Source organism: Sturnira hondurensis, unplaced genomic scaffold, assembly GCF_014824575.4.
Source record: "Sturnira hondurensis isolate 20B ecotype Veracruz unplaced genomic scaffold, ASM1482457v3 Scaffold0018525, whole genome shotgun sequence".
NCBI classification, from domain to species: domain Eukaryota; kingdom Metazoa; phylum Chordata; class Mammalia; order Chiroptera; family Phyllostomidae; genus Sturnira; species Sturnira hondurensis.
This window is the reverse complement of record NW_028091156.1, coordinates 4,498,762-4,785,400: the sequence shown is the minus strand read 5'-3', so window position 1 is coordinate 4,785,400 and position 286,639 is coordinate 4,498,762. Positions and strand designations below refer to the sequence as shown.

Sequence of the window (286,639 nt, the reverse complement as noted above, 5' to 3'; positions counted from 1 at the left end):
ACCTCCACTGGGAAGAGCAGATGGGTTGTGTCGGCAGTCAGATTCCTAGGGAGGGACATTGCAGGGCCACCCAGTCAGGTCCAGTCCTTGTGATTCCACTAGAGCCCCAGATGAATCACTCGATACAAAGAAGAGTCTATTCCGTTCCTTTCAAGTCTGCTACAGGCGATTTCTTGACAGTCTTTTTTCTTGGACCGTTATTCCACGTCCCTAGGCTGCATTTTTTATCTGGTGGTCAAGTTTGGGCATTTGAGTCAGCGAACTCAACTTGCATTTTCCCCCTCCGCACGTTCGTGCACACCCAGTCCACCTCCGGAAAGCCGGCGGTCTTCCTGGGTCCCCACTGTCATCCTGCCTCTTTGGGGAGCACCGCCCTGAGCGCCCACCAGAAGGGCCCTTCGCTGTCTGAGCGTTGTTTCGGCGGCACTGCGTTTGCACTGCAGTGTGTGTGCTGTCTTAGCTCCTAAAACTCAAAAGCCCTGTAATTAATGCACGTTCCTTCAGAATACTTCCGGGCAGTGCCATTCACATATGTCCTGATAGTAGCTAGGCAGAATGTGTTCTCTTTAAACAATAGCTGCGTTTCTTTTCCTTCCAAGTCATCAGTCCCTTAGCAGGGATTATGCATGGAAGCAAAATTAAGACACATGGATTATTTCTGGTTATGAGGGCCCTTAATTCTGCAACATTTGGGGGGGAGGGTCATGTCATAAGAAATGGGACCCCATCCAGTATAAAAATACGGAGTTTTATATATCACAGAGTTTACACAAAGATAAATGTAGTTCTCTGCAGCTCTCTGATTTTTTTTTGTCCCTTTTCCAGGTTTTCTCTAAATAAAATTTTCCTGAGAAGGAGAAAAGGGATATTTTCTCTTAACTCTCTCATGTCATGAACCTTTATAACTCAGGAAATGAAAAACTCCCTCCTTAGCTTTCCAGGGATTCTTCTTTCTATTTCTTAGTTTTCATCCTGCCGTCTTTTTTTGCTTTCTTGGAGTGGCAGACTCGAACTGCCAGTGTGGCGGTTTTAATTGCCCTGGGTTATCTAATCTCCAAGGCAGTATTCTCCCACAGACACTGGCTCTCAGAGAGCTGCCAGATATAACTGGAGCGCTCATAATGAGGACATTTTAGGAGTTGGTGATAAGACAGCCTTTTTTTTCTTTTTGTGCATTTGATCTGCCTATCAGTCTCCTTCTTTACTGATTGGGAAGTGATCTACCGCTCTCTTTCAGACTGAAGCTGGTAACAGACAGGCTGTGTTTCTCAAGAGGACATGACTTAGTATAACCTTGGGTGTTAGTGCTACAGATGAACAGGGTAATCTTCTACAGAGGTTTACTTTGCATAAGACTGAAGCTTGATGTATATATTAGTATGAGTTTTATTTTCCCCCTAATACTTGAAACTCTAGTTTTTGAAAAAGCTAGTACAGCCCATACAATCAAGAAATAGTGGCCTTTTGTAGTGTTGGTCACAGGTTTCAGAAATTTTGTATTTTTTACTGATTAATTTTCTATGGCTGGTGTTTATTGGTTTAAGAAAGACATGTAAGTACTGGTTTATGAGCAGTGCTGTGAAATGTGGAGGTAAATTCTTGCTAGAGGTTATTTGGAATTGTGTTTCCAACCAGCTTCGATTTGCATAGTTTTAATCATATAATATACAACAATATTCTCTTATGCAGCTCTTTTATCTACTTCAAAAATCTAACTTCCTGTGCTCTGTGTTTAGAATTAAGCTGAATGTTGAAAGAAAACTTCAGTGGTTTTAGGAAAGTTGGCTTGACAATATTATGTACTTAACTTCGAATCATAATTTCTGTGATCATTCAAGTGATGGTGTGCCTCTGTGCTTATAGCTGCCTGTCTGTCTGTCTGTTCACTTTCGCTGGTGTATATTTCTTATACAGAATTTTGATTGACATATTTCTTTTGCCCATTCTTTCATGTAGGTTGGACGTATTTTTGGATATTTTCCAAAGGCCTTAATCAAGGTAGCCCACACATACACTAAAAAAGAGCTACAAGTTCCAGCGGATGTAAGTGGTGGATTTTGTTTTTTGGTTCTCTATTATAATGGGCTTACAAATTCATCAGTTATTGATTACATTAAGTCCTCACTTAGTGCTGTCTATAGGTTCTGTGACTTTAAGCAAAATGCCATATAACAAAGCCAGTTCTATCATAGGTTCATTGACATAAGCAAGAGTTAAGTTTCTATGTCACTTCACCCATGTTGTCACGAAATGACATTGAACAAGGTGTTAGTCAAGGACCTGTTTTATTTCTGAAGGTCTTTCAGTGTGTTTTGGTAAAAAAAAAAAAAAGAAGAAGTTAACATTTGTATATCAGATTTTAATTTAGAGTCCGACTACCTTTAAAAAGAGGACAAAAGAAAATGAAAAGAATTTCTTGGAGACTTGATATCACAATCTGATAGTTACCTAATACATTGAAGTAGGTGTTCTTATGCAAGGTTGTATATTCTTCTACGGGGTTACTTTTGCTACTTTCTATGAGAAACAATGAAGAATTCAATATTTTTGCATTTAGCTATTACATTTAGGAGGTAAATACTTTTCTTACCAGCGAAAGGAAAAGGTGTCTCAATTTGAAAACCACTCATTGAATGGTCCTTAGTTTAAGTCCATAGAAATCAGGTTACATTGATCAGACACCCTCACGTATGTACTAGGCCAGCAGTGCAAAGGTGTAAGGCTTGTCTTCTTACTGACTCTTTAGTGAGTGAAGGGGTGAGGTGTATTACAGACCTGGAAAAGGGACAGGGGAGTTTCAGATGAAGTCCTGTCTCATATCCACAAGGTGCCAACTGCACATTCTGTACAGTGTCCATCTAGGGGGCACTGACTTAATTAACACAGCTTTGTGAGGACAAGGATGGGATCCTCGTGCGATTATTGATGTCTGGAGTTTATAGTAACTGGTGCCCACCCTCCTTCAGAGCCTCTGAGCAGCTCGTCGGAGCTGCTGCACAATGTGCTAGCTGCTGGCCCAGGGCAGTTCATAGATGAGATTGGCAGAACGGATGATGTTTTAGAGCTATTGCTAACTTTCTTTTTTTAGATTTTTACTTATTTTGAGAGAGGGGGGGAAAATGTGAGAAACAGAGGCAGAGAAACATTGGTTCGTGGCTTCTCGCTCACCCCCAGCTGGGGACCCGGCCCATAACCCAGGCATGTGCCCTGACTGGGAATCGAACCGGGGGCCTTGCGGTTTGCAGGCCAGCACTCCATACACTGAGTCGCACCAGCCATGGTGCCATTGCTGTTCTTGAACTCTCTTGACAGTCTCAAGGGTCATAAATTCAGCCCTGTTGCCTGTTTGGCCCCGCTCCTAATGAAGAGACTTCTGGGATACGTGTGCAACGGCAGCTCCCTGGTCACGGGGGCCTCGTGGGTTTGGGATGCTGCCTTCTCCCCATGCCTCCCGTGGCATATTTCTCCTACTGCTGCGGAAATGGCTTCGGTGCACGTGCGCTGAGGAAAGGAAACCGTCCACCCCTGCCACCCTGGGCAGGTCTCCCTGGGGTAGTAGGAGGGGCCAGCGAGGACAAGAGAATGACCTTGGTTTTTTCACTTTCTCTTCCCCTTATGGCCCCTTGAATGTCAATAGGGTTTTTACAGGAGGAGAGGAAGAATGTAGATTTACGAATAGTCTTGAAAACAGATTTTATGGACACCAAGAACCCCAGTTTAGAGTAGATTCCTGACTGAAAGTTGTTTTCAAGTCACATTTGGGGTGATAATTAAATTAGTGGAGCCCCCCAACACAGTTCTTTGGTCCTTTACAGTTTTACTTCCTGCGCACCTATATTTCAGTGAGATGCTTCTTAAGCTGATTTATCTTTCCCAACCCAAGAAAATAGGAGCTAAATAATCTGGGTAGACTCAGAGCCCGACAGCAAGGTGATTCTGCCCGTTTCTGGCTGCATAAGCAGGGAAGGGCAGCCTACAGGCGGGATGGCAGGGACACTGGATGGTTCTCCAGCTTCTCCCACACAAATTACTACATGGTGAATTCCCAGAACATCAGGTATAGATGTTGGAAGTTGGGGGACCCAGTCAGTGAACCCCACTTTTCCCCACCTGTGCCCAGAACAAACTGAGAGGCCCAGCGGTCAGGCAGATGAAGACGAACCTGCCACTAAACTAAAGCTTTATTTATTGATAAAGCTTTTTGGCAAACATGGCTCAAGTGTGCAGAAATAATGGGCTCTCAAGCCCTGGCTCCTGTGGCCCAGTGGATTGAGTGCCAGCCTGTAAACCAGGGGGTTGCTGGTTCAGTTCCCAGTTGGGGCACATGCCTAAGTTGTAGACCGGGTCCCCAGTGGGGGGGGTGTGAGATGCAACCACACACTGATGTTTTTCTCATCCCTTTCTCCCTCCCTTCCCCTCTGTCAAAATAAACAAATAAAATCTTTTTTTAAAAAATGGGCTCTTGAAATTTCAGTCTAGAATAAGACAGACTGACATAGCCGGAGGTGGAGCAAGGTAAGGGGGCTTGGGGGGTTGTCCCCAGGGGAACTGCTCTTATAAAACTGACGGTACAGAGGACATGTGCTCTCTCCAGCTGGTCCCGAACAGAAGATGGGGACAGGGACAGGGCAGGGCAGACGCACCAGTGACATGACTCATTTCTCCACTGGGGGGAGGGAAGGAAGGGAATACAGAAGTATGCCTCGGGTCAAGGTCCTCCTCAGGGAAGCAGAAAGCCAGGGACAGGTGTGTTCCAGCCTGCCATCTCCTAGCTACCCAAGGACAGTAACTGCCCAAGGTTGGCACAAAAGCTCCTTTAGAGCCAAACATGGGTTCAAGGTTATCCTTGTCACTAGCGTGGGTAAGACTTTGCTCTTGTGACACTTGGCTAGCAACATACTAGTGTTTCTCTTTCCCTTACAGGAGACAGATTTTGTTTGCTTTGATGGGGGAAAAGATGATTTTGATAACTATAATTTAGAAGAACTTCTAGGATTTTTGGCATCATCCAATTTTGCAACTGGAGATTCTAAGAAAACTATAGAAAAAACATCTCAGCATGTGGAAAAACCTCCTGGAGTATCTGAGGAAGGGGACCCTGCGCCTGACTCGGACCCGGCCACCACGGAGGGGAGACACGGCGCTTTCCCGGGAAACGCTGCAGAGCAGGAGGAGAACTATGAGGCTCAGGAGACCCGCCCCCAGGCAAGCGGTCACACGGATCACTTGCAGGGGGAGGGGCCTTCGCTTGAATCGTTTGAAGAAATGCTTCAAGATAAATTAAAAGTGCAGGACAGTGAGAACAACAAAACCAGCAATAGTTCTCAGATCTCAAACGAACAGGAGAAGATGGATGCTTATACACTTTTGAAAAAAGAAATGACTTTGGACTTGAAAACCAAATTTGGCTCAACCGCTGATGCACTTGTGTCTGATGATGAGACAACCAGACTTGTTACTTCATTAGAAGACGACTTTGATGAGGAATTAGATGCCGAGTATTACGTAATTGGGAAGGAAGAAGAGGAGGAGGATCAGGAAAACTTTGATGAGATACCATTACTCACCTACACAGATGAAGAAGACTTGAAAATGCCAGCAACACCCGAGGCTGGGAAATACTCTACTGATCAAGAGCAGAATTCAAGTGAAGAGGACAAAGTGGAGGCAGCTCAGCCCCTGCACATGAAAAATGATGAAGGAGATCCAGCAGCCTGGGAGGACACTGTCGTCTCCACCGTCGTCTCCACCGTCCCAGAAGGCGAGGAACGAACAGGTGTGGATTTTGAGAGTTACAATTCAGAAGAAGAACAAGAAAGCGATGATGGATTAGTTCCAGACAGCAAATGGGGGAAACCACAATTGCCAACAGATCATGCGGACTCTAAAAAGGCAGCCGATGGTCTTCCGGTTGCAGAAGTTCCTAAAGCCAATAATGAGAGAGACCCAGAAATGGACCCAGAGCCTCACGATACAGGAAGCGGGAGGACGGCTGAGGAATCCGAGAGGAGCCTGGTGCAGGCTAAGAAAGGGTTAGAGGATGCGAAGAAAGAAGACAGGACTCTGCACAGCCCTACTCCGAGCAGTAACCTCAACTTGTTGGTAGCCACTGAAAAGGGTAAAGAAACACTAAAATCAGTCTTCGGTAACAAAGAACAGGATCCTAAAAGAGCAGCTGTTCCTATCCCAAAAGGAATGGTCCGGGAGGAGAAGCCTGGAGAGCCGATTCTGGAAGGTGGCTCAGAGGGCGGGTGGGAGCACAAAGCTGCAGGGAATCAGGTGAAGGACGGAAAGATTCAACAGGAACCCAGGGATGTCGCACCACTCTTGGGAGGTGGTCAGCATAATGCATCTAAGGACGGTATGGAGCAGGAAGTAGGTACTTTAGTAAACGGACCAAAAGCACACACAGTTTCGGGGGAGCATCTAAGTGAGAAACTTAAAGAGGAACAGCTTCTTAAGACTCAAAATCAACCCCGGTTCTCCTCTCCTGATGAAATTGGCTTGTCAACAGGGCTGGAAGACGAGGGTCCCGTTCTGGGAAGAAATCTGTCCTGGCAACAAGAACAAGATGTGGCCGCTGTAGTGAGCACACCGGTGAGCGAGAAGACGAGGCCCTCGGCAGACGAGGTCACAGGAGACGCTGTGGGCAGGGAGTCTGTCCGTCCGAAGCCGGACACTCCAGGAGCAGAAACAGTGGGCCAGCGGGGCAGCGCAGAAGGGCCAGGTCCCCGCACTGAGAAACCGGAGGCAGACGATGCCGACTACGCCCTCGAGGAACTACTGGAGGATGAAAACGCTGCAAGTGCCAAGCAGTCTAGAGGGAAAAGCCCCGAGAGGCAGGACGGGCAGTTGGAGGTTCCTCCGCAAGTCCCCGAAAGAGGGGTTTTAGGTGCCATGAACAATGAGGCAGAAACGGAAGCCAACAAAGAAGAAGCTAGTAATAGTTTGGAAATAGATAGGAAAAATGAGACTGTGGGCCAAGAGGAAGGCACACTAGGCAAGGAACCCGGTGGTCTGGTGGTAGGAAAGGAAGAAAGCCCTGCGGCAGACAGGAAAGCACAGAGCCCATCTGATGGAAGCGACTTCCCTGGTGAGAAAACGCACCAGACTCCAGAGTCAGGCGAAATGTTTGAGAACAGCGCTTTTGCTTCTGCTACAGCAGGCAACCCCGAGGACCGCCTGAAGACCTCGGGGCTCACGGAGACGCCGGGGGTAGGACTCTCACGCGAGGGCCCGGAGGACGGAGAGAAGCTCGCGGACACACAGAGCCCGGGGGCTGCCCCTGCGGAGCGTGACGGCGGCCATGCCTCCCAGGGGGCTGCAGGCCCAGCGGCGGAGTCGGAGAGCAGCGGCCCCTCGGCCCCCTTGCCCATCATAAGCAGCTTCTTCAAGGAGCAGCAGTCGATGCAGCGGTTCCAGAAGTACTTTGATGCCCACGAGCTGGAAGCCATATTCCAAGAAATGTCGTCGGCGCTGAAGTCCGCACAGCAGGAGAGCCCGCCCTACAGCGTGGAGAAGGCCCTGGACAAGGTCTTCCGCGCGTCGGAGTCCCGGATTCTGAGTGCGGCAGAGGAAATGCTGGACGCTCGCGTGACCAAGCTCCGGGCGTCGGGGGTGAAGGAGAACGTATTTGAGGAGGCCGCCGTGCTGGACGATGTGCAAGACCTGATCTATTTTGTCAGGTACAGACACTCCGCAGGGCGGGGCACCGGACCGCCGCCCGCGGCGCAGCCTTCAGAGCGAGGCTGGGACGGACCCGCGGAAGGTAAAGTACCTGCCTGTGGCCTCGGCGGGTGGGGCTGGAGGGACCCGTGGGGGGCTGCTGCTGCCGTGTCTCAGACCTTCTTTGTGAAGCTCTGTCCAGTGTCCAGTGTCCAAAGGCAAGAGGCAGGGTAGTGCTGTGCACGTGTGCACAAAAAGACGTGTCCCTTGCTGTCTTTTTTTAGGCTTGGATAAGGATTTCTTATCCTGTTTTCTCCTTAGAATAGTGGAGAATGGTAGTGTTTTCAGAAGAAAACATCATAAAAAGATAAGGCATAAACAAGAAAAAGATGCACGTGATAGACCTGTGAGCGAAGTGCGCATTTCACGTAAAACGAGGAAAGCGCTTTTGCAAACACGGCTTCTTCACCACACAGTAACTGTGGTGGGACCGAGGCCCGGCAGGTGTCACTCCACGTCGGCGCCCTGCCGTTTTGTGGGTGCCGTGCTCTGCCTGCCTCTTTGGGGCAGTCACCCGGCTCAGTCCCATTGCACGGGGCCCTGGGGTTCTTGCCTTCTGACTGATGGAGCACTGACCAGGATGCAGAGTTCTAACACAGCACCTGGCACTCGGGAGCTGCTCGGCAAGGAGTGGCAGAACTGACCCGGAGCCAGTGCCCTAACGTAAGCTGGTCCCTAGCTGCATGGCCTTTCCCATGTCCCCGTGCTTTCAAACAGGGACATTTCAACTGAGGGTCTGGAGAGGAATGCCAGGAGGCAGACTTAAAGGCACAGGATAAACTTATCTCCCCAGAGTGCCAGTTTTTCCTGAGCATTTGGGGACAGAAACATCTTTGCATGTCATTAAAGCATATGTATCTTGGATTGGGCTGTAAAACTTGAATTTTCAGGTAAATTAGGTGGCTTCACAGAAATTCATCTTTGTGGTGGGTCACACTGGGCTTGTGCCCTCAGCCTCTTAGGGACGGAAATGGGCTCTCGCTCTGACTGAGGTCCTTTGGAGGTCACTGGAGGCCCTTCAGCCGCTGCCCCTGTGTGCGACGCCCTTCTCCGTGCTGGCTCTGAGACAGATGTGCTTGTGCACAGAAGAGTATGTGTCGCTTCTGTGTAGAAGAGATGTTTCATATCTTTGCTCTTGACTGGGATTCTCTTGTGCACATTTATCTGGGTGGGCCAAAGGAAGTTAGGGTATTGAGTTCCCTACTGTGAGTGTATTTAGTTATTTATGAAGTACTTTGGCTTAAGGGCTTCTTTGTCATTTTTATTATGTGCATTAGCCATCTTTGCAGTGAGGGAAAAGCATCTGAAACTCTTGTTTCCCTGCCCGCTTGGGCTCCCTGGCTACCAGCACTCGGAGGGGTGGGAGAGGCGTGCCCTGGAGCTGTGTGTGGCGGTGATGCTCAGTGGGAGGAACTGAATGGGGAGTGTCAGCAAGGTTCGTCCACCAGTGTGTTCTTCCTCCCTGCAGCGGTACAGCCACCCCTGGAAGATAATCCCTCCCAAGAGAACACAGAAGATCTTAAAATGCAGATTCCTGAAGAGCCTAGCCACTTGGATCAGCCCATAACTAGTAACACGGGGGTCTCAGAAGTGTCACAGGAGCCAAATACTGAGAAGGACGGCCACCCAGGTAAAGCTTGGTGATTTTCCTCTGCAGAGCAGAGGCATGTCATAAAGAAGAGCTTCCAGGAGATCTGCTGTTGCAGATAGGAAATAGAGGGGAGAGCAGTACAGGCGTGAGCGAATTTCAACAATCAGAAATCCTGGAACGGAACAAACGGCAGGAGTTAAGACAGTGCTCCGTCGCAGGAGTCGGTCCAGAGGCCGTGACTAGCCCACACGCCTGTGACTGGCGAGCACTGGCTTATGGAGACGATTTTAAACTGAAACGACACTTTCAAAGCCTTACACTCTCAAAATGTAGTTTGCAACCAGACCAGCAGCGTTGCGAGCTCTGAGGGTGGGCACCAGCGAGCTGTGTGTAACAGGCCATCCAGGAAATTCTGAGTGGTTGAAAGTGGGTGTTGGAGAACCGCTGCTCCGAACCTCACAAACTGTGTCATCCCCCCCACCCCCAAGTGAGAGAACGGCAAACGGCACAGGGTGTTGCGGCACGCAGCCGTCCAGCAGAGACTGGCACGGGTGAACAGTGCCTGCCTCTCAGAGCACAGCAAGTGTCTACTGTTTAAATTGAGAAAGTTGTTTAAAAAACAAAGTAAAAAAAATGCAACCCCCATCAGGATCAACAGCTTTCTAGTTTTCACGGAGCTCGCTCATTTTAGCAGATCAGAAGAACAGCTGATTGTGTTGTCTTAATGGTGACAGACATCATTCCTGTTTCTGTGCCTTTAAAGGCCTAGGAGCCTAGGGATCGCTGTACCTGGTGGTGCCTGGGCCAGTGTCCCTAACCCCCTGCAGATATAGGCGAGGCCACAGCCGGGAGAGGGACTCAGCTGGTCTGGGGAGGGAGGGTGTGTTGGAAGCACGCTCCCTGCATCACTGAAGGCCTGACGAGTCGAATGGGAATCCGAAGTTTTTTCTGTGTGTAATTGTCTTCGAGTGAGGGAGATGCAGGCACAGTGACTGCTATTTCCTGGGCACTCCAGAAGTATTTTAGGGGACGAGAAACAGTTTTTGTCCTTAAGCGTGAAACGAAACACCCCCGTTTCCCTCCTCCGTTTTAGGGCTGTTTGTGACGGAGAGCACTGCTGATGATGATGACGACGATGACGACGATGATGACGAGGAGGAGGAAATGGAACCACCTGACGAAGAGCCCGTGGAAAATGCACTTCTCTTCCTGCAGTCACTCGTGTCCTATGTAACCAGGACGGTGAGTTCTCCAGTTCCACGTGTACAGTGTCTTCAGATAGAATGTTTTTAAGTTGACCTTGAATGTGGGGTGAGAAACGTAAAGTGTTCCCGTGGAAGAGAGCCCCCGGCAGGAGCCGCAGGGGCACGACTCGGGCAGTGCTGAGCTCACTGCCGCACCTGAGGCTGGTCTGCCCTGTGCCCGCTCTGGGCTGGCGCTCAGCCGTGCAGCGTGGCCCTCCCCTCACGGCCTGCCCGGTCTGGCCAGGAGATACCATGTGCATTCGCTTGCACAGAGAGTCGTGCAGGTAGAACGGGAAGTGCCTCGGTGATGGAGGAGCTCTGTGTTGAAGAAATTGGTGCACGGCGGTGGGAGGTGGTCTGAGACGTGTTTTGAGCAGAGCTGAAGGACCAGGTGGCGTTTGACGTGTAGTCTGCTGTGGGACGGAAAGTGGGGGAGGGAGACGGGTGGCCAGGGAAGGTTTGCTGGTTCTGTGCAGAGACGGGCAGGGGAGATGGGCAAGCAGAAAGCAGGGTGGGTGTTGTGCTGTGTTAGAGGTGGATGTCCTTTGAAGTTTTTAACAGGAACGGAGTAACGGTCAGATTTGTTTCTTAGAAAGAGTCTCACTAGAATGTTTATTCAGGATTATCTTTCTAAAGGAAGTCCAGATCCAAAAGAGACATTTAATCTGTCTTGAAGTTTATCTGAGGTTTTTTAGGGCTTAGCGCCCCCTTGTGGTGTCTGTTGAAGTTGGGTGTTTTTCAGGGTCAATTACTGAAATGAGCAGGCTTTTGCAAGTGGGAGGCCCAGCTGCCCTTGGAGCTATAAAGTATCCGTCCCTAACAAAAATCTTGTCCTCTAGGTCCTGTTATTTCAAGGTCTCTGTAGAAAAGAGGGCTTTGTTGTTGTTGTTGGTCTGTAAAATGCATGGGCCCTGAGCCAGGACAGTCCGGCTTCAGTCCCCGGACGCCTCGTTTAGAAGCCCGGGCCAATTACTGCACTTTGAACATCAGCTCCCCACCTTTAAATGCACACAGTCCCAACTCCAGCTGTTGTGAGAAGTAACTGGGTCGGCAACATAAGATACCTTGTGCGGTGCCTGGCACTTTGTAGGCATCACCCCACCTCCTCATTTGGATGGTCCGAGGGCAGCATGAAGATGCTGGACACCTGAGGAATTCGGGAGAAAGGCCGCCAGGAAGGGGAAGATGGAGGAAAGCCAAACCGTTGTTCAGGCTTCTCCATGTTTATCGTGGTGGCAGCAACCTGGGGAGGGCGTGTGTGACCTGTGAGTTAGAATAGTGAAATTTTTGGCGATGAAGGGAGTCTCAGAATTCCCATTTATCAGGTTGCATCGTCATCACCTCAGACGTTTAGCAGCCGCATGTGTGGGAGGGATGCTTCATTCACTTTATGTGTAGATGCACACAGAGCCCTGTTGGAGTCCGGGGCTGGGGGACCCAGAGGTGGTAGAGGAGACAGTCCCTGCTCTGGGGATGATGGGAGAAGACACAGACATGAATGGCAAGGGAAGTGGGCATGATGTTACAAAGTAACATTGCTTTGAAAGATACTGTCAAAACATTTTGATGGCCCCATACCTACAGAGTATTGTGCTAGGTATAAAGGATTCTAGGAGTTACAAGGCATACTTCTGATTTTTGAAAGTCTTAAGAAAAGGTCGTAGCAAGTATATATGAAACTTACAGAAATGGAAAATATGTGAAGTCGTTTTTGTGAAGTAGCAAATAAATACAGGTCACTGTTTGATTAGGGCTGGGGAATAATGGGCGCTGAGTTGATTGGGAAAACCACATCGGAAGTCAGATTCAGAGAGGAACAGTTAGTTAAAGTTCATGGTTAGAAGAGACCTGTGAGGGCAACTAGCCCAACTTCTCACTAATTGAGTAGTTTCCTGTCCTACAGACCTGACATTAGTGCCAGTGTCTGGGCATCGGGATCCCTGGTGTGAGCAACCTCACACCTGCCTCACAGCCACCCTTGGCTGGCTCAGTTCTTACACTGTCTCCAAATGTTCCTCCATGTGAGGTCTTCTAATTCCTTTTCTACATAGTAACCCTTTACATACCCGAAGTTATGCTTTAATTTGTTTAAGTGTTCTATCATGGAACATTTCAAACGTACAAAAGCAGGGAAAATAATAAAACGAATCTGGACCCGTCACTTAGCTTAACAGTAACTCCTTAATATCAGCCAGGATTTGGCACATTTGAAATCCCCCTCGCCTCCTTTACAGAACTGTTGTAATTCGAAGTCAGGATCTTGTTGAGGTCCAGATGTTATAATCAGTTGATACATGTCTCAAGACAACTTTAATCAGATGTAAATTACTTAGACTTAAATGGACCCGTGTTAGGAATACAGCTCAGTGAGTTAACAGATGTGTACAGTAGTCCCCTTTATCTGCAGTCTTCAGCTACCTGTGCCCAACTGTGGTCCCAAAATACTCAGTGAAAAATCCCAGAAATAGATTGCAATTTGTTTCGCGTACAGTGATGACATCACACGAATCATCCCTTTGTTCAAGGCGTCCACATACATGTGGCAGATCGTTTCTTTTTCTTTTCAAATACAAGGGGAAGTTTATGTAGAAAATCACAGAGGTGGAAGAAGTGAGCTGTGTCAGAAGTGAGGCTACGTGGGCTCGGAAACAAGCTGGGGAAGCAAAAGGAAGGGCTCTGGGCCTTAGGAGAAGGAAGCCGGGATGCAGGAGCCCGGGAGGAGGGGAGGGAGAAAAGCAGGGCCGTGGGGGAGGGGAGGGCAGATTTGCAGCCGATTTCTTCTGTTGCCCGGCCTTTCAATTTCCTGACGTTGGCTTTTGAAGTGCACATTTTAAATTTCGATGAACACCATTTTATTCATTTCTCCTTTCATGGGTTAGTGCTTTTGGTTTCCTGACTTAGAAATCGTACGTGTCTTATGATGCAAATATTTTCTTTTGTTTTCTTCTGGAATTTTCAGAGTTAATCCATTCGTGTTTGGGTCTGTTTTTCGTTTTGAGTGAACTTTCGTGAACAGTGTCAGTTCCCTTCCATTTAGATCGTTCCTCTGCTGTCTTTTTTCCTTTAGTATCCAATCTGCTGTTAAGCCAGCCACATGAATTTTTCCTTTTGGTGTCTTATTGTGTATCTCTAAAAGTTCCACTTAGTTCTATTTTTTATCTCCCAGTTCTGTCCTCAGTATGGTCATGGTTTTGTTATTTTCCAAAAAATTCTCAAGTATATTTTAAAATGCCTTTAAAGACGTTGTAAGTTAACTGAATCTCTCACCTCTGTTGCATTTTCTTGGCCTGTTTTTATAGATGGGTTTCTCTACAGGGTATGGGACACATCTGCCTGCTCTTTGCGCGTCTAGTGTTTTCAGTTTTTATGCTAAGCACTGCAAACATTATGTGGTTGAGTGCCTAGATTTTAGTGGCTTCCTTTAAAAATGGTTGAAGTTTGCTTTGTAGTCTGTTAAGTTCCTTGAGGATCAGGCTGATCCTTCTGGTCTCATTGTAAAGATTTGCTAGGGAGGTAGGTGTACACAGTAGCCTTCAGGGCGAGTGCAGCCAGCCCTGCTGCTAAGGTGTGACTCTCCTGGAATCTGCCGAATACCTGACCATTCAGCCGCGTTGGAGCACTCTGGCTCACTGGAGTACCTAGGTCTCCCAGCGCCATGTTACTCTGGGAATTGTTCAGCTTCCAGCTTCCTGGTGGGATGTTTTGTTGTTATTTTTATCTGTAGGCTTTTTGGGGGAGGGTGGCATCCTCAGGGAATATTACCTTACTACACAGGTGTTGCTTTCAGTTCAGCCCAAGACTGAAGGAACCCCCCTTGCAGATGTCTGGCACTCCTTTTCTCTGGGGCTGTCCCGTAGCTGCTGCCTTTCTCTGTGCGTTTCAGGGACCTCAGTCTCCCTGAGCTCTGATGTCTCCCTCCTCAGTGACACTGGCGTTGTCTGCCTGGGGTTCCCTCCCTGTACCGAGGTCTGGAAAGCGCCTCCCGGTAGAAAGTAGGGGGTCCTCAGGGGCCCCTTACTTGTGCCCCTTCTCTCAAGGCTCGCAGGTGTGTGCTGCTTGGTCTCTATCTGAAAAGGAGAGTTCTTTCATAAATTTCATCTAGTTTTCTAGTTATTTTCAGTGGAAGGACAAATATCATAACAGTGACTCGGACAGATTTCTGCTTTTGTTTGTTCATTGTTTTTGCTGCAGAATATTCATTGAATAAATGGTTTGTCTGGCTTCTGGAGAGGATCGAGGTCTGGGTGTTGCTAACTACGTCCCCTGGTATACCGGAACATGTTTCTGTGGTTCCTCGTATCTTCTGGAACTGGCAGCCGGGTTCGGGAGCTGCCTGTCTGTGGGGCCCTGGCTCTGGTTAAGGCTATGTTCCGGTTACCAGGAGTGCGCACTGCTTTTGAGTCAGCTGTCATTGCCAGGCCTTCTCAGAGGGCACAGCTAGGGAATGGGTGGGATTTTGTGTGTGTGAATGTTCATTATAATGCCATATGGATACTCGCAATCAAAATTCAGGATGCTAGAGGGATTTTTTTAACCTCATGTATCTTACATTTGTGTCTTCTCTCTCTGATGTTGGGAATCCCAGTTTTCAGTAACATCAGCATGATTACTTACTTTATTTTACAATAATCACACAACAGCACTAAAAGTACCAGCATCGACACGACCACCACACGTGTGTGTGAGAGACCACTGCAGGTCAGGGAAACCGTCTGAGGGACCCGAGGCAACAGTTCCCAACACGGTGCCCACATCAGAACCTTGTGATTTGGGGGGAGCTGGATGGGGGACTCAGCAGGGTCCCACTCAGACTCGATGCCGCTCTTGTCTGACCTAACAAATCTAAAACCGAGGTCCAGAAGAAGCACACTGGTTTTCAGTAATTTACCTGCGTCCCTGAACAAAGCTCAAGAATGTTCACTGAACTGGGTGGGGTTCCCTAGAGAAACAGAGCCAGCAGGACGTACACGGGCACACCTCAGGCCCTGCAGGTTTGGTCCCAGTCCGCTGGGATGAGATGAGCATTGTAATTAAGTGATTCACATGAATTTTTTGGTTTCCCATTGCATTGAAAAGTCGTGTTTACACATTACTGTGGTCTATTAAGTGTACAATGTCATTAGGTGTAAAAAACCAACTAATTTATTGCTAAAAAATGCTAACCATTATCTGAGCCTTCATTGAGTCAAAACTACTTGCTAGAGGAGGGTCTTGCCTCAATATTGATGAGAATGCAATCTGCAAAGTGCCATAAAGCGAGGTATGCCTCTATACAGGAAGAGGTTTGTTGTAAGAAATTTACCTACATATGTATGGAGGCTAGAAGTCCCACAGTCTGCAGCCGGCAAGCTGGAGGCCCAGGAAACCCGGAGTGGTAGTTCAAGCAGAGTCACATACCTGAAAACCAGGGTTAAAGAAAGTTTATTTTCTTGTGATAAAAGAGTCAATTAATCAAGAGAACATAACAGTCCTGAATATTACGTTCCTAATAATAGAGCTACAAAATGTGTGCAGCAAAAGCTGATAGCGCTACATGGAAAAGTAGAAAGGTCTAAACAAAGAGGACCCCAGTATGCGGAGAGATGTAAGGTCTTCGTGAGTCCGGTGACAACCGGTAAACTGCCGTATCCTCACGACGACAGACAGTAATAGGTTAGACAACGCTGGTGTCCCAGTGCGATCACTAGAGTCAGCATAACCCCCGCAGCATTTTTTTTTTGTAAAATGACAGTCTGATTCTACAATTCATATTTAAAAATGCAGAGGACCTAGAACAGCACCAGTGTGACCTGATTTCAAGACTTCTTACAAAGCTGCAGCAATTAGCTTTGGAACAGAACAGATAATCCTGAATAGATATATATGGATAGATCCATACATACATGACAATGAACTTCTGACAAAGGTGGAAAGGCAATTAAATGAAGAAAGGAAAGCCCTTTTCACAAGTGGTACTGGAACCACTGGAGACACGCCCTGTGCAAAAAACTAATCCACACCTCTCATTATAAACATGCGTTAATACAAAATGCTTCATAAGCCTGAGTGTAAACCTAACACAGTAGAACTAGGAAAATATTAGGTAAAGATTCTCAGATTTGAAATCAAAAGCATAATTCATACAGAAAAAAATTAATAATTTGGACTTCATCAAATAAGATTTTCTGCATTTCACAATATACTGTGAATGAAAAGACAAGCCATGGACTGGGAGGGAGTCATTGCAAAGTATATTTCTGATAACAGGCATATCCAGAGTATAGAAAGAACTCTAAAAGCTCATTAAGAAGAAAGCAGATAACCCAGTAAAATAACACTTCACCAAAGAAGTTAAGTGGGCAGCAGATAAGCACATGAAAAGATGCTCAGTATCAATGTTTATTGGGGAAGCATGAGTTCAAACCACCGTGAGTTATGACTACTCGCTTACTAGAATGATTAAAATTAAAAAGACCGATGTACCAGCTGTTAGAGAAGGTGGAGGAGCTGGAAATACCATACACTGTAGGGGGCGATGTAAAATGCTACAGCCCCATGGAAAAAAGTGTGTCAGTGTCTTAAAAAGATAAATACCCCTGTCAAATGATCCAGCCACCCCTCAGCCACGCATTTATCTGTGAGGAAATAAATGACACATTCACAGAAGGACTTGTTCAGGACAGTTCCATTTGTAAAAGCCAAAACTGGAAATAAAAACAAATATCCATCAACAGGTGACTAAATAAATAGTGACATAGCCACACAAATGAAATGCTACTGAGCAATAAAGAGGGACATCTACTGATGTGTGCAGCGACGTGGGTGAATCGCAAGTTACTCTGAGTGGGAGAAGGCAGAGAAAATAGAATGCATGCTGTAGTATTCCATCTGTGCACTACTTCAGGAAATTCAAGCTCGTCTGTTACAGCAAAAGTTCTGCTTGAGGGGCTGCGGCGGGGTGGCTAGGGGCAGTGGGCGGGATTAGCAAGGGGATGTGGAGACGTGCAAGTGAAGGATTTATGTTCATTTCCCGGACTGTGATGATGGCTTCATAGGTGGATTCATATGTCAACACTTCAGCTGTACACTTTAAATAACATGTAGTTTGTTACATGTCAATTTTATCTCAAATCCATAAAGATATGTTTGTCTTCTTACCTTTTAGATGATAGTATTTTATATTTTTCCACCCCTGCTTGAAAAAAGTGCTCTGGAAACCATACCCTAACAGTGTGTAGAATTATCAGGTTCCTTTTCTTCTGGTTTCGTGGTATACTTTATTCTTCAGCTCTTCTGTGGATGGAGGTTTGGGTTATTTCCAGAGTTATTATAAGAAGGGTTAGGGTAACAAGGTTACTGTGCGTGTGTCTTTTCACCATTTGTGCTTGTATCACCTGAGATCTTTGGAAGTGGGATTGTTCCATCAGTAGGTAAACACACCGGTCCCCTGGGGAGATACTGCCCCATTCCCCTTCACAGGGGCTGTCCCATTCACGGGGTGACAACAGTGTGCGGGAGAGTCCGTGTTTCCCTCCGTTCGCTCACCAACAGGCTGTGTTGTCCCGTGGCTGGATTTCCCCAGTGTAAGCGAGAAGTGGTCTCTCAGCTGTGTTCTTATTATGCGCACATTGCCATATGTTCATCAGCTATTCCTGCTTCTCTTCCTGAGAGCTGTCTGTTCATTTTTCAGCCCGTTCTTCTATAGGCTTGCTGGCTGTTTTCTTCTCTACTTATGTATAAAGTTCTTTACATGTTAGGAATATTAACCCTTTCTTTGTATACACGACAAATATTTTTTCTCAGGTTGTCATTGTAGACTTAGCTTTTATTTGGCATTTTTTTTGTGCGTGGGCAGGAGCTGGACAGTTTTGTTTTTCATTTTAAGTAATCATGTTTTATAAATCGTTTCCCTTAGACTTTAAGACATAATTACGTGGAGAAATTCAGCCATATTTTTCCTAGTACTTGTTTTTATTTTTACATTCAGTTTTCTGGTCTGTTTAGGATTCATTCACATAAACAGTGAGAAAAAGGCCATTTTATCATTTTCCATATGTCTATTTAGTTATGCCAGCGCCCCTTACTAAAACGTTTTTCCCAGCTGACTTCTGTATCCCCAATTTCCGATGCCGTTTGGTCCATTCCTGGATTTTCTATTCTGTTCGATGATCTGTCTATTCTTGGGCCACTCTAATAACAGAACCTGCCTTCACCTCCCATCCCATCCCCTCTATTCCCCGGTTTTCCAGGATTTTCCCCCCGCTTGTCCTTGCCTCACTGTTCTGAATTGACTTTATATCCAACCCAAAGACATACCTTTAAAGGGCTGCAGAAATTGGATTTTTCTCCAGGTTAGTGTCCCCAGTTTCTTCATAATTCTCGTCTCTTTCCCTAAGGCCCGTAAACTGTCAGGTGTGGGACCCAGAACGGAACCCAGTGGCATGGGCGTGATAATAACCTGGTTCCTTAGAACCCGGCTTTTTAGGGGGTGTAAGCAACAACGTGAGGCAGTATGAGCCTCGGGGCGGGGGGAGGGGACCCGTGGGCGAGGCGCGGGAGATGCAGGGAAGGCAGGCCTCGCCCAGGAGCCGGCCACTGGCAAGAGAGGCGACAGGTGTCTGGAGTTTCTGCCAGAAATGACAGAAGTTTCTGCAATGACAGAAGGTCCAGCCCCGGCCAGACGTGAGTGGCCGACCCCGGCCCTTCTCCCCCTCGTACCTCCCGGTCTGCCCCGGGATCACTCTACCTCCCAGTTCCTGAGACAGGTGAGCCTGCGTCCTACCCACGGCGCTGCGCTTGGTTTCTTCCGCGCAGGCTCGCTCCCCCGCTCCCCCGCCCCCCTCGACCATTGGTTCCTTCCGCCTGAGCCCCGCCCACTGCGGGCCGGGCCTCCGCCGGCCCTTTTACGTCGGTCCCGGGGCCGGGTCCGATGACGTGTTTCTCGGAAGGTGCAAGGTGGAAAGTGTCTGTCCCAGGGAAGGCGAAGTTCATCCCCAGGATCCTCCCCTCCGGTCGTTTCCCAGGGAGGAGACGGTGACAAGGCAGCGGGGTCCAGTGCTGCTACAGGTTGAAGCGTCGCCTCCGCTCTTCTCCCCACACAATGGACTCAGTACCTGCCACTGTGCCTTCTGTCCCCGCTTCCGCTGAGGATTCGGAGCTTCTGGGACCCCTGTCGGTGCTCTACGCAGCCCTCATAGCCAAGCTCCTGGAGGTGACGGTCCCCATTCCTGGGGAGGGATCCCAGCTCTGGCAGGCTGGTGGACGCGTTCTAAGCAGAGCAGGTGCCCCGACAGATGGGGCTAGGGAGAAATGGAATATGTCGGCCCCGGGCCAGGCAGGACCCTGCGGTGCTGTTTAAGGGGACCAGTGGGCGTGTTTCTGGGAAGGTGTCCTCACTTGTTCGCTTTTTTATTGAGCACTTAACGGTGTAGCAGGCACGGTGTTACTTGCTGGTACGTGATCACTGTTAGAACAGCTATTATCACGGCCCTACAGGTCTTTCTTTTCCAGTGACCCTGGCACTGTTGGGGGAGGGGCCAGTCTGACAGTTACTTGTGTGCTTATAGAGAGGGCAGTGAAAACAGCTGAGAAGAGGCAGGTGTGTATTGCACTGCCTTTGAGGAAGCGTTTAAAAGTAGGGCATTGAGTTTTTTAGATGACACTTAACTTCAGAGAAGTCTACACCAGGTATCGCTGTCTGAACCTCCTCAGCATTTGTCTTTGGTAAAAGTGGAGTAGAGTTAAGGTTTAAAATCTTAGAGGAAAAGTACATTATTTGTGTTACGTATTATCATTTCAGTTAATGATAATGGCAGATAATGGCTTCTATTTGCAGCCATAGAAGTTGACTACTTGTATAGTATTTCAATATTTTTTTGTTTTATGTGGCCTTTTAAGTCATAAAAATCAACTAAAAGTGCAATCCACAGGGATTCTCGACATGTGGTAGGCAACCTGATGTGGTGTGTGGTATTGCCAACTGGAATCTATGCACAACTTAAAGACGTTTAGATTCATAATGTTGAGAAGCATTTCAAAGCAAACAAGAAATGTGAGGCTGCCAGTATTTATTGAAGCAGTGGAAGCTGTTGAAGGTTTTTGAGGAGGTAGTTATTCAACAGATTGATTTAGAATTTCTCTGTAATTCTTTGTGGCTGTTCATTCTATTGTAATTTTTGTTAATGGATTCCCGTTATTTCTAATATTCCTGTTTCAGCTACTTTCCACATTGCCTGGTGATGCGCAGTCTGCACCTGACTTCTACGGGCTGCCATGGAAACCTGTCCTTCTCACTGCCTTCTTGGGAATCGTTTCCTTTGTCATTTTCTTCTGGAGAACCATCCTTGCTGTGAGTAAATTAAATTAACTTACACCCTGACACATAAATATAAGGAGTATTTTATTGTCACTGGCCCTTTTGTTTCTTTTTCAGTTCAGTATTTTTTGTCACCATTTATGACATTTGAAAGAGAGATAAATTATGGGTTACAAAGACATTTAGCAACACTTTTTTTTTTTTTACTATTGCTTAGATTTTATTGTTGTGTAATTAAGTGCTGTCTTTAGGAGATGAATTGGGTGTCAGCTGACTTTGTTGTCTGTGCCTTTTCCTGTAGCTATCCCCTTTCCCTTTCAGGTTCATGGCCACTGTGGTGAGGGGTTTAGGAAAATCATTTAGATTTCTAAATTCAGCCAATAGTCAACCTTGAGTAGGAGTTCTAAGGTGCATTTTTCTGGTGAGAGGAAGAGGCTTATCTTAGTACAAAGATAATGCATTTAATTTTGTCTTTTTGAACTATCATTATTTCTATACCCCATTCTGGCTGTTCGGGATTGTCAGATAATTTTGGGTAAATGAAGCATTAGTATATTTAATGTGAAAATATTGCCCATTTTTATTTTTAAAGTTAGGTGCTTATTTAATAAGATTGGTGCTCATTGAATAGACATATAAATGTATCTTTTGTTGCAAAATGAGCTATTTACCTGATTGTTTTTTATCTATCAAGCTATTTATGTATCACCACCAATTACATTTGAAACCCTTTTTCTGATTCTATGGCTCATTAGTCTGAACCAACTGTTATTAAATTTTCTTGTAGTTATGATTTGACAGTTGAATTAGAGCTACCATATTGCTAATAATAAAAAGCTTTGACATCAAATTTAATTTCATTTCTTTCTTTTAGGTGAAGAGTCACGTGTACCAAGGTAAATATTTAGGCTGATTTTGTTATCTCTGTTTCTACTGTTCCCTCATTAGGGGTGTTCGATAGGAGTTTTAGACCCTGGAAGTAGACATAGTGACGTCTGATGTCTGATTCATTGCCTCCCGAACACCTTACAAGCCCCAGGTTGCTAGCTGGGATGACAGAGTAGATGGCGATGCCACCCCCTGAGACAGATGGGGTCCAGCAGACTGTGGGAGCAGGAAGAAGATGAATGGTTAAATTTGGGGCAGACCGACTGTAAATGTTGATGGGATGGAAATGTATTGCATGTGGTCAGTGTTCTATGCTAATGGTTTCATCAATATAGTGTATTCATTTATGCAAATAGGTAATTTGAGGAATAAGAGATGCAAATCAACAGGCTGGACTCCCTGTCCCGTTCTCTTTGCAAGGGGCCTGTGTCTGAAATGATCAGTTTCTGTAGAGGAAGCTGCTTGGTGAAGAGAAGGCTATCAGGCTAAAATACTTTCCTGTATTTTCTGTCTCTGAAATAGTTTTAATTGGAACCTCATTGCAATAAAGGTTCTAGTTCTAGTTTTCTTAAATCTTCATAATATTTGTACACCCTTATTGCTCTTAATTACAGGTCGCTTTTTAAAGCAGTTATGCTAAAAAGTTCTTTTCCTTCACAGTTTGGGTAAGAGGGCTTTGTTGCTGGCACAGTGGGTAATTCAGTTTTATTTGGTAACCATTAGTCATATTATGTATTTTCCCCTCTTTCAGTCACTGAACAGCAAATTTCTGAGAAGTTAAATAATCTCAAGAAAGAAAATGCAGACCTTGTACAAAAATTATCGAATTATGAACAGAAGGTATAGTTCTTTTAGTCCCCCTTCCATGGGTCCAGCTTTATTTCCTTCTCCTACCTTACAGTTTACTTATTATGCTATTTTTAAATAATATTTTTAAATTCTCTGACTTCCTACAAATCATCCAAATTTGAAACAATCGTCATACATGTAAAATACTACTTTCTTTTCTGATGTGTCACCTAATGGAGATAAGTTTTGATAGCTCTATAGTTCATATTTCTATATTTTGATTGCTTTATTTACATAGATCAAGGAATCAAAGAAATATGCTCAAGAAACCAAGAAACAAAATATGATTCTCTCTGATGAAGCAAATAAATATAAGGTAAAAATCCCTTTTCTTTTTCAGCTTACATTCTAAAAACAAAAGGAAAATCATGAGTAATTGTTACTAATTTTAATATCTTCTTCTATAGGACAAAATCAAGGAACTTGAAGAAGCTAAGGAAAGTCTGAATGATAAAGCTAAGAATCTGCGTCTTATGTTAGAATCTGAGAGAGAGCAGAATGCCAAGAACGAGGACCTGGTAAGAGTTTTGCTGCTAGGTGTTAATGTAATTTGGGTTTAAACCTTTTCTTCCCAAACTATTTTGTAGATTGGGTGAGTTGAACTCTGCCTTTTCTGAGAGTAAGTTAAAGATTCTATCCATTTTTAAGGAATTTTAAATGCTAATACTACAAGTTATTTTTATAATTCTAGGAAGTATTTTTGTCCTCAGCCCTGGGTAGTTTCACATTGCTTGGCTCAACCCCTGAGACATGCAGAGCAACTAAGAAACTAGCCCAGCTGAACAGTTTTAGTACTTTGTATTGCTTGCATGGTTCTCTTTTAAATAAACTTTTTTAAAAGATTTTACTTATTTATCTTTAGAGGTGAAGGGAAGGAGAGAAGAAGAGAAATATCAATGTATGGTTGCCTCTCGTGAGTCCCCTGCTGGGAACTGGCCTACAACCCAGGAATGTGCACTGACTGGGAATCGAACTGCGATCGTGTGGTTCACAGGCCCGCGCTCAATCCACTGAGCTACACCAGCCAGGGCTAAATAAACTTTTAACATTAGAATAGTTCTAGAATTAAATAAAAGTTGCAACAGCGGTAGAGAGGGTTCCCGTGTGTCGCACACCCAGTTAGGCTGCTCGATCCCCTGGCTGAGGCTGCTTCCCCGTCTCGTTGCCTGTTTTCCACCCTGTGCATACTGTATTCTGGACAGAAGCCACTGTGCACCACCCACGGTGAAAAGATGGAGGAATATATGCTATACCTGCTGGGGGGGGCAGTATCTTCCTAATTTATTCAGAAGTCTTCTGCATGTGAGATTTGTCTGTTCTCAAGTGCAGCCATTTTTAGTTCAGGCAAGAGAATTTGTAAGGTGACCTTGGGGATTTTTTTGTCAACCCCTAGGAAAAACCACTGGTTGGAACTGGTGTACTTGAAAGTTTTTCATTTCCTTTGCCTTCACCTTTTTGTCTGGTCATCTGCCGCGTTACCCAATAGCCAGGCAGTTGTGGGTGGCAGGAGACAACGTAGGCCTCCAGTTGTTTTCTTCTTTCCTCATCTCTACATTCTGGATTGCTCTCATAGGCTCAGTCTGGATCTCCTGCTTTTCCCTGCTGTCTACAGGATGGCTCTTTCTTGGACTGCCCCAGTGTTCTACTGAAGTCCTAACTTATTTTGTGTGTTCTTCTTCCACGTGGCAGATACAGGAAAACAAGCGATCTCTGGACAAGTTAAAGGACGTCATTGCGATGAATGCCTCAGAACTTTCCGAGGTAAGGCTGCCTGCAGCTCCTGCAAGAGAGCAGCTCGCTGTCTTCGTTTCACCGAGGAGCAGACATTGTGTGTGTGCTAGAGTATGCAGAGCAGTGAAAACTGCCTGATGTCTAACTGGGGAAGTGCAACTTCTTTCCTGTTTTTCTCTGGAATCAGTTCACTAATGGGAGTGTTTTGGACTAGGTTCAAATCGCCCTTAATGAAGCTAAACTTAGTGAAGAGAAGGTGAAGTTTGAGTGCCATCGGGTTCAAGAAGAAAACACTAAGCTGAAGAAGAAGAAAGACCAGGTAAAGAACAGTGAATGTCCTCAGTTACGTGAACTAGGGAACTAGGTGTCATTACCTCTCGAACATCTTCTTCCAGAATCTGTTTTGAAGGAAGTGCAGTGTGTGCGCAGGAGCCTATTCTTAGAAATGCGGAGTTTAAACCGGGCTCCCAGATGGAGTACATGTGTACATTCTCCATCTGTTCTGGATTTTCTGTTCTTCTGTACAGTTTCTCGCAGCTAGCCGAGGGTTTGTTTAGTCTTTGTCTTGTCGAAGACCGGCCAGTTAATAACTTGAATAGCGTCAGGGGGTGATGGATTTGCCTCGTTGAAGCTGGTGCTGCCACGCTGACCCGGGGAGGGTCACCGGATCTGGGGTCCGAGAGACCGGGATCGTGCCCTTCTAGTCCTACTGAAAGTGGGTGGTTTGAACGGCCACCATTTTCTGAAGAAGACAGTAAAGGGATCAACTCTTTTGACAGCTCTTCCGTTCCCACTGCGGTTCTGAGGGTTGGAGCTACTCTCCGTTGGCCCTCATCCAGGGCCTTAGGCCACTGTGACCGGGCGGAGAGGACCATGGCTCCGCACTAACCTGTCTCATTCACACGGTCCTGATGTCTCCAGTGCAAAAGCCCTAACTTTTGGCAATTCATGTGTCTAAACTTTTCAGTTGCAGCAGGAGATCAAAGACTTGAAAAAAGCATACACTGAGCTCAATGAGCAAATCAGATCATTTGAGAAGTCTCAGAAAGATTTGGAAGGAGCGCTCACTCAAAAAGAGGATAACATCAGTGTAAGTTCATTCTCTTGAATGCGCGTTTAATTCTCCTGAATCCCCGTGCAGCCTGATTGAAACTGAGAGGTTCTTCCTAATATCCTTTTGCTTCCCTTCTAGGCTTTGACTAATTGCATCACACAGTTGAATTGGTTAGACTGTGAATCTGAATCTGAGCATCAAAATAAAACAGGAAATGAGTCAGATGAATTAGCAAATGGGGAAGTGGGAGGTAAGATGGGTTTCAGGGTGGTTTGCCCTCCCCTTGCCTTCCTGTCTTTCATTAAGTACACTGATGCCCCTCTGAGGCTGACGGGATTTCCTCTTAGGCTTTGGCATTGTGGACACTCACCTAGGGGTTTGTCTGTGTGTGCGTGTGCCCTCGTGCTGTGCAGCAGTGTGTTGCTGGGCTGCAGCAGAGCAGTGGGTGTGCAGCGAGCGCTGACTCGGCTTTTCCATCTCATTAGAACTAGCTGTGTGTGCTGGGGCTAAGTACTGAACACTACTCAGAGAAGCTCGCTTCTCACCTTCATGGAGGTGACATTTGAGGTTAATGCTCATCCTCCCTATAGCTTTAAGGCCCCACAGCCGATTTGCAGAGTAGGGAGTGGCCGCAGCCATCAACTAACCAGGTGTCCTGAGCGGAGGCTAACACAGATCCGTGTTTCCTGAGGAGATGTTTCTGGCTGCTGTTTCTCAAGTTGGATGCTGCTTGCGTGCTCGGTGCTTCCCACCCCTCCTGGAAGCAGGCTCAAGGGCAGAAGGGAAGAGTGCGTCTTTCTAAATAAGATTCTTGACCAGGTGGAAGTAGATGAGAGAGCGAAGAAAGAGCATTGCCTTGTATATACCTCCGTGCTCATAGACAGCATGGATAACATTTTTATTGCGCAGACACTTTTATTGTACCTCCACTTTTTGACTCTTAAGTTTGTGATTCTCTTAAAAGTCCAGTAGCCTAATCAGTTCTGTTGGTTAATTTGTTCTTACTTTGAATGTTTAAACATGGTCATTGTGTAGTTTGGGGGAAATAAGCAAATGTGGAGTTAAAAAGCATGGGATGCGAAGTAATGAAAACCTTTTGTTTTTTTAGGAGACCGAAGTGAGAAGATGAAAAGTCAGATTAAGCAGATGATGGACGTGTCTCGGGTACAATCCTTTGTGTACAGCAGGGTGTAGCACCGTAAGTGCTTGTGACCTCTTACTGGGCCTCGCTTTGAAGAACACTTCTCTCTGCTCCACTTCCTAGACACAAACAGAAATATCCGTCCTTGAAGAGGACCTGAAACTTTTACAGTTGAAGCTGAGAGCCTCGATATCCTCAAAATGTAACCTGGAAGGTAGGTTGCGAACCACGGGGATGGAGACTCAGATTGGAAAGAGAAGGGACAGCTTCCCGTTCTCATGTCTCTCGCCCTCCGCACACCAGCCCCCCTAGCCCCCCAGTCCATGTGCACACACGCACACACACAGCTCAGTGTTTTACGCTTCACAGACCAAGTGAAGAAGCTAGAAGATGACCGCGGCTCCCTGCAGTCTGCCAAAGCTGGCCTGGAAGACGAAAACAAGACCCTGAAGCAGAAAGTGGAGATTCTGAATGAGCTCTATCAGCAGAAGGAGATGGCTTTGCAAAAGTAAGTGTTCCTGGGTTAACGCTATTGTCGTGTAACTAAATGTGTGTTCCGTTAAAAAGTAATTTTGTCTCTTTTTGAAAGATTGGTAACACTTTTTCTCTCCACAATTAGTATAGGGCCGCTCTTTTCCCTTTCCAGCCCATTTTCCATAACTTGCATTTTTCTTTCCTTTGTTGCGGATTTTTTTTCCCAATCCACCTTCCAGTGTGCTGAAATCTCCCTTCTGTCATCAAATTTGCTGCTAACGTGCTTCATGGAGTTCTTAATTTTGGTCACTCTGTTTCAGTTTCTCTAGTTTATCTATTCCTCTGCTAAAATTCGTAATTTTGACATTTATCTCCTTAAGTGTATAAGGCACAGTTATTTCACAGTCTGTGTGCTAAGTCCACTGGGTGGACACCTGACGGGCCCGTTTTGCTCGTCTGATTTTGGCTCTGGTCCAGCCTTGCAGAGTGCCCTGTCAGTTTTGACTGAGCAGCGAACGCTGTCTGTGGTGACCTCAGCATCTTCTTAGGTGACCAGCGTGTCACAGCCACTCACGAAGCACTCACTGAAGTATTGAACGGGCAGTGAAGAACACAGAAACCTTTTTCTCTCTGGTGTTATTGAACCCTTTTGACTGTAGCTCTTCTCTCATTTTGCTTCCATAGAAAGTTTCAGGTCAAGTGTCTTTTGAAGCTGAATTAGGTGCAAGGAGGTCCAGCAGCAACAAGAAACAGCATTTTTAAACCATTAAACATCACTGTCATTGTGATCTATGTTCTAGTCGATTGACATCTTGAGCTCGGAGGTGACTGGGTTAAACCCAGTTAGTTTCCAGGAGGTAGCGCCCTGATGATGGGACAGTTGGATTCTTTTTCTGTACGACAGACACTGCCCATCCTGAGATTTGACTCTTTCCTTACCCCAGTACCACTGACCCGGGCAGCAGCAGTTTGGGGACTGAGGCGCAGAAGGGTTCAGTGGTCCGTTGTGGTCAGTTGCACAGATGGAAGACCTTTTTTATTTGTTTTTTTTTTTTTTTTAAGATTTTATTTATTTATCTTTAGAGGGGAAGGGAAGGAGAGAAGGAGAGAAATATCAGTGTATGGTTGCCTCTCGTGAGTCCCCTGCTGGGAACTGGCCTGCAACCCAGACATGTGCCCTGACTGGGAATTGAACCACGATCTTTCGGTTCACAGGCCTGTGCTCAGTCCACTGAGCTACACCAGCCAGGGCCGGAAGACCTTTTTTAAAGGGGACTGTCTTTATCTCGGTCCTTCCCGGTCTCGAATCAGGCAGCAGTCCTCCCCTGACGGAAGTGAGAGGAGGGACGGCAGGTCTTCCCGTGGTGGGAACGAGAGGACCAGTCCAGCTTTCTCCCAATAAGCGGAGCCATGTCGGATAGAGTGGTCCAGGCGTTCCATGTTGGCGTAAAATGGGCTTTCCTCGCCTCCAGCACGAGAAAGTTGCCCGTGGGGCCAGGAGGGTGTATGCGTGTCTGCGTGCGGGAGGGGGCAGGACAGGAGCCTGCGAATGGAGGTGCTCAGACGGCCTGTGCACAGGAGGAGAAGCACTTGCCCTTGACACAGCTCTCTCCTAGGAAGCTGAGTCAGGAGGAGTTCGAGCGGCGTGAAAGGGAGCAGCGGCTCTCGGCTGCGGATGAAAAGGCGCTCTCGGCGGCCGAGGAAATAAAGACCTACAGGTGAGTGCAGCTTCTCGGGTAGGAAACCGTGGTTGGCTCTAAAAATGGAACAAAAACACTTTTATAGTTTGTACAACAAAACAGCACAGAAGCACACACAATGGACAGAGGAGGTGATACATTCAGTTCTCGTGAGAAAAAATACATTCTGAGTTAACAAAGGAAGAAAATGTTTAACAAAGATTTCCCTACACCGAACACTGCAACGCGGTCAGGGAACTTGGTTCACGCCCGCGGCTCTGGGTGGTTTTATGTGCTGGGGGATTGCTTCAGGAAGGCGTCGCTGTCTGGGGTGTCCAAAACCATGGAAGGGGCCATGCCACGTTGATGGACCCAGCGGTCCCACGCAGCTCTGGGAGGTTTCCTGTGGATATAGTTAAAGGAAGGAAAAGCTTTATGCTGGCTGATAGTCATAGCAATGAAAGAAATTACACTGTATCAGTATAGACTCTCCAGCCAGTAAATAATAAATAAGGAAATTATGCAGTTTTGATCTTACTGTGCTCTTGCTATAAGCACGTAAGCCGTGATTCTGTATGATGGGTGGAACCCATGAGGTGCGGTTAAAGGGAACGTGGGGAAGCTGTTTCAAGTTGCACTCAGTGGTGCTTGGTCGGTGAAAGCCTGTGTGGTTCTCAGGTGGAGGATCGAGGAGTTGGAGAACGAGCTGCAGAAAACCGAGCGCTCCTTCAAGGACCAGGTGACTATGGCGGCCGTGGCTGCAGGGCGCTCCGGGCTCTCTGCAGTTCATGATGGCGAGTCCCTACACATGTTCTTCGATGTGTTGTCTTTTCCAGCTTGCTGCTAATGAGAAGAAAGCTCACGATAACTGGGTAAGATTTGTTTTCCTTTCCTTTATTTTGTACGTCACCTGCCACTGCTGAACTGGGTTTTTTTTTTCTTCCTCCGGCAGCTGAAAGCTCGTGCTGCAGAAAGAGCCATGGCTGAAGAGAGGCGGGAAGCAGCCAACTTGAGACACAAGTATGTAACTTGGAAAAAACCTAGTTTTTTTTTCAGAGCGTTTCAGAATTTTATAACGCTGTGCTGTGTGGTATCCGATAAGAATCGATCTTCTGTTTCATATGGAAGTCCATTCTTTCTCTGTATTCAAGATTATTAGAATTAAACCAAAAGGTCGCAATGCTGCAACGAGAACCTGTGATTGTCAAACCGATGCCCGGAAGACCCAGCGCTCAGAACCCGCCCCGGAGAGGTAGGGAGGAGACCTTCCGCAGTGCCGCGCCCCAGAAATAACCCTAAGGACTTTCGGAAGGAAAGAGGCTGCCTGAGAGTGTAACGGTGGGCTGTCCCGTTCAGGTCCCCTGAGCCAGAACGGCTCCTTCGGGCCGTCGCCCGTGAGTGGGGGCGAGTGCTCCCCGCCGCTGAGAGACCCTCCCGCCAGACCGCTGTCCGCCACGCTCAGTCGAAAAGACGTGCCCCGAGGTGAGTTTGGTGAACAGTCACACGTCACCAGTACACTGTTTCGGGTCTTTCCCCTTTTACGGGAGAATGCTAATGCAAGCAGTATTTTAGAGGTTAGGCCTGTCTGACATAAAGAAGATTTCTTAGTTTTTCCCAGGATTTCAGATAGTGTATTCCAAGAGCTGCTTTAGAACATAAATAATCTGTTTATTAGTATTACCACTATAGTGAAGAAAATATGTAAAATGTATTTATATGTAAGTAAATATATTTGTTATTGTTTTTGCTTTTTACAATTTTTTTTACCCTGATGTGTAAGCCTTTGTCTTTGGATGAACTTCCTGGGGAACTCCTTCCTTGAGTATCGTAAAAGTGGCCGTAAGACTTTATCATTGGTCCAGCACACAGCCGTCCGCATCAGAGTATGGGACGCTGTGCGTCTGTTTCCACGCACAGCCCTGTCTGTACGAGTCGGCAAGACCTGGAAGCTGTGGCGCTCGGACTGGAAGCACCAGCCCTGCCGCAGTTCTGGGCCGGCAGCGGGAGGGCTTTACGGCCGTCCTTTCAGTCCCGGAGGCTCTTATCTTACTTAAGCCTGTGCGTAAACTGGGACTTCCCCTCAGAGGCACCGGGGCCTCGTTCCTAATGTTACTTCCCAGGTAGAGCTGAACCCTGACCTCCTGACCTGTCCACAGTTGGTTATTCCTCCTGGAGATCCACGCCAGGGCTCCGTGCATGCTTTCTCGAGGTTCAGTGGACGGGCCTCTGCCTCGTCCCCAGGGTCTGAGGCTTCTGGAAACCTGCCAGTGGTAGGGTGACCTTCTGGTCACACCTGAGTATGACCTGTAGTCATGGCGGCAGTGGGCAGAGGACTTTTCTTATTCTTCCTCGAAGAATAAAGGTCAGAATGTGTCTAAATCAGTTCTCGGCCTCCCACAGATCCAGGGTCTGGGGCAGCTGCCGTGGTGAACAGCAGCCCAAGAAGCTCTTCCCCCGCCAGGGGCATGGAAGGGGGAAAGGTACGTATTTCAGGGGACGTTTCTTGTTTTCTTTGGCACCTCTCTGCCTCTTCCAGCTCCTGTCTGTGTGTCCGGTTATATCTGTGCTGTCATTTATTTTTTAAAAAGCACACTGTTCCCCAAGAGTCGGAAGGCCCCAGCATTACGCCTTTGGCTGAACATCCAGTAGCAGTGAGTACTTAGAGGTTGAGGCCTGAACTTGGCTTTTACTTGGTGTGCTTCTGGAAGGGACATGCAGTGCAGGGCACATCGCTTTGCTCTAAATTGCACGGCAGTGTGGTCTTACTCTGGTCTTGGACTTGGAAGTGGTTCTGGGTCGCTGCAGTCTGACCGGTTGGTTGTTTTTTTCCCTCGTGTCCGTTTTTGGTTAGGTGATTAACCTGTTGAAAGTGTTGTAATTAACTAAAAATGTGCAATGCCGTCACTCTACACTCTACCTTTATGCGGTGTGCTTCGGTACTAAGTGCTCTGAGGCAAAGGAAATTCATTGTGTGTTGTGTGATTCATCATTACTACATGTGGGCTTGGAAGTTTGCTGTTTGAGACTGTCTCCAGTGGTGTACTAGGCAAGCCCTATTTTGAATAAGCTAAATCACAGCCTGGTAGCAGAAGAATGCTTGCTGGAGGTGACATGCCGACTGGTGAAGTCTGTGATGACCCCTCTGCCAGTTCCCAGTGTGAGCCTTAAATTCTGTTCACGAGACAGTTGTCTTGTCACCAGTGCAGCTGTTACGTGTGCTCCGATCCTGCATCACAGTGCGTCCCCAGGTGGAAATCAAAATCCATGGAAGGGTTAGTCATTACCTCCTGGCATCTCCTAATACGCAGTGTCACTTGGTGACCGAAGGTCATTGCTGGTCAGTGCTGTGCCTGCCCAGCTTACCTACAGAACACCGTTTCTGTCCGGAAGCACTTCCAACTGCAGAGCAGGACTCCAGGAATACACTTCTTTCGGCAGACCTTCTCCAAGGGCAGCTTGAGTGAGACCCAGGACCCCTTGAAAGCGGAAGACTTCAAAGAGGACCGATGGCTGTGTTAGAGGGAGGCGAGTGGGAAGACCACGGGCCTGGAGGCGGACCCGATGGTGAATTTCCAGCCTCGCCTCTTACGCGCTGGGTAACCCCAGCAACTTAGCCAGTGCTGTACAGGTTCATGTTTAAAACAAGGTGACCGCACTCGGAGATGTAGCAGTCTGAGAATCAGGCGAAGGCACTCCGAATGGTGGCTGATGACACGTGTAGAGAATGGATTTTCATTCCCTTTGTTCTCCCCATTCTCGGTAGGGAGGTAACGAGCTGTTGTGGTGATGGGAGGGATGCGCCCTAGAAATATGTCCCCGTGTCTGCGGTGTGACTTCATTTTCTAATTACTCGGGACTCCTTCGACTTGCCCAGACCCGCAATAGTACGATCCCAGAAAACCCTCGGCTGCTGTGCTGTCGGTGGGGACACGGGCAGGCAGAGTCCCTCCCCCTGGGTCTGCTCCTCGGGCGGCCGGTGCCTAACATCTGCTTCTTGGGTGTCAGCTTGTGCTGGTGTTGGTGCTTCTGTGTGTCCTACTAGAGCTTTTCAGAACATGAACTGTTTCTGCTCCACAGGTGAACATGGCTGCAGAAGGGCCCCCTCCTTTCCCGGGGGCACCCCTCATGAGCCCCCCGATGGGAGGCCCCGTGCCACCACCCATTCGATACGGACCGCCACCTCAACTCTGCGGGCCTTTCGGGCCTCGGCCCTTTCCTCCACCGTTTGGTATGATTAGTGGCTCGTTGACTTGGAAAGTCCATTGTCTCCTCAGTTTGTTCTTTGCTGCAGTTTTAAGTTGCTATCGCAGGGCTGTGCAATCAAAAGATAAAGCTGGCTGAGTCCGTTTTAACTTTTCCCAAAGGGTCTTAAAGCAAGCACACAGGGTACTGCCTTGTCTCCCCTCCTGAGATGGGAAGGAGCCCATGTGGCCTGTAGCTAGCAGAAAGGGGTGTCACAGGAAGCCAGAATATGGCTTGTGCAGACACTTACTGAACGTCTGTGGCTGCGTGCTGGGCCCTGCCCTGGGCACATCTCACTGTGACCGCCGAGAGCTCGGGGTCCTAGAGGCTGCAGCTGCAGACACTGTACAGCGTAAATGGGTCCTAGTATACGGGACAAATTGAACCCTCATGCCCCACCTTGGGAATGAGTGGGAAAGAAGTTTTAAAGACAAGGTAGAAGGTAAAGGCTACCTAGAGAATGTTGCCGAATTTAATTAGGTGCAGCTAGAATGCCCTCCTAGGATGGCAGGCCCCCTGATTTTGAAATTTTAATTGATACAGTAGTAGACATGGAATTTCCTTTATCAAAATTTTGGTAAAGCCCTTTTTTCATATCTGTCAATACAAACCAAGCTCTTCTGAAATACAGATGGCAAAATTATGTAGAAGAAAAAACATAAGAAACACGTGTTGCTTCCTGGCTGGCTGGCCACAGGCCTGTAACTTAAAGTTGCTGAGCCTCAGTCTGACTGACCCATAGGTAGGGGTGCCACCCCCAGACCTCCAGGGTTGGGAGAAATGAAAGATCAACATGCCTGGACTCACCGAAATGTAGACACGTTCATGTGTATTTACATGACACAATTTTTGTTTCCAGGTCCTGGCATGCGGCCACCTCTGGGCCTAAGAGAGTATGGACCAGGCATTCCACCTGGAAAACGGGACGTGCCTTTCGACCCCCGAGGGTTTGTGCCAGGACACCCTCACTTCAGGCCTGCAGCCTCCCCTGGCCCTCGAGAGTACTTCATCCCCGGCCCCCGACCACCGCCGCCCCCAGCCCACGGCCCCCAGGATCACCCTCCACCTGCCGCGAGAGACTTGCTGCCTTCTGGCTCCAGGGAGGAGCCCCCACCCGCCTCGCAGAGCAGTAGCCAGGACGCCTCCCAGGCCTTGAAACAGAGCCCGTAGCCCACCCTCTGACTTCTGGTCTGAGAGCAGGTGGACTGCACTATTCATGACAGTCTTCAGAATCCAAAAATTGAAATAAAGCTGGTTTTTAGAACTAAGCTGCCCTGGCAGTCTGCATTTTTGAGCCAAACAATTAAAAATACCCCCCCCCCCAAATAAAAATCAATCACCCTGTAAGCTACAGCCCCCCTTCCAACTTTGAAATGTGCAATAAATACCTGTGTTTTAGTTCATGTAGTGTATGTAACTGTTAAATGATTTAGTCTGTCTTGGAAAATACGAACATTTCCTGTGGAAATGCTATAAGAACACGTATTTCCATTTATTACCCTGTTTCTAGTGTGTGCCAGTCGAATGCAGAGCAACTGTGTTTATAGGCCTGATTTTTTAAAGTGTCTGTCTGGTCGCAAGGACTGTTACGCTGAAAATGTTTACTAAGATCACTGAACTTTACCTCCCCCCTTGCTGAAGTTCTTTGTAGTAAAAGTTCATTAAAATTTGGTTATCGATGTTTCCCAAGTGTCTGTTGAGTCATTTGCTTGTTCCTCATGAGACGTGTGCCGTCTGGGAAAGGGGGGGGGGGCGGTGCTGGTTGGGCAGCGGGGTCAGCCTCAGGGGTCAGCCTCAGTTGCCGGGATGCCGGCGGAGGCCCCATGGGCGGGCCCTGCGGTTTAGTAACGGCCGAGTCGTTCACTTCCTGAGCAGGCGCGTTCGCAGGAGCAGCTAGAACTCTCGGTGGTGGGGCTGCCGTTCTCACATCAAGGGTGCACAACAGAGAAATGAAAATGTCTTGTGACCATAAAAGGAACTTTCTTTTATTAAAAAATATAGAGGCTATTACTTCTCCCATACTTTTTTGCCTGTGATTTTCAATGAATATGGCAAAAACGATCAGAAGAGTAGAATACTATGAGAAAGAGTGAGTTAGGATTTTAAGGCTTGTGACATGCCCTACCTAGGTCAGCAACCAAGGACTGAACTCCACTCTTTTTGCTGACTGGTTCTACTCCATCCATATTTGAATGGCGCATATATTTAAAAATCAGTATATGTAAGAATCTGGGATTACACCAAACTTAAAAGTCTTACTGTACTGTTGCTACACCATGTCTTTTAAACACTGTTTCTAAACTAACTTAAGGCACTTTAAATTATAGTAACTTAATAGCACGTTTTAAGGAGTTGAAGATTTAGATTAAATCAAAATTCTAAAAAGCTGACATCCTTGTTTACTGCTGGACTGTACTCTCCCACTGTCTGAGTTCGATGCTGTAACATTACCCTGCCGGGTCCTGCCAGGGCCTGTCTCTCTTGAGGTAGTTGGTCCACTGAGAAGACTAAAAAAAAGCAAAAGACCCACCATGAAACAATCTTCCACTAATATATGTACCATTTTAGAAAGACAAGGACCGTTGGGGAAAAAAACCTCAAAATTCAGAAGTAATGTATCTTTGCAGAACAATTCCATTGATAGGTTCTCCCATTTAGTATCAAGAATAGAAGAAATTTAACAGGAAAACTCCATAGTTAATAGCAAGTTATTTTTAACCATGTAAAATAAGGTTATATCACAAATACAACTTTAAAATATTTCAGTCTGTTTAGGACAAAAAAGATTAATATCTTTATTTTTTAAATAGTATTTAAATATAGATTATGCCAGCTAGGAAGATGATTCAAGTAGAAAAAGTAGAGTCTATCTTGAAATCAATCAAAGCTTGGAGTCTTTCTTTGCCCCTTAAGCCTTTTTGGGTATTTATTCTGTATCCTAAACCACTGAAAAACCGGTAGGTAAGCTGCCGCGACTCGCACCCCTGCTGCGCAGAGCCCAGGCACCCGCTGACGCCCAGAGAGCGGCCCTCTGGGCCGGGAGTCTGCCTGCTGCCCCAGCCGCCGCTTGTTCTCCGTCTGGCTCAGGTGCGAGCCAGAGCCGAGCCAGAGCCGAGCCAGAGCCGAGCCAGAGCCGAACCAGAGCCGAGCCAGAGCCGAGCCAGAGCCCAGCCACTCACTAGCGTCGTCCAGCTCCAGCTGCTGTCACACTGGGGAAAGGCGTGTGTGTTTGTGTGAACCACACTCATGTGAGCAACGGCAGGTGCCCCAGATAAATTATCGCCCTGATACACATCTTATGGTCTACGAGAAAAGGGAAAGAACAGTCTATCAGTTTTGCTACATTTTAATAGCAGGTTTTTTGAGGAATAAAACTTTTCGGGTCCCGTCAGCAACGTCAAACAAAAGGTACTGAGTGCTCCACAGGGTACAGAGTGCTGCTGAGCACCTTGCAGGGTCAACGTGACGTGCAGAAAACGTGGCTCTTGCCCCTTGAGGAGCTCACAGTCTGGGGGGCCGACAACTCAGTCTGAGCGGAGCGAACAGCAGCGACATAAGGCAATCCCTTGTCCCTGCCAGCTATTGTGGCCGAATTGCTTTGCAACGGATCTACTAGAGACAAGAATCCATGGAGAACTCTTTCAGGCTCATGACGTTTTCGACACCCATCTCAGTCAAGAGAACTGACCTAACCGACAACTCAAAGGAAAGACTAGACCTCTTGAAGTGCAAAGGCTAGAACTACTTACTGGTGGTCACTCAGTTGGAAAAGCAAACACTGAACAGTATGACGGCTGCTACACTAGTTTAAAGCCACGCCCAGTACTGACACCGCATTCCCCTCCTGCCAGCACTGGTCACTGCGAGTAGTGACTGGGAAATGCGTGGGCTCTGCGTCTGACCCACCAAGCGCCCACGCCGGGCCTTACTGGTCTGTGTAGCCAAGAGCCGCCTCTCATTCCTCTGAAAGTTTTACTTATGCCCCATTCAGTCAAAAGTAATGTAAATAGTCAAATTATAATCAGTGAATGACCTGCACATTTCCATACGGATGCATGTTGATATATCTAAATAGGAAATAAATGGCCGCCCTACCTACCTACATTAAACAACGGATAAGTGCGTCTCCCAATTTTGCATACTCGTGGCTCACAGAAGAGGTCTGCAGGTTTTCAGGTTCACAATCATTGTCAGAAAAACAGCAGTTATCCCTGCGGGACCCCTTTGCATCCGATGCAAAGCATTTTTAGATTGCATGGTTTCGGAGACAGCGACCCGCCTAGACAAGTGTAATTATTCTGAGGTGGTCCCACACTAACCCTACACCACTACTGGAAAGAGTAACAGTGCGATGAGAACAGTGGGTCATCAGGACTGAAAAGGTGCTCGCTTCCAGAAACACAATCTGGTCACCTGGGAAGCCACAGCTGCACCTGGGACACGCCCATGTGGACACTGGTCTGGCCAAGGCACACTCTAAGCAGGAGGAGGAGACCAGGGTGAAGCTGGGCCACGCCTGAGGAGCAGCCTGGAAAGTTCCTTCTTGGACAGCCTAGCTGGTCCCAACAGTCTCAGAGCAGTTTCACCCACCTCACATCGACCCACGGTCTGACACTGACTCAAAAACCGAAGAGCGCAGAGAAGCAGAGGTGGTCTGATGTGTAAACTCGAGGACATTCTTATTGCTGTAGTAAGTCTGAGGACGCGCGCATCCTGCCCACAACGGTGCTGTTCCAGGAGGCTGGGCAGGGCAGTGGTCAGTTAGGAAAGACACAGTCAACTGCACAATCGACAGGAGAGTGAAAACGTGTTCCCGAACCTACGGTAAGCCTGCACCCGAAGGAGTCTCCACGCGGGGACGTGCGGGAGTGGAGGAGCTCTGCAGTGGGCGTGCCTGGCCCGCTGCCTCGAGGTGGCTCCCTTCCTGCCTGCACAAGGGCGGGCGGACGGGCGGCACGGGGCTGTGATGGCTTCCAGTGCACGGGAAAGTCACAGAGGTCCCCGGCCACTCACGTCAGGGACACTCCTTGTGCAGCGTTTGATGTAGATGAAGATAAAGTGGTTTCTTGGTCAACAGTTGCAATTTCTTTCTTTTAAAGTCAGTGGGTTTCTTGTATCTGCAACCACAACAGAAAAGCCGCTGTTTAAAATCCTTTGATAAGGAATCTGGCCCCACGACCGACTCCCCACCACTGCACACCGAGGAGAAATTCCCATCCCATCGGCGCCAACTCCCTGCGTCATCACTTACAGTTCTATTACGATGGGCCCCGGCTTAATTTCATCCATCTCCATGAAAGCGAAGCACTTGGTGCTGGTGAACCTCTTTTTAGGCTTGTAGTGTTTGAACTCAAAGAAGATAGCTGCCCCTGAGGGGAGAAAACGGGCCAGGGTAGGCACGGGCAGCAGCGCCCTTCCGGTCACCGCGCCTCCTCGGACCCACAGAAGCACAAAGACAAGCAGCAGCTGGCGCCACTGCCAAGGACCCTTGTCAGGCCACCTGACGCGATGGCTGTGCTTGTCCCTCCAACTCCTCTGCACCTCAGTGGGTGACATTCCTACAAAGTACAGCACAACCTCTGGAGCCAGACTGACTGAAGGACAAATGTCCAATGAGAACAGCCTAAGATGATTAGCTGAAGTGCTTGTAAACACGAAGAAAGCGCATCATTCGCATTAACGTCACCTCGAACTACAGTAACTGCACAGAATGGATCCCAAGCTGGAGGAAACGAATGGAGTCGAGTTCCGAATGTAGACCTTAACACCCTGGGAGTCAGGTCACCGAGAGCGCAGCTCAGTGAAGGAAGAACGTGGTAAACGGGCCCACGGACACGCCTGCTAACCCCACATCAGAAACACACCTCAAAGCTATGGAGGTAAATGGGGGAAACATTTTTGTTAAGATTTTTGCGCATGAGGCATACTTTGTACTGAAACTTCTTGAACGTTATTTCTTAAGCATGTGCTACTTTTACATTCCTTTTTACATTCCTCTAACACAGCGACTCGCACACTGCGGGGTGCGTCAGGGGCCCCCGGTGGGGCCCAAGCACGTGCACCTAACCAGGAAGGTTCTGGGCGCTTCTGCGGCTCCCACTCGGAGAACCACTCTTGGCCGGAAGCACCGCAGGGCAAGTCTTACACAACACAGGAGTGGCAGAGCCAGGGTTGAGGAGGGAAATATCAGATACTGCAGAGGACAAGGCAACTGCCCAAAAAGCCCTGTGTCTCTTGCTCAGTCCTCCTCGGGCTGAAGCATTTTAAAAACTGCAACTGAACCCCCCGTGACAAAGGGCCGCAGTCTGGTTTCGGAGAATACTGACACTCCCGGGGGAGAAACAGTTCAGCCTACGAACCATGTGACCTGGAAACGCAACTTCACATTCTCAGAAATTTGCTTCTGTCCTTCCCCATCCTCCTGGCAACTAACTGCAAATTATAGGATCTTTGCCCAGTACTTTCAGCTGGAAAAAAAATGTTTCTTTCAACGACTAGAGACCTGATTCTCAGGGAGCCTGGCTTCCCTCAGCCCTTTAGGGCGAGGAGAGCTTTCATTCTGTTTTGTTGCCGAAGATGACAGAGCGTTTTACAACCAAACAGTATTTTGTTATGTTGACAGTTAGTATCTGACCAGGTAATACAATTCCTACTTCCACATTTAAATACACATTTCATTCACATCAATTGCCACTGTGTGACATTTCCTTTTCCCAGTGCTGCTAGGCCCACCAGGCACACAAACACGAACAAGACGAGCACTCGGACCACAAGCGGCCAATGATTTACGAATACAAACCTTTGGTTAATTTTTCAACATGCTTCTGGAGCTCAATGTCCACATTAAAATGAACATATGTATCTTCTTTCCTTGAAGCCACGGGAGTGTCTTGCACAGGAGTTAAGTCTATGCCGTTCAGGTCTAGAGAGGAAAAAGGTTCTGCTTAGGAGCATTCAAATACAGACTCCAAAACGTCAAGTGAACCACAGGGCACCGGGTTTCCTAGAGAGGCTTGGCGAAAGCCGGGAGCAGACCCGCAGCTAGAGCTGGGCCTGGTGCGGGCAGGCCCCTAGAGACCTGGCGGTTCCCGGGGTGGGGGCGGAGGGAGCTGAGGAGAGAGAAGGCAGGAGCCTCATGGACCGGAGGGGGCACCCTTGCCGTGACTGGGTACAAAAGCTCGGAGGTAACACAACTTGATCAATGTAGTTGAGAGGTGAAGAGAATTTTGTATCTTTCTCAAAAAATAGGCCACTACATTTTTGCGCATGATAAACATTTAGAACGTGAGTAATATTCCACAACGGGGCTCCTACCCCTATTTTCCACTCTCGATCAGGGACGGGGCGTGGCAAGGCCTTCAACTTCGCCATCGTCACAGCCCCCGTGCCAGGTGCAAGCTGGAGGACCAGACACGGGCATGAAAGCCGCCGACGAAGCCTCTCCACTCATGAGTGCCTGTTCACGGGTATCGCCTAAATTCTGGGTCTGTTTGCTCTAACAATCTGATTTACAACCACAGGGAACACTATGGATGGTGCACGGTTTTAATTTCCTGGGGCTGGGAATCTTCTAACTTAATCAAATTCAGTAGGGACTCACTGACTCCTCAGAGTCGAAGTATTACTCAACAGACTCATCTTAAGGAACTTACCATTTAGTACATTTAATTATTTCAGTTCCTAAAGATATTTACACAAAACATATTTCAGTTCAACATGCATGCACAGTTAGCCCCACCAGTAATTTCAGAGTAAATAAATACTTTAACAAGATAGATAACATGACACCCATTTCACAGCACTTTTTTGTGTTGCAGTGTGCATTCCGAGTAAGATGTGCAGCTTTGCAAATGGCCTGTGAACACTGCAGGTGTGAGTCCTTGCCCGCGGCCGTGGGTTTGACAATGGACCACATCGGAACATAAAGTAGCACAGCACTCATGCGGTGCATCCTGGTCTCTCCACTTTAGAGTCTTCCGTGGACAAACCTCTTTTTTTCTTTTATTTGGACCAACAAACCCGAAGGGGTCAGATTTATTTCTGTCATCAGTGACAGTTTCCTCCATTCAATTTTAGTCCAAATCTGTTTCTTTGATTTGCCTCAACCTGCAGGTTAACTGTGCTGTCATTTCTGAGTAACAGCAGGACACCTGCACCCTCGGTCACCCAAGCCCGACTTTTAGAAGACTGCCGAGTGCTCCACCATTCAGTTCTGTATAAAGCACTGAGCAACGGCAACAGAAGTCAGCTGTGCGGTTCCCTCTCAAAACAAGGACAGAGGAAGCTCTTTCCTAGGAATCCACGTCAGCTGCACTGGACAGTAGAAGAAAACAAATCCTAAGAATAATCATGCTTAATAACCGTGGTAGCATAGTTTATGGTAAGAAATACGCCACTTTTTAATGCCCGCAGGACTGTGTTCAGGGAGTGGGTGTTTATGGACAGGCCTCTTTCCCCTGACCCCACCGATACCTCACTCACTACAGCCCTGGTTCTCACCCACCAGGGCAGGGCTCTCCCCGGGTCAGCCTCCCCTGGGCCCAGGAGAGCAGGGGAACATGGCTTTGCCAAGAAAACTGCACAGCCCTGGGAGGTGGGGACATTTTCTAAACCTCTTTCCTGAAGGATGTCCCGGCTGTGAATACATCTGCATGTCTTAGGCAGTACCCTTGATGGAATTTTGAGAATGAAAACACAAAGACAAAGAGAAACTCAACAGCATACATGAGTGTAAGTTATCATAGGAAAGAGTTTTAGTCAATTTCTCGGAAACATCCAGGGAAGAACTGATGACCTCTTCTCGGATTCTGCCTCACTGCAGAATGAATGAAAGTGAGTTGTCACAGACACAGGGGCTCTGCCCGCCCCGCCCCGCCTCCCACCCACCCTCCCACCCTCCCCAGCCCACCAATCCCGATGAAGCAACACCATGAAAGTTACCAGAGAGAAAACAGGTAGGCAGGTTATTTACCCTTTACACTAACTGTGATATAGGGGTCAATGCACTGCCCTGCATCTTTCAGACCGATTTTCTCAATTCTGATGGTGAGTAACGTCATTCCTGGTTCTGATGGCAACCTTGGTAATAAAGTACCTGTCAACAGAGCAACAGCAATAAAAATGAGCTCTATCAGGAATTCCAGAGTAAATACTTTAACAACACACAGAAGCCAGAGCCTTCCTCTTAAATGGCTTAGTAACCAGCCAGTTTTTAAAAACTAAACATAAAGAATACATTCCCCCCTTTAACATGAAACCTGTGCTTGGTTGTTGCTGTACTGAAATGAGGGGGTCTTGGGACCCCCAACACAGTCAGATACGTTCACACTGCACTTCCAAAGTAGCTACTGCCCACAGCACGGCCGACCTGGGCTCTGCGGAGGTTTCGCTCTCCGCCAGCAAGGGCCACCTAAGTTCCGAACACCAGACCTGGGGTTGAGGTGAGTGGTGTGTGGTGTGTGTTTTCAAACCAGCAATACCCACCGGGGACTCTAGCAGGAAAGGAATCGGGAGACCCTGCCCCAGCTCCACCCTCTTCTTCATCTTCTTCAAACTCCAAATTCTCTTCTTCGCCAGGTGCTAAAATTCTTCTACACGCAAAGAGACAGGAAAAGCGGTGAGCCACAAAACTAGGTGCATTCATCAAGCCTCACGGCGCCTCCTTTCCCAGGTGAGACAGACAGAAACAAGGGTGACCAAAGATGGAAAATAAGAGAACAAATATTGGTGCGTATTTATTTTACCTTAAGGGGACAGGCTGAACGTCAAATGGGAATTCTTTATTATATGTAAGAATGTTCTTTAGGACTGGAATAAAGAGAGAGAAAAACACATGAATTCTACCAGCCAAAATTTAAAGTTCTACCACCAATGACTGTTTTTTAGTCAATTTTACTACGCCCATTAATAATTTTTAAAAACTGCCAACCTTGTCATGCATTTGTCCACTGACTTACAGGTCTTGGCAAAATGGAAATATCTATAGCATGCTCCAGGTGCAACAATTTCAGAGTACTGTCAGATCCCTAAGGAGTAGAAGTTCCAGAGTCTCAAAGCCCTCGGGGAAAACAACTCCGAAATAGTTCTACGTACAACGTCCCAGGTGAGACACACGAACCAGACACAAATGCCCCCTTCTTGGGGTGCGTCAGTTCAAAGACTGACATCAAAGTCGACCAATCAGAGGACATGAGCATGTCTTAGTCTATGCCCTGATTAGATTTCCCCTCAACTCCATGAAACGGGTGAAGTTTGGGAAGTCGGATTACAGTTCTCACATATAAAGTTTATTACACACACACGCAGAGCTCGTACGGACACATAAATGTTTATCATCATCTACGATAAAGGTCATTACAGAAACACATGCGTATACACGCACACACGTACACACACATGTAAAGAGAGATGTAGCCTCAGGAGAAGTCTTCAAACAGCAAGGCGCGGCAGCTATGGTTGTGGGCAGGGATGACACGCTGGCGTGCGACATACTATACAGCGCGGTTCTATACTCCCGCCCCCTTCGGAGAGGTCCTGTATGTGTGTTTCACATCTAGCCTTAAGGGATCCCAGTGACTACCTGCACTTATATGAAGGCGAAGTAATGACATTAACTGGCAATCCTGAAGGTCCCCAGGACTTTATATTCATCTTACTCAGCCTGATTTTGGAGCCCTGCAGCTTAAAGCCAGAGTAAGTATGGCATGTTGTCATCCGAGAGGAGGAAATCTCAGTGCACAGGTTGGAGGTTCACGACTTACCAGGAGCCAGCCTTGCTTACCGGACTTCCTGCAGGATGCGCAACCCACTCAGTCCCTCAGTGAGAGAGACGGCTGGGACTCGAGTCCACAGTCTCACTCATTCACAGTCGCTCCCTCCCTCCAGCTCTCCCCCTCACCCTTCCCCTCAACAAATGGGCCTCAAGTGCCTGTCATGCACCACGTTTTAGGTGCTAAAAAGATGGCAGTGGTCAAGACAGAGGGTTGTTGACCTCCCAGACGGACCTGAGACCCCAGTGAGGAAGGCAAAAAGTAAACGAGCCCACGGGCTAACGAGGCAATGTAAGGCTGCACTTCATGTCATGAAGGTCGCAGACAGGAAAGCCGAGTAACTGGAAGGGGAGAACCTGGCTAAGGTGGACAGGGGGGGCCTTTCAAAACTACAGTGTTGGAGGACCTGTGAGCCATGACCTGGAATGAGAGGACCTGTCTGGAAGCAGCTCTGGGGCAAGGGCCCTCCTGTACTGGAGCACAGGAGAGGGCAACGACGAGGGCTCTGGGGCGGGAACTAGTTGGGCTGGTTCGAGGAACCGAATGGCTGCACAGCCGCAGCTAGACCAGCCAGGCGGAAGTGGCAGAGATCTGAAACCTGATACGTTGGCGTTACTAAGGATTAAGGTAAGGAAGTTACATGGTGAGTACTTTCACGATCTTGGTTTCTGTGTATTTCAGACAGGATTATTAGAGATTTAAAAGACCCTGAAGGGAAAATACATTAGCAAAATAAAGCAACCAAGTTCCACACGTTGAAAGGTACAGTCATTTCTTAATTTTCCTTTTCTTGCAGTCTCAAAAGAGAAAGACGCCATCTTGACTAAGTAGGCTGAACTTGAAATATATCAAATACCAACTTGTAGAAAATAATTAATTCTAATGAAATAATTATCATAAGTGCCTAAGTTTAATGAAACAGGAATTACACAGCATATCCTACTGGGATACAATACACACACTGATGGAGTCAGTAGCAAATTAAAACCGTCTAAAAAGATAGTGAGTACAAAGGTGGGAGGAGTCTATATGGAAAGCACTATATAAACTCGAGATGTACCAATGAACCCGAAATGCCGTATTTACTTTCCAGTCTCACTCCTCCCCTTAGAAACAGTAACAAGAGACACAGAAGGGCAGACGCCCTGTCTCCCACTCCACATCAGTAACCTCAGGAGTCCTAAGGGGTCCGACCGGGAGAACGGTGCTACTCGGGGTCCATGTCACCCTCGCACCACACCAGGTGCAGCGGGAGGACAGAGGCTTCGGGAGCACTGGGAACTCTGGTCAGAACCCAGGGCTGGCACTGGGAGGCTGTAAGGTCGTGGGCAAGTGCCAGTTAACAGATGGCAGGTGAGCGGGTTTACTGAGTTCTTGGTAGGTGGCTACGCCAGAAAGTGGCCGCCACGGTCGCCCGGGAAAGAGCCTTTGAGGCAACAGGAGGAACGACTGCACGTGCTTCTAGGAAGAGGTGACACATAACTGAGAACAGTGGTCTGTTCTCAGCACACGTTTCATCCTGCATATCTGTTCCATTTTAAATTTGACTTGGAGACAAATGGGGGGGGAACTAATGGAAAAAGTGACCAAATAAGGAGCCCAAATCCTAATTATGCTTATCATTTAAAAATCGATTATAATTTTCATTAAAAACATTATGTAACCATCAAAGCTACCAATGTACTTTTCTTACAGTCACAACCCGTCACAAAAGGCCACCTATTGTCGTTGAAACTACTGCCGTACAGTGTCCACCACAAGCAAACTCACACAGACAGATGGCACATGAGTGGTTACCTGGGGGGCAGAGGGGGACGGGGGACTGGAGGGCAAAGAGCCAGTGATTGGCACAGGGTTTCTCTTTTTGAAAGCGTAAGAAAGTCACCCATGACTAGATGGTAACAGAAATAAATTAAATAAGCACTTAGGTTAAATAATCTTAATAGCCCTAATAAATGTTTTTTGAAAGGAGTATCACAAAAAAGTATAAAATAAAACTTACTTGGCTCTAGCTTCTTCAGGTCCTCCAGTTTAAATTCTTCTTGAGACTGTGTGGACTAAATTTAAAATACGCACATTACACCTATTTATTATAAAGACTTCACTCTGCCTTATGACCTTCAAGTGGTGAGAACTCAACAGACAAAAAGTAGCCAAAATAAATGGATCTATTTCTTGCTTACAAAGTAGAAAATGAAAAGTCTGAAATGGATTTGTTTGTTGTTGTATATTGGAAACATTCAGAAAAATAGTAACTGAAAATAATTAAAGTTATATCTTTTATTTCTAGTTTATAAAATATGAGCTACATCTTTTAATACAAGCTTAACTCATGAATTCCTATGGTTATAACCCTTCTGAAACAATACCGCTTTTAGCAGGCACGCCTCATGTTTTACCAGAATAGTTCATAATGATTCCTTTTCCTTAATTTTTGCACACCGAACAGTTGGTGGTGTCCTTGTATCAGCAAGAGGGGAAAAAACCTACTTACCTGTAAAGCTGCACTTCGTAATTCCAAGCATGTTGCAATTTTGCCTATTGTTTTCTGTAGGAAAAAGAAAAAGTGAAAAATACCAAATATAACTTTTAGTTCTCAAAATCATCCAGTTAAATTTTATTGATAAAGAATCTACAATTTTTTCAAAAAATTTTTAAAAGATTTTATTTATTTACTTTTAGAGACGGGAAGAGAGAAAGAGATGGTGAGAGAAACATCCATGTGTGGTTGCCTCTCATATGCCCCCACCTGGGGACCTGGTCCACAACCCAGGCATGTGCCCTGACTGGGGACCAAACCAGCGACCATTTGGTGTGTGCTCAATTCACTGAGCCACACCAGCCAGGGCGGATGTATAATTTTTAAAAAATAATTTTTTATCATATTGCAGATTTTAAAGAAGAGAAACAGAAAGCAAACCGCTGGACAAGGGAGAGAAGGTGACTGTGTGGTCCCTCCCGACCTCATGTGCCACGACCAAGTTTAAACAGCTGTAGGATGACTTTCAGAGCAATGAAAAGGACTTCTGACATCTTCCCTCACAAACTCTGCCTTTTTTTTCTCCATAAAGCCTGAAATTCACCAAAAGACTTAAAATATCTGGAAGTTAGCATAACGGTGTGAGTTAATTTTGACAGTCCAATCGTGACTTATTTAATTACGTACATAGGCAATACTGAGCAAAATCACTGCTTGTGATGAGCGGAGGCAAGCGTTTCGTAACGTGAGCTGTAAGGTGGTGTAAGTAACAGGGCACACGCGTGGGCAGTGAGCCCAGGGTCCACCGTGAAAGGCAAGACATGTGCAGACCGCTGCAATAGGAAGAAGAGACACTTGATTCCCTAAGATTCAGCACAGCAAGCCACTGTATGTTCCGAAGAAATGGGACAAGACTGTGTGTCAGGAATCGACCAGGAGGGCTTTGGAAACCAGAAAGTTTGCAAAGCGGCCATGGTCAGCTGTCCCACACTGCACACAGGCTGGAAACAAGGGGGAGGGGGTGTTGGGGGCAGGGACCTTCAAGGACTCGCTGAGGAACCTGTCATTACATACTTCAGCAGTAAATTACACAGGCTTTTGACCACAATGACGGTGGCAATTGCTGTTTAAGAAGACTGCTGTGTGCCCTGGCTGGTGTAGCTCAGTGGATTGAGCATGGGTCTGTGAAGCAAAGGGTCACTGGTTCGATTCCCAGTCAGGGCACATGCCTGGGTTGCAGGCCAGGTTCCCAGTGGGGGACACACGAGAGGCAACCACACATTGATGTTTCTCTCCCACTCTTTCTCCTTCCCTTCCCCTCTCTCTAAAAATAAGTAAATAAAATATATAAAAAGAAGAAGAAGACTGCTGTGACCACAGTCTCTATAGGCTGAAGTAGGAAAGGTGAAAGACCAAAGGTAAGATCAGCCTGGGTCTTTCAACTGTCCAGGTAAATGCTAATGAAGAAGATCTTGAGTGACTGGAGTGGATGTGAAAAGGGGGAGACCCACAGAAGTAGCTGTGAGAGCAGGCAGCTGACTTATGCCCATCAAGACATTCAAGTTTCTACAAGGAATCGATCCAGACCACAAAATGAAGTATCTTGGTATGGTATCTGCAAGGCCTTCACAGTGAAATATTCGGAAAGCAAGTGGCATGTTTTTCTAAATGTACAGACGACTTGGTGAGCTGGATTGGGTGGTTTTCTCTTTCACCAATTTTCTTTGCAAGGCAAACAAGGAGCAAAGAGGAGGAGCGAGCGCCGCCCTGGCCCCAGCACGCAGGCCGGCGGGCGCCACGCGAGGGCCACACGGACCACAGGAGCCGGCAGAGCAGCCCACACCGTGAGCACTGCTGGGCAGAGCGTCACGGCTCTCGGCTGGGGCACAAGGGGCAGTATCTAGCCACCTCCACAGTCTGAACATCCCTTTCAATCCCAATGTAAACGTTTAGAAAACACCCTGTGTTATTCTGAAAATTTACATTTCAAGATGCCTCTAAACATATTAAGTGCAAAAGGATTCAAGGCACTCAGATTTATTTACTTCTCAAATAGCTGTTGCACGGGAATTAGTCTTTTTTACATGAATTCTAATACCCCCCAAGTCACTGTTATTCAAATATACCACTCAACTCCAAAGAAAGAATTCTAAACCTAAGTATAATAATGTGGTAGGAGTAATGGCTAACAACCACGTAGCACTTACTCAGTAGTGACAGGGTCTCCTCGGGGACTTACAAACGTTAATTCATTTGATGCTCACACCAATGCTATCGCTTAAATACAATCATTTTATAAATGTGGAAACTGAAAAGAGGTTCAGTAACTTGCCCTAGACATCAGTTAGTTCTACACAGAAGCAATATATTACAGAGCCATACATGTATTTTAATACCATTTGGCCATACTTTTTTATATTCTTTCAAAAAGAGCTTTTTTTAAAAAAGGACTTTGTCTATATTAAGTGAGACATATAAATAAGTCTTTAAAATATTAGGTAACTTTTCTCTGTTTACTGTAAAATCCATTTGATTTGATGCTTTTAAGATAAAATGTAGTTTAACAACTGTGAGTCCACTAATAACCTATTTTAAAATTAAACATTTCTTCAAGTTAAAGAGAAGAAATAGCTTTTTGTATGCAATCTACTGAACTATGGCAAAATACCAATAGGCATTATTCAAAACTATTTTAAGGGACCACACCCAACATCAGTACTAAAAAAAGAGAGAAAAGCTATCATTTTCAGATGCAGCCACGACTTTTAAAACATGTAGCATTTATGGATGTCAAAATCAAGCGCTTGCTACGGGGGATTGTTTTACCTCCCTAGAAACAAAACGATTGAGAAGCACAAGGTCCCTTGGGCCAGAGTGCAACTTGAGTACTACTAACTCCTGCATATTCAGACTAAGCACTGAAGGTAACGAAGTTTAATTTTAGAAAGATTTAAATTATTAGCCCTTCATTCAAATGAATTGTTCATGCCTAACATGGTACACAAATGGCAAATGTCCTCATTTGAAGAATATTGGCTATTTGACTTTATCATTGCTAGGGAAATTAACAACTCGAAAAGATCAGTTAAACAAAAAGATGGAATAAAAGTTAGACAATTAAAGAGCTAAATTAATTTTGCTAAAATGTGTCCATTTAAATAGGTTTCAAAAAAACACAGAGTTGAAGTAGCATGGTCTCAATCCAGACTTAGATTTTTAGACTTAGGTAGCCAGTCGTCTCCTCTCTAGCTGGGGGTTTCGGGGAGAGGGGGCAGGTAAGGGAGGAGGAGAGAGGAAGCAGTCAAAAGGGGAGACCTATAAAACAGAAAACAAGCATATAGTGTTCCAATTCTCATTACCACCGAATCTGATTCAAAACAGAGACAGCCTCTCTAGGCATCACGCTCCGTTCTGCCCAGAAACTTACATGAGAAAATCTGCTACACCAAAGTAGGGAATTTCATGGAATGGATGCTTTTGGCAGCTATTCTTTGGCTACTAAACCCAGTTGTTATTATGACAAAACTATTGAGAATTGAAAGCTAAGTAAACTAATCATGAGGGAGGTTCAAATAAGAAATCATGGTTTTTTTTTCCACTTCCCACCAGAAAGCTGAGACTATTATGAACAGAAGATCCCTATGTCAAGGACTCTCCCTGTGGGGGTAGCAGCCCCTTTCCCTCCCTCTTCTCCCCCCAGGCACGGTACCTTCACTTCTCTCTCCTGGGCTCCAAGGGCCCTTTCTTTTGCCTCTGAAACTTTCTAAATCAGTTTGAAAAAAAGGGCCCCGTTAGTGTGGCTCAGTGGATTGAGTGCCAGCCCGCAAACCAAAGGGTCACCAGTTGGATTCCCAGTCTTGCACATGCCTGGGTTGCAGGCCAGGTCCCCAGTAGGGGGCACAGGGGAGGCAACCACACATTGATGTTTTCCCTTTCTTTCTCCCTTCCTTCCCCTTTAAAAATAAAAATAAAAAATCTTTAAAAAAAGAATTTTAGAAACATAGTTGATTTTTTTTAAATCTTCTTTTAAAGTCCCACAAACTGGTGAGTGATTCCCATAATTCTCAAATTTCTCACTGCTACAAACACAGTGAAAATAGTAAAAGCGTAACAATATAATAAAAAATAAAAGCCATAAAGAACAATTTTGCTTAGAATAATGTGAGGAACATTCTCCATTTTCCTCTTCTGAGGAAAACATAGTCAGGTTTCTCCTACTTTGGCTTAAGTACCAGGTCTAACATTCAATTCATTTCACAGACCTAAATGAATTGAATTTAGGTCAATTGAATTGAATTGAATTCACAGTTGGTTTCAAAATTTCCCATGACACGGTCCTTCAGAAACTAGAACCAATGAAATACTGGGTAAAGGGAAGGTGGGAGGGGGGCTTCCAAAAGCAAACATATTTGAAAAATAGTCCATTACCCAAACTCTTGAAAAATTCAACATACAAAAAATAAAATAAAAATAATGAACTGTAAAAAAGAGAGAACAAATCGACACACACATTAGCACACTGACAACCCGGACAAGTCCCGGACTCTGTTCACCTAGCATCTACTCAGTTTTTCAGAGCCGCTGGGCTCCAAAGCGCACCTGGGGAATCCCAGTTTTCTCATCACTTTGCAACTTTTTCCTTGTGCCACATTCAGATAAGGCCTCTGTGTCACGATGAGTTTTGGACCTGCTGTGAACGTTTCACCTGTATTTGGAAGGAACCGCGAATGTGTAAACGTACACAACCTGCCTTACGTTAATAGTGTAGCACAGAGTGACCTGCGGGTGCTCCTCCCAGCCTTCTCTGCAGTCCCAACTGGTAGCCAGGAAGGCCCCCTGGGCAGGTGTCGCAAGTAAGAAATGCCTTAGAAATCCGGCCTCCGGGGAAGGAGGAGGCACAGAATGCTTCAAAGGCAGAGTCACTACACCTCCTTTAGGGGGATCTAATCCCTCATCTCCTTGTGTTTTCTTATTTTTAATTCCTCATTGTATACACAAGGAAATGAAGGCCCAGAGAGGAAGAGCTAGTATTTAAGACCAAGTCTTCTGACCCCAGATCTCGGGCTCCTCCCTCTAGGTTGCGGGGCATCCCAGGTCTCATCGAGGAGAAGATCTGTGGGTCTGTGTTAGCTAAAAAAACCACCAAGGGCTCCTAAGGAACAGCCATAAACAAAGAATAAACAAACAGGATCATCAAACACCAGCTTCCACTTTAGAAAGTTTTTAACAATTAAGAAAAAGTTCATTTTTTCCTCTTAGTTCAATCATCATCGCATGACAAAGATCATATGCTGGTCTTTCAAAATTTAAAGTTTTCAGTTAAATCACTTTATATTTGAGGTCATGTTGCTCATAAGTTTATACCTAAGAAACAGACATTGGAGACAAAACTTTAGTAACTGAAGGCAAATAAGTGATTCAAATATGGGGGTCATTAAACGTTTTTTAATTCCCTAACCTTTCATTTTATTTCCATATTCAGAATACATTTCATAGAGGTAATAAAACGTGTAGTCTTTGTTCCTTTCCTTAAGCAAACTAATCATTTCCTCTACGGTAATTATTTTCCTGGGCTCAAATCCTAAACACCCTAAATCTATTGTAGGTATTAGTAATCATGAAGGAAAAGAAAACAATACACTTTTAAGTTGCAGCAATATATTTTCTTTTTCAACACAAAAAAGTACATTAGATTATGTAGATCCTAAATATCTTTAAAATGCAAATACACTAACTGTGTAAGAAATAAGGCTAACCCGAACCTTTGAGTTTATTTTTTTTCTTTCCAAACCCCTATCGAAAACAGTCAAATGAATACAGGCCTAAGGACCAAATCAATTTGTTTAGATTTACTTAAAAAGTCTGCAAAGAAAATCACTCTCACTCCTTGCACAAAACAGAATTAAAGCCAATTAAGTCACTAGAGCTTTCACACTGTATTTTCTTAAGAGATGAGGGAAAAACTGGTACCATATTTTTTCATTATGTACAAGAGTAAACTTTGATTTTACATTAGACACTTTGACCCAGGAAAAAAATGAGAATTGTTTCTTCTCTTGAAAGAAAAGCTTCTTAAAAGTATCCCATTTTTCATCATCTCTAACAGTACAAGGAATAATATGACACATTAAAATTTTAATTCAAGGAGAAAGAGCACCATTGAAACATTCTGCAATCTTATGCATTTATTTTGCTGACAGAGTCTTATGCCAAATTCTTGAACTTATTTTTTTCACTGGTGACTTTTTTTCGGAGGCAGGGGGCAGGGGGCTTGTTTTGTTTTCACAGGAGGTAAAAAACAAGTTAAGCTGAGTTGAAACTATAAACTGAGGTGGGATGCAACTACTAATAACCAAACTCCAGTCTCTGGGCTTCCCCACCCCCAATGAAAATTCAACTCTAAATAGCTAAGTAAAGAAATTCATGAAGTGAGAAACTCATTAAGTGGTAAATCATGCGGAATCTCCATGTGATCACTTAATGTTTGGCAAAGCATAATCAGTATCATTCTTCGTACTTAAGAATAACAGTTTTTGTTATTTTTTGCTTCATGGAATCGAAAGACAGAACCCTTTTCATTTGGAATTTGAGGGATTTGGCAATTCTATCCCGGTACCTTTTGTTCTTCTGTGAATTCAGAGTTGTTGTGTTGCGCTTGGGCCTCTTTCTGTAGATGTCTTGCTAATCTGCAACAAGGAAAGTAAATGTTCTTTAGAATTGAGGGGAGGCAAGCTATCTCGAGTGCAACAAGGTGAAACAATCTCAACCTTTTAAAAATCAGACAATGAAGTACAATACTACACTCTGTTTTCAAAGTATACGTCTTTAGAATCAAACTTTTTATTCAACATCAATGAAATGGATCCTTTTCATACCGTTTCCCTGGAACAAATTTGAGCTCCAGGCAGTAAAGACAGAATCTCAGAGCTGGAAAGAATCTCAAATGGCATCTAATCCAACCTTCTGCAGTCGGCACACATTTCCTCTAGGAGAAGCCGACCAGCGATCATCCGGATTCTGCTTCAACACTTCCAGGGAGCACCCGGCAGAGACACTTACCAACCCGTCACCAACCTGCTGGTAAGATGAGCCCAAAGGACAGCCCTGCCAAAGCGGTACTATGCAATCAAAACCAACTTTGGAAAACGCTTCTCACAGGGAAGAAAACCTCACCCGTAGGACATGAAAGTCATCGTACGCCCACTTATCATCAAAATTAAAAACAGCGGCCAGGCCTTGGTGAATTTTCAAAGACGGAGCAACATTGCTAGTACAACTCAACAGGAGGAATCCAAAGCACTTTCTGAGACAGCAAAAACCAAAGAACTCTTAACTAAATAGTAAGACAAACGATTCCATTTAAAAATGGGCAAAGGACTGGGACAGACGTTTCTCTAAAGGAGATATAAAAATGGCCCATAAGCACAAGAATATCCTACATCAGTCATCAGGGGACACAGATCAGAACCATAATGAGATACCATGCCACGCCCACTAGGAAGGGCATAATTTTTAAAGAGAGAAAGAATAACAGGTGTGAGCAAGGATATGGAAAATTGGAATCCTCACATATTACTGGCAGGAACGTAAAATGTACAGTCATCGTGGAAATCAGTTTGTCAGTTCCTTAAGACATTAAACATAAAGTTACCTTACAACCCAGCAATTTCAAAATCCTAGGTACATTCCCAAAGCAAGTGAAACCATATGTGCACACCAAAACCCTGTACACGAATGTTCAGAGCACCTGCATCACCCATAGCCGCTCCAAAGTGGAAACACCCAAAATGTCCATCCCTTGAGGAATGGGTCAACACAAAGGAGACTACTCATTCAGTGGAATATCACTGGCCACAAAGAATGAAGTAGTGACACAGGATGAACCTGAAAAACATTACGTTAGATCAAAGAAGCCACCCAGAGCACTTATTATATGATTCAATTTACACAAAATGCTCAGAAAAGACAAATCTTTAGAAAGAGAACATAGGTTAGCGACTGCCTGGGCTCGAGTGGGAACCTGAAGTGACTGACTGCAGAGGGTCTTCTCGGGGGGACGGAAATGTGTGAGAGCTGGACTGAGGCGACGGTTACCCAACCTGGCAAATTCACTAAACATGCATTCAGCTGCATATATAAAATGGATGGATTCATGGCACACAAATTACACCTCATTAAAGTTATTTCCCAGCCCCTCATTCTTAAAAACCTAGGCAAAAGAAATTTTCTCTATCCACAAATGACTATACCATTAGAAAACAAAGTGAGACATGACAGTGTCCACTGAGGGAAAACCCACACACTTGGGACACCAGAGGGGCGGGTGAGAGCGTCCACACTGTATTTGTGGAGGTGGAGAACCTACCAAGTGTTCTCTAGAGAAGAAACTCACCTTACAAGGCCACCTACAGATAAAACAGGACGGTTCTCAGGGTGGGTTTTAAATGTACTTGAAACACACAAACAAGCAGCTGACAGCAATCGGTGACAGAAATCAGTGCTTCCCTAAAGCATCTACAGTGTGGGACTAGTCCTTCCCCCCTCAATCTGTTCCGGACCAGTACTTTAATGAAACAGTAAAAACTACCACACAGGTGTCAAACTGCTATACAGTTTCTAAGTCTTCAGCCCCAATTCCCACATCTCTCCGGGCCCACGCCCAGCAGCTGTGTGAGCACGCCAGCAACTGTGTGGACCACACTGAGGAGCACTGACAGAAGGCACAGCACAGCTGACTAGCAGCAGGTATTAGTCTTCGATCTCACCCATTCACTGAGCACCGATGTACTGAGCATCCCTGCGAGATGAACACTTCGGGATCCATTCCTGCAAAACGCAGGGCTGTGAGCAAGACCCCACACCTCTCTACCATGAGTCAGGGGCATGTACCCCCAGGCTGCTGAACGAGGGGAACTGCCAAATGGGGCTGTTTTTATTAACCATGTTTGTTTGGGGCAGAAATTCTGTTTTTGCCATAATTTGTTGAAATCTTCCAACAGCGTTTTGGTATCAACTCTTTAATGTTCCCACAGCACACTACTGAATCCATCGACCCTGCCCTCAAAGAGCTGACATCCAAGTGGGGAGAGAGACGATGCACCAAATGAATTTCAAGGATCTATTGCATTTTAGATGGTGATAAATACCTCGGGGGAAAACTGGGCAGGACCGGTGCGGTAGGCTGTGCAAGACTGAGTACAGGGGGTGGGACCGGAGAGCAGGCTGTGCACTTTTACACAGGGCTGCAGAGTGCCTTGTAGAGTAGATAATATTTGAACAAAGAGGCACCTGAAGGCGGTGACCAAGTGACACAAGCAGATAACAGGGGGAAAAGTTCCAGAAAAAGAGCAAGCAATGTAGTAGCAAGCACCCTTTCCATACTTCTGTAACAGCAATACTCAATTAACTCTAAAATCCTCCAATTAGACAATCAGTGCTTTGATGGAGAAAATCACATGCTAATGGTTTTTAGATCACTAACTCTCACTTGTTGAGTGAATTGTTTAAGCTATAGTATCTTACGCTGTGATAACACTAAACATGCTCATTTCTTCACAAGTCTCCCCTCCCATAAACTGGACCCTATATGGCTCAGGACCACAAAGACACTGCTGGCCACCCCACCGGAGATGCTGTGTATCCTAGACTCCTCTCCTTCCCTCTCCACATCCAGTGACTCTGTCCTGTTAACTTTTTCACATCATTTAGGAGTTTCCAAATGGTCTTTCTGTAGCCTTTCCTCCCAGACAATTCAAATAAAAAAAAGACTCTCTACCTTCATTTTTGAATACATGAATTCTAAGTTCAACCTCATTTTATACATATAGCCTGCATGTTTACAAAATTTAAGCCAATCATTACACATTTCTATTCAGATTTGACACTGGTGCTTTTTAAAATTTGAAAGAATTCTGAATGATGTAGTTCTGATGAACTAAAATTTGAGTACTCTGAATGATGAAGTTCAAAAGTTAGTACTGAGGTCCAACAATGGTGTTGTATGTGCCTATTCCTCAGTTCTAGCTAAACAGCCTGCATGCTCCCTTCTCCTTTGTAACTGCAATTGGACACGGCATTCTTCACTTTCTATGGTGAGGTCTGCTGCTAAATGCCAACAGCTGCTCCGTCCCACCACATCACAAGGGAGAGGCAGCTTTATACTTCAGAGTCTGCGCATTCTGGGTAACACACAGAATGAGCACCCACAGGCGCTCGCTGTCTCACTGGCTATGGTATGGAAAGAAATATGCTCTTTGGTATAGAAGGAAATCTAGTTTGTCCAATTCACGCACACAGTGCACCTGAAATAAAATGTCTGAAGCACTATGTAGTAGGGCAGACAGGATCTGGAATTTTAAAATCAATCTCAGATTTCAGTGGTATAGTTTTGTGACCCTAGGTCATCTGTTTACCATGAGCTTCTGTTTCCTCAAGGTGTAAAACAAGAGTAATATGCTCACAGAGTGGCTGCGGGAGCAAGTGATGGCCGGTGAAAGTGCAAATGGAATGACAGTAATGTCTACACAAGGCAAAATGGCCCGGAGCAGGGCTCTTTCCAGGGCCTTTTGAAACTACAGCCAATTCAAAGTCAGTAACATGGGATACGGGACATCTACACATTTAAATTATCTTCACGGTCAGATAAAAACAAGTAACCATTGTAGAGAAAGGACAAAGAATTCAGACCCTCCAAGTACCAATCTTTGCATTCTTCCCAGAAGACACTAAGGGGGGGGGGGGAGAGAACTCACTCATACACGGTTTCATATTCGTTAAAGCTTCAAACAATAACTTGCTTTAACCCAAGAAGTAATTAACGGCATCGATTTGCAAACAATAGCATTTTAGTAGGCAGTTATTTCCAGGAAAATGTGCAAGAATATGAGCAAGTTTTTATCTGTACGTAAATCTTGTCTTTTAATTTTAAAAAATCCCTTAAGTTTTTTTTTTGGGGGGGGCGGGGGTAACCGGAAAGGGGAAGAAATCGGACACGGGCTGATCCAAGAAACTGGTACTCACACGCACCCAGCGGCTATACATTATACACAGGAAAAGGAGGAGGGACCCAAGGAGGGAGTGGTGGCTCCCGCGCGTGGTCTATTAATTCACATTTTGCTCTCCTCTGTTCACATCCTGCGCGGACTCCACCCAAAGCAGCCGAGCGAGGGGGTGGGTGGGACCCACACTGCCTCGCAAAAAATAGCCCCAGAAACCGAAACAGACCCGAGGTGAATTGGGAAAAAAAACAGGGCTCACCAGAAAGAAGGATGGAGAAGGGGCGCGAGTGGGGACCCCTTCTTTTGGCTGCCGAGGCACCCCCTGCCCGCGATCGCCACCAGTTAGTTCCCTCCTGTCCTCCACACGGGAGGATGGCACCAGGCGCAGAGCCACCCATCCCTGGAACGCGGGCGGAGAACACCCAAGTCTTTCCCCCGAGATTCTAAAAGAGAAATCGCGGGGCGGCAACCTGGGAGAGGCGGAGGAAAGGAGGAAAGGAAACTGACCGCAGAGCTGGGACCCCCTAACACGGTGCAAGGAACTCAGTAGGTAGTCTGATGGGGCTGGCGCCCCGGGAAAGAAGGGCTACCTGTTGAATGGAACCCGCCCCGTGGAGGCGGAGGGGGAGGAGGGCGAGGAAGCCGAGAGCGGGTAGTGTCTCCAGGGCAGCCTCTCCCGGGCCGGGGCGATCGCAGCCCCAGTGCCCGCGGGGCCCCGCCCTGGGAAGCCTTGGCAGCCGAGACATGGATGAGCGATACCGACAGAAACCAGGGGGAGGCGGCCCGCCGGAGCCCGTCCGGCGCGGCCGTTAGACACTCACATCTGATATTCGTCTATCGCTTCCACCAGCTGGCCCCAAGAGTCGAAGTCGGCGCCTCTCCTAAAACTGGCGCCCCAGCGCTGCAGCAGACTCCGGGTCACCTCCGACATGGCCGGCCCCCGCCCCGTCCCCTCCCGCCCCTACCCCAGCGAGGCCCGGCTCTAGGGCGCCATCCTCCCGGGGCCTGGCCCCGACATTAACAGGGCCGGGAGAAACTGCCTCGGCCACCACCGCCACTCGCCGAGGAGCCGCCCAAGCCCATTTGCCGCCACAGCCAAACTTTGAGGCTCCGAGGCGGCCGCCCCGCCGCGGCTCCGCCCCCGAGGCCCCGCCCCACGTTAGGTTGAGGCCGCCCCGCTTCCCCAGTATAGGTGGCGCTACTGCGGCGTCTTTCTCGGCTGGGGAGGCCGGACCACCTCTGCTCTTCCTCTCCGGACACGAGACTGCAGCTCAGGAGGAAAGACTAGGGCGGCGCAGCTAGGAAAGGGCCCAGAAACAGAGCGTTCCGCAGAGGCTGCGACAACGCGGCAGCCTCCGCCCCCCAGCGGCCAGCACGGCCGTCTCGGTAGCTGTTATGGCCGCCAGGTCACGTGACTCCAGCTCCGCGCAGGCCCGGTTCCCCGTCGCTCCAGCCCAGTAGCCGGCTCCCCGCCTCCCTCCCTTTCTCGCCGGCGGACTTGGACACTGCCTTTCTTCCCTTCGGAGGACTGCTGTCGGGACTCCGAGAAATCCGGTGAGTATGACAAGAGGATGGTCGTCTCCCGGTAATATCCCTGCCCTTGTCGCCTCCGTGGATTCCCAAGCCGCTGGGTCATCCCCTTTTATGCGTTTATTTACACAGTCTCCGTAGACTCCCGGATAGTGGTCCCCAAAACTCTCCTTTTAATACCTTGAAAGCAAAGAAAGAGAGAAAATCCATTTTGCCCCCTCGAATCAATAGTATCAACAGATTCGCGGAGTCCCTTTGCCCTCTTCTCCACCTGCATTAGAGAGGCTTCTAGCTAAACAGGGGGGTGTTTGGTGGTCTTCGGCCGGTCCCTCCCAGGTGGATAGTATCGGCTTTCCAGAAAAATGCCTATTGGGAAAGAGGGGTGCGCTAGCGTTGGCGCCTGCGCTGGTAGCTTGGAACGGGATGGGCACGGGAGGAAGAGGCTGGTGGTAAACAGGAAGTGGGTACTCCAAACCCGGGGCGCCGTTCAGGTAGGTTCCTGCCGGGACCCTCGGGCTGCAGCGTGGGGTGGGGGGCCCTGATCAGTAGTCAAGTCGTCCTGTGGGGACGGGTTAATTGGCATTCTCGACCCGGCTGTTGTACCAGGGTCTCTAAAGGTACCCTGGCACCTGCGGGTGGGCGTGGCGCCCTCTATGCCGCCCTCCCCGGTCCTGGAATCCGGTTTGCCGGGTCTTCGGGAAGGACAGGGCAGAGAATACAGTGCAAGGACACAGAACGTCGGGCACTTGCATCCAGGAAGTGGGTGGCCGCCTTGAAAGAGTATTTGAGGAAAATTCGCTGCTACAAAATCAAGTGTATTTATTGTGTGCCATTTTCTGTAGAAGGCTTAATTTACATGCAGGTAGGTGCTGTATTAGGTTATAAAGGTGATTTGCATGGTTGATGTTCAGAAGAGTATATGTGTATTTTTCAAGACTTGTTAAATGAACTTATCCAGTTTCTTATTGAGAACACACTGCGTTTTTCTCCTCATCAAATATCTGGTACTCTCCAAAACCGGCTTTGTCGTGCATGAATAATTAAATAGCAGAAGAGAAGTGCTGAAAGTAGATTCCATACCCTGTGCAGCCCATGTTTTTTTCCTCCATTATGAAATATTGATCGACAGATTTGTGTAATGCCCTCAAGTTAATTAAACTTTATCAGAATTTCTTGTATATTACTTCCTGGAATCTAATTGCCATAGTAAGATAGACCTTGTAAATCTGCACTGTCTACCTTCAAGGACTTTCAGGCAAGTGACACACACCTTTTCCTTTTAACCTAAAAGGTGTGGAACTTTTTTTTTATTGGCATTTTACTTACATAGTTTTTCACATTTTTTGGTTTTAGGAATAGAAGTTATTGATCGAGTATCATTTTTTAAAATTATTTATTTATTTATCTTTAGAGGGGAAGGGAAGGAGAGAGGAAGAGAAAAATCAATGTATGGTTGCCTCTCGTGCGTCCCTTGCTGGGAACTGGCCTGCAACCCGGGCATGTGCCCTGACTGGGAATCGAACCGCGATCCTCTGGTTCGCAGGCCTGAGCCGGATCCACTGAGCTACACCAGCCAGGGCTTCAAGTATCATTTTTTAATCACAAAAAATATTGATTCTTATTAGCTATTGTTGGGACGTGTATTTATTATAGAATCTGTGCTGTAACCAGTCGGCTGATGCCAGCAGTTCCGTGTGGGAAATACACTTAATTTAAAGCCTATTTCTCTGATAACCGCAGCAGTCCTAATAAGGGTACCGTTTGAACCTGTTTGGGAAATTATCTTTCTCTGGCCTATGCCCTTCTCCCTCGCAGCTGTCCAACTAGAGCCTTGTACTTTGCTCCTCAGAAGTGTAGTTTGGGGACCAGGAGCATTGGCATTCCAGCTCCCACCCCAGGCTGTTCAGTTAGAACCTAACTTTTAACAACAACCCCCCACCCAACCTGGTGTTTTTTCTGTACATTAAGGTTTAAACATGACTGCTCCAGTGTTTTTAACTTTATGGTTATTGTGGATGGACGTCCTTTAGTAGGCCTGATCTATACATAGACTACTATAAATAGACAAAACAAGGTTGACTTAAGGCAGCGAAGCATTTTATTTATATGTGTATATGTTCATGTATATTAAAAATGTATATATTTTGTAGTAAATGTTTATCTTAAAAATAATTATTTTTATACTATTGTTTTTTTTTATACGTCTCTTTTTTGTTTATAGGAAACATCTGGAGAAAAATGACACACTGGTTTCACAGGAACCCCCTGAAAGCTACTGCTCCTGTTTCTTTTAACTACTATGAGGTGGTCACTGGTGCCGCTGCTTCAAAAATTTGCAAGTATGTTTTTAGTCAGTCTCAACAGATGTTGATTGAGCCACCCTTGGACACAGGGTATTTATTTAGGTCCCTTGGTTAGTACAGAAGTATGTAATGCACCGTCCCTAACCTTAGACTTCTTACAAACCTCTAAATGACATGAGTTAAATTGTAGAGTACTTAAACATCGGGCAGGTGTCAGGCCAGGGTCCTTAATTTTAGATCAGTGAGTGTTAGGCTAAAGCAATCACGATAAAAGAGTTAAGCTGTTGTATATACGATAATAGTACAAGAGACTCCACAAAGTTCTGTGTGGGTGTTAGTCATTGGCTGGACTATGAGTTCATTGTGTTCTGACCCTGGGACCTGAATAGCCCTCAGGGTGTTCATATAAGAGAAAGGAGTTTAAACAAATCGTGTAGCTTAAATCGGGGGTTGACAAACTATGTGCAGCAGGTTTAGCCCAGCGCTTGTTTTTATAAATACAGCCTTATTGGAACACAGCCACTTCATCCCCGTTTACTTACATACTGCCGTGGCTGCCTTCGCCTTCTTTCCCCTACAGCCGCAGAGTTGAGTAGTTCCAGGAGAGACTCTATGGGCCAAAAGCCTAATGTGCTTTTACTTTCGGACCCTTTGCAGGAAAAGTTGGCTGACTCCTGATTTAGATAGTAAGAAGGGAGACGACCAGTCCTGTCCATCAGGAAAACCTTTGTTCTGCAGCAGTTTGGCTGGAACGAGAGAGAGACAGAGAGAAAGAGAGACAGAGAGAGAGAGATATTTCAAAGGAGTCAGCCGGCCTGACTGACTGACCTGCTCTGGGAGTCGAGAAGGGTTCATTCCGAAGGGGTGTAACACACCTGACTGATCAGGATGCTGGTGGTACCAGCAAAGGAGAGCCCAGATAGTTGCTGCTTTTTTTGTGGGAAACAAGTAATTGGAGCAAAAGGTGGGGCAAGTGGCTTATGCATCCAGACCAGAGGTTGGCAAACTTTTTCTTTAAAAGGCTAAATAGTAAGTGTTTTAGGTCTTGTGGGCCACCCGCAGCAGTCACTGCTGCATACTCTTGCTTGTTCATTTTTACAAAAGATAAGCTGTGGGCCATATGAGGACAAGTGACAAGTTGCCATTCACCAGCTCCTGATCCTCATCTCTTAAAAGCAGTCCCATCTCAACTGTTTTATCTCTAGCATTGGGCAAGTCTCTTAACTTCTTTGGGTCTAATTACTCAGTTATAAAATGAATAGCCTACGTCAGGTATTTCTAAGGTACATTTTCCTCAAATTATATAATGGTAAGGTGACTATAGCTTTATATGAGTTGGGTGGCAGATGATCAAGTACTTACTGGAAATAGCTGGCAGGCTATTTGAGTGTAAAATAGGCTTTAAGAATTCAGTTTTATTTCCTAGTTCAGGAATTACTTCTTCCCAGCTTCTAGTTCCGCAGCTTAACAATGACACATTCAGAAAGGCACCCATCCCATTTCTGGTCAGCTCTATATAACTGTTAGGCTGTATTTTCTTGGAATAAGCCTCCTTAGAGCTAGTCCCAGTGAATACACACTCCATCTGCACCATTCAAGGTCAGTTCTGTGCTGTCTCCTAAATAACGCTACTACATTACAGGCCTCCTGCCTCTGAAAATAGTTGAAACGTAAGTATTCTTTTACTCAACAAATAATGTTGAGTAAGTGCTTTGTCCTAGGCACCTACTGAATTCTGGGTATACATCCCTACTTTCTTGCTGCTTACAGTTTAAATCCAGTCTTTCCGTAGTCCTTGACACATGGTGTCTCAGTCATTGTCAGTGCGACGTGGTTTCTAGAACTCTCGCTAAGCACGTTGCCTTCTGAAATTACATGTAGAACTGGAACAAGACCAAGTTCGGGCTGAGGAAAGTAGATTTAGGATTGGATACAAAGTCATCTGGTAGAATTAGGCCTCAGAAGAGAAGAGTAGAGAGCCAGAGACTGAACATTTTTGGAGGTGGGACTAAGAAGGGGACATAGAAAAAATACATAGAAGGGACCTTTAGAGATATAAGGAGAACGTGGAAAACTTGGAGTTACTGCAATCGACGGGGAAAAGAAATCGGAAGGAAACAGCCGGTCTGCCATGTGCATTGCTACAGAGAAGTGAAAGGAGGGGGCGTTTTAAATGACTAAGGGCAGCACATTGTTACATATTCTTCGTGTGTATGTTGCACTGTAGAATGCAATTTCATTTTTAAAATGTGGTTTCTACTTAATACATACTTTGACATAACGTCAGATTTTGAAATTTCAAGAAGATAAATCATGCACAAGCATTCAATTTCCATTTCTCGAAATTTCACTGGGAACTGGTCAGTTTAGTTTACTCATTCTTAATTCCTTCCTTCCATTGTAAGTACTTAGGCTTAATTTGTTCATTAAAACTTGCTGTATATTTTTATTATATATCCTATCCATGATTTTCCCCTTTAATTGGATTCCATTCATTTCGGTATAACTTTTAAAACAGTTGTTACTAGGAATTTCAGTTACCCCCAGTGTTAGTCCTAATTAAATGTATTATTTACGTTAGAGGAGGGTTTGTGTGTGCGTGTGTGTTATTTTAAAACTTACAGTTGGAAGGTTTAAGCCACATCCACAGCCACTCGCTGTAAGACGGCTTGCTAATAACCTCGACTCTCTGTCTCGCGCAAGTGACTTGAGGTCGTCCAGGGCACGGCTGCTTGAGCTGTTCACGGATTTGGGCTGCAACCCGGAAGTGATGAAGAACGCAGCAGACTCCTACTTTTCACTTTTACAAGGTCAGTTACATATACGAACTTCGGAATTTTTTTGTTTTTTTTTAAATTTTTTATTATATTGATTATGCCATTACAGTTGTCCTATTCCCCCCTTCATCCCCCTCTACCCTGCACACCCCTCCCACATCTTCCCCCCCCCCTTTTGTTCATGTCCATGTGTCACAAGTTCTTTAGATTCTGTATTTCCCATAGTATTCTTGCCCTCCCCCCATCTATTTTCTACCCACTGCCTATGCTACTTATTCTCTGTACCTTCTCCCCCCCTTCTTCTCCCACTCCCCTGTTGCTAACCCTCCATGTGATTTCATTTCTATGGTTCCGCTCCTGATCTAGCTGTCCTCTTAGTTTGCTTTTGTTTTAGGTGTGGTTGTTAATAACTGTGAGTTTGCTGTCCTTTCACTGTTCATATTTTTCATCTTCTTTTGCTTATATAAGTCCCTTTAGCATTTCATATAATAAGGGCTTGGTGATGATGAACTCCTTGAACTTGACCTTATCTGAGAAGCACTTTATCTGTCCTTCCATTCTAAATGAAATGCTGGATAGAGCAATCTTGGTTGTAGATCTTTGAATTTCATGGTTTGGAATACTTCCTTCCAGCCCCTTCTTGCCTGTAAGGTCTCTTTTGAGAAATCCGCTAACAGTCAGATGGGCACTCCTTTGTAGGTGACTGTCCCCTTATCTCTTGCTGCTTCTAGAATTCTCTCCTTCATTTTAATCTTGGCTAATGTAATTCTGATGTGCCTTGGTGTGTTCCTTCTTGGGCCCAACTTCTTTGGGACTCTCTGAGCTTTCCAGACTTCCTGGAAGTCTATTTCCTTTGCCAGACTGGGGAAGTTCTCCTTTATTATTTGTTCAAATAAGTTTTCCACTTGCTCTTCACTTCCCCTTCTGGTACCCCTATAATTCAGATGTTGGAATGTTTAAAGATGTCCTGGAGGTTCCTAAGCTTCTCCTCATTTTTTTTGAGTTCTTGTTTCTTCATATTTTTCTGTTTGGTTATTTTTTTCTTCCTTCTAGTCCACTCCCTTGATTTGAGTCCCAGTTTCCTTTCCATCACTGTCAGTTTCCTGTGCATTTCCCTTCATTTCAATTAGTTTAGCCTTCATTTGTTCCTCTAATTTTTGACTAAAATTGACCAGTTCTATGAGCATCCTGATCACCAGTATTTTGAACTTTGCATCTGATAGATTGGCTATTTCTTGGTCACTTAGAGTTATCAGCTCCCGAGCTTTGAGTTCTTCTTGAGCCATGTTTTGGTCTGTTCGCACCTGTGACGTATGAGGAGAGGAACCCTAGGTGTTCACCAGGGTGGGGCAACTCAGTTGCTGGGTTGTGATGCTGTACGTGGGGGCGGGGTCCAAGAGGAGCAATAGCGTTCCCTCCACTACTTCCCGCCGCTGGGGCCTGCGCGGTCTGTCTCACTGCTTGCTCCTTCGCTGGTTTATCTGCACACGAATGTGTGACCGCGGTCAGCCTGCTGCCTTGCGCCCCCACTGGGTCTGCCTGTTGCTACCCCACACCTGGTATCCGCCCATGGCTGCCTGGTCGCCTGGGTGGGGAAACCTTTCCTGCCCGATCCTGCTCCACTGCTGGCTCTACCCCTCTTACTGGTCCGGTTGAACGGTTCATTGTTGTCAGGCTTCCATACAGTTCAATTTTCTGTGTTTTGGCTGCATTTTTGTTACTGAAACTTTCTTGACTTTAAACTTGGTTGTGAGAGGAGGCACAGTGTTTCCACCTACACCTTCATCTTGGCGGAAGTCTGATACTACTTCTAAAACTGAAATGTTTTGTACCTCGTTATAGGTTTCATAAATTCGTTGGATGAATCTAGCCAAGAAAGTAAGTTACGATATATTCAAAATTTCAAGTGGACCGATACGTTACAAGGACAGGTTCCAAGGTAAGCAGTGCTAACTAACAGTGCTAAATCCAAGCTGTTTTTGTAACTGTTTAGCCAGTGGTTAACTCATACCCCCTGTATTTGGAGAAATAAAATATAGAGCGGAGCAGCGTTCTGTGTTACCAGAAAATTAATTTGACAAATTACACCTAGACGCCTAATATAGTCCATTGAGTAAAAATACAATGTTTCTCCTGGACCGGGCCTGGTTTTCGGATAATGAGTACAAACGTTAGCTGGAATTGAGTTTCCTTGACTTCCAGGAACACACGGAGAGTGGTTTGGGGATTGGGACACCAGAGCTCGCTTTGGTTCTTTGCCTACATTCAGCAGAACAGACTTTGGTTTTTCCCTGGTTTTTCTTCTCCGATGGATAATTCAGACGTCTTTGGTCCATCTCTTTTTCCCTCTTTCTCCCACCTCCACACCAGCTCCCCACTCTTTTCTCACAGTATTTGTTTCCTTCCTAATTTTTTTCACGGGTTTGGCTCTTTTTATTTTTTTATGTTTATTTTTTTAGAAAGAGGGGAAAGGAGGGAGAAAGAGAGGGAGAGAAACATCAGTGTGTCATTGCCTCTCACGTGGCCCCCACTGGGGACCTGGCCTGCAACCCAGACATGTGCCCTGACTGGGAATCGAACTGGCAACTCTTGGATTCACAGCCAGCGCTCAGTCCACTAAGCTGCACCAGCCAGGGCTTGGCTCTTTTTAAAAACGTCCCCTCAGAACTTTGTTGTCACTCACTTGGAAGTAATTAAAAGAGATCCAATTAGAGCAGGAAGGAGATCAAAATGGTGCTAAGTTTTTATTTAACTACTATTTTTGAACACCGGAGGGCTACTCAGGGGCTGTGTGTCTTTATCTCGATTTGCTGTAGAATTCCTGCTCCGTAGCATCGGGGGGGTGGGGGGGGAATGGAGACGGGGGAGACCAGGGCAGACGCCGAGTGTGGGAGTGTGCGCTGCGGGTCCGCGCAGCACGAGGGGCCGTCCCAGGGCTCCTCGTGCTGAGCCCCTGCTGCCCTACTGGGTGTGGCTTACAGACCCACGGCTCTGAGCAGCGGGACAGGAAGAGTTGTGTCTCGGGGCTGACACAGTGCCGGGCACATGGTAGACATTCAGTAGGTGTTGGTTGGCTTCCTTCCTTCCTTGGGAATGTTGTTTGTGGGATTCATACGTTGGGGAGGAAGTTGGGGACTAAGCATCCTTCCCCATTTTAACATTCTGGGATACTAAGGTTTTCCGAGTCCTCATTTTCTGTTTTTCTTTCTGTGACTCCTTTCTACTTTATCCAAAATTAAGGAATATTTTTCTTTAAAAAGCCTCTTTTTTTTTTTAAAGACTCAAACCTCTCTCATTGTTACATGAGAAAACTTTGGCAGGTTCTAAGGTGTTTGCTTGCATGCTTTTCCCCACCGCGCCCCGTGTCCGTTCCTCTGGCAGCGTCTTCAGCTTTCTGAGCCCAGGCAGAGTTCCGTGATGAAGGCCTTAAGTGGTGGTACTGAATATTCAGTACATCCGAGACTTTTAAGTTACTTTATCCTCGGTTGCTGCTTATATGCAATAGAAAATGCACTAAGAGTGTAGAATGAGTATGTCTTTTCTGAAAACTGTCTTTTCAACTATATGGGCTCTGACTGCTGCTTAGATGTGTTACAGTAGAAGTGGAGTGTTTGGAAGCGAAGCGGAGTAAGATAAATGTAGGAGAAAAGGGAGTTGTTCATGAGAGTGTAACTGAGCGAAACTATCTTATTATTCGAAAGTAAAGTTATAAACTGGAGATGCCCACTAGGTCCCCAGAGGTAATTCGCTTGGAAGTCTCAGTGCTGAAAAGAAGCAGCTATTAAACTATGCATTACGTGTTTTTCAGCAGGCTGGAACTTTTAGGGAGTTTGTTCGTAACTGTCATATTTTTTATATTATAACATTAAACGGGGTGTTGTATAAGTTATTTTTCAATAGGATATGTCTTAAAACTTTTGGGTTTATTTTTCACTATAAGAAGTTTCCACAGCTCCATTCCTTTTAAGATGTAGGCAGCGAAGTGGAATCATGATTCTGGTTTCTTCTCTTTGGGTGATTTTCCTTTATCTTACTGTCGCGTGTGCAAAGTAAGGGTATTTTACTTTCTTCAGCATTTGAGATCATGTATAAGGAGTTTTCAGGGCCTTAGCCGAAGTACAGTGATTAGAATTAGTATTATCTTACTTGCTTGATACGCTCTTGCGTCTTTGTGTCAAACTTAGAATGGGAAGGAAACAAGATGCAAAGACCTTGTTCGTATCGTGTGCTGATTGCCTTAGCGTTCAGAACCCTCCTCAGTTCCTTCTCAGCCCGGCCTCCTGCCCTCTGGTCCGCGATTTCCTTTCACAAGCCGTCCGCTGCAGTCCAGGTGGTTGGGTCTCTGCTCTCCGAAAACTCTTTCCACCTTTTTGTGCTTTAACCGCGTCATTTCCTCACCTGGGGTGCCTTCTGCTTCCCTTGGCCGCATCTTTCCAGGCACAGTGGAGCTCTGAAAATACCACTACACCTTCTCTGTTTAGGTTAGCCTGAAACCATCTCTCCCCTGAAGTCTGTTTTCCTAAAATGTGGTATGAGAGCCACCAGCTCCAGAAGCAACTGGTTGCTTCTCAGAAACGCACATCCTGGGCCCCTCCCAGACTTTCTGGCTCTGAGGTTACAGCCCAGAAGCTGTGGCTCTGAAGCTACTCTCTGTGCAGCAACCTTCGGGGACAGCTGCTAGTCTCACGGTTACTGTCATGGCGTACACACGGGACACACGGGGCCATTGTGTGTAGTCGCTCGTTGTCCGTTGTGTCATGTCGTATCTCCCCGTCTATGTGAAACACACGTATGTTTTCTTCGTTTTTTGAGTTAGCGTCTTGTTCTCTGTGATCTTGAGTCAGATGTACAGTGGGTCTCATGTAGAGATGTGTTAATAATTGCCAGAAATTAATGATCATTTTAATCATTCTAGTGCCCAGCAGGATGCTGTTTTCGAATTAGTTTCCATGGGATTTAACGTGGCTCTGTGGTACACTAAATATGCTTCGAGACTGGCTGGAAAAGAAAAGTAAGTTAAAAAGGAACAGTTTACATGCATACACTTATGTTATTCTTCTAGTACACGGAGCTTTGTTATTAAAAACTGTAGGCTTTTGGTAAAAAGTAGCGCTCCAATAAGTGAAAGGTTGCCTCATAATGTTAGTATTTGTATTTTAACTGTCAGAATTATGGAGCCCAGTGTCAAAAGGGGAAGAAAATAATCTTATCATGGGGAAGGTCTTTCTAAATAAAACCCTATACCAAGGAAAGAAAGATATTCAATATTTGGTTATGTAAAAGTACCATAAACAGAATTTTAAAAATGACAGATGAGTCAAAAAAAGTGCAGTGCGTATTACAAATTATTTTTATGATGTATACTCTTACGAATCAACAAAGAAAAGACCAACAAATCAAATGAAAGTAAGCAAAAGACAAACAGGCAGTTCACAGAAGAAGAAATACAAAGGCTTATAAGAGTACAAAAGATGTTTTGAAGGATTAGAGAACTGTGAAATAAAATGAGATACAATTTTTGTAGTAGTTAAAAAAGGTACTAGCAACACGAAATCCCCTACCAACTCCAGTGCATCTGAACATGGGAATAATGCGCAGCCACTTCAGAATGAAGTTCATGGAAAGAGCCTTGACTTGGGGTGGTGAACAGTACGGGACAATGTACAGAGGTGTGCTGTAGAATTGTGCACCTGAAATCGCCATCATTTTATTAGTGTCGCCCCAATAAATTTAACAAAAGTATAAAAATGAAGTTGTATGAGTTGATTTAAAATTATTTCTAAAAAATAAAAAAAATCCCTAAAGTAATGTAAGTAAGTGACTAGAACAAGAGCAGAGTAGTGGATATTGTGTATTTCTGCTTCTCAGGTGTGTGCATGTTTTATGCCTGTTTGTGCACAGAAGGTTATCTGGAAGGGGAAACAGGGAGCCTGTTCAGACCTCTAGACAGGTCTCTTGTTCCATTTGTGGTCTCTTCTCTTTGGATAGTTCTCACGTGCATTTGTTAAATGTCAAGCTAGATTTTCTAAAAGGGGAAAAACGAGTGGTGAGAACCATGAATGACTGACTGGGTGTTATGATAATGGATTCGTTTCTGGATTTGACGCAGAAATGGGATTTACCCGCTAAGTAATGTAACCACTGTCTTTAAGCATAACAGAAGAGGAAGCGAAAGAGGTCCATCGAAGCCTGAAAATTGCAGCTGGGATTTTCAAACATTTAAAGGTAAAAGAATAATAAAATAGAAATCCGATACTTCAGTTCTTAAATAATTTTTGTTTCTTTCATGAGGGGCGGGGACATTATTTCATTACGCAGAAAAGTACTGGTGTGTGTTCCGGTTCCCTGATGTTAACTACCTTGCTGGTGAGTGCAGCCAATTAGAGAATAGTAAATGTCTCCGATTCAGAAAATCGTCAGTGAATTTTACAATTAGATGATTCAAGTTGTAACTCAGTGCTTATTCTGTCTGTTCTGCAAAGGTAGGAGAAAAGCACAAAGGCCACTGCTCCTCCCCATTTCTCGCCGCCGTCCGCAGCCGTGGCCCGGAGCAGTCGCGGGTCTGCAGAACCGAGCTGCTGGGCGTGCTCTCTGTACCTCAGCGAGACCACCAGAGGGGCGGTCGGCACACACCACTCATATTAAACGGCCTGATTCGGGCATTAGGGGAAAGATCCCTGTATTTCCAACCCGAATTACGCCACCTCGTTCCGATTCAACCACCACTTCCTGGGCCCCAGTGTCGGGTGTTCCTGGGATGAAGTGAGATGCCTTCGCAGCAGTGGAAGGCTGTGACCCTGAGTTAGCTGCCGTCCCCGGGGAGAGTGGACAGTGCAGGAGGGAACGTGGCTGAGGTGAAGATGGGACCTGCGAATCTAACCAGTCTGTTACAACCCACATTTCGCTCCTGAATCTCTTGTTTTTACAAAAGCTCACAAAAAGCTTTAAAAGTTTTACTATACAGGAGCTTGTAGTCTCCATCAGCTTAGTGTTCCTTCTTAGCATATTTTTTTTGTTACTATCCTAAATTTCTGATGAATCCCCAAACTGAATGTCTCAGCTTCCATTTTCTTCAATGCTCACAACTCAGTTAAAAGAAATTTGGTTTTTTATTTTCTTTCTCTTTCAGGAAAGTCACATCCCAAAGCTTATCACGCCTGCAGAAAAGGGGAGAGATTTAGAAGCACGACTCATCGAAGCTTATGTCATCCAGTGTCAGGCTGAAGCTCAGGAAGGTAGCCTAGATATTGTAAGGCTGTTTGTTTTGAAGAAAGTCTGTGTTGGCGTTAAAAAAACTTACTTGAAATCAGAATTAGCTGGAATTTTCGGGCTTTGACAAATTCACAGTGAGAACCAACTTTATCTGTAGCGCTTGCCTTCATTTGTAGTTAGTAGGAAAAGGCCTTGAATTTAGTGGCTCTTTTTAAGAGGATTTTGATTTCTTGCTGTTTCTGACCCTCCCCTTGTCCCCTCTGCCTCGCCCAGCTCTTTGCTGTTTCTACTGTTGGTCTGGCCTTGAGATCTTCACCTTTGAATGGTGGGAAATAAACGAAAACTTAGGTGAAAGCAATCAAGAAACTTTGTAGGCTTTTGTTCTGCTTTATTTCAGATTCCAGTGCCCTGAAAGTATTTGTTTCCTCTTCCATCATGCTATTTTATAGTTGTGCTTTTCTGTGATTAGCTGGTAATTGGCTAGTGATTTATAGAAAGAACCAACAAGCTAGTGTTTGCTGTTTATATTTGCATTTTCTGTACCTTAACTTTTCATGTTAAAACTTCTAACAAACTATTAAAACCCCCAATAGATTGTTAGACTGTTATTGATGTTACACTTGAATTTAGAGTCTATGCAAACGAACTTAATTCTGTGTTCTGTGTGTGTGTGTGTGCGTCACAGTAACGATTGCTCGGGCAATTGAACTGAAACACGCTCCTGGGCTAGTAGCCGCCCTGGCCTACGAAACAGCCAATTTCTATCAAAAAGCTGGTAAGTGTGTAATTCTGTCGTTACACCTTTAGTCTTTAGCTTTTCACATTAACCTCTTGGCTAAATAGGGAACAAGCAAATCAGAAAGATGCTCCGGTTTTTCATTAGTTAGAAAACTGGAATAACATCTGCATTACTTTTATGATTTTTGTTTAAAAGAAAAGAGCTGTTCATCATTAATATTGCTGCATAGCTTCTAATGGAAAGGGTGATGCTATACTTTTTAACCAGTTATGTCTAATAATTAGACAGCTATTTTGCTTTTGAAAGTTTTTTGGTTTTTATAACAACCTTACAGTTAATTATTCTTAGTGAGACAAACTGAAATCCTAAGAATTAATATAACTGGTCCATAATTGAACAGCTAGCAGGTGGGAAGCTGGGACTAGACTGCTGTTCTTCTCATTTAGCCTGTTTTTCTCTTCATTCACTTTTTGAGGAAACACACACAAGTTTCTGTTGATGGAATGGTTATTAGTTTAGTTGCTGGTATACGAAGATCAGTAAAACAGACTCACAGTTCAGGGAAGGGGACAGACACATTAGTAGAGCGTGAAATGAGGTGGTGTTACCGCGGTGAAATAAAAACTTAAAGCATCAGGGTGTGTTCGCGAGGGCTTCCTACAGGAAGGTGGCATTTCGGCCCTTTTCTGAAATATAAATAGAAGCTCTCAGTTTGCTAGGAAGTGTCAGCATGCAGGAAGAGAGCATTCTGTAGTCTGTACAGAGATAAAAAGGAACTTAGCCCCTTGCAGGATATTTGGACAGATAGTCTCAACTAAAATATAGGGTGAGTGCTGGGAAGACAAGTTGAGAAAGTAGGCACCTGTGAGATCATGAATTGGTTTGAAAGCTTATCTGAGAAGTTTGGCCTTTATTCGGTAGGTGTCTGGGATTCATGAAAAGCTATCAAGTAAATCCAACTCATTGGATTTGAATTTTAAAAAGGTCCCCAGGGTTGTAAGATGAGAAATAGGAGGAGTGGGCTGGCTCCCCTCAGCACTTTGGAAGAAGTGGCAACAGCCTGGGGAGGAAAGGATGAAGGTGTCCACGAAGATGGCAGATGGGAAGTGGAGGGAAAACAGATTTGAGAGCCGTGTGACGGGCAGAGGTGGGGGCAGTTAGGAGAGTGTCCTTCATGTCTCTGACGTGGGTGACTAAACTGCTCTTTGCATGGCTATATACATTTTAAAAAATAGATAATAGTGTAATTCATGTTTACCTTGAAGTTCTTACATGTTTTTACCGTTATGTTAAGCCTAAGTTACGTTAACCATCACGTCAAAGAGGGACCCTGGTATTGAACCAGTCCTATTCGTGTAATTAAACTGTAGTCGGTGGAAAAATAAATCACTTTAAATAAGGCGAGTGTTTTAAAAAACATGTAAATGCTTGAGCTTTAGACCTGAATGGCATTCTGCTTGTAGCGTCTGAACACATGAACTAAAAATCTTCTAGCGAATCAGGGTGAAATGATATTTTGCTTTTTAAAATGTAACTTTAGATCATACTTTATCCAGTTTGGAGCCTGCGTACTCTGCCAAGTGGAGAAAATATCTTCTCTTGAAAATGTGCTTCTACACAGCTTACGTGAGTATTCGTGCCCTGAAACAGTGTGAATGACTGTCCCGCCCCTCGAGTGCCAGGTGGGCCGTCTCCCCAGACGCTTACTCGGCGTCTCACAAAGAATGGGCAGTTCCCAGTGGGTGTTCCCAGGCAGCCCGTGCAGCCGGCCATTGCGAACTAGAGCGGGCGCAGAGATGCTGGAGAGTTTAGAGCTGGACTCTAGCAGTGGAGTTACTGTTTCACTTACACCCACTTTTCGGCTGGAACCTTCTGCGCACTTCATAAGGAGTCCTCTGGCTGCATCCTGGGCACTGGCAGAGGCGGTTACTAGTTCTAGTCTCAAGGGATGCCACGCCCCATAGCGCCTGCACTGGTGAAGAGCCGTCAGAAAGCACTCTTCGGGAAGTTGCTTCTTTGTCTCTCGTACCCACCCAACAAATCTGTCAGTATTCATTTTGTTGGTTAGAATGTCATGTGGGAGATCATCAAAAACCTTTTTCAAATCTAGGTAGACGTTTGCGTAGTTTTACCTTGTAATCTGTTTTAGGCACACTGTAAAACCATGTGTGTGCAGTCCTTCTATTGACATAGACATTGAAAGATTTCAGGCCACTCCATTTCTCTTAAAACCTGTTTAGTCCCAACTCCCACGCGCCCCCCCTCTCCCTCCCCATTAGGGCAGTGATGGCCCTCCTTTGTCTGCGGTGCCCTAAGTTTAGAACCAGGTTTCAGCTGCCGTGGTTAAAAGGCCAGTTAGGCTCACAGGCTTGGTGTAATTCTCCTGTGGATACTAACAGAGATGGGGGAAGCTGACTCAGGGAAAGAAATATGAGGGATTCCGCTGAGACTTTGGGCAGTGGACGGGGCAGTGATCCGTCCAATGAGCGCATGAAGCAATGGTATGGGGAGCATCACCTGGGGAGAGAGTGAACAGAAATCTCTGTCCATTTCTCAGGCCTACTGCTACCACGGTCAGACTTTGCTGGCTAGTGACAAATGTGGTGAAGCAATCCGGTCTCTCCAGGAAGCAGAAAAACGTAAGTTTTCCTGCCAGAGTGTCCACTCCCTGTTTCAAAACAAGTGTTTTACCATGGAGGGGAGAGGCAGTTAAAAGAGATTTTGGCTGAGTTCATGGAAGGGAGTGGAAAGAGTGAGGGAGTTGGAGAAAAGAGTAAATGGTTCGGGAACTGGGAACCTGGAGAGGAGAGCCGCCTCCCCTCACACTGTTACTGCTGTCATGCTAAGTGAGTAAGGAGCGGCGCGGTTCCCTGCCATCTCGGATTTAAAGCCTCGTGAGTGTAAATAGGCAAGAATGAGCTGTGATTAATTGCCTTTCTCCCCTCTCATGCGCAGTTTATGCAAAGGCAGAAACGCTGTGCAAAGAATACGGAGAAACCAAAGGACCCGGACCCACAGCCAAGCCTTCAGGACACTTGTTCTTCAGGAAACTCGGCAGCCTTGTGAAGAACACCCTAGAAAAATGTCAGAGAGAAAATGGGTTCATGTGAGTGCGCTTAGTAGTATTTCAGTAATACTCAGAATACAGTGGTGTACAGGTGACTTGAAAAACACGGGTTTGAACTGCTTAAGTCCATGTAAGTGTGGGGGTTTTTTGCTTTTTGTGTTTTGTTATTTTTGTAAATAAATGTGACTTTCTTTTTTTTTAATTTATTTATCTTTAGAGGGGAAGGAGAGAGGGAGAGAAACATCAATGTATGGTTGCCTTTCCTGCGTCCCCTGCTGGGAGCTGGCCTGCAGGGAACTGGCCTGCAACCTAGGCATGTGCCCTGACTGGGAATCGAACTGAGATCCTCTGGTTCGCAGGCCTGTGCTCAATCCACTGAGCTGCACCAGCCAGGGCTCTACCTGTGACTTTGTGATGCATGGTTGGGCATCCACAGAGAGGAGGATGCCCTTGCTGATCTATGCATCACCTGTTTCCAAAGGTTTTATGTCGGACTGCAATTCAGATTAGCATGAATCTTCTCTTTACATTGGTAATACAGTTCACGTGTGTTAAACTGAACTTTTATTCTGCTTCTGATGATGAAATATCAAAGCAGATTTCAAAACTTCAACACGAATTGTTAACACATAGCCCCCGATACTGTCCTAATTTTTCCTGGGTTCCCTGCCGCTCTTTCTCCGTGTGTTACGTACGCCTTCGCATCTCCTTTTGTGTGTTCATCTCACTCTGGCTTCAGGGAAGCAGGGAAATCGAATCTAAAGCAGGGAAACGAATCTTCTGCCAGCCTGTTTTGTTGTTAAACTAGCTGTGTTCAAACTGGGGATCGCCACCAATGTAGGTTGGTAGATAACAATGTTGTTAAAAGACTTTTAAAGTTCGGATTTTAAAATTATGAGATAATTGGAAATAGGAAACAGTTGTGCTCAGATGTGGACAAACTGGAGAGTGAAGTGTGAAGATAAAACCACAGTCCTGTTGTTTCCGTTCCCTCCCTTACAGAACTAACGGTATCTCTCCATGTTGTGAGGTCTCTCTTTTTGGTCCCCAGCCACGCTTTGTAATTTCTTTCACGTAGGTCTTGTACATTTTTGGTGAAGTTCATTTCTATCAGGCTTCTTTTTAGCATTTTAAGTAAAGAACTAACAGCAAACATGAAACAAACAACTTATCTACAGCAGGCTGCAAAACAAACCTGTCTCGTCCCTGCTTTTTCCTCTTTCCACCCTCCCCTTATACCTGCATCTGGCCAGACCGAGGGCCGTCTCCCCCGTAAGCATACCCAGTTCAACTTCTGTCATGTCCGTGGGAAAGCACCCGACCCCCAGACTGAGTTCGTCGCCCCCTTGGCGTTCTCATGGCACTCTGCAGCCGTCTGAGCTTCAGTCCCGCGCCCCGGCGTTGGCGAGGTTTCCGGACCCTCTCACCTGCTCACCTGTAAGCTCTCCTGCATGAGGCAGGACAGTCTTCTCTGTCTTGTTCACTGTAAATTGTCTTTTTCTAGCACAGGGCCTTGAACGTCATGGGCAGTTCACAGTACGTGAATAAATGAATAAATTGCTGTTTACATGGCTTTTTGCAGTTACTTTCAGAAAATTCCGACAGAAGCCCCGCAGCTGGAACTCAAAGCCAACTACGGTCTCGTGGAGCCCGTGCCCTTCGAGTTTCCTCCCATGAGCGCGCACTGGACCCCGGAGGCGCTGGCCGCGTTTGATCTCACCAAAAGACCCAAGGATGACAGTGTACGCGATGGGTTTCTGTTCATTCACAAGTGTTTAACAAGAATTCAGAGCCAGCATTTCGATGCTTTTCTCTGTATAAGCAGATGTGTGTGCTTCTCTGAATGTGAACTAGCTCACGGCAGTTATTAATCTGGCAGTGCTTGGTGGGCTTTGTGGTAGAGGGGTCTCAGAACCAGACCTCCAGGCCCTCGTTGCCTTTTGGTTTACTGCCGAATTGCCTGGCCTCGTTTTCAGTGCATTGTCTTCCATTTCTCCTGTGTGTCGGGGCCTCCTTTATCCCAAGCGTGAGAGCGCAGGTCCGAGGAGGACGCCCCGTCCGCGTGTCTGTGGCTACAGCAGCACTCTGTGTTTCGGACTAAGCGTAGTGCAGGGTGACTGAAAAGTTGGCCTGATTTCAGCAGTCTATGAAATTGTGCAGGCTAGAAATAAGATTGTTCTTATTCACTTACATCAAAGTACTCCTCTGTACTAGGTCAAATAATAGATTAGGTGGAAATGTTGAGGTTTGACTTCCAAAATTCGGAGGGATCTTGTGGGGTGGCTGGGGTTGCGGGGGAGTGGGAATTAATCCTTCCTTGAATTGGGTGTTTTTTATGTAATTTTCTACATACACTAAAACCACTATTTCTTAAAAGAAGAATCTTTCTATACCGTTCAGCCTCCAGAATAATGCCCTAAGAGGTAGCCCATTACTAGCATGAGCAGTTTCCGAACTGAAAGGCTCCTCACGCATCAGTCACCTCCTTTCTCCTTCCTCAGAGCAGCATTAGCTTGATTCATGCCCGCCCACAGGGTTTCGTCCCCCTGTGTGGCTTCCGGTCGTGTCTGCCGTTGAATGGATGTGTAGCTTTGGGGACAGCTGTGTTCATCTCAATGTTACATAATTTAATGTAGCAGCTTTTAAAAGTCACAAGTGGAAAGAGCTAGTGTTGGTTTTCCAAATCGTAGTTTACGTTCTCACCTCGCATCTTGCTTTCTCCCCAGACCAAAGCCAAACCGGAAGAAGCGGTGAAACCCGTGAAGGAACCAGACGTCAAGCCCCAAAAGGACACAGGGTGCTCTGTCTCCTAAAGTGCATACGGTCTCTCTGCTGGGGGATGAGCTGGACCGTGGGCCTGCAGTTCGCACTTCCAGAGAGGATTTCTCCAGAGCCTGTCCAATAATTGAGTGCACCCAGCGGGCATCTGCCTTCAGCTTAGGGCTAGACTTTTAATACTAGCGAGGGCTCCCACTTTGTTTCTGCACTCCTTTTCAGCCAGGACATGTGAAAGGCATTACTCTGACCCCAAATAGTGTACTCAAGGGTTGGTTCCTCCCCAGCCCACACCCTGAGTGGTAATATTACAGGTTAACATACTGTAGACCAGAATTAGGTGTTTCTGGGTGTGTGTTCTATCTTCACAAAAACTTTTTCATTTTGCCTCCTCTTACTTGATACCAGGAGAAGGGCAGGAGTCAGTTTTAGACGTTTTCCCCATCACCATTTTGTGAGTTGTAGCACAGGCTTATGTTCCGAGTTAGTTTTCTTTTCCAGTGGGAAAAAAATGTCCCTTATAGTTAAAGATCAGAAAATGTTTATCCCCAGCCCCTTAACATATGTTGAAATCCATAGTTTGCTCAAAAGTCAGCGTTTGTAGGGGATTTGGGGGCTGTCGGAGGAAGCGTTGGTTTTCGGTGGCCCTGCCCTTCGGTTCTGTCTCGGTCGAACCTGCAGGGGCTTTTGCGAGCGCCTTTCTCGTGAGCGTTTCACTTCGAGGACAGAACCTCGGGACAGCTCGTAGGGTTTCTGTGTGCGGGGAGGCAGGAGGAAAGGGTTTCGGAGAAGTGAGATGTTGCATGATGTAAAGAAAAACTTCCGTCCTAAAGGAGGTGAGCTGTTCTGAATTACACCGGTAACTCAGCTCTGTTTAAGAAGTTACAGTACAATGCTTTCCTTACCTGATTTCAGTGTACCTTGCTTTTATATGGTTTTCTAATACGCTCCTCCTGTCCAAATTACGTTGCTTTAGGCCAAAGGCCATAGCAAAAACTTAATAAAGCATACAGATACAGTATGATCTTAAAGATGGCTTGTAATATTTGAAACAGTTTAGTGTCTGTACCGACTTGGGATATAGCAGGTGCGTAATACGTTCACAGAAGTCACACATCTGTAGGGTTATCTTCTTTCGATGATTCCCCTAGAGCATTAGCTGATTTTCCTGTTACAAATAAATGGATTGGCTCCCCTAGTAAAAATCACAGGAGTGGTGAAAACCGAGAGCTTACTGCGTTCGAGGCACCGCACTGAGCCCTTGCGTAGATGGTTGCTTGAGTCCCCTCAGCAGCCCGGAGAAGAGCGTAGGGTCCACGTGACGGGTAAAACAGGAGTGGCCATTTCACCGCAAAGAGTAAACGGATCATGCCGATCTGGATCAATGTTGTGTCATGTGTGTGATTACTTACATCGCAGCTCATGCTCTCAATAAAAAGCACACGGTATTTTTTAAAATACATGGAAATGCTACCAAAAATAAATGGAAATGCTCCTTGCCGGAAAACATTTTATAGTTGAACCTGCAGTTTCCAGAATAAGTGGAGTTATAACTGAACAGACATTTAAGTTTGCTGTCTGTAGTAAAAATGTTCTCATTAAATTTCGCTGCATTCTGCTTACAAAATCATTTGCTACGCGCCGTAAACTGACAAGGTCCAGTCGTGCTCCGTGCTGTTGTCTCACTCGCCAACTGAGTGTGTCTTGGGTACCAGTGCTTGTTAACCCAGTCGCTCAGTTTGCCCTTGACATCACTGTGGCTCGTACTGCCATACACGGCGTGAAGATGGGGCGATGTTCTGAGCTTCTGTAAGGTGGTGTAGATACAGGTATTTTAATCCGTAATTGGCAGCTTTGACATTAGCAGATACATGTTGACTCAGCAAAAGGGACACCTCATGACTAGAATATCCCAGTATTTATCATAGTCCTTGAAACTTGGGACTGGGGAAGTGCAGGGAGGGTACGGAGAGAGGTCACTTCTGTGTTATGAGAGGTCACTATTGCATACACTTCACACTTCGTTTCAAGAGGATAAGGACAGCTAGCATTCTGCTGCAAGTATTGTTTGTATAATGGATTATCTTTATTTATGAAAATAAAAGTAATTTTACTAACAGTTTCACTGGCATTTTTATCTGCTTTTCTATAAATATTTTTTAATATATTTTATTGATTATACCATCTATAAATATTTTTACATTTATTAAACCAGTATTAGTTAATGGCATGCAAAATTACAATTTTTCACAGTAACATTTAAAAATGACATGTATGTCCGTTGCTCTATGCTATGTGAGTTCATTAAATAAGATGCCTTGATCTATTTGGTCTATGTTTATTGGTACTTCATACCACCTCTTAATCTCAAAGTAGGGTTTCAGTTGGCTTGTACGTCTTGTTCCTAGTACTTAATCCACATGATAAGTAAGTTGTGTACTGTGTTCAGGTAGCCAGAGAGCTTACCACACTGTACAGGACTCTAGAAAACTTAGTACTTTGGAATCGAGCTGGCATTTTCAGTGCTCTGAGTATACTCAGAAATGAAACCATATTCAGAAATAGTTCCTTCTTCTCCAGAGTAATAGTACTCTGGAAAATGGTATATTTCTTATCTTTTAATGTGTGTGTAAAAGTACACTGCAGCATTTCAAGGTCAGTGAAGACCAGGTACCCATGGGGCCATAGAAGTCCTGTCCCATCACCGGAGGTTTGCTACTTGGACCATCTGGGGAAGCGCCTGAGGTGGAAATGGAAGACAGATGGGCCAGCAGGGGCCCAGGGGACTGTGCTGATGGGCTCAAATGTCAGCTCTTGGCTTCATTTTAACCTGGTTCATTTGAAACCTTTTTGATAGGTGGAAACCAAGAACTCTAGGAAATCTGTTTCATAACCATCCTGAAGTTAAGTGCTGAGGTCTAGAACTAGTGTGTTATTTTGTCGGTACAGATTAAATGCTGGGTTTCAGTGAAGGGGTCAATTAAAATGAAGTAATTAGTGTGTAAATGTAATAAATATATTTGAAAGTAGCCATTTTAACATCAGAAAATAAAACTGCAAGTCTGTTCGCCTTATTTTTCCAACTAATATCCAGGACCTTCCCCCCACCCATTAAAATGAACTAAACGTGTGATTCAGTTATTAAATGCCGAGTTCCAGCTAGGTGTCAGGTGTGGGGGCAGGAGATACTGCAAGGAGCACATAGGTAAACCCCTCCCACTCAGGTGGGGCATGAGGAGGGAAGCTGGAGACAGGAAAAGTGAAATACAGTGTGTGTCCCTGGTGGTAAGAGCCAAGGAAACAAACGGAGTGGGTAAGATGTTGAGGGGTGGCGGTGGTGGTCAGGGGCATGGGAAGCCGTCCTGAAACAGCAGCTGCAACCAGACCCTTTGCGTTAAGGACCTGAAGGGAGGGTGGGAAGGAAGACTCGTCCCGAGAAGAGCCGCAGCCCAGGCCACCTGCCTGTGGTCGGGGTGATAAGTGAGGGGAGGGTGGTTCGAGGCAGGGTCGGAAGAGTGTTGGGGGCCAGGCGGACAGCCTTGGAGGCCGTGGCACAGACTAGGCTCTTCCTCTGGGTGAGGGGGGGACCCACTGAGAGTTTGAAGCAGAGGAGTGACATGATTGAAGAGGTAACACCTCTGGGTGCTTCTGAGCCAAGTCGGTGGGGGCCCTGCTGAGAAGGCTGCACTCAGCGAGGTGAGAGGCGGCGGCTTAGACCAGCGTGGCTGCAGTGCGGTGGTGGTGCCAGGATCCCCCCAAAAGCCAAGAGAATGTCCTGATGGGTTTCCCATGAGGTGCAATGAGTGGGGGAGAATCAAGAAAGACTCCCGAAGACTGAAATGACAAGACAGCCAGAGGAGTAGGCGGGGCTGAGTATGCGGTGGGGGGACCGCAGGGAGAGGGGCGCACTGAAAGTCGAGCAAAGGCTCAGGCCTTCTGGGATGCACGTGCCTATGAGACACCCAGGAAGAATACTGAGTGGACAGTCGAATCTATGAATCTGGGATGCAGGGAGAAGGAAGTCTGACCTGGAGATTGCGATGTCCGCTACAAATGTGTGTGTGGATGGCGCTGAAAGCCAGAAATAAGATCTTCGGGGCAGGAGATTTAAAAACAAAAAACAGGAGCCCTGGCTGGTGTAGCTCAGTGGTTTGAGCAGGGGGCTGCGAATGAAAGGATCGCGGTTCGATTCCCAGTGAGGGCACATGCCTGGGTTGCAGGCCACTTCCCAGCAGGGGACTCATGAGAGGCAACCATACATTGATGTTTCTCTCCTTCTCTCCTTCCATTCCCCTCTAAAGATAAATAAATAAAATCTTTAAAAATTAAACAAAAAAAAAACAACAGGAAAGATCCAATCACAGAGCCCAGAGGCACTTTAACATTAAAGGTCAGGGAGATGTTACAGTCTGTTAACTGCCTTGTATACTTAGGGACAATTCCCAACAAACTAGAGTTGGAGGGTTTAAGAAATGTGAATAGAGGCGCTCGTAAGAATTAAAGCCCATTGTAGGAAATATTTGGGGTCCTCCGGAAAAGGGCGCTTAAAAACATCCACATCCAACTACTTGGTGTGAAGGTAGCAATACTCCCAAGCTTTTCGTAAGTAAAATAAGGCAATTCCACACCTTTGGGTATGAGCCCCTTGTACATGCCAGGCACTGTGACTACCAAAATGACTTCCACAGAGCACGCCCTAAGTTTTCCAGCAGGTGGCAGAAAATGTCCACTAAGTCGACTGCAGGTAAGTCAGCTTCCTCAGTCTGCCTCTCTCTCTTCCCCTCCCTTTAATTAAAAGAGCGCCTCTGAATTAGGAGACGTACCTGTTTATTTAACACACAACGCTAATTGTTGCATAGAGCAGCAGCTGAGGTTTCTGCAGAGACCCATCAGCTATCACCCATCCCTAAGGGACTGGGGGCGACAGGCGTCTGCGGTGCAGAGGGCTCCAGTTGGCTTGGAAATGCTGGCATTGGCATTGGCAGGAGGGGGTCTTGAGAGGAGGACATTGACTGGAATGAGACTGTTAGGCCCTTTTCCTAAACTTCTGATATTTAAGATTTTTAGCTACCTGGATATTATTCTCCGAGGACACCTCCAGCCACCACACCATGATCTGATACGGAGGCTGTGAACAGAGGTGGTGAAGGTCACCTCCATTGGGAAAGGCTGCTGATGGGGACTCAGGTTCATCCAGGAGCCAGCACTCCCAGAGGTCTCCTTCCAGGTCCTCTGATGCAAGACTTCCTAGTTCCTTTGATTTCTGGCTTGGGGGTGGGGACCGGGGAGCAGAGCCTATGACAGTGCGGGCCTGGATGTTGGCAGATTCCTGGTACATCCCAGGAGTCAGTAATAGGAACTCTGCCTCTTTGGAACGGGGGTCCAGGCCCAGAATAGGGTTGCAGCCTGTGGGGTCTGCACCCCACCTCACCCCCCCACCCCCACCCATACCCCTCAGCACCAGAATGCAGCTAAACCCACATGTGCAGTTCGCTCTTCTGCAGCTGGCTCCTGGGAGCAGAGGCCTCTCTTAGCCCCCAGGTGTCCCCTGTATGAGGCACCCGACCCAGCCCTGCCTTGCCCTGTCCTGTGCACACTCTCGAGGTGCCCCCAGACCTGGCTTCCTGGGCACTAGGTGCCATTGGTTAGATGGCACCTTGGAATGACTGAGAAACTTTGGGTCTCCCAAGAGTCCACACCGGTGACCAGGCCTCTCAAGACCCTTGAACTGTTGCAGATTCTCGACGACCTCGAACCACACCGCACAAGCAAGGGTAGTGCGCATCCTGTCTGGAGGCCTTGCCCAGCAGGGGCGCTGCGGGCCTCCTCCGATGCCAGGGCAGGTCCGACCACCTGCACATCGGCCTCTTTGGAGGAGCGCATTCCAAGCGTAACCCGATCCCCGGGCTGCAAACATGGCGACAGTCATTACCGAGTCTATCCTGCCGCTGATGGGGCCCTGAGGCCTGACCAAGAACCAGGGCACCGGGTTGTCTCTCATTCCTGGGAGCCCTGCTCCTGTCCGTCCTGGCCTCAGAGCACCCAGGATACATGGCTTCGGGGTTAATGGGAGCCTTGGTCAGGAACGGGTTTGGACGTTGCCAGTGTTCATAGAAGGTGACCTTCCTCCAGCCTGCGTGGCCTGCGCAGGACAGCAGCTCCTGTGACTACAGCTGTCTGCCCCGCACTGCGCACCTGCCCCTGCAGGAGACACCCCCACCCTCCCTGCCTGGGTGAGCGACTCCCAGATTCCCAACTCACAGGCCCACGACCCAGTGCGTGTTGGATATTCTAAGCTGCCAAATACGGGGAGGATTTTTGACTCAGCAATGGATAACTAATACATATTTTTATTCGGAACTATTCCTAAGGACCCAGGTACTTATCCGAGAGTCATAACGCTCTGGGAAGCCAGAATTTGCCTTGCTCCTCAAGGCCGGACTGGACCCATTGAGCGGAATGGCCAGGCCTCTACCCCACGGTGGTGGGTTGGGGCCAGGCCATCTGCCTCTGGTTCAGGGTGTGCTCCATTCCCACCACCGTTAGTTTCCACTTTTCCGCCCCCCTGCTGATTCACCCAGGTGGGTTTCCAGGGACCAGCAAAACGCTTCTCTGTAATACCAGTCACGAGCCTCCCCTTCCCCCGAAAAAAGTTAGGCTTCAAAGAAATACAAGTCTTTAGTGTTACAGCTCACTCACCGACCCACAGCCATCTTTCCCCAGGCACGGCCATATTACCGGGTTGACTCCGTAGGCAGGGCTGCTACCATTGGCCATGTTCATGGCCAGACCGAATTCTCCACAGCAACGGTCTAGACAATGGTTTCCATCTTGACCCCAGTCTGGATCCCCCTTTCTTAAGGTGGGTTCCCTCTTGGGCCTTTATTGTGCTTCACGCCACATAGCCTCAGTCATTATCATCCCTGTCCACCCTACCTCATTTTTATATCTTTGAACGTAGAGGAGGCAGCTCTGCCTTTCGTATATTTGTGGATGCTACACAATATGCAGAGAAAAAGCATTGCCCAGCTCTATCTGGTAGCTTCTAAGATCCGATGATAACGCTGGGAAAGGGGCAACTAACGTCCTCTCTCAGTGATAGCTAAGCCCTAAATATCCCCAATTAAGCAACTTATGTAGGAAAAAGTCTTTTGAATCAATAAACAAAATTTAAATGATTTTCTGGTTCTTGAGGTTTTGGTTATCACCACATTTCATTGTGTGCAATGAAGGTAAAATTCATTTTATTTGTTTTCTTTCTAATGATGAAGTCACCTAAGCCTTAACCTTTACACCGGAAATTTGAAAAGTCCAAAGTGATCAGAGAAGCTCTCTGGCAAACGCACACAGGCGCCCACGCTTTGCCGCCCGTTTATAAATCACTCGAACGTCCTTCCCTGAAGGAGGAACCTGTCAGGAATCATTTGGGTCTTTTCATCTTTGCAGGCTTGTTGGAGATGACGCCCTTCAATTACTCCTGTGGAAGTTTCTGTCCTCGGCCAAATTGTACCACTTCCAACCACAAGATATAATTACTTTTAGACCTACAGCAAAATGAAACTCACCCCATCTTTAACCATTTTTATTCTCAGGTTCTTTTTATGCAGGTTTGCCAAGAGCTAGCGAACACGGTCGTCAGATTTTCAGGCAACAGAGAGAAATACTGGTAAAAACTCGAGAAAATCTTTCTTGCACAATCACCTGGATACCAGATGGGGGAAGTGACCTGCCTCTATCGATCTGAATGTAGTTGGGGTGGGCAGTATTTTAGCGAGAAAAAGAAGATGAAGGGCCCCCAACACACCCCGGGAAAGGAAGTGGATCTATTTCCCTGGCACATCAACTTTGTCATTGGCTACCTTTCATTGTATAGATCAGGGCAAAGTGGTAGAAACAAATTCTACTCAGAACCGAGCGGATTCTGTAGGAAACATGTTCTCAGATGAGCAATTCATGATGGTCTTTGGTTGTCTTGGCCCCAAGAATCTGTCGGTGGAGGAGGAGTCTACCTGCTCATTATCAAATGGTAAGAAAGCTCCTGATACTTGATGTACCTCATCCATGCTCATTTTAGACCGTTGATTGAACTATATCGGTTTTTCCTCCTTGGATGGCTGATGTGACAGTTCTGCGAGTCAGCTTGGCCAGGACCTAGTACTCAGTTACCTAATCAAACATTCATCGGAGTGTCGCACAGAGGTTCTGCCGATGTGGTTACCGTGAACAGTCAGGTGACTTTGATAACAGAGTCAACTGACTCCGTTTAGCAACTTTGATACTCTAGATCATGTTGGTGGGCCCCCTCCAATCAGTTGAGAGGCCTTAAGAGAAAACCCGAGGTTTCTCAGAATGACGCAGCTGGGGTCCAGCATGCATTTGGGAAGTTCCCGACCCCACAGCTAGCTACTGCGCCGACCAGTTGGCCAACATTACCATTATGCCGTGTGTGAGAAAGCTCTCTCCTCTGCCTCATGTGTGTGCATAATTTTGATTTACCTTCCCTTCAACTCTTAGATTCTTAGGCAGGAATCTTTCATGATGGCTCCCCATGGCTTACCCAGGGAAGTCCGGCATCTCATATTTATGAAGAAGTCCCTGGGTTTGTGTTCACTCTTCCCGCAGACTAACCGTGATCCCCTACAACTGCATAACCGAGAACTAGAAATCTTCATTCAGCTCCCTGTGGGGAACAAGCCCCCCATTCCCTGCAGAGGCTCAAAGTGAGTCTGAGAAGGGAGCATGTTTTGGAATATAAAGGGCAAGTATAGTGAGTATTCGAGAGCAAGGGAACCATGTTGTCATTGGCTTTTTTAAAACTAATTTTATTTATTTATTTTTAGAGAGGGGAAGGGAAGGAGAGAGGGAAAGAAGCATCGATGTGTGTGGTTACCTCTTGTATACCCCATAAGTGGGGACCTGGCCCACACCCCAAGCACGTGCCCTGACTGGGAATCGAACCCACAACCCTTTAGTGGGCAGGCCAGCACTCCATCCACTGAGCCATACCAGCCAGGGCTAGATTTTAATTCCAGTTTCTCCAGTCATTAGCTGGTGGCCATAGCCAGAATCATCAGGCTCGTGCTCCCAATGGGGATAATAAAAAACTGGCCTTCCCAAGAGGGTGAGAATTCACTGAGATCCTAATGTATAGAAAAGCACTGTTAAACTCTGTTCACATGGCCCCGTCAGTACCGCCTCAACCCACTTGGTCCCTTCAACCCCTGTGGGATAACCCAAGAAGCAGAGAACTGCACAGTGAGAGTGTAGACTGGAGATTATTCCTGCGTTTGTCTCTGCTTGATGCTCTAGGGCACAGGTTGCAAACACAAGGCCCATGGGCTGAGTCCAGCCCTCCATCTTGTTTCTACCCGGCGGCAGCACCGAGCTCCTTGCCCCTAGTTAAGGAGTAGTTACATGTACACAGTCCTAAAATTACATTCGACCCTTAGAAGGCATCTGTGAGGCTGATGTGGCTGGCCCCCAGTGGAAATGAGTTTGACACCCCCACCCTATGGAGTGATGATTCTACGGCACATGGAAGATTTAAATTCAGTGCCCCCTACACACACACACACACATTGACATGCAGCTGTGGATGGCTCAATTTCCCTGCCATCTACTGAGACGTGTCATTGTGTGGAAAACGGATATGTGACCCCAGCAGCTGACCTCAGAGAAGCGGAATGTTTCTGAGATACAGCTTCACGTCAAGGGCCGTAAGCCCAGGGGGCTGGCACAGGATTGCGGTTCCTGTAACTCCGGGCAGAGACCCTTGGCTCCTGGGTCAGACTCCACATGTAGGAGGAGACAATGCTAACAAGGAGAGAGGATGGGCCCAGAGAGCAACGGGGCCAAGGAGATGGATGAAGGATAGCCTCTTAATTTTGAAAGGAAGCAGCTTCACAAAGGGGTGGGTGAGGAGCTCTGTTCTGGGTCACATGAAACAGAGGTTTCCTCTCCGCTGGCCCCGAGCACTAGGCCACTACTTTTATCTTTCCCTGGAAAGGTGAGAAGGGAAGTTCCTGAGGGGGCTCGGAGTGTCTACATTGTCCCGGCCTGAGTGAGTGTGGGTGGGTGTGGCCCTGCGATAGAAGGAGGTCCTGTCCGGGGTGGGTCCCGCCTTGTGCCCTGAGCTGCAGAGAGAGGCTGCGGAGAGAGGGTCCAGAGACCCTGAACTGGGAAGCAGGCTGGAAAAGAATGAGCTTCCTTGCTTTCTTTCTGCATGTATGCAATGCATGCAGAGCTACAATGCATCTTTCTGCAATGTATGCAGAGCTCATGTTTATTCCAGTGTTTAATATTAAAGTGTTTGGGGTTTTATTTAGCAATTCGGTGATGTTTCTATGACCAGAAGTATGTTGTAGGAACTCAACACTTGCTTATACTGATTAGCCTATGATAGCATTGGTTTTTTTAATGCATTGTTTCACTTAACATTGCAGTTCCCAAGAACCTACCCACGATGTCGCAGGACAAATGGAGTCTTCAACCCTCTGGCTGATTCTCATTTAGGAAAGATACACAAATCACCTTCATATTAATTAGGAACCTGGAGAAGTAGGAAGAGCCCTGGATAAGGAGTTGTAAAAATTAGAGTCAGGTCCTGACTCCACCACCGGAAAGTTACATGACTTTAGAAAAATCATTTACCATCTCTGGGCTTGGTTTTGTCATTTATGAAATGAGGAATTTGGAACTAAATTAGCTTTTCCCGAAGTACGTCCTTCTGAATATTATTAACTTTTGTATGTAAAAACGGTCTGAGAAATTGGAAATCTTTTTGGAAGAGTTCGGTTCTACAAAATGAAAAAAGTTTCTTTACAGCAGGGCTTTTCAAGGTGTTTAATATGCTAATGTGCATTGTTAAACCTTTGCTTGTAAAATCACTTGTGCATGGAGCATTTCAATAAGCAGCAATCGATCGGAGGAGCTTTCTTTGACAAACACTAAACCAGCTCAGCTTCAAGTGTCTTTTAATTTTCTTATTCTCATTCTGTCAAGCCGGAATAGTACTAAGAAAATGGACAGGTGTCACTGGTGAAGGACAGGTGAGTGTGGGAAACGGTTTTCAGTTGCACCCGCATCTACTGTAGGCTTTTCTGTCTCTTTTGAATGGTACCACCATCCCCGCTGTAGGCTAAGCTGGCAAGGGCAGTACTTTTGGGGCGACCTTGACTCTCAGCAGTCTATCCGTTGCTAGATCCTGACAATTCCTCCTTTACGTTATCTCTGAAGCTCATTTTCATGCCAGCAAGCCCGCTTCCCGGCACTCGGGGCTCTCCTGGGACACCTCCCTGACGATTGCTTTGCTGATGGAGACGCTGAAAATCCCTCTACCTGGCGTGGGCAGGAAAAGGCTTCCCCTTTTCACTGGTCTATTCTTGACCTTGATGCCAGAGGCTTTTCTTTTAAACTGTGCATCTAATCGGGCCACTCCACTTCTCAAAAATCTTCAAAGCTCCCTCAATGTGATGGAGTAAAATTTGAAATTCTTCAATGTCTTCCACGGTCTAGTCCTCTCTTATTCTACCTCCCTCCTCTCTAGGAGCCAAGCTCCTTCAAGACATCTTATTTCATGCTTTTTCATCTCTGTGAATATCATTTTTCTCTCTTTAGATTTCCCACCTCTTATGTCTTGTTATTAAAAACATGAATCTCCACTAAAACATTTGTATTATTCAAGACCCAGCTCTCAACTCACCTTCTTTGCAATTTCCCTAGCATCTCCTTCCTTTACTTGCTTGGGACCTCCCTTATCTCCTACGCCCCTTGCTAGTATTTTTATATTTGATTTTTATTTATTTTTAGAGAGAGGGGAAGGGAAGGAGAGAGGGAGGGAGGGAGGGAGAGAAGCATCAACCAGTTGCTTCTGGCACACCCCAAACTAGAGCCCACCTAGCAACCCAGGTTGTGCCCTGACTGGGAATCGAACCATCGACCTTTTGCTTTGCAGGACGGTGCTCAACTAAGTGAGCCACGTGGGTCTGGGCTATTAGAGTGATGTCTAAACTCATGCCAGTCATCCTTCAGACAATAAATTGATTGAACAGAAGTAATAGTGAAGGACTGACCTGGGTTTAAAAGCTCCACCTCTAATTCCATCATACCTGATCCCATTCTTTTATTCACTCATTCAAAAGTCATGATCCACTACCTCTAGGCAAGATGGAAGCATAGGCAGACACACTGTGCTTCCTTGCACAACCAAAAGAAGGACAACAACAAATTTAAAAACAAAAAACAACCAAAACTGACGGAAAATCAACTGTATGGAAGTCCAACAACCAAGGAGTTAAAGAAGAAACATTCACCCAGAGCAGTAGGAGGGGTGGAGACGGCAGCTGGGCAGAGAGGACTCACTGCAAGGCGGTGGCTGACGGACTGGTGGTCCCACATTCATGTGCAGATAAACTGGGAGGAACAACTGGGAAGTGAGACAGATCACACAACCCAGGGCTCCAGTGTGGAGGAAATAAAAACTCAAACCTCTGACTGAAAACACCTGTGGGGGCTGAGGCGGCAGCGGGAGAAATTCCCAGCCTCACAGGAGAGTTCACTGGAGAGACCCACAGGGTCCAGAAAGTACCTGAACCCACCCACCCAGGAATCAGCACCAGAAGGGCCCACTTTGCTTGTGGGAAGCAGGGAAAGTGACTAAAATCTGGCAGAGAGCAGAGCAAGCAGCACTGTTCCCTCTCGGACCCCGCCCCCACATACAGCGTCACAACACAGCGGTGTAGGTTGCCCTGCCCTGGTGAACACTTAAGGCTTCACCCCTCATACGTAACAGGTGAGCCCAGACCAAAAAAAAAAAAATGGCCCTAAAGAAAGAACAGATCAAAGCTCCAGAAAAAAATACAACTAAGCAATGAAGAGATAGCCAACCTATCAGATGCACAGTTAAAAACACTGGAAATCAGGATGCTCACAGAATTGGTTGAATATGGTTGCGAATTAGATGAAAAAATGAAGGCTACGTTAAATGAAATAAAGGAAAATGCACAGGGAACCAACAGTGAAACCGGGACTCAAATCAACGGTGTGGATCAGAAGGAAGAGAGAAAAATTGAATGGGAACAGAATAAAGAAACAAGAATTTAAGAAAATGAGGAGAGGCTTAGAAACCTCCGGGACAACCTTAAATGTTCCAACATCTGAATCATAGGGGTACCAGAAGGAGAAGAGGAAGACCAAGAAATTGAAAACTTATTTGAATGAATAATGAAGGAGAACTTCCCCAATCTGGCAAAGGAAATAGACTTCCAGGAAGTTCAGGAAGCTCAGAGAGTCCCAAAGAAGGTGGACCCAAGGAAGCACACACCAAGGCACATCGTAATTACATTACCCAAGTTTCAAGATATGGAGAGAATCTTAGAAGCAGCAAGAGAAAAGGAGACAGTTACCTACAAAGGAGTTCCCATCAGACTGTCAGCTGATTTCTCAAAAGAAACCTGACAAGCAAGAAGGGGCTGGAAAGAAGTATTCCAAGTCATGAGAGGCAAGGACCTACATCCAAGATGACTCTATCCAGCAGAGCTTTCATTTAGAATAGAAGGGCAGATAAAGTGCTTCCCAGATAAAGTCAAGTTCAAGGAGTTCCTCACCACCAAGCCCTTATTATATGAAATGTTAAAGGGACTTATCTAAGGAAAATAAAAAATATGAACAGTAAAAGGGCAACAAACTCACAATTATTGACAACTGAGCCTAAAATAAAAACAAACTAAGCAAGCAAATAGAACAGGAACAGAATCACAGAAATGGAGATCACATGGAGGGTTATCAGCAGGGGAGTGGGAGGGAGAGGGAAGGGGGTAAAGGTACAGAGAAAAAGTAACATAAATGGTAGGTAGAAGATAGACAGGGGAAGGTTGTGAATTGTATAGGAAATGGAGAGGCCAAAGAACTTATATATATGACCCATGGACATGAACTAAAGTGGGGGAATGCGGGTGGGAGGGGATGCACAGGGTGGAGGGGAATAAAGGTGGGAAAATGGGACAACTGTAGCAGCATAATCAATAAAACATATTTAAAAGAAAAAAAACAGTCATGATCCAGACCTGGAACATAAACACAGAACGTGGATGACCCTAAAACCCATTCCTTGGCTCCCCCAGTACTGCTCCCGGTGCTTCAGGACAGGCCCCAGTGAACAGCCTGTCCCAGACCCCGCCCCCAGCCCAGTCCTTCCCAAGCAGCTCTGAGCACCGAGGACTATGCGGGCTCCAGATGCAGCTTCTGCGCTGGCTCCTCTGGCCCAGGTGGTCAAACCCTCTCATTTGAGATCCTTAATGTTCCTTAAAACCCATTAAAAAAACACCTGTCCTTTGATCAAACCCCCAAAGCCTCTCATTTTCAGACTCATCCTATGAAGTCTCTGGAACAAGCCTGCACTGAACACTGCACAAATCCCGGAGCTCTCGCTGGAGTGTTATTTACCGTAACCTCCACGACGTGTTCCGTGAACACACAGAAGCCCCCGGAGCTGCAGGCTGGAGAGATGCGGCAGGAAGATAAATAAGCTTTGATGCTGGTTTCAATGGCTGGTAATTTCTTGCTTCCACGATGCTCCACAAACACAGCTGTCAGAAGTGCATTGTGTAAATCAGATGCTAATTAAATTAAATTCCCACTAGAATTAAGGCAGCGAAGTAGTTTGTCTTGTTGTCTTGCAAGCCAGGCCTCTCAATCAAGACAGCTGGAGCACCAGCGTTTCCGGTTCGTGGAAGCAACATCGGCAATGAAGCAAAGCGACTGCTTTCATCCTAAGTTGCTATCAGCAACTTGAAAATGGATGCTAAGCCTTATTTCTCTGCTTCCTCCTGCCCACCTCCTTCCCTTCTTCCCTCCTTCCCTCTTTCCTTCTACTGGATATATCTTGAGTGACAAACACTGTCAGGTAATCTACTGGGTCCTGGAGACACAAAAATATGAAAGACATTCCCTGCCTTCTAGATACTTCCGGTCTATTGGAAGAACCACGAGGTGGGACTCCACCCTCGGGTACCTCCCATGACTTACGGCTCTGTCATTCCCAATATAAACTTCCATCCAACCAGCACGCAGGCGAGAGTAACTGTTTCTCAGGGGTCTATCCCATCTCTGTAGAAGGCTACCCAAGACACACCCCTGCCATTGGCCTTCAGCTTTCAGTCTAATTAGAAATAAAAGCAGGTATAAGAAAACATTGCCTCAGTTATGCAGAGGGGTAGTGAGGCTGAGTGAGGAAGTCACCCAACAAATGCTTTCTTCATTACTCATTCGTTCATTAAGCACTTACTCCACACCTACAATGTGTCAAGTGCTTCCATTAAATCGGAGTGACAAATACCTAAAAAGTTACCTATAATAAAATGCATGATAGAACCATTAGAATAGGATGTGTGGGTGACAGAAGTACTTAAAAAAAAACAAACCATCTCAAAGGATTGTGAGAAGTATTCTATCTCTTTCAGCCATTTAATTGTCTGTAGAGTTGGTGTTCCACATTTCCCTCCCCATCAATATGCTACGGATTAAAATCCTAGCAAAAGGCAACCATGCATGATATATTTATAAGACAGATCCACCCCGGCTGGTGTAGCTCCAGTGGATTGAGCGCGGGCCTGTGAACCAGAGAATCGTGGTTCGATTCCCAGTCAGGGCACATGCCTGGGTTGCAGGCTAGTTCCCAGGAGGGGACACACGAGAGGCAACCATACACTGATATTTCTCTCCCTCTCCCCTTCCCTTCCTCTCTAAAGATAAATAAATAAAAAATCTTTAAAAAAAAGAGACAGATCCCAGCGGAGGGTAGCAATGTCTCTCACAGATCCGCTCTGATACCAGTCATTGCGGGCTCAAGGATACATGATGTTACAACGATAGAAAGGTGGAAAAGCAAACTGGCATATTCATATAATGGAATACATCCCGGCAATAAAAAGTAAAAGCTGTGAATACACATGGCAAAAATAAATCTCAAAAATATAACGCACCAAAGAAGCCCGAACAAAAGAGTACACCCTGTGTGATGCCGTCATCATAAAGATCGAGGGAGGAGCCACTGTCCTGTACAGTGGCCTCCATCCCATGCCAATATCACAAGGGAATTATGTGTGATAGACTCTTGTGGAAAGAAGGGACCGCCTGCTGTGTTACTTCAGGGATATCATCACACATGCTCATAGGGCGAGTAGAGGGCAGAGGATACCATTACTGACAAGTCTATGATCAGAGTTTCCCTGAATCGTCACTTCCTGGAACGGTGCCCATCACCTGGCGGTTGTTGAAGCCCGGAGTAGACTGGGTCCAGGCCTGTAGCTTTCCTTCACTGATTACACGCATCCTCATGTCACGTATTGCATTCACCAGGTATCAATAATTTCCTTGCACTTCTCTCAAAAGACGCCCTGTCTATATTTCGTAAGCTCACAGGCAATCATCTACAAACACATTTTATGAGCCTCCAGAGTGAGGAAGGCAGTGGAAACAGCCGATGGAGCTGCGTTGTGAATTATTTAAGGCAGCATCTATCATGAGCCCTGAGATGAGAATTCAATGTTTTGAATGGCAGTTCAGAATCAAAACCCCAAGAAAGATAAAACAGAAAGAGTGAGACAATTCCTGTGTGTGAGTTTTCAAATATAATGCTGACGAGGTTGTTCGTCTAAATCATTTTCCAACACAGGGAAGCAATAGGGCCTTGCAGAGTGTACAAAAACAGCTTCTTGGTCTTCGGGCACATGCCGTGTGATTTTTGAACAAGGATACCTCTGTAGCTTCAAAGCAGGTTTTGAACATGTCACGTATCCTGAGGGCTTGAAGATGCTGGAAAAAGGCTGTGGCGTAGAGAGTCGAATGCCCCCTACTGCCACCAACTCAGACAAATGGGAACCCGAGGACTGAGCGCTGACTTGCGCCAGGCAGTCTTTCTTCTCTTCTCCTCCCAACTTAGAATTTCAAAAGCTATCACACCTATAGAAAAATGGGAAGGATGGCACAATAAACTTCTCTATAGCCCTCGTCTATCTTTGTTCACCAACGGTCGACATTTTGCTACGCATTTGCTTTCATACACATACGCACACATACACATACTCAGTTACGGGAGAAGAGAAGGTGCAGGAGAGTGTTCTGTACATTACTAAGTACCATATAAATATTAGGTTCCCCCATCACTCCAACCAGCCTAATTGGTCCATTTTTGTCACCTCCCTTCCTCACATAGTTGATGTCGAAAACCCTCACCAAGAAACTCATGTTGTTTTCAGAGCTGGTCACTAGGTGTAGCCATTTGTCAAGGCAACGTATTATTAACCTTTTCCCCAGGCTCTGCAATGCTTGCAGTGCCTTTGCAGAGGCACTGAGACTGTTTTCTCCTCCATTCGATTTTAAGAATTATCTGTTGGGTTGCCCGTAATTTACAGTGAGACAATTCAAAGTCATGTAAGGGAGACAGAATGCCCTTAGATTTTACATTTCCTTTCCCCCCTTCTATGCCCTTGCTTTTTAACATCATCTATCTCCCTGCTGTGCCTGCAGGGCAGCTCATTCTTCCATCGTTCGACAGATGTTCATTGAGCATTACGGATGGGCCAGGCACTGGATTAGGAGCTGCAGATACAAGAGTGAATAATACAGAGCATTGTCCATTGTGCAGCTTGCTCTGATAACTCCTTCTTGGACAGCAGACTGACCCTACCAACTTTCTGTGGGGAAACGAGCTAAACAAACTCACTGGTCTTTCTGTTTCCCACAATGCAAATCTCCCGAGGTAGCATCGACCTACCGCCCTGACTCTCAAACTCATTTTACTCATCTTGAGGACCACCTCTTGGCTTCCATGGAACCATAACTCATTCTCTCTGTCCCAGCTGATTGTCACATCCAAGATTTGGAACGGGTCTTCTTCCCCTCCATCTCCTTCCCCAAAGCCATCAATAACGCTCACATTTCTTGCCTGGGCCACGGTGTGAGGAACCTAAATAGCTTCCCTATCTCCTTTTCTGCTTGCCTTCAACAACAAATCCTCTGTACGTTGACCAAGTGATTCTCTTGAAGGGCACTGTTTATCGTAGGAGTCCCAGCTGCATCCTTTATTCCAAAATGGTTAAACCTCCCATTAACCTCTAAAGCTCTTTCATCATTTGCTCCAACCCCAATAATCCTCACTGTACCTCTGAGTTAACCAAAAGTGAGTCTTGACGTATTTACGTGTCGGGCATCCAGTGAAGAAAGGCATGTCGGGTAGAGACAGAAGCTCAACTAGACTCTTTTCTTATGAAATGCGCAAGGTTACGAAAGAAGTGTTATCAGTTATGCCTCCCTTCCCATGTTGAAGCCCGAACCCTGGCACTGGAGACTGTGACTGTATTTGCTTTTAAAGAGACAGCTAAGGTCAAATGAGATCATGTAGGTGGACCCTAATCTTATCTGACCGGTGTCCTTATAAGAACAGGGAGTGACACCAGGGAGGCCCTGACACGGAGGAGAGGCCATGTGAGGACACAGCCAGATGGCTGCTGTCTGCAAGCCAAGGAGAGAGACGTCAGGGGAACCCAAGGCTGCCAACACCTGGATCTTGGATTTCCGGTCCCCAGGACTGTGAGAAAATAAACCGCTGTCGTTTGTGTAACCCGATCTGAGGTGTTTGAGTAGGGCAACCCCAGCAAACTAACACAATGAGTAAATACAAAAAAAAAATTTGGAGAAAGGGTGTTGGCCAGGATACTGGGGCCACAAACAGGGGTGGTTCACTGATCTCTCTTTTGTCAGCCCAACGGTGCATTACGGTTGCTCATGTTGTTTATCGTGCCCATCAAACGTCCGGCTTTGTCCCGTCTCCATGGCTTGGCCCTCGCCATTTCCTGCACTTGGTGCGCGCTCCTCTCCCTACTGTCTTTACTAGCACAAGTCTACCTGCCCTCCAAGGCCAATTCCATTACCAGCTGCTCCACAAAGTCTTCCCTCTGTTCCGGCTTGATACGACTTGTCTTTCCTTTTAGCTCCCATGCCATTTGGGGGGTATCTTTCTGAAAGTCCGCATCTCCCACAGATTTATTTATGCATCTTTGTATTTTTGACTAATCTATTTGTCCCAATTATGTGCCTCCGTCATAGGAAATGTCTCTCACTTATTTTTACGTTCCTCAGGGCACCTATTACTAGTACATAGCGGATGCTTGATCAATATTTATTTAATTTGAACAAGAGGGAAATTGTGCTCGAATAAAGGCAATTTTGCATTTTTACTTGAAATTTTCATGAAAACATATTTTTGTTGTTGTTAAAAAAAATCCTACTGGGTTCCTTTCTGGTCTCTTCGTACCCCAGAGGAATATATGTGAGCACCTCGTTTCTCCTGCATCTTCACCAGTTTCTTGCCACGCTCCCTCTTCTGATGACATTGCTGAAAAAGTATTTGGCAAAATTCTTCAAACAACGTCACCGTGGTCAGACCGTACATGTCAAGTGGTAAGACTTTGGATTTACAGGAGATAATCAGGAGAAGCTGACTATTCAAATTTCTAAGTCTTCAGATGTCAGTTTATCTAGATTCAGGTATGGCTGGGATTGAACAGACGGATTCGGGGGCAATCTTTAGCACACGACTCTGCGTGGGATCGCTAAGATCTAAAATCAGTGGTATGGAAGACTGACCGTCAAAGTTTAACTTCTAGAGAATGAGAACTGTTACCCAGAAGTTTAACTTTCTTTTTCCCATCCTCTAAAATCGTGGCCTCTGTTTCTGAAGATCTGGTTTTCAATCTCTTGCTAAACTTTCTGAGGATCTCAGCTCCCATTAAAATTTCAGGGCTTCTAGGGAACAACCCCAGACTCTCAATCACAAACAAGTAATCATAACCCTAAGTGGTCTCTTTCGTCTTCTTCTTTTTTAGTGTTACATTGCTCTTTTACTTTTTTAAAAAATATTTATTTATTTATTTATTTATTTACAGACAGAGGGGAAGTGAGGGAGAGAGGGAGAGAAGCATGGATATGTGGTTGCCTCTCACATGCACCCCCAACTGGAGACCTGGCCCACAACCCAGGCATATGCCTTGACTGGGAATCGAACCAGCAACCCTTTGGTTTGCAGGCTGGTGGTCAAAACACTGAGCCACACCAGCCAGGGATGGTCTCTTGTTCTTTTCTATTTTTTAGTTAAACCGTAATTTTAATAGTATAATTAAATTATCACTAAAGAACTTTTCAGCATTAACTCCAGCACATATAATCCTGGAATTAAACAGAAAAAAAACCCCCACAAAACCTATCTGTTTTGCAGGTTGTACTGTTAATACAACAGTCTTCATATAAAGCTACGGTAGGAAATCCTGTTCTTGTGAACTCAGTGGAATTTTACACCGCAATAAAAAAGAATCAACTGTTGTCACTCTCAACCATTCAGATGAATCCCACAATGTTGAGTTGAAAAAGTCACTCAAAAAGACTACACACTGTCTTACTGCATTATTACGAAGCTCAAGACTAGGCAAAACCAATTTCCGGCTATTGAGAGAATTAAATGAATGGACACGTGCACACAACCCTTGGACCCGTAGCTTCATTGAAACTAATCAATAAATGTGAGCTGCCTTCCTTACGAGGGGACAGTTCCTAAAACCTCTCTGAAATAAATCGCACTCATTAAAGGGTCTTAATAAAGAGCCTGAAGGTGCCCCAAGGAAAGAGTGACAAATGAGCTTCCACCACCAGAACGACTCAGAGAAGGAGAGGGCCAGGACTCTCCGGCGGAAGGGTACCGGTAGTGAGAGGAGGCTTGTGGAAGAGCAGGAGGCAGAGGAGGGTCGGCAGGCCCACGGGAATCATTGCTCGGCTCCTGTACGAGTGCGCGTGGGGGCGTTAGGGAGTTATTTCTGCGAGAAGAGCGGGAAGGTGGGAGAAGCGGGCCGGCGTGTGTAGCAGAAAGTCCAGAGAGGGACTTGGAGGCACTCCCAGGCCGGCGCTCCATCAGCCTTCCTCGAGCTACCCCACACAAGTACCACCAGGGCCAGCACTTTTCTTTTTTTTACTGATTTTTTTTTTGGAGGAAGAGAGGAGGGGTGAGAGAGAGGAGGGAATGAGAGAGGCGAGAGAGAAAGAGAGGGAGAGAGAGAGAGAGAGATTTGTTGTTGCACTTATTTGTTCATTCATCGGTTGATTCTTGACCAGGGATTGAACCCTCAACCTTGGTGTATTAGGACTATGTTCCAAGCACTGAACCTCCTGACCAGGGCGGGCCAGCACTTTGTATGTCTAAGAAAAAACTACAGGTTTGCTTTGGAAGCAGCTTTGGGAAAAGTCTTGTTCTAACCAGGTCACGGCCAGCATTCCGCGCCTTCCTGTAGAATCTGAAGCAGCCCCTGTGACCTTGCGTCCTTGACCCTTTGGGCCCTGAGGCCCCAGCCCACTCCCTCACCCTGCCTGGGATGCTCGGTGAGGGGGATGTGATGGGAAGGACCGCAGCCCTGCATCTGGCTCTGGGGGTCATGTCCCACAACTGTCTGCTTCATGGTGCTCAAGGTCTGGCTGTACACGGAGACCAGAAATGCGCTGTGAAATGCCTGGGTCTCTTCATGGTCTCTAGTAAGAACATATGCTCACCCAAAAGTGTTGAATAACTGGAATGGCATTTAAAAAAAGATCATTTCTTTCTACATAGTGTTCTTCCGTTCCACCTACTCTCCTTTTACTCAGGAATTTTTAGATTCAAAGCAACTGAAATAGTGATTTGGGGATTTATAATAGATATTATCAAGCAGGCTTTGAAAGTGCTTTTTAAAGTACTATATTCCTCATACTTATATTTCAATATATAAATGTAAAAGTATCTCCATAGAGTGCTAACTGCACTTAAGCTGTCATTGTCAGATTAATGGACAATCATCATCCAAAAGTGATTATAATGCACACTAATTGTACCGACACCATTAAGTTCTTCCCGAGATTCGTTCTACTTGAGGACGGTTGTAACTCGATCACACTTCCACAACCTGGGTCATTACCTAATTGCACTCTGGAACTCGTGACTGGGGGCACCAGCGATGTTTAACGAATCCGATCTGATTTTCCTATCCTGATCAGGTTTCCTTCTTCCTCATCTCTTATGAAAAGAAAAGGGTAAGGTGGTGAAGGTGTGGGCATGGACAAGGAATTGTAAGCCATGCATTGCATGGTTCAAAAGAAAGGACTCATTCAAAGTATGTTTTGGTAGTAGAAAAGTGGAGCCTTCGAAAAAATTGGGTTGGCCTTCCTCTAGCTAAATTAAGAAAGGCCTGACTTTCACTCTGTGTAGACCTTGCAAATAGCCTAGGGTGACGCGCTGTTTTGGGTTGGCCTGGGTAGTGTGGGTTTTTAAAGACTGGTCTTGCAAACTTTGTCCCTTCATGAACTGATCTGTACTGGACCATACACTTCAAAGACTTTACGAATATAGGGTATTCGGTAGCCCTCCCTTCTGCGTGGGGGATTCGTTCTAACCCCCTCAGCTGACACCTGAAACTGCTGGTAATACCAAACCCTGTACCCTATGCATACAGAAGTTAAGCACAGTGAGAGGTTACCTCCCATGGCTAATAATAGAATAGAACAGTGATAACAATACACTGGAATAAAGTTATGTGAGTGCGGTCTCTCTCTCAAAGCATCTTACTGTGCTGTACTCACCCTTCTTCTCATGAGGATGTGAGATGATGAAATGCCAAACCTATTCCTGGGTCTCTGTGACTGTCCCTCATTGCAGTAAATGGCTCAGTGTCACTCGTTTCAGGGGACCCCTTGCTCAGTCAAGTCTGCCTACAGGCTCAATGCTTTCTGGAGGAGCCTGTTGCCATCATTTGAAACACACACACATTTTAGGTCTTTTCCACCTTAACGGAGTACTTACCATGCACTGTGGTGGTAGCTCTTGCAGTTTGAGGTGCAACTGCAAAACTAGCGTGGATTTCTTGTTATACCTTCACAGTTTCAGACGCTGAAGGTTCATTTTTACTGCGAATCTTGGCAGTCTCAGATAGATTTTTTTCCCCCCTTCAGTCAAGTGCTTACACATTTTCATTTAAAGGAAGCTCTTTACAGCTTCTCTGCGGCATATCCAAATTGCTAGCATGACCACCCTTGTGCTTTGTGGCCGCTAGTAAGTAAAATAAGGGCCACTTGAACACAAGCAGTGATCTCGACACTCCATCGGATAACCGAGATGGCCGGTCAGGGACCAGTGGGCAGTATTGTACCTCATGGAGACAGTGGACACAGGTATGATTCATGCCCCAGGCAGTGTGGAGCAGGACAGATTTCATCATGCTGCTCAGAATGGCCCACAGTTTAAAACTTAGGAGTTTTCCACTTAGTATTTTTGGACCATAGCTGACCGCGGGTAACCAAAATTGTGGAACGTGAAACCGCGGATAATGGGGTGGGGACCTCTGTACTCCTCCCTAATACAACGGGTTAACTTCGTCTACATAGTTAGGGTTTCCTAAAACATGGATTCATGGAGCCAAACCACAGGGCTGTCCATAAGCAAACTGAAATTGTGAAATTGTGAAATTGCGTGTGGGGGCCGGGGTGCACGTGTGCCTGCTTTTTCCTGGGGGAATGGGTATGTGTTTCCATCCTGTGCTCAGAAGGGGCCGTGGCAGAGCTCAGGTTAAGAATCACTGACCTCCGAGCGACGTCCAGGAACCATCGAGGAGCTGGAGAACAAACCTGATGCTTGTTCAAAGGCAGCCCGGGGGCTGGGAGGGGCACCATGCAGCAGCAGGGACAGAATCTTCAACTCGGGCTGAGAGCCACGATGGCAGTCCTCAAAGACAGGGCTTATTTATTGTCAGTACTCTAAGCTCAATTTGCCAGAATTGATTTTTTCTTTTCTTTTGGTCAGGCTCTCGCAAATCATTCAGGTCAAGACTCTCCACCCAAGCCCTTTGGAGACAGGAAAATGCTTGCTGTGGTCCGTAGGCGGGTGTGTACAGCAGCAAACAGCTGAGGGTTGATGGGGGGAAGTGGCCTGGCTGAATTCACTCGTTTAGACCTTCTCTAAGGAGGGGATAAGTGGCCCATTGTTTCAGTGGATTATTTCAGCTCTTTCCGGTTTATGATTTGGCCAGAGCTCATCCTCTTCCAAAGTAGCACATCTTTTCTTATGCTTCCAGTCTGGGGACCTTGGAGCCGCTGGGGGAACCTGGCGGAGGTGGGGAGGGAGGAGAGGGCCAAGGAGGAAGAGGACATGGCCAGAGGGGTATTGCAGTTCTCCTGGGCTCACCCTGCTGCTGGGAAGGTATAAACTGAGGCCCTCCTTTACCAGAATACCAGGCCACTATTGTTGCTTCATTTAGTTCGTTGTTGAAGCCTTTTTGTTTTTGAAAGGAATGTTTTTCTGGGAATAGAGCCCCCCTAGAGAATCCATGCTTAAGGCCTCTTCAGCCGCACCCTCATTATTAGTTAATGCCACATAACAAGGGGTGGGGACAAGGAGGTACAAATGGAAGGCTGACGGCTCTGTTTCATAATTTCACCGGAGGACTCTCTCTCTCTCTCTCTCAGAAGTCTTGTTCTAGCAGCTTTAAAGGTTACTTAGTGGCCTACATGTCCAAAGTTCAGTCATCGTAGGTTTGAAATAAAAATGTCCTTACGTGATCTGACAACTCTCAGCGTACTTATNTGGGAAGGTATAAACTGAGGCCCTCCTTTACCAGAATACCAGGCCACTATTGTTGCTTCATCTAGTTCATTGTTGAAGCCTTTTTGTTTTTGAAAGGAATGTTTTTCTGGGAATAGAGCCCCCCTAGAGAATCCATGCTTAAGGCCTCTTCAGCCGCACCCTCACTATTAGTTAATGCCACATAACAAGGGGTGGGGACAAGGAGGTACAAATGGAAAGCTGACGGCTCTGTTTCATGATTTCACCGGAGGACTCTCTCTCTCTCTCTCTCAGAAGTCTTGTTCTAGCAGCTTTAAAGGTTACTTAGTGGCCTACATGTCCAAAGTTCAGTCATCGTAGGTTTGAAATAAAAATGTCCTTACGTGATCTGACAACTCTCAGCGTACTTATAAGGATAATGGCATAAGTAAGCTATTTGAGATTATAGTGAACTTTAGCCAAAGGCAGCTGACTCCCATTTGGTCTGCAGGGGTTACACCCTGCCCAGCTGCAATGAGATCTGCTGGCCGGGTGCCCCGTGGCATGGAAGGTGGGGACCATTTCTCCCCCGTGAAGACTGTAGGAAAATTATGGCTTTGAGCACTTGGGTATCGTTACACTTTCTCCTTGTTTGAAGACTTGCCTTTTTAAACTAACTTCGTATTTTATTTTCGTACATGTTAAATTTCAAGCAAAAGTTATGATTGGCCACGGTCAATTCATCTGAGCCACGAGGGATGGCCTCTTGGAAGAGCTCCCAGCAGACAGCTCTTGGTGTTTTAAAGGGCATTGTGAGGGCCTGGAGTTCTGGGAGCATCCCGAGGGGAGTCCAGCTTTTTGGAGAAAGGGATGCTTTCTAAGGTATAGGAAGGATGTTCTCTACCTCTGCAACTGAGATCTCTTTGCAACCTTAAACATGAAAACAAGAAAGTTTGTCTTTTTCTGTAAAAACCAAGTTAGCTAGGCAAGCCCATATTTTAAGTATTTCAGGCTGATTTGGCCAAAACAGATCATTATTTTTGTGAATTAAAAAATGACATTTCACATTCTGAATGAATGGTTTCAGTATTTTAATGATTTTCATATTTTAAACACCTGGTTATTTAGGGTAACCAGGAGTGGTTTTATTTTTAGGCTATTTCTTTCACATCTGTGTCTACACAGGATGGTTCGTGTCACCCTTGCATGTAAAGGACTCACGTCTGAGAAAGGCAAGAGCTTCTTAAATGGAAAGAGGTCATTTTCAAGCTGTGGATGTTGTGTATGTGTCATGGAAACCCTGCCCGTGTTTTTACTACTTGACTGTTTTCATTTTATGTAGTGTTTAAGTAAGCCCATTAATTTCAGATCTGGAACTCTTTGGACCGTTGGCTTTTCTGAGTCAGCTGGAATCACCCACTATTCACCATACTCTTCTTGACTGTCTCTTTCTTGTCCCTGGTCCCCCTGGCAGTTCCTTAACTCTGTCCGGTGGCACCTCTTACTTCAGCATTCTTCCTTCTCTGTATCTGCCTGTCTTTGGTGACAGGAATGGACTAACTTTGCATTTTTCAGATCTCTCCGTTGGGAGAATGGCCCTGGTGTGCAGCTCCAGGAAATCTGAGTGCTTCCTCCTGTGAACCATTGCAAGAGTCACTAGCCTGAGGATCAGGTCCTGCTTTGTCCTATGTATGTACCCCTATTCTTTAGTTTAAAAATTGAAGGGGGGGCCCTGGCTGGTGTAGCTCAGTGCATTGAGCGTGGGCCTGGGAATCAAAGGATCGCGGTTCGATTCCCAGTCGGGGCACATGCCTGGGTTGCAGGTCAGTTCCCATCAGGCGACACATGAGAGGCAACCACACATTGATATTTCTCTCCTTCTCTCCTTCCCTTCCCCTCTAAAGATAAATAAATAAAATCTTTAAAAAAATAAAATAAAAATTGAAGGGGGACAATGAAAGGATAACATTGGAATCCCATTTGAGTTTATTGACCTTAAGCAAAATATATTAACACGCAGACTTTTTTTCCTGGATTTTTCCTGCAATCTTGGAGAAATTAGGTTATCTTGTCCAAACTGTCACCCTCATTTAGAGCCATGGTGGAGGACGGTCACTCAGCTTCTGCTTGAAGGTCTCAAGGAATGGCCGGCTCCTTCTGCCTGGTCTGAGTTGCCTTTATTTCACGGCTTCGCTTATTTGTTGATTTATTGAACTTGTACTAAGTCAGTCACTATTTAAGGCACTGTGTGAAAAAGGTCATCGTCCCCTTTGATACATTTCCTGCCCTCCAGGAAGTTTACATTCCTGTGAGGAGGGACAAACAGGCCCAGGTGTAAGAGAGCGTGTGGTGTGGGTGTGAACACTTCCAAGATGTGGAGTATTTATTTATTCTAGAGGACCGACCGGTTAGTACCTCTTCTTGGAGGGCAGAGGGACGCTTCAGAGAGTCACTTGTGACAACGGTTTGGAGGTTGAGTAAGGAGACTGCAGCTGAAGAAGAGGCAGAAGGAGGACCTTTCAGGCGCACAGGCAAACACACCCACGAAGAACAGACCAGAAAGACAGTGGCTGTGGTCGTGGTGACAGTGGGGGTTAGGGGTCCTCCACATGGAAGCTTCTAGCAGAAAAGTGGATATTGTCAGAGGAGGTGAGGAGACTTGATTGAAAAAAAAAACCCAACAACTTACAGCTAACACCATGCTTATTGGTGAGACACTCCAAGCTTTCTCTCTGAGAACGGGAAGAAGGCAATTATGGGAAGAAGCAGAGAGGGAAAAGGTGGACGGTGAGCCTGGAAAGACAGTGGAGGTTCTGAGTCGGAAAACCCAGACCTGCTAAGGAAGTGGGTTTTATATCATCAGCAACAAGAAGCCAACTGGCGTTTTCCAGTGAAGTCATGATAATAACCGTCACATATATTGCAGCCTCAACGTGCTCGGCAATGTCCTAAGTACTTCAGATCCATGAACTTATTTAGACCTTATGCCAACCCTAGGAGGGAGGCACTGTTATTATCCGTATTTTAAGATGATGAAACCAAAGCTCAGAGAGGTTCATTAAGTTACTTAAGGCCACACAGCTAATAAGTGGCACAGCTGGGGTTTGAACTGAGTGAGGGAGCTTTGGAAAAATAACTGAGGGCACTGTGGAGGGCGGTTCAGAGACAATGGTCAGAAGTGCGGCCTGGAGGACATGACAATCATCCCAAAGAGAGTTTATGCTGACCTGGTGGCCGGGTTGTGAAAGGGTACCAAAAGTACCTTGTGTCAAAATCCCATCTCTCCTATGCTTGTTGGGGGACCCGAAGTGGTCACAGTTCCCTGGGGTGATTTTGTAGCGACAAAGGACGAATTGTGGTCAAGAGTGGCAACAGAGGAACTCCACGCTGGTTTATTATGCGCTCCCTCCGTGCAGGCCCTGTGCTAGATGGCTTTCCTTTCAGGTGCCATTTGCTTCATTTTTTACTGCAACTCAATTTCCTAGAAGGAATGTAGTCTATCGTCTGAAATGTGGGGTGGTATTTCCTTGGTGCACAAGGATGCCCAGAGAGATGGCCTTTTACATCCTCTGAATGAACTAAAATAAGCTGCTCGGTGTCTTGCAAGGACCCCTCATCATAAGTGACCAATGTTCTGGCAGAGTTTTGGTGGGCAGTGGGCCAGATGCTAGCGATTTTAGTAAATCCTTTTGACCCAAACACTCCATTCTTTGTTTCCAAGACCCCATGGCTTCACGGCAGCGTTCTCCACATGCACCCTCTGTTTCCTCACAGAGGGAGTCTGTGCCGTGCCTGGGAGCGTGGGGAAGAGGGCACCGATGGTCCCGTGAAGGCCCTGCCCATGGTCTGTGCTGACTGGGCTTGCCAGGACACTGTTCTGAACTCTTAGGGAGGAGGTTGGGCTTGGGTGTCATGCTTCCGGGCATTGCCATCAATTTACTTTACCAGCAAGGAGGTACGACGTTTGTTTGTGACTCATCCGACAAACCCCGGTTGAGCACTGTTATGTGCCAGGGTTGGTGCCCAGTGCTTGAGTCAGAGAGGAATAAAAGTTACCTTCTGGCTCCTTTAGCAGTCAAGTTCCCTCCAGAAACAAAGAAACTGCACGCACTATCTTTGGGGAATTGGTTAAATGGGTGACGGACAGCTGAAATGGCAAAGGTCTGAAATGGCAACGACTGCAGGAAGCAGCCTGTGGTGGAAAGAAGGGAAGCCCAGGGTCTGCGGAACTGGGCCTGGGACTCAGGCGTGAGGCTGCATTTCTGCACCAGTTACTCTGAGGGGCCTGATGCGGTTGCTTTTAGGAGCAGAAGCCGGTAGCTGGCCCTCACAGCCATTTCCAGGATGAAGGACCATCTGTAGGAGATGCTGACAGGAAACTGCAAGTAGACAGGAAACAGGAAGTAGACAGGAAGGAGCAAGTCCCTTCTCTGCCTCCAGGCTGCCAATCTGCCTCTAATACCCTCTATCCCGAGAAGCCTAACCCAATCCACTGGCAAAGGGGACATGCCTGCCATGTAGGAGATGGACGTAGGAGACAGAAGCACAAACAGGCCATTCTATCGGGGAGGCCAGTTGGAGCCTAAGCCAGAATCGAGACATGTCTGAGCACATTGCAAGTTCAAGAGCTGGATGTCTGGAATTTTATTTGCATGCTGCTGCCCCAGGGCCCTTGCCCTAGCCACTCCTTCTGTCTCGGGACACTTCCCCCACTCCCATGCCCCTTTTCACGTCTTTTCAAGCCTCCTCCCCTGTGTCTCTTTCTGATGATTGTAGTTGCAACCCCTACCCGGGCCCCACGCCCTCCTGTCATGCCCTGTCTGTCTTTCTCTAAAGTATTTATCGCCAGTTAAATAAACCTGTTAAATTATTAATAAACATTTACCATGTTAAATAAATATGTTAAATCATAACACATTTCACATTTAAAGATGTTATGGTGTAGCATGCTTGTGTATTGGTTTATTGTCTATTTCCCATTCCCTTCCCCGGCCAATAGAAAATGAACTCCACCAGGGTAGGAGCTGCTGTCTCTTGTTCCCCAGTGGATTTAGGACAGTAACGGCTCTCTGGGTATTTGTGGAATGAGCAGACGAATAAAGGGATGCTTCAATGAGGACAAAAAGAACGTTGTTTGGGACAAAGGGCTAATAAGACTTATAGGAACAATAAGGACGGTTTGCTGTCTGTCTCAGATGTTACTGATCTCTCTCCCACCTAGCGAGGGGATCTGAGGGAAGGGAAGAACGGTGGATCACAGACAGTACCTGCAAGATGGGGTTTCACTGTGCTCTCTGGTGCTCAGGTGATAAAGCAAGACCTGGGGAATGGGACTTTCGCAAGTACCTGCACATCAAGGTCTCAAGGGTTGGAAGCTCAATGACAGGGTTCCTGGCCAGGGCAGCGGTCATGTCTAGAAACTCCATGCAGCTTGCCTCTGTGGGACTGAACGTTGGGGAAACTGTAGAGACTTGAGTCAGCAGAATGCGTACTGACTGTGAATGTAGTCTCAGTGTTTCATTTTCCGGAAATGTCACACAAGCGCCCCCAACTTTCTTTCAGCCGTCCTCGAATGCCAACATTCCACTTGAGTGCCATGAGGGAAAAAATAAAGAATAAAAAATATAGAACAGGACTCCAAAAAATGAAAACTATGAAAGGAACTTCAGAAAGAACGCTCCGAGGAGACTCTGGGAGACTAGTCTCGTTCGATACTGTTTGCTCCCATTCTGTCCTGATTGGAAATTCACCATACGGAAAAGAGATCAGTTTCTCTGATTCAGTCTGACATACTTCTCACTTAATTCTTAGCAGTACCCATCATGGAACTTTGATCTTCAGATTTTTGCTATAAAATGTTAGGAAAAGAATACAAAGGTGGATAGATTTTATATAGTCTATGGACAGTCCAATGTTCTATTCATAATTTGGCAGGAGAAAACTTGTAGATTTAAGGGATCCTCCCTTTATAAATATTTAGGGAATGACACTTATGCATCGTAAGGTTGCTAGATATAGCAAATTAAAATACAGAATGCTGAGTTCAATTTAGATAAGTAGTCAATAAACAAGTAATAGCTAATATTCAATTAGATAAGTAATCAATAATTTCCTGTTGTAAAATGTCCCGTGCAGTATTTGGGACATACTCACACTAAGAAAATAATCTGAAATTTGAGTTTAACTGGGCTGCCTGAGTCTGGTCTGGCAACGATGTACGCAGGGCAATTTTCTGGGTAGTGAGTACTTGCGATGTGGGGAAGGCCCATTTCAGGACAAAAAAACAGAGACCAATCAGAGGTGACTGTGATTCTATCCTGCCTGCTCAAGGCAGCAATAACCAGTCTGTGCTGTGTTGTTTGATTTTAAAAGTTTTTAAGAGAATGCTATAAAGGCAGTGACTCTTACCAACTAATCAGGATCTGCTGTGGGAAAGACACGCTCCTGGGTAAGGTGCGCGTCCACCGCTTTTACGGGGAAAGTTTTCTCTCAGCCTTCCCAACCTGCAGCTCATTTCTTGTTAGGAAATAAGTCTGTCTATCGAGACTTGGACCTGAAAATCCATTCTACTACTTATCCACTCGTGGCAAGATTTTCAAGTTAGAGCTCTGTGTCCACTTCAGTGATCAAACCGTGGAGCGACGTTTTTACTTAAAGAGAACAATATTGTTTTACTAGGCATGTTGGAATTAAGGCGGTGAAGGTTTCTCTGGAAGGGGCGTTTCTGTTTGGTTTTGAGTTTGTCGGGAATCTGACGAAGTGAGGTTTTGCATCATCAACCGAACGTGAGGAACGCTCCTTGTTTTTGCAGAAGGACAAACAAGGATCAGAGTTCACAGTTGTTCACTTAAGTACAAGTCCTTGGCGGCACACGCACCCACATTTCCAGTGAATGAGGGTCACGCCTAGTCTCCCTGCTGCGTTTCTCGTTGCCATATGGAAATTCCATTGGTCTCAAGTAGAAATAGCTGACCGTGGAACAATGTGTCCCTGTGGAAATCACATTTCCTTGGAATTCCGCAGGAGAAAAGAGGTGAACAAGGCCCTATTTTAGTTCTATTTATAAATATGTTTACTTCGAGAGGGTTTGAATCTGCGCTGACAGTATTTTTATGGGATATACAAACCTGTAAAATTAGACTAAAATTAGACTTAGGAGGGAGAGTTAGTGTTTAAGGGGGACAGAGTTTCCGTTGGGGAGGGTGAAAAAGTTCTCGCGATGGATGGTGGTGATGGTTATGCAACAGTCTGAACATACTTAACGCCGCTGAAGGACGCACGTAAACAAGGCTAACGTGGTCAATTTTACGTTTTCTGTATTTGACTACAATAAAAAATAAGACCGAAATATCAGAAGTCATGTTTTCAGATGTTTCAATTTCTTTGAAACATTTCTGGGGGAAGTTCCCCTTTTAGGAAGGAAACACCGCCCTAATGCAGTAAAAGTCATCTTTCACTTCAGTCTACGGAGGGGTCATTGCATTATGGAAGATTGGGGTCCTCATAAAAAAGTCCCTTGCCTTCCATACAGTGTGGTAGGGTTGGGAATGATTAGTTCCCAGCTAGTTGACCTTAACCATCACTCAGTCTGCAATCTTTAAATAATCTGATTTCCCCAAAACTGTTAATATTCCCTGGAACATGCTGTTGTGGTTGCCTCCAACTATAGTTTAGTTTATTTTGCCATAAATTACTAAATTCCAGCATGTGCAAAGGGATGTGATGTTTATGTTGGTGGTGAAAAGAATGGAATAAGGGTAAGAAAAACACCCACGTATGAACTAAAGAGAATGCACAAGGTATAAATAAACTTTTTAAACAATTAACCTTATTGGCTCTATAATTAACCCATCTATCTCTATGAGCCAGCTGGTTGATACTGGGGGGAAAAAAGTAGGAACATGTTTTTTAAAATGTTCTCTGCTGGGTCAGAGTCACGGTCTATTACCTGTGGTCACTTAGAAGTGTCTGCTGAACAGTTGGGGTCCTGCAAGAAGCTGATGCCGTTATGTGGTATGGGTAAACTCCAGAGGGCGGCGTATGTAGGAAGAGGCTGAGTGGTACACTTTTAAGGATTTCACAGGAGCCCACAGGGGGTGTTGCATTCTCCACACCAGAAAATCCGGCGACTGGACAGGGAGAGAGAAGATTTTGAACTAATTCTGTCTCTGGGGCTATTGAACTGTTTGACCTTAGGAAAACCACTGTGTCTGGTTGGATGTTAGTTCCCTCCTCTGTATATTCAAGAGTTTGCGGTACATGGTTTCCGGTCTCCTTCCAGACTTCTGTACATACTGATTGTATGATTGGTCCCAGCCACCAAACCCCATGGGAACTGTGACCGTTGTTTGAAGGGACCGGGTCTGGGAAGAGAAGCAGGTTCCGCAGCTCTGGAGAGCAGAGAGGGACACTATAGAGTGAGCGGGCAATCTTACGTTTTGTGAATTGATGTCTCGGTGTTTCGTCGCTAGGGACAGAAACCTATCAAAGATAACCCAGATTAAATGGGAAGCTTGCTGGAAGGACACAGCAGGTTCATAGAAATTTGGGACAGGAAGTTTAGCTGGACCTCACAGGGCACCGGGAATCAAACAGCTGGAAAAATGGGAACTAAGACAACCTCTCAGATCATTGTCTTTTCTTTTCCCTTCTTTCTCTCCTCCTTTTTCCTTCTTCCTCCACTTCCCTGGATTTACTCGCCCCTTTTCCCCATCAGCTTTGGACACCTTGCATATGCCTAACCCAATCCTAGGTTTACGTGAGATTTCGATGTCTATGTAAAAGAGAGACCAGTTAGAGGCTCTCATTCGAACTCCAAAATCCATGTATGAGTGGCTCACTTAGCTTGTTTGGGTAGTGTCTAGGTCTACTCCAGTTTGCTGGGGCATACACACAGACACACTAACACACAGACATGCTAACACACAAACACCCCCCCACATACATCACACCACACACACACACTCTCTTCTTCCCATTGTTTCAAAGGCACACCTCTCTGCTACCGGAGTGTGGATCCCTTGGCTCAGTGTCCATGTAGTAAGGACTCTGGGAGAAGACTGTTTTAGACAAGGCTGTGGTGTAGGTATGTTCCTTAAGATTATTCTGTTTGCAAGAAGCAGAAGCCTTCTTGGGCTAGTCAAACAAAAAAAAATTGTTTGGAAAGTACACCAGAATATCTCCTGCAACCAAAGGCAACGGGGCAGGCAGGTTACATCTTCAGGGCTCTGCCATTTACATGATTCAGCCCTAATGGATATCTGCTCTTGGTGTTTCTCTATGCTGTATTTAAAACTCCTGGGCTATGTGTGGGGGTTCTAAATAGACAGGTTTAAGATATGTCCATCTCTGGATTAATCTGTCAGTCAAAGATCGACATGTCAATCTTTCGACATGTCAGTGTGACCAACTTGTCTAAGTTTTCCCAGTTTAAGCACCAAAAATCCAGGGTCCTGGGCTCCCCTTCAATCCTGAGCATGCTAGGATTGTTGGACACCCTAGAATATGGTCTCTTGAGCCTGTGTATATGGCTCTTTAAGGGCTTTCCCAGTGTGTCGGGCCATTCCTACAAAAGAGGGGCTGTGGTGAGCTATAGGGAAATATCTCACGGAGTATCTGTCACATTCTATTTCCCGATGGCTCAGCATACACACAGACACACTAACACACAGACATGCTAACACACAAACACCCCCCCACATACATCACACCACACACACACACTCTCTTCTTCCCATTGTTTCAAAGGCACACCTCTCTGCTACCGGATTCAATTATTTCATGTACTACCACAAGCAAACTGCTCACCTTCCCAATCAGAGAAAACACAAGCCATGCTCTTCTGTTCCATCCAGAGATGACATTGTGCCCTCTAGGCACAGACTTTCTATACAAAGTCCGGTCTTCCTTTTCTTCTACCCTAATTGTATCACCATATACTGCAGCATACTCTGTTGCCAGCAAAAGGAAAAGAAAATGAAGCAAAAATGTTATTGCAAAAAGTTTTTCTCTTTAAAAAGCAAAAAGAGGGCTTGGCGTGCAAGAAGGTATTTATTAAACACTAGTGGCAAGCGAGGAAATGGCAATAAAGGCCACCGTCTATGTTATTGTAGCTGGTAATGAACTTTCCTCCTGGGCCCCTTTCGTGATTCTCTGTGGCTTCAGCTGGCATCTCAGTTGGCTGGGGTGATTTGCCCAGCGGAGCAACTTGAGGGGTATGAGCCTCCGTGGTCCTACTTTTATACAGTTGTCGTAAGTCATCCATTGCTTTTACACATGGGTATGGCAGTTTGGGAACACACCCTCAAAGGTAAAATGACCCATGGTCTTCCAAGGTCTTATTTTTACTTATTGATTTTTAGAGAGAGAGAGAGAGAGGAAGGGGGAGAGAAAGAGGGAATCATTGATTTGTTGTTCAACTTATTTATGCATTCATTGGTTGACTCTGTAGGCACCCTGACCATGCATGGGGTTGGACTAGGGTCCAACACGCAACCCTAGTTTAGTGGGACAATGCTCTACCCCACTGAGCTACCCTGCCGGGGCCCATGATCTTTCAAGTTCTTACTTTTTTTTGATGATGAGGTTAGTCACCCTAGTCAACCCCATGCCTCCCCGTTGTGCTCCTCAGTTGAAACTGAAATGATGAGTCAGAGTTGCAGGTCAGACAAGGTGGGAGAGGCCATGCAGAGAAGGAGGCTGGCAGAGGCCTTGGCTTAATCAGGGGCTGATTTACCTAGCGATCCCTTCCCCCTTTTCTTGTTGCATGGAGTCGGAAGTCCACCTTCCTTAGTCTAATGCACAGCAGTCTCCAGATCTGACCCTGCCTCCCTCACGGAGCTGGGTCCTGCCTCTATGACCTCTGACCTTGCTAAATTCACTGAGAGCCTCCCTAGCCCCTGATTAAGCCAAGGCCTCTGCCAACCTCCTCCTCTGCATGGCCTCTCCCACCTTGTCTGACCCGCAACTCTGACTCATCATTTCAGTTTCAACTGAGGAGCACTGTCCCTTGAGAGCCTTTCTCTGTGCAAATCCCTGCACCCCGCCATTCCCTCCAGCACTGCTGTAGTTCCTCCAGTGCTTGATATTTTCAGCGCCCTTGTTCGAGTGCTCTGGTGTCTGTCCCTATACTGCACTAGGCTTCCAAGGGACAGGCCACTGTTTGACATATTCTGTGCCTAGGTCACCATCCTGAGTGTCTCCCTCCCTCCTTAACATAGAAGCTCTGCTTCGGTTGTTGGACCAGTGATAGTAGAGTGGGTGACAAAAGCTTGAATTAAAGAATGAAGCAGTACTTGTATTGTGATGCTTGTGTCGCACACGTCCTGCCTACTGGTGTGACTGTTTCCATTTATGTCAACTTTCAACTAGGTTGGGAGGACAAGGGTCAGTGTCTGCATCTTGTGGCTCTTCACAGGGCGTGAGTGGGATAGTCTCCCCGTCAAGCGATTGCACGGTGGGTGACGGATGCCCTGCACAGAGGATCGCCAGAGAAAACTCACCTCTGCACCCACAAGCAGCCGGGAGGGCGGGGCAAGAAGGGGCGGGACTTCCGGTCCCGTTACTGCAGGCATTCCGGCGCGAGGCGGAAGCCCAGCTCGGATCTGAACTCTGAACGGAGCCCGAGAGCTCCAAGCACTTGTGCCCTCGGTGGGTGCAGATCGGCCCCGCTGCTACCCCGCGCCGCTGGACGGGGAGACCCGGTAGGGACCGGAGAGTTGGGACATCCCATGCGGGTGGAGGGAAAGCTGGGATCCCCAATTTGAGGGAGGGGACCGTGATCGGGGACCACCGGGGCAGTGGTAAGGGGCTGGGGAGGGAGGCACCGGCGACCCTGCAGCCGAGGAGGCCGGAGACGGGTAGCTGCAGGTGACACTGGGCAGGGATGCATCTCGGAGGACAGCCGCCTGCGTGGGGGAGTGTCCCGGGACTTGGCTGATTGATAGAGAAGGTGGCGCGAGATGGTAAAGGTTGGCTTTCTGGGGAAGGTTGCAGAGGAGGGGGTCAGCCCTTCTCTGAGGGTCCTTGATGAGAAGGACGTCTTGACCTAACGGATCAGAAAGGTGATCAGCCAACCAGGGGATGCTGATCGCCTATTGCTTCATCTTCAGTCAACGCTGGCAGTGTGTGTGTGTGCGCTCGCGCGCGCGTGTGTTTACACCCCATGTGGATTTCAGGAACATATTTTACATTCCTCGGGAAGCTTGAGCTCTTCTTCATTCAGGTTCCAACGTAGGCTGCATCTGTTTGTCAAACCGAATTTGTTCTTTCAAGTTGTTGCAGAGGAGCAAGCCAACGCAACTTTTCCTTTGCAGGCTTCTCTTCCCTGCAGAGTTTCTGCTGTCCTGTTTCCTTTGTCATGGAATGAACTCCTAAGTGTGTTTAGAATTATGGTGCTAATTACATCGAAAGCCCGCTGACAGCGTCTGCAGTTACAATCCCTTGTTTTTCTGCCTTTCTAACACAAAATACTAGAACTTATGTTGCTTGAGTTCACTTTTTCAGTCTAACCAGTAAGAGCAATGTTAGATTAGGGTGCAGTCAACTACTGAGAACATACTATTACTCTTTATTTCTGCTACAAGCAAATAAATATATTTGCCATTAGCAGTATTTAAAAAAATATTGGTAACCCAAGATTTGTTGGGATATACACATTAACACAGTTTTCTTGGATGGGCAGCTATAATAGGTGGCTTATTTTTATCATTACTGGAGATAATTATAATGAGTTATTATCTACATTGTATTTATGTTTTATTAGCTGCAATTAACATGTACTACCTAATCTACATTGTACAGTGTCTCACTTCAGTGTGATTACAGAGACTCTCCGAGCTTCCGATAGATGGTAAGTGAAGTGTTTGTTTGCCCCAAACTGGGCAGGGTAGCTACGCAGAACCATAGTATTGTCATTGGCGGAGGGTGATATCCAATCATTTTGCTTGCTTCTGGTGTTTCATATGTCAAGTGTTAAACTTGATTATTTTTTAAAAATTACTGTATTGGTGCCCTGGCTGATGTGGCTCAGTGGTTTGAGTGCCGGCCTGCAAGCCAAAGGGTTGCGGGTTGGATCCGGTCACGACACCAGCCTGGGTTGAGGGCCAGGTCCCCAGTAGGGGGTGTGTGAGAAGCATCCACACACTGGTGTTTCTCTCCCTTTCTTCCTGTCTTTCTCCCTCCCTTCCCCTTTCTCTAAAAATAAATAAATAAAATTTAAAAAAGTACTGTATTGGTACAGGTGATTTTTAAATCTGATCCGGTGCTCTTACTTGCACTGATTCACATAAACTAGACCATTTTATCTTTGCTGGTGCCTTCAGGTCTTGCTAGCATATACATTCTTTTTTGCCTTTTGCAGTATAACTGACAAACACAACTTGTCTAGGTGTAGCATGCAATGATTTGATATACATAGGAACTGTGAAATGATTACCTCAATCAAGCTAATTAACAGATCACAGCCTTAGATTGTTGCCATTTCGTTTATTTTTTGTATTGCAAGAACACTTTAGAGCTACTCTCTTCAAATTTCCAATGTATGGTGGTATTAACTATAGCTTATAGATTCTTGAAAAAAATCTGTGCTTGAATCAGAGAGTTATAATTCCTTCCTGTTCAGTGGCACAGCCGAGATTTACCAGTGGGCAGCGGGGCGCCTGAGCATAAACAGTGCTTTAACGTGTCTGAGAGTTGAATACTTTTCAGATTAGGGAATGAAAAGATGACACTGATCTTTAGAGTTACTGAACTAACTGTGGTTAATTTATATAATTTAATCTTAATTCTTTCAATTAGACAGTACTATTTTTGTTATGATAAGGTTTATTCTGATTTTTCAACACACTCTTGGTTTTAAGAATATATATATTCTTTCCCCTTTCCCTTGGTTTTTGGTAGTTAAAGTGCTTGAGACGCCCTGGCTGGTGTAGCTCAGTGGATTGAACGCGGGCCAGTGAACCAGAGAATAGTGGTTCGATTCCCAGTCAGGGCACATGCCTGGGTTGCAGGCCAGTTCCCAGCAGGGGACTCACGAGAGGCAACCATACATTGATATTTGTCTCCTTCTCTCCTTCCCTTCCCCTCTAGAGATAAATAAATAAAATCTTTTAAAAAAGGGCTTGAGACAATATATGGGTGCCCTGACGAGGGCAAAAGATGACGAGTTCTTGATTTAGAAAGTGGTCCAGTTTGAAACCCAAGAGCCCCACCTTCTGCGGCGACTTTCTAGTCTATATCTGGGCGGTATGTTTGAAATTTGAATGCCTTGTGTTCTGGATAACCTTTGGAGTTTTTATTCTTTGTTGTAATTGTAGTGTAAATTTCTTAGCTTTCTCTAGATAAAGTCTATATGTTATTCAGTAGGATTTAGGTGTATTTTACAGTTTAACCGACTGAATTTTTTATTAGGGTGCAGCAAATTCCTGATTATTCTTATGTATTCTTTTTATTTCTGCTGCAGTGGAAAACCTGTCTGTGCACTGGAAGAACTATTGAAACTGGGATAACCAAAACTCTGTCTTCATAGGTGCATACTTCCACGTTTTGTTTTCCTTAGTCACCAGTTTGTAATGTATGATGGAATTTGAACTTCTTTGGTTCTGTACTCTCAGATAATGGTGCTACCATAGACCGTCTGTTCTCAGTTATCTGCATGCCCTAGTGAGAAAGCCACTCCCTGTCATTTGAGAGAATCAGGAGAATTGGTTACTAGCTGAGGAATACAGCTTTGCACAGCGAGACACCAGGCAGAGTGTCAGTCTGCCGACTTACCACCCTGCAGCTGCATCGCTTGTGCTGTCCGCATGACCATCAGCAAGATGGGCTGAGGCCCAGTGGACCCCTTCCGCTGGCACCCTCTGTCCTTGTCCTTCTGCTGAGTTAGACCTCTCTCTCATAGTGTCTTAGATGACCCGGGCCTCAGAGCAACGCAGGGCGTTGGAGTCAGGCAGCCAGAAGACCTGTGGTCCTGTAAACACAGCCTGTCCAGTCCGCTGAGTCTGGTCCCATTGGTCCTGCAGGTTGCCCAGCCTTCAGGCCTGTGGCTGTGGCTGTGAGCCACTTGTTTGCATTATTGTAGCTTGAAAAATAGTTTGAAACTAAATTGCATTTGGTTGGATCATATAAATGGACTCTACTTAGATTTGCTTAGAGCGAAGCATTCTATGAAATTGTACATGAACTTTTCTGTTAAAGCGATACAGTATACCTCACAATTGCACATACTAAGGGTTGTCCTCGGTCTTTATTGTTATTAGGTTTTTAAAATTTAATAGTTTAAGGGAAAGAAAAGCTTTTTGGATAAAAGACTTGGGCAGAGGTTAGGAAGGCTGACCAGTACTGGTGACATAACAAGAAATGGTGGTAGGAGCTGTCTAATGGTTGGAAGGCGTATCTCAGTACTCAGGTTGTTTAGAATTGCCAGTACATGGTGATAGTATTATTCTTGTTTTAAAATACCCAGCGGTCAGTGTACTCCCTTACTGTCTGCAAGGGCAGAGAGAGAAGTCCCTCCCACCATTCTGTTTCACCTCCTTGAGAATGGCCTGGCAGAGGCTCTTGAAGTTCAAGTTAATATGATTCAAGTTGAAGTTGAAGTTAAAGTTGATATGGTAATTAGGGTCATGGATTGGTTTGAGGCCAGGGTTGCAATGTGAAATAAAAACAAAACAAAACAAGTGTTGAGGTTTAGGTTAGCCTTGGCACTTATTTTCAGTAATTGAGAGGGCAGGGCCATGGAGACGGGTGAGAACATTGCAGCTAGGGGAAGACCCGGCACTGTGAGTGAACTTGGCTTCATCACAGTGGAGGAGTGGGGCAGGCCCTCCATTTGCCTCGTCACTGAAGAACAAGAGCCCTTCTGAGTAGAGGAGAATGCTCATATAATATATATTCCTAAGGTGAACTGCTGACGTGATTTCTTTTCCTCATAAACAGTTATTTGTTGGCTCCCATTGGACGAGCACTAGATCCAGAAAGTACCTTGGGACGGACTTTGATTTGACTCCCAAAACTTTCGTAGGAACTCCCCCTCCCTGTTAGTCCGGCCCTGGTCTCGCCCGGCTGGATTTTAAACTGAAGTGCAGGACTTTTCATTTCTCCCTCATAGGCTGGGTCCTGCCTGTGGATCCGCTGTCCAGCGCTCAGCCCGCAGAGGCATCTTGGTCTCAATTTCAGGCATCTTGGTCTCAATTTCCTACGTGCTTGTTAGCCATCATTTTAGGCTTTGTCTCTCCATTTTCAGTGCTTATCTCTTGAAGCTTATGTTGAGTCAGGGCTGGCTTTGGAGTGATTGTAGCTAAGTAGCTAATGCTCCTCGTAGGGCTCAGAGCAGATCGCCTGCAGACTCTTTTATAGAGTTTTCTGCAGAAAAGTGGGGCAAGTGAGAGTTCTCTGGCCCTGGCGCCCTTACCCCTGGGAGTCCCAGGAATTGCTTACAGGCCTTCCCTGGGCTTGTAGTGGGTCTCCTGCTCCCCGCCCCTCACTCTTGCACGCATGCCTCGGCAGAATAGAAAAAGAAAATCATCGGAACTGTGTTCTGGTGTACCGGTCTCTCTTCTAGCCCTCAAAATGAAATGTCACCACTTAAATCCAGAGGAGTCGAAAATCTGGTTTAACCAAAGTGTCTGGGACCTGCCATTTCTTACGTTTATGATTTTGTTTTGGAGTTGAGTCTTTGAACTGTGTATGAACTCTTATCATAACTCTGAAGACTTGTAAAAGCTGCCAAGAACTATAAAAAGGTTTTTTGAGAAAAGACCTGTAGAGGAAAACGATAATTAATGTTCTTAGAAACTAGGCTTGTAGCCCCGGCTGGTGTAGCTCAGTGGATTGAGCGCGGGCCTGTGACTTAGACGATCGCGGTTTGATTCTCAGTCAGGGCACATGCCTGGGTTGCAAGCCAGTTCCCTGCAGGCCAATTCCCAGCAGGGGACGCACGAAAGGCAACCATACATTGTTGTTTCTTGCCCTCTCTCCTTCCATTCTCCTCTAAAGATAAATAAATAAAATTTTAAAAAAAAGAAACTAGGCTTGTCAATGGCCTTAGTCCACTGCTATTTTTATATAGATGTATAATTATACGTAGATTATATAGATACAGATTGCATGTAGTGATTACTTACATTTTTAGTCAAGGTCAAACCTTTAAGTCCCAAACTAATAATCTCTCTCATAGACAAATCTTGGTTCTTCATCTCCATGTTTTTCAAGTTAAAATTGTCTATAGCTAAGTCCAGCTTCCAAGAGTCCATTCGTTGATGAGATTAATGCTGATATTTATTAGGTAGTGATGGGAAGTTAGACCAGCAGTCAATGGGTTTTCGTTCAGTTAGCAACGTACCAGTAGAGGAATGAAAAGAGCCCTGAACGGAGGGTCAGGATACCTGGATTCTAGAAGTAGCTATGCTGCTAGTGGGCTGTATGACCAGATGCAACTTCCTGTGAAAGGGGCTGGATCCATCGGTGTTACTTTCCCCATTGTTACCTCGGTAGTATTCCTCTTAGCAGGTGCTTTGCAATTCCTAGCTGTGGGAAGTCTTTCTCCTGGGCTAAGAATGGCTGAATCGTGGCCCCTGGGATCTGTTTCAGCGTTAATATTCTAGAGCTGTGCCATCCAGTATGATAGTCCCTGGCCTGCAAAGCCCAGAGACGAGTGGCCCCTTCCAGAAGGAAATTTACGGATACCTGCGGTCAGTAATACTTTTTGGACCCAGAGTGTGAACGGTTGTTACTGAGTGTGGGATTCTCATATCCTCTTTAGTTTTCTGTGTATGTAGTGATTCTAAAATCTTTTCCTAGGTTGGTGTAGCACCGAGGACTAACCTGTGGGTAGATCATCATTAAAACTCAGAGCTGGAGAATCCTCAGAATGACTCTTCAGGTACCACTGAGTCATGCCAAGTCTCCATCTATTTTGCATGTACCATTCCTCATTCTTTAAAATTGAGCTGATAGTGTAACATCCTCATACTAACCTGCTGATGTTGTACTAACCTGTAGTTATGAAATACTTTGAAAGCCATGAACATGAAAAATGTTGCATCTCAGAATCTTCTGGAATCCATTTCGGAGCTTAAAAATTCCATGTAGGAAATACCGCTGTTCTTTTTGCTCCTGTGTATTTTAATAAAGAAACGTGAGGTGGTGGCATTGCTAATTCGTTGGCGTTGTGTAGGAAATACTAACAAAATTAACCTTCTGGACACTTTCCTATTTTAAAGAGGTTATAAGACACACATCTGTTAATCCTTACTTGAGAAAGAAAATAATCCCAGTTTGAGTCTTTCAATGTGTTGGAGTATGAATGTTGGAATTCTCCAGAGAAAAAGAACCATTATCCTGTGTGTGTATTTATTTTAATAAATTGGCCCATGAAATTGTGGGATGGGCAAGCCCCGGACTTAGAGGGCAGGTCAGCAGGCTGGAAGGTCAGGTGGGAGTTTATGCTGCAGTCTCGAGGCAGAATTCCTTCTTCGGGAAACCTTGGTCTTTGTTCATATTGTTACAGCTCATTTGACAAGTTGCCCATACACAGTTGAGGGTAATCTCCTTTATTTTAGGTTAACTTATTGTACTGATTAACCACGTCTGCAAAGTACCTTTACTCAACACCTAGAGTAATGCTTGGTTAAGTATCTGGGTAAGTTATAACCTAGCCAGGTTGACATATAAGGCTAATCACAATACTTAAACACATTTGGTATATTAAACAACCATGTATATAAAATATTGCACAGGGATTAGTAAATAGGAGAGTGTCTCTATTAGTGGACTTTAAGGGCTTACAGGAATTTTCATTCATGTGTCCGATAAAGAATAGAAAATGGGTAATTTAACTAACTCTGTCACTCTTTGAAAAGTCAAAAGTTGTTCTTTTTTTTGTGGTTTTTATGTAGTGTATATATTTTTTTAACTTAGGGTGCCTTATGTAACTTTGACTTTTCATAATAATTTTTGTTTGTATAAGTTAATGCTCTTGATAATCTTTTTCCGTAAGAAATTCTTAGAGCTGGGGATCAGTTTTGAGCTTATTTTCTCTATGTCCCACCATTTGTGGTTGAGAAACTGTCCCAGAAGGGTGCAGAGATTTGCTCAGGTAATAGCAGCGAGCGGAAGAACCGGGACTAGAGGCCAGATCGGGTCTCCGACCCGGTACCTTTTCTCCTGCAAGAGTGACTGCAGGCAAGTGAAGCCAGTCAAGGTCAAGGTTTTCTGCAGAGGGGGTGGTTTTGAGTTGTTACTTAAGGGCCATAGTATGACGCGGTAGTTAAGAGAATGGAGGCGATGTTCGGGCCATTCAGTGACATTGCGGGGAGGGTGGGCGGCAAGAAGTGGGCGTGTCATAGGCACATCCAAGTGGACAGCACGTCCTCTGGCGGCGGGGGGGCATGGGGTACCCATGGGGCGTGAAGAGATTTTGCGTGTAAGAACACGCTAGCCGCTGCATGCTGCGCGGTAGATATGCTGAAGGACCTGAAGTATAGAGAACGCGCGGACCAAGACCAGGGGCTCCGAGGGCTGGCTTTCCCGAGGTTTAGAGGAGAGAGATGTGGAGTGTTGGAACCCAGGCATACTCGGTAAACGCGCAGGGCACAGAACTGGAAGTTGCTGACTGATAGCGTTTGTCACACTGCATCGTGGCAGCTGCTGAGGGTCTGTCTCGTTAGAAGGTATCACCGGGTGCTTCTCCCCCGTCCCTCCCCGTGTTCTTTCTGCTTTATGTCACCCCCACGGGTGGGTAGCATAGGAGGTCCGTTGGCTTTGGGTTTATTATTTCCCAGCAGGTGCGGATCTCGGGTTGTATCTAGTACTTATTTACCTCTGTGGTCAGCAGGTCTGTTTTTTAAAATAAACTATGCACTTTGCAGGGCGGGGGTGGGGGCGGGAGCTATATTTAAATTGCAAATGCCATTTCATCAAATTGAAAGGATGTGCTCACTACAGACCATTTCCAGTTGATTTTATTTACTCCTGTTGGGTGTGTGTGGTATTTCCTGTAGAATATAACTAGGAAGATGTGGTTGGGAAAGGGAATGGAAGGTACAGGATTCCGAAGTATGTTAGGTTATAAATGAACTTAAATTGAGAAATTTTTATGTGTCTGCATTTGCAAGCAAAAGGGGTTCTGAAGAGCTTGTAAGAGGCCTTTAGAAGAGAGACGTGTTTCGATGCTTTTTTAAAGTAATCCCTGTTTTTTAAAAAAGATATGATTAAGTAGACAATGTATGAGAGAGAAGGATTTTCTGTAGTTTGATTATAAGGTAGAACACATTCATATTTTTGGACCTCGGTGTATCAAGTTATACCATATTCTATTTCACAGTCCTATCGTTGGTAAGTATTGGTAATCTACAGTGGCATTTGATTTTCGTTGAAGATGCAGTTATTACCTCTGAAAAGTCAGATTAAGAATATTGGGTGTGGATCATCACGACTGCTTGGGCCGTAGTCCTTGGCACACATGCTCCTGTTCTCTCTTGTCCAGGCAGCTGGACAAGATGCCTTCCCGTCCCCGAAGTGCCCGTGTGTTAAAGTACCCACTTCTCTTTCTTTTGCTCTTTTGCCTGCCCCCCCCCCCCAAAAAAGGAAATTTCCATTGCCCTTTAACCAACGGCTAATCCGTCATGATTTGATTAAGTGAACTTGAATAAGGTGTGGAATGACTGCTAGACCTTGGGATTCTAAGATTCTTTCTATCAATGAGATGGATTGTAAAGGGAAACTTGTAAACCTACACAAAAACCTCGTTAACCCAAGGAATTAGCAGGTGGCTTCATATATTTAAATTGTTTGTTTCCCTCGTTACTCTAGACTTCCTTTTTATGGGACCCCCAGTTTCTAAGAGAACGTGTTTCTTACCTAGAGGAGTTGAGAAGAGGAGAAAGTAATGGGAGGAGACAGGGCCTTTTTCAGCTTCATGGACCATCTGCTTCCCGACTTCCCCCTCGGCATGTCCTTCCTTCATGGTCTCATTGCAGCCCTTTTGTTGGTTCGTTTACATCCTTTGCTTCTGAAATGTAACTCACCTCCTGGTTGCGTGTTCCTATCTCCCAACTTGCCATTGGGTAGATACCCCAAATTTAGGATGTCAAATTACATCTTCTTCCACGAAACTGGTGATTTTACTTTGTTTTTAAGAACAGTCTTTAATTCTGTTGACGCGATGAATTTTTTCCACCAAGGAATAAAAGTCACCACTAAATCTCTCTCTCCTGTTGAACACGTCTATGCTAAAACCGGGTTTTATTTATTTACTGATCATATTACTACGTGCCAGGCAGTGCACTGGGCACGTTATATATATTACATTCAGGCCTCATGGCAACCCTTATATGGGGTAGGTATTTTTATTTCCCTTTTATAGATGAGAACACCAGAGTTTGGAGCGATGAAATAATTTGTCTAAGTTTATACTGCTTATAAATGGTGGAGCCGATTCTAAAGCCCATTTGCTTTTGATGACCCAGTTTTCATGCACATTTTCGAAGCACCTTCAATGTTTTGGTGCTTATGTCTAAAGCACTTTTTTAAAGAGTGTGAGCAGCATGGTGATTCTCCATTTTTTTTTTTTTTTTTAGATTTGCGTACTCCTAGAAGTGTTTCACGATCCATTTGTTCCACTTTCAACCTTTGTGAAATGCAATAGCGTTATTAGTGAATTTTTTCAAGCACCGTAACCGATGTCACATCCAACGTAGGAGACGCTTCTGATATTTGCTGCGTGAATGAAAACAGGGACAGAGGGAGGTGGCAGTGAATGTGGGGGGGCTGCTCACATAAAAATCCATTTCTTTTGGAATGTGAAGCAGGAACTTTTCTTGCATTACAGCCCGCTGCAGGGCAGGGCTGGAATCCAAGCTTTGATTAAAAGCACCCAAACTGTTTTTTTTTTCTTTGCTTTACAACCACAAGCTATTGCCAGCTGAACAGGATAATGGAGAGTAATGATGAATGCATTTCCATCTGCTGTGAAAAAATTTTTAGACGGTTTCATTCTTTTACACCTAGATGAAAAGGCCCCTTTGAAATGAAGAGTCAATTAGCGGTACCAAATGAGTAGTTATGAGATTCCCACTCTAGCAGGCTGCTCAGGTGGTACTGACGAGGTGGAGGTAGGGTAGGGGGCTGCCGGTTAACAGTCCAGTCTGAAATGCTTGCTCCCCAGGGGGTGGTACAAGAATTCAAGCATTCTTGAAGTCTTTCCTTTTCCATCCCCAACCTGCCACTTTCAGATGGAGGTGTTACTGTCCCTGAGACCGCCTGGGTTTTCTTGGGCTGTCAAGGTCAAGTGCAGACCCAACTTTTAGGATGATCCCCAGTAGATCCCTTTACTCGTCGGAACCTGAGAGAACTAAGCTGTTCTGAAGAGCCTGCATCTCGTCAGTCCTCCTCCCCAGCTGCTCGGGCTGTGAGGCGGGCGAGGGGATCTGCTCTGCCTCCAGGGCCACGGGAGCTTCCCGACATTTTTTGACTTTTCTATGGTTTTATTGGGGTTGCCATCTCGAGGTCACTTCAGCAGCAGTATATTGTAGAAGAACTTCAGTAGTCCCTTCATGCCATAACGTAATTATCAGTAATTAGAACTCTGGGCTCAAGGGCACAGATTAGTAGTCACCTTGATGCGTTAAAACTTTCTAATGATTTTTAATTCGTGTTCGTTTGGTATTGGACCCAGGTGACTGTATTGGATCCATGTTGATGGGCATTAGGGTTATCTGTTTCTACCAGGGACTGAATAACCGAAATATAATTTATGGAACCGCTGCTTAAGGTGCCTTTTGACACTTCCACTCCTGTGGCCTTATAAACCAGTTTTAGAAAGAGGATAATAATTACAGAGCTGTCTAACAATTATTAAATATTTACTATGTGCCAATTATTGTGCTAAGTGCTTTACATCTGTTGTATCTAATTTAATCCTCACTGTAATCCTGCGAAGGGCCATTATTATGCCACCTTCAGGGAGACAGAAAGCGAGGTATGCGGACGCTCAGTAGCTTGCGCAAATGAACAGTAATTGCTGTGGGGGTTTGAATCCAGGCAGCCTGACTTCGGGGCCGCAGCCCTTAACTCCTGTGTTGCAGATCAAGCTGACGCCTCCGTTTCATACATAATGCAGCTCTGTTTCAGGTTTCCACTCGTAAAATTCCCCCATGTCGTTTCCTATTAGAGACTGAGGTATATGGGTAGGATTTTCCGCTTCTATTCTAATAAAACTTTCATCTTTAGGTTTACTGGTTGCCCGTTGGTTTCTTGCAAAACATGTTCGGCTCTTAGCATTTTTATTCCAGGTAAGAGGATTGTGTCCGTTTGCTGACTCTTTGGCCTGTGTGGTTGAAAGATCGGGGCAGTCAGATCTTTCTACTGGTAGAAATGAGCAGGTAGAGCATTCTTTATTTCGGATTATATTATGATTTGGGGCACAGATTTGTCGCTTGAACTTTATTTTAGACACATGAGGAAATTAATTTTTATTTCATAAAATGTGCAGATGGAGCCCTGGCTGGTGTAGTTCAGTGGATTGAGAGCACTGGCCTGAGAACCAAAGGATCGTAGTTCGATTCCCAGTCAGGGCACATGCCTGGGTTGCAGGCCAGGTCCCAGCAGGGGGTGCACGAGAGGCAACCATACATTGATATTTCTCTCCCTCTCTCCTTCCCTTCACCTCTAAAGATAAATAAATAAAATCTTTAAAAAAATATGCAGATGGGGAAATTCCAGAAGCAGCCCATGCAGAGAAGAAAAAGTCCACTCAGAATTTAAAACTGGCATGGAGAATTTTAAAAAGGGGTGAGGGCACGTAGGTTGTTGAATTAGAAGTTTTCCACCCTTTTTTCTCCTTAGACTTAACTTTATAACACTATTATTGGGAAATTTGACTTTTAAACTTTACCTGAACACTTTAAGTTTTGGAGCACAATTTCTAAATCCATACAATAATCTTCACTCAGCAAGATCTTATTTTATTTGTACTTTGGGATTATACACTCATTCCTAATTTTGACACGTTTGCATGAACTGAGGTGAGTCACTTATATCTGAGGTGATATAATTAATAGTCTTTCTTTTTCTTCCAGAAAGTTTGAGGTTGGAAGGATAAGCAACTGTCTATTAGAGCAGCAACTGGGTTTTCTTAGTCTTACATCAAGTGTAGCTTTTGCATTTTGCTACAGAAGGGGCATTTACTTTGGATTGAATTTAACCTACACGGGTGTGCTTCTGGAACACTAATAAGCTTGAGGTACTACACATAACATAATTTTATATGGAAGCTTCTTAGTCCTGCGTAAGGAAGGAATGAATATACAGGAAGCCAAGGAGGCGAGGATGACTGAATTCTACCTAAGAGTCATGATATTGGTGATTAAAACAGTCAGTCAGCAACCTGAGGCAATGACCTACTTCATGTCCTCCTGTGTTGTGAAAAGAAGAGAAGGAAGGCGGTGTTTTGCAGGCTTTGTGCGAGGCACGGTGCTGGGTGTCATGTGGTCGCATTTCGATGCAGATCCTGGGCGCAATCTTGTGTTATTATCTCTTTTAAAGACGAGGAGACTGGTATCTAAAATGTAGACGACTTGTCTGTGGTTAGAACTAGGCCAGGCGGAGGTAGGATTCGAACCCAGGAATAACATCTCACTCCAAGGCCCGTGTTCTTTCTGTCACATCCGGTGCTTTCTGTCCACTTTTGGATTTTTGTCTTTTGTGTTCCATTATTACCCTTGGGCTCTGTTAGTAGTTTTCCATTCTATTTCTTTTCTTTTACTGGGTACCCTAAGAAAAGTGAATATGTATACTTAAAGCCTAAATATGAATAATATCTTTGTCCTCCTGAAAAATAAGATCAATCTCTTTCTGATACGAACCAATTTCTTTTTTAAGCAACTGTAACTCTAGGACTTTATTTTTTAATCCCCCAAGTAACAAAATGTTTAGATTCACCCATATGCATTTGCTCTTTTTTAATCCCTCCTAAATGTTCCTTCATGCATATCAGCTGTAAGATGAATTGTTTTTTGATTCATCCCCGCTGTGGGGGGCTGTATGTGGGAGGGGCTGTGCTCCGACTCTCCACCTTGGGTAGGTCCTTGTGTCCTGCTTCCTGTTACGCTATTGCCTATAACTTCCGTCTCTCAATTGACTCAGGGTTCCCCAAAAGCAACTCTAAGAGGCTGCGAAGGAATAAGGATAATTAGGTGTCGATGGACTCTTTTATCCACTCAGATGAGCTTTGGAGACATCTAGACAGTCCAAAATATAGTTTCCATGACTTTACATATCAGGGCATATGAAGATCTTGAAACCTTTCTCCACAACTATTGTAAAAACATTACTAGCCTTCATGTTGAGTAATAAAACCTCAACTTGTCACCTTTGCTGGAAACACAATTTAGATAACAATATAAATGGGTGAAAACCAATGCGTTTCTATCTCTGGAAGCTATTACCAAGTTTTTAAAATCCTTAAGGTAGTTCTTCTATTCAACTGGCTTAGAGATAAACAAGCACGTATATAAATTAAGTGTTCCTAGAACGCTCAGAAATATTGACACTAATCCAAAGTTATTTTCAGTTCATGTGATCTGGAATAACCTTTGGTAAATTGTTGGTTAAAAAAAATAGTTATGTCTTCAGAGTTGTCAGCATTAAATATACAATTTTTTTCTACCTAGGTTTACTAGACAAACAAGCTTGCATCATCTCTACTGGATGTTTAAAATTATGAAAATATAAATCCAACCTAAGAAAAAAGTGTACAGTAGAAATGAATTGCTTGATATGTGTCAAGCATAATAATAGAAAAAGAAAAAAGGGAGACAACATGTTTAACTTTTTAGGTTCTTTGCTTTTCTGATATTTTTCGTACTTGCCTGATTTGTCAACAAGAACAATAATTTAAAATCATGCATAGCTTTGTTTCATGTCTCCTAAAGTTTTCATGAGCAATTTTGGTACAGTTCTTAAGAACAAGTGAATTAGTATGAACAGGATAAAAGTTTAGAAACGTATTTTTCAACAATAATTACGTTTTACAATATGCCTCCTTAAAAAGATTTTCCAGAATCTTTTTGGTAACTTGAAACCTTAAAGTGATACGAAGCTAAGTTAAATGATAGATATTTATTATCTAGATCATTTCTAAGGAAGGTAGAAATCCCGAAACATTAATTGCTGAATGTGAGTTTAAGTCGATCTGCGTTTGGTGTCTTACGTTTCACAGGGAGACAAAAGGTATTTGGGTCTGTTAGCAAATGTGTTTGCCCCATTGGAAAGTTGAACTTGAGGGGAGCGCAGACCTGAAGACTTCATGAAACGAACGGTGTGTTCATGAACTTGCCGACCTGTAGCAGGATGCTGGGAGGTGGCTGGCGGTTCCCAATTGCTTGCTTCCTAGTTTTCACTGAAAATCAGGGTCTGTAAAGATTAAAGCACCTTATCGATTATGTAAATGAAATGACTAGGAATAAGGAGGACAAGGAGAAACCTCGGTTTACAGAACACATAAGGAAAGTAGAGTGTGTGTGTGTGTGTGATAAGGAAAGTAGACAAGGTATGAAGGGTGCATTTTTGTTATGGGGACAAGAAAGTAATTTGCCCCAAAGTGGAATGACCGGCCATTCCAGAATGAGAAAGAGAAAAAGAGCAGGACAGAAACTGGACAGATATTTTTAAAAAGGGTTTGTAGGTTTGAAGGAAAGGAATTTTGTGCATGGTCAAGCTGCTAAGATTGAATAGATTTATTTATAAGTTAGAAAAAAAGATGAGCCTTGATATCAAAAGCGTACTGATATAGAACTAGAATGACAGAGTTTTCTAGGATTATTGGCTCACTCTTATTTAGAAATTGTACAAGAGTTTTCTTTTCTTTTTTTTTAAAAGATTTTATTTATTTATCTTTAGAGAGGAGGGGAAGGAGAGAAGGAGAGAAATATCAATGTATGGTTGCCTCTTGTGAGTCCCCTGCTGGGAACTGGCCTGCAACCCAGGCATGTGCCCTGACTGGGAATCAAACCGCAATCCCTTGGTTCACAGGCCTGCACTCAATCCACTGAGCTACACCAGCCATGGCAAGAGTTTTCTTTATTATTTAAGTAATCTGCCTTAAACAAGGTTTTGTGTCTTTTCAGAATGACTCACCATACTTTACCTTTTCCTTATCAGGTCTTTGATTACTTAGGAAAACCAAATCTTCTCCATTTTAAAAGAGCTAAGGGTTTGTTCACAATGATTGTCTCTTTGGTTAAACAGATAAATATTATTTTATAATGATCCGTGATCCTGTTTGATCAAGTGCTCAAACCTTTTGACATATTTGATAAGCATTCCCAAATCAAATTCTAAATAAAATCTTTTTAAAAAGATCTAAACGAACTTTGAGATTTCCTAGAGGAAAATCTCGAAGGATTTTGTAGAAGAGAGCTATTAAACTAATGAGGCTTATTTGCTATATTAAACTGCGTGGGAAGCCTGTCAAACAAGTGATGATTAACCTTCTTTAGGTTAATTCTTTAGGTTGTCTTTGTACGGACATATGTTATAGAAATATGTGAACACATATAGAAATTTGTCAATACCCTTGACATTCGTGATATGTTCAGCATCACGTTATCAGTCATATTCAAGTTATTATGTTGAACTCTTGTACATAACTGAAATAAACAAATTTTTCTCATCTCCTACATGATAATGACCTCTCATCAGTGCTTCCACCATGGGCATTTCCCAGTCTTTTGTCATTCCCAGACTTGCTTGCTGCTCCTCATTCTTCTGGGAAAGTGTTGACAATCTGCTCCGGGTGAGCATGCTCAGTGAAGCAGCCACTGGACTTCCCCACCGTCCCTTGAGACAACGCCAATGAACTGAGTAATTTTCTCAGCTAATGAAGAAGTTGATGGGTTCATACAGCTGCTCACCCAAGATCAAACAGAACAAGAATTAATTACATGAACTGATGAGGATGATTATAACTTTCAATGACTTTTAGTTTGAAATCCTGCTGGTTCTTTAATGTTTTGTTTTTTCTCTTTTCTCTTAAGCTGTGATTTACATCAGTTTGGCAGAGTGTACCTTTGTGAGCAAAGACTAAACAATTGGATCCCTCGAGAATTCAGAAACTCTTATTATTTTTATTTTCATGGCCATGTCGTTATTCACGTAAGCCCAATAAGAATCTCTTTTCCTTGCCCTGGCTGGGTGGCTTGATTGTTAGAACATTATCCCATACTGAAAGGTTGTGGTTTTGATTCTGGTCCGGGCACATACCTAGGTTGCAGGTTTGATCTTTGGTTGGGGTGGGAGGCAAAAGATGTATGTTTCTTTCTTACATCAGTGTTTCTGTCTGTCTGTCTGTCTGTCTGTCTCTTTTCTTCCTCTCTCTCTACAATCATCAAACATATCCTCTGTTGAGGACTAAAAAAAAGAGAGAGAGAATGTTTTCTTTCTAACAGGGTATAATCAAAAAGAGTGGTCATATTACCAAGGCTTTGACTGGAATGTCATGTTTGAGAACAATGTACAAAATCAGATATGGCCGTTTTAAGGAGCTATCGTGGTCCCTCTTGAGCTAATGCTTATGAAACTCTCTTGGAAAAATAATTGGTTTGGTACTTGGCTTACAGTGTTCCTGGCTTTATAGGTGAGGAAGGACCGTCATTTCCTGGGGACGCCCCCTCACCCCCGCAGGAACCTTAAAATATTTTGGGAACCTTAAAAAGAGAGGATTTCAGCCAAATCTGTAGGTATTGAAGGCAAAGTTTGGTGTCAAGTTTCTGGCTTGGCTGGCCAGCCTTGAGAGTCTTTTAAAAGTCTTAATTGGATATTTCTAATGAAAAGTTCCAGCAAAGCAAACTTAAGAAGAACCTATATGGAAAGTCATGTAAATAATCAGACCAAATGTAGTGAGATTAGACTGATTTGGGAAACAAATTAGTCTTACCCTCCTATTGTTGATAGAAATGGGGGAAAATATATAGAGAAAAGGAATGTTTCAGTAGGGAACTGTGGTACATTCCTGTGGGTCTTAAGTTCTAGTCCTTTTCATTGTCTTTAAGGTTTTGTTACCTACCTACAAATTGGACTAGACCCTGATTTCTTCTCGTTTCCTCCCATCTTTGGCTACAATTCAAGGATCACTTGAATCCTCCAAGTGACCTCTTCCAGTTTTTTCCCCACCCCTTAGAACCAAACCCTGCAAGCTGAGGCCGGATAACTTGATTTCAGCTTTAGAGAAATCAGACCGCAACAGACCATGTGTGAGTGACCATCAAGCCTGTTTATTGTGTGGGCCGCTCAGAAAGGTCACCGGACCACCTGGTGACCTCAGCAGAGAGAAGCAAACCACAGACCAGGAAAATGAGTCAAATCGCCACGGCTGCTCCCACTGCACCGTCTAAAGATGCCTGGGACTCAACATCCGGAAATCTTCGTTGACCTGGACTCAGAAACTGAGTTTACAGGTTGTTTTAACCATGAACCTTTTTCTTTTGTCTCTGTGGGCTTACCCCTTATTAAAAGCCTGATTGCTCACAGCAAACAGAGACCTGTCTCAGGTGGGCGTCCACCCCGACCTGTACCACCAACCCCTTAGGCACAGCGTTGGGATGGACTGACCCAGGCTCCGCACTGACCCTGGGTCACCAGGTTATGGGACAGTTTCTGGACCGGGAAACTTCTTGGGAAACTTCCAGATGATGGAATGACAGGGGTCGGGACATGCTACCCCCAAATGTGGCACCTTGGCAGGTTGACTGTTTTAAGCTGAAGGCGCAGGAGGACCTTTTGACCTTCCCCAGAAGCAGGTCGGAAGACCCTCATGTGAGAGGTGCCTTCCATACACACAGAGAGGAGCATCCTTGTCTCCAAAGGAGGGGGGACTCCGAGAGGATGCTGAGCAAATAGGCCTTGCTGAGGATCCCCCGCTTACTGCTTTTCGCCCATACTCCTTTCATCCTGTCACCTTTTCCCATGATTCTCTACTTTTCATCACTTCTAAAACCACTCAAGGTTAACCATTTCTTTGGTCTTCATTTCCTTAAGAAGTTTCCTGTTTCCCATAAAACTTCTATTAAGTAAACTTGTGTGCTTTTCTCTTGTTATAGAGATCTAGCTGAGACCTTAGAAGCGTAGGAGGAAAAGATGATTTTCTTCTCCTACAAAAAGCACCAAATAACTTCCCCCAAATCTTGAAAATTCCCTGACTGCCCTCTGGAGGAAGAAAAAGAAAAGCTGAAAACAAATCTTCTCATGGGACATGAAGTATTGTTATAAAATCATCTGTCTCATTCTGAGATCGGCGGGGGCCAAAGTGTCCTTGCGCTGAGCACAGGGTGCCCCGCGTGAAGCTCGGGGAGGAGTAGGTGCTCCCGGGAGGCCGGGGTGCCCACGAGTGTGTCCACACCCACTAGTGTTGCAGTTTTGCAAAGTGTGTTCTGAGGACTTCTTCGAAGAGATGGTAAATGGACGTCATCAGTTAGTTCCCTTTCAATTTTAGGCTGAAAAATAGATTTTCCTCTTTTTATTAAAAAGTCTGGGAGGTGAAGTTCCCTTCATATGTGTTTTCATTCACTTTTAAGTGAAAGATCATGCATTATAAAAAATAGTGTGTGCGCTATTTTTTACTTACTCTTATTTAGAATAAGCGTGAGGAGGGCACCTAGAAGTCGAAAAGAAATTTAAAGCAGTATTTCCTATATTCTTTCTTCCATGTGATCATGTAATACGATTACTTATAGAAGATGCGTGTTTCCCTTTGCTCACTAGATAAACACCGTTAAAAATAATACTTTAATTGAAAAGGCACTTAACCCATATATTTTTAATGTGTTAAGGTTAACGTTTTATCAAGTTATGATTTCTGTAGCAGGCAGTCTTAATTGAGTGGTTTTTGGCAGCGGTTTTCACGAGCTCTGAGAGAGAAGATGAGCATTCGAAAGGAAACAATTACTTGCTTTGTAAGTGCTGATGTTGAGTAATGAGTAAGTACATTCATTTGCACAGCCAATATAAACTCCAGACAGATTTTCCCCTGCCTTTTCCTCAAGTGGGTCATGTGATTGGGTGTTTATCACTGACTTGAATATCTTCAAGTTTTAAAACACCGCATAACTTGACCATGAAATCAAGCAGCTGTTTCAAAGGGCTCTTTGCAAGTACATTTTCTTTTTTCTATTTTTCGGGTCACCGCAATGAAAAGAAGATTGTGCAATCTGTACGCATATTGAAATTCCCCCCACCCCTCCCTTCCTTTCTTCCTCCCTTTCCCCGTCCTGAAAGCGAGTTTCAATGCGAGCATTTCTACAGTGCTTTTGCTTGGTCTTCCCCAAATGATTCTTCCTGGCGACACAGTTAGCTTTGTGCCACGGTTAGTGGGGCATTTTTACACAATTAAATGATTCGGTCATTTGGTGACAGTCTTTCAGAGATGACAGGAAGTTAGCATCTGAGATTGTGACCTCTATGTTATTTAGATCTTGTTCCTTTTGTTTGAGGGTTAGTGGGATTCAGGGAGCCTTATTCCTAAGGAATGACATCTGTTGTACGTTTGCAAAGGTTGTTATTATGGTGGCCCCCTGGACCGATGGGTCTTTTGGATTTAGATGGCTGTGTTGTTACTATGGAAATTGCCCTGGGTCCGTCCTTCCTTTCGGAAGCTGTGTGTAGCTATGGGTTGTGTAGAACGTTTAACAAGCTGACCTTCAGCTGTGCCTCTGCGAAGTGCTTCTCTGGTGGTTCTCCTCGTAAAAACTGGGTTGCTTCAACCTTGAGAGCTTCAGCATCATTACCTGGCCAGAACTGCTCCTCCACTTTAAATATCGCTCATTTTCGCCTTGGTATGTGCACACACACGCACAGAGGTGTGAATCTGAGTTAGGCAATGGCATGCAAAAAGGAAGATTATTTCAGAGGCAGTACGTTTACTTTTGGATAATAATGGTATCCTAAGTTAATTTAACAGATACGTGTATGCTACATGTCCATGGTGTGTATAGAACTGTGTCTGATGCTGGAGAGAATTTATAAACACCCTGAAGTGCTTATCTCTTATCCTTCAAGACCCTACATCCTATTGTTGCTGAGTGGGGTGTTGTAAGAGTTCAGAAGAGAGAGAGAGAGAGAGAGATTATCAACGGGAGGAAGAGATTAGAGACCCTGGGCTGGGACTAGAAGGCAGGAGACACAGGTGCAGAGGAGGAAATGCCCAGCAGAGGGAGCCAGGTTGCAGGTAGGAAGTGGCGGGATGGGTTTGAGGGACCAGTGTGGCTGTAGCCTGTGGCACACAGGTCGGAGAACCGGGGAAGATCAGACCGGGGCTGGGACTCGAAGGACATTGAGTGCCACCCTGAGGAGACTTTACATCTTGTGAAACAGGGAGATCCATTCATTTGTTAACGAACTGAACATTAATTGTGTGCCAGGTGCCAACTGGACAGAGAGTGTGCCGGGCTGCAGTTCCGAGTCAGTGCTCCATGGCTTAGTGCAGACTCCTCAGCCCCCTCTGAGGGGTCTGGATTGATCTGCCATGGTAGGTTTGTCAAATCACCATGTCATTGATTTTTATGAAATTTCCTAATGGTTCCGGTCTTAATAAAAACGTTCATTTTTGGTTACAGATCAGAAAATATACAGAAAAATATTATTACTAACACAAATTTTAGTGTTTTACTAAGTGGTTTTTTAGTTGTGAATCTTTTTGTTTGTTTGTTTTTTAAAGATTTTATTTATTTAGGGGGGTGGAAATGGGAGGGAGGTGGGGAGCACTGGGGGGGTGGGCTGGAATGGGAGTAAAAGACAGAAAACTGTACTTGAACAATAATTAAATAAAAAATTTTTTTAAATAAAAAAATTTAAAAGGATTTTATTTATTTATTTTTAGGGAGGGGAAAGAGAGAAAGAAAGGGAGAGGAACATCGGTGTGTGGTTGCCTCTTGAGTGCCCCCTACTGGGGACCTGGCCTGCAACCCAGACAATGTGCCCTGACCGGGAATCAAACTGGTGACCCTTTAGTTCACAGGCTGGTGCTCAATCCACTGAGCCACACTAACGGGGCCCCAGACTGCTGTGAATCTTTTAAAGGAAGGATTGTTTTAGCTACTTTTGATTTTTTTTTTGAATACTGTTGAGTTAATTTTGAATCAAATTTAAAATAAAAGTTAAAATGAGTTGGATTTAAAATTTTAATTATAGATTTAAATAAGTTAGAAATCAGGTCCAAAAGCACTCCAAAGAAATCACAGTTCACCAGAAGAGCCTTGTTCATGTCCCGTGGCTGGGGGCCTGGTATGGGGGCACTGAGGGTCCTGCGTGCAACAACTGTGCCCGTACCATGGCGGGGAGGGGAACGATGGTCATAAAGACAAGGTGAATGATGGTCACGTGTGTGTGGTCATTGCTGCCGTTTTCTTAATCAGAAAAGGCAGTTTGGAAAGCACGCTGCATAGGCAGAATTTGCTTGCACAGCCTGTTCCAGGCCGAGAGTGGATTAGGTCCCTGTCTCTGAGAATAGGCTTTTCATGGAGTGGAAAGGACAGCGGAGGCAGGTCACAGGGACAGCCTTGCCGGAACTCCTGCCAGTGTGGCAGAGTGTGGGTATGAATGTCCTTCCAGACTGCCGCCTGTTTGTTCAAGGGCGCTTCTTGGGCTCTGGTTGTGGGTGGACCACATTAAGTATTGGGATAGCCCGCGGCTACCCTCTAGCGCTCGCTGACTTCTGACCCTACACCACCTTTCGGCCTCCGATGCCGTGGGACGGTCGAGTCACCCATTCAGACGGTGTGACGAGACTCGGAATGGAGAGTGGAAAATGGGGGTGGCCCGAGGAAAGGGGGCCGGGAAAAGCTCAGGCCTGCTGCTGTGCCTGTCCTTTAGAACTTGCGCCCCTTGTGTTGCAGATCACCGTCCCCACGTGACTACTGCTTTGCCGTGGCTGTGTGAAGCTTCAGTGTGATGAATGGGTGATGAAGCTGGCATCTCAGATGTTAGGACCTGAGCTCTAAATTCACTTGACAGAAACCAGACTCGTGTGTCCTCCGAGACCCCTAGCACAGTGGAGTCGGAGCCAGAAGACCTGGGCTGGGATTTTGTGTCACTCTCAGCAAGAAATGTAGTTTTTCTTCATCTGTTTTCTCTTTACTAAAGGGAGGGATGGTTCTTCCTATTGTTGGGTGTTGCAATGAGGCAAATAAAATGCTAAGAGAGCATTGTACAACGTTCTCAAGAGCTATGTCAGTGTCAAGTGTAGACTCGGGTAGACTGTCACCAGTCCCCACAGCTGCGGCTCGGGTTGGACGTCCTGAGCGGTGTGAGGGCGACACCTCGTTTGCTGTTCCCGCTGTAGACTCCACACCGTCCTAGAATGGTGTGTCTCGTTTCCTTTATTTCTAAGTTCCCCAGTTTTTGATCGTTGTTTGTCTATTCACCCACCTGTCTCGGAAGTTCGATTATCCCTTCCTCATCTCAGAATCAGTGGCATTGCAAAGCTCGGCGCCCCGTTCTGCAGCTGGACAGGTAAGCAAAGCCTGTGGGCTGATCCCTAAGGTGAAGAGGCAGGAGATTGAACAACAGGCTTCTCTGTGAGTTCTCTGTCTGCCTCAGATAAAAAGGAACACGATAGTGGATGGGAACCTCGAGGACACAATGGTGAAAAGAAAGATGTTTGGGCAAAGGTTAGACAGACGCAGCGGAATTCAGGCTTCACAGCTGAGTGGGGAATCCAGGAAAGGAGCGTGGTCTGGGTCCAGGCAAAGACCATGGGCCTCACGGGGCCTTGCCTTTGAGGTCTTCTGCTCCCACCAGGTAACGCACATAAGTTCACACACTTAGCATAGCGTCCGGCTGCACGCTTTCAAAATCCTGCCTTGTTGACATTTTTATGTGTGTAAATCAACTTTCGTGTACCGATAGAGGATTGTTGAGGACTTGATGTATTTTAAGACAATGCCCCTGTGATTCCTGTTTAGTAGAGAAATATATCCTTCAAGTTATTTTTTTAAATTTTATTTATCTTTAGAGAGGAGGGGAAGGAGAGAAGGAGAGCAACATCAATGTGTGGTTGTCTCTCGTGAGTCCCCTGCTGGGAACTGGCCTGCAACCCAGGCATGTGCCCTGACTGGGAATCGAACCGTGATCATGTGGTTCATAGGCCCTTGCTCAAACCACTGAGCTACACCAGCCAGGGCCAAGTTAGTTTTTTTGAAAGTGAAGTATTTGACTCTGGGCTCTTCTACACATGAGCTATGTGATGTTGGGCAAGGTACTCAGCCTCTTTGGACTGGTTGTTCTTTTATTAGACGTTGAATAAAACAGTGCCGTGCAGGGTGGTTGGGATGGAACAGGACATATGTGACGTGTGTGGTATGGTGCCTGTGCCCAGTAGGGTTCAGTGAATGATGGGTGTTCATTCTTGATCTAAGTTTAATGTGTAGCTAGATGTTTGTGTATTGTTGGCGATGAACTCTACTGATATAATATGAGCACTCCAAATATTGGCAGTCTTGCGGATTTCAATGCTTATGGATTAAACATATATTATGTCCTTGATAGATTTCTGAGACAGCACACACCCCATTCTGTTGAATTATATGCAGTAACTCAGAGGGTGTAGAGCAGTTGTCAGAGGCAGCTTCACTGACAAAAAGATAATTCCCAGTTTTGAAAGGGTCACTTTTTTTAAAACTCTACTTAGGTTCTACAATATGTCTGTCCTTGATAAGGAAATTAACAGCCTTCTCGAACCGCACTGGAGTCACCGAGGCTACAGCACATACCAATTATACCGGACTCGGTCTGTACGGAAGCTGACAACCCCCTCCCTTGCCTCCCCAGCCCCTGCCTTGCCCTCACCCTCCATCTTTGCTGATACACCCAGACCTGCCTGCTGTACCCCAACAGTTGTTTTCATTCCTCTTCTGAGAAATAGAACCCCCGGTCCCACCCCAAGTGTTAGCTAACCCACGACCCCCCAGCTACGTGTACCCAGATGGAGGCCTATCACCCAGTTTGGGATCCGGGGAAGTGGAAGGAAGAGATGCTGGTCATCTTTTTGCAGACTAAGTCATTTGTCTTGGATGTCCTCGTTCCCTTTTTCTCTCTGGCTGGGCAGTGGCACGAATGAAAGTCTTGGATCCAGAGGTGGACACTGAGTGATGACGACGACAGAGCCCACGAGCTGCCCTGGGACCCCTGGAGCAGAGCTGGCGGCCCGGCCCAGGTCGCTCTGTCACCTTTGTTCTGCGGGAGAGGAGTTGGCGACCGTCCCGCCGAAGCCCTCCCCCATCCCTCATTGCAGCTGTTGCAGTCCGTTGGTAAAGGGTTCTTTACTGAAGTGTTTGTCTTTTTGGCCGAATTCTGTGATCTAGGAAAGAGTTCTGAAAATTTAAGCTCGGGTCTAGTTTGAGTTGAATATTTCACCAATCAAGGCACTTAATGCACATTTCATTTGTGGGTACACGCAGCCCTTCTTTAAAGCCTTTTGGGGTGTTTCTGAGTACTTTGGTTGTTTAAGGGCCACAGACAGCCTGATTTCTCAAGGATGAAGTGTCTAAATTCACTGCGGCCTCTCTCCAGCAGGACCCGTCGTTTTCACAGAGGAGTCCTCTGTGCATTGTACTCAGAGCTACTGCGGAGGAATGATGTGGGACGGAGCCCCGTCTGTGTGTCCAGGGGGGACTGTGCGGGAGAAGGACCCCAAACTGCTTTTCTGTTCTCACCAGTGTGCTTGTCCTATTTCCCCAGGGAATCGGTGGCTTTACCAACATAGCATCTGGCAGACATTGCTTTATGTTAAAGATTAAAAATGGCAACCCATAGTGACCATTTTCTGGAAATACTCACAGGAATACTCCAAAATATGTTCTGTGAGACTCTAGCTTGGGGATGCAATCTGCTGGAATACGGTTTTGTAGTTGTCCATTGAGGAGTCACTGTGTAAATACCGTTCTTCTCAACACACACAGATGCGTGTGTCACTAACAGACTTGGAGGGGGTACAGTGAGCGTTTATACATGAATGACACTAAGGAGTCCTGTGGTGACAAAAACTGGTTCAGCTTTGCTCGTTTAGCTCAACATTTCCCACAGTTACTTGAACTGAGAACCTTTCCCGCCGATATCGGTTGGCTGTTCGGTGCCCTTTCTCCTCCTCATACTGCTCTTTGGGAAATAATGCTGCAGTGTGTTATTTCTGTTAGGTTTCAGAATAATGACCCATTAAAAGCAATTATTACTGTTTCATAGTTAATAAATGGATTTCAGGGACTAGCATTTGGAAATTGTTAGAAACTTAAGGGGCGATAGATAGCTCTTCCTAGAATTTATTATATACTATAATACTTTGCATTTATAGATATATTGCTTAAAATACTTTTAATGCATCTACTTAGTATATAATGATATAATTATCAACTTCATTAGTCCCAACTAATTGGGGAAGTTATGCAAATCTAAGATAGCCTGATAAAACCAGAATGGTTTTTTTAAAAATGCAGTTGTATCAAAATAACTCATCAAAAACTATACTAACAAGATGTTCCTAAGTGGGAGATTCTGGGTGGAAATTCTTTAAAAAATAAACGACGGCGACCTGTAGTTAGCTCAGGCACAAACATTTTGGCACTTCTGAAATACTCGAGATTATATGAAAACATTCCTCTCAAAAGTTTTAGCTTTTAGCTTGTATTACACGCGTCTTAGTCGTATGAGGTGCTTTCTAAGCCATTTCTGTTAGAGTAATCTATGGCAAATCCTTAATACGGTGTGTCTCCTAGAGTCTTAGTTATTTAGTGAGCCGTGTGCTAGTGGGGAATAGAAGGGTACAAAGGCAAAGGAGAGATCGTCTCTAATGATGGGGGAGGGAGAAAAACCTCTTTTGAGCAGTGATGAAAATAATAAGAACCAACGACTTGACTACTCCAGTTAGAAGGAGTGATTGATCGTCCATAAACCAAAAGGAAAGGCACCTGGTTGTTGAGTTCTGTAAGAGTCCAGATCGACGGCCAAGAACAGTTAAATCACAGCAGCGATCAAAAAACAAAAGGAAGGAAAAAAAAGAGAGAAAAAGGAAAAAAAACAAAAGGAAAAGGGAACGGTTCTGGGAGAGAAAGATGAGATCGTTGGCGGTGGTCATGATGGGTGGGTGCGGCCGAGGTCCGAACGCAGGGGCTGCTCCACCTAGGAGCCCGCAGCGGGAGCAGCAGCGAAGCTCATCCGCGCTGTTACCCTCACGGTTGCCACCGCGGCTACCGGTATGTCACACCCCCCGGAACGTGTCGTGTTGGGGCTAAGAAAGACACCCATGGAACTCTGTCATCCCGAAAGTGCCGCGTTTTTACACGCTAAGGCTTCAGCCCAGAACAGTCGCCGAATAGCCCCCTTTCTACCCTTTGTTTTTGTGTGTGTGAACTAGCATGTACACGCGTGGTTCCTAAAATCCTGTCATATCAGTGGCTCTGTGTTGAGATGTCCTCTAGTTTCTACTTCCTGTAACACTTTATATTCCTTTGCGGCAAAAGAAAACATCAAAAAGCTTAGTGGTAGCGCCCATTGTATTGGAGGGGCAAAAGCAAGGTGAAGGTTAAGTCGCTTATTCGAGGAAGGACGGGAAGGAAGCTTGCAAGTGCCGCTTAGAAAGCAGGGGTTTGGTATTTTCATAGGGAAAAAATATAACGGCTAATTGAGCAGGCTTTCCGAATCTCACTTTTTTAATGCTTGATTCTACCCTGAAGTATATTAAATCTTTCAAGTATTATCTATATTGGGACTGACTAATCTACCTTTCATTCTATAATGGATAGTTGATCCAGCCTTCCCTTTTAAGAAAATCCTTGATGTATTGGGTTGTTAAAACAAATTCTAACATTTGGTGCTCATTAGTGTTGTAACCGAAACAAAAACATTTTAATGGTTGATATTTTGAAGTTAGTCTAACTTTGCTGGAAAGGTACTTAAGCTACAGTATCAATTGCAAATAGGCCAGGAGCCAATTTTTCAAAGCTGTTTCTAAGCAAGACATTGAGGTTTTTCAGAATGCAAAAAAAAATATATTATGTGGCACTGTGCCAGGAGGCAAAAAAAGAAAACCGAAGCAGAATGAAAGAATTGCATTTGTATCAATTTGTATTGATAATTGCATGTCTAAGTGAGTATTTTAAGATATTATGGGAGAGTTTAGAATAACACCCCAGTGTGTGTAACAATTGCCTTATTTTAATTGTAGGGCATGAACAAGGTGTTTTGAATATAAAGAAGGACGGGAATGCCTGGGTGACAGAAATTCGTCTCTGTATTTAGGGTTTATAGCTGATTGACGTGATGCAAAATGGGATGCTTCCGTTTTTGACTGGACAATTCAAAAAATGGCTAATTATCATTTACCTATTAAAGTAAAAAATGGTTTTCTGCAATCTAATGATTTATAAGGTAAAATCTGTACATAAGATCCTGGCTGCTTATTTTTTAGCTGGGCAAAAGAATTTGAAAAAGATTATTTCTTTTCCTCAAAAAATGCTCAAACTATGTAAATGCAAAAGCAAGGCACAGGTAACTATTATTAATGTTGTATGTGCATTTAGAATGGATTCTGCACCTCATTTGTCGTCCTAACGCAAAAAGAAATGGAAGACAGTGACTAGGCTGATAGTAAATACTACCTAATGGTTTATATGTATGTTTGACATTGAACCATAACCTAATGGTTTATATGTATGTTTGACATTGAACCATAGACACTGTTACTGGCAAGAACTTTTTTTGTTTTTTTTTTTAATCTCAGTGTATGTTTCATTCAAGGTTGTTTTAATTTGTATACATTTTCAATGCAAGATGAAAGACTTAAAAAATTACATGCCTATTAGTTCTGTTTTCCATGTGTGTTTTAGAACTATACACACTTGCAGTGTTACTCACATTAGCACAACAAACAATTCTTACACAGCCCTTTGTGAGTTTCTAGCTATCTGAACAGTATGTTTAGGTTATTTTGAATTATTTTCATTATGACTGTGAACTGATTTATTTTGTGTGTTTTGGCTTTATGTGGACCTCCCCTGGGTAGTTTAGTGACAATGCTATTGTAACACTATTTCGAAGGCTTAATTACTCTTTACTTTTTCCTTCCTCTGTGATATATTACTTTGGGGTTGAAAATGTATTTGGGGGTATAGTGTTTGGAAATGCATGAGCCACTAAGCATGCTTTAATATTCAGAACCATCCACAGTCAGACTGCAGAAAGACAGAAGGGGGTGGATTTGTTTGGAAAGCATTTTCAATGATGTAAACAATGCTCCAGGATGACTAATAAAATCAAGACCCCATTTGTGCGATGATGGAGTTTGAGTAGCAAGGAGAGTAGCAAGGATTACGATAGGAGAGTTTGAGGACTAAGAGTCCATTTCTATCAGTAGAGCTAGAAATCTGCACAACTATAAGGGTGTCATCTCTAAGTGCATTTTCTGACTATGACATGCATCACCATGTTCCGTGGGTAGCAGCTCATATCTGTTCTGCATGACTTCTTAGAACAGATACTGTGTGCACGTGGTGCACAGTTCAAAGGGCGTCCGGGGTGTCAGCCTCCCCCTTCCAACCCTCCCCCCTCCCCCCTCCCTCCTGGGAGGCGCCAGCTGACACCAACCAGAGGTTGTATGCCTATGTGTTGTGTGGGCATTTATTTTATTTTACAGTTTGTTATCCACATAACGTTGTTTCCATTCTTGGGTTTTATGAAATGTACTGCAATGAAATGATTGACCAATCTTTTTTTTTTAAGATTTTATTTATTTATCTTTAGAGGGGAAAGGAGGGAGAGAAGGAGAGAAATATCAATGTATGGTTGCCTCTCGTGAGTCCCCTGCTGGGAACTGGCCTGCAACCCAGGCATGTGCCCTGGCTGGGAATCCAACCGCGATCGTGTGGTTTGCAGGCCCGCGCTCAATCCACTGAGCTACACCAACCAGGGCTGATTGACCAATCTTGTTTAAAAAACTAAAAGACAATTTTGAGGGTGCTGAAGCAGGATGACTGTTCTAAAGGAGATTCGGAGATGCGTCTGCGGTTAATTCTGCCAGACAGAATTTTGCACAAGGCCAGATACCTTTACGGGGAAAAGCATGGGGGGTGCTTGGGGAAGTGACAGAAACATTGAGTGACCTCGGTAGCCAACGTCGAGGTAACATTTTTGAATGTCTCAATTTTATTTTCTTGTAAAATCAACTTTGTTGAGGTGTAATTTGTGTATAATAAAATGTGCCCATTTTAAGGGCATAGTTTTAGGTGTCTCGCACATCTCTCTCTCTGCAGCCACATAACCACCAGCACATTCAAAACACAGACCATTTCTGTCACCTTCAAAGTTCCCCGTGCCCCCCCAGGTCCCCCTCCCCCTTGCAGTCCCAGACAACCACCGATCAGCTTCGGCTACCCTGCAGTGTGTCGGACCTGTTCTTGAATTTCGTGCGAGCGGCAACACGGAGTGAGTCCTCTTTTGTGCGCGGCTTTTGCAGCTCGGCAGTCACGCACGTTCTGAGATCCGTCTGTGTTGTGTGCACGAGAGGTTCACTCCTTTCCACTACCGAGTTGTGCTCCACTGTGTGCGCAGACTGGCACACACGTGCCCACTTTCTGTTGGTGGACCTCTGGGTCGCTCCTGGCTTTTGTGGTTATTATGAATAAAGCGCCTATGAACATGTGTGTGCAAATCTTTGTGTAGTAGAATACCTTCGGAGCTTGTGGGTTAATACTCAGGAGTGGACATGCGGGATTGTAGAGTAAGTTTACGTCCTACGTCACGAGAGACTGGTGAGCAGCGCCCAGAGCTGTCTGTACAGTTCCCCATTCCCACCAGCAGTGCATGAAAGTTCAGGTGTCCCTCACGTCCTCCCAACACTGGGGATGGCCCGTCTGTTTAATGTCAGCCACTCTGGTGGATGTGCAGCCTTGTCTCTTCATGTGCCTAGTTTCCATAAATACAGCCTCGATTGTGGACCGCCTGTTCAAGTCTTTCGCCCACTTTAAATTGGGTTTTCGTCTTGTTGTTGACGCAGACACCAGTCTGCAGTGTCTGGTGTTATGGATGAGAAACCCGGACTAATGAGTCCTGTGGAGGAAAAGGGACGGGACAGCTAATCCCTCAAGGGGGGAGCGCCTCGGACTGGCCTGGCCACTCTCTCAAGGGGAAAGCGTCCGGACCCTTGCACGGACAGGCCTTTATTGGGTTCAGTTAGCACGGGAATACAGGTAAAGTTCATTAATCATTGTCAGGCAGTAAGGATCAAACAATAGATAGCATACAAAGAACTATGAGGGCTTATTCTGAGTCAGGGTGTGTTAGCTAACGGGCTACAAAACTTTGGGAAACACTCATTTCCTGATCGGACCCTTATCATTTAATTGAGAGCATTCTTAGCAAAGCAGGTTTCACAGGAGTTTATGCATTCTTTCTTAAGCCCGATCACCTGGGGAACCCGCCCTTTCCAGCACAGGAATGCACCGCCCTCTGTCATTGTTTCAGGCTTAAATCAGGCAGTGGAAGTAAGGCAGCCAAGAGATTAGGAGACTTCTCGCAAACAGAATGAGGACTCAGGCTATGTCAAAGCTGAGGGGTGAGGGTCCATCACCCCATTTTGCTATAGCCCCCCAAGTACTTACCTGGGGTCTCCCCATGATCATGCCTGTCTTAGGTCGCTCCCCCTTGAGGAATCTTGCCCGTCATTGGCTAACTGATCAAGCATTGGGGGCCAGTTATGGATGAAGTAAAAGGAGCAGAGGTGACGCCCCTGCCAGGGAGATAAGCTGTGTCTCCATAGTGGCTTCTGGTCCAAAGGTCGCTCACTCAGCCTTAGCCATGGTGGGGGGAGGGGGGATGCGGTGTTGGGGCGGGGGGGTGTTACAGCTCCTGAAACCAGGCAGGGCAGTTCCCAACAGTTGTTGAGTTTGAAGAGTTCTTTGTATGTTCAGGATACGTGTCCTTTGGTGGGTGTATGTATTGTGAATACTTTCTCCAGTCTGTGGCTTGCCTTTCCATTTTCTTTCTTCTTTTCACTCCTCACCCAAGAATATGTTTATTGATCTTAGAGACAGAGAAACATCAACATGAGAGAGATATGTCGTTTGGTTGCCTCTAGTATATGCTGGGGAACAAACCTGTGACCCAGGTATGTGCCCTGACTGGGAATTGAACCTGGGACAATGCTCCAACCAACTAAGCCCCCTGGCTAGCACACCCTTTTCCTTTTCTCTCTTTCTTTTTTTTTAAGATTTTATTTATTTATCTTTAGAAGGGAAGGGAAGGAGAGAAATATCAAAGTATGGTTGCCTCTCGTGAGTCCCCTGCCGGGAACTGGCCTGCAACCCAGGTGTGTACCCTGACTGGGAATTGAACCTCGATCATGTGATTCGCAGGCCCGCGCTCAATCCACTGAGCTACACCAGCCAGGGCCCTTTTCATTTTCTTGATGGTGGTTTTGGAGGGCGTACATTTTTATTTTGGTGTTTAGTTTATCAATCATTTTTACATGACTGGTGCTTTTTGTATTTTGTCTAAGAAATCTTTGTCCAGCCTAAGGTCTTAAAGATTCCCTCCCAGATTTTTTTCTGCAATTGTAGTTTTTCTCTTTGACTTTTACTTCCGTAACCCATTCCGAGTTGATTTCTGTGCGTATGGCGTCTGGGTTGTGCGTGTGTGAAGTCAGTCGCAGCCCACTGACGATGTTTGTGCGGGAGCCGACTCTGGCCAAGTGCAGAGGAAGGAAGAGGGAGGAAGGTCCTCCGGATGCAGGTAGCCCGAACGGCTCCAGTGGGTGGAAAAACAAACCCTGAAGGGAGGAAGGTGCCATATAGAATTTTGAACTTGAGACTAGCCAGCATTGTCAATATCTTTGGAAAAATTATTTCTGGCTTTTATGTCACAAACTAAGTTCACGAAAATAGTTTTGGAGTGCTTTTTGTCTTTTGTCTTATTTTTGACATTTTAATTTTTTAATTCATCTTTGATTTTTAGGGGGTTATTTGAGGATCTCATTATGGTGTCTTTTTCCAACCGGATTACCCGTTATTCCAGTGTTAATATTGACTAATCCATCTTTTCACCACTGCCTTGACATGCTGTCTCCTCTGGATTTTTTTTTTCATTGTTCTGCTCCCACGTTCCTAGGTTCCCGTTACCTGTTTGTGTCTTTCATTGCCTGCCTGTGAGTGGGGCAGTGTCCGGTTAACCCACAGGGGTGGTTAGCGCTCAGTGAGAAATGCCCATAAAATGATGCCTGCTAGCCCCCCAGTGTAGAGGAGGCAATATGTCCACATGTCAACCATTGTTAAATTAGCTAAAAAGGAATCCAGTTCAAAAACAAGAGAGAGTAAATTGCAGACAAGAAAAAAAAAGCCAGTAAAAAGTGTAGTAAGAAGTACTGGCAATCTTTTCCTTTCCGTAAAAATTTAGACCTCCTAATGTTCACACTGTGCTTATGGAATGGCAAGAATTGATACTCTTTATGTGTAGATAAATTAAGAAACACCACCAAGAGTAGATGAATTTCAGTTATTTAGAATGATAGGTGTCCTCATGACAGCTGTAATAGGTAGAGCGTTGGCCTTATTTCCCTGAACAAGGATTTACCGAGCACCTCGGTATGCCCAGCACCGAGCTTAGAACGAGGCACAGTACTGACCTTGAGTACCAGTGCAGCTCACATCTAACAGGGGAAACAGACATGTAGAGAAATAAGTGTAAATAGTATGGAAACACCTACATATCATGTGTACCAATGTTTTTAGTTGTCTTCAACTGATGTGGAAATACATCAGAACTGCATGCGCTCACTGAGATATTTTCCTAAACATATGGATGGGATGATAAGAATATTGAAATATTGTTTTTGTGCTAACTTCCTATGAGCTATATTTCCGAGGACTTATTTGTCTCCCCACCCCCTACCCTTGAATCCTCGTAGGATACCAATCACAGAGAAGGCAAGAGGTCACATTTTTGGAATGCTTCTTTCCTATCTTTTCTGCTTTGAAAGATGTTAACTCTGTGTGTGCCGCATGTAAGCCTGGATAGGGGGTGCATATGTACTGCAAATTAACAAATGGTGCTACTTCCAGTACCCCATCCTAAAATTGCTTTCTCTGGATGCTTCCTCTAGTTCTGCGACTAAAATCATGTCATTGGTTTGTATTTTTATAAGCTCAATTTAATGCGCTTTAAAATGCAGGACTCTGTTCTATATATTATGTCCCACACCTGGGACGAGATGATTTTGACTGTTCACTTATAAAAGAGAAACACATTGTCGGGGGCACCCCAGCTTTGAAGCCTGCGTTCTGTTTTTGGCTTGGCAGCCACGTGAAAAATACCAATTACTGAACCTGGGAGAAGAATGAGGTTACTTGTAAACCTGGTAGTCATACCAAAACTGCCCTCTAAATCAAAGCCATACCGAGCTGCAGTGGACCAAATCTGTAAAACATAAACCTTTCAAGATCAATGTAGCTAAGAAACTCTTCCTGATTTGGGAAGGCAGCTTTAACAAAACGGTATTGTTAAGAATAGCAGACGTGAGACAGCTGGCAGCCAGCCCGACGGGTGGGTCCTTCTGGGAAGCCGTGCAGCGAAGTCCCTCAGTGTGTCGTCCCAGCCGCCTTCAGAGGACCGTCACAGGCCATATTTCTAGTACATTCTGATACTCTTTTAAAGCACATGAAGTATTTGGGCACGGGGAACTGTGGAATTTCCAGAAATTGAAAACATACAGAAAAGCGCTGTTTTCTGTCGGAATGAAAACCATAGCATGCGATGTCGTGTGTCCACTATATCTCAATAAAGCTCAAAAGGCGATCATGGCCACTTCAGGTCTCGACGGAATAACTGAGATTCTGGTGCGATGTCTGGGAAGAAAGACCGTGCATTCCTGGGGCACATTCATTCTTAGAAAATTGTCTTCAGGAGGAAGTTCAGACATGAGAGGTCTCAAGCCACCACCCCTCAGAGTCAGAAAGCCAGGTTGGCTTTGCTACAAAGACAGTGTCTGGCTTTGGGGCCAAACAGCAGGAATCTGTTTAAATCCTGGCTTTGTCACTTCCTAGTCTGGGGAACAGTGGACTTCGTCTTTCTGTGTCTCAGTTTCTTAAGATGTGAAATGTGTGAGATAGGCCTTATGCATTTAAGATGTGTAAACTTTAGGTAAGCACATGGAAAACGCTTAGCCTATCGTTCATGCACGAGTAACACTTAGTAAATGCTGGCGGTCAAGGGCAGTGTGAGCGGCCATTTGCCCCTCCGGCACTTTCCTCCGTCTTTCTTTACTCCTCTGCTTGCTCTTATTTTTAAAAATATTTTATTTATTTATCTTTAGAGGGGGAGGGAAGGAGAGAAATATCAATGCATGGTTGCCTCTCGTGAGTCCCCTGCTGGGAACTGGCCTGCAACCCAGGCATGTGCCCTGACTGGGAATCGAACTGCGATCGTCTGGTTTGCAGGCCCGCACTCAATCCACTGAGCTACACCAGCCAGGGCTGTTTGCTCTTTAGCTTTTCCCCTTTCTTCTTTAGTTTCTAATCTTCCCACTTTTTTTATTTCGCCGACTCCCTTGTCCACACCTTCTCTTTTAGGTTGTTTTCTCCCACTTTGCCCCACGTTTTTATCCTTTGATGTCTCCCGACTCCTCTCACTTTGTTGGCCAGGCTCTGTGAACATCTCTCCTCTTCCCTTCATAGGCCTGTATCCCTGCCTCAGGGCCCCTTAACCTGAGGTCTCTGATGCCCTTCAGAGGCCTGAAAACCCCCTGAAATTGTCCACTAAGTTTTATGATGATGTATTTTTTTGAACCAAAAGGTTCCATGGCTCTTTACCCATTTGCACAGGATGTCATGCATTCTCCAAGGTCAAGAACCACGGGTCAATGGAATGTGACTATCTCCTCCCCCCTGGCCCCAAATGACTTGTTGGGCCCCTTCGCCAGTTGGCTTTAGGGGACCTCTCAATACATGGGAAGGTGTTCACCACTTGCTGTCTCCAGCCAGGGAGCACTTGAGAGAGATGTGATTCCCAGGAAACTCACGGCCTGCTGCGTTACTGTGCTGTGCTTAAACATTTGCGTGTAGCAGCTTCACTTTCCAAAACGTGAGTGGTTTTAGAAAAACAGCATCACGCATTCCACAGTTATTTCCCCTGTTTCAAATGCTCATGACAAATGACCAGCTCGATTTAAAACAAAGTAGATATTTCTCACTTTAATTTCTTTTCCATTTCTGCATGATACACCCAAGCCAACTTGGAAACAAAGCATTCAATATTTTAGAAACCAATTGTCGAGGGAAAAAACAGTGTGTTTGCAATGAGTTATAAATTCATTGGGAAAAAAATTCCAGATTGACAGCATCTTGGGTTTCTTTTCAGCCTTTGAATAAGGCAGGCATGTCAGCGATAACAAAATAGTAATGCAAGATTTTGCTATATATTTTTTCTACTTGGCCAAAGAGCCCAAGTTCTTAACTAAAATCGTCATTCACATGAATCATCGTGACAACCAGAAAAATTTAAAACTCCTCTAGGAAAAGAAGATCCCCAAGCCTTACATTCTTTGCACATCTTATCGTGTGCAAAAGTCTAGAGCAGAAACACATTCCTTTGAACAGAGCATCTCTTTCATCTGGGCGCTGATAATTCTGGCCTCAAAAATAAAACTTTACTTTCAAGGCCTGGATTCCACTGGGAAGTAATCAAATCAGATTAAGGAACACAAACCTCTTGCTCCCCACACAACATTTAAAAAAATACTGATAATCAACCCTGGGCGGGTAGCTCCGTTAGTTAGAGTGTCGCCCTGAGGGTTCGATCCCTGGTCAGGGCACATACAAGAACCAACCAATGAATGCCTCCATAAGTGGAACAGGAAATCAATGTTTCTCTCTCCTGCTCTGTGTCTAACAGCGACAAATAAAGAAATAAATACTGGTAACCAGTCCTGGTTTACTTAGTGTGAGGAGCTTACCTAACACAGTGCTGCATACATGGTGATCAAATGTAAAGAGAGTGCCTAGTGCCTGCTAGACTCGGGAGTGCCAGAGTGAACATGTCGCATAAGGTCCTTGCCCTTGAGAAAACATACAAACATCCACATGTAAATATCTATACACACATACATGCATGTATTGCATGTGTTCACCTCCAGATAGGGGCAGGTGCAGCACAGAAATGGATAGGACCGAGGAGGAGTCAACTGTCCTTTAGAATGCCACCTGCAGTCATCCGGTGGGAAAACAGAGCCCTCCGCCAAGTCTTGACTAATCCGTCTTCTGGGTTCTAACAACAACTCGGCAAAGGCCCCGACTTGTGGCTGTTCCCAGAAGGAGCAGCTCCAGCCATCCCAGGATGGGATGCGCCCAGGCCGGCGCCAGGAGTGCGCCCTGACCGGCGACCTGCGCACTGGAGCCCGTGCGTGCGGTGACCAGGCAGGAGATGCCTGCCACAGCCACAGCCCAGAGAGGGGACGGCAGCTGGACGAACTCTGCTTTTCATGACCCTGCGCTCCCTGACTCGACATGGAGAAGCAGATGCCCGGGTCGTGCCCCGTCTCAGAGCTGTCCCCAAACTCCGCTCTCCAAGGGGCACAGTTTGGACTCGACCCCTGCAGGCCGCCCCCTGCATTATTCCGGCGATGAAACAGAGGGCCTCCGTGGCCCACTTTTAGCTGCTTGGAGAAGCACCCCGTTTTGCTTTTATTGCGTTGCTATTTTGTTATGTCGCGGTCAGTTAGTATTATGTCTACCCAGGAGACTGCTTGGAAACCTGAGGGTTAAGGAGGTAAGTGGGGACACCCAGCAGCGTGCCATGAGCGGGGTTTGGGGGAGAAGAGAGGGGAGGGCTTCTCTGGAGCTAGAGCAATTCGGGTCCCTCGTTCGGCCTGAGCTACTCTCACACTCCTTTAGGGGCAGGGAGCTTCGGGGGCCCCTAGGAGAGCCCTCAGGTCTGCTGTGGGTGTGGGTTTTTCAAAGGAGGGACCAGAACAGCCCACCCCCTTTTCCCTGATCTAGGGAGCTGCTACTACTGGATACAGATCGAAACAGAGAGCTTGGAAACAGTGAATGAATTCTTGCTACTGTGCCATAGAACATACCCCCAGGGTACCAACCTGGGGGACAAGTGACCTCACCCTCTCCCATTCCTGCTCCGCCCTTCTCCCACTTTCTTGGAAAAGAAAGTAGAGGAAAGAGCGGCAACTCTCAGAGTTAGGGCAGACCCGTTAGCAACGGCAGGTTGAAGCAGTTGATACTCAAACGCCCTGAAAGTTACGCTCTTCAGTCTATTAATCCAGTGGAAAACTGCATTATCCTCATTAAGAATATGTATGGAAGTGGCCAACACACCGAACTACTTAGAAAGCAACATATTTTAGCTAATAACGAGCCCTAACCTTTACAGGATTAGCACGTGGAAATCGTTACTGTGTACCAGCAGACAGGTCCCTGTCACCCTACTTCCTCAGTCAAGGACTAAAGTCTTCATTATACCAGGGCACTCTGATCCGGGCAGTTAATTTGGTTGCTAAGTGCTTTCCTGCCTCTTGAAGGAACATTTAAAGAAACGACTGCCTTCGCTTTGTGGTGTGAAATGCTTCCTCCCTTTTATTTCAGAATGAGTGCTTCTGCCCACCTCTGGGGAGATATTTTCACTCTTTCAAAGTTTGCATACTGTTTAAGAGTCTCTTAATTTTTCAGCTCTAAAGGTATGTGATTTGGGGGCCTCCCACCTAATGGGACTGGAATTTTTCTCCAATCGTAGGAGGGGCAAACCATCTTCTCCAGTTTCAGGAAAAGAATGCAGCTGCTTGTAAGGGGTCTGAGCTAACAGGACATTTAATATTTTGAAAAATATGTCCTGGGGGTCTAAGACTTTTCTGTTCAAAGAGATATTAAATTATTTAGCTTGGCAGCTCCAAGATGTGGCCATTTCGAGCTCTCCCACCGTCCTTTATTTTTTTTATTGAGTTCCAATGGAAGAACGGAAAAGTTTATTCTGACATGCACAGTCCTTTATTAGATCTCACATGGAAATGCTGGGCCGCAGCCGGCCACACGTGCCTGTGATCCGCAGAGGCACATTCTCCTTTCCGTGGGTCAGGGTTTAATTTCCAAAATTCACAGCAGACAGCGGGGCTGCAGCCCAAACCCCTTCCACCGAGATTCATTCCGGCCCACAGGAAACTAATAGATCCAGGCTGCCCTGCCGCTGCTCGTGAGCGATCCAGGTATGGCCGCTGACTGTTTTTAATTTTCTTCTTCAGAACTTAAAGGCAGCCTTTGCCCTTTTCCCATGAGAAGCCAGTGATAATGTGCCTGAAATTCCAGCCCGCCGGATAAGCGAGCCTTCGCACGCTGACGTCACTAGGCTTCACGTCGGGGCGGGGAAAGATAGATACGAGCTCGCTGACAGACACAATGCAGTGGAGGGCGGGCATGCGCTAGGGAATTGAGGGGAAAGGAGGGTGTTTGATGGATTTGCCCCTAAGTCTTTGAATTTGGTGACCTAGACAGCAGCTATTTCCTGCACCCAGGTCACCTTTGATAATCGCTTGCCACGGTCAGAGTGTTGAAGTGGATGGACAATATGTTGTGATGTTCACTGAAGTTCTTGTCATACGAATGATAGAACAAGACTGGCGTGTCCCCAAGGGGAGGGATCTGAGTGCCACTCCTCTTTGTCCCTGTGACAAAGAGTAAACTCGTAACTGTTAACCAAATGACTCCATTTATGACGGGATGGGCTATTCTGTTTTGTTTGTTTACAACTTTTAAATATTGACGTCGTTTCCAACTTCAAGAAGAGTTACGAAATCAGTGCAAGGAAATATATATATATATGGTTTACTGAAATTTACCAGCTGCTTGCTAAGTTTTAAATTTTTCTATACAAGCATGATGGTTTTCTGAAGCATTTGAGAATCAGTTGCCAATATTGTACCCACTTTACCCCTAAACACTTCAGTATCTATTTCCTAAGAAGGACATTCTCTTCTAGTAAAATACAGTTCACTCATCAAAACCTGGAAATTCAGCTTTGATTTAATACTGTTTTCTAGTCCATATTTGTACAGAGTTGTCCGTTGTCTCAACAGTACCTTTTGTAGCTATTTCTTCTCAGGCCAGTATCCAATCCAAGATCACACATTCCACTTAACTTTCCTGCCTGATTATCCTCGTTTAATCTGGAACTGTTTTTTAGCCTTTCTTTTCCTTTTTGACCTTAACACATTTGGAAGAGTAGAGGTCAGTTACTTAGGAGAAGAGCCCTCGATTTGCATTTGCCTAATTATTAGATTGTTTGTCTAATGATTCATTTGTCGTGATTCGATTGAGGTTCTGTAGTTTTGGAAGGAAAGCCATGAGGAGGGGGCAGGGTCCTTCTCGGTGGGTCGTGCCCATGAGACCAGTTTGTACAGATATTACTGATATTTTTACTTGGTTAAATTATGTCCACCCGGTTTCTCCACTGCAGAATGACGGGTTTTCCTTTGCAATTAAAATGTAATTTGTGAGAAGATACTTTGAAACTGTAAATATCTCGATTCTCATCAAATCTCACTCCATGGTTGTAGCGTCCATTATTCCGTTCTTCCACTTTATTAGTTGTAGTTAGCCTTGTATGTTAAGAAGCGGCTTCCTTTTAAAAGAAATTCTTTGTTTTTATTTTGTATTAGTTTGAACTCATAGATTCTGTCTTTATTTCAGGAGTTGCATTCCATTCTGTCATTAATTATTTTGATTCCCGAATTATTCTAGATTTGTCCTGCTAGAGTCCCTACAAACTACTCTGGGTTTTTTTGACATGTTTTAATCATTCTTTGAGCATTTCTTCCTTTCTGGTGTGATAAGGTGTTCTGGGTCGAGCCCTGGACTCAGCCTTTCTCTCAGGTACCCTGATTCCTTTCGGCGGTGAGTCGTACTTTAAACTGAGAGCTGGGTGCCTGGGAGCTGGTTGCTGCTAACACGTCATTGGTTCTAGATTCTCCCAGGTCTCAGGTCTGTCACACTGAGTGAGGAGATGTGCACACGTGTGTGCGTGCGTGTGTGCGTGCGTGTGTGTGTGTGTCTGTACCTATGTCTAAATTAAAGTTCTGTGTCTAAATTAAGAGGTTCGAGGTAATTATTCCAGATTAAATCCTTCACCCCACGATTCAGTCCGGTCTTCCCCCATATTTGTAACTCCCGTCTCCAACAGTGAAAAACGTGGCTTTATGATACTGTTTTATGTCCCTAGTACCTTGCCCAAGCCTTGGCAGTAAGTGGTACCTACATGTTTTAAGGATTGCAATGACTGAGTAAGTTTAATAGTCATGGTGTTATTTCTGTCCATACCCTCACTGCTGAGACCAATGCCAAGCATGAGTTAGCTGTTGAATAAAACTTGGTTGAACAAATGGTTCTCTTCTCTCCAGTATCTTTATTTTTTCCTTCCAAGCCACATGAAACATGACTCCATATGAGTACTCATTTTTTTTTTTTTTTTACTATTTAAAGCATGAAGCCAGCTAAATTACTCAGTGACCACAACCAGCCTTTTTTTTGCAATAAGAAAAAATTATCAATACAAATAAAATTGCAACATAAGAAAAATAGTTTCTTTGTTTTGTTCCAAAAAACCCTTGGATGTGGGCGGCACCATTGAACAGTTTTCAGTGTTCCTAATGACGAAAACTGTAGCTTGCGGAGGTTGTCCGGCGCATTTTTTCACTTTTGTCTGCTCAGGCAAAGTGAAATGCGTTCTTCATCCGAATTCCCTTCCTATGCCCCTGCTGTCAAGGTCAAAAGAGTCTCCACTCACGGCTGCTTGTTATTAAGCTGCCGTAAACGAGGAAGCTTGAAGATAACTTATGAGCCAGTGACTAGAAATTTCTGATAACCTGAAGGCTCCTTGCCAAGTTGTGTTATTAACTGATGGAGTGATCTGGGGAAAACAGTGGGGTTCCATTCACCTGTGCCCTCAGAGGTTAGATAGAGATTGACACTTCAGAGCAGCCAATTAGTGATGTTACTTCTTGACGTGGATTTTTCCCTTAAACCTCAGGAAATGGGATCTATTTTTTCTCTCTGATGTAATTAAAACTCACAGCTTCTTGCTCATAAACTCTTAGCTTATTCCCAGAAACTCGCTTTATATTTTTGCTTTTTTTTTTATTTACCTAAAGAATGATAAACATGGCACATGCATTGTAACTTCTAAAGCAGAAATCAAAGAAACAAGGTCTTCTACCAAACATAACACAAAGCCTTCAGTTCGGTAAGATTTTCCACAAAATTGGCTTGGAACTCATTTTTGTTTTAAAGACATTGGCCTTCACCATAGCTTCTTCAACCCCTTATGGAAACGTTGAGTTTCAATCCTGCCCCATGCTGACAAGGGTGGAAACCTCGGGACATCGAAAGCCCTTCAGTCTTGGAAGCCTTTCCTGTTTAAAGAAAAAAACTAAGTACCACTTTATGTAGATCATCGTCTTTCCCGTGACTACATTTTTGAGAGCAAAGTTCTGTGGCCTCATATTGTTTACATATAGATGTATAGAGCTGAAGTCCCCCAAACTGTTGCTTAAAAAATACTTTGGGAGTGGTGGCAACATCTTATCCAGTTCCCAGCTGTCCAGTTTGTTTTATTGCTCCAGCATCAGCCCAGCATGGCTGAGTTCACACACACACACACACACACACACACACACACACTTAGCTAGTGGTGGCAGGTGGGTAGGTACGCTGCCAAATTTCCAAAAATGTCTCCGTACGTTTACATATATGAGCTGAATGAGCCTGGAGGAGCAAGTAGGTGCTAACTTAATTTTCTCATGGAGTGGGATTCAGAAGACTTATTAACTCTTTTGTTTATCACTCCATTGTTTAATTTGTTACAGGAAGCATCTATCGTTTTTGTTATGAAAGAGATCTAAGAAACACATTCAGATTAATCCGTAGCTTTGTGTATTTACGGTTCTTTTTTAAGGAACTCAAAATAGTGACGTCATAGAATTTTTCACGAAGAAATATACAGCTCGTCTGGCTGCTGAGTGGCTCAACTCTGGTCGTTTCTAATACCTGTAATTTCTTCAGTGATTGACATTTATACAGAGAGGAACATCTTGAAGATAATTTTTAGGTGTGCTTTCCTTAAGAGCAAAGTTATCAAATGCTTATATTTTTCATTCACATTATGCTGTGCATTTTCCATCTTATTTTATGTCAGAAATCTTCTGTATTTGGCAGTAAATTGGCTAACCTAGTATAATCATCAATGAAAAATGAATGTTGTTTCCATGTGAAACCAAGGCTAATAAATCCTCATAATGCCTTTGATTGCATTAAGACTCAAAGCTTCCTCAGCCAAGAAATGAATTGCTTAATGTAATTACAGTTTTCTTTTAAAAAGGGAACGAAATAAATTCTGTGCATTTTGTGAATTTTCATAAGTGCTAAGGCTCAGAGCCTTCAATAACTAGAAATAAGAGCAAATGTCCTTGTATTTTTCCAACACCAGAGGCGCCTGAGGTCGTGAGCGGTTGTTTGTTTGTTCTAAGTCACAGGTGCTAATAAAAGAAAAATATTTTTGAACGTAAATATTTAGTGGCAGTTTCTTAATCATGGGGTTCACATAGCACTAACAAAGCAGTGCTTCACATGAAATATAAAAACGAGTCAATTTAAGAACACAAGGAAAATGCCGGTAACGAGCTGAGTGTGTTTGGGGTCTAGGAGACAAAATACTAACCTTCTTCTTAGTGAAGGCCTTTGTGCTTTTCCACCACGCTTTCATTTTTTTTTTCATTAAAGTAGCACCAAATTAGTGTCTTTAAAAGACTGTGAGATTGTAACCAAGTGTCCCATTTTAACAAGGGAATGATTTCTCTCCGAGGACCCGTAAAGCTCATGGAAACCGTGACCATCTGATGTAAAAACTCACGATCATTTTAAGGATTAGTTGATTCAGGCTATGAAAGAACAGACTAAATTATACATGAAGAAGCATCTGTAAGGAAAAGTAGAGGGAGCTCATCTTCGCCTTGATCTTCTCTGCATTTTGAGAGATGTAACTTACGGGCAACTAAATTTGCATAGTAGCTTTCCCAATGAAACTATTAAAGTTGACTCTTTTTAAAAAGATTTTATTCATTTATTTTAAGAGAGGAAGGGAAGGAGAGAGGGAGAGAAATATCAATGTATGGTTCCTCTCGTGGGTCCCCTGCTGGGAACTGGCCTGCAACCCAGGCATGTGCCCTGACTGGGAATCGAACCACGATCGTCTGGTTTGCAGGCCCGCGCTCAATCCACTGAGCTACACCAGCCAGGGCTAAAATTGACTCTTTATGAAGAATTCTGACCATGTCTTATACCAACTATTATTATAGCTCTAAGTAAAAATTAGGTGATTATCAGGTGAAAGGAAATCATTGCTGTAGTTTACTAATTTTGGGAGTGGGTAAACTGAACATACACAATAAGAGCATTTTGGACATAAAATGGTATAGGGTGGTGTGTCTTTTAGCTCAGGCCTCACATTCATGGAGGGCCTTACATTTAAATTTTTTATATTATTCCCCATTAACGTTGTCTATACAATTGTATGGGTTTTTATTGCCTCTGTTAAAAATGCTAAGCTGTAAAGTGTATTATAAATTATTTTAACTATTTTGGCTTTTTTGCTCTTTTCCTAGGAGCCTCAAAGAGTGGAAATGGCTGGATCATCTCTTCACCCCTTAGAGGGGCAGAATATTTTAGGTAGGAAATAGCATCGGAAAACATTCATTACCGATGCCTGCTATAATGCATTAAAAGAGATTTGGATGTTGCTATTGCATTTTTAAGGTAGCTGTATGATTCTAAAGTTTCTCTGTTTCTTATCTGTAACTTTTTTCTCCAGCCCGAGAGAAAGAACCGGGCTGGCGTTAGAATGTATTTCCCTGTTTGTTCACGTCTCACAGACATAGAAAGCAATGGTTCGAACTGGAGGCCGTTTTGTCTCCCAGGGGACATTTTTTTTTTTGCGATGTCTGGAGACCTTGCTATTGTCACAGCTCAGGTGGGCAGGGGGCCCATGGCACCTAGTGAGCAGAGGCTGGAGGTGTCCTGAATGTCCTGCCATACCCAGGGCATTTGCCCCCAAAAAGAAGAGTTCCATGGTCCCAGATGCCCGCGGTGCCAAGGGTGAGAAACGGCGACGTGAAGTAGTCTCGGGCTTGCTGGCCTGCGCCCCTGTGACAAGCAGATTGACCAATCCAGATTTGATATTTGCGTGCTGTTTCTGCCTTTAGCCTCATAGTTTTCCATCAAAGCACTGCCTTCCCACGTTTGTTAGGGTTAGTTCTATCCTTCCCCACCCCGATCAGCATGCTTATGTCATTTATAAGCATCAGCTTATAAGCATCAGTCAGCATCATTTGTTACTGTTTTTATTCAGTGTGGGGCTTTGTTTGCTTGTTTGTTGTGAGTGCGTGCGATTCTAAGAGTCAGAACAGTGCAAAAAGGGATCTTCGGAGAAGTGGGAATCCGTTTTTTTAAAGTTCTCCCGATGATTCTGATGTTCACCCACTTTTCAGAACCACTGGCCTAGCTCATGGGCGTTGGATTCGGACCTGAATTTAAATCCGGTTTCTTCGAATCAGGTATGTGATGTTGGGTAAGTCACTTTCCCTCGCGGACCTGCGGACTTCTACCTCTAAGGGTTGTCGTGGGGATATGCAGGTGTACATGCAGAGTTTGCCTCCGTGGCAACCCGAAGTGACCCCCAGGGATGGCTGTTTTTATTCTTCCAGCTGGCCATGTGGCCACTGGTCTTTGTGTGGCCGCTGTGTACAGAGGCACTGTGTTCTTTCCTCACTCGGTTCGTGCGTTTGAGAAGTTCTCGTTTCAGGGGCTCACAGTGGGTTTGCAAAAAATACCACCATTTGTCACATTGATGTACACCACAAGAGGTTAAGATGTGTATACACACCATCGGTGCTGGGAGGGGGTCTTATTCAAAAGCAGATTCCCAGCCAGTAGGGCTGGAGCGAGGCCCGAGAACCTGCGTTTCTAACAAGCTCCCGGCAGGTGCGGCTGGCTGTGGGTCTCACCTGAGTAACAAGGGCTTATCGCCCTGATTTTGGAATCTTGCTTTCTGGCCTGGAATCCCACTGTTTCAGCCCCTTAGATATGAGCCTGTCATCGGTAACTAATTTCGCTCTGTGTGTAGTTGGTACCTTGAGTTACTAGCTGCTGACGTCACCCCTTTATAGCAGTTGGACATTTTAAATGAGCACTTCGTACGAGAAGACAAACCTTTAACAACTAACGGGTGAAATAAAAAAACAAGTGTCATAATAATGCAAAGATGACTCCTTTCGTTTGCATTCTACGTATTATCTGTGAGAGTTTCTACCCCAACACTAAGTGCCTAAGTGAACTGAAAGGAGACCCGGACTTGCAGACCACTTTATCCCAAAGGGTTAGATCAAAATCTAGAAAAAAAGCATGTATAATAACACCATTCTCACTCTATTAATATATTAGTAGTTAATAGTTTTAGTGAACTAATTTTTAAACCATTAATACATCAATGGAATACTTACTTTCAAACATTATTTATTTCATGTGTCTTTTATAATGTCTACTTTGTGTGTGCTTGAATTTACCTGGTTTCTTGGTATAGAAAGACATTTCTTTAATTCACATTCCAAAATGGGGGTGAGGACTACTTTGGCCTGGAGGGCGGAACCAAAAAAGCTCTGACTCCACCCATTGCTGTTGGCCACAGAAAAGATGGCTTTTTTTCCCAAAAAATCACTGAGGGCCAGTGTTAACAGCAGGCCTTTCAGAGCTACCTCTCCAACTTGGACCAGGGGGCTGCTTCCCAGATCCCTTTTCGGTCTCTCCGCTGCGTTTTTCTGATGCTGAAGACAAAGCGCAAGGCCGTGGGGAATCTGAATTGGAGGTACGCAGGGGTCGGAGGAAAGCGGAAACGGAGCTATAGTCTGACGTTTATTAGGTGGCGCGCCCGGCCAGGAGCAGCCCCCCACACCTGACCGTCTGCCGTGGATTCGGGTGTTCGTGCATCAGAAATGTTTACCCAGCGCCTGCCCTGTGCGTTAAAATGACACTGGAAAAGGCAGCAGAGCGCCCAAACTCATCTGCAGACAAAGCTCCAGAGACCGAGCAGAAGTTTCGATGGCTCTGGAGGATGATGCCTGCGTTTCTTCTTTCTTGGGGGGATTAACTGAGTGCAGGAGATAACTGAGTCCCGCGGTGGCTGGCCCGGGGCCAGCCCTTTGAAGTTCCTCACTCGCAGAGACTAACCCTGTCACTTCCAAAGGTATGGGGAGCTGGCATGGACTTTGATGTCAGAACTGCTTTGAGAGAGCATCTTAGGCTGCGATGCCTTTGAAGCAGGGACTCAAGGCAGCCTCCGCGTACCTAGGGCCAATCATTTGACCTAGGAAGCCTCGAAAGAAAAGTCCTTTGCCAAAAGGGACTTGAAAATAGCTCCCAGTGATTTGAAGCATTACTGAAGAGAGAGTTTCCAGAGAGATCAGTTGGAGTTAATCTGGTTTTACCTAAAGGCAGAGGATTAGCTGTTCAAAAATGGTTCCTTATGGGAGTGTAGAGGTCAATGGAATGCGTCTCTCTGAATTCTTTGCGCATGTTTAATGCAGACATTTCTGGGGAGGGCCAGCTCATTGCTACATGCTCAACGGTCCAAAACACAAAGTGTGTGCTTGAGGTATTTTTAAAAGCCAGCTATAGAGGATTTGGAGTGGGGAGCAAAGAGTCAAGAGGCTAAAGGATCGGTTTCAGGGACAGCACGTTATCGGGTTTCTTCCGAGACGTCAGGTTAATGGGGATCTGGACGTAGAAAGCTGGTGTGTGTTAGCCCCATCCCCCTTAAAGTGTTGCTTGTTAGGACAGGCACATTTCTGAAATATTTGCCTGAATACCTGGACTCCGAGCCCGTATTTTCCTGGCTGCTCGTCGGCTTTTGGATTGGCTGTGACTCCGGTCCCAGCCAGAGCATCTGGACGCTTCTTGGGCAGTTAAGCATTAAAGAAACCTGTCAGGGTGTCTTCTCATCCCATTACTCTTAAATTCATAGATTGCCATAAAGTTCGTCGTCGGTTTCATGCATAGCAGGTTCCTGCACTGGGTCATTATTTATAAATATTGTTTTAAATTTTAACCTTGTTTTATTTATTCACTGAATTTTTTTAAACTAAGCCCCCAAATCTCTCACATCACATCCCCGGCCTCCGGCAACCACAGATCTGTTTTCTGTATCTATTAGCTTGGTTAATTTATTTAGCTTTTTAGATTCACACACAGGAGAGATCACAGGGTATTTGTCTTTCTCTGTCTGACTGACTTCGCTTACTGTAATGCCTTCAGGGTCCATCCCTGCCTTCCCAAAAGATAAGATTCTGTTCTTTTTTAGGGCTGAATAGCGTTCCGTTGTATGAGTGTGTGTGTGTGTACACACACCTACCACACTTTCTTTATCCATTTAACCCTTGGTGGACATCTAGGTTGTTTCTGTAACTGACCCTTGTAAACCACGCTGCAGCCAACATGGGGATGCGAGCATCTTTTGTAGTTAGCATTCTCGTTTTCTTTGCATAAATGCCCAGAAGTGCCGTTTCTGGGTCAGAGGGTAGTTCAGTGATCCGTGTTTTGAGGAACCTCCATAATATTTTCCATAGGGGCCGCACAGTTGACATCCCCATGCGTAGTCCCAAAGCGTCCCCTTTTCTCCCCATCCTCACCAACACTTGTTATTTCTAGTCTTATTGATGAACGTCATTCTGACAGACGTGAGGTGGTGTCTCACTGTGGTTTGGGTTTGCATTCCATGCAAACGTCTGTGTGTCTTTGGAAAAATCAGATGCTCTGCCCATTTTTAATCAGACTTTTTTGCGTGTTTGCTCTTGAGTTGCATGATTTCTTTATATGCTTTGGATATTAGCCCCTTCTCAGATACATAATTTACACATAGGAGGTTGCCTTTTCATCTTGTTGATGGCTTTCTTTGCTTTATTATTTATAAATATCACATTAGTTTTGTTTTTAGTATTGTCATATTCAAGATAACAGTATCGTTAGGAGCAGAAAGAGAGAGTCTGCCCCACCTGAGCAGGTCGGAGTGAGGTTAGAGGTCATAACAGCAGAGCACCGGCCGACCCATCCTCACTGGATTGTGTCAGTCACTGATCTAGGTTCCTAATCATGGCTGCAGATTGGGACTCGGGGGTCCTTGGCTACCAATCCCTGAAGTAATGACCGTGGAACTTTAAGAAGTTCGCCACTTTGGGTGGATGTGCAAGGTGGATCTACCGGAATGTTAGGAGCAGGTTGGCATTTCATACGAGTCGCTCCATTGAAGACCATTTCTAGGAGGCGGTAGCTTTACAGTCTCACAACAGCCCCAGCAAGGCCTCTGTGGGTTTCCACCATTCACTTTTAAGTGATGGCGTGCAGTGGGGACTAAGGCCCTCTGGGAGCTTTTGATTTTAGACATACGGGTCACTCATAAGAAGCATCCCAAGTGAGACAGAGGCTGGCCACTCCCTGGCCCTGAATGAGAGGGAGCAAATTTATATTTATACACACACACACACACACATATACACATACACATTATATATATTGAACAAACAGAAAAGACCTTCAAACTATTGTGGGTATTGGACAAGCCAATCTTAGGAAGTAAAGAATTTTTTAAAGTAAATTTTTCAGTGGTATTTTTAAAGAATATTTCATTTATTTATGTTTAGAGAGAAGGGAATGGAAGGAAAAAGAGAGAAGAGAAACATCCGTGTGTGGTTGCCTCTCTCGCACCCCCTACTGGGGACCTGGCCTGCAACCCAGGCATGTGCCCTGACTGGGAATTGAACCCAGGAACCTTTGGTTTGCAGGCTGGTGCTCAATCCACTGAGCCACACCAGCCAGGGCTCAGTGGTATTCTTATTGAACGAAAAGAGTTCTGCTTTCGGTAAATCTTTGTTCTGGAGGTGGCCATGCTGTGGGTGGGGCAGTATGAAAATGATAGCATTCCAATGTCCAGCATAACGAGAGAGTCGTCTTTAAATCTGAGTTTTCAGTGTCTTTACCAGAATGTGTTCTGATGGCAGGATAAAAGTTGCTGTGTAGTGGGGGCAACAGGCAAACCGGAACAAGTTCGAATCACCCTTGTTTCTCCCTCAGACGGGGGCGAGCGCCGGAACCTTCCTGAACATCATCAGTGCTCCCTTCTGTCAGAACAAGGAAAACCTGAAGCTTTCTCTTTTTAATTAGTTTTTCTAACTGGTAATGTTCAGTTATCTGTGGTGTTTTTCCTATTTGAAAGACTTTTAAAAGGTTTCTTAGCGTATTTAGTTGTTTTTAACTTGCAACAATTAAGTACTTTTTTCTGAGAATCTGATTTTTTTTTAATGTATTTTATGCTTTGAGTAGTGTAGGTTTTGTGTTTCTGATTAGGGTATATTTTGGGAAAGTGTGTTGGGATTTTTTCTGAAAGTCAAGAATTTTTACGTTAAGAATGAGGGAAGAAAATGCCCTTAAAAGCTAAGTAAGCTGGTATTAAATCAATTGATGTGTAAGCCCTTGACCACTAGGGTTTTGTTGGTGTCCGGTTACCTTGCATGTCTTATGTCTTGTCTGGTGGCCTGATGGACCATGATAGGCAATCTGTTTTCCCCAAATGAGAGCTTCTCTGTAGTTTCTCGGGAGCTCCTTCAGACCTGCTTTTCTGCTTTAAGGAGCAAACAGTGGCACTTGGGATATTGTCTTGTTTGTGATGCCGTTTTGCTTCCCAGTGTAAACTTGTCCTAGGTTTATCCTTGGCCCCACGTGACTGTTCTTCTCCCAGGCACAGCCGTGTATTATAACTATGTGCAATGGAGATGCTTGGAGCCAAGGCTACGAGAAACATAGAAAAAGGGAAATGCCCATCATATTGAAGACAGCGGTTAATGGGTCAAAAGAGTTTTTAAAAATGCGTTAACATTGCTCCTATTGCTTCAGCAATGTGGGACATTCAAAGGAAGACAGTTTTCATCTTTGAAAGTCTTGAAAGAAACTCTCTTCAAGCCGTTTCCATTTCGCTGTTTCAGAGCAGAAACCGGAAGGAAGTAATGGAAAGTTGTGTGTCTTGACTGAAATCACCTGGGGATCAGCCATAGCGAGAGCTGTGCGGTGTGAGCTCTTTTGTTAGCAGAGAGGAGTCCGTGGGGGTGGAGGCGGGGGGTGGGGAGATAAAGACGCCCACGAGAAGTGTTTCCCTGTGGGATTTGTGTCCTTTCTCCAGATCCCAAATGATGACTAAAGGCAGGAAAACAGGGACAGTGAATTAAAGTTTAGCGACCCAGGAACCCGCTGACATCCAGCCCAGGTCCGAGGCAGGGAACGCTGACCTGAGTCGCAGGTTATGATGGAGATTTCTGGAAACCTCGATGTGAGCATGTCAGGGAGAAGGGTTCACGGCCAGGCGTGCTGGTGGCTGTTGCCCTGTGAGCGTGTATTCCTTAGCCCTCTCTGCAGCTACTAGCGATTCACTCGTGCAAAAAGGAAGTGTTAATAAGGTTATTCACATAGTGTACTTTGTATGGTGCCAGTAAGTGGTGTTTCAAGAAATAACAAGTTTTGACAGCAAAACAAATTCTTAAATTGGGGACTTAGACGTGGATCCTGTGTAATGTGCTTGACCTCACTGGGGGGGATCCACATGTTACATTATTCAAATGCCGCCCAATAAAGGTCACTCACGGTTTCACACGTTTGCTATAGGCCACGCTTATTTTTGCACACTTTGAGGGGAGCAGTGCCCAGAGAAGGTGTGGGCGTGGGTGTGGAGCACTCCCACCTGAAATCACAGGCTGATCCGCGGAATCTGAACTCACAGCGTAATACTGACTTTAATAGCAAAACCAAAATCAGGCAAGCAAGTCATCGTCTTGGTAAAAGAGGAGATGAGCTTAAATGAAGCAAAGGGGACCCAAATGTCCGACCTGCCGATCGTACCATCCGTAACGCAGCCCATTTGTTTTATCCTGGAATGCTTGTCACGGACCTGGAGCGCTGGAAGACGCTTACTATTTCGTGTGTCTTAACATTTCATTTAAAAATGGGCGCTTTTAGACAGCAAATATTGGCAGCATCATCTTTCGGTGGCCCCGTGATTTTTACTGTACATTTATGTTAATGTTCATTTAATGTTTTCTATCATAAGATGTCTATATCAGGGACAGATCATTTTTACATGTTACTGAAATCGTAATGTGTAGTTTTTGTCACAGTGTTTTGGTTGATAAAAATAGCCCTGCCTTTATTATTAAATAGCTTACGTTACAGAAAACCTCTGAGACTTTTAGTGTGGCCCTCGTTATGCAAAAGTTGTTCACTGTATTTATAATTATTGTCACTCATTATTTAAAAGCATAAACGTTAGGTATTATTTAATACATAATGTACCCACCCATTTGTCAACAGTCATCGAATTGTGTGTTGAAAATCTGTCCATTGTATCGTGTGAAAATTATACTTAAATAAAGTTTAGAAATAAGAACATGATGGAATTTTTAAAAACATAATTAAAATACGGTTAGCATCTAGTTTTGTCTGTTTCTTTAAAAACATTTTCCAGTTAATTTATGGGGCGTTGTCCGGTATTTCTAAGACGCTTTATTAAGCTTTATAGGAGGCAGTTCAGCGAACCTGTCATGAATGATTTAATTTTGCACTTAATAGTCTGGTTGAATCCAGAAATAATGAGGCAGGGCCCATTCCCTCAGGGAAGCATTGCTTAACATCCACAGCTTTCACTTTTCATTTGAGTGATTTATATTTTTCACATACGTACCAGCTTTATTATATTTACTTTTCTGTATTTTCAGAGGCTGAGGCACTTGGTGCCTTATTTAACCTACACACGCCTTAAAAACTTGAGAGTGTTCATTTTGGCTTTTCTTCCAAAAACTGCTCCACGTGTAATTGGAATCATACGACTATATCTTCTTGCATGTAAGTCTTAAATCTTCAGAGTTAGTAGTGTGTTTTTCCTGTCACTCTTTGCTTCTGCTTTGTGTCTTGAGGTGTCGCAGGTGGGTTACTGCCACCTGACTTTCACTGGCCGCGTTCTTTGAGAAAAAAACATAAGCTTTGTGGTTAAGTCCTCTTATTTGTGAAGTTCTGGTCCCTTTCTCGGGAATTATAGCTTAGAATAGATGCAAGAAGTTTAACTGTAGGGACATAAACGTTGTTTTGAGTGGAAAAGTCTGCATGAGCTGATGTATTATAAAAGTTTAAGCTGATGTATTATCAGAATGTCTTCTTCAGAGGGGGTCGGGAGAAGTATTTTTTGAAAGACTGAGGTCATAGAGCAAGCAGGCTGCTGGAGAAGGGAGCACAGTCATTGAAGTATCAACTTTGTTTTCACGTGGCATAGAGTGTTGTTTAAAGCGTGAGCGTGATTCAGTGGAAAAACAAATGGAAAATCCTCACATAAGTCATACCTCTTGAAACCCTCTTACTAAATTTTCAGTTTAATAAGAACAAGAATAATTATTTCAGTTAAGGAGAGGCCTAATTGTTTAAACCATTTTTCATGGTGGTGGTATTATTTCCATTTTTAATAGGTAATGTGTTTGGGTGCATTAGGGGTTTATATTACGTTACTTCCATTCCCTTCCATCTCTGAGCTCAGCTTTGGAACTAATTTGAATTAAATGATAAAGTTAAGTGTTTGGACCCTGGTCTAGTTTATCTGAGCACACGACTGACATGGGGTTAGTTTAACTTTTGTGATATCTAATCTTTAATGTTTCTAGAGAAAAGACTTGAATATCTTTTGAGAAAATAAATTGTAAACACCTTTTTTAAGCAGCTTCCCTTTGAAGTAACACTTTATGTGAATATAGTCCTTTACTTTTTATAGTTGATTTCTGCAGCAAGGCCTTGAGAAAACCAAAGTTCACAGAAATTGTGTCTTAAAAAAAAATACGGTCTTACTGTGTCAGTGTGCTGTCTCCTGAAATTTTCAGCCTGTTGATTTTAGCAGGGAAGTCAAGAAAACTGAGTCTGAGATTCTAATGCTAAGAGGATGTTTGCAACAGTTTGAAACATTGTTTGCTTGTAGTGTCTGCCCGAGAAAGTTAGAACATGTCTTAGGGGATGAATTATCACTTGCAGTTTCCAAGATAGTGAAATGGAGTCATGAAATAATATGGTCACCAAATCCTATGGGCTCCAGTATTCAGAGTGAAATCTTTGTTGTAATTATGCATCTCCATCTCAAAGGGTGAGGCCCTTATTTTATTTTACAGTATTTGGTTTAAAGGAATGAGATAATTTAACTAGAGCAAGAGGAGCTATAACGTTAAGTAGTACTACACAGAGCTGTCTGTTGCCTTAGTACAGTTTTACAAATAAAACAATTGTTTTTAACATCTCCCTAAAGGTTTCAGACTTTGAGTTCAAATGACTTTACTGTTAAGTTTAATAAAAGGTATAATGTTATGTGATATATAATTAATTAAGCAAATTAGTAAGGTTAATTAAAGCAAGTAATATTCAGGTAGTTTAGTTCTTAAAATCCCAACAGGTTTCCGAGTAACTTTGTTTTTCATGGGCATTAATCCGTAGTATTGAGACTGGGCGCACGGCAGTGGAGAGTTTGGGGATCTGGACTGAGACTGCTTAGGTTTGAATGTCAGTTTGGCGGTCTCCTGGCGGTGTAACGCGGGACCACCTTCGTCAGCCTTCATTCTCTCATTGATAAAATGACAGTGATCACAGCACTTGCCTCTTGGTGTACGAATGAGCATTAAATGAGGTGACGTGCGCGAACCGTTATTTACGTCCCATGTACACCAGCACGTGGTTCAGTTAGTTTGGATCGCCCATGTCCGCAGATGAGATCCCTAAAAAAGAAAATGCAGTTGGCGAGTGCTAGGCCCACTTTGACGTCTGCACGCTTCCTGTGTGGATTCTCGGCGCTTCTGTGTCCTTCTTCTGTTGGAGACACGGTTCAGTGATGAATTCATCAGAATATGGAAGTAGTGTCCCTCAGCAAATTTGCCAACTGGATACTATGTAACTGGATAGTTTGAGAGGCTGGCACTTGGCTGTCGTTAGGCTTTAAGTTAAAGCAGCAACAACCAAAATAACCCAGAACATCTTTTTTTAAAAATGCAACTTTATTTTTTAGAGTAGCCTTAAGTTTCCAGCAAAATTGAAAGGGTACAGAGATTTCCTATATGCCCTGACACTCCACACATGCACAGCCTCCCCCATTATCAGCGCCCCTCCACCCCAGAGTGGGGCATTTGCTAGGAATGGTGAGCCTGCATCGACCCATTTCCATCACCCAGAGCCTGTAGTCTTCATCAGGGCTCACTCTCCCTGCCATCCGTTCTGTGGGCGTGGGCAAATGTGTGATAACACACATCCATCATCGCAGCTTCTCACAGAGCATTTTCACTGCCCGGAAGATTCTCTGGGCTCCGTCTGCTCATCCTGCCCCACCCCCATGACTCCCACCAAGCACTGGTTGTTTTACTGTCTTCAGAGTTTTGCCTTTTCCGAAGTGTCATGTAGTGGGAACTGCGTGGTACGTAGCCTTTTCAGGCTGGCTTCTTTCACTCAGGAATATGCCGTTAAAGTTCCTCTCTGTCTTTCCATGGCCTGACGGCTCTTTTCCTATGAGTGCTGAGTAATATTACATGGTCTGCATGTACCACAGTTTATTTATCCATTTATCTACCAAAAGACATCCTGGTTCTTTCCAGAGCATACTTTTAAGGCAGAATAATAATAGCTCACCTGAAAAAATAAAATAAGTCACCATGGAAGTAGTGACACATGATCTCAGTCCATTGCAGTGTGATCCCAATTAAGTTACCTGTGATCTCACCGTAAACTATGATCTCAACGAATATTACACGAACAGAGTGATGCCCGAGAGCTAAACTGAGGGGCATGTCTGGAAATCTGGGCAGTGGTGCAGGGGAGGTGTAGGGCCAGGACAGAGTTTATGTTCGTTTTTGTTCTGTTGTTATTTTGCAAATGGGAAAATAAGAGCATATCTGTAAACTGATGGGAAAGATCCACTTAAGGGGGAGATTTTTATGAGAAGTTGCGAATTGTTTGACAGTGTTCCTCGGTAGGTGGGAGGGAACGGAGTCTAAGACGCAAGCGAAGAGGTGAGCCTTAGAAGCAGAAGTGAGAACCGTGGACTTTCAGAAACAGGTCCGATGGCGGGAACTAATCCAGGTACAGCTGCTGGTGGATGAGGAGCCGTGATGGTGGCCCGAGTGGAAGTTCGGTTCCGATTGCTTGTGTGTTTCTCCGTGGGACAGATAGCCAGGGCATCAGCCCAGCGTGAGGGTGGAGAAGTGTGTGTCAGAGGTTTGAAGAGCCAGGGGAAGGTATGGGGTAGTCATTTAAAAGAAAAATAGAGGCCCTGGTATAGGCTGGTATAGCTCAGTGGAGTGAGCGTGGGCCTGAGAACCACACGATCGCGGTTCGATTCCCAGTCAGGGTACATGCCTGGGTTGCAGGCCAGTTCCCAGCAGGGGACTCACGAGAAGCAACCGTACATTGATATTTCTCTCCTCTCCTCTCCTTCCGTTCCCCTCTAAAGATAAATAAATAAAATCTTTAAAAAAAAATAAAAGATAAATAGAAAGTATTAACGAAAGTGACTAGAGACAAAAGTAGGTTTCCTCTCAAGAATGAAGTCAGTCTGACAGCACACTTTTTAACACATGCCAGAAGGCTGTGGAATGATATCTGAAGGAATAAATGATGAGTAAGAGTGAAAAGCAGGCATTTGGGGACCTGCAGGGACTGAAGATGTGTATTGTTCATAAATTTTTGCAGAAAGAACTACAAAAGGATGTGTTTCAGCTACAAGAAAATTGAACCCTAGATGCAAAGTGTGAGATGCAAGAATCAATATGAGCAAAGAAATGGGTAAATACTTTGCTATGTATAAGTAAGCATTCCCTGTAAAAAGTAAATATTAAAATGTAAAGTTGTGTATTTAGATGTATCTACCAATACAATGATGGGAATAATTTGGAACACGCGTTTCGAGATAACAAAGTGCTTAAGTTGTGTTTTTCTGTTTAGGAAACTGAGAAAACCGAAAGCTCTACCAGCTGCTTTCAAAGAGCCTCTGTGGTTTAAGCTGTCTTTGTGATCGCTGTGTAGAAATTTTAGGTGTAATGTAGATTTTTTAAGCTAAAATTGGAAGGAAAAAAGTAGAAGATAAAAGAGATATTGTGTATTTTTTTCCGAAGGAGAAAGTTTATTCGTCAAGTCACAGAGGTGGAAACAATTGAGTCCTGGTTGCATGGACCCGGGAATAGAGTTACAGGGGCAAGAGGAGGGCTCCGCAAGCTCTGGAGAAAGCCGAGAAAATGGGCCCGGGGAAGGAGACAGAGGAAAGTGGGTGTGCTGAAGGGAGGGAAAGAGTGCCCTCTGGGTTCCTTGCCTTATGGATTTTTAAAGGCGGGAATTTCAGAAGAGGTCTTAGCAGAGGATCTCAATAGAATATGCATCAGCTTTCCACGTGTGTCCTTTCAGGGCCATGGTCTCTTCTGATGGGTCAGTGCCAGGGCAGGGGGTCATTTGTCCTTGTAGCCGGTCTTGATGTCCGCCATGGTGTCACCTCACCTGGCCTTGTTGCTTCTCTGGGCCGGGAGCTGAAACACAGCTGAGGCCTCGATGTTATTTCTCTGGCTTAAAGCTAAAGGGAGTGGTCGTGCAAGGGCTTGTATGGGACTGTTAGGAAGTTATTCTCCAGCCCCCTTGCTCCTCCTCTCGGGGGGTCTACCACGTGACTAGCAATGTGCAGGGGAAGACAGGTCAGGGGAGGCTCTGAACCACATGACCAGGGATCTGCTAGGGGAGGAAAAGGTCCCCCTGGGAGTGAGGTCCCACCTTCAATACTTGTCCTCCCAGTTTTGCCTGTCACTAGGCACTCAGGGCTTTCCGCCCTGGTGACCTTCCATACTTGGCTTAATGTTCCTATTCTGCTCATGTCCGGCCAATTGCCTACTATTTCATTCACCTCTCAAGGGTTCTTGGCTCTGAACTCTTTAAGGGAAAGGGGTGTAGGATCAATCTCTTCTGTGGCTGCTTCCTGCTGTCTGTCGGAGGGACGATGAAGCCTGGGGGTGGCAGGAGGTGGTGTGGTGTCTAGAGTCCATAAGGAGTGGTGCTCCCAGAGTACAAGGGCTTCTAACCTGGTGGAAATTGTGCTACAAATGTTCATATTATTGGGGCAAAGGCTAGAATAACAAGAACCACGACAAATGGTCCAATAAAGGGAATATCCAGGCAAGGCTACTGGGAGGCCCCTGGGCTGGCTGGCCCAGGTTTTGGGTGCTGTTTGCCCCAACTAACAAGTAACATCTCTGGTGATAACACATTCAGGATCCAGTGTATAGGTGGAAAATAAAACTTGGAAGACAGTTAACTGGACTACAGTCTAATGTCCACAACTGTGTATTATAGATTCTATTGACACATAATTTTTTCCCTAAAATCACCCTCATTTTTCTCGAAGAGTCAAATCAAAACCATATATTTACTGCATTAAGTCCAGTTTCATTTTGGCCTTACTATTTGCATAAACATGATGAGAACAGCATTTGGTCGTATAGGCTCTTTGAAATCTGGTTTGCAGGAATCTCATAAGGAACTCCAGATTGAGCTTTAATTTGCCTCTCAGGGCAAAGAAGCCAAGCCACACAGTTGCCATTGGGCTTTATCAGGCTTTGCCTACAATACCTGTAAGTTTGGGTGAATTCCTCAGATTCTCGAGGTTCCCAAAGTGTCCTGAGATTCTTTCTTTGCCATCTTCCAGGAAAGCAACCTTTGTCCCTTATCTAGGAAGACAGCGTGAACCATGTAAATAACCAAGGTGCCAGGCTGTCTTTCCAAGAGGCTTTTACAGCTCCTGAAGTCAATCTTTATTCCTGTAAAGCTTTGAGGTGACATCCAGAGTCGAAGCATGTCTCTCTCAGACATGCTATTCCAGTCAAAGTCTTGGTACCAAAGATATTTGACCTCATCTTCCAAGTATACTGAGTGTTACCACTCTAAATCTCTGACTTATGAGATACGAATGAGATACATTCGCAGGCTCTGAGGTATTTGCTTAGAAGCCAGGGAGGGGATCTCCCCTGTGTTGATGTCTTGTGTTTGGGAGGCCCCTCAGGAAGAGACACAGGAGTGAAGAACCACTGAATTTGTGCTTGCGTGCATTTTTTATTATCCTGCGTGCTTCATTGTCTGCGTTGAGATCAAGCTGGTGTTCTGTGTGCTCGTACCAGGCAGGTCCCTTTGACAGAAGACTAATCTGCATGTTCCCTTCCCCAGTCAGGGGGGACGAGGCTCACAGATGTTGACAACAGCTGAGAATAGACTCGGGTCCTTTATGCAGAGGTTTACACATCTTTGGAAATCACTGGAAACACAGAAGGTATCTGAGTGCCTGCCAGTGTGAGGTTTTTAATCTGTTTTATTCTTCCAAAATGAAAAGGTAATCTCCCAGATTGAAGTCTGAGTTATTTGTTAGATAGAAAATGTATTTGTGTGAGCTTCCTAAACCTCTATTCTCAAGCGATCATCAGCCTCCCACCCCTCATAAGTCATTACTAAGGCATGTCTTCTGAACTGTACCATAGATGCTGGTTATATTCTAACATATTTGAGGGCTGTTACAGTATCATTTAACATGTTACTATTCTCAATATTCAGAAGAGGCTAAAAGTTCATTTCTCAAACTCTTTTTTCCTAATATATTTTACTTTAAAAGATAATTCCTCTTTAGCCTATTCAAGGACTTGTATTTTGCCTGATAAGGTGACTTCTAATCATTCAATTATATTATTGGAATATTTTACCTTTCTAAGCTATATTTTACTATGTTACTAGAAAAACATAGAATATAGTCATGGCTGCAAGTGATGTTTGCTGGTAAATGCAAGCCATACGACTTATTTTGAGACTGATTTTATTGGCTTTTTAGATGAATATTCTATTATTAATATATCTTTAAAAAGGAATTAAGAAGCTACCATAAACGTTTTTTGGGGGGAACAAGCTGGAGCATAAAAGTGCAAAAATAAGATGGATTTTGACATATGAAGCATTCTGTTGGGTTAACATTTTATTTTACAAGTAATTAAATAATTTAAGAAATATTTCTTCCCTTCAGCATTCATACTAAATCGAGCTAGTCTGAGATGCATATTAGCAATGCTCAGAATGGAAATACACACCTGTGGGGGAAAACCACGTCACGGTAAATATGTTTTCACAGCTGTGTGCTAACGTGGGCTGTTACAGAGTGCATTTACGGAGTCATGTAATGAGCCTCATTTTCAAACAACCATTAACTTGGGCTTAGAAATGGCTAATTAAAGAATAACTTCATTTTTCAACACAGGCTGTATCAACAGTATCGAGCATCGTCATAGCTATCTAGCGAGCTCTGAATGCATCAGTTTGATCCTAAGTGTACGTTGGCTAATTTCTGAGGAAATAGAGACTTCTCGTGAGATTATTTCTTATTTATAATTTAGGCTTTTCGGTACCAGACTGAGTTTCCATTAAACTTTATTGCACTTACATGGGTTCCTCTGTCATGCTTTAATAAAGTCACAGAATGACTTAATTGAACCTCTGTGAAAGCTTCCTTTATCATTAGTAATGCCATTTATTTCATGGGGTTATTAGTCTTGGAGAACTTGTATGACTTCATTCAGATTTGCCCTAGAATATGAGTAAATATTATTTAAAAATTAACTAAGCATACGTGAAAGCACATTTTAACATGTGCTCCTAGGACTTCGAGGGTTTAAAAAATATTTAATTCAAAAGCATAAATGAGTTATTATCAGTAACTGTGTTGCTCGAGGCTATCTGTAACAGTATTGTATCTGAAAATGTGAGCAGGCAGTGAGCAGTTTCATCCCTTTGTTTATTAACTCGTGAGCACCGAAGGTGTGTTCTGTTGAACTCCAGAAACACCAAATGGAAGAAGGCCTCTTTCCTGCCCTCAGATATACCACTTTCCTTCCAGCTAAAGAGAATACCAAGCGTCCACTTGTAATTGCTAGCACTTACTTTTTTCAGACCTGCAAATGTATTCACCGTATGCGTAGTGGTATCTTGATTATACTCTTAATTTTTTTTAGACCTCTCTAAAATGGATACTAAGTTATATAAGAGGGCCAGGAAAGAGAATATAGAGATTGGCCATATTTCCATTTTTCCTGGGGAAACCAGCTCCAAGAGCTTTGGCAGTCAGTGGTTTTAGCCTGTTGAATTTAATTTCTAAGGTCAATGGGGATTCATGGGCAATTGGAGTTACTTGTGGGTTAGCTGCAGCAGGTTTTGACCTCAGTCTTTTTCATAGCACCAAATACGGTGACTAACATATTACAGGTGCTTCATAAATACATCTTAAATTAATGGATGAGTACATAAGAATTGATAAAATAGGTAAGGAGGAGAGCCTTTTAGTGGAAGGAGCGGAAAACTGAGAAGGCTAGAGCGTGAAAAGGTTTGTCAGTGTGGCCAAGAGAAGGGGTCGGGATAAACCAGGAGTCTAACAGAGCAGTTTACACTTTGAACTGAGTCTCGTTAGCTGTTACCACGGGAGCAGCTTCTACATCAGCTGGGGACTTGTTAGGAGGGCACATACCAGGACTCCCCCCAGAACCGCTGAAGCAGAATCTCCTGCTGAGGAATGTGGGGGGCGGGGCAGGGCAGAGACCCAGCACCCTGTTTCTTTTTTTTTTTTCAATATTTTATTTATTTATTTTTAGAGGGGAAGGGAAGGAGAGAGGAAGAGAAACATCAATGTATGGTTGCCTCTCATGCATCCCCTGCTGGGAACTGGCTCCTGTGGGGAACTGGCCTGCCACCCAGGTATGTGCCCTGACTGGTAATCGAACCGCGATTGTCTGGTTCGCAGGCCCGCACTCAATCCACTGAGCTACACCAGCCAGGCCTCCAGCACCCTGTTTCAATGGGCCTTCCAGGCAGACTCATCAGGGAATATCTGGAAGACAAGGGATTCCACGAAAGAGAGGCTCACTAAAGTCACGTTCAACTGTAAGTGCATGATTTAAGGATTTGATGACCGAGGACAGCCATGCAGAAATTATTAATTGTGGAATCTACAGAAATAGAGATGTTTGTTCTTCAGCGGAGTAACCTCAGGCTTTCATCTTTGTGGATCGAAGGACGCTCACTAGTTTACCGAGAAGTAACTGGAGACTTACTGTTTATAAACTGCAGTGTTAATGTGTTGGTACAGTGGGAACAAACCTAGCTGGAACGAGAACAATGTACTTTCCACTTGATGTGTTTATTCTCCTAGAGGATAAAATTATAAGTCAGAGAGGAAATTAAACCCAAGGTACTTGGACATTCTTAAGCATTCTTTATTTTAAAATCAATAATCGAATGATTTTACTTTCTCCATGAGTTATATAGGAAACTCTCATTTATGTGGCTGATAATGACCAAAATGGCTTTATTGTATCTTTCCCATTGTATTTAGTCCCCTTACACCCCACTCCCCCCAGCAAATAAAACACGTGCCACTGCGATTGCTCATAAATGAATTAATTTAACCAGAAGTTAAAATAAGACAAAAATAGTTATTCTGGGGAGGTAATGTAAATGGTAAGCACTCTTATTTTACATATTTAAAATTTCTTCATCTTGCTCTCATCCTGGAGTAATAGTTTAGCAGGGTATAAAATTCTATACACTGTTCTTTTTTTTCCTTACTTCTCTGAAGTCACAGTACTTCACTGTCCTTTGGCATCTATGTTGCCAATGAGATATCCATTATAGGTCTTGTGTCATTCCTTTAAGTAAAGTCTTCTTCCCCTGGTCATTTTAATATTTTCTCTTTATGTTTCTTCTACTGCAATGTTGCTAGATGTGAATTTACCTTTTTTTACAGCTTAGTACCTGGAGTACACTTTTGATCTGATGACTCACCTCTCCTATCAATTCTGGAAAATTTGGGATTATCCCCTCTGCTCTTTGAGCATACTGAACATATTTATTTTATAATCTTTGATTAAAATCTCCCATATGATTCAAGGTCCCACTAACATGGTTTGGAACACATTTACCTGGACTTATCTCGTGAAAGGTATTTATCAAAAGCCCATTTGTATTAGGTACCATACTGGACACTCAGGCTCAGACAAGAGATGCAAGAGCAGCGTGGCAGTGTAGGTCTTATTTCAACACCATCTCTGCATGGCAATGACAGTATCAAAGAGAAAACTACAGTGACATAGCCAGCCTCAAAATCAAGACAGAAATCTCAAAGACCATTAAATGATCAGAAGTAGAAAGTTGTAAGTAGGACCGGGAATGCCAACCTCCTGCCCAGAAGCAGAGACCTGTTCCACTGCTTCTCAGGGGATGGGCGAGGGAGCCAGGCTCGTTGTTTGGAGGGTGGAGTGGAAGGAAGTGAGGAGAACCCTCTCTAAGCCTGATCTCCATCAGTGTCACCGGAAGCTAAAAAATTTGCGAGCTCTGCTAACGGGTTGGGCCCTAGTGATATTGGAAGCTGTGTAACCAAGTAGAGAAAAGAGGACAAAAATAAGTCCAGTGACCAGAAACGGAGTCAAGGTTTCTGTTGGGTTTGTAATATCGCTAATATTGCCTTAGAGCGAAAGTTTCAAAGTGTTACCAGCACAGTTACCGTGCTGACAGGTGTATACAGTCACACCAGGAGAGGGAACAAGAGCTCATGACCCCAAAAACAACTGGCAGGAGAGGGGAAGAAAGAACAACCAGGTCAAAACTAAATAAACAATACCTCCCATTTAAAAATGAGCCAAAGCACGTGTTAAAGAAGGTGGGGGGAAGAACATAAATTCATTACTATGCAGCTCTCTGATAAAGATTATAAAATAAATATGTTCAGTATGCTCAAAGAGCAGAGGGGATAATCCCAAGTTTTCCAGAATTGATGGGAGAGGTGAGTCATCAGATCAAAAGTGTACTCCAGGTACTAAGCTGTAAAGAAAGGTAAATTCACATCTAGAAACATTGCAGTAGAAGAAACATAAAGAGAAAATATTAAAATGACCAGGGGAAGAAGACTTTACTTAAAGGAATGACATGAGACCTGTAATGGATATCTCATTGGCAACATAGATGCCAAAGGACAGTGAAGTACTGTGACTTCAGAGAGGTAAGGAAAAAAGAAAAAAAGAACAGTGCATAGAATTTTATACCCTGCTAAACTATTACTCCAGGATGAAAGCAAAATAAGGAAATTTTAAATATGTAAAATAAGAGTGCTTACCATTTACATTACCTCCCCAGAATAAATATTTTTTTTAAATGTACTCTCAAAGAACAGACATTGCCCCAGAGGGAGATGTCGGAGAAATTAGTAATACTGAAATGGATTAAATATGGCCGGGAAGTACAGGAGTCATTTTTTGTTTTTGAGAATGTGTGAACTGACATGTTCAATAATAGCCTCAATTTTAATGACTCCAACTACAAAAATACAAGCTCTTAAATACTGCAAACATCCGGTATGTGGTATAGACACTAGTTGTTTGGTAATCAAAAGAGAAAATGATCTCTGTGAGAAAAAAGAGAGCCTAAAGAGAAAAAAGAAAATTGAGCTGTGCTTAGAAGAAATGGGTAAATTCTGCTTTTGCCAATCTCATAGGAGCAGTGGGAGCAAATGCCATGTATGTAGTAAAGTTCAAGACTCATGTTGACGGTAGGGCAGCCAGAGATGAGGTTTCATGCAGGAGGGTGATTGGAGAGATTGTTTCGAACCTTGTGGGACCCTCTGGTAGGCCGGGGGTGTCTCTGCATTGAGAGAAATGGGATGGCATCCTTTTTAGTTGAGTATTTTTGTTGGCAAACTCTTGTAATCTGTCTTCTATAAGTGAGCAATATTCATTTCTTTAAAGCGCAATTGACTCAGGAAATTTCCTTTTGTAAAATTCTCTATTCTCGGTTGTGTTCCCTTCTTTCCTTCCCTCCTTCCTCCCTCTCTCTCCCCCTCTCCTTCTCTCCCTCCCTCCCTCTCTCTTTCTCTCTCTCCATCTCCCTCTCCATCTCCCTCCCCTCCCCCAATGATTACTTTACATAATTTGAAAGTTTCCAGCTTCTTGTCTTACTTTAACTTCTGGTGGAAATCTGTTTTTCTCTTTGTCTCTTAGTTGATCTCTAGACAGAACAAAGGCTGATTAGGGTTCATATAAAATAAAGGTATCATTATATCAGGGAGTGTCTTCCCTAAACCTGAGCCCGTGGCAGTTTCCACTTTGAATTGCCCAAGAGGCAGAGGTCTCTTTGCAACAAAGAGCCTAGGAGACTTGAATTGTCTTTGCTTCAAGTATAAAACTCTGTAAGGCAAGGTGAAGGAACTCCTAAAAGGAGGTGTGCAGATACCTGGTGCCTTTTTAGCTCTTGTACCAGTGAAAGAGATTATTTCCATGAGGGGGTGAGGTGGTCGGTGCCAGCTCCAATGAGAAGCAAGGAACGGTTCTCAGGCCCGAGGAACCTGACCCTTCTCTCGAGCTTATAAATGTGCTTTCACTAGGTTCCCGTGTCCAGAATTATAACGGAGGTTTTGGGGTTGTAATAAAAACCCAAGTTGGAATCTCAAGAGCTGCGGTGGCCAAGAGGGCCCAGTCACACGTGTGTAGTGATTCTGTAGGTGTGTGTCATGTGGCAGTTGTCTCCATTTGTATTTCTTTCTCCCAATGAGTTGTGTAGAAACCAAGATTACTGCACTGTCCGACTGCAGTGTAAACCACCTAAATTCCCTCCTGCCTTTCCGATTTCCAGTGTTAGACTCTTGTCCCCTGCCTTCTGTTTCCTGTCTGCCCCTCAGATTGCTGCGGTTGCTGTCTGGCCTCTCTTCCTCCCGACTGTTTGATGTGCATGTCTTAAATTTATCATGTTGAGGCCAGGCCTGTTTTCCACTTCCCAGACTCCTTTTATCCTTGGCCTGTTACTTCCTCTCTCGCTCCCTCTGCTCTTTTGTTCCTGTCGGCCTCAGCTTCCTCATACATTGAATTCTTTTTCTACAAGGGGTTTCTTCAAGTTCATGAATAGGGGGTTGATTCATGATTAATCAAATTGTTCCTTTTAAGTTCAATGTAGTCTCAGGGCTTCCTAGACAGCGGAAAAAATAAAAGCCAATCACACTATATTCATAAGCTCTGGTAACCTTTCGTTGAACTTATTGGGTTATTTTAAGTTTCACTGAGGAATGTGAACCAGAAGAAGAGCAGGGTGCCAGCATGCGTTTCCCTGGCTGAGCGCTGACGTCTGAGGCAGTGGGGACAAGGATGTAGCCGGGCCACCATGTGCAGTGAGGTGGCCTTGAGGTGCGAGACAACCTGTAGGACTCTTGGCCTGAATGACTGTGTTTTTCCAGCAGGACTGGTAAAAAAAAGAAAAAGGGTACTTGCCCTGGCCGGAGTGGCTCAGTGGATTGAGTGCCACCCCGTGAGTCAAAGGGTTGCCTGTTCAATTCCCAGTCAGGGCACAGGCCTGTGCTGCTGGCCAGGTCCCCAGTAGGGGGCGCTTTAGGGGCACCCACACAATGATGTTTCTCTCCCTCTCTCCTCCCTTCCCTCTTTCTAAAAATAAATAAATAAAATCTTAAAAAAATACTTAAGACACTGTCAACTGTACTTTAATGTTTTGGAATAAAGTAAAAAATAGTGATCGGAACTTAGTACATTAGATACATTTATTTCCACATTGTGAAAAATATCGCCCTCACCCAGTCTCCTTGGTTCTTGGTAGTCATTTGTATTCTCTTAAAAGGTTTACCTAGGAAATGGTTAGAAATGAAATATAAAATTAAGACTGAATTATTTTATGAAATATTAAAGAATTAAGTAAATAAATTAATGGGCCAATTTTATTTTTGTGGATAAAATAATTAGTTTTCATACACCAATATGTTAGCCTACATGTGTAAATACAGAGTGGGGATGTTAGTGTTAGATTCATATTATCTAAAATACGAACTTCCAAATTGCTTTATTTGAAAAAAAAGTTGGTTCATAAAATATTGAATTACTCTAATTACATTCTTTTGTTTGCTTAGCAATAAGATGTTGGCCTTGTAGGCTTCCCTTTCCTCTTTCTCTGTGCTTTTACTATTTAATGTTTAGTGTTAAAAAAAAAGTTACAAGTTAATAGCATTAAACATTCAGCGAACAAATAAAATAGGAACTTTTTATTGGCACTCATTTTGGGGATGACTCATAAAGTTTGAGATTTAAACACCCTTTTTTCTGTATAATCGGTGCACTCCAAGCCAAGTGGAGAAAACTTGTTTCCAAATTTGTACTTGAAAGTGGGCATAGTTCATTTCTTAAAGAAACATTCCAAACAAAGCAAGAAAAAATGGGTACGTCCTTGTATAAATAACACAGTCACGTGCGCTTCTCTTCCCCACGCCGGTGTAGACGTAACTCTGCTGCCTGGCGACCCAAAGGAACCGTTACACTCTTTGGCTGTTACTGCCTCTCTTGCTCCTTAATTTGGAATTAGTCTTGATCACAGGGACCAGAATTTAAATTGTTAGAAGGCACTTTTAAAAAAATAAAAATTCTTGTAGGGCTATTTGTGTAATTCTGCAGGTGAACTTTGCAAGTGTAGGGACCAGAATCCAGAACCTGCTGTATCACCGTATACAGATGTAATCACCTTTCAAAGTACAGCATGCCAATGGGATATTGTTTTACGCTTTGAAGTTAGGAATCAGGAAAAACTCTTTCTTGTGGCCTGGTGAGGTCTGTACCTCATTACTAATTGGGATTCAAGGTTTTTTACTGACCAGTTCAAGGGGCTTTGTCCTCAGAGCCAAGATGACCTGGACACCAGGGTCTTTCTTTCTTCCTTTTTCTGTGGGCTCACCTGCCCCTCCACTTGCCCTCTTGAGAAGGGTGCAGTTATTCATCCCCGTGAGAATACAGCTGTAAGTACTGTCCCCGTCAGAGCAGACAGGCTGAATGGTCTTGTAAAACTGAGTCTTTGACAGCGTCAAAGGTTTGTGTAAAGGAGTTAAGGTCACAGGAGCAAAGACTGAGCATCTTTCTCGCACTCTTGGCTTTATAAAACCTGAGCTCACTGTGGACACGGTGTTGGGTACCGGTTGTCAGTGCGTCAGCATCCACAGTAACCACCGTTGCGGTGTAACCGCAGATTAGAACAAGCAGTTATTTCCAAAAGGTGTGCTTCTTTGATCCACCTAAAAGGTGTCTTTTAGCCTTCTGCAAGGCTGAGGATTGTTTTAGAGATTAGTAACAGTTTTGCTGGTTTCTATTATCGGGGTTCAGAGCTTGCTCCTTGATGCTGGGTTTGACTCCTTGCGAAGCCAGCAGGGCATGGATACCTGTTGTTACTAAGGCATTCATTCCACTTGGCAGGGGAAGGCATGAACAGCGCCTTGCCTCATATCCCGCAGCGGTGACAAAGGGGAGCGCGTGATCTTCCTTTGCTGTGACCGAGGGCTGTGCCGCTGACTGGGCACTGCGAGAGGGAATGGGGCTTGAGGATGTTAAGCGGAGTACGGAGTTCCTGGTCGCTGACCGTGGTGTCCAGGGCAGCAAAGACTGCTGGGTTTCTCAACAAAGCAGATGCCTTCACTTAGGACCAGAACAAAGAGCTTACCAGTTTCCTTTCTCCGCCTCTGTTTTTTCATCCTCTCCTCTCCGATAGTACCGGGCACTTCAGTGACAGCCTTCCAGCAACGTCCAAACACCGGGTGTTGCCGAGAGCATCGTGACGCCTGTCTTTTTTTCGGTATCGCTGGAAGGCAGAGGCCACCATGGTGCTATCCTGTGGTTCCACCTAACTTTGAACTCTGATACAGTGACCTGCTTAATAAATAACGGCGTAAGCTTATTTTGTTGTTGCTTTGTAATCGAAGTAACCAAGTGCCCGTCTCCTTTGGCACCAAAGCCATGCTCGAACCAAGGCTTATGGAGTATTAGTCATAGTCATTTTCATTATACATTTTTTTTGTTATGAAGGAATAGAGATGTTTAAATTCAATTGAAACACTTCCCCCTACATTGTAATAAAAAGTTTTGTGGTTTTAAGTCATTTGAGTTCCTGGGAACAGGTTAACAAAGCACGTTGCGGATTTTTCTTCTCCAAAGACCTTGCAGGGTAAGGAGCATGGGGCAGGTTTTCTCCGAGTCTTCCGCACGGATGCGGGATCTACAGCAGAGCACAGACGCCGTGGTGACTCGGGATGGTCTTGGGGCAGCGGCCTTACCAGGTCAGCTCCCCCGACTGGAGCTGAAGCCGGCGCAGTCCACGCATGGCCAGGAGGTGTGTTCTGTCCCACAGCCCAGGGAGGCCTCCCCCTCTGGGCCGGTGATGACCAGCTGGAAGGCACCCAGCCTTCAGACTCCCGGGGTTTGCTACAACTGCACCCAAGATGCCTGTTGTCTGGAGGCTGGATCGTGGAGCATATCAGTTGCTGTGGTGGTTTTTGTCCCCATGTTTTTTGCAGAGCTTTGTGACGTGCAGTCTTTAACGATGTTAAGATAACTTTGATCTTCCGTGACCTAATCCTAGTTTCTACTAATGTATTGATTTTAGAGAGATAATCCTAGCTTCTAATGAACCCCATTTATAAGTAGATAGTCTTTCAGCCACGCCTGTGGTTTAAGTCTAAACTGCTATGTTGGGGGATTTTAAAAGATTTTTGGGAGACCTAAGTACAGCATTCTAGTGTATTTCTTGCCTTCTTAAGTTCTGATAAGAAATATTCTCATTGCTTTCTCTTTTGTTATTCCATTATTTCTTATCTTTTAGCAGACATCTCACAGATTTTTATTCCATGTAAACAACTTTCTGAAGCCAGACATAGCATGAATTTTATCATTTTGAACTGTTTGAACTTGCGAATAAGTAATAAGTCTGTTTTCAACCTGTAACACAACTCCCGCTACATTCGTGAAATACCTGACCTTAATTCCAGCTCTAAGCATTCTGTCTCAGAGCCTGAGTAGTTTAAGGTTCCTTCCCTGCCAAAAATAACATGACCACATATTATAAGAAGTATAAATAGATAAAATAGGATTAGACTGTGCATTTGCTTTCTTCCGCACAACTTCATTTGGTATCGGGGAATGTGATGTGTCGCGGTACTGCTTAATCTCAGCCTGCAGCGGTGGTGAGAGGCATGTGTATGCAAGTGACATGTATTTGCCTGCAACGTCTGACTTTTGGAAAATTAACCTGCAGGTCTTTTTATTTTATGACCTAAGGAAAGTAAAGATAACTTTCTCCATAAATATCAGAAGTCTGATTTACAGGAAACTTCAATGTATTGCTCCCAATCCCTCTGAACGTAGGCATGCGGCATTCACGTAGGTTCATTTAAGGTTTGTAATAACGCAATGGAAGGTGTTATGATAATGTTCGGATTCGGTCAGAGAGAAGACACAGCAGCCTCCATTCTAGGCCTGGAGCTCATGCTAGGGGCATCTGCTATGAAAGGGAAACACCTTCTTTTGAAATCCTAGATTGTAAACCAGAAATATTTTGGAGGTTCTCCAGAGCCCATGGGTGTATCACGCTTTGCTTTTCAGTCTTTGTGCTTCTCAAGGTTATACTCTTGGCGGGTCTACAGTCCAGTTATTTCGTTCTGACTGAAACGACCCAGCTTGTTTTTGATAGAAAGCTGTCAAATCTGAGCCTCCTCTCTCCTCTGAGACATAACACGTTCTTCCCACTTGGTGCGGGAGGAAGACCACCACGCGAGCTGTTCACGCTGCTCACGTCAAGGCAGAGTGTCCACCAGAGTTCCAGCAGGAGACCCACTGTTAACAAACCTGCTTGAGTCTTTTTCACATTTTTTAAAAGGGGTTTTTTAATAGTAATTTTTTGTGCAGTTAGGGAGCCCTCAAATTTTTGTCTACGTTTTGTATGGCCCAGGGAGATTTTTTTCCACAGAAAAAAGAAGACTACCTTTGTCTGAAAGTTACTAATCTCTGTGCTTCCTGCTGTAAGGCGTACACCCTAGCTTTTGATCTTCATTAACATTTTTGGCACATGTGTTAATAAGTACATTTCATTCTGGATGACCATAATGAAATGTACTGGATTACGGTGGACCCTTGAACAGCACAGGTTTGAACTGTGTGAGTCCACTCATATGTGGACTTTCTTCAATAAATACATACAGTACTATATATGTATTTTCTCTTACGATTTCCTTAATAACATTTGCTTCTCTCTAGTTTACTTTATTGTAAGAACCCAGTATGTAATGCATACAATAGACAAAATATGGGTTTACGTTATTGGTAAGGCTCCGGTCTACAGTAGATGCTAGGGGTTCACTTTCTGGGAAGTCAGAAGTTGAATGTGGATTTTCAGCCCCCCCGGGGCTAGTACCCTGAACCCCTGCACTGTTTAAGGCTCAACTGTAGTGACCGTTTTTTAATGAAATCAACTATGAGGTATGATGAATAAAAATCGCTTCCCAGATTCACCTATTTCCGAGACACTTTATCACAGAAGTCATAATTGCCGCAATAAAATCAATAGGCAATTAAACAGAAAGTCTATTAAATTTAATGGCTCACTGGGGGGAAACTCTTTTATTTGTTTTCATTGGTTATTTTTGCTAATGCCAGGGACAATTCTACTGTCAAAACAAAACAAAAAGGAGTTTTAAAAGCTGCCCAAGAATGAGCTTGCTCAGTAGCTGTTGGAGCGACCTCTACTGGTCCAGAGAAAAGCGAGAAGAGCCAACTGCTGACATCTCTTGTTCAGCCGCGGCGTTCAGTGCTCAGAATTTAAAAGCAGAGAAGAGCGTAACGTTGCAGTCATCCGCAAAGTGTGTTGAATGTTGGCTGTTGTTGCTTACCCACAGCTGTGCCAGAAGTGGTCCTTGGGGCCCCTAGAAGTCAGTGGGAAAACAAGATTTTATCTAATGAATTTTACTTTGCAGACTGCATTTCAAAATTATATTTATTCTGTTTAATAAGGGATATATGAAATAGTAACAAACCGTAAAATGTCATTTTTTTTTCCAAGCAGGTACTGGGTGTTCCTGAGGGGTATAAAAATGGTAATATAACAGTAGAGCTTGTGCGGTAAGATTAAGAAGGTAAAAGAGGTATACAAGATGACCAGGCTAAAAAAAATTCATCCTGGGTGCATCAGAGAGAATTGGCCGGGAGGATTTCTGGTTTAGGCAATCAGGGAAGGCTTCCTGGAAGAGACGTTATTTTTCATATGTTGTGAAGAGTGGGTGAGGCTGTGGCTGTTGGAAGGGTGCACAAAGGCCACTGCAAGGAGAAGGAATGGCGTAAGTGCTGAGGGGGCAGAGACAAGCTTGTTGGAGCAAAGCACATTGTTTGGCAAGGGCACTGAGTAGGGCAGGAAAGGGCCCCCACATCGGAGGGTCTTGCAGGCCCTCTCAGGTGTTTGCACCTCACTGGTGGGCGTGGAGGAGTTGGTGATGCTCTCTGGGCTGGGGAGCCGCGTGATGACACGCTGTTATGATGATGAGGCTGGCCGCCCTGCGTTGCCTGGATTAGAAATGCAGGAGACTGCGGGTTGGGTCGTGTTAGGAGGCGGTTGTGGAGATCTGAGGGAGAGGGGCGCGTGGAAAGTGGGAGAGGGGACGGAAAGGAAAGGGTGGGCCAGCGGGACAATGACTGGTCTTGAGAACAAATGGACAGGGGTGGGTGGTGGTACAAAGGTCAACCCTCATTATACATCACGATGCGGCATCTATCAGATGCTCAGTAAGTAAATATCTAAGTGAAACTTTGGGGTTCACCTGGCAAAGAGTAAATAGAGGAAAATCAAGAACTCATTAGAGGATGATCAGATCATTGATATTTGAGGTTAGGAGTTGGAGCCACTGGCAGGACATTCATATTCAGTCCTTCGCTGACAGGACCGAAGCTGCCGTTCAATATTCAGAATTCACATTGAATCAACATAAATGCCCCCCTAAAGCTGCCTTTGTGGGGTACGGATTTAGGATGTTTATTGAGAAGACCCAGACCCTCCCCCTCTTTTCTGCCAAAAGATATTTAGACAGAGAAACCTGCTTCTGGAAGGAGAAGGACACCCCCTGAGCCAAATTTGAATTAAGCATGGTACCCAGGAGGGCTTCAGGCAGGCAGATGCCTGTTAGCTAGATAACCCCCATGTCCCATCCTTTCCGAGTTCCCTAGCCACATGGGGTCCCCTCTTCCTCAACTACCTGTGAATTGCTCAGTCACTTCTGAAACCTAGCGCCCCTCCCCACTCCCTTCTCCCCTGTCCAAAATGTCCTACGTACCCAGTGCTCCTCACGGTCTTTGGAATTTTCCTGTCTATGTGGAGTCCCCACAGGAGTGTGTCACTGCTTTGACCTTTCTCCTGTTCATCGGTCTCTGTTCATTTGGTTCTCAGCCCAGCCAGAATTTAGAGGGTGGGAGGAAAAGTATTAATGTTTCCCACCCCCCCCACAGAGCAAACGCTGCAGAAACAGCTTGGAAGAGACGTCAAAAGGGATGGCATAGGCAGGAGGCATAGAGCAGAAAGGACAAAGGACGACAGCCGTGGACATTGTTGCCGGAGGTTCAGAATAAGAGAACGTAGAGGATCTGCCCAGAGAACGGAGTAGAGGTTAAAGAGGCAGAGGATCTTCAAATGATAGAAACAGCGAGGAGAGCAGCGTGTTGCCCGTGATGCTGGGTAATAAGGAAACATAAAGAAAATGAGCATTGGGGAAGGACCATTGCAATTATCTTGTTTTAGCTCCAGTTTGTTTACCAAGTGGCCAGTTTTTGCTCCCAAATCGATAACTCGGTGTTGAATGTATCGTCTCTTCTCAATCAGAATTTGAATAGTAAAAACCAAGATTTAGTTTATCTATTTGCAGAAATATCCAAATCCATAAGAATTGAATTCGCAGTCAACAGGGACCTGTGAGGGCACCTCATCAAATCTCTGGGTTTTGTAAATAAATGGTTATAACCTCTGGGTTAAGTGACTAGTTCAAGGTTGCAGAGCCTAGTGAGAGACAGAGCTGAGACTGGACTTCAAGAATCCACTGATTCTTGAGCAGCATAATATTCTGGGCTGACGTCTTACGTGTACACCTAACAGTCTGTATTCCAGAAACACTGAAATACTATGTGGAATATCATCTGCAATAATTCTCTATGATTCCTTTTTCTGAACTTGCACTTTCAAATGGCTAAGCTGTTGACGTGACCACAGGAAAGAACAATCTTGCCAATATTTTAAGTGACTCCACTGTCCACCTTAGACCACAATTTACTTATTCATAACTGTTTTGACATTTAACACCCCCACACACATAAAGATGAATAGATGGGACTTCTAAATGTTAGTAAATATAACAAAATCTAGAATTACATTTTGAACTGAGTTCAGAAGTGAGTTTTTGAATCAGCAGGCAGTTGATTTTTTCCCAGTTTTTAAAAAGTGTTGTCTTTCCCTCTCCCCAATTCTCTCTCTAATAATGAAGAAAGATTCCTAAAGAATGTGCTCTGAGAAGAAAAGGGATATCGTTTTCAGAGAACATGAGAACTTTGGTAAAGTTACCAGCATTTTCCTTTTCACTCTAAATAAATTGAGAAATATACTGAAGCGATTGGAAATAACCCTATTATTTATTACATGTATTCTATGGGACAATACCTAAAGCGTATTTTACATCCTCTATTTTTACACAAACCCAACAGGTTTATATAAAATGTTGAAAGGTGCAAATCAGCAAAAATGTAAGTTAGAATTCTCGAGTCTCTGAGTGGGAGAGTTCCGGTCTTTGGTTTCCGTGACAGCTGGCCTCCTGAGAGGAGTTTCTCGGAACCTCCGTCTGCCTGTCCTGCAAGGACGAGCACAATGAGATGGATTAGCTGCTTCCATAAACTAAACCGAAGGACTATTTGAATCATCAAAGATTCTTAAAGACCCCTGCTTTCATTTTAATTCTCCAATTCCTTTTCGGGGACTTCCCGGATTACAGCATTCGGCGTGCATAGGACATGACATCAGCCATACCCTAAGATTTAGGGACCGAATCTTTTCATCTATTTTACCTGATGAAATGCTTCTCCTTTTCCCTCCTTCCCACTTGCTACACTTTTCCTCTACAAGACTGGCTCTTTCTACCCTCTGTGAGCTCATGCATTGTCTTTAACGTGGGGACTCTCGGGACGTGGGTGGATCTCGGGCCAGAGGCGGCAGCATTCCCTGGAGACTTCCAGAAAAGCTAATGCTCAGGTCCTGCCCAGGCCCTCGGAATCAGAATCCGTGTCCGGGGGTGGGGCTCAGCAGTGTGCCCCCTAGCAGGTCTTCTGGGAGATTCTGATGCATGCTCAAGTTTGAGAAATGTTGGGCAAACGGCTGGAAATTTATACCTTCCTGATTTTTTTTGAGATAGGTATCTATCTGTACAAACCATAAAATTCACCATTACAACGTGTACAGTTCAGTTGCCTGTAATGTGTTCACAACCACCACCACTGGGATACAAATCGCAGAACATTTTTATTGCCCGAAAGCCTCTCCCTGTCTTCTGTCCTCTCCCTCGAGTCCCTGGCAGCCACTAATCTCCCTTTTGCCTCTTTGGATTTGACAGTTCTGGATATTTCCTATAAATGGAATCATACAATATATGACATTTTGTGTCTGGCTTTCAATTAGCTTAATATTGTCAAGGTTCATCCGTGTTTGTAGCATGTATCAGTGATTCATTTTTATGGCTGAATAGTATTCCATTGTATTGGGTGGACACACTCGGTTTATCCATTGTTCTGTTGATGGACATTTGAGTGGCTTCCTTGGCTGTTATGAGTAATGCTGCTATGGACGTGTGTGTACTTGGTTTTTTATGAACGTGTTTTCAGTTCTCTGGGGTGTTTACAGTTCATTCTCTTTATCTGTGGTAGTTCTGTTTCCTAAAGACTGAATTGGTGAATCCTGAGTCATTGCCTCACAGGGCAACACAGGCGTCAGTTACCGTGAGTTCCTGGTTACGTTTCTGACAACCAGTGGATACGTGGCCGTGCACGCGTCTGTTTAACACGTGTGTTTTCTCCATGAGGCCCATCACAGCCTTCTTGACGTTAGGGGTACTAGATGGCCCCGTGCATTATGTTTTGGGGCTATTTTAGACAGTGAAATTACCGACACAAAGCACAAACGTGAAAAAAGGGGCACTACCTTGTCTGCAAAAAGAATACTTGTTGACGGATGGACTGCTGAAACGAGAGGGCGGAGTCACTTGGGCGCATGCTCGCAGGACTCAGGTTTTCCACCCCTCTGTGCACCTGCGGGGCCCAGCCCCGCGGGAGCACCCAGAGGGTTTTTTGAGGATTACAGATAAATGTTAGCAAGTTTGCAAATGCAGACTCCACCAATAGTGAAAATCAACCGTACTTAGGAGTGCAATTGCTGCATCATACGGTGACTCTGTTTTGAATTGTTTGCGGAATTGCCAGATTGTTTTCTATCGTGGCTACATCATTTTACATTCCCACCGGCCGTACATGGGGGTTCCTGTCCCTCCTTGTCCTTGCCGACACGTGTCGTTTTCCTTCCTTTCTTCTGATTATTGCTGCCTTGGTGGATGTGAAGTGGGGTCTCACTGTGGTTTTAATTTGCATTTCCTTAATGATTAGTGATGTTGAGCATCTTTTCACGTGCCAATTAGCCATCAGTATGTTTTTCTTTGGAACAAGGTCTGTTTCAAAACTGGTTTCTTTTAGATTGGATTATTTGTCTTTTTATTATTGAACTGTAAGTTATATATATATATATAACATATATATAACTTATAATGGTACTAGCCTCTTAGATATGTGATTTGCAAATATGTTTCCCATTCTATGGCTTGTCTTTTTGATGTACACAAGTTTTTATTTTGACAATGTCCAATTGTATCTATTTTTTTTCTTTGATTGCTTGTGCTTTGGCGATATTTTCTGTAAGTCTGAAAGTGCTGTCATATAATTAGTACAGCCTGTTAAAAGAGTTGTTTGCACGCTTTTATTAAAGAGGGAGAGAAGAGTTAGATTTCACGGTGTCAGTGAATGAGCACTCAGTTGCCGAGGGGTGGCGTATGCAAATGCAAAGCATTTGTTTGCAGGTATTTACAAGGTCTGTGTGTTGTGGCTGCCGTGTCCTCCAGGCCACACATCCGGTAAGGCAGTGCCAAATCCACTGAGCAAACTGCTGTGTTCTGTTTGGGAAAACTGAAGAGAGCACTTGTAACTCTATTAAACAACACTTTCCTTTTTAATAAAAAAAAAAGGCTATTCCTCTTTGGGAAACTAGGAACTCTCTGCCCTGAAATAAACGCAGGGGCTCAAAAGCCATTTGTGAAAGAACACAGGAGTCCCCGGAACTTGGAAATAAACGCGGGTTGGTGTTTATTTGTGTTAGTTTAAACGTAGTAGCCCGGTGTGTCAGAAAATCGAACCGGCGACACTGAAGTTAGTCTAAGCAAGCAAATAATATCAGCTACCATGGCTTTAATCTACTAAGTAACTTTAAATCCGAAAGATCAAAGGAACGTGTAACTAAAAACAGTCCCTCGTGCAATTCCTCTGCAGAGGCAGGAAAGGGCTAGAAATTACATGTCACCTTCATATCCTGGCGCGCTGACCTCGTGCTCCGATCAAGCCCCTCTGCACGCCAGCTGTTACCATTATTAAGACCTTGCCCCTAGGGGTTAAGTAGCAGAAAAACTCCTGCCCTATCGGAGAGCAAACACTGCAAGTCCCAGCCCCTCGCATGCCTGACTCAAAGCGAGCTGCACGCTCTTGTCATTCAGCCGGTCTCTCCGCCGCCGACTGCTGGTCGCTCTCCCTGGAGCTGGGCTCCCACAGCCTGTTCGGGCTTTGGCGACCGCGATCCTTTGCCGGCCCGGCCGAGCCAGGGAACTCGCTGCTTTGAACATCGAGGTAAATACCCTTCCTCGTGCATCGCTCTCTCTGCCAGTTTGTGATTCGGGGAGAATTTCTTTAAAACTGAACTTTGTTCTGCGCTTCCAGATTTGGATTCAAAACTCCAGCTCACAATTTCTTATTCAGTGTAAACTGGGAACCGCTTCTCCATGCATTAAAATGCGATGTTTATTGGAATGTAGTCTAGCATAGGAAGCTAGGGCAAGGCTGTTTGTTTCTTGGGAAGGTTTATTAAAATGGGCTTGCTTTGTGAAGTCGGAGGGAAACCTCAGACTTAAAGCAGTTTCCTGCTTTGAGGTTTTTCTTTAACCACCATCTAAATCAGAGAAGTTTAGAAACTTGGGCTTCTCTTATTTCCCGTTGGTGGCACACTAGACGCAGAATCCTAGGAATCACTTGAATCACTTTTGTGAATCAAATCTTGTGAGAACGTAGTAAAGCATCAGCATTTTCCCACCTGTGAAAACAGAAGGCCCGTGAAGATAACCACTTGGGAGCCAAGCTTCCCGGGCAAGCCTAGTGCTGAGCAGGGCTCGCGTCGAGCGCACAGTTTGGCATACGTCTTCCACTTGTGTTCGAGTTGATTGGGTGTCTTACGGTGCACTGTGTGCATTTCCATTGTAACGCAGTTGAATCCAGTTACAGTTATATTACAGTCGCAGTTATATTACAACTGGATTTCCTTCTTAAAGTGGAAATCGGAATATATTTGCCATGTTTACTTTTGCTTAAAGTGAGAATGGATGATGNAATCAAATCTTGTGAGAACATAGTAAAGCATCAGCATTTTCCCACCTGTGAAAACAGAAGGCCCGTGAAGATAACCACTTGGGAGCCAAGCTTCCCGGGCAAGTCTAGAGCTGAGCAGGGCTCGCGTCGAGCGCACAGTTTGGCATACGTCTTCCACTTGTGTTCGAGTTGATTGGGTGTCTTACGGTGCACCGTGTGCGTTTCCATTGTAACGCAGTTGAATCCAGTTACAGTTATATTACAGTCGCAGTTATATTACAACTGGATTTCCTTCTTAAAGTGGAAATCGGAATATATTTGCCATGTTTACTTTTGCTTAAAGTGAGAATGGATGATGTATATGCGGCTGGCAGAAAACTTCAGACTAGTTTAACTTGCGAATTATTTCTGCGTCTGATGGTGAAATGTAAATTTTTAAAAACTAGATTAAAATTTCATGAAACTGAGGTATTTCATGCAAGTCACTGACTGACCAATAATGACTTTCTTCAGTGAAGATGCAGAAAGAAAGAGAGAGCATACTTTACAATTTGCTAAAATTTTTATTTGACAGGTATTCCTGCTGAAAGAAAAAGAATGAAATATGTTCTGTTTACCCACTAGATGGTTTTTAGAGATGATAGTATTTATAATTTTAAAAACCTCCAATTCCTTTTGATGGTTAGGAAGTCCCCAAACTCCATAAATAAGCTCTGAAATGGTGTTTCACTAGTAGACAGTAGGGTCACTATTTCCCATGGTTTTAATGTCTGCTGACCCATTTCTACTTTTAAAAATGTTAAAATGAGTAGCCTTTTTTGAATTATTTTATTTACTTTAAAATTTTGCATTTCCAAAAAACTACCTTAGAATGCTTTCTTTGCCCAAATCTTGAATATTGAAATGTTTCACTGGCCTGTCCTTCATGTGTAACTCTCGGGCTCAGTGCACAAGAAGAAGGCAGAGTATTTTTTACGCTTGCCCTGCTTCACGTAATTACATCATAGGCCTGAGTTACATGAACTGTGAGCAGCAACTGTTTGCCTTGATTATGACAAATGTGTAATGTTTAAGAATCTGAAAGGATTGCCCTCCAAGGCAGTCTAGAAAATACATGTTACTGGGTGGAAAAGGTGGAGGGATCAAGCAAAAAAAAAATAAAATAAAGCACAGACCAGGGTATGGGGACTGCCAGAGGGAGAGGGAAAGGGGGCGAGGGGGGTGGAATAGGGCGAAGGCGGCGGGGGGGAAAAGGTGGCAGAAGGAGACTGGACTCTGGGTGTCGAGTGCACGATGCCCTGTGCAGACGTGCGTAGAGCTGTGGTCTTGAGGCCTGTATGGCTTTATCCACCCCGGTCCCCCCAGTCAATTCCATAAAAAATAGGAAAAATACATGTATGCATGTTTGCTTGTCTCAGTCCAGGAGATGATGTGTGTTCTACGATTGATTCACCCAACATTTAATCCAGTCTCAGTTGGCTTTGTAATTTTTACTGAACCAGTCAACCCTTTTTAGCAACGACTGGGGAATGTGCTCTCTCCAGTCAGTGCCGGCTGTGCCCCAGCTGGCCTTTCCTTCCAGCTGCTCTGACTGGGGGGCTGGAGAGGAGCATTCTGATCAGAGAGGTCTCCTGTGCAGCGCAGGGTGGGTGAGGGGCGCCCCTGGCACGTGCACCCTAGGAACATTCCCTAGTTTTAAAAAATGTGGGGATTTCTGGTCACATGCTACCACGGGACATAGACAAGCGAACTGCTCGGCCCGTCAGCCTTTTGGAGAAATATAAAGCAATGCAACTATAATAAATTAGAAAATCGAGACTTGGTCAAGAGGGGGCCTTTGTTCTCTTTATCTTCATTTCAGTTCTTTTATCATTTTAGTTTCTATTAAACAGGCTCACTCACTGCAGACTCACGTATTAGATGGCAAGAAAACTATTCGCAGGGAGCACTGTAGGTGCATATTATGTGCATACTAAATAAGGTCATCACCCGCTTAACTAGAAAATAGGATTTAGTTACCTTTGTGAGCAAATGGGAAACCCTGTGTGAATAGTAAATATAATGGCAGTGCATCTGATGTGTACGAGAAAGCAAATAGCAGAACTCACAAGCATTTATAGTGATAATTTAAGTAAGGAATAGGTAGAGGTTTCCAAAAGGTAGACCCAGGCTCTTGCTAAGTCCATTTACTGACCCAGTTCAAGTAAGAAAAAGGGTCAAAGTTTGATGTTTTCCTGAGCTTAAAATCTCAGAGTCCTTTAAGTAAATGGATGTCGCTCCTTGGGTTTGATACGAAAACTTTGAGAGCCGATGCCCAGGTGGCCCGGGAGACCGAAGGATGCCTTCAAGAGGCTGCGGGCTGGGCTCTGCAGGGAAGAACCATCTGGGGAGCTGCTCCAGGAACTCTGGTCCGCTGCTTCTCACACTTCCCGGAACAGCAGGGGGTGGAGCCTGGCGGTGTCAGATACTTAGCATTTGTGGGGAGAGCTGAGCTAATCCTAAATGCAGCCTTAAAAAACACCACCTCGAACCCCAACAACTTTCCAGGTCTTTGTGGTGATCCATGTCAATTTTTGACTTTATGGAAGCCATCATAAAACTTCTCTCCCTTTCTTCTGCCTCACAGGATGTGGGAATAGAATTTTCTTAATTTGACTGACCTCAGTGATGGTTTTTTTTTCCTTTGAGTGGCTAAATTTTGAGGTTTTGACATGTGTGGAGTATTAAACGTTCCTGAGGACATCAGACAACCTGTTCACCCACGTTGCTCAAGCTCAGTAATCTGATCCTGTTTCTGAGACCAAGCTGAAGTCACATAGACCCCTTGCCTTGAAACTCGCCTATTTTGCAATTGTAGCTGAGCCAAAATAGTTGGCAATGAAATATTATGGCCCAGCCATAGGCCTATCACGTCTCAAGAGGCCTGTTTATTACCAAGCATCTTGTAATTCTGACTTGGCTGGGATGGGAGGTGGGGTAGCAGGCCTGGTATCTGGCAGCTGTCTCATCCTAGAGTTGGAATGTTTAAGATGCTTAAAATGCAATCAATTTTTTTTCTTTTCTCTCCTGTGCTTTTTTTTTTCCATTTTGGCATAAAACTTGAGGAAACTTGCTCTTTTAATAAAGGCGCTTGGGCTTCACTTTTTAGAGTTTGATGGGGGTGGGGGTGTATTTTTTTCTTGAGTCGAACTCATCAGACACATTAGCTGCATCCTAACCTTTATGTAAATGATCTGTGAGTAATCAAGGCTGTGGGACAACTTGTTCATATTTCCACAGCATCCTTCCACATGAATTCGGCCCTGTTGTCTTTCAAACTAATGTCTTATTAAGGGCTTCTCTTAGCTGCACCCTTGTCCCCCCACACCCTTATAGCCTCAAAAGTACTACAGATGAAACCTCTTTTCAATGTAACAAAAAAAAAAAAAAAGTGAAGATCATCCAAGTAATACAAAGCCACTCCAATGTGAAGTAGCAGGTCTGTTTTTTGAATATACAGCAACAGTCTTCATTGCAAGCAATCGTTTTTGAATGTTGATGATTTTGAGTGGCAGTTGCTTGCTCTTATCAATTGATCAGCGTTCATTTTACAGAGTATAAATCATTTTGTTCTCACCCCTGGCTGCACATTAGAATCATTGGGGGGAGCATTTTTTAAAATACTAATGCCACACCCCGTTACAATGTGAGTTAAATCACAGCCTGTGGGGCCAGGGCCCCGTGTCCGTAACTATTTATTTATTTATTTCTGAGGGGACTGCACTGTGTGCCAAGGGCTGGGACCTCTGCAGTACACACTCGCAGCTCTGGGAATATCTATTGTATTTATTGCATTTCCTTCGGCATTTGCAGGGGACTAACTCAATGTCATGGCTGGTCCTTGGGTTAGTTAACAACACACCTGAGGGCTTTCTAGAATGTTTTGGACACGTATTTCTGCTTATAGAAAACGTCTCTAGTTTTATTTTGTATACTCTTAATTATACAAATGAATTTAAATAGAATTTAAGTTCTCCTGAAATAGGAACTCGAGGATTTAGGAAGCCCCTCTCTCTCTCAGTCAGGGGCATGGACACTGTGGACACAGTACTTGTAAGTGTGGGGAGAAGAGGGGAAGGTTCTGTGGAATGATAATTTTTGTGGATGAACTTGGAAAAGAGATCTCTCTTGAGATATGTATGTAGGAAGATGAAGTTTATGATAAAAAGAGGATGTTATTGACTATCATTTATCCCAGACTATAAAAGATAAACTGTATTTTATACCCAGAGTTCTCTTCCCGCATACTCCTAGAGCCATGGCAAAGGCACATGGACGAAAAACCGGTGAGAGGAATGAGATTCACGTTCCCACAGCCCTGAAATCGCCGTTGCTCACCCCGCAGGTGCAGCCGTCTCCACCTTGACAGCCTCACCCACATGTAGCGACAGGCAAGCTTCCCGAATTCAGGGTTCCCGGGTGTGGCACACACACTGTAACATCTTCCTACAGTTATCTAGCTTTTATTCTTGTTGTTGTTGCACATCGTGGGGAGGGGACTTTATCTGCCAATTATTTTATTCCCCCCCCGCACTATTTACCCCCCCATACCCTGTCCACCCTCCCTCTCTCCCCCACGATCACCACACTGTTGTCCATGTTGGTGAGTTCCTCCTCATTTCCTTTGGGCTGAACCCCTCCACACCCCAGTGCCCACTCCCAGACCTGTGAGCCGCTCTCCATCTGTGAGTCTGTCTCTATTTGTACCTTCTCAATAGTACAAATTTAATAGGAAAACAGTAAGTGTTCATTGTAAAAGAGCAGTGATCGTTACTTTGGGATTTTTTGCTTTTTCATGGTGTGATGAAAAGCATACTAATACCTAGAAGGTTCTTGTGAAATGTATATTTAGTGGTATAGTATAGATTCCCAAATGTGTAACAGTGTGTCTTTGAAAAAATGGCTTTGAATGCCTTGCAGTTTATGCTTAAGGGGAATAATAACCATAATACTTCATTTTTTTGATTAAGTGAAGATATTTCTTCATGTTCTTATTGAAGGAGAATTTAATGGTAGAAAGTTCATGAACTTGAAGAAAAACAAGAAAATTTAATTTGTCTCAGAAGGGGAGACAAATTAAGTTATATTTATTCATATATTAGATTACATATATTTATTAGATTATATTAGGTTCTATTTCTTTATTTATGACCATTCTTTTTAGTTTCTGAAAAGTACCCAATTCTTTGCTTAAAGATACAGGTTTTGCTGTCCTGTCACAGTGACATCATTTTGAAAGAGTCTAAATGCCACGTGACCATGAGGGCCAATCCTTTGCCTTGCTTTTTGGGTCTGCCTAACGTGGTGCATGGGCCGGGGGCCCCTCTGCTTAATTCAGTGAATGTGTCTCCTATACTATCTGATGCTGGCTGTACCTTTCAAACTCTCTTGGGGAACACTGGATTCAGAGGCCTTTTTCACGGGGCCCTCCAAATGGCGTTTTCTCGAAAGAGCCTCTAGTGGCCTCTAACAAGCTAGCTGGACGTGGCAATGCCCTAGGGGCATCTTGAGGTGGTGGAAAGCCTTCCTTTCGGAGAGATACTGGTCTGAGAGTGAATTTCAGTCATCGATTTGGATTAGTTATACGTTGATATTTTTTACCCGGTTTTCTCTGTAGCGGTTTAACAATATCTTTAGAGAGGTAGAGAAAATGTTTCACATAATGAGATGTTTAAAAAAACAACACACCGCGTTTTCGCTGGTCCTTTCAGGGGAAAAGGACTCCTACAGACAAGACCTGGCCGATGACCTTTTGCCATGCGTCTTTGAGAGCCCTAAGGCAGAAGGTGACTAAGACACAGTTCTTTGTCGGTTTCTCCGGTGCTTTTAGAGAAGCTATTGATTCTTTAGCCATAGTACTGAGTAGTAATAAGTCAGCTTAGTTCCAGTGATCAGCAATAAGGCCATCATTTCTAGCCATCAAAAGTGATCATTTTAGGCTGAGCGTCAATCCATTTGGGAGGAACGGTTTTGTATTAGAACAGGTTGAGCAACCACAGCACGGTACCCCCAGACTGCCTCTGTACCCGGTGTGAGAAAGACCTCCGGCATCTTTCTACACCCCCTTCAAGTTTGTAGACCCCTTGGGGGAAACAGCTGATCTTGCCCAGTAACTGGGCGAGGTGCTCCGTCCATATACACATTGCACTGAAGAGATTTAGGGTTGTCTTGGTTGTCTTCTTACTCGCACAACAGTTTGCATTGTAAAATAAGCCAGAATTAAACTTGGCTATCAGCTAGAACCTCTAGTTAACATGTGTCATGTTCCTCTGTCTTAATTGGAAAAATGGGCCTTTATTTCTCTGTCCACTGTTGTCCTCTTCCTGCTTGTCTTACCCTTTCTGTGGTAATTGTGCAGCACGGGGCCATTACTTAGGCCTAATTCTCCTGTAGCCGCCCCCACCTGGCTTGTGGTCAGGCCTGGCTGCACAAGGTGTGTTCCAGCAGCGTGGGTGTGCCATGGGCAGCCTGCTGCCCCACTCCAGGGGGACAGTACCAGAATCTGCATTTAAACCACCTTGCCAAGTGCTCCTTGGTGTCTGAGAAGCGCTGGCTTGGTGTCGTGTATTTTACCTAGAGAAATCACGCTGTCGGGCGCGTCACTCTTCTGAAGAAGACGGTTGGCTGAAACGTGGGGCCTTGTTGGTGATCCATTTACGGTTAGGTTTGGTGCTGGGAACCTGACAAAGCATGGGGGGCCTCTAGAACCTGTCATCTGAGCTCGTGAATGGGGCATAGCTGGAAGCCCTCCACACCTCGGCAGCAGGCTTTCTGGCCCTACCATTTGAGGCTGTCTGTGTCTCAGGTTCTCTTTTGGAAAATGAAGTGCATTGCCTGCCACACCTGTTTTTCCGAGGGCCGTTAAGAGGATCAGCTCCAGAGAGATCATGCGTGTGAAGGCGTTTGGAAATACCGGAGAGGTGTGCTATTGTGTCTGTGCATGCGGATGGGGACGATGTCCCTTCGGGCTAGACAAGCCCTGTGTTCACCAGGAGTGGTGATGGCTTTGCTAAATGGCTTTGCTAAATGGCTTTTACCTTGGTAATTGGGACAGGTCTGTGTAATCCCTTCAACAGTACAGGTAGATTTTAACTTGACGGTTTTCTGGCCACGCCAACAGTTCCGACTTCCAGTTCCAAGTAGTTACTGTGAGGCTTTTTCGTAACACTCCTTGTTCGATGTGGAGTCACCTAAATATCTTGCATCCTTTGGGTACATTGTGTGTCATTAGCATCTTTTGGTATGTAAGATATTGACAAATAAAACTTCCATAATCCAAACAGACCCTACTCTGATTATATGGTAGCATTTTCGGTAAGATGCTATTTTTTGTCTTTGAAGCATGGTCATTTCCTTATATCTTACAGGTGGTCAGTTCTGTGAGTCCCCAGCCAGAGTAGGATGTCATTGTCTGACCCTTCTTATCACGTGAACTCCGACGACTTTTCTCCCTGCGTTTCAACACAATCGAAATGTGTCGTATTTCTTCTCTATCGTGTCTTCATAATGCTTATGGAACCAGTCACGGTGCTTGGGGTTCGTACATAGCTTTGGTCCAACAAACAACAATTAGGTTCCTGAATAATATTTAATGATTAAATATTAATCATAATTACCTTTTGATCTTCATTAGTCATTGGGCTAGAAATGTTGTGTTTTATTAAAATCCTATGTATTCAATACAAGATACGTTTGTAGGAAAAGTTGCGTAAAATGTGAAAGCCTCCTCCAGCCTGTCCAACGCTCCATCAGGAAACCATGTTGGCGTGGTCTTGTGTCCTTCTAGAAACTGTCTTGTATATTCTAGCCACGTACATGTAGCGTCCTTGAACTTTTTAACAAAATGGGCTCCTAGATGGAGTCCATAGGCTGTTCTGCAGCCCGGTTTATTTACACATAAAGATGGACGTCTCTCCGTAGCGATAATCCTGATGCAACCCGTTCTTCTTTGTCTTTGTACAGAATACCTTGTGTAGGGACATGGCAGAATTTAGTTCTCCCCTTGAGAATTTAGATTGTTTCCAGTTTTCACTGGTACAGCAATGTTATCCGACAATGTTTATCTTCCCACATTGTTGAAGTAGGTCCAAAGGATAAAGGCCTGGTGCCATTGTTGATTAAAGATGAGAGTTTTTAACCAATGAGCGTAGTATAATGTTACTCTCTTAGGAGGTTGCATCCATTTGCATTCCAAACAGATTTAACTCTTTAAGAACAACCAAGACTTAGAGACTTAGAGACGCTAAGAGTGTAAGGAACTTGACCCAGGTTCTCAAGGTTGGTCGCTGGTGTAGTCATCTGTCAAATTCAGACCTGCCCAGGCTCTTTCTTCCACGGCACAGAGGTCTCGGCTGCATTTTAAAGCTATAATTTTGGCTTTCAAACTAGGAAGCGGCATTCTGTGTCTTTGTAATGTTCTCATCACTCAATGAAGCTATAATAATTCTCCCACCATAAATGCACAGCCCTTTACAGTTTTCAAAACACTTTTGAAAGCCTATGAGATGAACATGGATTATTAGCCTGATTTACACATGGGAAGAACTTAGATTCAAAGGGAAAAACTTACATTTCAAAATGTAATCCAAAGGCGGTTCTTGGCTGAAGGCCTTCCAGCCCCCACCCCACTGAAGCGTGCAGGACATTAAAATGCTAGTAGAAATAGGGTGAAGTGGGGAGCGTGGGATTCGTGGCTTTGTACTGCTTTTGACGCATCACATGCATGAACAACAGGAAATCCGCTAAAGCATCTGGCCACGGGCCCCATCACACCTGAGCCCCCAGACGAGTTCTCTTCTGGCAGTGTCTGCGTGTCAGGGCCCCGAGGAAAACAGGTGATCTCAGCATAGCTGTCTCCCAAAGCCACTCCTGTTGTTTGGTCCGAAACCAACCTGAAACTTCCACCGTACATGCTGCGACCGCTGCATTTATAATCACAGAGCATTCCATTTACTGTCCCACAGGAGTTCCCTTTTAGGATGGGGACTCTTCCTCTGGCTCATCTGCTTCCCTGTTCTATCCCAGGCTCAGGTCAATTTTTTTTTCCTCATTCCTCTCAGTTCCAAAGAGATAAGATCTCTGGGCCCCGGGCAGCTCTTGACCTCAGATGGAACCTTTGCCGGCTCTCCTGGGCCCCTGGACTCCTGCACCGCTGCATCCACAGAACATAATTCATGCACATTTCTGAGCCCAATTTCTGGTTTTGCTTCTGCTTATTTTTTTTTTACTTATAATTCATCACTTATTTATAAAGTCAGTTTGGTTTTTCTCATTTGATGATTAAAGACCCAATCACAGAAAGCTCATGTGACTTATTTGAACTACAAGCCAAAGCCAGAGTTCAGATTAGTCTTTACTATCCACTAGTTCCTACTTCGCTGCAAGAAGTCGCCAAGTTACGAAACAGGTTTTGTTCCAAAACTTCATTTGTAAGGCAGTTACTTGGCATTTGAACTGCATTTTACCACAGTGGGGGGAAAATGTTATAAATGGTGATTAAGTCCCTTGGCTGGCCTGCAAAAATCTGTTTAACTCTTATGTAACTACAAAATGATTCATTTGTAATAAAAATAAGAGGGAATGATAGCTGTAATTCTGGTTACAAAGAAAGAGAAATTGCTTTTTCCTGAGGAGAAGCAGATCCACTTAAATGATAGGGAAACAAAAGAAATTGACAAGAGCCCAGAGGGCTTCCGGTGCACTTTGAAGGGTGTCAGGGCTGGATGACACTCTGTTTTAAGCCCAGCTTCACTTGAAAACTTTTGAAGATTTTGTTGTTAGATACTTCCCACTATCGCAACTCGCCTGACAGCTGTGATTAGAGTCAATAGGATTGATTGAATGAAATACTTTTCTTTAGAGAGGAGAAGGGAGGGAGAAAGAGAGAGAGAGAAACACCAGTGTGTGGTTGCCTCTTGCATGCCCCCTACTGGGGACCTGGCCTTCAACCCAGGCACGTGCCCTGACTGGGAATCAAACTGTCGACCCTTTGGTTTGCAGGCTGGCACTCAATCCACTGAGCTGCACCAGCCAGGGCTCAATTAAATTCTTTAAAAAAGAGAGACTCTCCAAGGTATTAACCAGCCTGGGGTGGTAGAACCAAACTCTCAAACCAGAAAAGCCTGCCTTCCATCCTCCTGAGGGAAGGGGTAGCAGGAGTCGTGGTTGTTCCATTCATCTCAGCAGATCCGTCACCTGGGGTAGTGTCGCTGAGGACTGGAGTCAGGGCTTGGTAGCGGGAGTGGTGGGTGGCGGCTTGCGCAGCCAGGGGCTCTGCTTCTGGGAAATGACTGCCTTCATCTCACGTTTGCTTCTCACGTGGTCTACGCGGCCTTTCACTTAAGCGTACAAATAAACATCTTAAACTTCAACTGACTTTTTGAACTCTGGTGCCTTTTCAGGTGGCCTTTCTGCTTGTTTTCAGAGCATTTCCGTACAGCTTTTTCCTTTTGTTAACAACACGACAGAGGCTGTGTTCTTGAGTAGGCGGGAGCTTGAGTGAGCAGACCTGGCTGAGGTGGCACGTGTTGGGGAAGGGATGGAAGATGAGTTTGCGCTCCTGGGTCAGGACAGGACTCCGACCAGCTCCCCACCCTGCCTGCCCACTACTCGGAGAACATAATACGTTTAGCTGCCACTGCTTCGTGTTGAGTATGGTATTTGCGTGTTTTAGAAAACATATAAAGCTTTGTTTTATAGTGTATATTTATACCCAGGAGTGATTCAGTGAAGGAGAGAGCCACCGTATTTACCGTGACAATTCAAAATCCCCCTCAGCAGCCATTCTGAAAGGCAGCTGGGATCGGCAGACCCCTTTCAAAGGCGATAAGGCCGATGAGGGAAGTAACATCCACTTGATCGGTGTTTTGATATTTCTCAATGTTTTGCCTTTTCACTAAAACAATGTACGACACTTGGTTTCTTAGCTTTGATAGTTCTGTAATGGAATTGGTGTGGGTGTGGGTGTGTGTGTTTGAGGAGTTTTGTCCAAAAGGTGAATGAATTAATGGTGCTAACTTTGCATCCTGGTGTACAAGTATCTTCTGGGTGTGAGGGTTCAGATGGACACTCGGTGCGTTGTTCTGGCCTGTCCTGCCCAGAAGTGGCCCCGTTGAGTGGCTTTCAGGTTGGATGAAAACATGCGTGTACTGGGGCCGAAAAGAGATGCTTTCGCCTGGTGCCCGTGTGTCCGGGGGAGGTGGGGGGAGCCCGGGGAGAGATTCCTCCAGACGTTCTTTCTCTCCTTGGAAGAAGGCTGAGCCAGAAGTGTTCATGAGCCAGGGTACGGATTTCTTTTTTTCTTGTTGGATTTCACCTAAGGTTGAGTAGACCAATAATAGCATTTGATGTCCTAGGTTTTTAATTGCACATCTTCAGATTTCGAGTGTATTGGTCAGAATGGTGAGCAGGTATGGAGGAGGTTGCCTGCTTTTGCTTTTATTTGTTGACTGGGCAGAAATACGCTGCTGGTCATTTGAAGGGGTTTTTATACTTTCTTTTTTATTTTTTATTTTTTATTTTTCACATTGAAGACCTGGACCCTTTGATGGAATGGAAAAATTAGAAGCAGAAATCTCATTTGAAGCAAATCCCATTCATACTATTATTTTTCTCTCCTGCATGCCGTGAATACTACCTGTAATACATAACATAAAAAAAAAAACAAGTAATAAGTTCATGGCGATTCATGTGCTAGGTCTGGTCACTGTTTTCTCAGCATTACATTTATTGGTTTAGAGGATAATAAACCTTTTGTGCCCAATATCTCGGTCGCCACGATTCTTTGCCTAGCTGATTAGTTTTTATTTCCTTCCGTTTATTCTAGGACCTGAGCGACTTCGAGGAAACATCCTATTTCCTTGACATTTTTCTAAGACGTAAGACATTCTAAAGATTATTCACCTTATTTTAACCTACACAGCTTTCGGCCTTCTGAGTTTGCCCTTTACCCCTATGTCAGGACCCCTCAAACACGACATTGTTGAAAAGCTGAAGGATGATATTGGTATTCTCTCTCTCCTTCCTCTTCCCCACACCACCCTAAAATGTTCTGATTTTTCACTGATACATGTATATTCAGGACGAGGAGGGGGGTGATGGGAAGTGGTCGGTAAGGACAGCAGAGGGTTCTCAGGTGCAGGGAGTAAAGTCGAAGAGGAGGGTGCTGTCGGCTGGCTCCATCGGACCAGCCAGTCTAGCGAGCGCTCTCACACCTCCTGCAGGATCCCCTGCTTCCAAAGGACCTTTCCTACAGGTTTGCCTGCCCAGCCCTAACCGGACGATTTTATCTCCTGGTCTTCCCTAGGGTCAAGGCACCGGAGCATGGCTCAGAGCAACGGCAACAGCGATTTTGGGGTTCTGAGCCCTGGCAGCATCACAGCTGGGGCGGCTCACCCCAGTCCCCTCCCTGCCTGCGACGGAGACCCCGTAGCCCAGCAGCTCACCCCCAAAGAAGCAGCCGCAAGAGCGAAAGTGAGTCCCAACGGATGCCTGCAAGTGAACGGCTCGGTCAGGTCCTCCTTCCTGCCTGCAGACAACCCAAGAGCCACTCCGCTGTTACCCCGGTGCTGCCCGCCCTGCCCGTACCATCACGCGTTCGCGAGCCACAACGGCCACTGCGAGGGCGCTCCGGCGGAGGCTGGCTCCGCGCCGCCTGCGGCTCTGGCCGCGTGTTGCGTGCAGGCCCCCTCCGAGTACTCCGTGGCCCTCTGTCCCCACCACGCCCCCGTGTACCAGACCGCGTGCTGTCTCCAGCCCTCTCCGTCCTTCTGCCTGCATCACCCGTGGCCCGACCACTTTCAGCATCAGCCTGTGCAGCGGCACGTAGGCAGCCCGAGGTGAGTGGTCCCGAGCTGTGCTCGCGCGAGCTCTCCTAACCCCATGTGAGTGTTTCTGCTGGCCTTGCTGTTTCCAGAGGGGGAGAAACGCGTGGCAGAGAAAGAAAACCAAAGAAAGTGCGTGTTTTGTGGATTGTGCAAAGCCTAGTGAAATGCAAATAATACAGTGTTACGTCTGTTCTGCCCACTAAACCGTCCCTCCCTGCTCCCTGTCTGCTAGCTGCCCTTGCGAGGCCTTGAGCTAGGAAGTTCAGCAAAATGTTTTATTAGTAATAATTTCTGTTATTAAACATGATGAGGCAGCCTAAACAGCAGCGTTTGATTTTCTGTTATTGATAATGATCAAGGATCGTGGAGGGAAAAAGCACAAAACCAGCTACTTCCTTATGGTTCCTTGTGGCTGAACACACAATGTCCGTATGAGCATCTCTCCTCACCAGGCTGCACTTTACATCCCCGGGTCTTGGGCATTTGAGAGCTGACTCTTTAATTAAGAGTGAGTTCGCTGCATGCACACAGTGCATTATTGCTCGGCAGTAACGAAGGAAATGAATACACCCAGCGATCAGCTGAGTCCAAGTTGCCAGACACCAAACAGTACGTACTCCGATTCCATTCACGAGACGTTTGAGAGTAGGCAAAACAAACGTGTGGAGATCAGAACAGCGATAGCTTTGGGGGAAGAGGGAGAAGAGATGCCTAGAAGAGGCATGAGGGACCTTTCTGGGGTGAAGGAAACACCCCCAGTGAACCAAGCTGTGGGTTAAACTGGCGGACACACTTGCTGAAACGGATTGAACTGCTGACTTAAGATAATGAGCATTTCCCTGCATGTAAATTATACCCTAATTTAAAAAAGAGAGTGTTCTCTTCTATCCCTTTTAAAAGGTTTCATTACCTAGAAGCGTGACAGAACACTTAGTCTCTATAAAGCACTTGGTGTCTGACCAAATGTATTCTCAGTGCTCGCCCAGAGCCCACAGGACTTCACCGTGAGAGAGCCGTGGGCTGTGATGTGAAGGACGCCTGAAAATGACCGAGAACTTTCTAGGACTTTTCAATCTACTGGATCTGCAAATTCTTTACAAAAATTGTCTTTGAAAGTTGCTAAAAGAGTAGATCTGGAAAGTTTTTATCACAGGAAAAAGCAGTTTCTGTAACTGTGTGGAGTAATGGATGTTCACTAGACTTTCTCTGATAATCATTTCACAATATGTCACTACAAATATTGATTCATGACATTATATACCCGAACCTAATAATATGCATAAAAATGCATACTTGCCTATAATGAACATTCGTAGAAGAAACTGGAATAGCATGTGAGAAATTTTTTTATATTTAAAATTGTATCACAGGAATCTGAACCTCTTGATCAACTCTTTGTAACAAGACATAGACTCTTATAAAGGCACCTTGCAAAGGAATGCTTTGCGTCCAGTTGTGGGTATTACCTGCTTGATTGTGAAATGTGTGCTTCCGGCATTTCTTTCCAATTTTCTACATGTATCTAGGCATTTCTTTCCAATTTTCTACATGCATCTACGTATGTAATCAAAGTGAGTGAATACTTATGCTGTAATTCTAAGTAAGCTGAGACACATTTTTGCCTCCCGAGAGCTATAAGGTAGGAAGGGAGATGGAAAAGCAAACAGAGCTACGATACTGCAGTAGGTGCCACCGACAAGGACTCACAGGCCTGCAGATGTGAACGGAAGTGGCAGGTGGAGAGGGGGTCCCTTGTAGACAGCGGGGACAGTTTGTGTGACGGTTCACACAGCCCAGCACAGCTGGGACCTGGCGGAGGGAGAGCGGTGGGAGAGGCAGGTGCGCTGGGCCGGGTCCCGAGGGCACTGCCACCCTCGGTAAGGAGAGCGCTCTAGGTCCTACGCTAAGGCCCGTGGGGAGCCACTGTACATTTTTGTGGGCACGTGGTTTTTAATTGTGGGAAGGAAATATATATATAACAAAATGTATCATTTAACCCCTTAGGTGTGCAGTTCAGTAGCATTTAGTACATCCACATTGCCATGCATGCATCACCACCGTCCATCTCCAGAACATTCTTCAGCTTCCCAAATGGGAACTTCACACCTGCTAAATGACAACCCCCCTCCCCCAGCCCCCTGCCAACCTCCGTTCGGCTTTCTGTCACCATGAATTCGACTGCTCTAGGATCACAGGGTATCTGTCCTTTTGTGAGTGGCTGATTTCACTTAGCAAGGCTCATCCACGGTTTATCCAAGCCCCAGAGTGGGCCCGAGTGCCCTCCCTTTTTACGGCTGAATAATGCCCCGTCGCACGTAGGTACGCACCGCACCGTGTTTCTCCGTTCCTCTGTCAGGGGCAGTTGGGCTGCCTCGCCTTGTGGCTGTCGGGAAGGACACTGCTGTGAACATGAGTAAACGACCATCTCTGAGTTCCTGCTTTCAATGCTTCTGGGAGTAGACCCAGGAGCACGATGACCGGACCCTCTGGCAGTTCTGGGTTTAACTTTTGGGGGAACCACCACGCTGTTTCCACAGCTGCTAACTTTACGTCCCCACCAGCAGCGCACATCCTTGCTAACGCTCGTACTTTTGTGTGATTAAAAAAGGAAAGGCCATCTTAATGGCTGTGACCTTACCGATGGTTAAGCAAAAGAGGAATACTGTCAACTTCGCCTTTTAGAGAGACCTCCATTCTGCCTTGTGGAGAGTGGACTGGACTGGCTCCTGGGGGCCGGAGGGAGGAAGACCCTCATTGGAAGGCTTGCTGCAGCCATTCGGGTGAGAGACGGTGGCGACTTGGACCGGAGTTTAGAAATAGTCTCAGGCTAGAGAGATTTATGAGCATCTCCTAGGTCTGGTGAACAGTCAGGTACAGGGTGGGGGGCAAGGGTCTCAACCGATTCTCAGTTTCCTGGCTTGAGCAGCTGGGCAGTAGGTGGTCACTGCTGTCACTAAGACAGGGGACATAGGAGGAGAGCTCTGAACTAATGAGCAGGGCACTGACTCTCCCGGAGGCAGTAGTAACAGGGAAAGAGTGCCATCCTTTGTGTGTTCTTGAAAGGATGAGGATTCTGGGTTGATACACGACAACTACGTGGAGGGTAACAGGAGTGTTAGAGGTTATCTGAGAGTGAGTGCTGACACGCTGAGGCTCAGGCCATCAGGCACTTATCTACAAAACCGTGCCAAGGCCAAGGCCCTGGGCCAGGTGCCGAGTCTCCTCCTCAGGCCACTGAGAGATCCCCAGGAGCAAATGTGGACGCAAGTGTGTAGCTGCTGGGTGAGGAAGATCAGGGTGGTTTGGGACGGTGCTCACAGGATGTCCTTGCTAAGAAATACTGAAAGTCTCCCTGGCTGGTGCAGTTCAGTGGATTGAGTGCTGGCCTGGGAATCAAAGGGTTGCTGGTTTGATTCCCAGTCAGGGCACATGCCTGGGTTGTGTGGACCAGGTCCCTGGTTGGGGGTCGTGTGAGAGGCAAGCGATCAATGTCTTTCTCACACATTGATGTTTCTCTCCTTCTCATCCCCTCTCTAAAAATAAACAAAATCTTTTTTAAAGAGATATACCCAAAACGAGGATGTTACATGGTGCTTCACTGTCTTTCATTAGTTCCTCTACCCAGCACTTCTGGGGAAGCTATTAGAACAAAGGATCTACAAGAGGATGTCCACCATCAAGGAACTTGAACTAAGTTTCCTTTTAGTTTTCCTATGTGACTTTTCTGCATGTTGCTTTTGTATCTCGAATACTTAACGAAGCATTGTTCACTTACTGCATAAGAGGAGCTGTGACTTGGTCAAGGTGGATGGTGTCACATTACTGAAGGTGCCTCCCAGGGGCACGGCCACGGACTAACGCTGTGCACAGACCCCAGCGCTTTTGGCTGCGGCGGCTCCGTGCGCTTGCGCCACAGCTGGTCCCGGCTGGCTGGCACTTTGTCTTATTATTTTAAGTTTTTATTTGTTTAGAAAGCACTTAAACCATAGAGCCCGTTTGAAAGAGTCCAATAGAAAAATCTAATTTTATCCCAGCTCATTTGCCACTTCCTTTCCATTGTTCGTATTCCCATTCTCTTCCCCCCGCCTTTTGGGACACAGGAGGCTCGCTTTCAGCCCTTCTTGAATGTGCAGGCCTCTGTCATCCACCTCTGTGGTTTTTTGTTGTTTCTTTTTTGTTCGTTTGTTTTTTGCTTTTTAAAATTCTCCATTAATCTTCTGATTGATAGAATTCAGGTCACCTTTAGTTTAAATCCCATCTATCCCCCAATATGAGGTAGTTTAAATAGATCTTGCTTTAGAACCTCCGGCTTTTTCATTTGTGCATTCCTGTCCTCATCATCCCCACCCCTCGCACATTCATGAGCATCACCAGTCAGAACCCAGGAATTAAAGACGGCCGAAGGTGGTCTCTGCTCCCCATGAGACAAGGCCTGCATCCACACCACCTGGGGAGTGAAATACAAAATGAGTCTAAGAAGTTTCTTGTGCTGTGAAAACCACAGAGAACTCGGGGGGCTCAGAGGTGGGAAGGATCCCTGTAGGTGGATGAGGTTGGGGACAGTCTGACTGAGAAGAGAGAACTCAAGTGACCCTCGAAGGGTGACCAGGACACGGTAAAGGACTGGAGGAAGCAGACCAGGAGGGGTGAGGGGCTGTAGCCAGAAAGCATGCAAAAGTGAAGTCACGGAAAGTAAAGCAAACAGGATGGCCAGAGGGAAGGGGTCATTTGGATGGTCACGAGTGACGCTAGCTTTCCCCCACTCACGGTCCACAGCGCAGTCAAGTTGTCTGGGAGGCTGCGTGCTAACGGTCTGCTCCTCGTCCTTCAGAGATCTGGAAAATGTCTCTCAGGGCCCCGTCACATTCCATGTGTGCTGGTTGGAGCAAACTATTCATTTGGGATCTTCTTATTGCCATATTAAATGGAAAGGGTAATGGTTTATGACAATTAATAAGGAGTTCTGCATCCAAAAATAGCATACAAAGTTTCTAATCCAAACTGTACTTACCCTTTAATTTGGTGTTGCAAAGAAACGTGCCTCATTGTACCAGAGGACTTCGTAAAGGACACTTGGCAATGCCACGGACTCATTATCATGCCGGGGAACCTGTGATAGTTTTGGGTACTGGCCAAATGCATTTTTATTTCCCTGAAGGTGATTCTGGGGACAGATGGTCAGTTGGAATGTTCCCCGTGGCACTTTGGAGGAGTTACAGCTACACAGAGTTAGGAAGGCTTGGCACGGAGGAGCCAAGCAAGCCCCAGCATTAGCTCAGCCGCTTAAAGGTTAAATAAACATAATCACCGCAGCCTCCCATACATTGTGACTGTATAATTTTTGTAACCTGTATTTCCTTTCTCTTTTGGTTCTTTATTAATTTTCCAATTTCTGACTCACTTTTCTCAGAGGTTTTCTTTCTGTTTCCCCTTAGGACATGAGTTACTTTCTGTGAAGGGGACTCTGTAGAAATCAGGATCTTTGTCTTAGGTTCAACGAGGTAGAAACTGCCACTTGAAACCTTGGTCTTTTGTGTATGTTGTATCAGAACGTCCAGGCGTACAGTTACGGATTCGAGCGTCGTTTTCCGAAGTGTCTTACTTTGCCACACCTGGCCTTCAGTGGTCCACCCCTTCCCCCTTCCTGAGCTTGGTGATGGTGTCATTGTACTTTGCTAGGAGATTTGAACCAGAAATCACTTCGAACACTCCATCAGCAGCATAGCATAAATCTGGGCATGGACACCGACCCCAGAGTCTCTGATTTGCCCAAATCACCAGACTCAGCCCAGATGGAGTTTCCAAGACATTGGATCAATGAATGGGGAAATTCAAGCTTAGTTACTCAGCTATTTAGCATGTAATTGATGAGTACTTACCAAGTGTTAAGTGCTGGGAATAGAGTTAAAAACGGTCACATTGGCCCCCGGCTTCAAAGACATGGTGGTAATGTGAGCAGCGTAAGACATGTGGATTCAGCACGAGCCTCCCAGTGGTATCAACAGACTGTCTTCTTAAAGGAACAAACACTGACCGGGTGCTGCCGGGCCCCCCAGAGCACGGAAGTCAAATACCAGTGCCTTTGTAGGGGTACAGCCAGTTTACAGTTAACCCAAAAAGAGAGCCAGGCGAGAGTTTCGCAAATTCATTTCCCCCTCTTTTCCCCTCTCAGCACATAAACGTTACCAAGAAGTAATCCTCTGTCTTGATGTATGGGTCTGTCCAATATGACCTGTCCAGGACTCCTGTGTGACAGGTGTTTTCTGCAAGAGGAGCTGGTCGGACTGCATTCTTCAGGCCTGTGCTGTTCCATACTGTCCGATACATTGGAAAAGTCAGCCCCTCGGTCACACCTGGTCATTTCAGGGGCTCCATAGACACCTGTCACTTGTGGCTACCACGTTGGACAGCACAGATATAGGACGTGTCTGTCACCACAGAAAGTGTTTGGGGACAGGGCCCTCTTTCTTGGCTGTCCGGACAACCTCTGTGGCAGCGTATGGAACATGCATGACGTGGTGGAGGAAACAGCAGGATTCGACAGGCAGCGCCATTTTTCCTCAACACAGGCTACCTGTGTTTTGTTGAAAATGTAAACAAAGAAATGACAAAACCCCAAATCCCTTTCTGTCCTGAAGCCCTCCCTATATTATAAAGAGAATCTCCAGCATCTTCTAGAGGCCACAGTCGCATCTGCAGAACCTTGGCCTCACCATCATTTACATTAGTCTGAAGGCACGGTAGCCACTGACTCAGTCCGTCGTTGTCTGGGCTTTTTGGAAACACATCTAAAATGCCAGTGTAGCCCTGGCTGGTGTGGCTCAGTGGATTGAGCGTGGGCCTGCGAACCACATGACCACAGTTCGATTCCCAGTCAGGGCACATGCCTGGGTTGCAGGCCAGTTCCCAGCGGGGGACTCCCAAGAGGCAACCATACATTGATATTTCTCTACCTCTCTCCTTCCCTTCCCCTGTAAAGATGAATAAATAAAATAGAATACCAGTGTAAAAAAGTAAAGGTTTTCTCAAAGGCAGATGAGCACTGCTACCCTGCAGAGGTAGTCATAGGCGCTGCAGTTCAGCCCTCATCTCTCTTAATCCTCCAGCTTTCCTCTCTGCACTGTCCCAGGTAGCAAGAGCGTGGGCCTTAGAAGACACACGATGCGTTTGAACCTTGGCTCTGCCATCCACCAGCTGCGTGGCCTTGGTCCCTGTCTCTGCGAGTACAAGTCACCGTGGCCATTCTGCACACAGCATGGTGCCCGGAACCCGAGTGGTCTCCTTTCTCTTCTTGGTTCCTTTTATTTTCTTCTCTTTTCTTTTGCTGTTCTCTGCTGCCTGTGCAAATGCTGTTAGTATTGTTTTGGAAACCAAGTTATTCCTGCATCCTAGTTCAAGTAAGTGTGGCTCTCTGTTCTTCTTTCTCGATCTCACAGTTCACCCTATCGACCTACGGGGAAGAACGAGTGGAAAAGATGGTCACAGATTTGCTTTCCGAGAGGAAACAGGGGTTGTTGAGAATAAGTGGGCCTCTCCAACCCCAAGGACTCAGGGCCTTTATACTAATTATATAATCTGATTATGATAGTTAGTTTTAGAAGTCTGGTAAGATCAAATCTTGATTTCACTGAAACCAAGGTTTATTTTTACTTTCCTCAAAGTAGTCCAAATTAACTTTTTAAAACAGGATAATGTTTGTAAAATTTAAAATGTTCCAGGCTTGCTTGCCAAAGTAAGTGAGTTTGGCAGTCCCATTGAGTGAAGGCCTATTTTATTGGTAGGACTTCTTTGAGAGACTTTTATGTTATAAATGAGCAGACTTTAGAGTTTGCTGGGCCTTGTGGAATGCATTGCACAGCCTGTAATATATTTCAGAATATAAGCCTTGGTCATCTTTTAACAGTAAATGTCGAGAAACAATGCCCTTATTTTATAAAATTAATTAGTATAACATTTTGCAATGAAGTAATATGTTTTTACCCACTTTCCATATTCCTGCTGGGGTATGTTTAGCAGGTACTGGAGAGTGAAGAACAGAGAAACGGTTCAAATGTTCCTTTTTTCATTTTGGTTAAAAATAAAGTTTAAATAAGTACAATATTTGGCAAACAATAAAAGGTAAAAGACATTACTATGGATCCGCTACATCACTAATTCCAGGAAAAAGGAATTATCTGTAGTAGCTTCTTCCCAGACTCAAGTGGATTGTTAAGTGTAATTTTTAAGAGAATTTACAGAACTTAACATTTACAGAAGAATTTTGATTGCTGTCCTATTTTGTGTTCTTTCCAGCAAAATTGATTCTACAAAATTCTATATTTTTTTAAAACAAACCAGATAATGAACCAATTGCTTGGTATTTTGGAGTCTGCAATACAGCCTACTGCCTGGGACGTATTTGGAACTCAAGTATTTGTTGAATGAATTATTATTAAAAATTCTCAAGATTTTTTTTATTCACAAAACTTAAGTGTTTTTTTTTTAATCCTCATAAAATTAGATTGGTCACTGCAACCAGCAACCAGCTTACAGTCTAGTAGGAGAGAGATGAGAGGCTCTGTGAGCACCCCAGTCAGAGCCCAGAGGGTTTTGTGAGTGACCAACAGGGGGACAGAGTCGTAGGAGAGCTCAAAGCATCGTGGGAGAGGGGAGGGTCTTTTGGAAAATAACGGGAGTCCGGCTGCCTGGAGTGTGGGGACAGGTGGCCGGGAGGACTGAGAGTGGGAGCAAGTGGGAGGCAGCTGGGCAAGCCGGCTCCTTTGCCTGCAAAAAAGGGCCAGCGGAGGCGTCCCAGTGTGTGGCGCCCACTGGGTTCTTCGCATTCGACCTTGGAAGGTCAGTATGCTACAGTCAGTCAAAGAAGGCTGCTCCCTGCAAACAGTGGGTTCCAAATGTTGTGTTTTCACTTATCTGTTTATTCATTAAGCATCTAATTTAATTCCTAAGTACTTCATAGGCAGTAATTACGGAGTTTGAACACCTTTGATTCACTGATATTTCCCTAGGCTTACCGAACCACTTCCTTTTGTACTCATGTGTGTCTCCGGGGCCTAGCCCAGCGCCAGGCACTTGGTAAACACTCAGAAATTAATGGTTGAATGCACTGAAGAAATAATTGAGCATCAGCCCAGTTCTTCTTCTGTAGAGCTTGATTTTATGACATTTTTATCTAATAATAACAATCAGTTACCACTGGTCCAGTGTAGTGAGATATTTGCCAAACGGTGGGAGAAGGTTCAAAGCTTTTGTCTCCTTCCAAAGCTTGTTTTGTTATTGTCGTTTGAGTTTATTTTGGATGTGCCCTATCGTGTCCTTTAAGTTCCCCACCGCCCCCATACATTGGTTTCTGATTTTTTTTTTAAAGTACAGCCTTACCCATGAAGAGAAAAGAAAGAAAAGCTAGCGGCCCACTCCACTCCCACCCTTCCCAGGCGGCTTTCACAGTCGATTCTGGAGCCCCTTTGAGAAATCCCGGGAGGGGCCAGGAGACCCCGCTCCTGAAGGAGAGTTAGCCTGGAAAAGCCCTTTCTGCTTGCTCAGCGCCTGGCCACCTCCTGGATTTGCAAATCTAGCATAAGTGACTTCATAAGCAATCGGCATTAGAAATCTGGTGGATGAAACAAATGCCTGGATTAGAGTTTGGGCTTATCTTTGTTCATATGTATTTCATGGATTTAGAAGGGAGAATAAAATGAGAGCGTCCAGGACCAGACGTGATGCCTTATTCTACGTGACTCTGCTGAGGCGTCGGTTTCGTCAACTCAGTTTGCGTTCTCCATTGGGGCGGTGTCGGACTCCAGAAGATCCCAAAGAGTCTGAGAGTCAAGCAAGATGCTTTCTCTAGGAATGCGAGCAATTTACTGTTTCTAAGCACCGTTTTGTGTGTCCATTAAGAAGCGGCACGGGTGGACAGTTAACACATTCATCCCTTCAGACCCCGTTTGTGTGCCTGCGGTCACAGGGGCCTGCCCGCCGCCCCCTTCCTGAAACACTGCTTTCATTATGTCGCTCCTCTGCCTGCTCCAAAACCTTCCATGGCCTCCCCAGACTCCTTGACCTGGCACTGAAAGTCCCTTTAAGGGATGGCGTGTGTTTGGAGAAGGAAGGGCCTTTGGGAGGGGGGACCCTCTAGCCCTGGACGGGAACAAGGTCAAGGAGCTCAGTGAATAAGATTACTATAACACGGGTTTCCCCCAAGCACGTGAGAAGTTTAAACAGAAATCTGATCAATGACTGTGTCTTCATGTCCACTTACACTTAATTGACAGCTAGACTCAAATCATTGGAAGGCAGTGGCCGACACTAAATGTTCTGGGCCTTAGTCTTTTAGGCAGAGTGTGGACTCTGTTTTGTAGGTGTCAGCCATTGATGGGCCTATTACACTGGCCCCCGGAAACTGAAATGACTCCACTGCAAAGCTGTCCCAAGGAGAGATTGATTTAAATGTGTTATTTGGTTGTTATAATGTCCCCCTCTAACACAGAGTTAAGTCTTCTACATCAAGCTTCAAATTATATGGATTTTTTTTTAAACTTCCTTACCTCCTTCTCCCAAAGCTTAAAATTCTAGTGCTTAGTATTCTGGCTTGAGAATTTTAGATTTCGTTCCAGCATGCCACGCTCTTAAGTCAGTTAAGTTTAATAAGATTTTTCTGGCTTTCTTATGAGCTTTTCTTGGATCTCTTAGCGGTGATTATTATTCACATCTTATTAAGAAAAGTATAATCTGTACTCTCAAATTTAGCGTGTTTTGTACAGGGCTCACAGCAACAGTCTGGCCTGGAGAAGCTCAAGTGGAAGAGCAAGTACTTTATAACTGAGTATACCGCGAACGTGTCACCCACGGGGCCGTCTGCTCCACAACCGCCAACTAAACCGTGCTGCGCTAACGTCGGGGCTGAGGGAGAATGTTTTCTTTTAACCCAAGCAACATTTCAATCCTTTAAAAATAGTTTTAATTGCCCAGTTGTCCTTTCAGAATTCTAATTGCTTTAAACTCTTTCTTTAAATAAAAAAAAGGCACTCAGCCTGTTTTGGGAGGGTGCTCCACGCCGGGCCAGGGCCATGTGGGGCGCTGCCCTTTTGCTGCTGCCCCTCCGCGCTCTGCCTTGCAAGTGGCAGAAACAACATGGGTTTGAAAATGAATTTCCCGTGACCTGCCTCCCTCACCTTTCGGTGACCAGCAGAATAGCTGCTCTCTAACTAGTGATCTGTTAGGCCTTGGAACTCTGTTGTTTTAAGGAGAAATTATTCATAATAGAAGCGGAAGCTATGTTCCTCCTCCATTCTCGCCCAGTTTTGTACAATTCCTTTCTTGTTTTACCGAAATAACTAGGGAGGAGGAAAAGCATCTTTTTTTTTCTTTTTGGCTTGTTTCTTAGGAGCAGGCTCCACTGATAAGAGAAAAAAAAATTTAACTTAAATTAGAACTCAAACTTTCCACGCGAGTCGGATTTGTCCCATCTTTTTAGGGGGTTTGGATCTGAGTGAGATAGACAGACTCATGCACATTACACACAAAACCTATTTTTCTTAGAATACTGCTATTTTTCTTTTCCCAACACGTTGGTTAAGTTGGCATGAGGCTTTATGAGTGTGTGCAAAATGCACGTTTTTTGGTCATTGTTCACTGAATTGTCTTATCACATCTCTGCGGCATTCTTAATATCTCTAGGGGGACATTGCAAACTATTTAACAGCTAAGGCAGCAGGTGAGTTTTCTCAGCCAATCAGGAGTAGCCACTGAATGCGTGAATGGGCTTCTCAGGAGGATGGACGTGAGAGACGGCCACTGGGACAGCCCGGGCAGGCATCTCGCACCTGGTGATTATCAGCATGATATGTGATTAGTAATGAACTTGCACGGTGCTTACTATGGTAGCAAGCACTCAGTCATTGTTTCTTGAATGACTGCTAAAATGTTTTAAAAAGTTTTAGCAAAAAAAAATTACAATAATTTATTCTTTTATGTTTGAGCAGCAGAGAGATGTGACTGAGAAGAAAGACTTCCAATCAGACTGCCCGGGCTCTACTGCTTATTATTAACCACTTAATTAATCCTCTACACACTTCAATGATAGTTTCTGCATCTGTAAAGTGATGGATTCCTTGGGCTGTTTTCAGGATTAAATTAAAGAGTGTGTGTAAAAAATTGGAACAATATCTGTATATAGTAAGGGCTCAGTAAAATCATTAATACTATATTATAAATTTATAACTTTATGCGAGTCAGGTGTATTTTCTTCACCAAAGATACAAGTACAAGGTCCAACCAAGTTCCACTTCATAATTTTAAAAAATCCTTATGAAGGAGAAGGGCTAGTCCACGAACAGGGGTGAATGACCCATGGACATGGACAACAGGGCGGGGATTGACCGTGGGAGCCAGAGGGGAAGGGATGGGCAGGGAGAGCAACGAGGGAAAATTGGGACAACTGTAACGGAACAACAATAAAAAATAAATAAATACACTGACCTGAACATGGAAATAAATCTTTGCACTCATTTTAGAATATTTTTAGTAATGATAGAACGGTATTAAAATTCTTCGGTGGTTTTGTTACAAAAGTACATAAAGGAGAGACTCGTGTGATAGCAGAGTAAGAAATCATTTGCCCCATCCCCGCTGTTGAACATTTTAGGTCTCCTTTTCCTGCCTGTGTCTCTCCCTGTAGTGGACATCCCTGTACTCACAAGAGCACGTCAGGGGTTTTCATTTACATGTTCTGCCCAAGTATCGGAGGACAGCATCTTGAAATCCTTCAGTTAAGCACATGCACCTTCATTAATTATACTTACGTAAGCATAGGCACTTAATGTAACCAGACGTTGTTGACTAGGGCAAGCTCGTAAACTTTGGAAGAAACTAGAATATAATGGAGCACACCAATATGGATATTTAAGTAACCTATTCAAAAGTAGCATCGTGATAACAGCAGCAAGAGTAGCTTTGCCATATATAGATCAAGATGTTCTGTTGCTCATCGAAGGCCTTTCGTAGGTAATCTGAGAGCTCTGTAAGTCATTTGCACAGACATTTCTAAAATTTCAAGCAAGAGATGAATTAAGACTCATCTAAGAGTCACCCACTTAAAATGTTACCGATACTTCATTTTAATATATTTTCCTAAATTGGAAGCTAACTTGAATTTTAACTAAGTTTCTCCCGAATCTTTTATTTTGGGGCTGTCTTGGAAAAAGGTGATATTGTTTCGGCAAAACTAACCTGTGAAGCCTGGATGTTGGTTACCTCTGGAGCCAAGGGTATGATGATTGATTGGAAGGGGACTTAGGGAGCTTGCGGGCTGCTGGCAGAGGTCCTTCCTCTATCTCGGTATTTATGCTCCTCTTGCTGTGCAGATAGCAAAGTTAAGTTGCATTTTTCCCCCAGAATCTACAAGGTAGAGTGTCTTGTGACGATCGCATCCTAGTCACGTCTTCCCCCTTAAACCTGTCAGCCTCTGATCGTCCTCGTGTGGTTCGCGAGAAGACGCTGTACCTTTCCTTCTTGCTGCTCAGCACACAGGAGGTGCATCGGAACTTTTAGGATGGAAGAGAGATGACAAAGGCTTGATTTAAGGATGCTGAGAATACAGAGGGTGTCCTCAGGCAGCCTGCCTTGGGGGGGCAGTAACTCATCTTTTCCATCCCTCTGCCGAATAGTTTATCATAGAAGCGAGCCAAGCTTATAAAAAGACTTTTTTTCCATATGGAAGAGCCAGATTTGGAGCCAGGAAGAAGGAGCGGAGAAGGTGTTTTTAACATTTATGACAAGAAGGAGTCCTTGGGTTGTGTATGGGTAAGCCTTTTCCTCCAAAATACTTCAGTCTAAGGCAGACTCTGCGAAAATGGGCTGTGCTCAGTCCACGTAGAACTGAACGTGAGTTTGCGTTGTGTGGGGGAGTCTTGTAACATTGCTGCCCTGGAATTCCATGCAGTTGTTCCGTGATCGGCTTCTTCTGAATGAACAGAAAGACTTGAAATTTCCTTTAGGATTTTTGTTCTAGACTGTAATTTCACACGTGCATGTCATCGGAGAATGAAAGCTCTCCTATTGGGTCAAAGGCCCATTTGGTAATCTCTTCAGCTCTTTCATTAACCGAAATTGTTTTTAAGTAACAGATGCAAGAACAACACTCTAAACCCATTAGTTTTTCTAAAGGGAATTAGGATTTCCTACATACTCCGTTTTGGGACTTGCCTATCTTGAAGCCAGAATAACTAAAACAGTGTGATTCAGTTGGAAGAATTAGATCAGTGGATCCACTCAGACAGAGGAAACAGACCTCAGTACGTGTAAACCCTAATACATGAACCCACTTGCTGACTCCGAGGGGCTCCTGACTTCTGCCCATCCCCCACTCTCAAAGGCTGCCAGACTGACGTTATTACCTTCTGATAAGCCAGGAAATTGTGGGCAACGCCTGTTCAGGAGGTAGGAAGGCAGAAAGTGGATCTCCCATGCTCCCGTTGCTCCTGGTTTCCCCAAATCTGGCTAACAAAACGGGCACCAACTAACCGAGAGGTTTCTGCCCCTGCTGTTGTGGTTCTGGAAGGACAGTCTCGGCATTCACACCTGTCCCCATAGATAATTAAACTCAAGGGAACAGCTGTGAACTGCAGGGCGCCAAACCACAGCCTGTACTGGGCGGGGCCCAGGTGGTTCAGCCAGACCACAGAGATTAGGTCTCCTGTCAGCGCAGGTGCCCCTTGATCACCTCATTCTCATCACAACGTCAACGTGTCTTTTATGGAAATGAAGTTTTGGACTCTACGTTACTCCTTAAAACAGGGCTTTTCAGAAGATGGTAACTGAAGCATCTCAAGGTCGTAGTAAGTGAAATGGGGAGAAAAACGGACATCTGAATCAAGGGTGACTCTTGACTTGCAAAAAAAGTCATAGAAACTACAAGACAAATATAAAGCGCATGTGCAAAAAAATCATGTTGGAAAAACACTCGCAAACTAGGGGGAAAAAATTTGCCACAATTGTGATGTTTCATGGCTTTCGTACAGATCTCTTATAAATAAATAGGAAAATAGATGTATGTAGGCAAAAGAGACATAAAGAAATATATTGGTGTGAGTACAGTTGTGTGCATGTATGAATAAGTAATGGTAAATAGAATGGAACATTATACAGCTACTAAAAATCGTGTTTTCAAAAGATTTTACATGGAAAAAGCTCGTTATCCAAATGGATAATACTTTAGATGTTCAGCATGAACCTAATTGTGCATATTTAATGTGCATATTTAGACACAAAGGGTAAAAATACTGAAAGGAAATAGATCAAAAAGAATTACACAGTTTAGTTTGGTCTAGTGAGAGTAAGGATGATTTTTAAAAATATGTTCTGCTTTTCAGACAAAAAACGAATGTGGGTGTAATCAGAAAACAAAACCAACATTAAAACAAAATTTATCTTCTCATTAAAGCTTGGCTCCTCCTTTAAAAATTAAAGTGCATGTTTAGAATGGGCAGAACATTAAGCAAACAGCCTATCCGAGATTTTTTAAAAGATTTTATTTATTTAGAGGGGCAAGGGAAGGAAAGGAGAGAGGGAGAGAAACATCAGTGTGTGGTTGCCTCTCCTGCATTCCCTGCTAGGAACCGGCGCGCAACCCAGGCATGTGCCCTGACTGGGAATCGAACCACAATCCCTTGGTTCACAGGCCCGCGCTCAGTCCACTGAGCTACACCAGCCAGGCCCCAAGATTTTTTAAAGGAAGATTTTACACTGCCTTTCTTGGATAGTGGGTGGGAAACGCAGGAAAGAGGCTTTTGGAAATTTTAAACTATGTCTTTGAACTTGAGCAGTGCCGTGGCTATTCCTCACCCACCAGCTTGGTGAAGAACACTGACCAACTGCTCACCACGAACATGTTAGAAAACCTGGTGCCCTTTGCGGCAGCGGTTCCTCCTTTGACGCCTGCCCGCGCACGTGTCCCTCCCACCAGAATCCTCGGTCTCCAGTCCCTCTTCGTGCGCAGACAGGGAGCCCCGCCCCCTCCTGCTCACCAAGCACGCACGTTTTCATCAAACCCTTCACCCGGCCGTTTACAGCGCCTCTCTCTCTAGCTAAAGAAGTGTCATCATTTATCGATGCCTTTAAGATACTGGTTCTTAGACCTCTTTTATGCGAGGGCTGCTGTTATTGATTCTTCACATGAACTATTTCAACGTAGAATTTTCATTAGGGGAATCCGCCTCTGTAGCTTTTACCGTGGCAGAGTGTTAAAACACGCAGGGACCTAAATGATCTGAAATCCCACGGGAGGGTGCAGTGGAGTTTCACGGCAGGAGAAGACTTTAGAAATAATGCCATCCACTCTCCTTATTTTGCAGGTGAGGACAGAAGCCAGAGACGTGAAAGCCCGACCATTTAGTACTAGGTCTCCTTACCTCTCACTGAGGTCTTAATACATTCTCCTTTGGATAAATTCCTAAACTTCAGTGTGGTATTTGAGGTCTTTGGCATATATCATAGGTTTGGGGGTTGCGAACAGAAGCCGTGCCTTGAGAAATGAGTACATTGAATTCCAGGTGGCAGCGAGCTGTCCTTGGTGCCACAATGTCACAAGGGCTCCACTGCAGCGTGAACACATGGGGTCCCACCCCCGTGGTGGAAGGGGGGCCTCATTTTTCTTCAGAAAATTCTCAGTTGTGCTCAGTTTCATTCCATTGAGCTTCGTTGTATTTTTTTTAAACCTCAGACTTTTGGCTAAGAAGACAACGCTTTTCTATCTGTATTGTTTTTATAAAATTTGTGTTGAGCTTTGCTTTGATCTTTCTTTATTAAAGCTTTTGACAGTAACTTGAGTTACCTGAATTTAATTTTTAAGCTAAAGGATGAATATGAGAAAATGTAGGTAAGGAAGAAAAATCAATTCACTGTATATATCGTTGTTCTTAAAAGCATAACTAAAGAATTTCTGGAGAAGTTGAGAGAATACTCTATTCTCCTGGCTAGTAAAATAAAGATATCACAACAGCTGCAAAGTATTGGTTACGCTGTTGGAATTCATTTTGATACAGTGGATTTTTATTCTTTTTCTAACTCCCCCCATGTTTTTTTAATAGCAGGTGTGACTTTTAACCTTCCCAACTGAAACTTGTACAATATTGAGTGATTTTGTAGGGGGGAAATAATTTCAAATATGTGGAAAATGAATTTAAGAAAGATTAATGATCTCCCCTTATAATTTTGAGCTCAAATAATAGCCTTTACATTGAACAGAATATAGACACGTTATTTTAAAATTGAGAAGCAGTAAATACTGGAGAAGAAGACAATTGGCAACTATTTGGATTGTGACTGTTTTTACTTTCAACCTCTGCTCTGATGACAGCTTTGTCCTGTTCATGAAATAGATAAAAACTTATTTTCAGAGATGCAAATGTATCTTCACCGAGGCTATAATTAATGTTTATTTAGTTTGGACAGTTTGTAATGAAAAGGCAAAACATTTTACTATTTTATAGATAAGATCCATGAAATGTTGAAAGTGGAGAAATGTTTGGGTGTCTTTCTTATTTTCGTGAAATTAGTGAAGTATATTTGTAGAATCTGGCGTAATGTAAGCCCCACAAATGTACTTATAAGTCTGTGCTATCAACCTCCAGGCTAACCTTTTGCGCAGCCTCCTTGTGTTATAAACCAAATTGTCACTCACTTCACTTCAGGAGGCACACTATTTTAATTCATTTAATTCATAAAGATGCATTAAACGCAGCTTTAAGCATTTCTAATTGTACTTAAGGTGCCTCCTTATATGTGAGTATTAAACAATAGTGAGTATACAAATGCGTTGACATGTACATAGGATATACATGGGTAAGCCTTGGTTAATCCAAAACTTCATCAGAACTTTTTCTTAGAATACCATATACATTTCTGACCATTGATACTCATAATTTGAATTCACACATTTAGAAGGTTCTCAGAGGCTTTCCAAACCATTAAAGGAAGATGTAGTCTTTTCTGGTTTTCTCTCTCAGCACTATAAACCTGGCACTTGGTACCAGCTCCCAACCCCATCTCCTTGTCTGTAGGGTCTCCCCTTCCCACTTCATCCTGCACGTTGCCACCAAGTCACGCTCCTAAACAGTGTGTTCACCATATTCCTTCCTGCTCAAGAAACTTGAGCAGCTTCCTGTTTGTCTTACCCGTTCTAGTCTCCTGCTTTCCCCCCGCTGCGATACGCTGCCCTCCTCAGTGTTCTGTTGCCGGAAGGCCCACTGACGTTGCTGGCGCTGCCAGGCGGTGCTGGCTGTCATAGGTCTTGGCACACTGCTTCCTTTACTCTCTCCCTCCTCTTGATCTATCGCACACCTACCGGTCCTTTAAGGCCTAGCTCAAAGTCTACTTCTTATGTCAAGTTCAAGGGCTACTCTTTGGACTACTGTGTTCCAATATTACCTCCCTGTCCGCCATGCACTTCATGTTTGTGCTACACCTTTAAGTTCTGATTATCTTCTTGCATTATTCTCTCATTGTTTCTGGTCTGGAGGTCGCATTTTCCTGGCAGACGGTCCCAGGCAGTGGTTTAAGCTCTGGCCGTGTAGCTTCTACTCCAAGCCCCCCCTGAACCAGACGCTGGGGAAGTGCCTATGCTTAATAAGCTACCCAGGTGACGTCAATGATGATCAAATTACTTGGTGTCACTTAACTGCGTAGTAAATATCTGAGTTGACAGAATGAACAATGGATGTCGTATTAAATGTATTTGGAAGTTCTTTGAAAACTTATGATCTGTGTATAATGTTACTTTTGTTCATCTAGTTCAGTCAGCCAGAGTGCCCCATTCCCCCCAAATTCAGAATCAGTGGGAGAAGTTTTCAAATAAAATATTTCAGCCACATGCACATAAATGAATACATACGCAATTTCCCTTTATAAAAATTCTTTTCACTTCTTATTATATCATGAATTCATGAACACATTCTCACAAAGAATCCAAAAATACCAAAACAAACTAGATTTCTTCTCCGATGGCAAACAGCTGTCCATTGGCCATATTCATTCTGCATTTCTAAAATACATTCACGTATTTTGTATTTCGTGTTTCCCGTGAGCACAGTATGAATTGTTTTGAGACTGCACGTTCCCTTGGCATTCTTTCCCTGTCGGGGGTGTGTGTGTGTGTGTGTGTGTGTGTGTTTATGTGTTCATTCTGTATAGCGTTCTACAGGATGGGTGAGCCAACACTCATTTAGTGCCCTTGTGTGGACAGGTGGACATGTAAGTTGCTGCCACCTTTTCCCCTTGTTGTAAACCGCAGTGAGCAGCCTTGCTTATGCCCTCTTGTGAATGTGTACCATTTGCTCCTGAGTGAGTTCTTCCTGCTCTCCCTGCCTTTGGAGTTGGAGTTTATAAGCAATATCTCCTAGCCCGCATCAGGTTTCCAGGTAGTGGCGAAAAAGTGCAGGGTCTGGTCAGGAGATGGGCCTTCTGGACCTCGCCCTCCGTTGACTCACTCTGTGCTCTCAGACCTTTTCCTCCTTCCTTACATGAAGGTGTTAGTTAGGTGGGGTGACTCTTCGGGTTCCCTACAGTTCTAACAATCAATCTCTCAGTGAAGCACGTGGCGTGATGCCATTCATGTATTGTATTCAGCCGGTTGCAAGCGCCGTTTGATTATTGTCAAGTAAATCATAAAGGTTCGCGATGCTTGTGCAGAAGGGCCATTACGTTTTATTCCACGTCAGTCTTCTGTGCTACTCCTTAGTGGATGTTTCGATGCCATTTCTAGATGCACTGGTAGCAATGGGGGAGGTCGCAGAAATCATACTTCTCTCTTTAGATCACATTCAACATTTTATAGAAACCCGTTTTCCTTACCAGCTCATTTTTAGGTATGACCCACTTCTCCCAAATCCTCAGAAATTAAAGGACTTGCTCCGGATCATTCAGCTGTTTCAGCGCGCAGGCTTCCTCACTTCTTCCGATTCACTAATTTCAGGATTTTCTTAAAGACAGTTTCTGCATACTCAAATATTTGTTCAATACATGCTGACTTTCTTTTCTAGCATTTATAAACTATGTTTGGTATTTATTGGGTGATCTTTAAACGTGAGTCCTGCACTCCCAACCTGTTCCTCCTGCCTCCTGGGTTGTTTTAGTCTCTGTGTAGTGGTGGGGACCCTGTTCCTACCCACAGTTTCAGATGTCAACGTGACCAGTACTTGGAGGCCACAGCCCCCGAGCCATCAGGAAATGCATTGCGTAAGTCGCTGCGGTCTGTTATTCTTCAAATCACTTGACAGGACCATAACCATTTAGCTCCGGTGCATGAAAGATGAATTAGAGGCCAGGCTTAGCGTGTCTACAGGGTTTCTGTTTCACCCGCACGGGGGGACCCAAGTACGCCGCCGATGACTCATGGGAACACTTAGCGGTGGAGAGTGGCGGTGTTTTTGTTGGACGTCTTTTAAAGAATGCTCATCAAAGTGTGGGCGCTTTATTCTAGACCCTTTCTTCCTAACGTGCCAGCACTGGACTGAAGTTACTGCTCGTATAATATTTATGACAAGGCAGCGTGGCTCAGTCCAGGGGGACTGTTGAGACTCCAATGGGCTAGCCGAAGCGCTTTTTTACTTGAATTTGGGCACGACCATCAAGAGCAAAGCATAGTTTCCTCCTATTGTTTCACTTGTCCAGAACTACACAAAGCTGTTTTTTTTACCCCCAGAGCCATGCTCTCCCTGAGCGCTAGGAAGAGCTCTTTGGAACTGGGGAAAGCTGATACCATCCCTCTGTAAGTCCTGACATTAATCCTGCAGCTCTGTCAACAATAGAATCCTCTGGACAGGTGTTTTCACGTTTCAGCATTCCCATTTCCGTCACCCTTCCATCTCCCGCTCTCGCTCGCCCCAAAAATTATTATGAGAGAACAGGTGAGGGACAGAGACTGTTGACAGCTTTTCCATTTTTTTTCGTTTCTTGTTAACTTTTCCCCTCTCATACTACGTCTTTTTTTTCTATTACCTTCTAAAAAATTGTCCTTGCCTCTGGATCGGCCCCCACGCCCCTCATCCTAATTATCCTGCTTGTACCTCCTTCTGAGAACTTCCGGTCTCACTGGCTGTTCCATGACTGATATATGGACACAAACCACATTCACAGGTCACCCAGGTCCTGGAGCCAAGGTCCCCAACTGCTATCCCCGTTCTCGGGCGTGAAGTGCCAGGGGCCACTTATTACTAATTACCAGGACCCAAGGTTGCCAGCGCTTCGTTTTTATTTTTATTTTTTTAGGGCAGGATTGAGCTCAGTCCTATAACAACATCAGTCGCCACTTTTATACAAAAACGCCTTCCTGAGTGGGAGAGGGAGACTCCACTGGGTCCTCTGGGAAGTGGGTACCACCCAAGCTTGGGAGGGGATCCTGGAACACGCCAGTATCATCTGCCTTGGGGCTCTTAGTCATCAGATAAAAAGGCTAAAAACCTAACTAAAGAGCAGGCAGTGGGTCCAGGATAAGATTATTATGGGTGCGTGTTTTAACTGTGTGGTATTAAAATGTGAAAGAACCCCGGAAAAACCTTGTTTCTCTCTATAATAGAAGCTAGACTTATGTGTTTATTTCTACTAGTTGCTATTTATCAACACAAGTCTGAAGTTGGTGTGAAAAGTCATGCTGCAGGTTTTATTAGACAGATATAAAAAGTAGCAAATGGGAAAGATTTCACACACGGAGGAAGACTACCTTTGACGGGAGAAAATGTGGGGTCGATCCTCCACCTGCCTCCTCCTTTCTCGGGTATTTCCTGGTAAGAGACTGCAAGGGAAGAATTAAAGATAACTGCACGGCGGATCAAAGCGATTTCTTGTCATACCTGTAGTTGTGGTTTGGACGTCTCAGACATCTGCTTGTCACGTCCGAAACAACTTCAAAGGGATCTCATGTTTTCCCAGGAGGCATCTTTGTGGTGAGCTCAATTTTTCTTTTTCAATTGATGTCAACGATCTCTACTTATGGTCTCAAGTTTACCATAAAATGAAGTCTCTACTCAAGCGGAAAGACCGCGGTGAATCTGTAGTTGTTTCTGTCTTTAGGCAGGAAACTAGTCGCAGAGCCATGAATGTCTCAGTGGAAAAAAAGAGAGAGAGAGAGAGTTAGCAGGGTAAGTAGGAAAAAAGAGAATATTTACATTTCTGACAGCCCCAAATGTGGACAATAAAATATCATTTCTTTGCAACTGCTTGGTATGCTCTCTTGGTGTGACTCTGAGGATCACTTTAAACCTAAAGATAGCAAAATCTGTTAACTCACGGAAATTCAAGAGGTGGTTTTGAGAATGTGTGACTTCAAAACTCAGAGTAAAACATGAAGGCTTTATGGGTAAATCAAGTGATTTGCTTCTTCATTCAGTGTCTTACTCGCTCGCTCTGTAAAAATGAATTTTCTCTAACAACTCATTGACAGCCTCATCTTTGCTGTTCAGATAACATGTTCTCTCAAAATCGATGGGTGCGTGGTCATATAATAGATGTAGAACTCTGCAAGTCCTTAAAACCATTAACTTGTATACTTACTAGGAATTAATTACACGGTATGTGAACTATATCTCAATAAAACTATTATATTTTAAAATCAATATGTCATTACATTTTGGAATATTATAGATTTTGGGGTAGATGTTGCCGGCCACTCGAGGGCAGTGGCCACACTTCCCCGTCTCCACGCGCCTCCACCTGTGGCCCCAGGCAGCGGTGTTTCCCAAACCCGTGCACACCAGCTGGGCTTGCTTTTGTAATTAGGTCACTCAATTAAAATTCCAAAATAATCCATTTATGTCTACATTCTAAAAGACAAAGTTAATTTTTTTGGAAAGAACACTATAGACTTTGGAAAGACTAGATAAAGGCAAATTGCTGTGAAAAAAATTGATATTGGATTAGGCAGGAGGGAGACAGTTGTAAAAGATTTGGAGGGAATCGTCAACATAGAGGTGTGTATGGTAGGGGGCATACTCAGGATACGGGCAGGTGTCCTAAGTCCTCCAGAGAGGACACTGCCAACCGTGGCACCTGGTGCAGCTGCATGAGAAAGCGTGGCAGCTGTGTATACGTCTATGTGACAGTTTTTTTAATTTTTTGCTTCAATAAACCTCCTTATTTATCATCAGAGTCATGGTTCCTGCAGCATTGAATGGGAGCACCTCTGCTAATAGGATTTAGAGGCACAGACAAAATCTTACAAAATGTAGTCAGGTGGTGAAGGAGCGTGGGATTGACAGATGAGAAAGGGCTGAAGTTACAAACTGCGCATGTGTGTTACCAGAAGGAGAGAAACAGAAAACGAAATTTACCTGCATGAATATTTATATTCCCATGCTCTTGCTCTCCCAGCAATGACTGCCTTCAGAGCCTGAGAAAAGTAACAAAAGATGCTCATTCATTCATCCAACAACTTGTGGTCGGATATTCACAAAGGGCCATGCATTGTCCTAGGTTTTGGAGATGGGAAAACAAATAAGATATGGTCCTTCCCTACAGCTTTAATGTCTTTTTCAGCTTTTAGAAATGAATCCTCTCTCCTACACTTATATGAAAAGAATGCCGTTTTTGGTATTCTTCCATAAGGATGTGAATATTCAGTCTCTTGCTTGTTCTCAAAGCACCAAGTTAGGCTGTTCTTACTGGAAACCCTGACTTGAATTTCCACATCTTCCCCAAGAAAGGGTACTTCTTCTCCCGTATGACAGGTTAATGCTTTATGATGATCTCTGTGTTGTTGGTTTTCTACCCCCCTTGGTTTTACAGACAGAAACACACAGGACAGAGAGCAGTAAATGAGGCATCAAGAGATAGGAGTCCTTAGGCAGCTCTGCCCCTAAGGCCCGAATGACCACAGACAGACTGAGGCCATCGCAACCACGGGACTGGGGCGGAGTTGAACTCTATTCTCTGGTTGCTTCCAGTGCTTACAGTCTCTGAGGCTGTTCCTTCTCCTTGATTTTGATATTTTAATGGACTCAACATTGCTAATGAGGACATGGGAATCAGGCATGAAGTTTGGAGCATATGCCTCTTTCAGAGACAGGTTAATACCAAGTACACTCTGGAATGTAAGCTCCGTGAAGCTTGGGACCCAGCTGGTCTCACTCAGGGCTGTATCAGCAGTTAAATAACTATTTTTTAAAGAATGAACTCAGATATATTAGACATGTGAATGTAGAGAGAAAATAAGAAAGAAAACTTGAGATCTCAAAATATGGTTCTTTACTACTGGAAGAGTAATAGCTTGAAAGTAGAAAGATTAGAAGACAGATTTTTGCATATTGCTTTGTTTCCTCAAAGTATGGGGCAGCCTGGTGCGAGATTGCAGGTTAGTAGATTGTACAGGTTGGAAATGTATTCGTTTATTCTGCAAATATTTAAATATCCTCTATATCAGCATATGGTTATTGAACTTTTTTATCTCATGACCCTTTTACGCCATCAGAACTTCTTAAGGACCCAAAGAGCTTTTTGTTTGTATGGGTTATAGCTGATATGTACTACATTGAAACTGAGAAATTCGGAATATTTAATTTGTTAACTCATTTAAAATAACAATAAGCTCTTTACATATTAATATAAATAAAATTTTATGAAAAATAATATATTTTCCAAACAAAAAATAGTGAGATGATTAGCACTGTTTCACAGTTTTGCAATTCTCTTTGGTGTGTGGCTTCATAAAAGACAGCAGGATTCTCCTCTCCGCTTCAACAGTCAGTCTATTGCAATGTGCTGTTTGGCTAAAATATATGAAATTACCTAGAAAACAATATAGTATATGACATTAAATAGAAAATCCAGCCTTATGCAGGTGTGGAGTTTGAAAAGAGAGGGTCTGCAGACCACACTGTGAAAACACTGCACTTGGGAACAGGGAGACATGAGTAATGAATTTTGTTTGTTCACCAAATATTTACTAAGTGCTTACCATGTACCATTAAATTGGGGGGGGGGGAATCTGGTAAGAATAAAGAGTTTGGAGGTTGGTGTTGAGTTGGCTTTGGAGTTTCTCTAGATGACTTAGGCCCCATACGGACTGGTGATGGGGTACAAAGGCCGAGAGGGAATAAAAACACAGGGTGTGGGAAGAGCCGGTTGAAGAACGTGCCCATACTTGTTAAAAGTAGTGGTGGAGTCAGACAGTAAGAAATTGAAAGGCGGAGAAGTGGCTCCTCCGTCTCAGAAAAGGGATGTTTTTATACAAGAAAGTACCAATGTCCTGTTTTTAAAAGGTGTTTGGAGGATCCTTGATAAGTAAGGTAGTGGCTCGGCTTGGAGACAGGGATGTGGATTCTTGTAAGAGAGATGAGTGAGTCTGCACCTGCAGACCGGGGACGGATGCGCAGCGTGGCTGACCCCGTTAGGAGGGTGTACAGGTGCTGCATGCTGCCCAGTGGCGCCAGCACCCTCGCACGTGGTGGACCAGATGGCCAACTCCCACTGTCGGATCCAGGTGTGCTGAAACTCTTGGCTGTCTTTTTTCCAGCCCTTCCCAGATTCTTCCAAAAGGAGCAAGAAGTAAAATGTTGAACACATACATACTAAGCCTTTATGTGACAGTGCTCTTTTTTCTGATCGTTTTTCCTTTGCTTTTTTTTTTTCAGACCATCCAGACCTTTCAAGTTACCAAAAAGGTAAAGTAATTTGAATCATCATACTCGCCAACTATCGTACTTGCATGCCTTTCCCCATCTAGTATTTTCTCCCCATTTTGCTGTTATTTCCACCTTCCTCGTCATATCTTTATGAAGGAAAAATAAATTTCCCCTGAGTTGGCTGCTTGAGGAAGTCTTGTATCTCTAAGAGCAGTTCTAATCGCCAGGTAGCTTGACGGCCTTTCAAGTCCGCTTGTGTTTAATCACATTTGCCTGATTGTTTTGTGCTCCTTCCCAGAATGGATTGGCTTCTCGGTGCCCTACTGGTTGAGAAGAGAGATAATATTCTGCCAACTCCCATGGCTGAATTCGTGGCACATTTTTTTTCCAAATAGGTTAGCTATGTTCCTTCCTAAAAAGCCTGTTGCTATATGAAGATGGAGGTATTCTTTTACATGGAAATTTAAAGTTCTGTGTTTTCAGTGGAAGAGCAACATTTTGAATGGATAAGTTTCTGATAAGAAGTATTGTCTCAGATGTTCCAGGTATAACAAAAAAGCTCTAAGTGATCTTCGAAATTCACTTGCTAAAAAAGCTCAGATATCTAACCCCCAAGCCTGTCTTAGGAGAATGATCTTGTTTTTGCAGGAAAATGATGACATAAACTTTAATATGCATGAATTCCTCTGCCATTTAAAAGAGTGTTTATTTTTTTTAATTTTGGTAAAATAGGCACAGCATAAATTTACTATTTTGACCATTTTTAAGTGCTCAGTTCAGCGGCATTGAGTACATTCACGTTATTATGCCGCCATCACCACCATCCCTCTCCAGGACTTTCTTTATCTTGCACAGCTGTAACTCTGTCCCCATTAAAGATTACTGTTGATTCCTCCCTCCCTGCTGGCCACCATGTCCTCCTTCCTGCCTCTGTGAACTTGACCGATGCCTCATATGAGTGGACTCACACATTTTACTCAGCATAACGCCCCAAGTCACCCATGTGGTAGCATATGGCAGAGTGACCTTCCTTTTTAAAGCTGAATGACATTCCATTGTAAGCATAAACGACATTTTGTTTATCCATTCTTGCAAAAAAAATATGGAAAAATAAAGGGAAGAGGTTATTTTATCTTTAGAGGGGAAGGGAAGGAGAGAAGGAGAGAAACATCAATGTATGGTTGCCTCTTGGGAGTCCCCTGCTGGGAACTGGCCTGCAACCCAGGCATGTGCCCTGACTGGGAATCAAACCGCGATCGTGTGGTTCGCAGGCCCGCGCTCAATCCACTGAGCTACGCCAGCCAGGTATACTGACAATTTTAAAATCCTAATTTCAGTATTTACACATATAAATGCAACTTCTTAAAAAAGAAAATGCCTTGACTTCTGCCAAGATGGAGGCATAGGTGGAAACACTGTGCCTTCTCCCACAACCAAGTTTGAATACAACAAAAGTTTTGGAGAACTAGGACACACCCAAAGACCAGAAAATGGAATTATACGGAAGTCCGACAGCTACGAACCATTCAACGGGGAAGGTAAGAGAGGCGGAGCCAGCAGCGGAGCTGGGTCGGGCAGGACAGATCCCCCGACCTAGGAGCGCAGGCAGCCCGGAACCAGTCGGTGTGTGGGGCAGACTGACCGCGGTCGCACATTCGCGCACAGTGAGACGGACCACGCAGGCCCCAGGGGGCGAACCCAGTGGTGGAGGGCTGACAGCGGTGGCACACTCTCGTGCAGTGGAACGAAATGTGTGGGCCTGGTGACGGTGGTGGCTGCGGTGCCGGTGGGGGTCTCGGCAGCAGGCGGCAGAGGGAAGCCATTGTCCCTCTTTGACCCCGCCCCCACATACAACGTCACAACCCAGCAACTTAGTGAAGTGCCCCGCTCTAGTGAACACTTTAGGGCTCTGATCCTGCTACGGAACAGGCACGAACAGCCCAAAAGATGGCGCAAGAAGAACTCAAAGTCCCAGAGCCAATAACTCTAAGCAACCAACAGATTGCCAGGCTCTCAGAAGCCCAATTTAAAACACTATTTATCAGGATGCTCACAGAATTGGTAGGTTACAGTCACAAATTAGAGGAACATATGAAGGCTAAACTAATTGAAATGAAGGGAGATGTCCAGGAAACCAATAGCGATGGAAAGGAAACTGGGACTCAAATCAATGGAATGGACCAGAAGGAAGAACGAAACATCCAACCAGAAAGGAATGAAGAAATGAGAATTCAAAAAAATGAGGAGAGGCTTAGGAACCTCCAGGACATCTTTAAACGTTCCAACATCCGAATTATAGGGGTACCAGAAGGGGGAAAGAAACAGCCACGAGTGGAAAACGTATTTGAACAAATAATAAAGGAGAACTTCCCCAGTCTGGCAAAGGAAATAGACTTCCAGGAAATCCAGGAAGCTCAGAGAGTGCCAAAGAAGTTGGACCCAAGAAGGAACACACCAAGGCACATCATAATTACATTAGCCAAGACTAAAATGAAGGAGAGAATCCTAGAAGCAGCAAGGGATAAGGGGACAGTCACCTACAAAGGAGTACCCATCAGACTGTCAGCGGATTTCTCAAAAGAGACCTTACAGGCAAGAAGGGGCTGGAAAGAAGTATTCTAAGTCATGAAATCCAAAGACCTACAGCCAAGATTGCTTTATCCAGCAAAACTTTCATTTAGAATGGAAGGACAGATAAAGTGCTTCTCAGATAAGGTCAAGTTCAAGGAGTTCATCATCACCAAGCCCTTATTATATGAAATGCTAAAGGGACTTATATAAGAAAAAGATGATGAAAAATATGGCTCCTGGCTGGTGTAGCTCAGTGGATTGAGCGCGGGCCTGCGACTCAGACGATCGCAGTTTGATTCCCAGTCAGGACACATGCCTGGGTTGCAGGCCAATTCTCAGCAGGGGACGCATGAAAGGCAACCATACATTGTTGTTTCTCTCCCTCTCTCCTTCCCTTCCCCTCTAAAGATAAATAAATAAAATCTTTAAAAAAAGAAAGAAAAATATGAACAGTGAAAGGACAGCAAACACACAGTTATTAACAACCACACCTAAAACAAAAGCAAACCAAGAGGACAGCTAGATCAGGAGTGGAACCATAGAAATGAAGAACACATGGAGGGTTAGAAACAGGGGGGTGGGAGGAGGAGAAGGGGGGAGAAGGCACAGAAAATAGCATAGATGGTAGGTAGAAAATAGATAGGGGGGAGGGCGAGAATAGTGGGGGAAATATAGAATCTTAAGAAATTGAGACACGTGGTTATAAACTAAGGGGGGGAGAATAGTGGGGGAGGGAGTGTGCGGGTGGAGGGGAATGAAGGGGGGGAATAGGACAACTGTAATGGTATAATCAATAAAATATATTTAAAAAAAAAAGAAAATGCCTTTTCTAGTTCCCCTTTCCCACCCTAGCTGGGAGTAATTTCTTCCTTCATTGAATTCACAAAACATTTTGCCTGTCCCTCTGAAAACATGTCCCTGCTTACCTGGTCGCATAGGTATTTGAGTACCTGTCTGATTTTCTGTATTAGACTCCAAGTTCACTGAGGGCAAGATCCGTCCATGCCTGCCAATTTTTTATCTCCTGAATTGCCTGCCTCCTTACGATAGGAATCAAATTACTGAATGAATCTATTGTCTTGCAGTCAAGAAAGTTCGGTGTCCAGTTTTCTGTTGTGAAGATTCTTAGGTTTCAGTCATTCTTCCCACCAGATTGATAGTTGATGCCGCTGTTTTGTAGGTAAAAGTGCCTAACTTCTGGTTCGTTTGAAAGAAAACCTATCCATTTAAAATAAAGCAGGAGTAGTTGTGAAACTGGAAACCTTAGGATTCCTAACATTCTGAAATGCTTACCTTTAAAGGATAAGAAAGAAGGAAGAGTTATTGAGGGAAATAGGAAAGGAGAAACCCGAGATGAGATTTTTAGGAAGGGGTAGCCAAGGGGTTAAATATTGCTCAGGTCCAGAAAGATGAAAACCAGGACCAGTTAGTTGATTTTGGCAGTTTCGGGAGAGTCGTGAGAGCAAAACCCCGGCTGGAAGGGGATTAAGGATTGGGTGGTTGGTCAGGAAAAGAAGGCTGTACGTGCAGGGCACTTAACACTCTGTAGCATGGCTGGCTGTCTGCTCAGAAGGGAAGGGGAGAAAGAAAACAGTGTGTCCAGAAAGGCATGGAAGGGCAAAGAACAGAAATTGTAGACTAAGAAAGGAAAATTCACTATAGAGGGTTTTATGGTAACACAAGTGGCCCATTTAAGAGAGGCCCCCATATGATGTCACTTGAGCATAAGTTCGCCCTATGAGACACTTAGTTTATTTATTTTAACAGTTATTTCTGATCTGGCTCCAGAGTAAACCCAACGTCAAGGTGGCTGGGAATCTATGGGTATATTTGGGGGACTTCCCATTGGATGCTCGTGAAAAGGCCAGCGTTGTAGTCACCATGGGGACCCGGGCAGCAGGCAGCATGTCGGCTGGCTCAGATCCGCACCTCACCCCCGAACCCATGCCGCCCGCTCTGCTCCTTCCCCTTCCTCATCCTAGAGGAGGAGGAGAGCCCTGCAGACCTGGGTTCTGCTGGACACTGAACCTGTTGAGAAGACAGTGTGAACCTGTGGGCCCTCACCTGGGCGGCCGGGACAGCAGGAGGGCCTCGGGGACTACCGTCACCTGGCCATTCACTGGAGAGGGACCACCCACTGTAACCCAGGTGTTGCAGAGGTGAACTACATTTACAATTCTGTTGCATCGTCTCAGGATTTCCAAACTTAGAACAGGCAGATAAAAGGCAAGTATTGTATGGTGTGCAGAAGAACATATTATAGTCAAAAGAGTGGTCCTTTTGAAAATTCTTCTCATGTACATGTGGTGCACTTTCCAAAGAAAATAATGTTCAAGTACTTCATTCTTTAAGCTTAGTTAGAATGTGTACCCTGGGCCCAGACTCAACAGGGGTGGAAGCAGGCACACAAACGTAGCAGTGAGCTTTTATTGGCCGTTTTTAATTTCCTTTACATCCCCGTTAATTTTCCTGCTTAACTCAATTTTTATCTTAATATGACAGCCATTGTCAGAGTTTCAGAGTGGGCGTGAAACTTCAGTTTCCCACGCAGTGCCCGTAGCTATGTGATACCCTAGTGCAGAGAGTAGGAAGACCAGTGTTGTGGCATTTCTGAGAGACACTCATCTGAGCAAACTTCACTCACAGGAGCTGAGGCCCCTCCCCCACCCGCAGCTGTTTTACGTGCTCCGGGTGGCGGTTCCATTTCTTCGGCGCGAACAGGTGTCTCTAGGCAAGGTTAGCCTGGGAATCACCTGTGGGAGGAAGAGGACTTGTAACGCAGTGAGGTTAACTGCATGTGGAAGGATTGTGCTAAAGTCACCAGCGCATCAAGTCTCCGTGTGTCGTCGATGCACATACGTCGCATGGAGCAGCGCTGCAAAATCCAAACCAAATGCTTCCCAAGGCAAGAAGAGCAGTTACCGCAGCAGGGTTCTAAGGTTGCTGAGCATGCGCGTGCAGATTCTTCAAGAGCACAGAACAAAAAGCCATTATGTGGGTGAATTCAGCTTCGGTATGAAAACTAGGCAAGTCGGGGCCCACTGCCCCCTATTGGTAACACGTTCGGAAAAGTGGGTAACTTCTGTTTCATTTGAAAGAAAATCGATCCATTTGAAATGAAGTGTAATGAGTAATTGTATAAGCCTGAGGCTGTTTTCATTTTGCAGGGCTGATGTTTGAAAGGCCTAGAATGTAAAAGGCCCTCTTTAGGTCTGAAACAATGAAGAGAAAGTCTCGAGCGTGCTATTGACCACGGACTTGCTTGCTTCAAAAGCAGTTTCTTTCATCCTAGTTTGCATTTGGTGGAGGAGGAAATAAAGTATAAAGAATGTAAGCAGTGGGTGTGTTCTAGAAATTCGAAAAGCTTCTGACCACTTGGTGTTTACATTTGAACAACCACGTGTTTTCATTCCATTCAGAATCATTGTTAGAAGGTTATTCCCTGTTATCTAGCATAATTTTTTCCCTAGTGAGTTTTTAAATCCAGAATTTAGTCTGGTGAATAATATTCAGACTTGAAGAAAAATGAACTGATAGTGTGGCTTAGGAATTTCATTTTTAAATTGAACTTGGGGAAGGTACCTTTGTGGCAGGTTGGCTTATTCGTGATGTCTTCTAACGAACTATAGAAACGATCCTTGCAAGTATAGTCTTTGATGTCTTTTATTTCTCTTGTGCTTGAAGCAAAAGATGATTTCATCGTGGTTAAGAGTCCAGGCCCTCAAGCCAGACTACCTGGGTTCCAAGATTTGGGACTTTTTTATTGAGATATAATTGAGGTAACATTAGATTAGATTCAAGTGTGCAACATAATGATTTGATATTGTATATATTTGCCAAACGAATACCACGATGAAGTTAGTTAACCTCTTAACACCACGCAAATTTTTTTCTTGTGATGAGAACTTTTATGATCTACTATTTTAGCAAATATGCCGTACAATATGATTAACTACAGCTGTCATGCTGTGCATTGCATGTGTTTCTTTTGTTTTTTTAATGCCTGGCAACTCTGAACATGTTACCTCACCTGTCCACGCTTTGCTTTCATCTCCGTCTAGATGATGTGTTTGTTCCAGCTTTGGCTAGAAGGAAAGGGATTGGTTTGTGGGACATTTGTGATTTTGTTGAGTTATTCTTACGATTTACACTCCATGAACCTGTTTGTGGGCTGAGTTCTTTTGCCAGAGTTTACAGAGTGAGAGTATGAAGAAAGAGAAAAGCCAGACAACCAAAGTTCTGGAAGAGACGGCAAGGAGTTTGGGTCCTCTGTTAAAATACATGTTCTTTCCACTTAGGGAGTGTAGATTTTAGAGTTTTCCTTCCCCAGGCGTAGATATAGACAAAAAACGTTATTTGTCAAAAAAGACAATATCCTGACTCCCTACAGCCTGTGCCACGTGACTGCCGCTCACCTCTAAGACACGAGAGGACAGTGACCTTGTTACTTCCAGTGACAACTCCATATGAATACTTACAATCTCATCAGATCTTGCACTGTTGAATACCTGTCCTGGGCCGGAAGTATGAGAATTGAACAAACGGCTCTCTTAGGGAGCAGGAATCTCTCCGGTGTTTTAAGAAGCCTGATCTGTGGTTTCTCTCTGCTCTGTAGCTACGCGGCCCTGATAGCCGACTGGCCCGTGGTGGTCCTGGGCATGTGCACGGTGCTTATTGTGGCCTGTGCTTTGGTTGGAGTGTTGGTACCGGAGCTGCCCGACTTCTCCGACCCACTGCTGGTAAGGAGGGCGGGGCCGGCAGAAATGGTTTCCCTGTGTGCTTTAGCCCAGAACCAACTCAGAAAAATTGGGTTAGTGTTACTTAGATCGCATTATGTTACTGAGGGTCCCATTTTTTCTAAAGCCTTCTCAAGTCCTTAGTATACACACCTCTCTTTCTGCCAAGTGAAGACATGCCTTGTCCATAGTCTCCGGTTCTTAAAAAGTCAAGCAGTGTGCTCACCATGAGGAATCTGGAAATTCTGCTTCTCAGTTCCCATGTTTAAGTTATAATAAAAAGCAAGAAATTGGAGAATCTTCGTACGACAGAAAGGTTTTCATTCAGTCTTTAAACTGTTCTCTGTTTCCCCTCAAAGAAGTTAGAGGAATTTCAGGATCACTAGGAGACGGCAGGGTCTCCTCTGAAGTAGATGTTCCCGTACAGTGGAATGATGAGGAAGAGGTGAGCGGGATAACGATGGCCTCTTTGTAAAGCATCGTTAGCATGTACAATATCCATGAATTTCACCATAATATTTCATAACATAAAAGTATTGACTTGAAAGAGAAGTCTCCCATAATTTTCTTCCCCTCTTTCCTGAGATGTGTAACAGAACAAAGAATCAGACTGGCGTGTCCCAGTAAACAGGTGATGGTGTCACGTCAGTTCCTCCTGTTTTAGTGCCGGTCACGTCTGGAGTAGCCGTGAGAAATGTCTGTATTTTCTGTTGAAAGCTATTCACCTTGAGGCTGCTTCTCCAAGCGGCTGTAACTGCCCCTAGCCTGGAATAAAGTACACTAACAGGAATTTGTGATTCCTTTGCCGTAGGGTTTTGAACCCAGAGGGACGACAATAGGCCAGAGACTGGTCACATGGAATAACATGGTGAAAAATACAGGATACAAAGCAACACTAGCCAATTACCCCTTTAAATATGCAGATGAGCAAGCCAAAAGGTAATTATTTATTAACTTTCAGACAAAACATTGCTTACTGAACTCCGCGTTTAAACACTGCCTGAGGAAAAAGATTCCGTGGAAAATGTGTGTGGCTCAGAATCTTGTTTCAATTGTCATCGTCACAGTAAGAGTTTGTTGTATGAGGATGAAAAAAATGAGGGTTTGGAGCTTTTTTTTCTTCCCAGAAGTGAGAAAATGAATGTCTGTGGCTTGTATTAATCCTTCTAGCTTAATTTCAAGTGCTCCGTAGGCCATGACCTTGAGGATGTTGTTACGGGCATGCGAACTGAAACAGCTAGCGCTTTACTGAAGGCCGACTTGTTCCGTTTCAGCCATCGGGATGATCGGTGGTCCGATGATCATTACGAAAGAGAAAAAAGAGAAGCTGACTGGAACTTCCACAAAGACAGCTTTTTCTGCGACGTTCCAAGTGAGTGGTATTCGTGGGGGATTGAGCCCCTCTGGGGTTCCCTGGCTTCTTAGCAGTGAACGTGATTAAAATCTGGACCCATAGATGTGTGTGGCTCATCACACAGCCTCGCTATCCCCATCTTCCTTAAAGAGGCTTTAGTTTAATTAATTTGTCCTCTTACTTCTCCAGGTCAGCCAGCCACTAATCTGAATGTATTTACCTAGAGCGAAAATGAATAAGAAAGAGATGATGAAGTTATAGTTAGTTCTTAAGGAAGATATAAATCGAATAAAATTCTTGACCTGGCCCAAAATTTCAAGTTGCTTTTTAAAATTCCTCCTGCTATTTAAAAAAAAAAAAAAAAGCTCAAGTAAAAAGTACATATTTTGGGACTGATCCCTGGAATACTCTACCGTATAACCCAAAATATATTTTTTAAACTTTAAGTCATTCTTAAAATGCATATATTGATAGCCTTCTCTGTGCCTGCCTTGTCATTAGGCATTAGAGGTAGAGAAATGACCAAAATCAAAGCTAGAAGTAAGTCCAAAATGTGAAGTGTCTCAGGGGACCTAGGTCATCATGCCAACCACTGAACAGTGAGGCTGGCAGCGGAAGACAGGAGGAAGCGATGGGGGTGGTGGGGAAATGAAGAACAATAGCTCCTTTGCAGAAGGAGCCCTCAAAGAGACAAGAGCCCAGATACTGGAAGAACTTCCCTGAGGTCAGGAATCCAGAGTTCAACGTTGGCAGCAAATTCACGAAAAAGCCTCTGCAGCCTAGAGTTGGCCTAACCGCCCTGCGGCCACCCTGGAGGAAGGAGTACGGGACCCAGAGGAAGCACGTACAAGTGTGCGAGTCATTGATTAGGCCTGGATTAGGAATGACGAATCGTGGATGTTACCTTCTGACAGTGAATATTAACGTGGCAGCTCTCTCTTTTTTTTTTTTTTTTTTTTGGCAGCTCTCTTGATTTCAGCTTTTTTGGTGGTTGTTGAAAATCTCTCTGCAGTGTGTATATTCTGATCACTAGAGGCCCTGATGGGCTCTTTGAGGTTTCTGGATCTTGCCAAGCCTTGGAGTCTTTGTTTGGAACAGGGTTTCACCATATAGTAATAGAGAGATAGCACGTGGACACCAGGAAGAATTTTATAGTGATCCCAGGAAGCATTGGAAGATTCTTTTTTTTTTTTTTTTTGTCTCTCATGGAAAAAAGCTGGGCTCTGGTTAGTTGCATGTTCTGGTTGTTTATTTCTCTCAGGGTGTTATATATATATATATATTGCTTAACCAGCATCTACCTGGTAGTTAATACCTTAACCAGGAAGAACATCAGCAAATTGCTGAAATATAGTCTTGTTTGTATTTCAGTAGTCAACACTAAATATTTGTCTCCTAAGTAGCAGGTTCCACCCTGAAAAAGTCAATTCCAACTCTAGTAAAATGAAACATTCTACAAGACTTACCTCTATGTGTACATCAATCCACATAAGAGAATAGCCATTTGATGAAGACAAGAGCTTACTAAAGAGAACTTCATAATCAGGAACAAAGTTCATCTCCTACAGCTATATTCCTAAGTCTGTAGGTGGATTTTCTTTGTTAGGACAGTGAGGCATTTTATATCGTGTAAAACTAGCCTACTTTGTTGGACTTGGTTCAGATTTGTTGTAACAGCTAAGGCAGCAGAAACCATATATCGTGAGCACCTGTTTTTTAATCACTGCATTTCATTCTCACAACTGTTTGAGACGGGTATTGCACTCTCCGTTTGACCAGTAAGGAACCAAAGCTCAGAGAGGCTGTGGGTTGCCCAAGGTCACCCCACTAGGAAATGACAGGACCTAGTCACACCCAGTTCTAACTCCAAAGGCCAGGCCCTTTCCAGAAATCACAAAACATCCCTTATTTAGAAACATATTTTAGTATGATTTTTAAGATATCTTTTCTGCACTGGTGTAGCAGAGAGAGCGGGCTCTCACCAAGGATGTGGGGGGTGGCCGTTACCCCCCCCTGGCCAGCAGTCTGCACTTAGTTACGTTTTTTAGTGCTTTTAAATTGATCACCTGTCGTCTTTCCTCTCCAGTTAGCTGCCAAAGAGAACATCCGTATAATCCATTCTTGACATTCCCTGGTGCATCGTTTTTTGATTTTATGTACCATTGTGGCAATGTGTTGGGAAATGAAGGTGCAGACGTTTAATTAACTGCCTGCTGAAAGTTCTTATGGCTGTTGCTTCCCAATTAGAGTCTGATCCAAAATGCATTTGTTATGAAACTCCTATGATTTTTAAGATGTAGTAAGTAGACAAAAGCTTTGTGCTAAGACAATATTATAGCATCACCTTTTTAATATATTTTTTTTCTCCTGGAATTTTTCGAAGGCGAGGCTCCCCTGCAGCTAATGAATTGTCCATGTGGTTTCCCAGCCTGTACTGCTTCTACAAGCCAAGTCTTATGAAATATGGGAATAATTTATAACACTTTTTCTTTTTTCCTATCACCAGGTGACCGATATTCCAGAGTAGTATTTACTTCCGCTGGAGGAGAGACATTATGGAATTTACCAGCAATTAAATCGATGTGCAATGTAGATAATTCAAGGGTACGTAAAGGAAAGCTGAAATGTGTGTAGTGCAAATAAGGCGATGTTTTTGGAACGCCTCTTACTGCTGAGCCCAGGGTCGGATGGGATGGGGGTACTTACGGGGCTGACCTGCTGAGGAGTGAACACCAGCAGGCCAGCTCCGCGGTCTCCTCAATCCCAGGATCAAAGCGTCCCGGTGTTTCCCCGCCCTGAACAGACCTTCTTCCTTTAATAAAGGACTTTTTTCTTTCGCTCTCCTGTTCTTTGTCCATGATAGTCTTTTGCATTCTTTCACAGCGGATTTCCTTTCAGGATAATAGTTAAGACTTTTTTTTCTTCTTTTGTCATATTTTCTTTCCTAATCTGCTTCCATTGTTCACTGCACTTCCCCCGAGGCAACTGTCAGCATCTTAATTACCCAGTGAAATGCCTGTCTTTCCAGCCATCAGTGGGTCCTTTGGGCCTGAGACCTCAAAGGAAAATTGAGGGTGCAAGCTGGGGAGAAGGACATCAAAGAGTATAAAGACAGTATCTTTATAAATGGCCAGGGTAATCCAATCCAGATTGGCCTGAACTCTGAACACCTTGCTGCCCTGCTGCCGGAGAAGACGGATGCAGAGAGACTCAGGTCTCCAGTCTTCCTCTTCTCTGTCAGCCCCAGAACCTGCAAAGGCAGCCTCTAGGCTGAGAGGAGCTGTCTGTTCCCCATGTTCAGGGGCAGAAACTGCTGTCCGATGTCACTCATGGACCTGTCCAAGCACAGTAACTGGGCAGAAAAGGAGCTCTAAGACGCAAAATCACTACTTAGTTAGTTGAAAGTCTAGTCACATTGCAAGGCTAACAGCTGGTCTGACAGTTCAGCACAATCGCCTGTTCTAACAACAGAGTTTCTTAATGGAATACACGGCAGAAAGGACTCTGAGGCCCCCAGACCAGCAGTCTTGTCCTGCTGATGGAAGCGCCTGCCAAGAACTGCATGGCTTACCCAGCTTAGCTAGCGGGTGACACTCTGAGAGGCTGTTTATACATTTTGCAAATAACCACCCCATTGACGGATCTATCAGGATTTCCCACGAGCACCAGCTTTTCTCTGTCCAATTCCAAAGAGAGCAGCGATTTTCCACCAGTGTGGCACAAGAATTTTTAAAACATGCAGTGCCTGACTATTTAGTCAGGGGCACTGACCTCTTTTCCCTTAGGTTGTCGAATTTAAAATGACAACAGCCAACACGATAATAGCCATCTATCCAGTATGAATGCATCGAAGTTATACCTTTCTTTTATCAGATTGGGTGCCACAGAATGTTAGTCATCAGTTTACTTGCACCATGAGATGAAAAAGATTGAAAATCACTGAAACAGACCAAGGGCACAAACCACCTATAAACACCACAACCGTTTCTGCATCAGTGGTCAGTTTTTATTTGCCATATTTTCTCCTCTTCCACAGTGATCAGCTCATTATTTGGAAGCAAGGAATGTATTTCTCCTTGCCACAGGCTACCACCCTTCTTACGTAGAAAGTTAGCTCTACAGTAGTAGATATGTACAGTACTTACTATGTATGCTCAGTACCTGACATCACTCCCCGTGGGCCTGTGAGCCTGGTCTGCCACCTGGAGAATCACACCTTGGCTGAGAACAGCTCATTCACTTCCACACCTCCCAGTTCTAATTCTCCTACCTTCCCAGTTGATCTTCGGACCTTCCCTCCCCCGCAGATTCTGGAGTGGCTGAATCTACACAATCGACTAAAAGCGGATGTTTTTTCAGTGTTGTTGATTTCTGTCAGCAAGTGTTCTAAACTTCTGAATGAATGCTTTCATCATCCGTTGAATTATTACTCATCCGCGTGGTAGTGTCGCAAATTAAATACTATTATTTTGCCCACATGGGTGGTAAATGGCAAATGCAGGATCTGAACTCAGCCAAGCCTAACTCCAGCCTGTGCTTGTACTCACCGTGCCCTGGGCTCCTCGAATGCAGAAGATAAGACCCCGTTTTTGTTCAGTTGTACGACATATGCCATTTCCCACTCACATGAACCTCAAGGAGTCAGCATGGCCCAGAATAAGTATCCTTTTCAAAGAGCCGGCTATTTATCCTTGATGGACTCGGAGAGCCCAAAAGCCAGGGGGCAGTGGCCTGCCGGGACAGCTCTCGGTGACAGCAATGCGCTGTTTCATATGTAATCTCATTTTCATGTAGATCAGATTAATAAAATCAGCATCAATAGACAGCTTACGAAAAGGCTTGACAGAACAGATACGATAAACAGGTTGAATGCATTACAGGTGGGGAAAATAGTGGGAGGAAAACCCTGAAGCTCAGGACGAGATTTAACCTCCAGGAACACAGTCCTCATGATCCTGTCCACTTGCTGGTGGCGAACACCAGACTTGTCCTTATTCCCCCTGACAGCCCGAGCAAGAAGGAACTCACGATCATTGATGGAAGTCCTGTAAGTGGGGTAACCAGTTTATTTCTTGGGAGAAGCCCAGCTGCCCCTGGTACTAAGGCAGGAAAGAACCATTCCTTAAAGCCTTCGTCAAAAAAGCATGGTCTTGTGCGCAAGGTCCCCCATAGCCTGCGTACAAGAGGCCTGGGAATGATGCTTAGCTGATGGGTAGGCCCTATCTCAGGTAGGTTGGTAGCAGGAAAATATTACAGCAAAAGCTCTCTGTCAGGGACTAAAGCAAAGAAATCTAAACATGTGGCTTTCTAGTGGCTTTAATGCATTGCCAGGTGTGGGCTATGTAAAGGGATGTCTGCACTCTGCTCTGAGTATTTTTCTCCACTGGCTCACCCTAAGGACTGGATAGCTAGGAGTTCAAGTTGGCCATCCATAGCGAGACCACCACAGCATGGGGTCTGCTTGTGCAAAGTTGAGGCACAGACCCAACCCCAATGTCTGAATGAGTGGTCTAGCCAGTTACAGAGCCACTCCGATAAATGAATAAGTCAGTAATCAGGGTCCCCCAATTCTACCTTAGAGGGCAAGGTTGTCATTGTAAGCTGTTAAATTGAATTCTATTTCTACCACAGGCTAGTGCCTTTGTATTCTAGTCTCAGCGGCTGAGAAAAGGGATTTGAATGTGGTGCCTAAAACCCTGTTTTCTAGGGTTACTTTTAGGGACCGCTGGGACCCCCCTGAAGCTTGGAGGACCCAGAAGCGTGTTTCCTGATTCTTGTGTTAGGCAGGCTGGGGATCCCTGTTCTTTTCTCCCTAGATCCCTTAAACCTCCCATGTGTGAGGCCTGTGGTCCCTTGGGGAGGGAAGCTGGTATTAGGGGTTAGTTTTGTTCCCTTTAGTTTTTTCTCAGCCGCTGAAAATATCTCCAACTTAGCTACTGGTTTGAAAAGTTACGGTATGATTTCAAACTCTGCTGGTTGCGTCTTTTGCTCTCCTCTTCCTTTACCCCCTATTTCAAGCCAGCTCCACCCTGCGACTGACTATCTGACTAGGAAGTGTCCAAAGACATGTTATAACCGCAGAAGCAACATGACCTCCTAACCAATTTGTGAATGCCTAGAATGAAGAGTTAGAGGGCTCACGAGAGTTATGAGGAATCGCTCTCACTCCGTTCTGATGTTTATGAACATCAAAGATTTTGAAATCGTTCCGGTGAACTCCTTTCCCCACAATATGGGAGAAATATACCTGAAGATACACCCACTTGCCAATCTCTGTAAGCCCCTCGGGATAATACAGGACTCGGCGGTTGGCGGTCTCAGTCACAGACAGCGGAGTCTGGGCCACTGTCCCTTCACACCCAGTCACTCAGGTTCACACAGGCCCTGCCACATAGTGTGGCACTTCTCGGGTGGCATTAGAATTATTGACTGTCTTGTCTGATTTCCCTGCCACACTTGTGAGCGACTTGAGAGCAAGGACCACTGTGCCTATTCACTCTGTAGAGGTGTCGATAAGTGTTCTTTCTTTCAAACGGATGGATGGATGGGGACATGTGGCCTCACTGCTGAGAGCCGAGACATTTCCTCACGCTCCATCCCTTCAGACTCCGGTGATCAGGGCTCTAGCTTTCGACTCTGTAAAATGTGCCGGTCACGAAGCCCTTTCTCTGTCCTTATGTCTTCCCCTGAAGTGTCCCCGAACACTGGTTTACAGAGGTTGCACGTCAGCCAGCCCCATGTCGCATTGGAGGGTTGGCTCTCCAGCGGCTTCCGAGCACGCATTTTCAATTGCAGCCATCAAAGGAGGGTGTGGTCTGTTTATCTCAGCCAGCTTGCTAATCTTCGGTCACACACACCAAACCCTGCTGTTATCTGTGAAGGTTATTCAAGGGCAGGGTCCTGAGCTTTCCTTCCCAGTCCCAGCTGGCAGCCCTATTGTTCCCTTTCTCTTTTCGTCTCTTATATACAGGGTCCAGCAGAGGGTACAGCCTGCTTCAGTGTGGTTGGTCGGGCAATGATTATACGGGTGTAATAATTTATAGTTTTCTTTTGGATATTTCACCTAAAATGTCCTACGGTGTGCTTGGGCATGATACTGTTATGTTACAGAAGGTCATGCTTATGATTTTGTAGTAAAAGATTTTATAACACCAAAGGGGTGTTATTTTTGCTGGACCCTGTATATCATCAGCTACAAATAGTTCCTTCTAGCTGATCCTGGGTTTCATAATGGACACAATTCGTTTTCCTCCATCTGAGAACGGTCAGACGTCGGGGTTGCTTTACCTTTCTTTCGGTTACCCAGGCTGACTCCAGGGGCCCGTGTGAGCTCTCTTTGTAGGGATGAGGCTGGTCATGGGCCGTGAAAACGGGACAGGTGTTCTCCGGTTTCCTGTCATTCGCCAGGTGGTTCTATTTCCCCTGGTTTAGCATATGTGAACGTTCTAACCTGGAAACAACTAAATACGAATTAGCCTGTTTTGTGAAATGTCAAGTAACTATTGCTCTTCAAAAGTGACCTTAAAAGCCCTGGCTGGTGTATGTAGCTCAGTGGATTGAGCATGGGCCTACCAACTAAGAGATCGCGGTTCAATTCCCAGTCAGGGCACACGCCTGGGTTGCAGGGGGCACACAAGAGGCAACCATACATTGATATTTCTCTCCTTCTCTCCTTCCCTTCCCCTCTAAAGATGAATAAATAAAATCTTTTTAAAAAGTGACCTTAAAAATTAAGGGTTTGTTAAAATAAACATTAATTTAGGACGCTTGAATAATAACCCTTTGGGCTCATTTTCTTTACCCCAGGAGAGTATTTTTAAAAACAACAACTTTTTATGATGGAAATTTTCTACCAGGTGCAGACGTGGTGTGATTGAATAATTTCTCCCATGCAGATCTCCAGCTTCACCAGTTGCCAATACATGGCCAGTCTCATTCTAGCTACACCTCAACCCTGGGACTGGTCCCAATAAAATACAGCTGACCCTTGAACAACAAGCCCCTGTGCTGTCCAAAACCCACATATAACTCTTGACTCCCCCGAAACTTAACGGCGTGTGGAGGTTACACACAACCTGGTTCTGCCTGGGTCTAAGTTCCAAAGAGATGATTAATGCCAACATCTTCTCTTTGAGGAGGTGTTTCAACGCGTGATAGATAAAGCCTCCTGGATTTAAGATCAAGGGTGGTGTTAATTCTACTAGAAAAAAAAATACTCGCCCCCTTCCTGAACTTTGGAGTTTCCTCCCTGGAACAGCCTTTGACCAACAGAGACGAGGGAGATTGATAGCAGTGGGCGGTCTTTAGCTCTGGCACTTCTAGACGTTTCTGGACAGGCTCGAGGGAAGGGGAGTACTTCTTACTTTCGCCCATGTCGCTTGCGGATTCTGAAGGCAGTGGGACGGGGCGGGCTTCCTCCTCTACAGGAAGAATGCCAGACCTGGCTCTGGGACAGGTTTTCAATTCTCTGCAAGCACAGCCATCAGCAGGAAAGCCTTCTGTAGGAACAGTGTCCTGAGTGACATGCTATCCACCTGGAATCTGGAATTGTCACACTTGCTAGTACGCAGCAGAGAGAGCACCGGTGGAGAAAGTTCTTACCAAAGAGAAAGTTCTCCCCAAAGGGTTTATTTATTTTGTTAGTCGTATGTGTTTATTTAAAAAAACAGGCACAGAACAAGGTGGGCAAAAGTGGGTTTACAGTTGTGAGTACGCAAAACACAGGGTTTACTCCCGTGTTCTTATTTATCAGTTATTGCATTTTTGTACAACTGTAGACCTGCTTTTGGCCACCACTGTATATATCTCAGGAAACAGTTTTGTTTCTGCGTCTTTGACGTCAGCGATTCTGGTTTCCCTGTCACTTTTCAGCAGTTTTGCAGGGTCTGTCCTGTTACTTCCAACTAAGCTGATTCAGCTGTAACACCTTCATCACCCCAAATTCATGCTGATAACCAGAATTTTTAGGCAAAGCCACCCATTCGTTTTATAAATCAATCGGACAGTTGTTCTGTTAATTAACCCTGTGGGTGTACCTGCAGAAACTGCCCAGACTGCCCACTTTATGGCTCTTTAAAGTGACTTTGAAGAGGCCTGCTCACCAAAGAGGCATCAATCCTGTCTCGTTTTTAAACCGAAGTAGCACTGGTTGAAGGTGTTTCATGCGGCTATGGCGTCCCCACACAGTGCCTTCTTGTTCAGAATCAAGGAACCTAGCGAGCATCCTGCCATAGCTCACTCCAGAGGGTGGCCGTTCATCTCCCATAACTCGCTGTCCCTCGGGGCCACCCTCTGAGTGCCCCTGTTTTAAACACCAGCCCTTCCGCCTGTCTCTCTCTCCGCAGATCAGGTCCCACCCCCAGTTTGGCGACCTCTGCCAGAGGACCTCGGCCGCTTCCTGCTGCCCCAGCTGGACGCTGGGCAACTACATCGCCATCCTGAACAACCGGTCGTCCTGCCAGAAGATCGTGGAGCGGGACGTGTCCCACACCCTGAAGCTGCTTCGGACCTGTGCCAAGCACTACCAGAACGGCACCCTGGAGCCCGACTGCTGGGACACGGCGGCCAGAAGGAAGGACCAGCTCAAGTGCACCCACGTGCCGCGGAAGTGCACCAAGTACAACGCCGTGTACCAGATCCTCCATTACTTGGTGGACAAAGACTTTATGACCCCGAAGACCGGCGACTCTGCCGCGCCGTCTTTGAAGTACAGCATGCTCTTCTCTCCCACCGAGAAGGGAGAGAGTATGATGAACATTTACCTGGACAACTTCGAGAACTGGAACTCGTCCGATGGCATCACCACCGTCACGGGGATCGAGTTCGGCATCAAACACAGCCTGTTCCAGGATTACCTCCTGATGGATACCGTGTATCCCGCCATAGCCATTCTGATCGTCCTGTTTGTCATGTGCGTCTACACCAAGTCCATGTTCATCACGCTGATGACCATGTTCGCAATCATCAGTTCCCTGATTGTGTCCTACTTTCTGTACCGCATAGTCTTTAACTTCGAGTTTTTCCCCTTCATGAACCTCACCGCGCTCATTATTTTGGTGGGCATCGGGGCGGACGACGCGTTCGTCCTGTGCGACGTTTGGAACTACACCAAGTTCGACAAGCCGCACGCCCTGACTTCGGAAACCGTGAGCGTCACCTTGCACCACGCCGCCCTGTCCATGTTCGTCACCAGCTTCACCACCGCGGCTGCCTTCTACGCGAACTACGTCAGCAACATCACAGCCATCAGGTGCTTCGGGGTGTACGCGGGGACCGCGATCCTGGTGAACTACATCCTGATGGTCACGTGGCTCCCCGCCGTGGTCGTGCTGCACGAACGGTACCTCCTCAACATATTCACGTGCTTCAGGAAGCCCCAGCAGCACATCTACGAGAACAAGAGCTGCTGGACCGCGGCCTGGCAGAAATGCCACAAGGTCCTCTTCGCCGTTTCGGAAGCCTCTCGGATATTTTTCGAAAAAGTGCTGCCCTGCATCGTCATCAAGTTTCGCTACCTTTGGCTGTTCTGGTTCCTGGCCCTGACGGTGGGCGGGGCCTACATCGTGTGCGTGAACCCCAAGATGAAGCTGCCCTCCTTGGAGTTGTCCGAGTTCCAGGTCTTCAGGCCCTCGCACCCTTTCGAGCGCTACGACGCCGAGTACAAGAAGCTCTTCATGTTTGAGCGCGTCCACCACGGAGAGGAGCTCCACATGCCCATCACGGTCATCTGGGGCGTGTCCCCGGAGGACAACGGCAACCCCCTAAACCCCAAGAGCAAAGGGAAGCTGACCTTGGACCGCAGTTTCAACATCGCGAGCCCCGCCTCCCAGGTCTGGATCTTGCACTTCTGTCAAAAGCTGAGAAACCAGACGTTCTTTCACCAGACCGACGAACAGGACTTCACCAGCTGCTTCATCGAGACCTTCAAGCGCTGGATGGAAAACCAGGACTGTGACGAGCCGGCCCTGTACCCGTGCTGCAGCCGCTGGAGCTTCCCCTACAAGCAGGAGGTTTTTGAGCTGTGCATCAAGAGGGCCATCATGGAGCTGGAGAGGAGCACGGGGTACCACCTGGACAGCAAAACCCCGGGGCCGAGGTTTGACCTCAACGACACCATCAGGGCGGTGGTCTTAGAGTTCCAGAGCACCTACCTCTTCACCCTGGCTTATGAGAAGATGCGCCAGTTCTACAAAGAGGTGGACGCCTGGATCTCCAGCGAGCTGAGTTCCGCCCCCGAGGGCCTCAGTCACGGCTGGTTCGTCAGCAACCTGGAGTTCTACGACCTGCAGGACAGCCTCTCCGACGGCACCCTCATCGCCATGGGGCTGTCCGTGGCCGTGGCCTTCATCGTCATGCTGCTGACCACTTGGAACATCGTCCTAAGCCTGTACGCTATCCTCTCCATAGCCGGCACGATATTTGTCACGGTCGGCTCCCTGGTCCTGCTGGGCTGGGAGCTCAATGTCTTGGAGTCCGTCACCATTTCCGTCGCGGTCGGCCTGTCCGTGGACTTCGCCGTCCACTATGGGGTGGCTTACCGCTTGGCCCCGGACGCCGACCGGGAAGGGAAGGTGGTCTTCTCCCTGAGCCGCATGGGCTCCGCCATCGCCATGGCCGCCCTGACCACCTTCGTGGCCGGCGCCATGATGATGCCGTCCACCGTCCTGGCCTACACCCAGCTGGGCACCTTCATGATGCTGATCATGTGCGTCAGCTGGGCCTTCGCCACCTTCTTCTTCCAGTGCCTGTGCCGGTGCCTGGGGCCGCAGGGGACCTGTGGCCAGATCCCTTTACCCAAGAAACTCCAGTGCCGTGCCTTCGCCCATGCCTTGTCCACAAGTCCTGGCGACAAGGGACAAAGCAAAACACACACCCTGAACGCTTACCACTTGGATCCCAGGGGCCAGAAATCTGACGTGGAGCACGAGTTCTATGAATTAGAGCCCCTGGCGGCCCACAGCTGCCCTGCCTCCGAGAAGACCGTGCACGAAGAGGCCCACACCTGCGCTGAATTCCTCCCCAGCCAGGCGAAGCACCCAGGCGCGCCCGTGCACCCAGCTTACAACCGCGAACCCAACAAAAGCACCAGAAGCGATTCGAGCTCCGCCTCGGCGCATTCCTCTCTGGAACAGCACGCCGTGCGGCACCTCTGCTCTGTGAACCAGAGGTGTAGCTGCCCACACACCTATAAGCCTTTGAAATACAGCCCACATGCTTGCCAACAGATGGGTGACTGCGCGTGCCACCCGTGTGCCAGCAACTTTGTGCACGTCCAGAACGGCGTGGCCCCTCTGAAGGCGGCACAGCCGGCCCCCGAGGGATTCGTGCTCCCCCTCCCACACATCCACCACTGCCCGTGCCTCCAGGGCCGAGGGAAGGCACCTGGGATGCAGAGCGCTCCGCCCCGGAGCTTCTTCCTGCACCCGGGGCAGCACGCGCCTGCCCCGGACCAGACTGGCCGGACGGGTCTGCGGAGCAGCGAAGAGCGTCCCCCGAAGGCAGCAGAGCCCCCCTCCCCTGTCTGCAGAAGCCCAGCGTCTCTACGGAGAGCGTGCCATGACTCCGAGAATAACCAAAGGGCACCCGGTGCAAACAGTGTGGCGCGCAGCGGAGGGGCTGCAGACAGGGACTCCAGTTCAGCGCCTCGGACCGACAGGGCAGACGGGGGGCCTGAGCCACGCTTGTCACAGACCGACATCCTTGTGAACTCAGAACGTTTAAATCAGAAGGAGCCAAAATTTCTATTGAGCCGTTTCGTCGGGGAGGCTGGTTATGGGTCCTACCCAACCAACCCTCGAGGCGGGGGCAGGGTTGTGAGGGGGAGGTGCAGCTCCGTGCACTGCCAGGCGCCAAACTTCGAAGCCAACGTGCCTGCTGTGTTAACACACTCAGAACTTTCTGGAGAAAGTCTGTTGATAAAAACACTTTAATAAATATGGTATTAAATTCAGAACCGGTGCCTCCATTGTTCCTTTGAAACGGAAGTAAGGCTCAGGAGTTCAGAAAAGGAGTCCAAAAATATGCAGAAACAAGGTTTCCCTTGGTTCAAAACCAGGCAATGCTGGGATATTCCGTGTGCACACTCAGACACACAATGAGTGTTGGCTGAGTCTTGGATTTTATATTTTCCAAAAGGTACAGTTTTTTTTTCTTTTTACCTTTACACCCAACTTGAAAAATAATTGTCCCTCATAGTGGTGAGTCAGAGATCTAGAGTTTGAGTTATCTAGACGTTTCCATTCTCCCTGGCAATCCTATTTACCTAATATTCTTATTCTAGTGTGTTTGATTGTCAGTAATTAGGACATTTGATTGTACAACATTATATGGATTTTAATAGAGTCACTTCCTTGGGATCTAGGTACTCAACAGCATCAAGATTTATCATTTTTGGTAAAGCCTCATTTAAAAATTAGTCACGAAGCATTTTAATAGTGCTTTTCACTTGCTTGTGTGAATACACTTTCCATGAAGTCAGTGACACATTTATGGCTAAATTGATGTCTTTTTCCACATTAGCCAAAATGTACAGTTTTTTCCATTATTACATCTGTTAACAGCAGTCACCGGCCTCACCGTGCGTCAGGACAATTATTTTGGTGCCACGGGAGGATGAGCTCAAAGGAAGAGATGCGATCACCCGGACAGGGCTACACACACATCTTAGCATGAGTCACCCGCTGACAAAGACAGACCCGGGCCAGGCGAATCCTAGCCCTTCGAGGCTTCCATCTCTGCCCCCAAGGTGACCCATGCAGATGGCTGCTCTCTCCTGGGTCAGCGTCACAGTATGTGCAAGGCCGATTTTATTGTGCAGGTAATGCCTGGAGGTGCTCAGCCTTCAGGTGGCATCTTAAATGACACTGTGCACCCTGTGTTGGATCACTCCCCAGTCACCGAGCTGGTGGAGCCTGCTTTCTGGGGGGCTGCTTCTGAGGACGCGGTTTTCCTTCTAAGATGTCTCCTGCCCTGGCTGGTGTAGCTCAGTGGATTGAGCGCGGGCCTGTGAACCAGAGGATCGAGGTTCGATTCCCAGTCAGGGCACATGCCTGGGTTGCAGGCCAGTTCCCAGCAGGGGATGCAGTTCCCGGCAGGGGGCGCACGAGAGGCAACCATACATTGATATTTCTCTCCTCTCCTTCTCTTCCCCTCTAAAGATAAATAAGTAAAATCTTTAAAAAAAAAAAAAAGATGTCTCCTAATACTGTGCATTCCTGCCCCCTCCTGGGGCAGTTCCCTGGCATCCTGCCTCTGCTTTGGTGCTCTGAAAAAAAGAACAGTAAAAATAGTTACAAATGCCACGTTCTTTCCAAAAGTTACATTCGTTATTTTCTAGGAATTGTTTTCTAAATTAGATCTGCCCATTGTTTGCGGCCTGAAAAAGGTGTGCAAGTGTTGGAAGGGGTCTCATGGTTCACTGACTCCAAGCGACCGGCCCCCAGCCCCGGGGCCCCCTTGTCTGCACCCAGACCTCTTGGCCTGCAGTTTTTCTGCTGCTTTGGCCCTCGTTCTACTCAACGAAGTGAAAACGAGCATCTCTGATCTTTCTGCCACAAAAGATGCTTGAACACAGTGATCACGTCCTCCCACTGAAATCCCCAGTTCCCTCAACAGGTGTTCCCGTGACTGGGTTTCAAACTGTTAAAACACTAGGCCATTACTGTCTCTGGATAGGGAAGGCTGTACCACTCCCAAGCGTGGTACTCAAAACAGACCCCCCCCCCCCCGTCCAGCGCAGAAAAGTGGACCAGGCCCGGGGAAACGGGATTCCTGTTAGTTCACTTCGAGATGGAAACTCGCACGCAGCTTAGAGGGGCGTAAACACACTGTCTGTTTCACACAGGACGCTGCTAAGCTGCCTCTTCAAACCATTAGCTTCTGACACTGAAGTTCAGAGCCAGATGCGCGTTACCCTTGCACTAAATTTTGTTAGATAAACCTGACAAAGTGGGGAGGAGAAGGGGCTCCTGAAAATTGGACTCAAAATCCCCAGCTTTAGATGCTTTTTCTTCTGAAATGCGTGAACGTAAAGTTGGCTAGTGATAACTTAGTGACCGAAAAGCACTTTTTTTTCTCCCTGGCATGGACAGAGTGACCTTCAGGAAGATAGGAGAAGCAGACTTCTTAATAGACAGTCCAACCAAAGAGACTTCCAGGTGAACTTAATTTAGAAACCCAAAATGGAGACACTGGTTACCCTCCACCTTGAATGTGGCAGCAACACTTTCACATTGATTTCTCCTAGACTTTGGCCTTTGCCTATTAATATTTTTTCATGCCGAAATTTCTAGGAGAATTGGTTAGCTGGGACTGGAAAAAAATGTTTTCTTAATTCCTTATTACCGGGCAACGAAATAGCATTATTTCTAGTTCTGGTTCACAAAGACATTTCATTCGTTGTCCTAGAGAACTGCAAAGCAGACGGAAGTTGAGATGATGAAAGAGTCCTTTCACTGTGAAGTATCTGCAGCTTGGAGGGTATATGCTTATGGACAGGATTCACAGACTGTTTCAACAACAGGACATACCATTGAGGTTTGGGTCCGTGAGGCCAAGGTTGTTCCCAACTCGCCTGGAAGGTCACTTTTCCGCTCCCTACCTGATTGAAAAGTGGAACAGGCCAAGGGCATACAGTTTTTCGCAGAGAAGAGCTGTGTTGTTTGAAATAAACTAACACAGCTTCATCTCTGCAGATGCATTTCTTACCTGTAACTGCTGTAACATACACACCCCCCTCAAACAATATTCTTTAAAGGTGGGCTCAGCTGCTGTCATATTCAATTTCACTGCAATAATTGGTGCTCCAGCCTTAATATGCGAAGTTGTAAAACTTTCGTAACGGTTAATGCGAAGAGTAGTTTGACAAATGCGGTCTTACAGAAATCAGGAAATGTTCCCGATTCACATCAGTTCACGTGGAAACCATCTTTCCACCAGCCATTAGGGCCGTTTCTGAATGAAATATGAGGAAACAATGACTTTGAAAACAGCTGGGTCTTTTCTCTCTAAAGAGGAGGGTCATTTTAGAGGAAAAAATTAAGCCTGTCTTAAAAAAATTTCAAAAGCTCCATCGGGATTGTCTCTCATTAGATCCAGACATAGCCGTGAAAGCAGAAATTTGTTGAAATTATGAGGGTCTTTCTTCTTCTTCTTTTTTTAACTGCAGAAGCAACTATCACGTTCAAATATCCATTACACCAGAGTGGATCTTTCCAAAATGTTTGCTGGCATTTAGTTCATTTATCTCCAATTGTTATACTAAGCTATGATTTTTTTTTTTGGTTAAAACAGCCACTTTCATTAATGTTTGATTTTGTACATTCAGAGCTTTCATATCTTTGCATTAAATAGAAAAAAGCATAAGTGATGCGTGTCTGTGGTTGACAAGTAGAATCTTATACCTTTAGCTCTCAACAGTGTTTGAATGGCCCCGATTTTGGATATTTTTATGAAAAGGGGTTAATTTCTCCTTTCATTAGCTTAGAAACCGGGGTGCGCACACACATTGGAACTTACTGAGTAACCAGGATAAATGCAGCTCCCGCTGACCACCCCTACACCATCAGTTAGAGCATCAATTTGACCACGCACAGGCCCCCTGGGTCATCGTTTGCTAACTTGGCACAGTCTGCTGGTGTTTGTTGCCTTGCAGAACTAAGACCTGCCTGGGACTGGGGTGCAAGGCTGCTGTTCTAAGTTTTAGGGACGTGGTGTGGAACAAGCAATGAATCTGCATTCAGCAGTCGGAGTATACAAAGGGGCTCTTCCTAGGACGGACATTCCTCGGGGGTTTTTGTTGGTTTTTTTAAGATAACCTTGAGAACCACATACTTTCAATTTTGAATAAGAAGATACGTCACATCTGACTGGCATAACTCAGTGGACTGAGTGCGGGCCTGCAAACCAGAGGGTTGCTGGTTCGATTCCCAGTCAGGGCACATGTCTGGGCTGCGGCCAGGTCCCCAGTAGGGGGTGCTCAAAAGCCAAGCACACTGATGTTTCTCTCTCTCTCTTCCCCTCTCTGAAAATAAATAAATAAAATCTTTTTTAAAAAGAAGATACGTAACTGGCTGAAGTTGCTAAGAGAATCTCTGTAGAACACACGTCTCTCTCTTGGGGGTTTGAGCCAACATTTCAAACACCGGTCTGCACCTCCACCAACGTCACCGGACACCTAAAATGAGATACATTGCTTGACTTTGTGCTTATTATCTGCGACTGTGTGGCACCCCTGTTCCTGTGGTACAAGTCACACTTCATCTACTCAGATCAACTGGCACAGACGAACTTTGACGATTAGAATCTTACTTGTTCACATATCTTTCTGTTATGCAATTGCATTTTTCTAAAAAATGAAGGGCAGATTATTTTCAGCGGGACGTGTTTTTTCTTTTTTTTTTTTTTTACCCAGTAAGACTCTTATAAGAGCTGGTTTTAATTTGAGACAAAGTGACAAACAGGAAAATGTGCTCAAACTCTACCCACAAACTGACCATTTTTGCTCAGCAAACTGGACTTCAGCTTTCCACGGTTGAAAGGAGAAAGGACTTGCTAAGTAAATCAATAAGCTAAATGAGATTACAAAGAGCCCGAGCGCCTGCCTAAAAAAACAAACCTCTAGAGTTCAAAACACTATTTCAGTGCGTTTTTTTTTTTTTTGCGACATCATGTGAGCATTACAAATCCCACTGATAAAGCAAGGTCCAGCAGGCGTACCTCCAGGCAAATCTTTACCAGATGTTTAAATGCTTGCTGAGAACAATAAAATAGCATCTATTTTTAAACAGACTTGAATGTGATCTTTGTTGGATGCTCTTCCCTCCCAGGAGGGCCGTTACTCCACGCTGGGAGCTCTCTGGTCTGCAGGCGACTTCCTCGCTCCGCCTTCTGGTAGCTACCAGGTGCGTCATTCAGCGCAGCCTTCGAGAGTGGGGTGTGCAGGAAAGCCACGGGCTTGTCTTTCCTTCAGCAGAATTTCTTTTCGAGCACCGATCAGAGAAAAGGCTTTGGGAAACAAGCGCATCTCTGGCAACCTCCCCGTGCAGGGTGGAGTCCCCCCCGTGTCTGTTCTCTACAGTTTGGTCTCTTTACCTTCAGTTTTCTGAAGAGTGTGTGTTGTCAGTAGGATGTATCAGATGGGGATAGGTATATACTAAGTAACCTCAGATTGCTGAATAGGTCTATCTATCACAGATGCCAACTTGATTTTTTAGATCATTTATTTCATTCTTTCCTGAGGATATGCTTATTGATATTGGGGGGGGGGAAGAGAAGCATTGATGTGAAAGAGAAACATTGGTTGTCTTTCATATGGGCACCAACTGGGGACCAAATCCACACAACCTAGGCACGTGCCCTGATGGGGAATTGAACCTGCGACCTTTCAGAGTACAGAACGACGCTGCAACCAACTGAGCCACACCAGCCAGGGTCCAGCTTGAATTTTTACCCTACCCTGGAAAGGTCCCTGGGCTCTGATTGGCACATAAAAGAAAATTGCCTTCAGTGAATGAATTCCCAGCCAATCATGGCACGTTTTACAGCACTCTGGCAAATGCCTACATGCTACCATCAAAGAGTAAGCAGAGTAGAAAAGCCACTTAGAAAAGCCACTCTGAGACAAAATTCAGTCCTTCCTCTAAATCCTCTAAATCCTTCAGAAAACAAAAAGACCCGGGTGCCTCTCTGAAAACAAGGACTGTGATTTTTCTCATCTGTGGGTTTGTTGTTATTGTACCAACCACCTGGGGCAACGATGGGGAACCCATCTGAGCCCCTTCCAAGGCAGAGGGAAGGTCTTACAGTCTCTGTGTGTGGATGTCCTATCTGGTTCTCGGGACAGCCAGTCTGATCTGGCTTTCTAAGCGGTTTGGGCCAATCCCATGGGGAACTAGGGGTAACCTCGCAGGCTCCTGTTATATGCAAATTGCGAGTGAAAGGAGTCCACAGAAACTGAGAGCAACTTGATGGTATATTTATTGGCCAAGTTTTAACCTGCGCAGGGGCGAACTCTCCAAAGTGTCCGGAGACACGGTGCCCGCAAGGGCTGCAAATGAGAGTCGCGCCNGTTCTCGGGACAGCCAGTCTGATCTGTCTTTCTAAGCGGTTTGGGCCAGTCCCATGGGGAACTAGGGGTAACCTCGCAGGCTCCAACTCCACAACTCCATTCAGCAGAGCCGCTCCGACAGCGAGGTTCCCCATCAGCACCCACCCCGTCAGGGCACATGCCTGGGTGTTACAAGTGATGGTCCATCTCCCTCACGGGACCAAGTCCTGGAGAGCAGGTACCCCTCAGCACCTTGGCATGCCCAAGTGATGTTACTGAACAGAGGTCCAAGGGGGGGCAATATCTGGCCCACCGAGGGATTCCAAAACTGCTACAGAAAACAGGGGCCCCTCTGAAGGACGGTATACTAATACCTTCTGGGCTCATCTTTCCGCCACCAGTTGGAAAGACATCTCTCAATGCCAGAGATTTGTGAAAAGGAAAAGAAATGTTTATTTAATGCTATTCAGGCCTAANATCCTTCAGAAAACAAAAAGACCCGGGTGCCTCTCTGAAAACAAGGACTGTGATTCTTCTCATCTGTGGGTTTGTTGTTATTGTACCAACCACCTGGGGCGACGATGGGGAACCCATCTGAGCCCCTTCCAAGGCAGAGGGAAGGACTTACAGTCTCTGTGTGTGGATGTCCTATCTGGTTCTCGGGACAGCCAGTCTGATCTGTCTTTCTAAGCGGTTTGGGCCAGTCCCATGGGGAACTAGGGGTAACCTCGCAGGCTCCAACTCCACAACTCCATTCAGCAGAGCCGCTCCGACAGCGAGGTTCCCCATCAGCACCCACCCCGTCAGGGCACATGCCTGGGTGTTACAAGTCACGGTCCATCTCCCTCACGGGACCAAGTCCTGGAGAGCAGGTACCCCTCAGCACCTTGGCATGCCCAAGTGATGTTACTGAGCAGAGGTCCAAGGGTGGGGGGCAATATCTGGCCCACTGAGGGATTCCAAAACTGCTACAGAAAACAGGGGTCCCTCTGAAGGACGGTATACTAATACCTTCTGGGCTCATGTTTCCGCCACCAGTTGTAAAGACACATCTCAATGCCAGAGATTTGTGAAAAGGAAACGAAATGTTTATTTAATGCTATTCAGGCCTAATGCCTCCACTAAAATATCAAAATCCTTTAGGGTATACACCTACACATACACACACACACACACACACACACACACAGCGCTCCCTTCTCCCCGTCCTAACTCTGGGTACCGTAAATCAGGAAAAGAGCACGCATCCGTTTCTCTAGGCCACTGGTATCATCAGCTGTGTTGAGCGTCCAGGCAGGATCTCCAATTAATCCAAGTCATGCGGCACCTTCCACTGGCAAGAGTTCTTTGTACCAAGTTCCAGGCAAAGTGTCTCCTGCTTCCCAGGCCCCTTGGCCCAAGGGAGCACCCTAAAGCTGCAGGGGTCCGCACTCTGCCCCAAACCGCGTGGCTCTCCCAAGTGGCTGTCGTGTTTGGGTTTAAATCCCCGCACCAGTCTTCCTCTGTACCCCTATTTCTGACTCCTCCCACAATCAGTTACACCTGCCAGCATTTCTGTATTATTACAAGTTTACTGGGAGGCCATCGCTAGTCTGGGCATTTATGGCCCCATGATGTGGAGCCAATCTCCTCCAAGCTCCCATACAGGAGCTGTAAGTCAGGGGACCTGCCCCTGGTTACATTTTGGGTGGAGGTCACTCCCTTCTCCCTGGCTCAAAGCTTGGCCACAGCTGTTTAACATATCTATGAAACCAGTTAAAGGTCATAGATATGTTAAATAATCATCCCAGAGGTCAGCTGCAAAACTGTTGCTATGCACAACAGCTCTCAATGGCCCTGCTCCATTTGTCCCTTCCCCCAACTGACACCTGGTGGGGGTGGGGAGGACATCTTAATATTTCCTGGACACCCTGAGCTCTGGACCCCATTCCAAATATTTTGGGCCCCCCCTCCCTCCTGGCTGCGCTGTTACAGTGACACAATCTGACCGAAAGGCCACTGCATTCAGGGCACTGAGGAGGGCTTCCAAGATGTAGGACCCCTGCCTTCCAGAAGGCTCCTCTCCTGAAAACGCCGCAAGAGGGATGCCTTCCCAGCAAAAGGGGTTTGCAAAGCAAGCAATTGCACAACTAAGACTTTTTTAATGACAAAAAAATGTTGAAATTACAGTTTATATAGTCTGATGCATTTTAGAATCACCCTGGTATCAAGAAGCAAGTCCTTTAAAAAAAATCTCGGGATTTGGACTTTAAAAAACAAAGACCTAGGTTGAAAAGCAAGACCAGCTCCTTTCTACTGCCTCAGTCTCCTCATCTATAAACTCAAGTAGATGACGCCTACCTCACAGAGGGGCAAGGGTTAGATGAGGCGAGACGTGTCCGAGATGCTGCAGGGTAGATGTTACCAGTCATCGCCATGCTCATCCTGTCTCTCTGTTCATCAGAGCACCACCACCTGCAGAGACGGAGCAGGCCGCCTTGGTTAGGCGAGTCAGTGCCGCACGGCTGCTCTCTACAGGTTTGCCTCTATTGCAGCCGTTGTGAGTATTGCATAGTCCAGAAATGCGTGTCCATGTGTGTTTTCATGGAAACCTTTGTGCAAACATTTCAATATAATAAAAACTATTTTACGGTGTTTTTCGTGAGCTGCATTTTCCTGTGGTCCAAAAGCAGATATAGTTGTAGAGTATGTTTAATAGTTTACAAGTCACCTTTGCATACATCCTCTTTAAATTAAATCAACCTACACTGTAAGATGTAGGCTAATATGTTTTGGATGAGTAAATAAATGAATGGATGGATGGATAGATGGATGGATGGATGGATGGATGGATAGATGGATGGATGGGTAAATGCATGGATGGATAGATAAATGGATGGATGGGTAGGTGAATGGATGGATGGATGGATGGACAGTTAAAGTAGTCTGGGCAGAAGCTTCCCCCCTGTGTACAGACGATGAAATTGAGGTTAAGGGACTGAATATGACCACTCACTTATATGTGCCAAGCTAGGAGCCCAGAGTTTTGTGTTGTTGTTTTTTCCCCCATGATATAAACCCACCATGATTAAGTCATTTGAAAAATGATTAATGAGCTCTGGCTTGTGTGGCTCAGTGGATTAAGCTCCAGTCTGCAAGCTGGAGGGTCACAGGTTTGATTTCCGGTCAGGGCATAATGCTGGGTTGCAGGCCAGGTCCCCAGCTGGGAGTGTGTGAAAGGCAGCTGCTGGATGTATCTCTCATGCATTGATGTTTCTCTCCCTCTCTTTCTCCTTCCCATCCCCTCTCTCCAAAGATAGATTTAGATTCTAAATCTAAACATTTTTTAATGAATTTTAAAAATGATTAATGATTTCTTGGCTGCTATAATGATATTATCTTGGCTACTAGATAGTTACTCTTACGACAGAAGAGTTAACAGCCTGTTAATCTTTATTTCGTTCTTATTCAAGGTCAATATGGAGTTTTCTAGCTTGTATTTGCTATTTACACACATGACTACTGCCCCATGATATATGTTTTATATTCATCTTGCAGGTTTCATAATGCCAGAATGGAAAAGCAAAACTCCAGCTCCGTAGAGGTTTTGATTGCAATGACCCGAGATAAAAATGACAATTTCAGAAAATAGATATAGCGGGCACTCTTCAGAAGAGTGTTATTTAATAACATGTGTTATTTTAAAAATCCCCTGACGTAGAGTCTTTACTCACCCAGGCACTGCCTTTCCCTTGATTTGCCTGCCCCCCCTCCCCTAGNCCCCCCCCCCCCCCCCCCCCCCCCCCCCCCCCCCCCCGTGTAGATTCACTCGTTTGCACTCCAGGCAACACTGGGAGCTGGCCCTGAGCCAGCCGCTCACTGAACAAAACGAGAAGACACCCTGCCTTCCCAGAGCCCAGAGTAGAAAACAAATCATCACGAAAAAAAAAAAAAACAAGCGACTGCCTGGACGAAAAAACAATTTTACCACACCTCTAACAAATGATGAATGTCTCTATTACACAAAGCCGAAAGAAAAGGAGACCTGGTAGAGAAATGGACTGATGGTATAAACAGGCACCGTGTAGACAGAGGCATACAAATGGCAGCCTCCTCACTAGATGACTTCCTGTTTGACCCCTCAGGTTGGCCAGAATTTTAGACTGATGTCGTCCAGCGCTGGGGAGAAGGTGGGGAAAGAGGCAGTTTGGATGAGTAAAAATCAACACGACACCTTGGAGAGTTGGTTTCTGACAATAGTTGGGGATGTTGACAGTCCGTGACAGAGAATGCCATTTTTAGGGACCTTTCCTCCAGAAATGACAGCATGAGTGTGCTGAATATATGTGTGGGGATGTCCGTGGTAAGAACTGGAAACAAGTTTAATGTCCACCAATAGACTGCTGGTTAAATAAAGCTTGGACGCCCCTAAAAAAAGGATGCAAATATTTATTAGCTGAGCTGGAAAGATTCCTGTGGTGTATTATTAAATGGAAAAAAAAAGTGTTGAAATAAAATGTTTAGAATGAGACTCCCTCTGGGGAGCAGAGTTGAATGTGGGGCTAATTACGAATGATGGAGTAATTTCCCTTCTCATAGGCCTTTTTCCATGGGCTTGGGATGTAGGTGATTTTAACTTCATTTGCTTTAAATATTTTTAAGATGAGAAAAATCATTAAATGTCCAAATGCCACAGTTTAGCCTAAGCCCTGGACCTGAGGTGTGTACCAGACGTGGGACTCGGAAGGAAAGAGCGGAAGGAACCATGAGTGTTCACTATCAGCCGACTAGCCATTTAGTCCCTTCACGGCTTTAGGAAGTCAGCAATGTTATCCCTATTTTATGGATTTTTCTTTCAGGAGAAGAAAAATCAGGAAGCATGCATCAGGTCACACAGCGACACGGCGGCAGGGCTGGCTTTCAGCCGGGTCTGTCCGGCAGGTGCCTGGGACGTGCGGTCCAGGTGTTGCAGGGGTGACGAGAGGTGACGGCTGTAGGCAAGAGGTCAGACCTGAGAGCATGGAGCCAGATGAAGGAGCCATTTGTAATGACTGAGGGTCGTTGGGGAAGTTTCTCATACCTGACACAGGAAGACCATAAAAGAGCGAGACAGAATCTACAAGTCGCCACAAAATGGAAATAGTATTTTTTTCTGCAGACTTCCTCACACGCCCTGAGACGAAAGGCTGAAGGTGGGGGAAGAACTCTGGAAAGAAGGGAGAACAAGAAAATGCAGATCTGAACCTAGAAGCACTATCTTACCCAGTGAGGAGTGGAAAGAGGAGTTTGTGGGCCATTCATGGGCACCCCCAAACTTTAACTGTCCTCTTTATGTCTTAAAACCTCCCCGGGGATGTGAAATCCTCTCTCGAATTATAGCATCCAAACCCCTGATTCCCAGCATCCCTTGCCCCAGGACCACAGATGCGACTCAGGTTCTACCAATCAGATGGGCTGGAAGTGATGACTCAAGCCTGGGTACGGGCATTCAGTGGCAAATGCGGGTGATTCGGGTTTGTAGATGGTGGCAGCTCTCTTGCCAGGCCCCTTCTTCAGTGAGGTGCCGGGAATTGTCCCTGGAAGCTTGGGACAGGTGCCTCCAGCCCTTGTAATATTTCAGTGAGTTTTCTAATCTCCCCCGAATAAGTCCTGTCCTGCTGGAAACCAGCTAGAACAGGTTCTGTCTTCTGCAGCTCAGAACCCCGATCAACGTAACATGGGATCGATCACCCCCAGGCAATGGAAGAGGTTTCCTACATTGTCATCAGTCCCAGCTTGGTTTAGAGAATGGAGACATGAAGGTAAGGTGTGCAGGTCTGTCTGCTAACACCTCGTCTTCCTGACAGTCAGTGAATTCCAATCAGGTTTCAGATTTCCCCGGAATTCTAAATTCTACCCAGAAGCCACTGCACCTTCTATTAAGGTATAAGTCGTCTAGACATGCCGGTGACACCGCCTGGACCGCATAGCTGCCGCAGCACCGACTCCACAGCAAGTGCTAACAGGGGGAACAGCTGTTAGAAGGCCTTGCCCCCCCGAGCGACTTGCCCCCCGAGCGACTTCCCCATTCCACCTGCCCGCTTGAAAAAAGAAGACTGCGAACCCAGGCGGGGCAGCAAGGAGACGTGTTTAAAGTCCTCTGGCTTCCTTAGGTGAAGACGACCTTTTCGTGCCGGAGCTGGGGAACGGCCCCCTAGAGACGGAGGTTCAGCTGGAGTTCGCACGGCCTGTTGGGCTGGTCCTAGGCTCTTGGCCCATGTTAATAATAAGAGGTGGATGCAGAGGCCCAGCATGCAAAGGAGATTCCAGGGTTGTTGATCTTAAGGGGAAAAAAAAAAACCCAAGATAGAGTCACAGCCGCCCAGGACAGTTGAGGAGAGCTGGTCCTGCCTGCTGCGAGGCTGACTGGTGCTGGGCCCAGAGTGTGGCTCAACCCGCGGAGCCCATGCGAGGCCCGTCTTATGGCTGAATGATGCTCTAGATCCATTATCTTTGGAGTTAGACGCAGAATTATTTTTCCTTATGAGCAAAGTTTTGTTAAAGCAAAAATAGAGACTATAAGCCCTGACCCCTGTGGCTCAGTGGGTTGGGCGTCGTCCCACAAAGCAAAGGTTGCTGGTTCGATTCCTGGTCAGGGCACGTGCCTGGATTGCGGGTTTGGTCCCTTGGGGTGCATTCGGGAGGCAACTGATTAATGTTTGTCTCTTGCATCGAAGCTTCCCTCCTCTCCTCCTCCCTCCCTTCCCCTCTCTCTAAAAATACAGAAACTAAATAAAGACTAAGAGGCCCATGACTGCATGTTGCATGGGAAAGTTTTACTGTGAAGTAAGAAGCCCGATTTAGCAGGCAAGGCTCTGGGGGACAGGGTCGGAGGGAGAGAAGGGAGGGAGGTCTTTAAAGCCAACAGTGTGTGACCCGTCTCAGTACCAATTCGGAAAACGAAGACTAAGAGTGGTGACAATCTGGTGACTTCAATTTGCCATGGGGACAGGCCCTGCTCTGGCTGGAGGAGGCTGGCTGTTGGTAGGCAACCTGGGGTCCCCGCAGGGTCAGCCTGTGCTGCATCCAGGAGGGACCAGCCCTGAGTGCCATCTAGTGGTGGGCAGGTCTGCCTAGGGTCACCTGGCTGAGTGGCCAGTGGGGTTGTGTGGGTTCCCATCAAACCCAGAGACCAGGGGGTCAAGGGCGGAGAGAAGGGGCCTGTCTTCTGTGGAAAGCAGAATGGCTTTCTGTGCATCTAAGAGGATACACGGGCAAGGCGTTTGTTGTCCGTTGCAGGTGGGCCTGGGCCCCTTCTCCCTACCGTCCTACCTGCTGGTATTTCTCTTGGGATCCCTCCCCACTGCTTTCTCCCAAGCTGGAGGACCTGTGGTGTCCACCCCCATGCCCTGGGAAAAAGTCCAGCTGGGAAGTGGCTGCCTGGAGTGGACAGGAAGCGGCCTCGGGGCAGGGAGAGGACGGACTGCACCCTCGTATCTGCGGGCGGGCGCAGGTGGAGAGAAGTAAACAGGAGGTCGTCCCGGCTGCTCGTTCCTGAATGAGGTACTTCTTTTTAACTGGAAGGAAGGGATATCCTGGCATTGACTGGGAAGAGAGTCTGTGCTCAGCATCTTTTCCAGACACACCAGAGGAAAGGCCAGACTGCGGGCTTTGTCCTGTGACCTGACAGTCAGGACACTCCCAGGCCTGGAGGGAGGACCCCAATCCCCCTCTGGGACAGGCTGGCCGGGCCGAAGCGCAGGGAGGTTAAGATCCCAGGAGCCTGGGCAGAGGGACATAAAGGCAGCCCAGCCCTTCTCCGGTGCAACCTGAGGCTGGTCCCTTCACACATCTGGCTCAGGGCTTGGGGGTGAAGGGTATCACTTCCTTCTTGGGCCGTCTGGGCTATGAGGTACACACCCCACACACAGTGCACCGGGCGCTGGGTGGGCATCCTTGAGGACACGGCACAGGCTTGTTCCACCCTGGACCTCCAGAACCTGTGGCTTGCCCGTGAGGGTGGGAACAGAAGTGGAGGTGACTGGTCCCAAGGCACTCCATCTTTTGTCACTGGCCCCTCTCCCGCAGAGACCCTGGAGGGTAGGGCCAAAGTGGACAGACGCAGTGGCCACCTGAGTGTTCCTGTGTTCCTTGTAGGTGGGATTCGACGGCACATAGTGGAGTCCGATAGGGCGAGTTCCTCTCTGCGCCCTCAGTCCCTCCTCACCCTCTTCCGCTCCCATCCGGTGAACTAGTGTGTGCCCAGCGCTGGGGTCTGCAAATTAATTACCTCACTTCCTGTCTTCACTGCGATGGCAGACCCACCGCCCACAGCCAACTCCGCCTCTACTTGTCCCTTTGCAATCTGAACTTTTGAGGTTTCCTTAAGAAAGTGCTCAGCAGGTAAACGGAGTCCTAGGCTGGGAGCAGCCCTGACTCGGGCTTCCTCTAGGAGGCTGGGGAGTATGTGCCCCCCACGGTAGACCAGGGAAGCCTGAGATGCACTGAAGGCTTCTGCATTCGACCAAGGCGTCTAGGAAAAGTCAGGGATGACAAGGGTCTGCAGAGCCAGCCTGTGTATCTGTCTGGGGGTCCAGGATCCAGACGTGGCCACTGCATCTCAGAAGCAGCGCACGGGGTCAGTCTGGACCCAGGCGACAGGAACAGGATGCGTGAAGTGTGGCAGTGTCCCTGCTCTGGGCCCCTCCCCTGCTCGAGAGAGAATCACTTTGAGGTGACAGAGGCTCTATAATCCCAGCACCGCCCCATCCCAGGGACACTGTCGGAGGCTGCTGGTGTGTCTGCCAAGCTCTTCTCAATAAATTATAGGCTGCTCCGCGTTCTCAGACTGATCTTATTACCCCTGGCGTGTTTCAGGTTCAAGTGATGTGGTCCACCTTTCCTGGAAACTGGATATGGGGCTGTTTCAGGGCCGGAGCCCAATTGTTCCCTGATGTCGGGAGGGGCCGGGCAGGGGCCTGGCGGCAGGCCTCCTCTCTCAGGAACCCCTCGGATGGCTCCCGCGGTGCTGGGGTCGGGGGTCGGGGAAGCCAGGGATTCCTGAGGGAGGGGGCGGCCTGCAGGCCTCGTGGGAGCCAGGCCCACCCCCCCTGCTCCAGTGAGGACCAAAGTCGAGGCCAGTCTGTGATGCCTGTGTCCCCTCGGGTCTCAGGACCCACGAGGGGAGAAGTGAGAGGCCAGCATCCAGGCCCGGAGGTGCCCTGCTCCCTGGCCTTGGCTGCCCCCGCAGTCCGACCTTACTGAATGGCATGTTTCACAGAACAGAAGCCGGCATGACCTATTTTCATTCCAGGGGGAAGATTTTTGTGAGGGGAAGCCCAGGACAGGCTTCCGAAAGGGAGGCAGCCAGGAAAAACGCCATCCAGTCGTCTCCTGCCTGTGTCTCTGGGGTGACATGGTCTCCCCCGCTCCCTTTTCTCTCTCTCTCTCTCCTCCTTTCTCTCTGTGAGCTCACTCCCTCGGCACATGGCCTCTCAGGGCCCCTCCAAAACAGAGCCCTCTACTCTCAGTCCCTGTCTCCAGCTCCAACAGGCAGCCAATTGAGGCCCTCGAAGTCCCAGGGACAATTTCCCACCTCGACTGTCAGAATGGCCTAGCCTGGGCCGGCCAGGTGCGCTCACCTGTTTGTTCCGCAGCAGGAGACCAGGGGCACAGAGAACGTGGCTCTGGCTTCTCCCCAGGCAGGGACGGCAACCCCAGGAGGTGTCTGAAGAGACCAACACCCCTGAGCTCTACAACCTCAGGGTGCTCACCTACTTGTCAGCACACGGGGCCACCTTGGTGGGGCTGGAAGGGAACAGCAAGTGGGGCAGGGGGTCCTCTTCTCTCTCGACAGGAAGCTGCCAACAGCCCCCTGCCCTAGCCTCTGACCCCCTGACTCCCATCAGGGCCCCACTTCAAGGGCCAGGTTCTACCCAGGCCACAGGAACCCAGCTCTCACAGCACCAGGGTCCACAGGATCCCAAGCACGTCCTCCTGGAGAGCAACTGGGCCTGACATGGGGGAGACTTGCCCGAGAGCTGTCTCTTCCCCCAGTCCACAGCCACAGCCACTGAGCCACTCCCAGGGCACCGGGCCTGTCACCTGTCCTGACAACCGTCCTGGCCGGGCTACGCGTCTGGGCTCACAGTTGTGGGACTGTTGTCGCCCCAGGGTCTCGGGTTCCCACGGACGCAGCTGCTCCCATCCATCCCTGCCTGCCTGGTCTGCATCCCGGAGGCCCAGGAAGCTCACAAAGGCAGGAAGGCGGCACTGGGGGTCCCCGGGGGCAACGGGGAGAGAGCCAGCTAGCCATGGGCACTGGCTCGAAGCCTCCGTGGCAGCCCAGCTACAGAGGCCAGGCCAGACTCCCCGAGAGTGTGCCCTGAGCCTGAGTTGTCCCTCCCCACTTCTGCAGGGCTGAGGGCCACCGTCCTGAAGCAGTAGCTCGCTGCATCCTCAGTGGGGCTTCCACACTGACAGGCTGGGATTGGCGCTTGATCTGAAAAACAGCTGGAGCCTCAGGCTTTCACACTTGCTCAGATTTCACACTGTTGTGATTGAGGATTAGCAGGAAGGAGAGGCAGATCGGATGTTGCTGGCCTGAGAGGCCTCTCTCCCCCTGGGCCAGCCCTCAGCCCTGCCCTTCCTGCCTCCCCCACTCTCCCCTCTCCCAGCCCACCCTTGCCTAGGAAGCTCCAGGCAGCCACAGCTGGCCAGTGTTTTAGCAGACAGGATGGGCCTCCCTGAGTCAGTGGCCTCCCAGCTCCTGGCCCCATGTGGCCAGGGGTCCAGGCACCAGACAGGTGTGCTCTGGATTGTCCTTTGACAGCTGTCTGCCTCAGGTGGGAGCGTTTGAAGGACCCTGGATCTGAGCACCTTAAATTCACTCCACTCATTCAATCACTGCATTTGCTCATCCACCTCTCCTGCAACAATGACACACGCCCTTGTCAGTAGGAGGCCGGCGCTGAGGGGGACAGTAATCCTGCCCTCAGGGTCCAGCAAGAAGGTAATTCAGGTCACAAGAAATGGGACAGGGCCAACCTGGGGCAGTTCCAGAAAGTTCCAAATACAATCTTGTGTCCTGTTGTTTTTCTGTAAATGTGGCGATAATGTGAGTCACGTATCTGAGTCCCAGACCTGTCATTTATTTATTTGTTTGTTTGTTTGTTTGTTTTTCAGTTACAGCCAACATTCAGTATCATGCTAGTCTGCAGCATAGCGGGTTAGACCTTTATGTAACTCACAAAGGGATCCCCCGGGGTTAGCCTGGTACCCACCTGGCCCCACACGCAGTTACTGCAATGTTATTGGCTACATTCCATTATGCTGTTCTTCACACCCCCGTGGCTGTTTTATAACTGCCCACTGGCCTTGTTATTCAAAGTGAAGTCTGCGGATGGCTTGTCTGAGAGGCAGGGTCCCAGGCCCCGTTTCCTTTCTCCAGAATCAGAATCTTCCTTTAAAGGAGATTCCCACGTGGCCCCCAGGCCCTGTGACGGTTGGGAAGGGCTGTTCTGGTTGGTGCGCGGATTCTCAATCCTGCCTGCAGAGCTGGGAGACGTACCGGTGCCTGGGTCCCTCCCTGACAGATGCTGATTTAACTGGTCAGAATGTAGCCTGGGCATCAGGGGGTCCCAACGATCACAGGGTGATTCTAACCTGCAGCCGAGGAGGAAGAACCTTCTGGAGGAAACGACATCCAAGCTCACCCATGCACTGACCCACTCCCACGTACCCCTTCCAACAACACCATGGGTCCAGCTTTCAGAGCTGAGAGAGGCCAGGACCCTCCAGGCCTTTCTGGCTCACACACAGGACGCCAGCGTACCCAGAGACAAGCAGAGAGCAGAAGCAAGTAATGGATTCCACAGCCCGTTTCACAAAGATGTTCAAGCCCCAGAGCCATGCAGTGGGCTGTGTGGGTGGAGGGGGGTCAGGCAGGAGGCTAATGTGGACTGGGTCTTGAAGCAAGGTTGTGGGCATGGGCGCAGGCGGGGTGGCATGGGCCCAGTTGTGGGTTTGGGATCTGGGAAGCCAGGGCAGGAGGAGCAGGGTTCAGTAGCTGCTTCTTCCAAAGGCCAGTGGATGGGACACAGGAAGTAGAAAGAAACTGCCCAGTGGGGAATGTCTTGAGACCTGGCCTGGACCAGCTGAGGCATGGGATCCCGGGCTGGACAATGGGCTCGTCTCTCTGGGCTGAACCGGTCAAGAAGTCTCCTTCCCACCCCCATGATATTCTGTCTGATTGGTGCAGAGCAGCAGAGGGGGGCTCAGATGGAGCAGGCCCCTCTCCGAAGCCCGGGACGTCCACCCCCCCCAGGGTGGCCACAGTGCCTGAGAGTAGGTGGCTCCTGAGTCAGTGCGGGGGCAGGTGAGGCTGCAGGCCAGGACAGGGGGCTCTCCGGAGCTCGGCCTCTGTCCCTCCCTGCAGCTCCCCCCCCTCCCCCGGCCATAAGTGCTCAGCCCATTCCACCCCATGGCTCCAGGGCACTGGGAGTCAGGCACAGCTGTTGACACAATCTAAGTTGCTGTGCAGAAACTGGCCACCTTCCTTCCTGCAGCTTCCTCGGATTTCCTTCCTCCCTGGGGAGGGGAAGAAAGTTGTATTTTTAAACCTCACCTCCCCTGAGCCCTGCCTTCCTGGAAGGAACTGCTCTCATTCTATTGTAGAAAGTGAAAGTCAAGATCACTCGGGGGGCCTGTGGGAGGGAGAACAGCTGGGAGCTTTGTGCTCTCCGGGAGCTGGGACACGGGCCCAGGCATGTGATTCGGGTTCAGCGAATGTGAAGGCAGAAGGTGCCCCCAAGACCCGAGACAGGCTGCCCACTAGCCTGCCCTCTGGCGTGCCAGCCTGCCTGTGACTTCCCAGCAGGTGCCCTGGTCTCCCAGGTAGAGTGCTTGGCTGAACACGTCCCGGGCCCCACTTGGACTTTCTGGGACTCAAGTTCATGGCACGGACGGCTGGTTTATCAGCTCTCCCTCTGGGGAACTCGTGCACATGGCTAGGAAGATTCCCTTCCATCGTTCAGAAGCACATAACAATTAAACATTTTGAGAAAGAATGCTGGTATATGTTTAAAGGAGATGCTATATTGGGAAATTATAGCAGTTTCTGCCACAAAGAGCCAGCAGGCAGGGCTGTTAGAGATGCCATGCCCAAGCGAAGTATGAATGAACCCAGTCTCGGTCACAGGCTGGCGTGCAGCCTCTCCTCCACACTGCTGCAATTTCCACCTCTGGTCCCAGGGGAAACGCCCAAGGGCGCCTGGAACCTCATCGCTCGGGAATCCTGGGCTTCTCACACAGCGGGCAGGGTGGGAGTCAGGCCTGACCTCCAGCCAGCCCCCCAGACCAGAGTGGAGCCGGGACCCCGCAACGATACCCCGTATAGAGGTGTTCGCCAGGCACGGGTGCTCTTCCCTCGTCCTCCCTAAGGTCCCAGATTGTGGAATCACCTTCCTGGCACCTCTGGGCTGGCAGAGACCCGAGTGGGTGGCTGCCGCCCACGCAGGCTCTATCCTGGCACCCAGGGCAGGTGACCAGGACCTGGCCGGAGCTCCTAGGGGGTCCTGGGGTTCTGGGAGTCTCTGTGACCAGACCAGCACGTGGGGGTCAAGGGACACGGGTGGTGGGGTCCTCTCTCTCACTCCTGCCCCACTGCGGGCACTGAGTGGTTCCCACACCCCCAGGCTCTGCAGGGCAGTCACAGTGGCCCGGGATGGCTCCCCCATGCCTGGCCTGGCCAGCTCTGTCTCCAGAGCCGGCTCAAGCGTGGTTATCTAGTGGACCGCCTGCTTCTTGTCGCCTCTCCCCGAGAGGAGGCACAGTGCTGTGTGGCCAACGCCTCGTCCATCATGAGGCAGCGATCGTGGGCCAACAACGTCCATGGTGGGAGCTACTCTCTGTCCAATGTCTACAGTGACTTTGACCTTCTCATTCTTCACCCAGGCCATAGGGATCTCATCTCCAAACGAGGAAACGGAGACTTGGAGGAGTCCGGTGACTTCCTCTGACTTCCTTAAAGACAGAGGCAGTGAGGGTCAGAGTGGGCTTTGGACCTGGGCTTGTCTGTCTTCACAGTCCCTCCGGTTTCCCCTTCCTCTCCCCCCTAGTGAAGCCATTAGGGCACCTCTCCCTGCCCCGCCGAGCGGCCCTCCCCAGTTGCCCCCCACATAGCCCATGCTCACCTGGTCTTCTGAGAAAGCCCCATGAACAAGGTGAGCCACCTGGGAAGGGCCATGGGAGGACAGACAGGGCCCCCTGCCCCTGCCACCGGGCCCCTGGCTGAGAGGGGCCCAGGGGCTGGGGGGCCCTGGGCTCCCCACTGGCAGCCTCCCCAGCATCCATGGGTAGGGCTGCCATAACACAGCAGATAAAACATGGCCGCGCTCGTACTAACAAGTATTTGCTGCTTATCTGACACCCAGATTTTGCTGGGAGGCCAGCACTCCACCTGGCTGCCCAGGCCCCAGCAGGCCGCTGTCCTGTGGGGAGGTGAGTCCGAGGGATCGGCAGGGAAGGAGAGAAAAGGCTGGTGAGGCAGAGAAGGGTGAGGGAAGAAGGGGTGAGTGCTGGGTCCCTGTGCCCAGCCTGGTCCAAGCTCCACCGTCTGGGGACAGTCCTTCTTCTGTCCCACAGGAAAAGAGGGCTGGGGCTGGGACCCCAAGACAGGCAGAGCTGATGGTAGAAAGACAGTGCCCCTTCGTTGTCCTGTGGCCCCGAGAAAGGCCCCTCTGGGACAGAGGGTCGAGGGGCGGGGTTCCAGTTCTGGGTGTCTGTGCCCAACCCCACCCCAAGAGGAACCAGAACTTGGGTTTGTCTTGTAGGTCTTGTCCAGAGAAGGGATTCTGGGGTTGGAGAGGTGCTTGTGCGGAGGAGGGCTGAGCGTGTGGGTGTGCCTCTCATCACTACCAGACTGGGGACATGGACCGTGGCGACTCTCCCTCCCGTCGGAGCTGGAACCACACTCCAAAGGGCAGAGCAGCCTGCGCGGGACCCCAGAGGGGAGTCCTGTGTGCCTGCTCACAGCCCTTCTGGTCTTGCACCAAAATCTTCCCAAAGCTCCTGCTTGCTCACCTCCTGCTACTGGAAACGTTGTCTCTGAGTGATTTTTTTTTTTAGGAGCAATTACAGGTTTTGCACTGTGGCTTTTGAACTGGGTGTTTCTCCTTTCAAACAAAATTCGGAGGCTTCTGAGCCTGTGGCCCTGCCTGCCTCTGTGTGGCAGTTTGTGGGATTTCTATAACCAGGCAAACCCTTTTCCCATTGGGAAAGGACGGCAGCTTGCCCGGACCAATGCCATCGCTGTGTGACCTGGCCTGCTCATGGCCCGAGACACTCACAGAACGGTCTTTGCATGGCTAGTGGCCATCACAGAGCTCACTGGTGCCGTGGTCATTGGCAGAGGCCCCAGGAGCCGCTCTGAGGCCTGGTCATTGGGACATGGGGAGAGTTGGCATGGGTAGGAAGCTGCAACATCCAGGTTGCTTAGTAACCACCAGGCAGGTGGACACAGGAACCCAGATAGCAAGACCTCAGTGTTGGAGGAAATCGGCCACTGGAGAGGGTGGCATTGGGGACATCTGATGGGGACAGCCAGTCAGTGTCAGGCCATGCCACCAGACTGGAGGTCCTGGAGGGGCTGAGTCTGGCATGGTCAGGTAGAAAATGGGGCTCAAGGGGCCCCTGTGGAGGGCACCTCAGACCCGGCCTGTTCTGGTTGTCAGGACCAAGATTAGGGTGAAGTGAGTGAGTGCCAAGGTGCAGAATTTAAGGAGGCATCCGTCTCAGGGTCCACCTGCACTCCCCTGCCCTCGGCCCCTGCTGGTGGTGCCTGGCACACCCTGCTGTCTGCCCCCCGAGAGTCCACAGCATGGTGCCTGTGGTGAGTTCGTGGACTCCAGGCTTCCTCGGCCCTGGTTTCAGGCCTCTGTCCTGCCTGAGGGACCTCTCAACAGATCACAGTGGTTACTTCCCCGTGACCCCAGCTCAGGGCGGGGCAATCCATGCACCCCACTGCTCCACACCCCCCCTGACACAGCCCCTTCCCTCCTTCTCCCCAGGAAGCCGGGTCAGGTCCCAGCAAGAGGAGCCCAGGCCCTGAGACATGTTTGGCTCAAGAAGCAGACAGGGACCCAGTGTGTCCCCGGGGGTCTGTGCAAGGGCCAGTGGGGCCGTAAGGTCGGGGGTCAAGGTTGGAGGGAGGCAGCAAGGAGAGGGCCATGGGCGCAGTTGGGGTTGACTCTGAGTGTCCCTGGGCAGGTCTCAGAGGGCTTCCCACATGGGGGTGACTTGCCCTGACTCACCCGTTTCAGAGCTCACTGTGGCTACTGGCCGGACACTGGTTGTGGCGGGGACAAAGAGGAAGGGTGCTGGCTTGGATTAGGGCTGGTGACCCTCACAAACGGATTGCACTCGGGTGGTGAGACCAGGAGGCCGGAAGGGTGAATCCCGAGTTTTTACCTTCAGAAAGTCCACCTGCCACTAACCAACTATTTCCTAATGGCGATAACAAGAGCTTTTTAAATTTTCTTAGCAATTTTCCTAACAGATGCCTCTTAATGAAGTAGGGTGGGGCTACAGGACGCTGAGGTTTTGTCCTCCTCACACCCTGGAGGAGTGAACACGGGACCCTGGGTGAGTGCAGAGGGCTCCCCTGTCTCCCACCACACGGCCACGGCCACCTGCCCATGCAGTTTGTTAAACCATGAGGCTGTGGTTTATTGCCGCTGGGCTTTGACTGGAGCCTCCATGGCTTCTGATGGAAGGCCAGGGGGGTGATTTCACCCGAAAGCAGGCGTGGAGCCTGGTCTCTGTAAGAATTCAGAGCACGTTGAGAGCTCTCTGATGCCCAACGGGGAATGGAAGGACGCCTGTGGCTGCAGTGGACACGGGACTGGCCCTGCTCTCCGAGACAAGGTCCACCATCCCCACGCTGGCTGGCAGGGTGCGGGTCTTAGCTCTGTTCCCGTCCCCCACAGATACCTGCTTTTTGGCCACCCCATATTACCCGCTGTCGGGCTTTGTGACAGGAGTGACAGAAGGAGAGAGGGTCACCTCCCTCTCTATCTTTGAGGACCCGGGCAGGGACCAGGGCTAGGCGAGCACAGCCACGTTGAACCGAAGCTCAGCATCCTGCCCCGGCCTCCTCGCCGCCCTGGGGGAGGGGCCCTGTCTCCCCACTCTGGGTGTGTCACCAGAGACAGACAGAGGGTGGGTGGGTGCAGCGGAACCGGAGAGGGAGGACAGCTTGGTTGGCCTTGAAAACCGAGAGGAGATTTATTTCACCTCCTAAAACTGAACTACTTTCCCTGGTTCTCCCTCTGGGGACTCTCACATGTAGCAGTAATTTATGCCTCGAGCCCAAACAAAAACAGTCCCTAAGCCCAACGCCCAGTAAAGTCGCCATTTAGTTTCTCCGCACGTTCTAACCGCCCACCCCCGGGGGGCCCGGGCACACTGCTCCCCGTGTGTTTCCCTGAGCGCTCTGCACACTGGCCCCCTCCGGGGCTCCCTGTGCTGTGGGCCTGGCTCTCTCCCAAGCCAAGGCCCCCGCCATGTTCGTCAGCAGGTCAGCTGGTGTCCACAAACACGCGTCTGTTCCCGGCTCTAAATTTGTCATCTAGGTATGACACTTGTGGGTTTGGGCTTTGGCTCAGAGGCTGGGAGGCTCTGAGGGGCTCTGAGGGGCCAGGGCCGCCTTCTTTGTGTGGCAGACCCCACAGAGGACAGAAATTGAGAGAGCAGAGCTCTGTGTCAGCCAGGTGAGACCAGGTCTCCTTCAGGACATTCAAAGACATCAGCTTGAGGCCCTGGCTGGGTTACTCAGAGAGTTAAGAGTGTCGTCCCAATGTGCCAAGGTGGCAGGTTCAAATCCCAGTCAGGGCACATGCAAGAATCAACCAATGGATGCATTAAGAAGTGGAAGAACAAACTGATGTCTCTCTCTCTCTCTCATTCCCTTCCTCTTTCTCTCTCTAAAATCAATTAAGTAGAAAGAACAGAAAAGAAATATGTCAGTTTGTAGACTTACCGACTTGGAATGTCAGGACTGAAAGGAACTTGGACATCACTGATCTAAGCCCCTCATCTTCCGGAGAGGGAAACTGAGAGAGAAACGAGCTGCCCAAGGTCATGCATATTTCAAATATTTGCTCCCATATCTGTTACATTTTTCACATGGGAGAGTAAAAGCAGCAAAAACAAAACTAAACAGCAGGGGCTCCGCCAAACTGAAAACCTTCTTCGTGGCACAGGAAACTGTCAACAGAATAAAAAGGCAACTATGAATGAGAGAGAAAATATTTGCAAGTCATATACCCGACGAGGGCCTCGTATCCAAAATATATAAAGAACTCAGACAGCTCAATCGCAAAAACAACAACAACAGAAACAGCAGCAACGATAACAAACCCCACCCCAAACAATTCGATCAAAATAATGAGCAGGAGATCGGAACAGAACGTTTTTTTTCCAAAGAGGACACACAGGTGGCCAAGAGGAACATAAAACGATGCTCAGCATCATTAATCGCCGGGAAAATGCAAATCAAAGCCATAGTGAGATATCGCCTCTCACCTGAAGGTGTGACTGAGGGAGAATGGTAGTTAAAAAGAGACCAGAAATGACAAATGCTGGCGAGGATGTGGTGAAAAGAGAACCCTTGGGCCATGTTGGCGGGGATGTAAATTGGGGCGGCCACTGTGGAAGGGTCCCCAAACCACTGACAATAGAACTCCCGTGCTATCTAGTCGTTCTGCTTCTAGGGTTCTATCTACAGGAGGTGAAATCAGTGTCTGGAAAAAAGCAAGCCCCTCCGTTCCCACGTTCCTTGCAGCGTCATCGACAATAGCCAAGATGGGAGTACGACCTAAGTATCCCATGGATGGGTGATTAGACAAAGAGGTCGTGGCGTATGTGTAGTCTTGCATCTCTTTGTCAGGCTTGCTCCTAAGACAGCTGACTTTTCCCCCTCTGTCTTGCCTCGTAGTACAATGTGAAGTAGAAGCAGTGACCGTGAGCACGGTCGTCTTTTTCTCCATAATAACTGGACGATGAGAGCACTTCTCCCATCGTGCAAGGCAAAGGAAGAGCATCCGGCCCTGCACAATCCCGTCGTTTCGTGCCCAGACGGCAATCGAACTAGCGTGGTTAGGTCCTGCCAGAGATTGCCTTAGTGTCTTGGATGTGGCTCAGGACTTGGTCTCGCAGCAAAGGGGGGAAGGGAAGGCGTTGCTACTACTGGGAAAAAGGGGTCAGGGCATTAAATCAAAGCAGAACTAGGAGCAGAACCCAAATATCCTACCTCCCGAACCACTTCCCAGTCCCGGCCCCCACCCCACAGGCTGTGCTGAGACTCCGGATGGGCGGGGTGGGGCGGGGCCTGTGCTTGAATTCTGACCTGACGTTTGGTTTTGCGATCCAAGCTTTTAAATGGCAAGGGTCTTGTTTCCCGTGACCCTCAGCATCTCAGAGAGTCTCAGAGCAGAGTTCTGTCCAGCAGCCCCAGGAAGAGGGATACTCCTCTGCCCCTTCAACCCCAGCTGTAGGCTGGGGACATCCATCTCTTGGCCCAGGTCCTTCGCAGGAATATTGGCCGTCAAATCCGCAAGCAGGCTTCTTGGTGGGCCTTGGCTGAACCCAGGGGCGAATTGATTTGTTCTACAATAGCGCCTCTGCCTTTGTTTGCGCCATGATTTAATAGTTGGCTGAGGTGATTTAATAAAAATCAGACGTCACTACCGCATTGGTGTCTTTCCAAAGCACTGCCATCAGCCTCATTCATGAGGACAGTGGTTGACTTTGCACGCGCAAGCTGGGCTGAGAGAGGCTAAGCCTGTCTGTACATCCTCCGCCCTGTTCCAGACTAAACAGAGGACGTGTCTGAGTCGCCCATCCCATCTATCGCCTGTTGGCTGTGCTTTCGATGTCTCTTTGATAGAATCACTTCTTACCATCCCCCACTGCTGGGATGGACCAGCCCCAGCCCCTGCCTCTCTCCCTGGAATTGCTCCGTAGCCTCCCCACTTTGGGGGTCCTTTTCCCTCCACATGGCCAGTGTGAGTGATGACACGAAAAATCCCACAGTGGCTTCCCATGGCCCACAAAGTGTGGGAAGCAGAATTCCTTACCCCGTGGCCCTGCGGGGGAGTGCCTGCCCTGAGCCAGGCCACGTCTTCCCCCACGGATGGCCACGTGGGCTGCTTTGCTGCTCCCTAAATAGTCCGTCCACACCTGCCCCTGCTTCGGGCACTTGCTTTTTTACCTGCCTGATTCCATGCCCTTCCCCAGACACGCACCTGGAGGGGCTCATTCTCCCAGGTTCCCAGTGGCCTCTGCTGTTGCCTCCTGGACAGTGTGGAGGCATCACCTGGGGCTGATGGGCTGCTCTGGTGACAGTCAAGGCCGCTGGCACCAGCACTGTGCACACTGGTGCTTCTATACTTAAACCACCCAGTGCGGGGGAGGGGGACCGAACCCTGACCCCCATGTGATGCAGTGGGGCGGGGACAGAGCACAGCGAATGTCACATACTCTGCTGACCACAGATCCAAGCATCTCCCCTAATCCTGGGTAACTGACATCCTTTGTCAACTATTTTTTATTGTGCTCATGCTTGGAAACAGTCCAGTACGACGGAGAAAGACGAAGTTCCCCTTTGACCTCCACATCATCTTCCCTTCTATCCAGAGACACGCACTGTGGTCAGGTCTTTTCCCACAGAGGGCACAGAAATGTGTGATTTCATCTTACAAAGCTGTTTATACAAATGAGGTGATACTCTCATTTTGTAATTGGCTGTTTGTTGCTCAGGCTACACCCGAGAGACCTGATGTTAGTAAAATGGAATCACCTCGTTCTCTCTTATGGCTACAACGTACTGTCCATGATAGAGATTCGCCAAGATTTAGTCACTCCCTTATCAGTGGAAATACTACCGTTATTAGTACTCCTGACCATTTCCAGTTTCCAGTTTTTCTGTTTCCTCCTGGTGCAAACAGTGTTTCGGGAAACAGCCTTCAATGTGTGCCTTTGGGGACACGTGCACATGTCTCTCTGAGATTTTGTGACTTTGAGGGAAGTTTCTGGTCAAAGGCTGAGCTGTGCCAGGAGTCCCCCACAGGGTGAGACGTCTGTCACGGGACACCCATCCTCAGCATGTGGCCTTCATGGGAATCGACAGGGCCTGCTGGGCAGAGTCACTGCAGGCCTGTCCCCCTGTTGCCCCAGAGCTTTGCAGTCTGGCCTCCTCAGACTCAAAAGAGCCCTGCCCTGAATGAATGAAGGAGGACAGCCTTGTTCCAGTGCGGCCATCCGAAGGGGCGTGGGCTGTCTCATAGGGTGGGGGCTATGCAGGGTAAAGGCACTTAGGCAAGGAGGGGCTGGCCATGCCTCTGGGACCAGTGCCCAGGGGACTCCCGTGTGGGTGGAAGCAGGTCAAGCAACCTCAGGGGACCTTTTTAGTGCCAGCCCTGAGTCCCCAGCCCTCTGTGCTTTGTCCCAGAATTGTGCAGGGTGACAGGTGAACTGCACCTTAAGTCCAGACTGGAGCTGCGTGACCTTGCAAGGGCTCTCTCTTGCACCTTCCTCCCCTGTAACATGGGGATAGAAAACCCCATGGACTTGCAGGGTAGCTGTGCAGGACGTGTGCCATCCTGGGCAGGCCCTGGCTGCTGACCCCAGGGCGCTGCCATGAGCTGCGGGGCTCTGTCCCTGCACCCGGCTCACGTGCCAGGAGTTCGGCTGGGTCTCTGTGCAGAATTAAAACAAGCTGGAGAATGACTTGCACGCAGGTCATTCTCTTCTCATTTTATTTCCACAACGGGTTCCCAAGAAATGAAGTTCCCTCTCTTTGGGGGCTCGCTAGGAATGGCCAGCTCCCCTCGCACAAGGCTGGGCGAGCGGCGCTGTGAGACCCAGGGCATCTCCATCCCCCCTGCCTTTTCAGGTGTGTGGCGGTCTTCATAGAGGTAAGGGGCAACCTGTGGCTTCCAAGAGGCTCGTGAGTGGCCCCGCGCGGGCAGTTCAGGAAGGTCTGGAACAGGAGCAGGCCCGTCGTCTCCATGTTCAGTGCCGCATCTGAGTGTTTCCCCAGCAGGAGGGTGTCTGTATTCCCGCCTCTCTCTGACCCCCACTCACCTCCCCGACAGCCTGGTCCTTGGTCCTAGTGCCCGGAGCTGGCTGTGGGATTCCTTTGGGGGGTAAGCCCTGGAACATGCTGGGTTAAAAGCCAGGCTCTGCCACTTACTGTCTGGAGGATGCAGGCCACTTTCTTAACTTCTTTGACACCCAATTTTCTCGTCTTTGGAGATGTTGACTTATACAGCCTCAGACTGTTTGAGAACGCAGTGTGGTCCTGCCCAGCGCCTGGCACTTGGGAGGTGGTCCCTCTTTTTCTTTTTTTATTAATGGAATTGCTATAATTATTATGGCACAACAAATGTTTATCGAGTGGCTGGCGCTAAGATGAATAAAACGTGTTCTCTGCCGTTCAGAGAGGCTCACAACATGGTTGGAGTAGAAACACGGACAGCGGCAGTTTGAATATGAGCGGAAGGGAAGCAGACTCCCTGCGGCTCTCCAGGCAGCAGGACGGTCGTCTAAACAGCCCCCTCCCAGGCTTATGTCCTCGCAGGCTGCTCCTGGCCTGGGCAATGGCGCAGGAGGACCTGGCTCAGTGCCCATCCCGCCTGTCTTCCCACGAAGTGCCCCCACATGGCCTGGAGCGTCTCCCGGACCCCCATGCCCTCCTCTGACCCTGTCTCCATCTCTTCCTTCAGAGCTGGCTGGCTCCTTTCCGACCCTCACTCTGGTTCTGGTCTGCACCCCGGGCTTGAACCCTCAGGGCTGACACTTGACCACAGTTCACTCTGGAGTCTTCCACCATCACACCAGCCTGCAGCTCGGTGAGTCACCCCCAAAGGTCAGCCGCATTGCACCTGCCCCTCGGCTGGGGCACGACCAGCAGTGCCTGCTTGGCTGGCATGGAGTCCAGCCAGGAATGTCCGAATCCTGGGGCAAGGTGCAGACCCCACGGAGGAGGGGGTGCACCCTCTGGTCCGTGCCATCTCCTTGGGGACATGTGAGGATGGGGACAGGCGGTGGATGGCATAATCCCTCCACCTTGCTCTTACCATGCAAAGGTCGTTCAGTCCTGACACTGTTAAATGCTCCCTTATGGAAGTAAGCAGCACATGCAGGTGATGGGAAGGCGCCAGGCTCCCAGCCTGTGCCCTCTCCTGGTGTCTTTACCTCTCGGTGCAGGGGAGTCTGGGACATGGGTGTGAGTGTGACCCGGGCTGAGGCGGTGCCCTGGGGGAGATGGAGTCCCAAGGAGAGGGAGGAAGGAACAATACAGTGCTAAGTGTTGGAAGAAGCATGGAAGATTGTTGTGCATGAAATACAATTCCAAAGATGCAGATTTATAAAATCATTCACGCCCAGAGAGTCTGCCTGAGGTCCAGGCACCAGCGGAAGTCAACGCCAGTCACTCCCTGAGCCGACTTGGAGTAACAAATAGAAAACTGCGATGCAGTTGTCACTGTGTCGGCCATCAGCATCCTTGGCCCTCGGCACCTGCGTGTGGGGAGGAGCCGGCTCCGAGCTCGGCCACCTCGGAAACCCACCGTGTCAGCCTCAGGTGTTGGCTAAAATTTTATTTGTTTTTCAACAAGTTAATTATTGCAAAACTCTCTTTTTCTTGAGTCGATAGACAGAGCATTAGAAGTAATTAAATTAAAAACACTTCTATTGAGTACCAAAACAGGGAGGCTGATAAACTTAATTGTCTCGTCCTGCCTGTTTTCAAGTCTTTGGAAGCACGTTCTCCTTCTAATGAACCTTCCGGGTTTTCTGAAAGCTCTGAATCAGGCACTTAAAAATGCTTTGCTTAAAAAAAATGCTTTGCTCATGAAAACACACACCTATTGGGCCCCCGCAGGGCACGGTCCGGGTGCCCTCTATCTACGCAGGTCCAGGGCATCAGAGCGTGGGTGCTCTGGGGCCGTCCCCGCACAGCAATGAGGCTGCCCCACAGCAGTCTGAGCAGCTCCGTGTTGTCTCACTGTCGCGGCACTCCTGGGGTCAGCTTCTGGAGGCACAAAATGACAAGGAGGGATGACCTCAAAAGGCCCTCCGGGGCCTCCTCTGGATGACCCTGACCATCCCAAGGTCTGGCTCTCAGCCTTCTATGCCCAGAAACTTTGCTGTCTGCCCCCCACCAAGAATGGGTCTGTCCCCCGAGGCAAACTCCCATTAGCCAGACTCACAGGGGCCGAGGTCTAGACCAGAATGAAAACTTTACTCGCTGAAGGGTCGGCTGAGTTCTCCCCCTGTAGTGAGGCTGCCGGGGGAGGTGCGTGACAATTAGGAGACAGTCTTTAAGCTCAGAAGCAGAGCCAGGAGATGAGCACTTGGATGTTCAATGGCACCAAGCCAGAGCTGAAAGAGCTTGAAAAAGCTTTATGAATTGTGCGTGGCAGGTCCCCAAAGGGGGCTACAGGGCACAGGATGCCCCCACTGCAAAGATATACCTGACTTGGTGAGCCAGTGGTGCTGAGGTGAAGCAGCCCTGCTCTAAGCTCTAAAATTTTGAGTCTCGCCAAGCAGAGCATAAGTCAGGCTGACTCTGAGATTGTTTGAAATATTCAATTTCTACGAGTTTCACCTGTGGCTCTTGTAACAGGGGGAGTCCACCGTTAGACATCTTTGAAGTTGCCGCAGGGACCTGGCAGTGGTGGCTGTGTGTCACCACACAGCTGGTGTTAGGGGAGTAGCTGGAAGTTCTTCTTCATGTCTAGCCTAAGTCTTTGCTGTTGCAGCCGTTCTTGCTCCCTTGCTGGGATCTAAAGCACTGAAGTGAGAGTGGACGTGAGATGGTGCCCTTGGGTTTTCGGTCAGTAGAAGCTAGACTTTTATCCCCAAAGTTTTGGTAGAGGGGAGCCACCCCATTCTTTTCCTTGGTCTGCGGTGTCCCTGGACATAGAGCTGTGAGGTGGCATCACAGGAGTGGGCTGTTTTCCTTCCTTCCTTCCTTCCTTCCTTCCTTCCGCCTGCTCCCCTTCCCAGGTGCTGGCCATAAAACAGTGAATAAGACAAAATTCCCAGCACCCACAAAAACCACGGGCCAGACAGGAGCCAGGTAATAGACAAATCATCAACGTGCAGTTTATCTTTACAGTCAGGAGCTGTTTCTAAGAAAGTTAGTCTATTTTGCCCTAACACCAGCTAAGGGAATCTCCTCAGATACTCTAGTTCAGACCATACCCTTTGGCTATACAAAGTGTTTAGCCTCTTCCCACACAGGGCCCCTCTGCAAGGGGCCAGCTTCTCCCAGCCAGGCTGTGGTCCCTGCTCCCGCATCCCTCCTGTCTGCCTGCGGGGGGCGCTGCCTTTCCTACAGTCTGCCTGCTGCCGGTGAGACTTTGGGCCTTCTGTCATCGAGGACAGGGGCATTGTGAGGAGGGGAGGCAGGGGCAAAGCAAAGTGCCAAGACCCAGCCAATTCCTCCCAGGCTTGTAAAATTCCAGGGCTGAGTCCAAACTCCCAAAATAGAAGCGGACAGAGAGCAAACTTCCTGGCTTAGGAGAGGCTGCTCGTGTGTTGAAAGAAGCTGTTGGTTTGCTGGGTCTGGGAGGGTGTGTGTAGTGGGGGGGAGGGTGGAGAGGACCCTGAGTGACCAGAGGGGACCTTGAGCCTTGGGGGGGGACAGTCCCTGGTGACCTCAGCCACAGGCGGGGCAAGTGCCCCTACCCCTTCTCGGTGGTCACTGCTTTCTTTAGAAACAGATCATTTGCTCTCTGTGGTCTTGAGAAGACAGCACCTGACAACACAGTCACGGGCTGTGCAGGGCCCAGGTGACATGTCTGGACATGGGAGCAGCATATTTGTGGACACGGGCCGGGTGTGGATGCGGCGTGTCCACCAGCAGCCGGCAAAGCTGAAGTGATGTCCGGGCACAAAGGGTCTTAGCTCATGAGCAACGTGTTAGACCTCACAGCCCAAACGTTAGCTTTCACAGACATTTATTTTTTTGCTCCAGCCGTGTGAGGTTCGAGAACACAACTCTGGATAACTTAATGGTCTCTCATGAAGATATCGGACAGAGTTAACTCAAAACAAGCCTTGGAGCAAAAGATAAGACAGCCCACAGAACCAATTTGATCAGAAAGGTGAGAACACAAACTTGATTCTGCTGGGCAGACTGAGTCGCTCTGGGATTTTGCAAATTATCCGTGTGAGCTTGTGACGGGCTCTTCCTGCGACTGGGCCTCGGTTTCCTTCTTTGTCAGTTCTTCCTATTAACCCGGTTGGAGGTGAAGCCCCCTGAAAGAGGGGTGACCCAGCGATCACACGAAATCTCCACGTGCAATCCTTGCACTCAGGAACTCCCTCCAGTACCCTGTGAATTTAAACTCAGTTGCAAGGTCCACTCTCCGTCGCTAAGGAAGAACTGGGAGACTGTTCTTCCCAGGAGTGTTGGTTTCCTTGGAAACATCTGCTTTGTCTTTTCTGGGTTTCCTTCGTATGTCCAGGCACATTGTCTGGTGTGGGGTCAGCCCTCCACCCACACGGATGGAGGGAGTTGCGTGGGGCACCCACTGAGGGGCTGTGAGGGCACAGAGGCTGCCTTGTTGGCACTGACTGAGGGCATGAGGGTCTCGCTGGGGCCACCCATCAGCTCACAAGGACCACTGATCAGGCCTGGGACATCTCGCCCCCATATGAGGTCTCTTCTCCCACTGGAAGCTGAGACTCTTGGCTCCTTTTTGGTCCAACCACTCTCTTCCCAAGGTGAACTAAAGCTCATGCCTTTAGCCCATGTGTTTCTACGGTGGCTCCCAAGCACTCAGGTGTGCGGGTGGTCCCTGCACCTGTGAGTTGGGTGCTGTCTTCATCAGGGGCTGAGGAAGCTGCAAGGGAGAGAAGCTGAGTAACTAGTCCAAGCATGAGCCGGGGTGGGATTTGAACCTGGGCAGACAGCAAAGTTCAGACTCCTTCCACTGCTCCACGCTGCTTTGCATTCTCCCCCGTGCTGAAGGGTCCCTCAGCATCCAGGGGCATCCCTCAGGGATGCCACCCCACCCCCCGGGGGCAAGCCTCCCGAACGCCACTGCTCACCGTCCGACCACGGCAGCCCACAGTCACACCGTGTCCCATCGGGCTTGGCAGGCCTTCCACAAACAGCCATTTTTGATACTAGCGATGTTAACATATCATGGGGTTATGTAATTATTATTGTTACTTTGGTCTTGACTTCCTCCTGCCAGACATGATGTCTAAACAGGAAAGCCCAGCCTTCCGGTTTGGAGATCCGGGACTCGCAGAGGCCGCTGGCTCCGGGAGTTCCTCTCCTTCCCTCCCTCTCCTTGTGGTTTCTGGAGACTCATTTTCAGTCTCGAGGACCAGTGGGGGGCACCAGGAATAGCCCCTGGGAAAGGAAGGCTGGCCACGGTAGGCCGAGTAAATGGATGCCACCGCAGCACGAAAGGTATGCTCCGTTCCCGAAATCTCACCCATCCATCCTGTGGTGTGGGCACACCCGGTGCCCACAGGGAGCCCATGAGCGCATGGCATGACCAGAGGGTGGCCGGAAATGAGTGCCCTGGCACCCTTGTGGCCTTCTGTAGGCACCTGTGACTCAGGCCACATCTGCTGGTCACAGCCGTGGATAGTAGGATCCAGTGTGGATGAGGCCTTGGCCTGGAGTCCACTTCCTGGGTCTCAGGGATGGTCAAGGTCCTGCCCTGCTAGCCCTACATCAAGAGATTTGAATTCAGTTTATTTCATTTAACTTCTCACTTACTGAGCAACTATTCTATAAAAGAACATTCCCACAGAAGGGCTGCTGAGAGCCCCAAATCAGTGAGTCCTTGTCCTAAGAAGGTTCTAGACACGGGGCCAAAAACCACAGAGACGCACAGCTAAGCCAGACGCAAAGGCCAGCACGCAGGGCTGGGAGAGTGGGGCCAGCCCGTCTTGGGGCCCGAGGTGCCACTGCACAGCAAGCCCAGCCCCAAGTGGCCACCTAGCATCCCTGAGAGGCAGGGACCCCTTATTCTGGGGCTTTGGGGAGGGGTCTGGACAGATTCTACTCTTTCCCATGAACACCCCTGGGCCACCCGCTCTGCCCTTCCAGGTGCTCCGTGCCCTCCTGGCCCCATGCAGCATGGGGTGGGGTGGGGAGAGCCAGAGATGAGGGATGAGGTCATGTCTGTCGCTGCTCCAGAGAAGATGGGACATGCACAGCGCCGCGCCCACCAGATGCTCCCTCTGCTCCTAAGTGCCTGTGTCTCCCCGGGGGAGGCCCCCAAATGAATCCTGCAATCCGGCCGTGAGGGACAGAGAATGGGACCACTCTACACGAGGCCTTCAGGACCTCCTATTCCTGGCCGGTGGCCTACCTCTCTGTCCACATTTTCTGACTGGTTCACACCCCCTGTTGGCGACACTGAGCAGCAGCTGGGCCTGGGGGCCCGGTGGTCCTGACCCTGGGCCTCACACGGCACCCACTCTCCATCCTCAGTGATCACGTGGCCTGTCTTCACTGGCTGCCGGGTGAGGATCCTGGCCCTGAACTCCAGTAGGGAGGCCACAGGGTCCAAAGAGCACTGTTCCGG

At 46.0% G+C, this 286,639-nt stretch overlaps 4 protein-coding genes across 10 annotated transcripts in view; 3 read left to right on the top strand and 1 right to left on the bottom strand.

Moving 5' to 3' along the window:
- Positions 1-34,596, top strand: part of MIA3 (MIA SH3 domain ER export factor 3) — a 38,805-nt gene extending 4,209 nt beyond the window's left edge. The window contains exons 3-28 of one of the 5 annotated variants that reach the window (XM_037069539.1): positions 1,957-2,043; positions 4,924-7,768; positions 9,194-9,355; positions 10,410-10,558; positions 20,756-20,887; positions 21,729-21,750; positions 22,494-22,582; positions 22,830-22,907; positions 22,999-23,109; positions 24,281-24,352; positions 24,537-24,641; positions 25,290-25,412; positions 25,515-25,626; positions 26,485-26,540; positions 26,641-26,731; positions 26,887-27,025; positions 28,608-28,709; positions 29,349-29,409; positions 29,507-29,542; positions 29,623-29,690; positions 29,822-29,922; positions 30,027-30,152; positions 31,071-31,150; positions 31,259-31,321; positions 32,748-32,898; positions 33,772-34,596. In XM_037069539.1, coding sequence (XP_036925434.1) covers positions 1,957-2,043; positions 4,924-7,768; positions 9,194-9,355; positions 10,410-10,558; positions 20,756-20,887; positions 21,729-21,750; positions 22,494-22,582; positions 22,830-22,907; positions 22,999-23,109; positions 24,281-24,352; positions 24,537-24,641; positions 25,290-25,412; positions 25,515-25,626; positions 26,485-26,540; positions 26,641-26,731; positions 26,887-27,025; positions 28,608-28,709; positions 29,349-29,409; positions 29,507-29,542; positions 29,623-29,690; positions 29,822-29,922; positions 30,027-30,152; positions 31,071-31,150; positions 31,259-31,321; positions 32,748-32,898; positions 33,772-34,082 — 5,472 coding nt within the window. In that variant the 3' untranslated portion in view covers positions 34,083-34,596. Of the gene's footprint in view, positions 1-1,956; positions 2,044-4,923; positions 7,769-9,193; positions 9,356-10,409; positions 10,559-19,478; positions 19,751-20,755; positions 20,888-21,728; positions 21,751-22,493; positions 22,583-22,829; positions 22,908-22,998; positions 23,110-24,280; positions 24,353-24,536; positions 24,642-25,289; positions 25,413-25,514; positions 25,627-26,484; positions 26,541-26,640; positions 26,732-26,886; positions 27,026-28,607; positions 28,710-29,348; positions 29,410-29,506; positions 29,543-29,622; positions 29,691-29,821; positions 29,923-30,026; positions 30,162-31,070; positions 31,151-31,258; positions 31,322-32,747; positions 32,899-33,771 lie in introns of those variants that run through there. The other 4 variants (XM_037069538.1, XM_037069540.1, XM_037069541.1 and 1 more) reach the window with 4 other exon arrangements.
- Positions 34,597-35,812: 1,216 nt separating this feature from the next.
- On the bottom strand, positions 35,813-58,236 carry AIDA (axin interactor, dorsalization associated). The gene is made up of 10 exons (XM_037069545.1): positions 57,979-58,236; positions 52,777-52,846; positions 46,176-46,229; positions 45,684-45,738; positions 42,656-42,719; positions 42,396-42,502; positions 41,884-42,006; positions 39,712-39,834; positions 38,164-38,281; positions 35,813-38,029 (listed from the first exon to the last, which is right to left on the bottom strand). Exons 1-10 carry the CDS (start codon positions 58,086-58,088, stop codon positions 37,927-37,929), a joined length of 927 nt encoding a protein of 308 aa, XP_036925440.1. The 5' UTR covers positions 58,089-58,236; the 3' UTR covers positions 35,813-37,926.
- Positions 58,237-58,329: 93 nt separating this feature from the next.
- On the top strand, positions 58,330-79,679 carry BROX (BRO1 domain and CAAX motif containing). Its single transcript, XM_037069544.1, has 13 exons — positions 58,330-58,711; positions 60,909-61,026; positions 63,694-63,800; positions 65,610-65,706; positions 68,683-68,778; positions 69,920-69,992; positions 70,897-71,002; positions 71,665-71,754; positions 73,259-73,344; positions 74,276-74,357; positions 74,674-74,824; positions 76,368-76,527; positions 77,512-79,679. The coding sequence occupies exons 2-13, from the start codon at positions 60,926-60,928 to the stop codon at positions 77,596-77,598; spliced, it is 1,236 nt and encodes a 411-aa protein (XP_036925439.1). The 5' UTR covers positions 58,330-58,711; positions 60,909-60,925; the 3' UTR covers positions 77,599-79,679.
- Positions 79,680-113,753: 34,074 nt separating this feature from the next.
- Positions 113,754-251,963, top strand: DISP1 (dispatched RND transporter family member 1). 3 transcript variants are annotated; one of them, XM_037069552.1, is made up of 11 exons: positions 113,754-113,869; positions 114,969-115,017; positions 157,846-157,909; positions 158,728-158,793; positions 204,230-204,761; positions 230,363-230,392; positions 237,540-237,663; positions 238,472-238,599; positions 238,935-239,032; positions 241,521-241,618; positions 248,359-251,963. In XM_037069552.1, exons 4-11 carry the CDS (start codon positions 158,745-158,747, stop codon positions 251,941-251,943), a joined length of 4,644 nt encoding a protein of 1,547 aa, XP_036925447.1. In that variant the 5' UTR covers positions 113,754-113,869; positions 114,969-115,017; positions 157,846-157,909; positions 158,728-158,744; the 3' UTR covers positions 251,944-251,963. The 3 variants fall into 3 exon arrangements, with proteins under 3 accessions (XP_036925447.1, XP_036925446.1, XP_036925448.1); XM_037069551.1 differs by lacking the exon at positions 114,969-115,017; XM_037069553.1 differs by lacking the exons at positions 113,754-113,869; positions 114,969-115,017; positions 157,846-157,909; positions 158,728-158,793 and adding an exon at positions 190,959-191,154.
- Positions 251,964-286,639: the final 34,676 nt, after the last annotated feature.

Coding starts and splice junctions, on each gene's coding strand:
- AIDA (XM_037069545.1), bottom strand. CDS start 58,088: ATGTCGGAGGTGACCCGGAGTCTGCTGCAGCGCTGGGGCGCCAGTTTT. Junction 45,739..46,175: donor TACGAAGTGCAGCTTTACAG/GTAAGTAGGTTT, acceptor TTTTAAATTTAG/TCCACACAGTCTCAAGAAGA. Junction 39,835..41,883: donor TATCACAGTTAGTGTAAAGG/GTAAATAACCTG, acceptor TTTCCTCTCTAG/ACCTGAACGGCATAGACTTA.
- BROX (XM_037069544.1), top strand. CDS start 60,926: ATGACACACTGGTTTCACAGGAACCCCCTGAAAGCTACTGCTCCTGTT. Junction 63,801..65,609: donor CTACTTTTCACTTTTACAAG/GTCAGTTACATA, acceptor ACCTCGTTATAG/GTTTCATAAATTCGTTGGAT. Junction 71,755..73,258: donor CAATTTCTATCAAAAAGCTG/GTAAGTGTGTAA, acceptor ATGTAACTTTAG/ATCATACTTTATCCAGTTTG.
- DISP1 (XM_037069551.1), top strand. CDS start 158,745: ATGGGCGTTGGATTCGGACCTGAATTTAAATCCGGTTTCTTCGAATCA. Junction 204,762..230,362: donor CGGCACGTAGGCAGCCCGAG/GTGAGTGGTCCC, acceptor TTTTTTTTTCAG/ACCATCCAGACCTTTCAAGT. Junction 241,619..248,358: donor GCAATGTAGATAATTCAAGG/GTACGTAAAGGA, acceptor CTCTCTCCGCAG/ATCAGGTCCCACCCCCAGTT.